At 46.5% G+C, this 240032-nt stretch overlaps 9 protein-coding genes and 3 long non-coding RNA genes across 22 annotated transcripts in view; 7 read left to right on the top strand and 5 right to left on the bottom strand.

Moving 5' to 3' along the window:
- Positions 1-22810: 22810 nt before the first annotated feature.
- PIF1 (PIF1 5'-to-3' DNA helicase) lies at positions 22811-41028 on the bottom strand. Its single transcript, XM_073544545.1, has 13 exons — positions 40872-41028; positions 39420-39990; positions 38217-38346; positions 37887-38012; positions 37006-37159; positions 36807-36921; positions 35298-35404; positions 26282-26421; positions 25848-25954; positions 25240-25327; positions 24133-24278; positions 23866-24057; positions 22811-22942 (listed from the first exon to the last, which is right to left on the bottom strand). Exons 2-13 carry the CDS (start codon positions 39984-39986, stop codon positions 22904-22906), a joined length of 1911 nt encoding a protein of 636 aa, XP_073400646.1. The 5' UTR covers positions 39987-39990; positions 40872-41028; the 3' UTR covers positions 22811-22903.
- SIRT6 (sirtuin 6) lies at positions 35580-37623 on the top strand. Its single transcript, XM_073544546.1, has one exon. It carries the CDS (start codon positions 35714-35716, stop codon positions 36791-36793), a length of 1080 nt encoding a protein of 359 aa, XP_073400647.1. The 5' UTR covers positions 35580-35713; the 3' UTR covers positions 36794-37623.
- Positions 41029-45653: 4625 nt separating the features above from the next.
- Positions 45654-54463, top strand: CFAP144 (cilia and flagella associated protein 144). Its single transcript, XM_073544544.1, has 4 exons — positions 45654-45882; positions 53522-53581; positions 53979-54082; positions 54155-54463. The coding sequence occupies exons 1-4, from the start codon at positions 45735-45737 to the stop codon at positions 54266-54268; spliced, it is 426 nt and encodes a 141-aa protein (XP_073400645.1). The 5' UTR covers positions 45654-45734; the 3' UTR covers positions 54269-54463.
- Positions 49679-50959, bottom strand: LOC141048697 (uncharacterized). Its single transcript, XR_012220114.1, has 3 exons — positions 50807-50959; positions 50501-50711; positions 49679-50306 (listed from the first exon to the last, which is right to left on the bottom strand). It is a non-coding gene; the product is annotated as an uncharacterized lncRNA (long non-coding RNA).
- Positions 54464-55153: 690 nt separating the features above from the next.
- Positions 55154-63592, bottom strand: EBNA1BP2 (EBNA1 binding protein 2). Of its 3 annotated transcripts, none has more exons than XM_073544541.1 (10): positions 63438-63592; positions 62943-63030; positions 62636-62719; positions 61721-61884; positions 60985-61108; positions 58039-58128; positions 57862-57937; positions 56803-56884; positions 55811-55982; positions 55154-55358 (listed from the first exon to the last, which is right to left on the bottom strand). In XM_073544541.1, exons 1-10 carry the CDS (start codon positions 63494-63496, stop codon positions 55308-55310), a joined length of 990 nt encoding a protein of 329 aa, XP_073400642.1. In that variant the 5' UTR covers positions 63497-63592; the 3' UTR covers positions 55154-55307. The 3 variants fall into 3 exon arrangements, with proteins under 3 accessions (XP_073400642.1, XP_073400643.1, XP_073400644.1); XM_073544542.1 differs by lacking the exon at positions 63438-63592 and adding an exon at positions 63317-63415; XM_073544543.1 differs by lacking the exon at positions 63438-63592 and adding an exon at positions 63387-63410.
- CFAP57 (cilia and flagella associated protein 57) lies at positions 63506-105248 on the top strand. Of its 2 annotated transcripts, XM_073544538.1 has the most exons (23): positions 63506-63631; positions 72886-73066; positions 74451-74767; positions 74930-75219; positions 76039-76198; positions 76314-76466; positions 78472-78611; positions 81987-82152; positions 83431-83544; positions 83628-83840; positions 84784-84957; positions 85200-85361; positions 85925-86080; positions 86160-86253; positions 86775-86965; positions 88763-88936; positions 89194-89352; positions 93469-93612; positions 94622-94738; positions 95031-95165; positions 100130-100273; positions 100514-100649; positions 105015-105248. In XM_073544538.1, the coding sequence occupies exons 2-23, from the start codon at positions 72910-72912 to the stop codon at positions 105197-105199; spliced, it is 3681 nt and encodes a 1226-aa protein (XP_073400639.1). In that variant the 5' UTR covers positions 63506-63631; positions 72886-72909; the 3' UTR covers positions 105200-105248. The 2 variants fall into 2 exon arrangements, with proteins under 2 accessions (XP_073400639.1, XP_073400640.1); XM_073544539.1 differs by lacking the exon at positions 95031-95165.
- Positions 105249-113889: 8641 nt separating this feature from the next.
- TMEM125 (transmembrane protein 125) lies at positions 113890-141211 on the top strand. Of its 3 annotated transcripts, none has more exons than XM_073544535.1 (2): positions 113890-114002; positions 135501-141211. In XM_073544535.1, exon 2 carries the CDS (start codon positions 135894-135896, stop codon positions 136548-136550), a length of 657 nt encoding a protein of 218 aa, XP_073400636.1. In that variant the 5' UTR covers positions 113890-114002; positions 135501-135893; the 3' UTR covers positions 136551-141211. The 3 variants fall into 3 exon arrangements, with proteins under 3 accessions (XP_073400636.1, XP_073400637.1, XP_073400638.1); XM_073544536.1 differs by having other exon boundaries at positions 113893-114016; XM_073544537.1 differs by lacking the exon at positions 113890-114002 and adding an exon at positions 133022-133169.
- A 4122-nt stretch (positions 141212-145333) lies between these two features.
- CUNH1orf210 (chromosome unknown C1orf210 homolog) lies at positions 145334-158218 on the bottom strand. 3 transcript variants are annotated; one of them, XM_073544532.1, is made up of 5 exons: positions 158121-158218; positions 154796-154878; positions 152975-153464; positions 147693-147839; positions 145334-146072 (listed from the first exon to the last, which is right to left on the bottom strand). In XM_073544532.1, exons 2-5 carry the CDS (start codon positions 154865-154867, stop codon positions 145750-145752), a joined length of 1032 nt encoding a protein of 343 aa, XP_073400633.1. In that variant the 5' UTR covers positions 154868-154878; positions 158121-158218; the 3' UTR covers positions 145334-145749. The 3 variants fall into 3 exon arrangements, with proteins under 3 accessions (XP_073400633.1, XP_073400635.1, XP_073400634.1); XM_073544534.1 differs by having other exon boundaries at positions 152996-153464; XM_073544533.1 differs by having other exon boundaries at positions 158107-158205.
- Positions 153080-156878, top strand: LOC141048692 (uncharacterized). The gene is made up of 2 exons (XR_012220113.1): positions 153080-153352; positions 154722-156878. It is a non-coding gene; the product is annotated as an uncharacterized lncRNA (long non-coding RNA).
- Positions 158219-180379: 22161 nt separating the features above from the next.
- On the top strand, positions 180380-212842 carry TIE1 (tyrosine kinase with immunoglobulin like and EGF like domains 1). The gene is made up of 23 exons (XM_073544530.1): positions 180380-180858; positions 185618-185917; positions 187650-187760; positions 190844-190999; positions 191093-191224; positions 191751-191891; positions 193160-193288; positions 193858-194003; positions 194084-194228; positions 194671-194829; positions 196944-197081; positions 197537-197824; positions 198429-198719; positions 200387-200580; positions 200972-201182; positions 208382-208492; positions 208601-208791; positions 209088-209201; positions 210890-210960; positions 211048-211088; positions 211781-211877; positions 211961-212060; positions 212426-212842. Exons 1-23 carry the CDS (start codon positions 180798-180800, stop codon positions 212495-212497), a joined length of 3399 nt encoding a protein of 1132 aa, XP_073400631.1. The 5' UTR covers positions 180380-180797; the 3' UTR covers positions 212498-212842.
- On the bottom strand, positions 200569-211967 carry LOC141048690 (uncharacterized). Its single transcript, XR_012220112.1, has 3 exons — positions 211370-211967; positions 210990-211117; positions 200569-200813 (listed from the first exon to the last, which is right to left on the bottom strand). It is a non-coding gene; the product is annotated as an uncharacterized lncRNA (long non-coding RNA).
- Positions 212843-229985: 17143 nt separating the features above from the next.
- The window catches only part of MPL (MPL proto-oncogene, thrombopoietin receptor), a 19760-nt gene continuing 9713 nt past the window's right edge, over positions 229986-240032 (top strand). For 3 of the 4 annotated variants that reach the window (XM_073544528.1, XM_073544526.1, XM_073544527.1), the window contains exons 1-2: positions 238117-238226; positions 238888-239262. In XM_073544528.1, the coding sequence (XP_073400629.1) occupies positions 238127-238226; positions 238888-239262 (475 nt within the window). In that variant the 5' untranslated portion in view covers positions 238117-238126. Of the gene's footprint in view, positions 230164-232009; positions 232164-233648; positions 233834-238116; positions 238227-238887; positions 239263-240032 lie in introns of those variants that run through there. The other variant, XM_073544529.1, reaches the window with a different exon arrangement.

The raw sequence follows: 240032 nt of genomic DNA, 5'->3' as shown, positions 1-240032 counted from the left end.
TGTCAGTTTTTTATATATTTAATTTTTTCAATTTTCATTATCCGTATAAAAAAAACCCCCACAAAAATACAAATGGAAAATATCAGTATTGCGAGGACAAGAAGAATAAAGATTAATTTTTACAAAGGTAATTGGCGATCTATGTGGCCAGTGGAGATTTTTGGCTTGGTGCACATTAGATACAGGGAGCCTGTCCTGGCGTATGCATTCCCATAGGAAAATGTGGACTATTGGCGTCATGCAGACCTGTGACTGCATCTCAACCAAAAAAATTGAGCCAGAGCACATGTTGTGTAAGTGCAATGCATAGGTGTGCATTCACACTTGGTCATTTAACAAGCAGAACCTAAAGCCCCCGTCACACACAGCAATCTCGCTAGCGAGATCGATGCTGAGTCACACGTTTTGTGATGCAACAGCGATCTCACCAGCGAGATCGCTGATCGCTGTTGAAATGGCTGGACATTTTTGGGGTCGCTGGTCAGCACGCATCGCTGCATGTGACAGGCGGGAGACCAGCGAGCAGGAGCTGATAACTAAGGTAAACGCAGGGTTTTTAAGCACCGTGTGGTGCTTAGAAACCCGATGTGTACCTTAGTTACCAGCTTCCTGCATCACCGCGCTGGTAACTAAGATACACTGTGGGTGACTAAGCGACGTGCGTCGCTTGTTACCCGTGTGTCGTTGGTCCTGATCGCTGGTGAAGCTGCCTGTTTGACAGCTCACCAGCGATCACATAGCGACACACCATCGATCCTGACAAGGTAATATCGTTGTCGGGATCGCTGGTGAGTCGCTATGTGTGACGGGGCCCTAATAAAAACAAAATGAGCAAATACCCTGTAATAGGTAAATAGTAAAAGTAAATCACATTGAGTACTTGGTTAACTTTTTTTTTATCTAAAAAACATAAAAGCCATCCCATCGCAACTGGGACAGTAAAAAAAAAAATAAATCTGATTGCACTCTGACAAATATTATTCAATGGTTACATCTCATCTGTGATTTTTTTTTCTTAGCTGAAATCATATTGAAAAAAAAATATGTATCACAGCATGCTGCGATTGTCCTCATATCTTGGACAAGGCTCACCAATGCAAGTCGATGGGTGCGAGCAAAAAAAAAAAAAAATTTGCATGGCATACGGACTATTCGAGTTCTGTCCAATTTTTACACACCGATGCTCTTTGAAAAGCCGGCAATTCAGCAGCCACTTACAGTAAACTCACAGCAGGACTCGACAGGATGGAATTAATGGATTGCATACAGTATAAACGCAGAATAGATATATAGATGTCAGTCACATATACAACTAGTACAGTATGTGCAGCTTACTGTACATGTATTTAATGAAAAGATTTTTCTAAAAAAAAAAAATATGGTGTGCTCTCCCATGTAATTTTCTTAACCAGCAGAGGGAAAGCCGACCCTGGGGGCAAATGTTTATAGCCTGGGAAAGGGGGTAATACCCATGGAGCTTTCCAGGCTATTAATATCAGCTCACAGCTGTATACTTTACCAGTAAAGGCTATTAAAATGGGGGACCCTCCAAAAAAAATTGTGTAGCAAAGGCTAGGCAGACCGCTGCAGGGTGATAAACCCCTTAACTCCCGGAGTATTTTTTCGTTTTTCACTCCCCTTCTTTCCAGACCCATAACTTTATTTACTCTGTCGCCTATTTGGGGGACACAGAACCTTGGGTGTTATGCTGCTGTCCACTAGGAGGCGACACTATGCATAATCTGAAAAAGATTAACTTTGGCTCCTCCTCTGCAGTATACACCCCTGGACGGCGTCGGCCTTCTCCAGTTTTTGCTTAGTGTCGCAAGGAGGCACACCTTTTTTCTTCCGTTTTTTTCACGGAAATACAGATGAAGAAAAGTGGGTCTCCAGCGAGACTCCCGGCATGGCTCCCTCCTCGGTCCCCTATTAGGGGTACCCGGTTGAGGTCGAGGTGGTTTTTCCCCATGTCGCTCCCTCCCCAGTCACTCGGGTCCTGGTTCGAGGTCGAGACCCCCCTCCTTCCCCAACCCCTTTAAGGGGTCTGGGTTGAGGCGAGGATGAAGACCCCCTGACGGTGACAGACGCACCCTCCCTAATCCCCCGCAGGGGGTATTAGGTTGAGACGCCTCAGGTAGGGTCGGAGATCAGGCAGCATTCCGCAGCTTCCAGGGACCCCAGGCCGGCTGAGGGATCCTGTGGGGGCCGGGGGAGGGTGCGGACTGGATGGCACAGCAGAGACAGGGCTTTTTCTGCGCCCCTGTCTCTGCAGCAGCAGCGGCTCCATAGCGCTTCAGGGGCCCCACATACAGAAACCGCTACCCCTGCTACCCCCACCGCTATCCAGTCGACCATTCTGGGGGGTCTGGTACAAATCCGCCCCCCCCGGACTACCGCGCCGCTCTGGAGCCCTCCTGGGCATCAGGCTTCTAATTTAGGCCGCGGCTTCGGCCTAGCTGAAGCCGCCGCCTTTTCCCCGCCCCCCGGATGACCAAAATGACACGCTGGAGTGTTATAGAAGGGGCGGATTGAGGCAGAAAGGGCGCGTTTTTACACAGCACAGCGCGCCCTTTTCAGCTCTCCGCCCCCTCCTCCCTCTCCTCAGAGCCCCGGTGGCCATTTTTTCTGGATGAGATCCAGGAGAGGAGCATCACAGCGGTCTCCGGGGGGCACAGAACTTGGATCTGTCGGCGCTGGACCTAGGGGCACACCGGTGGGGTAAGCTCACAGCTGGGTTCTCATTACTCAGCTGTGAATCTATACTTCCTATAAGGCTTTCTGTGGGTTCCCTCTGCGTAGCCACCCCTGTACGATCCCTGATAGGCAGCCTCTGTGCACTATGCCGGGCTCAAGGAAGAGAACCAGGCAGGAATGTTTCTATGCATTCTGTACAGCCTGCAAAGCCAAGCTCCCGAGTGGCAGCACGTATCCGCACTGCCGGGACTGCATCCAGAACTCTGGGTCAGAACCCCAGGGAGTCCCTACTGACGCTTCAGTGTCACAGGCCACGCCGGAATGGGCAACTCGGATGTCTCAGTCTATGTCACAGTCCATAGACAACCTAACTGCTACATTACTGCAAGCTCTGCAGAGTCGGACCCCGGCTATGGACGGTACACAGCAAACGGTCAGCTTGTCTCAGGAACATGCTGCTTCCGACTCTCACAGACGTAAGCGGACCCACAGGTCTCGATCACCTAAGTCGCACTATAGCACAAGGTCGTCCCCCTCTAGGGAGAGACAGCGTCATTCCAGGTCTCCTAGGCAGTCCCCTGCCACAGACAGTGCAATTTACCACAGGGATCCCCCACCACAGAAGACCCCCGCCCCAGGTCGCCCTCCAGGGATCACCTTAGCGAGGCACAGGATTCGGAGGGCATCTGTGACTCCGACTCAGATAATGAAACGGTCAGGTCCGTGGTACCTTCTCCCCCTAGCAATACAGCGCTAGTTGAGGACATAATTTCTGCCATTCATCGGGTGCTAAAAATTCCAGAGTCGCCCCCAGAAGTCCCAGAACATAGGATTTGCTTCGAAAGTGTTCAAAAACCACCTAAGGTCTTCCCTAATCACGATGAGTTTGAGAAAATACCAAACAGTTTGCGCAGCCTGACAAAAAATTCGCTAATCACAAATATTTGGAAGCGAAGTACCCCTTCCCACAGAAAGACACCAAACAATGGACAGATCCACCTGAAGTGGACCCTCCGGTTTCTAGGCTAGCAGCGCAGACTTTACTCTCTCTGCCGGATAGCTCAACCCTCAGGGACGCAGCAGACCGGCAAGTAGAACGCATGGCTCGTTCTATTTTCGAAGCGGCAGGCGCCTCTCTGGGCCCTGCATTTGCTTCAGTTTGGGCAGCCAAGGCCATCCTGGCTTGGGCCAAAAAACTACAGGAGGGTCTTCAGGCTTCAAATCCTGAACTCTCGGACCAAGCGGTCCAGATGGCAGTGGTAGCAGATGACATGATTCATGCAGCCCTGGATTCCGCCAGAGGTGTAGCGGGAATAGCATCTAACGCCATCACGATCCGACGCATCCTCTGGCTGCGAGAATGGAAAGCGGATGCGGCCTCAAAGAAGTCCCTCACGCGACTTCCGTATTTTACTGGAAGACTTTTCGGCGAAAAGTTGGACACCATGATAGCCAATGCCACTGGGGGTAAGAGTACCTCTCTCCCTCAACTAAAACCGAAACGCACGTTTAAAAGAAGAAACCAGACGCGATTCCGATCCTTTCGGAATTCCTCAGGCTGGTCCGTTTCGCGCCCAGTGCAAAACCGCAACCGTTCTCCACGCAGAGACAACCCACGGACGCAACAGCGACCGGACAGGGCTTGGCAGTCGAAAGCAGGCCAAGCGAAACCCAAGGGAGGTAAACCTCAGAACTTCACTTCATCATGACTCGAGACCTCCGGAAGACACCCCACCAGTAGGCGGCCGACTTTTACTCTTTCAGCAAGTCTGGCTGCCTATTACAGAAGACAGGTGGGTCAGGGAAATAGTGTCTTCCGGATACAAGATAGAGTTCACTTCCGTTCCACCGAACCGGTTCTTCCTTTCTCTTCCTCCAACACCACCAGAAAAGGCTCGTGTTTTCCACCAAGCGGTTTCCCCTCTCCTTCAATCAGGAGTTGTGGTGCCGGTTCCCGCAAACGAGAGATTCCGAGGATTCTACTCAAATTTGTTCGTAGTCCCCAAGAAAGGAGGCGGCGTCCGACCCATACTGGACCTAAAAGAGCTCAACAATTACGTACGGGTCCGTCATTTCCGCATGGAGTCCCTCCGGTCCATCATTGCATCCATGGAGCAGGGAGAATACCTCACCTCCATAGACATACAGGATGCGTATCTCCACATACCAATTGCTCCCGCCCACCAAAGGGTTCTCAGGTTCGCGGTCAACCAAAACCACTACCAGTTTGTCGCCCTTCCGTTCGGACTCGCCACGGCTCCAATAACGTTCACACCATGGACGTCCTGCACTCAAGAGGCATCCTAGTCGTCCCGTACCTGGACGACCTCCTCGTCAAGTCTCCCACTTTCAAAGACTGCGAGGTCAGTGTCTCAATCACTCTAGACACTCTGAGTCGCCTGGGATGGCTAGTCAACCTACAGAAATCGTCGACCATCCCAACTCGGACTCTAACATTCCTGGGAATGGTATTCGACACCGCCAGGGGCCTGGTGCTCCTTCCCAAGGACAAGACACTGGCCATCCGTCTGGGAGTTCGCACACTCCTTCGCAGTCCTCCTCGATCTCTCCGGTTTGCCATGAGAATCCTCGGCAGGATGGCAGCAGCAATAGAGGCAGTGCCATTTGCCCAGTTTCACCTCAGGGTCCTTCAACTAGCCATACTCAGATCTTGGGACAGGAACCCTCTCTCCCTCGACAGGGAGTTCAGGTTGACGTCATTAACCAGGAGGTCCCTGCATTGGTGGCTCAAACCAAACTCGCTTACACGAGGGAAGCCATTCCTCTCAGGACAATGGAAGATCCTGACTACCGATGCAAGCCTGACAGGCTGGGGGGCGGTACACCTACATCACAGGGCACAGGGCAAGTGGTCACCGAGGGAAGTGACATTGCCTATCAATGTTCTGGAAATCAGGGCCATTCTCTTGGCACTGAGAGCATTTCATCACTTGCTTGCAGCCTCGCACATACGGATACAGTCGGACAATGCCACGGCTGTGGCATACGTGAACCACCAAGGCGGGACCCGCAGCGCCCAGGCGATGAGAGAAGTGGCTCATATCCTCCGCTGGGCGGAAGACACAAGGTCGGTACTTTCTGCGGTACACATTCCGGGTGTAGAAAACTGGGAAGCCGACTTCCTCAGCAGGCAAGGAATGGACTCGGGGGAGTGGTCTCTCCATCCCGAGATTTTTTACCAGATCTGTCAACGCTGGGGAATCCCGGATGTGGACCTAATGGCATCCCATCTCAATACCAAGGTTCCCAATTTCATGGCCAGGACACACGACCCGCGGTCGCTCGGAGCGGATGCCCTGGTCCAGGACTGGTCCCAGTTCCGACTCCTGTACATTTTTCCACCCCTCCCCCTAATCGCCAGGGTCATGAGGAAGATCAAGCAAGAGGGAGTTCCGACCATCCTCATCGCGCCAGACTGGCCCAGACGTACTTGGTACGCCGACATCGTCCAACTTACGGCAGACGCCCCCTGGCGTCTACCCGACCATCACGACCTTCTGTCTCAAGGTCCGTTCTTCCACCAGAATTCAGGGGCTCTCAATTTGACGGCATGGCCCTTGAAACCTGGATTCTAACCCAGGCAGGTTTTTCACCGGCAGTCATTGCAACTATGATCAGGGCAAGGAAGCCTGCCTCCGTCAAGCTCTATTATCGTACCTGGAGAGCTTTCTTTTCTTGGTGCGAATCTCATGGACAAGTCCCACTCCCTTATTCCCTCCCGAAGGTACTAGGTTTTCTTCAATCGGGCCTAGATGCCAAGCTATCCTTAAGTTCGCTTAAGAGTCAGGTGTCGGCGCTTTCAGTCCTTTTTCAAAAGCGCATTGCTATTAAACCGCAAGTAAGGACTTTCATCCAGGGAGTTTCCCGATTGGTTCCTCCCTACAAACGTCCGCTGGATACGTGGGACCTCAATCTGGTCCTGACAGCATTGCAAGCTCCACCCTTCGAACCTCTTAGAGGAGTTCCACTCTCCATTCTGTCTCAGAAAGTGGTTTTTCTAGTGGCGATCGCCTCGTTACGCAGAGTGTCGGAATTGTCAGCACTTTCCTGCAGACGGCCTTTCCTAGCCTTTCACCAGGACAAGGTGGTTCTCCACACGGTACCATCCTTCCTTCCGAAGGTTGTGTCCAACTTTCACCTTAATGAAGAGATTTCACTGCCTTCCCTTTGCCCGGTTCCGGTTCATAGAGTGGAGAAGGCTCTGCATACGCTTGACCTCGTCAGAGTATTGCGGATTTACGTGTCCAGGACTGCACCTTTCCGGAAATCTGATTCCCTCTTCATTCTTCCGGAAGGTAGTCGCAAGGGGTTGCCGGCTTCCAAGGCTACCCTTGCCAGGTGGATCAGGTCCACCATACATGAGGCCTACCGACTTAACAGTTCCCCTCTTCCGGCCGGTATCACGGCACACTCTACACGGGCAGTAGGGGCCTCCTGGGCCATTCGGCATCAGGCTTCGGCACAAGTGTGCAAGGCGGCCACTTGGACTAGCCTACACACGTTTACGAAACACTACAGTGTTCATACCCAGTCCTCAGCGGATGCGAGCCTGGGTAGACTGGTTCTGCAGGCGGCAGTACCCCAAGTCTAGGGGACTGTCAGCACAATATTCGTCCACTGCTTCCCACCCAGGGACTGCTTTGGGACGTCCCAAGGTTCTGTGTCCCCCAATTAGGCGACAGAGTAAAGGAGATTTTTGTGTACTCACCGTAAAATCTCTTTCTCTTAGCCTTTAATTGGGGGACACAGCTCCCACCCTGTTGCCCTTACGGGCCGTTGTTTCCTGTTGAGTTCTCATATTGTTCTTTGAGCTCGTACATAGTAGCCTTCTTACAGGCATGGTTATGTTATTTGGTTACGTTCCTCCTTATGCTTTGGCACAAAACTGGAGAAGGCTGACGCCGTCCAGGGGTGTATACTGCAGAGGAGGAGCCAAAGTTAATCTTTTTCAGATTATGCATAGTGTCGCCTCCTAGTGGACAGCAGCATAACACCCAAGGTTCTGTGTCCCCCAATTAAAGGCTAAGAGAGATTTTACGGTGAGTACACAAAAATCTCCTTTTTCCGTCAATATGGCCACGTGAGGGCTTATTTTTTGCGGGACGAGTTGTACTTTTGAATGACACCATTGGTTTTACCATGTCGTGTACTACAAAACGGGAAAAAAATTCCAAGTGCGGTGAAATTGCAAAAAAAAAAGTGCAATCCCACACTTGTTTTTTGCTTGGCTTTTTTGCTAGGTTCACTAAATGCTAAGACCGACCTGCCTTAATGATTCACCAGGTCATTATGAGTTCATAGACACCAAACATCTCTAGGTTCTCTTATCTAAGTGGTGGAAAAAAAATTCCGCCATTTTCCGATACCTGTAGCGTCTCCATTTTTCATGATCTGGGGTTGGGTGAGAGCTTATTTTTTGCATGCCGAGCTGATGTTTTACTTTTTTGCAGATACGTTCTTTTGATCGCCCGTTATTGCATTTTAATGCAATGTTGAGGTGACCAAAGAAACGTAATTCTGGGGGTTTTATTTTTTTTTTCTCGCTACTCCATTTAGCGATCAGGTTAATCCTTTTTTTTTTTTAATTGATAGCTCGGGCGATTCTGAACGTGGCGATACCTAATATTTGTAGGTTTTATTCTTTTATTTTAATTTGGGGCGAAAGGGAGGTGATTTAAACTAAAGCATGCCATACTTGATTGGCTCTGTTACATATAGGCGATGCTCAGATTTATGAGACCTGTGGTTGTCAAGGCAACGTGTCAGTGACCCTCCCCCCCCATTTCCGGCTGGGCGCTGGAAGTACTAGTTAAATGCCCGCTGTCAGCGTTTGACAGTGGGATTTAACTAGTTAAGAGGCGCGGGCAGATCGCAATTCCACTCACGAATTGCGGGCACATGTCAGCTGTTTATAACAGCTGACAAGTCGCGGCTTTGAGGTGGGCTCACCGCCCCGTGGTTAGCAATGGAGAGGCGTTAATAAGACACCTATCCATTACTGATCCTATAGTCTTATTGTATAAAAACACACACACAGAATAAAGTCCTTTAATTGAATGACAGACTATTTTAATAGCTCTTAAGACATACTTACAGCATCGCCCATTCCAGTGAAGCCATGTCACCTGCAAGAGGATTGAAATAACAATATTCCTCAGAAAGTTCTCACGCTCACAGTGCCAGCAGGAAGGTCCTGGGAATTCAGTTCCTTCATCTAATTGACGTCAGCATGAGCGCCGTGGGAAAATTTCTAATGGCGCTGGCGTCAGTTGGTGAGTTCATTGACTGAACGCCCAGAACTTTCTCATGCTCAGTGATGTCAGACAGGTTATAGTTCACCACGAGACACTGAGCAGTAGTAGCAGACACTGCTCAGTGTCTCTGCTGGATGGCAGGCTCCTATCCATATGTAGCAGAGCTAGTCCTGTTGTGGGACAATAGCTTAGTTACTCACCGATAACGGTGTTTCTCGGAACCCTTGACAGCACCACGGAGAGAGGGGGGTCCGCTCATCGAGGACAGGAACCTACAGATAAAAAGGCGGCACCTCTCCTCCGCCCCCAGTTGGTTACAGAGCATCAGAGGGTCTCCCGGTTAGTTAACAACAAAAGTATATACATAACATAATATTGCATATTATGGAGAAGCACCGTGTCTAACAAAAACACTTTACACACATTAACTCGTGCTCACCGCATACGTGAAAGGGGGGGGGAATAAGCGGGTGCTGTCATGGGTTCCGAGAAACACCATTATCTGTGAGTAACTAAGCTATTCTCTCTCACCCATGACAGCACCACGGAGAGAATTTCAGAGATTGGTAGCTTAGGGAGGGACCACCGCCTCAAGGACCCTTCTCCCAAAGGTCAGGTCAGACGTAGAGGCTAGATCTAAACGATAGTGCCTAAAAAAGGTAGAAGGTGTTGACCAGGTGGCCGCCTTACAGATCTGCTCTATTGATACCTCTGATCTTTCTGCCCATGAGGTCGCCATTGCCCTTGTAGAGTGAGGTTTTAGATCCTCCGGGATGGTATTCCCACTGGATGAATACGCCAGGGCAATCGCATCCCTTATCCACCTTGCTAGGGTACTCTTGGATGCCTTGAGTCCCTTCCGAGGTCCCTGGAAACACACAAAGAGAGACCCTTCCTTCCTACATCCCTTGGTGGCCTCTAAGTACTGAACTAGGCACCTCTTCACATCTATGGTGTGACATTTTTCCTCTCCCCTATTCTTAGGGTATGGGCAGAAGGAAGGACTACTTCTTGTGACCTATGGAAGTGTGTTGACACCTTAGGTAGGTATGCTGGGTCAGGTTTTAATATGACTATCGTCCAAGATTTTAGTGAACAGGGGTATTGCTGACAGAGCCTGAATATCGCTCACTCTGCGAGCGGATGATAGGGCCACTAAGAGTATAGTCTTTAATGATAAGGTTTTCAGGGGTGCTGACTGGATGGGCTCGAATGGGGCCCCTGTTAGGGCAGACAACACTAGGTTTAGATCCCATGCTGGTAATTTCTGGGTGGTTATTGGTCTAGATCTGGCTGCGGCCCTCATAAACCGTGCTACCCAAGGGTTGCCCGCCACATCCTGGTTATAAAGGGCGCCTAGAGCCACTACTTGTACCTTCAATGTATTAGTCGCCAGACCCTGTTCTAACCCTTTTTGCAAGAATTCGAGAATTTTGTCGATTTGTACTCCATCCTGAACCCTTACTCCAGAGCTGGATAGAAATTTCCTCCAAGTTCTACCAAAGGCCCTGGTTGTGATCGGTTTTCTACTCTTTTGTAGCGTGGAAACCAGGTTTTCTGAGAACCCCTTCCCCCTCAGCAGTGTCCTTTCAAATTCCATGCTGTTAAATGGAAGTTCACTGCCCGAGGGTGTAACACGGGACCTTGGGACAGAAGGTCGGGGAGATCTGGTAGAACCCAGGGGTCGGTTATTGACAGTATTCTCAGCCAGGAAAACCAGGTTCTTTTTGGCCAAAACGGGGCTATCAATGTCATTCGTGCCCTGTCTTCTCTGACTTTCCTTATTACTGCTGGGATGAGAATGGGCGGTGGGAAAGCATACATTAGGCCCTGTGTCCACGGAAGCATAAACCATCCAGGGTCCGGGGATTCCCCCTGGGGTCTAGGGAACAAAATGCTTCCACTTTTTTGTTTTTGTGGTCGGCAAACAAATCTATGTCCGGGGTCCCCCACATGTTTACGATCTTCCGCAAAATGGACTGTTTTAGAACCCACTCCCCTTGATGTAGCTGGGTGCGACTTAGAAAGTCTGCTGTCTGGTTTTCTGCTCCCCGTATGTGTAGTGCAGATAGGGATAGTAGGTTTTTCTCAGCCAGCGTGAATATTTCGGAGAATGTGTTCATTAGTGTTCGGGATCTGGTTCCCCCCTGATGATTTTGTAGGCCACCGTCACCCGATTGTCCGAAAATATGCGGACAGGATGGCCCCTTAATATCGGTAGAAAGTGTGTTAGGGCGTAGCCTACTGCCAACAGTTCCTTTTGGTTCGAAGAGGCTTTTAGTTCCTGACCTCCCCATTCCCCCTGAGCCACCCTGTTGCTCATGTGTGCTCCCCATCCCTTGGGACTGGCATCCGTGGTGATTATGTGTGATATTTATCACCCAGGGAATCCCTTTGAACAGGTTGTCTCTGTTCCCCCACCAAGCTAGGGAACGAATAGTTTTGGAGTTTAGTGTGACGTGACCTTCCAAGTGACCTCCTAATACTAACTGGTTGGCTAATACATCACATTGGAGATCTCTCGTATGTAGCTGCGACCGCTGGCAGGCAGGCGGAGAGGGACCTTAATAGTGACATTGCTTTTCTTAGTGTCATGGAAGGGTTCTGTGTCGCTCTTGCTACCATCTGAGCGATCCTCTCTTTTTTGTGATCTGGTAGGTAACACTCCTGGGTGTTTGAGTCCAGAGTCAGTGAAAAATGAGGATGAATGAACTCATGGAGATCAACATCCAACACTGTGGAGACACCATCACGTTTCTCAATGCAGTGATTCTAGGGCAATGCCCCCACCCTTATGGGAAATCTTCTACTAGGCATTGCTCCTACTGGCCAGTTTCCTACTCCACACTGATTAGGGGCAATACCCCGAAACATGTTTTGGCATAGGTGGTTTCCTTCATTGGAGACTGCCCTTCCAGTGGTTGTTCCCTCCCAGGGAAAGACCTGGCTAGTCATTGCTTGCGTTGAGAAACATGTGATGGTGTCTCCGCGGCTTGTGTTTTGCATATGAGTCCAGAGTCAGGCCTAGGAATTCCTGGACTTTTCTGGGCTCCAGCCTTGATTTTTTTTCAGGTTCAGAAGCCAGCCGAGGTTTTGTAGAGTGGCCATCACTCTGTCCCTCTGTTCCCTGCATCTTTGGGCCGAGTTGCTCGCTATTAAAACGTCGTCCAGACATGGAACTATTAGAACATCTTGTTCTCTTAGGTGGGCCATCATCTCTGCCACCAATTTCGTGAAGATTCGCGGAGCTATCGAAATCCCAAATGGCAAGGCCCTGTACTGAAACTCCCTTACTTTGCCTCCTATGGAGACCGCCAGTCTGAGGTATTCTCAGGAGTCTTTGTGTATGGGGACGTGATAGTTCGCGTCGCTGAGATCTAATACTACCATGAAGCAATGTGGAAAGAGAATTTTGATGGTCGACTTGATCGACTCCATTTTGAATTTCTCGTTTTTGACAATCATTTAGCCTCTTTAGATTTATAATTGTCCGGAAGGTACCGTCCGGTTTGGTTACTAGAAAGAGAGGTGAGTAGAACCCTCTGCCTTTCTCCCGTGGGGGAACCTCCTGGAGGACCCTTTTGTTCAATAGGCTTATGACCTTTTTCGAGGGCTTCCTGTTCTGATGCTGATGATCTTAGTGGGGTCACTATATATTTTTGAGGTGGGAGAGAAAGTCTATTCTTAACCCTGATCCTATCAGATTTAGTAACCACGGGTTGTTCAATATTTTCCTCCAGGCTGGGAGAAAAAAAGCTTAGCCTCCCTCCCACCCTGGGCAAACAGTCACTTGGAGGGCTTTTTGTCTCGGGACGAGTTACCAAAGAAGAACCCCGTCTCTCCTTCTGTTGTCCCATTTCTGTTCTCTCTGGGGTCTCCTCTGAAAAAATTTTTTGTTCCGAAAGGACCTTTTAAAGCCTGTCGGGCCTAAATTTGGGAATCCCTTCTTTTTGTCCCCCGCCTTTTCGAGGATGTCATCCAAAGTCTCTCCAAAAAGGAATTTCCCTTCACAAGGGATGGCACATAGTTTCATCTTGGTTTGTAAATCCCCAGGCCAACATTTAAGCCACAGCGTTCTTCGGGCTGCGTTTGATAGAGCTGCCGTTTTGGATGACAACCTTACCGAATCAGCCGATGAGTCGGTTAAGAAGGCCGCCGCTCCCCTTATCACTGGAATGGATTCCAGGATCTTCTCCCTGGGTGTACCTTCCCTTAGCTGTTTCGGTCCACCCACACCATGAGGGCTCTGGAGGTACAAGTTGCCGCTATTGCTGGCCTAAGATTTCCTCCTGCTGATTCCCAAGTGCCCTTGAGGAAAGTATCAGATTTTTTGTCTAATGGGTCCCTTAAAGTACCCATATCCTTGAAGGGGAGTGCAAATTTTTTGGAGACTTTGGCGACAGCCACGTCTAACTTCGGGGCTCTGTCCCAAGACGTGGACGCCTCCTCATCGAATGAGTATTTTCTTTTAAGAGAGGGAACCGTGGAGTTCTTCCTATCTGGTCTCTCCCTTTTTTTATTTATCAGGCTGTACATTTTCGTTCAGCGGAAATACTCTGCGCCTCTTTTGGCCTAGTCCCCTGAACATTATGTCCAGGACTGATCTATCTGGCCGAGGGTCTGCTACCCCCATGGTAGACCTTACCGCCTTTACTAGCATGTCTACCTCGTCCAGAGGAAAGCAATGACGACCTTCTGTTTCCTCATCTGAGGATGACGCGTCTGTGCCTGAGGTATGTGATGTAACTTCCCCTGACGTCGAGGCCTCTGACTGGGAGGCTGCTACCGTGTCCCTTTATTCGGTCGTCCATGACAGCACCACCTGAGAGAGGGGATCCGCCCTTCAGGAACAGGAAACCTACAGATACAAAAGGGCAGCACCTCTCCCACGCATCAGTTGGTTTCCTGTTCCTATAGATGGTCCATCATGGAGTCGTCGAGGGATTCCCAGGCCGGCTGACCGACCCAGGTAGCGGGGGGGTCTCCTACCTCGGTCAAGCTCGGGTCCCTGGATGCGCCACGGTGGGGCCGGGTAGGTCACCACGACAGTGGTTGGAGCAGGCGGAGCAGAGGGTCCGGTGGACAGCCGTCTCCATAGGGCCGGCACAAGGTACGTATGACCCCTGGAACCCCTCCTGTTGCATCCACCCGGTCTCCGCTTGCTCCTCTCTCTCCGGGGGCTGGCGGTCGCGCCTGTGCGGCGGGCGCAGGTCGGCGCATGTGGGGCGGCAGGCATGCCGGTGGCGCCGTGCCGGCTCCTTTCCGCGCGCTCCCGCGGTCTTGATCGAGCGGCGGAAGTGACGCAGCGGAAGGGGCGGGGCCGGGAACGCCGAAACCGGAAGTCGGGTGCCGGCCGGCTTTCCGGGATGCGCCGCCGGTGCTCGGCGGTCTGGGGCGGCGCGCGGTACCCGGGGAGGGGGGGGGGGACGGAGCATGTGTGGGGGGGGGAGGATCCGGTGGGGGAGGTGCCGCGCCAGAGCCCTGCTGGCCCGGACACTGTGGGAGGCATTAAAAGACAGGAGGTGACGCTGCTGGGGTGCTTCTGAAGGCCCAGCAATGGATTCGACAGAAGCCCCCACAGAGCAGCAGGACGAGGCGCAGGAGCGCCCAGAGAAACAGGCCACTGTGAATTCACAGGCGAGTGGCCAGCAGAAGAGGAAACGGACGGGCGAACAAAGCCACAGAAGTTCCTCCAGGCTAAAGGACCCTCCTGCCTCCCTCCGTGACCCGGTACCTGCCTCATCTGCATGGGTAAGAGATCTCCGTGAATGTACCCTGATGCAGTGTTTTATTTTTGTTCTTTCGCAGGCAAGGAAAGCTACGGGGAAGCAGAAGCACAGGGAATGTGCCCTCTGTAATTGCCCTTTGCCAGACGGCCACCCTAAAAAGTTGTGTCAGCCATGCGTGCGACAAACGGTAGGGGTTGGATAGGGGTACCCTAGGGGTAGATTGACAGGCCCTTACACTCTTCCCCGTCCATACAGGTGGCGGAAGAAACACCGGACTTCACCACAAGCCTGAGGGAGATAATCAGGACAGAAATGAAGGCCCTATCTAAAAAAGACTCCTCTAAGAGAAGAGAGGTTAACCTCTCTGGTTCAGAGTCCTCGGCCGCACCTGGAATCGATATCTCCTCAGATTCCCCGGCCTCCACTTCATCATCTTCAGAGGAAGACTCGAGCCGTTTCTGCTTTCCCTTAGACCAGATGGATAAGTTAGTTAAAGCAGTAAGGTCCACTATGGGGGTAGCAGACACAAAACCGGAACTTTCGGCACAGGACGTGATGTTCGGAGGCCTAGATCCCAGAAAGCGTAGATCCTTTCCGTTGAATGATAAAGTCCAGAACCTAATAAATAGAGAATGGAAAAAGCCTGAAAAAAGAGGTTCTTTGCCACCTGCCTTCAAACAAAGGTATCCGTTTGATGACCCAGTGGTAACCAAATGGGACAAGGCCCCTAAGCTGGACGCGGCAGTGGCCAAAGCCTCCAAAAAGTCCTCCATACCTTTCGATGACATGGCCTCCTTAAAAGACCCGCTAGATAAAAAAGCGGATTCTTTTCTGAAAGGAACATGGGAGATGTCAGCGGGTGCATTGAGACCAGCGGTAGCGGCCACATGTACGGCCAGATCCTTGATGGTCTGGCTGGATCAGCTGGATTCCCAATTGAAGGATGGAACCTCGAGAGCATACATTCGAAAAGCCTTACCAGTTATCCAAAGTGCTGCTGCTTTTCTGGCTGATGCGTCAGCAGATTCTGCGAGGATGGCGGCTAGGACCGCAGGTTTATCCAACGCAGCTCGAAGGGCTCTCTGGTTAAAATGCTGGCCAGGAGACATCCAGGCCAGATCTCGACTCTGTTCCATTCCTTGTGAGGGCGAATACCTGTTTGGGCCCGTCCTGGATGAGCTTTTAGAGAAGGCCGGGGACGATAAAAAGAAGTTCCCCAGTCTGCCGAACCCCTCTTTTAGACGCCCCTTTACCAGGAAAGGATATTTCCGTTGGAGGCCGTCCAGGGATCAGGGCAGATGGGACGACAAAAGGAGAGGTACTGGATTCATGTTCGGAGGAGGGGGGTGCCAGGAAGGTCCAGCACGGGACACTAAAAAGCCGCCCCAATGACTAGTTGCTCCGGTAGGGGGGAGACTAGCTGCCTTCTACCCGGCCTGGGCATTAATCTCTAATAGCAACTGGATACTGGGGGTGGTAACTGCGGGCCTACGACTAGAATTCTCCCGGGTTCCCCAAGATCGTTTTAAGGTCACTCCTCTTAGGTCATCCTCATCAGAACAGTCTGCCCTGGAAGCTGAAGTTCGGGATCTTTGCCATAAAAAGGTCCTAACTAAAGTTCCAGAGGAAGAAAGGGGGAAAGGTTTCTACTCCCCTTTGTTCCTGGTCCGCAAGCCAGACAGTTCCTTTAGGACCATAATAAATCTTAAATCCCTCAATAAATTCCTGGTCACACGGCCATTTAAGATGGAAACAATTAATTCAACAATAAAATTACTGTTTCAAAACTGCTTCATGGTGGTGTTAGATTTGAAAGATGCCTACTACCATATACCCATTCATGCAGATCATCAGAGTTTTCTCAGAGTGGCAGTGCAGTTAGATGGGTCAGTTCAACATTTCCAGTATGCGGCCCTCCCCTTTGGGGTAGCAGTCGCTCCCCGTGTGTTTACTAAAGTAGTAGCGGAAGTTATGGCCCATCTACGTGAATCAGACATTTTAGTAGTTCCCTACTTAGATGACTTCTTGATTGTAGGGAAAACGGCTAACCATTGTTTGCAACAGCTACAAAGGGCAAGGTCTGCCCTAGAACGGTTAGGATGGCTGCTTAACATTAAAAAATCTCAGTTACAGCCGATGAGAATCCAACAATTCTTGGGCCTCATGCTAGATTCCGTAAAACAGGAATGCCGTCTGCCCCCAGAGAAGCTGGTTTGCCTACACTATCAGGTCCTGAACGCTTCCAATAACCCGACCATGTCCCTCAGGAAAGCCATGTCCCTTCTAGGTTCACTTTCCTCCTGTATCCCGGCGGTCCAGTGGGCCCAGTTTCATTCAAGAACTCTACAGGGCGAGGTCTTAAGGCATCAAAAAATGCTTGGGGGTTACTTAGAGGGCCAGCTAACCTTGTCCCGAAACACAAGGGAGTCCCTAGAATGGTGGCTAGATGAGAATAATTTATCCAGAGGGGTTCCTTGGGAATATGACATATCCCGCATAATCACCACGGATGCTAGCCCTTCCGGTTGGGGGGCTCATATGGGGGAAATTCTGGTCCAGGGCCTATGGGAGCATCATCAGATAGAGATGTCATCCAACTTGAAAGAATTGACAGCAGTAGAGCTGGCGGCTAAAGAACTGCTTGTGTATCTACAGGGCCATCATGTGCGAGTGTTCTCCGACAATCTGGTCACCGTAGCGTATATCAACCACCAAGGCGGGACCCGTTCCAAATCCCTGATGAATGTAGCAGAACGGCTGTTCCAGCTAGCAGAGCAGCATTTCCTATCATTAACAGCTCTACATATAAAGGGGAAAGAAAACACCACGGCAGATTTCCTGAGCCGCAATCTCTTAAGGCAAGGAGAATGGTCCCTAAAAAAACTCTATCTTCGACCTGATTGTACAGAAGTGGGGACTGCCAGAGATAGATCTCTTCGCCACCAAAGAAAACAGGAAAGTAAGGCAGTTTTGCTCACTAAATCCCAGAGAAGACCCCCTGGCGGTAGACTCCTTGCAGATAAAGTGGGATTTCGGGCTATCCTATGCCTTCCCTCCCCTAACGCTATTACCTCTAGTGGTGAGGAAAATCAGGAGAGACAGAGCGAAAGTTATAGTGATCGCTCCGTTTTGGCCCAGGAGGGCTTGGTTCTCATGCCTCAGGACCATGTCAGTGTCCGATCCTTGGGTCCTGCCGGAGATCCCGGATCTCCTATCCCAGGGCCCAGTCTTTCATCCTCAGGTGGCTGGCCTACATCTGACGGCGTGGAGTTTGAACGGACACTGCTGAAAGATAAAGGCTTCTCCCCAGACCTGGTTGACACTCTACTTAAAAGTAGAAAGATCACTACTACCAAGATCTATGTCAGAATTTGGAAGAGATTCCTAAAGAACTCTAGAGTAGTCGCTGGGGGTTCGGCTCCTATAAATCAAATCTTAGAATTTCTTCAGAAAGGTCTAGAAATGGGGCTCTCCACTAGTACCCTCAAAGTACAAGTTTCAGCCTTGGGGGCCCTCTTTAGCTGCAACATCGCGGGTAATTACTGGGTCAGTAGATTCATCAAGGCAGCAGGTAGATCCAGGCCAGTGGTGAAGGATAGATTCATGCCATGGGACTTGAACCTAGTCCTCACAGCCATGACAGAAGCTCCATTCGAACCCATCTCATCAGCCTCTATAAAAAACCTGTCCCTCAAGGTAGCCTTCCTGGTAGCTCTAACCTCAGCTCGTAGAGTAAGCGACATCCAGGCATTATCTAGGCGTCCTCCTTATTTACAGTTTAAGGACGATAGGGTAATACTCAGACCTGACCCGGCGTACTTACCGAAGGTAGTTTCTAGCTTTCATAGAACACAGGAAATAGTCCTTCCATCCTTCCTCCCTAATCCAGCTAATGAGAAGGAAGAGAAATTACACACCTTAGATGTTAGAGAATGCCTTAAAGAATATCTGGCGGTTACTGACCCCTGGAAAAAGGAGAATGCCCTATTTATCTCCCATCAAGGTCCCAGGAAAGGCTGTAGAGTGTCAAAAAATACACTAGCTAGGTGGATTAGAGAGGCTATTTCAATTGCATACACCTCAAAGGGCAGACCGGCACCTGCAAAAGTGAGGGCGCATTCCACCAGAGCCATGGCGTCCTCGTGGGCCGAGAGATCAGAAGTCTCCATTGACCAGATATGTAAGGCGGCTACTTGGTCCTCTCCGAGCACCTTTTATAATCATTATAGGCTAGACTTGGGTGCTTCCACAGACCTCTCTTTTGGTTTAAGGGTACTGCAGGCTGTAGTCCCTCCCTAAAATAGTTATTACTCTCTGTAAATCTCTCAGGTGGTGCTGTCATGGACGACCGAATAAAGTCTTAGTTACTCACCGGTTAACGGTATTTTTCGGAGTCCATGACAGCACCCGTATATTCCCTCCCTTTAGTTTAAAATTTGGGTGTGCACTTCTTCCTCTTGTATGTACACTGGTAAGGAAGAGTTGTGTAAAAATATGGTATATAAATTATGCTATTAACCATTGTGGTCCTCTTGTGCTCTGTAATCCAACTGATGCGTGGGAGAGGTGCCGCCCTTTTGTATCTGTAGGTTTCCTGTTCCTGAAGGGCGGATCCCCTCTCTCAGGTGGTGCTGTCATGGACTCCGAAAAATACCGTTAACCGGTGAGTAACTAAGACTTTTCCTTCCCTTTGTGTTTTAGGGATGAAAGGGCACTTTGAAACTCCGAACGGATTACCGCTCTTAGATCCGAAGCGTAATCTGGGGTTTCATCACAAAGAACTTCCTGAAAGCAGGAATCGCAGAGCTTTTTATCCCAAGCTGGTGGTAGCGGTCTGCTACAGGTGGGGCATTCCCTGTTCTTTGTTTTTTCTTTCTTCTTTCCCTAAGGGAAAGAAGTCTATTTAAAATGGGGGACATTCACGTAGATCACTTACCCCGTTGTGCGCGGATGCAGCTACCGGTTCGGGAGGTGTATTCGGATCCCTCACGGGCTGATCCACGGAAGGTGACTTGCTCCGCTGCGTGGAGTGGCTACTGGACCGGTCCTCGCCGTTCTTTTCTTTTTGCCGGCGGTGGTGGTGTTGCCTATGCTGCTGCTGCATTTGCTGCTCCTCGTGCAGGTCGCTGTCCTCCATACTTACAGGACGCTTCCAGCAAGGAGTAATTGCAGCGTTCTCTTTTTAAATTTTCCCAGCCGTGATGTCACTTCCTCTCCCAGCCTGCACCGCTCTGTGCCCCGGGGAGCGCGCAGTGCGCATGCGTCGACCGCGGGGACCAGGAAGTCGTCTCCTCCATTTCCAGGGCAGCGCCATAATGGTACACCTCTGTACCGCACGCTGCCCCGTGTGTACCGGCGCTCGGTCCTCCCCGCCCGCTCACCTTGTACAGCCCCTCGGCTACAGCGGTGGTGGCTTCAGGCACCGACCCCTGCCGCGACAGGGGCCTCCCCGCTGCCGGTGTACCGGACGAGTCGGCCCTGGACTCTTCTTCAAAGGTAAGCTGCTGCCGGTTCCACGGGTCACCTGTCAAGGACAGGAACCCAACTGGGGGCGGAGGAGCGGTGCCGCCTTTTTATCTGTAGGTTCTTGTCCTTGATGGGCGGACCCCCTCTCTCCGTGGTGCTGTCATGGGTGAGAGAGAAATGAATTATCTTGGCGGAGAGGTGAGGAAAATTGTTGTTTGTTATTTTAATCCTCTTGCAGTGACATTGGCTTCACTGAAATGGGCGATGCTGTAAGTATGGTTTAATTAAGATTTATTAAAAGGAGTCTGTCATTCTTTCAATTAATGGACTTTTTTCTGTGTGTGTGTTTTAATACAATATAACTATGGGGTTAATATTAATGCCTCCATTACTAACCTTGGGGATTGATGTCACCTGACAATACAAAGGTGACATCAACCCTCCCAACTATTACCCCACTTGCAACCGCTACTGGGCAAGTAGAAAGAGTGAGACTTAAAGGGAATCTGTCACTGGAAGTTGCAGGCCTATGTAAATGGCCTGGGTCCGGTCTGATGGGCGGGGTTTCTTTTTTCTCCACCCCATCCATGGCCCCCGTCCGCACTCTTCTCCATCCTTTGCATGCGCAAAGCAACCTTGCTTCGAGCATGCGCAGTATGCTTTGCCCAACTGCGGGCAAAGTCTAAAATCATTACTGTGCATGCGCTGGTACACGATGTCCTGGAAGTTTTTCGCTGTGTTCCGGGACATAGTGTACCGGCGCATGTGCAGTAATGATTTTCGGCTTTGCCCACTTGGGCAAAGCATACTGCACATGTGCGAAGCAAGATTGCTTTGCGCATGCACGAAGGATGGAGAAGAGCGTGGACGGGGGGGCCATGGATGGGGTGGAGAAAAAAGAAACCCCGCCCGTCGGACCGGACCCAGGGAATTTACATAGACCTGCAACTTCTGGTGGCAGATTCCCTTTAAGTGAAAGAATTGGCACATCTTATAGACGTGCCTTTTCTGGGGCGGATGAGAGCTGATGTTTTAGCCTGGGGGGAGTTAATATCAATGGCCCCTTTCTAGGCTATTAATATCCTCCCACAGTTGTCTGTCATAATGAGCCAGCAATGGTGCCAGAGAGTCCTCCTAATTTAATTTTTTTTTTTTTTGGAGGGGTCCCACCATTTTAACAGCCAGTAAAGGCTAAGTAATCAGTTGTGAGATGATATTAATAGCCTGGGAAGCTCCATGGGTATTACCCCCTTCCCAGATTAGAAACATCTGCCCAAGCTTTCTCTACGCGGGAGGCCATGCTGGGTTTTTTCAGAAAAATAATCTTAATAAATACATGTACAGTAAGCTGCACACACACTCTACTAATTGTATTTGTCACAGACTATATCTATTATATATATATAATGTATGTAATCTATTTCCTGTTGTGATTTTACTATACACGGCTGCTGAACTGCCTTTTCATCTATAGTGTTTAAGAATATTTCATTTGAAAACTGTAAATGGCAGAATTGCTCTATGTAAAAAGCTCATGTTAAAATAGCACTTCATTCAGATGCTAGGTGTTAAAAGTCAGATTGTACTCGCATGACACTAGTCCTACTTTTCTGGACTGAAAGCGGAACTTTTTTTTTTTTTTTTTACACATATGGGTATGAGCCTTTCTAGTTCACCTGTGTCAGAAGACGCAAAATAGATAATCTGAAGCCCTGCTAGGCGTAGCACAGGTGATCGGACGATCGTAACTTCAAGTCTCCTAAGGAGACTATGGAAGTCAGTAAAAACTGAAAAAAAAAAAAAATTGACAACCACAACTTAAAAATCGCCCTCCTTTTACCCTATTGAAAATAAAACAATTTAATACACATTTGGTATTGCTACGGTCAGAAATGTCTGATCAAAATATACAAACAATTCGATCACTAAACGCCAAAATCAAAGTGCCAGAATTAGCCTTTTGAACCGCCGCAGCATTGCAATAAAAGGCGATCAAAACGTCGTATCAATAAAAAACACACACAAAAAAAAAGCTCATATAGCTAGACTGACGGAAAAATAAGAAAGTAATGGCTCTTGGAAGAAGGAGGAAAAAAGGAAAAACTGCAAGGTCATGAAGGGGGTTATATTGCAATCATCATATAGCACTGTGTACTTACAATTGCTCATTTTTTGCCTTTCTACCCAGTTAATTGATCTTCTGTGAAATCTGAGGCATACGATCAGGGCGAGGAGCTTTCCTTCTGTGGGATGGTGTTCGCTACAGCAGTGGGTGCATCAGTTTTGCAGGTGCAATGCTCTGCTATCCAGCTTTGGGGACTAAGACTAACACCGCGATGTGCAGCGTAACCACCATCATGTTTGCTGCTGGGCGGCATTTTAATATCCTGTGGGCACAGGCAGACCGCAGTGATTGGTGGCTCAGTGCACATAGGCTGCCATTGCCCTTAACAGCGCAAGTCTCATTTCCATAACACAAAGCTGATTACACAGGCAGTGATGTAGGAAATCCACCCCAAAATCTGCAAGTCAAGCGTGCAAATTTTACTGCAGATTGTTTTTTTTTTTCTACATTTTTAGCTTTGTAGTGTGTACATCCAGAGGAATGCAGCCCTCTGTATATCTTCATGATGAAGCAACTCCAAATTACAAATGTATAAAAATAAGTTTTAATATAAAAAGAGTAGCAATTCCATTCTGTACACTAATATTTACAGAGAAAATGGGTGAAAAAAAAAATTAATTCTCCTTGTCCACCAGATAAGGATCCAGACACGTCTGAAAGAGCGGAAAACAAAGAATTATAATTTTTAGATTAAACACATGTATAGCTTATTAATTAGGCCATTACCAACAACTACAGTATAGTACTGCCCCCTATGTACAAGAATATAACTACTATAATACTGCCCCTATGTACAAGAATATAACTACTATAATACTGCTCCTATGCACAAGAATATAACTACTATAATACTGTCCCCTATGTACAAGAATATAACTACTATAATACTGCCCCTATGTACAAGACTATAACTACTATAATACTGCCCCTATATACAAGAATATACTACTATAATACTGCCTCTATGCCCAAGAATATAACTACTATAATACTGCCCCCTATGTACAAGAATATAACTACTATAATACTGCTCCTATGTACAAGACTATAACTATTATAATACTGCTCCTATGTACAAGACTATAACTACTATAATACTGCCTCTATGCCCAAGAATATAACTACTATAATACTGCCCCTATGTACAAGAATATAACTACTATAATACTGCCCCTATGTACAAGAATATAACTACTATAATACTGCCCCCTATGTAGAAGACTATAACTACTATAATACTGCCTCTATGCCCAAGAATATAACTACTATAATACTGCCCCTATGTACAAGAATATAACTACTATAATACTGCCCCTATGTACAAGAATATAGCTACTATAATAACGCCCCTATGTACAAGAATATAACTACTATAATACTGCTCCTATGTACAAGAATATAACTACTATAATACTCCCTCTATGTACAAGAATATAACTACTATAATAACGCCCCTATGTACAAGAATATAACTACTATAATACTGCCCCATGTACAAGAATATAACTACTATAATGCTGCTCCTATGTACAAGAATATCCCGACTGTACCCCTGCCTTATCCTGCCACCTCTCACCTGGTACAGCGCTCGCTCCTTCCTCAGTCTAGCGTAAAATTGGAGAACATAGGGATTTGCAGTTACGGCTTTGGGATCAAAATCCATGACCCGTAGCCCCTCTAAGCTGCGAGCTCTGGAGAGCGCTACATACGCCTGGCCGCTCTCAAACACACGCGACAGCGAGATCTCCACACAGTCCAGCGTCATCCCCTGCAGAAGCAACCCGAATCAGACACTGGCCACATAGCAGCGAACCGGACGTTTCTCGGGCGGAGGGCGACGTACCTGGCTCTTGTGTATGGAGATGGCCCACGCCAGCTTCAAAGGTAACTGCTGTCGGCTCAGGAGGACGCCGCCGTGAGCTTTAATAACCCAGCGCTCCGGCTTCATGACCTCCGTGACCCCACACAGGAAACGAACTTCGGGCAAAGCTGAAGAAAGGAACAAGAAGTTACAATATGAGCAAAAGATGAGAACATCAAGATCGAATACAATTGGTCAGAGGGGACCAGGGAGCCTGGGTCTAGGGGCTGCAGTGGGGTAACGGACTGTTAAGGCCTGTTTCACACATCAGTTTGTCAGCATCAGTCAAGATCCGCCGATTTGCAAAAAAAAAAAAACGGATCCGCCATTTTTCCTGGCGGATCCGTTTTTTTTCCCCCCATAGACTTGCATTATCGGTGGATCTTGACGGATGGTCATCCGCTGGATCCGATATTTTGTGGATCCGCCAAAATTTTGTCGTCCGCTGACATCACTTGACGGGCACTGCAATGTTTTTTTTTCACCGTCTGATCCGCATTTTGGCTTTTCCAGGAGATTTAACCCTAAATACCGGCAGAAGATTCTCTCTCTCCTTACCGCTCCCGCGAGTTCCACTTGCCAGCTCCCGGAGCCCGCTACATCGCCGGTATTATTTATTTTTTTTCCAGGCGCGGTTTCTTTAACATTACCATATCGGCGGATCCCAGCGCACCAACGGTCCGGTGGCTCCGTTTTCCGCCATTTTGGCGGATTTCAACTGACCTGAAAAACTGATGTGAAACAGGCCTTAGTGATGAGGCCTCCAGTATGGATAGGACGTGTTCTCCGACCAGAATAGATACATTGTATCCAGTCAGTCAAAGTTTAACTGACGCTTTAGAACTTGCAGCGGAATGTCAGTCGGCCTCTAGCTCCTCCCTCCATAGAATCCTAAAAGCACCAACTGTAATGGGAAGATCTGTCTTCACTGAACCCAGATTTTAATCAGTTTACTTTAACCCCTCACTGGACTCGGGACCCCTAGAACCTATATTTTTTACGGGGTACGGCAGTACAGCCTGAGTTTTACGACTGGGGGCAGGTGTCACTATTGTCTTGTGGATTCTCAGCAATTGTCTTATCACTTACATCTTTCTGTCCCTTCAAACCCAACGACGACTCCTCGCGCTCCGTTCACTAAACCGCGGGCGACGTCCAGATTCTTAGTCAGCATCACCTGCAATCAGAGGAGAATTAACGGAGCGAAGTCTGCAGACGACATTGATGAGGCCTTACACTCCAGTCACAACCAGATCTGCGGTCAGTTTTGCCCGTCTCCTGTCGGCCCACAGACATTAGACGTTCCACTGCCATCTCCTCTGCTGGTTCAGTATCTGCAGAGCGAGCGCTGCTGCACTGCAATGTGGGAATGTGTGGTCACAGTACGGGGGGGGGGGGGGGGTTGTGAATGCTGCTCTGGAGAAGTAGACAACATCATTACAAGAAGAATATAGCGGGAATGTGGAAATTTAAAGGGGATCTCCACCGCCGCATTCTGTCACACAGCGAGTTGTGTCAGCAGAACCCTGACGATCGTGCACATATCTGCCGTCCTCAGCGCCGCAGGAGACCCTTAAAGAAGACCCTTTAGCGTAAAGCTCGGCTCGTCCCTGCTTAGTCTGATCTCCCACAACCCGAAGAACAGAGATTTTAGCATCTCCGCACAGCACAGGTTGGGGCCCCCGTCGTCCGCTCACCTGCGCCCCTTTCTTCAGCAGGATCTGCTCCCCGACAGGACACTGCGCGTTCACAGTCTTCACCAGCATCGGGTCACTGTCCAGGGCGTCGTACTTGTGCATCTCCCCTGCAGACAGAACAGAGCACCATGTATCACTGCAATCAGCAGGAGGGATGGGAGGACGGCTCAGCATAGCCCGGTCCTTAAAGGGGATGTGGACTTTTGATTGTGCGGCCAAATTAAAAATGGCAGCAACTGTGTAGGTAACCTTGATTTAAAAAAAAAAAAAAAAAATTCTCTTTAGATCTGCAGCTCCTATTTAGAGCCATGCGTCTCCATGGTAACAGACTACTGACACTGTGTAGTCGGACTCGGCCGTCATGTGTTACTCCACTATCCAGCAGCAGCCATTATAGGGGGCCTCCATCAGCTTTATCAGGGTCCCATCCATACCAGGTAGTTGCTGCAATCTGCGTTCGTTCGTCAGGTCAACATCGTCCTTGTGGGTGCACAGCCGCGTCGCCAGGATCCCGTCCTGCTCGATGTTGTGATTCCCCGTCAGTAACAGCTGCCTCGTCACCTCTTCAGTGCATCTGATGGCAAAATATTCAGTGTCCAATGATATAAAGGGATTGTACAGAATTAGCAAAATAAGATCACTTTCTTCCAGAAACAGCGCCCCCTCCATCTACTGGTTCAGTTAGGTACTGCAGTTCAGCTCTATTGCAATATCATACACCACCTGTTGAGCGTGGCTCTGTTTTTAGAAAATTCTAAATCTTTTTCAGTCCCTATCAATATAGGCCACAATACAGACTTCGCTTCAGGCAGTTATTGGGGAAGTCAACAGAGGGAGGCAGCAAGAGGGTTTACAAACAGACCAGTAAAAACACTGCTGCCACTGACATGACGGAGCAGCCTTTGGGTGTGGAGCGCATTTGGAGGCCACTACCTGGAAACTCGTAACTAATAGGTCTGTCTGGCTCAAAGGTTCTACAGCATCACAATATTCTGCAACTACAAATCCCAGCATGCCACAAAAGAGAAAAACTGTGAGAGCAAACTGAATCTTAGCCCTGTAAAATGCACCAGCGACCCATCCACCATCACTATGCACAAATAAACAAGCCAACCCAAACAAGTCATTTGGGAATGTTTAGCTTGCAGAAGAGAAGACTGAGAGGAGACTTAATAGCTGTCTACAAATATCTAAAGGGCTGTCACATTGTAGAAGGATCATCTTAATTCTCATTTGCCCAAGGAAAGACTAGAAGCAATGGGATGAAACTGAAGGGGAGGAGACACAGATTAGATATTAGAAAAAACTTTTTGACATTGAGAGTGATCAATGAGTGGAACAGGCTGCCACGAGAAGTGGTGAGTTCTCCTCCAATGGAAGTCTTCACACAGAGGCTGGACAGACATCTGACTGGGATGATTTAGCGAATCCTGCTTTGAGCAGGGGGTTGGACCAGATAGCCCAGGAGGTCCCTTCCAACTCTACCATTCTATGATTCAATCTAACCCTCACCTGTCCCCACAATTCACATAGCAACCTGTTGGTCCTCAACTATCCCTACTTTGCGCACAGTGACCCATCCAAAGTCACTAACGACCTACTAACCGCCAAGAGCAAGCGACACTACTCTGTCCTTCTCCTGGAGCTCTCTTCTGCCTTCGACACCGTAGACCATTCCCTCCTGCTACAGACTCTCATCTCTTGGCATCACAGACCTGGCCCTATCCTGGATCTCATCATACCTAACAGACCGAACATTTAGTGTCTCCCTCTCACACACCACCTCCTCACCTCGCCCCCTGTCTGTCGGTGTTCCCCAAGGCTCTGTCCTAGGACCCCTACTCTTCTCCATCTACACCTTTGGCTTGGGACAGCTCATGGAATTCCACGGTTTGCAGTATCACCTCTATGCCGATGACACGCAGATCTACCTATCTGGACCCGTCCTCGGCTCCTTAGTGACTGAAATCCCACAATGTGTCTGCTATCTCAGCCTTCTTCTCTGCTCGCTTTCTCAAACTGAACATGGACAAAACAGAATTCATCATCTTTCCACCATCTCACTCTACCCCTCCACCAGACCTATCCATCAATGTCAACGGCTGCTTTCTTTCCCCAGTCCTGCACGCTCGGTGCCTTGGGGTGATCCTCGACTCTGCGCTCTCTTTCATACCACATATCCAAGCCCTCGCCTCCTCAAACTCAAAAATATTTCCCGGATCCACGCATTCCTCAACCATGAAACCACAAAAACACTAGTGCACGCCCTTATCATCTCCCGCCTCAACTACTGCAACCTCCTACTCTCTGGCCTCCCCTCTATCACTCTGGCTCCGCTCCAGTCCATCCTACACTCTGCTGCCCGACTAATACACGTCTCCCCGCTATTCCCCAGCCTCCCCCCTATGCCAGGCCCTTCACTGGCTTCCTATTGCCCAGAGGCTCCAATTCAAAACCCTAACCATGACATACAAAGCCATCCACAACCTGTCTCCTCCATACATCTGTGACATGGTCTCCCGGTACCTACCCGCACGCAACCTTCGATCATCTCAAGATCTCCTTCTCTACTCCCCCCTTATCTCTTCTTCCCACAACCGCATACAAGACTTCTCCCGTGCTTCCCCCATACTCTGGAACTCTCTGCCGCAACACATCAGACTCTCACCATCAACGGAAACCTTCAAGAAGAACCTGAAGACGAACCTGTTCTGACAAGCCTACAGCCTGCAATGATCCTCGGTCAAAAGAACCACCGCACGACCTGCTCTACCCCCTCCTACTGTATCCTCACCCATCCCTGTAGACTGTGAGCCCTCGCGGGCAGGGTCCCCTCTCCTTATGTACTTGTGTGTCCCTTGTCTTGCACATGTTTATTGTACTTGTCTATATTTCCCCTTTTCACATGTAAAGCGCCATGGAATAAATGGCGCTATATAAATGCATAATAATAATCCACCCTCACCTGCCCCTACAATGCGCACAGCGACCCATCCGCCCTCACCTGCCCCTACAATGCACACAGTGACCCATCCGCCCTCACCTGCCCCTACAATGCGCACAGTGACCCATCCGTCCTCACCTGCCCCTACAATGCACACAGCGACCCATCCGCCCTCACCTGCCCCTACAATGCACACAGCGACCCATCCGCCCTCACCTGCCCCTACAATGCGCACAGTGACCCATCCGCCCTCACCTGCCCCTACAATGCGCACAGCGACCCATCCGCCCTCACCTGCCCCTACAATGCGCACAGCGACCCATCCGCCCTCACCTGCCCCTACAATGCGCACAGCGACCCATCCGCCCTCACCTGCCCCTACAATGCGCAAGGTGACCCATCCGCCCTCACCTACCCCTACAATGCACACAGCGACACATCCGCCCTCACCTGACCCATCCGCCCTCACCTGCCCCTACAATGCGCACAGTGACACATCCGCCCTCACCTGCCCCTACAATGCGCACAGTGACCCATCCGCCCTCACCTGCCCCTACAATGCGCACAGCGACACATCCGCCCTCACCTGACCCATCCGCCCTCACCTGCCCCTACAATGCGCACAGTGACACATCCGCCCTCACCTACCCCTACAATGCGCACAGTGACCCATCCGCCCTCACCTGCCCCTACAATGCACACAGCGACCCATCCGCCCTCACCTGCCCCTACAATGCGAACAGCGACACATCCGCCCTCACCTGACCCATCCGCCCTCACCTGCCCCTACAATGCGCACAGTGACCCATCCGCCCTCACCTACCCCTACAATGCACACAGCGACACATCCGCCCTCACCTGACCCATCCGCCCTCACCTGCCCCTACAATGCGCACAGTGACACATCCGCCCTCACCTACCCCTACAATGCGCACAGTGACCCATCCGCCCTCACCTACCCCTACAATGCACACAGCGACCCATCCGCCCTCACCTGCCCCTACAATGCGCACAGCGACACATCCGCCCTCACCTGACCCATCCGCCCTCACCTGCCCCTACAATGCGCACAGCGACCCATCCGCCCTCACCTGCCCCTACAATGCGCACAGCTACACATCCGCCCTCACCTGACCCATCCGCCCTCACCTGCCCCTACAATGCGCACAGCGACACATCCGCCCTCACCTGCCCCTACAATGCACACAGTGACCCATCCGCCCTCACCTGCCCCTACAATGCGCACAGTGACACATCCGCCCTCACCTGACCCATCCGCCCTCACCTGCCCCTACAATGCGCACAGCGACACATCCGCCCTCACCTGACCCATCCGCCCTCACCTGCCCCTACAATGCGCACAGAGACCCATCCGCCCTCACCTGCCCCTACAATGCGCACAGCGACACATCCGCCCTCACCTGCCCCTACAATGCGCACAGCGACACATCCGCCCTCACCTGCCCCTACAATGCACACAGCGACACATCCGCCCTCACCTGCCCCTACAATGCACACAGCGACACATCCGCCCTCACCTGCCCCTACAATGCGCACAGTGACCCATCCGCCCTCACCTGCCCCTACAATGCGCACAGTGACCCATCCGCCCTCACCTGCCCCTACAATGCGCACAGTGACCCATCCGCCCTCACCTACCCCTACAATGCACACAGTGACCCATCCGCCCTCACCTGCCCCTACAATGCGCACAGCGACCCATCCGCCCTCACCTGCCCCTACAATGCACACAGCGACACATCCGCCCTCACCTGCCCCTACAATGCAAACAGTGACCCATCCGCCCTCACCTACCCCTACAATGCACACAGCGACACATCCGCCCTCACCTGCCCCTACAATGCGCACAGTGACCCATCCGCCCTCACCTGCCCCTACAATGCGCACAGTGACCCATCCGCCCTCACCTGCCCCTACAATGCGCACAGTGACCCATCCGCCCTCACCTGCCCCTACAATGCGCACAGTGACCCATCCGCCCTCACCTGACCCATCCGCCCTCACCTGCCCCTACAATGCACACAGTGACACATCCGCCCTCACCTGCCCCTACAATGCACACAGTGACACATCCGCCCTCACCTGACCCATCCGCCCTCACCTGTCCCTACAATGCACACAGTGACACATCCGCCCTCACCTGCCCCTACAATGCGCACAGTGACACATCCGCCCTCACCTGCCCCTACAATGCACACAGTGACACATCCGCCCTCACCTGCCCCTACAATGCACACAGCGACACATCCGCCCTCACCTGCCCCTACAATGCGCACAGCGACACATCCGCCCTCACCTGCCCCTACAATGCACACAGCGACACATCCGCCCTCACCTGCCCCTACAATGCGCACAGCGACACATCCGCCCTCACCTGCCCCTACAATGCACACAGCGACACATCCGCCCTCACCTACCCCTACAATGCGCACAGCGACACATCCGCCCTCACCTCCCCCTACAATGCACACAGCGACACATCCGCCCTCACCTGCCCCTACAATGCGCACAGTGACCCATCCGCCCTCACCTGCCCCTACAATGCGCACAGCGACACATCCGCCCTCACCTGCCCCTACAATGCGCACAGTGACACATCCGCCCTCACCTGACCCATCCGCCCTCACCTGCCCCTACAATGCGCACAGTGACCCATCCGCCCTCACCTGCCCCTACAATGCGCACAGCGACACATCCGCCCTCACCTGACCCATCCGCCCTCACCTGCCCCTACAATGCGCACAGTGACCCATCCGCCCTCACCTGCCCCTACAATGCGCACACCGACCCATCCGCCCTCACCTGCCCCTACAATGCGCACACCGACACATCCGCCCTCACCTGCCCCTACAATGCGCACAGCGACACATCCGCCCTCACCTGCCCCTACAATGCGCACAGCGACACATCCGCCCTCACCTGCCCCTACAATGCGCACAGCGACACATCCGCCCTCACCTACCCCTACAATGCGCACAGCGACACATCCGCCCTCACCTGCCCCTACAATGCGCACAGCAACACATCCGCCCTCACCTGCCCCTACAATGCGCACAGTGACCCATCCGCCCTCACCTGCCCCTACAATGCGCACAGCGACACATCCGCCCTCACCTGCCCCTACAATGCGCACAGCGACACATCCGCCCTCACCTGCCCCTACAATGCGCACAGTGACACATCCGCCCTCACCTGCCCCTACAATGCGCACAGTGACACATCCGCCCTCACCTGCCCCTACAATGCGCACAGTGACACATCCGCCCTCACCTGCCCCTACAATGCGCACAGCGACACATCCGCCCTCACCTGCCCCTACAATGCGCACAGCGACACATCCGCCCTCACCTGCCCCTACAATGCGCACAGCGACACATCCGCCCTCACCTGCCCCTACAATGCGCACAGCGACACATCCGCCCTCACCTGCCCCTACAATGCGCACAGTGACCCATCCGCCCTCACCTGCCCCTACAATGCGCACAGTGACACATCCGCCCTCACCTGCCCCTACAATGCGCACAGTGACCCATCCGCCCTCACCTACCCCTACAATGCACACAGTGACCCATCCGCCCTCACCTGCCCCTACAATGCGCACAGCGACCCATCCGCCCTCACCTGCCCCTACAATGCACACAGCGACACATCCGCCCTCACCTGCCCCTACAATGCAAACAGTGACCCATCCGCCCTCACCTACCCCTACAATGCACACAGCGACACATCCGCCCTCACCTACCCCTACAATGCACACAGCGACACATCCGCCCTCACCTGCCCCTACAATGCGCACAGTGACCCATCCGCCCTCACCTGCCCCTACAATGCGCACAGTGACCCATCCGCCCTCACCTGCCCCTACAATGCGCACAGTGACCCATCCGCCCTCACCTGCCCCTACAATGCGCACAGTGACCCATCCGCCCTCACCTGACCCATCCGCCCTCACCTGCCCCTACAATGCACACAGTGACACATCCGCCCTCACCTGCCCCTACAATGCACACAGTGACACATCCGCCCTCACCTGACACATCCGCCCTCACCTGCCCCTACAATGCACACAGTGACACATCCGCCCTCACCTGCCCCTACAATGCGCACAGTGACACATCCGCCCTCACCTGCCCCTACAATGCACACAGTGACACATCCGCCCTCACCTGCCCCTACAATGCACACAGCGACACATCCGCCCTCACCTGCCCCTACAATGCGCACAGCGACACATCCGCCCTCACCTGCCCCTACAATGCACACAGCGACACATCCGCCCTCACCTGCCCCTACAATGCGCACAGCGACACATCCGCCCTCACCTGCCCCTACAATGCGCACAGCGACACATCCGCCCTCACCTGCCCCTACAATGCACACAGCGACACATCCGCCCTCACCTACCCCTACAATGCGCACAGCGACACATCCGCCCTCACCTGCCCCTACAATGCACACAGCGACACATCCGCCCTCACCTGCCCCTACAATGCGCACAGCGACCCATCCGCCCTCACCTGCCCCTACAATGCGCACAGCGACACATCCGCCCTCACCTGCCCCTACAATGCGCACAGTGACACATCCGCCCTCACCTGACCCATCCGCCCTCACCTGCCCCTACAATGCGCACAGTGACCCATCCGCCCTCACCTGCCCCTACAATGCGCACAGCGACACATCCGCCCTCACCTGACCCATCCGCCCTCACCTGCCCCTACAATGCGCACAGTGACCCATCCGCCCTCACCTGCCCCTACAATGCGCACAGTGACCCATCCGCCCTCACCTGCCCCTACAATGCGCACAGTGACCCATCCGCCCTCACCTGCCCCTACAATGCGCACAGTGACCCATCCTCCCTCACCTGCCCCTACAATGCGCACAGCGACACATCCGCCCTCACCTGCCCCTACAATGCGCACAGTGACACATCCGCCCTCACCTGCCCCTACAATGCGCACAGTGACCCATCCGCCCTCACCTGCCCCTACAATGCGCACAGCGACACATCCGCCCTCACCTGACCCATCCGCCCTCACCTGCCCCTACAATGCGCACAGTGACCCATCCGCCCTCACCTGCCCCTACAATGCGCACAGTGACCCATCCGCCCTCACCTGCCCCTACAATGCGCACACCGACACATCCGCCCTCACCTGCCCCTACAATGCGCACAGCGACACATCCGCCCTCACCTGCCCCTACAATGCGCACAGCGACACATCCGCCCTCACCTACCCCTACAATGCGCACAGCGACACATCCGCCCTCACCTGCCCCTACAATGCGCACAGCGACACATCCGCCCTCACCTGCCCCTACAATGCGCACAGCGACCCATCCGCCCTCACCTGCCCCTACAATGCGCACAGCGACACATCCGCCCTCACCTGCCCCTACAATGCGCACAGTGACACATCCGCCCTCACCTGCCCCTACAATGCGCACAGTGACCCATCCGCCCTCACCTGCCCCTACAATGCGCACAGTGACCCATCCGCCCTCACCTGCCCCTACAATGCGCACAGTGACACATCCGCCCTCACCTGCCCCTACAATGCGCACAGCGACACATCCGCCCTCACCTGCCCCTACAATGCGCACAGCGACACATCCGCCCTCACCTGCCCCTACAATGCGCACAGCGACCCATCCGCCCTCACCTGCCCCTACAATGCGCACAGCGACCCATCCGCCCTCACCTGCCCCTACAATGCACACAGCGACACATCCGCCCTCACCTGCCCCTACAATGCACACAGTGACACATCCGCCCTCACCTGCCCCTACAATGCACACAGTGACACATCCGCCCTCACCTACCCCTACAATGCACACAGTGACACATCCGCCTTCACCTGCCCCTACAATGCACACAGCGACACATCCGCCCTCACCTGCCCCTACAATGCGCACAGTGACACATCCGCCCTCACCTACCCCTACAATGCACACAGTGACACATCCGCCTTCACCTGCCCCTACAATGCACACAGCGACACATCCGCCCTCACCTGCCCCTACAATGCACACAGTGACACATCCGCCCTCACCTGCCCCTACAATGCACACAGTGACACATCCGCCCTCACCTGCCCCTACAATGCACACAGTGACACATCCGCCTTCACCTGCCCCTACAATGCACACAGCGACACATCCGCCCTCACCTGCCCCTACAATGCACACAGTGACACATCCGCCCTCACCTGCCCCTACAATGCACACAGTGACCCATCCGCCCTCACCTGCCCCTACAATGCACACAGTGACACATCCGCCCTCACCTGCCCCTACAATGCACACAGTGACACATCCGCCCTCACCTGCCCCTACAATGCACACAGTGACCCATCCGCCCTCACCTGCCCCTACAATGCACACAGCGACACATCCGCCCTCACCTGCCCCTACAATGCACACAGTGACACATCCGCCTTCACCTGCCCCTACAATGCACACAGTGACCCATCCGCCCTCACCTGCCCAGACGAATGGACTGCAGCAGAGCGATGAACTTCTTGTCCGTCTGCCTCCGCACTTCCGTCAGCTCCATGGTCAGGTGGATGCATCTCTTCCAGCTTTTGGTCTGCGGAGCAGCGAGGACTCGGTTATTAGCAGAGATGTTACTTTTCAGCTTCTTCCCTTTCTATGTAAAGACCCCGGACCTCAATGAATCCCTTCAGTGGCGACATTCCGAGGTGTGACGTCACTTTGGGACCGCCCACCTGATGGTAACTAAGCTCCAAGGTTGTTGAGCGAAATTACGTCACCGGAAAGGGCGGGGCCTCCTTCAGCTCAGTGACGAACCCGATAGCAGGATGCCGCTCCGAGACCCCGCCCCTTCCGGTGACATGATTCCTTCCTCCAGCCGCTGCCGTGTGAGCCGCCGCCGGTGATGTCGGTGAACTATGCCGCCGGGTTGTCGCCCTACGCCGATAAAGGTCGCTGCGGGCTGCCGGAGATTTTTGACCCTGCAGAGGAGATGCGTAAAAAAGTGGCGGCCCTGGCGGAAATGATCCGGAAAGCGTCATACGTCGTCGTTCACACGGGAGCTGGAATCAGCACCTCCTGCGGCATCCCTGACTTCAGAGGCCCCAACGGTGTGTGGACGCTGGAGGAGAGAGGCCTGAATCCAAGATTCGACACGACGTTTGAGAGCGCGCGTCCGTCTGCGACCCACATGGCGCTGCTCCAGCTGCAGAGAGCGGGGATCCTGAAGTTCCTGATCAGCCAGAACGTGGACGGCCTGCACCTGAGATCCGGCTTCCCGAGGGAGCAGCTGGCCGAGCTCCACGGAAACATGTTTGTGGAGGAATGCACGAAGTGCGGCAAACAATACGTCCGCAACGAGGTGGTCGGAACCATGGGGCTGAAAGCCACCGGCAGACTGTGCGACGTCCCCAAAGCCCGAGGCCTGAGGGCCTGCCGGGGAAAACTGATCGACACCATCCTCGACTGGGAGGATGCGCTGCCGGAGAAGGCGCTGAACCGCGCGGACGAGGCCTGCAGGAAAGCCGACCTGGCCATCACCCTGGGAACGTCGCTGCAGATCAAACCCAGCGGGAATCTGCCTCTAGTGACCAAACGTAAAGGCGGGAAACTAGTGATCGTCAACCTGCAGCCAACCAAGCACGACCGCTATGCCGAGCTGCGGATTCACGGCTATGTGGACGAAGTGATCACTCTGTTAATGCAGAGTCTAGATCTAAAGATTCCTGCATGGACCGGCCCCCCGATAACACCAGACTCCAAGGATCACGGCCCCCCGATAACACCAGACTCCAAGGATCACGGCCCCCCGATAACACCAGACTCCAAGGATCACGGCCCCCCGATAACACTAGACCCCAAGGATCCGGTCTGTGACCTCCATATTGAGTACGGTGGAGATTCAGCCCGTACAAAAAAGGAAGAGAGGGACGCCTGTGCCGAAGAGAAGCCTCGCCTGCCAAAAAGAGCAAAAGTGGAGAAATAATGAAGGTTCCTACCTGGAAGCAGAACTTGGTCTGACTTGAGGCCCGACTCACTGGCGGAAGTTGCAGAAAATCGCCACAAACGATGAGCTGGATCCCACCGAAAGGCTCATCCCGCCCGCGGACCGCCCTGCGAGGGGGGGCAGCAATACAGATCAGTATTCAGCCTCAACACCGCCCACTCAGGCCCTGCCCACCAGAGCTGCCTCCATACCTGGCGACAGCCTCCAGTTTATCAAAGAACTCCCCTTCCACCATGGAGATCTCATCTATGATCAGCTGTCGGCAGCTTATCCAGTGCTGACGGACCCCCGGCCTCTTGGCCAAGTCTACACACTGCTCCAGTGGAGCCTTCCCAGAACCGATCCCTAAAACCCAAGATATAAAGTAAGGAAAGATCTGACCGTAGAAGACAAGGCACCATCATTCATCATTGCCAAAACAGTAATATAAAAAGTTCCACTAGGGGGAGCTAACATGAACACACTTAGATGTATGCAAAGAGCTCCCCCTAGTGGTGGCTGCAGGCAGAACCAATCTTATCGTGAGTCTCTATAGCTGATGCCGGCCATTGTAGACGCCATGAACAACTTTCATTGATGCAGCAGGATGACCTTTGGCATTTCATAATTATTTCTAGTCCAGTTGTTATTCACGACTGTATTCTTACAAGGACTCTGTCAGTTGTACATCTTATATCCAATTCCCAATATTTTTGTGGATTTGTGTAATTTTTTTTATTTTATTTTTTTACACTGCGCCATTTCCTTATTCCTTTTTTATTATTTGAGTCACTGTCATCATTTTGTAATAAAGTTAATTTTTTTTTTCATTTTGGACTCCATGTCTCTTGTAGGTTTATTGGATAGCGCCCCCCACAGGCCATCAAAGAGATATGGCTGCGTTTGTGTAATATATATATATATATATATATATATATATACACACACACACACACACACCCCCCATATACTGCTCAAAAAAATAAAGGGAACACTATAGTGTTCCCTTTATGTTTTTGAGCAGTACATTATTATTTTTAGCTTTTTTTCATCTCTATTGGATTGATGCACCATTCATTAGATTAATTCTCACCTGCAAAGGCATGTAATGTGGTGCCGCCAATATGACAGGCTGCCACCCCGGTACTTGCGGTGGCATAAGTGCTTTTAGGGGGCAGAGCCCCAATAATCCTCTTCAGCAGATAAGACTTTCCTGTGCCTGGAAATAAGGAGAAAGGTCATATATAAAGAAGGCATCAGAAGTTCACAGATTAAGATATAATTAATAAAAGCCACCATTCTTTACACTGCAGGATGTATCAAGAGAACTAGAAAAATTCTACAAAATAAAAACAATGTTTATGTTACAAAGTAATTGCTGATTGATTTAAAGAAAAATATATTAGAAGTCGTCTGCACCGACCTGCGCTTCCTGTGAAGAACACATTCTTCCCGCTGAGGACGGTGCTGAGAACCATGGACTGCTCAGTGGAGAGATGCAGCTGCCGCGGCATGGTCAGGGTCGGCTTCTTACTGGGACGGAGCTCAGAAATCTAGAAATCAAACACCTGAGGTTATGTAAAATACAATCATAGATCTACTGACAGCCATATCTGAGGTCTGATACATGAAACAGATCTAGGCGACACTGCACTGCAACTGTGGGATTCTATTCATCAGACAAAAAATACATCATTAAAATTTAGTTGTGTCACATAAAGAGTAATGTGACATCACTGATCCGGTTCTGGCCATGGAAAATATTACAATTCCCAGAATGAGTAACAAGTGAAGCCTACAAAATAATGAGCGCAGCTCTGGAGTATAATATAGGATGTAACTCAGGATCAGTAATGTATGTACACAGTGACTGCACCAGCAGAATAGTGAGTGCAGCTCTGGGGTATAATACGGGATGTAACTCAGGATCAGTAATATAATGTATGTACACAGTGACTGCACCAGCAGAATAGTAAGTGCAGATCTGGAGTATAGTACAGGATGTAACTCGGGATCAGTAATGTAATGAATGTACACAGTGACTCCACCAGCAGAATAGTGAGTGCAGCTCTGGGGTATAATACAGGATGTAACTCAGGATCAGTAATGTATGTACACAGTGACTGCTCCAGCAGAATAGTGAGTGCAGCTCTGGGGTATAATACAGGATGTAACTCAGGATTAGTAATGTATGTACACAGTGACTGCACCAGCAGCATAGCAGGTACAGCTCTGGAGTAAAGTACAGGATGTAACCCAGGATCGGTAATGTATGTACACAGTGACTGCACCAGCAGTATAATGAGTGCAGCTCTGGAGTATGATACAGGATGTAACCCAGGATAAGTAATGTATGTACACAGTGACTGCACCAGCAGAATAGTGAGTGCAGCTCTGGAGTATAATACAGGATGTAACTCAGGATCAGTAATGTATGTACACAGTGACTGCACCAGCAGAATAGCGAGTGCAGCTCTGGAGTAAAATACAGGATGTAACCCAGGATCAGTAATGTAATGTATGTACTCAGTGACTGCACCAGCAGAATAGTGAGTGCAGCTCTGGAGTATAATACAGGATGTAACTCAGGATCAGTAAAGGAATACCGCACTGTGTTGTAACCTACCAGACTGTTCTCAGATGATGCCGTCCTTGGACGTTTCTGTGGACATCGGTTTGCAGTGTTGGTTCCTCGGTTACTGAGCCCCTTCCCCTTCAAGGGGGTCTGACTGTTGAGTTTTGCTCGCATTTCATTGGCTTGCTCCAAGTCCTTTTTCTGTACAGGACTGATGGTCTCGAATACACGTGGGCGCCCTGACAGCAGACGCATGCGCTCATTCACCGGCTTCTCACTCTTCCCCGCCTCGTGCTTAATCATTAGGGTTTTCATAAAGTGCTTCAGTTTGTCGGAGGGGCAGTTGGAGATCAGCAGCTGGACATTATCCGGTTGGAGCATGATGGAGCTCTTCCCATCTTGAATGAAGCGGGTGAAGATCTGGAGCTGCTTCAGGATGAAGTTTTGGGGCAACTTCCCATCACTGACCTTCAGCACCAGCTCCCGAAATTCATTACGTCCCAGCGAGGTGAAGGCGTTACGAATGACTTTACGTTTCAGCGCCTGTCCAGACGCATTCAGATATTCAATGGCGACGCTGCTCTGGATCTCCGGGGACAGGTGGTCGGCCAGATTCATCTTCCTGAAAGAGGAGTCAAAAGTTATGTCACTCAGCAAGGAGTTTGTATGTTCTGCCTGGGTTTCCTCCTGAGTCTCCAGTTTTTCTCCCACACTCCAAAAACACACTGATAGGGAATGTAAATTGTGAGCCCCAATGGGGACAGTGATGATAATGTCTGTAAAGCGCTGCTGAATATGGTGGCGCTATAAGTGAGTAAAATGGATAAATTGTCCAGTGAGATATAGGTGGGCACCATAATCAAAAGGAGACCCCACCACCACCACCACCAGGTAATAAGGGGCAAATCCCAGAAATGCAGTTTTTTCCGCTGTCAACATCCGAATTCACATCAATCACAGAGTTCTGCTCTGAGGGCTATACAGCAGCTTCTACCAGAGATGGGAAATTAGATAATTTACCATCATTCTTTGTTTCTTTTGTAGTGGAATTTCTGTCTTATGAAAAGGTTTATTCCAATAAGAGTAAGTTGTAGTGTATTGCTGAGGGGCCCACCATTGGGCCCCCTATTTATCCTGGGATTGAGGAGACCACCGGCCATTTCCAGCCGTCCAAAAGACAATGAATGAGCGGGACAGTGGTGAACATACTCAGCCATAACTTAATTCGGGTGGGACATTAATTCAGGAACCATTGGGGTCTCAGTGGTGGGACCCTCAGAACATCTCTTACTGGAATGCCCCTTTAATAATCCAGAAATACCCCTACACATAAAGACAAAACAATCAATTACCAAGTAAATCGCTGTCAGTGCCGGATTAAAGGAATTTTACTATGAAATGTAGATGGCTCCTATCAGATCACTGACGTCACATTCCAGCAGTGACACACACATTACACCCCACCAGTCATGACGTGCACAGATCTGCTCGCAGCGGCTTTACCTTGGCTCCTGTATGTGGCAGCTCGCACAGTCTGATCAGCCCCGTCTCGCCCTGTCCCCGGTTCTGCCGCCGCCTCGTTTCCTGCTCTCCCCGGCTCTGATCACCCGGATCCTGCATCAAACATGAATCAAAGTTCAAAATCGCCGGCTCAGAAATTCAACCAATCAGAAACTAGACATTTAAATGCTCAACCAATCGCGGTCCAGTGACGTCAGAGCTATGGAACCGTTGAAGGCCTGGATGTTTTGGTCACGTGTCACCCTCCTCGGAAGTCGCGGCGTCCATCTTTGTTTTGGGAAAGACACGGCTGTGTTTAATGTGACAGCTGCTGGCAAAAGCCGATTCTGGTAGAAAGCGCTGCAGACAATCCTTTGTGTCTTTTAATATCTGTAAAATTAAAAAATGATGAATATTGAAACTTAATTAGGGCAGGCGGGTGGGGGGTCGCCCAACTCTTTCCAATGTGAGGGATCAGCCTGAAGAGAACCCCAATGGGCGCTGCTGAGTCTGATAACGGGGTGTCCGTCACACTCATGGGGCTGAGCCGTTTGTGACAGAATTATAGTGCTAAATGTTGCAACTTTTGCCAGTTTTCCACTGTCTCAACCTTATACACCGCGTGTTCGAACGGTGGTCGGGGCTCAGGCTCGTGATTCACAGCGCAGTAGTGTCGAAAATGGCTTAAAGGGGTTTTCCAGGCTGAGAAGACAAGTCTGTAGTGACTATGTGATTGTAGACAATGCCTGATGGTGCGTGACACCGGCCAATCACAAGCCTGATAAAATGGGCACAGACCGACTGACCGGACTCAAGTTAGGAAACAATATCCACTCTATGAATAATTCATCATACATGAAAATCTAATAGCTAACTAATAGCTAACTGCAGACTAACTTGAGTCCGGTCCGACTCTGTCCTCATCCTCCGACCCATCCAGGAATTCACCCGAGTCACTCCCAGGGTTGGGGGCCGTCCTCCTGCTTTTAATTGTAACTGTGTCTTTTGGGCTAGGGGTTTTTTTTTCATATTTTCCACTGGAGTATACTAAAGGGACATCATGTTGTGGGAAGGGTCATCATACTGTGTGGAGGGGAGCTGTGGGAGCAACACACTGTGTGGGTAGCAATGGGGGCATTATACTGTAGGGGGATTTGTGGGGGCCACTATATTTTGTGAGATCTGTGGGGGTCATTATACCATGTGGGGACATCTCTGGGAGCTATTATACTGTATGTGGGGGGATCTGTGGGGGCCATTTTACTGAGTGGGTGGGGGCAATAAGGGCATTATACTGTGTCAGGGACAATATACTGTGTGGGGGGCAGTGGGGACAATATACTGTGTGGGGGGCAGTGGGGACATTATACTGTGTGGGGGGCAGTGGGGGCATTATACTGTGTGGGGGGCAGTGGGGACATTATACTGTGTGGGGGGCAGTGGGGACATTATACTGTGTTTGAGGCAGTGGGGACATTATACTGTGTGGGGGGCAGTGGGGGCATTATACTGTGTGGGGGGCAGTGGGGACATTATACTGTGTGGGGGCAGTGGGGACATTATACTGTGTTTGAGGCAGTGGGGACATTATACTGTGTGGGGGGCAGTGGGGGCATTATACTGTGTGGGGGGCAGTGGGGACATTATACTGTGTGGGGGGCAGTGGGGGCATTATACTCTGGGGGTGTCCATCCCCTGTTAACCTTCAGGTTTGGAATCTGTATATACAAGTTGCTCTGCGCTCCATTACTGGCCAACAAGCATTTCACATAAGAAGCCCGGCACTCACTTGTAGGTTTGCAGAATTTGTAGAATTTATTCCATGGTCTTCAAGAGACAAACGTTCCGCGTTTCGGCCTGAGCACAAGCCTTTCTCAAACAGCGGCGTTAATGCCGACATGCAGAACGTTTGTCTTTTGAAGATCATGGAATAAATGTGAGCAGGTTGCGGGATGCAGTGATGGACAAGAGGCAGCGCAAGGGTTAACAATTCTAATTAACACGGAGATACTCCACGCAGGGAGGGTAACAGTTAAATGGGGGAAAATAAGCAGTTCAGAAGAAAAGGGTATACTGAGTGAAGGCATAACGGATAAAGGGGTAGCAGTTCTGGTGGAATCAACTTATCCTGTAGTTGGTCTTCAGGCTGTGGGGGTTACAAGGCAAGCGATGGCGCCAACAACGGCTGGCATGGGTTCGCTCCGGTGAGGTCCTGGAGGCAATGACGATCCGTCTTCTGGCGGTAGCAGTTGGTCTCCGGCACCTTCCGCTGAGCCCCTAGTCCATATGCTGATGCGGCGGAGAGAGTACAGGCCACAGCACTGTTAGAGCCTAACGTGACTCAACAAATATACACCGGGGGGTCAGGGGGCAGATGACGGTCACACACCCGGTCTCTCAGGCGACACACGCGCGGTACTCACGTGCCCGAAGCGTTTGGCTCTGTAGGGGTCAACTGGCACACAGCATGTATCTGTACACAATCTCTGCGGGAGGCAGCGGGGATGCTCGGGCGCAGCGGTGCTCGAGGTACGGAGCACTCACTTCTCCCTGCTGCGCGCTGTCTGATCCTGCCAAGTCTGACTGCTTCCGCACACGCTGTGACTTTTTTTCAGCTTAGCCACAACCCGTGCTCCTGGATGCAAGGGTTGCTCCGGTCCCCTAAGCTTTCCCCCAGACAACAGAGGAGACAGCCCTGACAGTTCCGGACCCGGCACGGAGCAGGTACCTACGGCCCGGTCCTTCTTCTCAGTGGCGTAGCGTGGGGGGGGCGGTCCGCCCCAGGCGGCACGTGTGTGGGGGCGGCGCGGCAGCAGCAGCAATTCCTCTCCTCTGTGGGAGAAGCGTGGAGGCACAGTGCAGCAGCATCGGGCCGGCCTGTGTGCGGGCACGTGAGGCTGAGCAGAGCGGCCTGTTCCGCCACCGATAGAAGGGGCGGGACGTGACGTCATTCAGCGGCGCCCCGCCCCCTCCAGCCTTTGCTCCTCGGTACTGAGGCGGCTTCGGCGCTGGGGGCTGAGGAGGAAGCGGGGACGCTGGCTGCCTTCCCGGGAGGACGGGCCGAGGCACCATTCATTGCGGAGCCGCCGTCTGACAAGGTGAGAGGTCTCCGGCAGTGTGTGAGTGCCCGACACCAGCGCCATTCCTGTGCCCAGTACAGCAGGGCAGGTGGAGGTGGGCGCACACACTGGCAGCCCGCAGTCCTCGTATGGGACCCCACAAGGGCTGCTTGGGGTCTGTACTGTCACCAGTTCTCTGCCCCTCATTACTTGTGTCCTGGGGTGTGGGGCAGGCACATTGCTGTGGGTGTGTCTGCTGGAGGTTGTAGTCCTTCACCTCCCTTCGTGTGCCCTTTGATGTGATATAAATGGGGCATTTCTCTGCGCCCCCTGATAGTGAGGCCGGTGCTGGGTGGTCTCCTCATCTCTACAGCACAGTTTAAGGGGATTTCCATCACTTATTGTTGGGTCCAAGGTGGAATAATTAAGCCGAGACCCCCAAATCCTATTCTTGACCCCTGGATCAGCGCCGCTCGTCACGCTCACAGCGGAGTCTCGGGCAATCTATGGTCATCAATGTCTAGAAGGGGTGTTGCGTGACCGCTGCAGCCAGTCCAATGCCACCAATCATCTGCAGTGTTCACGTTCTGTCCTGCGTTGTAGATGATGATGGTGGAGACCTCATCTAGCCTTCCTGTCTAATGGTCGTAGTGATGTGATGTCACACCGCCGCCATCGGTTGTCATTCTGGGGATGCTCCTTAAGTACACAGCCGTACGGTGGCCCCCAGCCGAGTGCAGGGGCCGGGGTTCGTCTCTCATCATGTATGACCGCATGCACAGGTCTGCTGGATTTCATACACATCCTATACCCGTGTATATATAGAGAACTGCAAGAAGATGAAAGTCTAGAAATGTAGAAATAATAACAGCAGAGTTAGTAGCAGACTAACAATTAGATCTTTGAGTGTAGTGTGGGCTCTTCGGATGCTTCTGGAATCCGGATTATCAATGACCAAAGGGGCGGCAAATTTTTCGACCGCCCCGGGCGCCACAAACAGTCGCTACGCCACTGCTTCTTTTTACATAAATTATACAAATTCTGCAAACTTACAAGTGAGTGCCGCGCTTCATATATTATATGCAATGTGATGCCAACCCATGGACGCAGCACCGCGGACTGAGCGCCAATGATGGGGACAGTCGCTCACACGCTGCCCCGTCCCTGTACAGCCCTCCAGACACCCTGCGATTGATGCCATCATAAATGCCCCAAGAATCTGATGAGCGAGCGCTGCACTTATCGGGGTGAGGTCGCTGCCATGACTATTGGGCTGATTACTGCGCATCAAAGTGCAGTAATGGCCCCCGGCCGCCATCTTAGTACACCCAATAGTCCCCGACAGAGGCTCATACGCTGTAATGCTGGAGGACTGCGCTATTATACCAGTGCTCAGGCTCCTGTATGTCGTGCGACTAAAAAATGGAAGAAAATGTTTAATAAATGATTCAAGCTATAAAAACAAACTCAAGTGAAAAAAAAAAGCTTTATTATATTAAATAAGAAGAAATCATCGGTGAGGAAATCTATAATGAGCAGTTATTAGGGCTCCAACAGCTCAGGGAGCCGCTCCCCGCACAACCATATATGGTCATACAGTCGCCATAGAAACCGCTCCGGAGTCTGACCCTTCTCGCCTCCCGTACCCACCAGCTCAGGCACAGCCGCGGCCAGACGGCGGGGTCCTTCGTTGCTGTGGTAACGGCACACATCCACTCAGGCGCCGCAGAGGACAGCCTGTTAGGGGTCTTAACTGTTTCCATGGAATCAGGGCGCAAAACCCAAGTAACACAAGTAACCCGGTAATATGGCGGCCGCAGCGACAGCGACGGGACAGCGTGAGAGAGCTCCGCGGGACGAGGTGTCACTGAACGCCATCCACCGGGAGACGATCCGCAAGGAGAACCGCAGCCAGAGACTGGTCACCGAGTACAGCATCAACCCGCATCATAGGAGTAATGTATCCTGCGGAGTGCGGCTCTGCCGCAGGGTCTGAACTGCTCCCAGCTCATTTGCTTGTGCACAGAAAAGTTTTCTCGTAGCGCAGAGGTGAAACCTGCGGCAACCATGGCGGCAGATTGCAGCGCCGTCCGTCCGTGCCGTCATTGCCATTTTCACACTTCTGGGTTTTTTATCTTTCTGACCTTCCAGCCGTGCGAGCGCTCGTTATCTGAGTGACTCCGTTCATTTCATCACCCGAAAAGCAGAACAAAAAAAATCCACCAAATGTTAGAAAAAAGCAAAATTCCACCATTGTTATTTTTATATGTTTATTGTCCGGTAACGACAACTCGATCCCGCGATTACCAGACTGGGATCGTTTATTACTTAGGCTACTTTCACACATCAGGTTTTCGGCGTCAGGCGCGATCCGGCGTCGTGCCGGAACGCCGGATCCGGCAAATGTTTCTGAAAACCGGATGTGACGGATCCGGTTTTCTGCCGGATCCGTCTTTTTCTGGACAGACAAACCCGGATCCGTCTCATCCGGTTCATCCGTTTTTCTATCCGTTTTTTCGACGGATTACGCCGGATCCGGTTTTTAAAATTGACCCTTGTGGCCTTCCGAACGGGATTGGCTACTGGAAAACTATATATAGCATGTTCCTACAGCCCTTCTTTGACAGGTTGTAGAGGAGAAAGTGCAGGTTGGAGAGAAGAGCAAGTTACTGGCGAAGATGGATGTTGTGATTGGAAATATTTTGAAGAATTTGGCGGATTTTATAGCGGAGGCGAATCGTTTGAGGGTGATTGTTCTGGAGAAGGAGAGAGCGAGACAGCAGCGCATCAGGCATCGTAGACGACGTTTGTGGATCCACCCCATCACAGCCAAGAGAATGACGCGTGGGGTCTATTCTACACTCTGCATGGACCTTCGACGAAACCCGGATAAATTTTTTGGATATGTTAGGATGAAAATGGAGAATTTTGATTACTTGGTGGAGCGCATTGCACACCTCATAAGAAAAGCGGACACCTATTGCCGCTTCTCTGTTTCACCTGCAGAGCGTCTGATGGTGACTTTAAGGTAAGCCACATTTATTGGATATGCCTCGCATCAGAGCACACTTTCACTGCAATCTTGTTGGTGGTAATTTGTATCTCCAAGTGTTATAGCTCAGTTTTGGTATGTAATGCTGTGATTTAAAACTAATTTGTTTTTTAATTCCCCACAGATTTCTTGCAACTGGAGAATCCCTTTCGTCACTGCATTTCCAGTACAGACTCGGGATTTCCACCATATCTGGAATTGTGAAGTACACATGCCGTGCACTGTGGGACTCCTTAGGCCTGTTTCACACTTCCGTTTTTTCAAATCCGTCAAAATCCGTTGGTTTCCGTAAAAAAACGGATCCGCCATTTTTTTTCAGGATCCGTTTTTTTTGTCCCATAGACTTACATTAGTGGTTACCGCGGATCCGTCAAAAAAACGGATCCGTTTTTTTAAAAACGGATCCGTCTGCATCAGTTTCCGTCAAAAAAACGGAAACGGATCCGTTTGGCGGACACAAAAACGGAAGTGTGAAACAGGCCTTAGCTGAAGAGTTTTTACCAGAGCCCACAACAGAGAGGTGGATTGAAATTGCTGACAAGTTTCAACAGATATGTCAGTTTCCAAACTGCTTGGGCGCTGTGGACGGGAAACATATCCGCATTGTAAAGCCAGCTGGATCGGGATCGGAATATTTCAATTACAAGAAATATTTTTCAATTGTCCTCATGGCCATCGCTGACGCGGAATACAAATTTATTGCGGTTGATATTGGGGCCTATGGCCGCTCCAATGACTCTCAAGTTTTCAAACTGTCTGCCATGGGGAGTAAACTGTATGGAAACACCTTCCAGTTCCCACCACCTAGACCGCTGCCGCAAACATCTGGTCCACCTATGCCATTTGTCTGTGTAGGGGATGAAGCCTTCCAGCTGTCAGAACACCTTTTGAAACCGTACTCTAGCAGAGGATTGACAAGACCAAAACGCATTTTTAATTACCGCCTCACAAGAGCAAGAAGAATGGTTGAATGTACCTTTGGTATTCTGACAGCCAAATGGCGGGTCCTATTGACTGCGATCAACCTCAAGACAGAAACTGTGGACGAGGTGATCAAAGCGTGCGTGGTACTCCACAATTTTGTTATCTGCAAGGAACCCATTTCCATTGAGGACACCTCTGAAGAAACCACCTTGCAAGATTACCATGACATTACCACTAGAAGTTCTGTGACGGTTTCAGTAATGAGGGACAATTTTGCACTATACTTTATGTCACCTCAAGGCAGAGTACACTGGCAGGATGACAGAGTGTGAAAGATTTGTGCCCTAACCAAACTTGTGTACCTTCTGTACCAACAGTATATACCTTTGCCAACCAAAGTTGGCTATCTTGTCATGGTCTCTATTTTTAGCTTTAGGCCACAGGTGTGTACCTGGTTGTGTTTTATGCAAAGTATTTCACCTTTTAACAAAAGTTGTGTACATTGTTAGGAAATCACCAACAATAAACACAACTTTTTAGGTGAAATACTTTGCTTCAAACACAACCAGGAACACAACTGTGGCAAAAAGCTAAAATTTACCCAGTTATATACCTAGTTTTGAATACCATTTCACCTTTTAATTACCCTGTATTTAACCTTTTTCGCCGCAGAAAGAAATGACAGACAACCAGTGTAAAATAATTTAACTTTTATTGAAAAATGTTTTTTTTAGTAAACTTTAAAATTTTAATAAACTTGTTTAATAAAACTTTGAAACTATAAAACTGAAACCATAAAACTGGTCATTTTTATTTAAATACACACATTATAATTCTGTGTAGTGTGTGGTGGAAATACTGCTGTAGGGGCTGCGGGACACTTCGACACTGGGAGTGTGGAGAGAGGACTGGGATCGTGGTGGGGAAGGAACAGTTAGAGGTGAAGGTGTGGAAAAAACTACAGAATGGGTGGACATGTGGGAAGCAGAAGAGGTGGTGGGTGGTGGAGTGGAGGGTTGGGCAGGGACTGTAGGAGCAGATGATGTTGATGGCAAGTTGTATGGGGAAGGAGTTTGGTACGGGGCAGGTTGCTGGAAGTGGGGAGATGTCTGGTACGGGGCAGGTTGCTGGAAGTGGGGAGATGTCTGGTACTGGGGAGGTTGCTGGTACTGGGGAGTTTGCAGGTACTGTGGAGGTTGCTGGTGCTGGGGAGGTTGCTGGTGCTGGGGAGGTTGCTGGGGAGGTGGATGGTGCTGGGGAGGTGGATGGTGCTGGGGAGGTGGATGGTGCTGGGGAGGTGGATGGTGGTGGGGAGGTGGATGGTGCTGGGGAGGTGGATGGTGCTGGGGAGGTGGATGGTGCTGGGGAGGTGGATGGTATGTAATAGGAGGGGGAGGATGGAAAGTGGCTGGAGGTGGATGGTATGTAATAGGAGGGGGAGGATGGAAAGTGGCTGGAGGGGGTGTAGATGTAATAGGAGGGGGAGGATGGAAAGTGGCTGGAGGGGGTGTAGATGTAATAGGAGGGGGAGGATGGAAAGTGGCTGGAGGGGGTGCAGGTGGAGGAACTACTGTGGTGGGAGGAGGAGGAGGTTGGGAGGTAACTTGCTGGAGAGCAGCGTGGCATGAATGCATTACATGCATCTGCTGGGCAGGAGAGAGCGTTTCCATGCGCTCCACAACAGACCTGAAAAAGGTGTGGTTTGGCGAAGATCTTGCTTCTGAATGCATGGTTTGCAGAAGTGTCTTCACCTCCAGAATGCTGGAGTTGATCTGCTGATAGCCTGCGGATATTTGCTCTGACAAGACTTTTAGACAGTTCTGGAAAGATGCATTCAGATGCAAGAACTCTGGCGCATAACTCTTTTCCTGACCCCTCTGCCGCTGCCGCCCAGTACCCGCAGGTGTACTAGAGGTGGCAGGGGCAGAAGGGTGGGGTAAAGGGAAAGCGATCTCCTCACCAGCAGCTTCATGTAATGTAGGCGGCCACGATGCTCCTGTGCTGGTGGATGGGACAGATGGGTCGAATGTGTGGGAAGGTGCAGATGTACCGGGGCGGTCGAAGTGTCCCTCGGTGCCGGTCTCCTCAGGGATCGCCTCAGAAGGGTCCAATCGTGCCGGCTTCCGAGTGCTGCTCACCGTGCTGTGGAATAAAGAGAAAAAAAACAATTAAAATACTGACATGGTATGGCCCTGGCTGAAAATTTTTTTTACATATAACATTTTTTTTCACATGTGGTGTGTAATATTTACCTTCTGGTGACCATTGTTTCCCGGAGGAACGACAGGGCTTCTGCGTACTTGTTCCTGCGTCCTCCAGATCCACTCGGGGCCCGCATCTCTTTATTGAACTCCTTCTTGAAACGATCCCTCACAGACCGCCACCGATTCACAATTCTGTTCCCTGAAACAAGAAAGGAGTGGTTAGTATACAACATCAGTGTTTCCCAAACTCCAGTCCTCATGGTCCCCAGGGGTCATGTTTTCATGATTTCTATAGTAAATAGAAATCCTGAACACATGATCCGTGGGGACCACGAGGACTGGAGTTCGGGAAACACTGGTTTACATCAAGCAACCGGTACTGTATATACTTACGCTCTTTAATCTGGGCCCGAACATCGAGGTCCTCCCAGCGGCCCACAAGGAGAGAACAGATTTCCTCCCAGAGTCGTCGGGTAACAATCAGGTCAGCGTGGCGGCGGTCAGCCATATTCCAGAGCGGCTGCCTTTCTCTGACGAGATCGATGAGGCGGTCCACATCAATCCCTCCATCCTCACCGTCAGAGTCGGGAGCACGCTGTGAAGGCTGTTAAAGAAAAAGACAAAAATAACATAATTAGCCTCCACAAAAGAAATGAAATAAAAAGTGCAAAAAAACAAAGCAAAAATATTTATACTTACACGCTGGTGACCGCCGCGTTGCTGTCGCCGACGACCCTGGGAGGCACTGCGAGGACCTCTTGGCCAAGCACCAGATTGGGAAGACTAGAGAAGAAAACAAAAAAAGTTATGTCTTTGGATGTAGGCATTTGTTTGCTGTGTGTGGTCTGCAGAACATTGTTTTCTATGTGTTGTGTGTAGTGTGATGTTGTGTTTCTGCGTTTGATGCAAAAAACTTACGAATTGTGAGCCCACTCCAAGTGTCTGTCCACCCCTTCCTTCTTCTTCTGGGAGCTCCTCTTCATCTTGTGATTCCTGTTTTGAAATAAAAGGCAATGAATAGACATATATTACAGAGAAGATGGATTTTGGAAATAAAAACTTACCGTCAAACGCTGACGATGCGAGGGAGGGCTCCCAGAAGATGATGTGCTGTCTTCCTGGTGGCCACACTCCATGCCTGTGGGTGGTGTTCCACCTGCTGCCATTGCTGCTGCTGCTGCATCTCTTGGGCGGCTGTTGAATAAAGAGAAACAAAGGGCCAATGAATATCTTGATATTCAATAGCCCTAGTTTGGAGGAATGGGGGATTTGATAATTACCGTCTCTCATCTGCTGCTGGCCTCCCCTCCTCAGCATGTTGCATTTGCTGCTCCATTTGGGGTGGTGGTGGTGCTGATGGTGCTGCAGTGGTCTCCTGCCTTCTCCTGCGCCTGGTTGCTGTCTTGGGTGGCATGTTGGGTGTGGCTGTGGGTCCCACTGTCTTGCTTTTATATATGTCTTGTGGGCAGAGCTACTGAGCATGCTCAGACCAAAAAACCGGATCCGGCCGACGGATCCGGCCGACGGATCCGGCGCATTGCGGCGCTCATAGGCTTTCGTTGTGTGAAAAAGCCGGACGCGCCGGATCCGGCGTGTCCGGCTTTTTCGACGGAGACAAAAAACGTTACAGTCACCGTTTTTTCCAGACGCCGGATCGCGACACATTGCCGGATCCGGCGAAAACCGGATGAAACGCATGGCCATCCGGCGCAAATGCAAGTCAATGGGGGGGAAAACGGATCCGGCATTGCATTTCGCCGGATCCGGTTTCTGTCAAAAGCGCCGGATCGCGCCTGACGGCGAAAACCTGATGTGTGAAAGAGGCCTTAGAGGCTTTAAATAAAAAAAGTTTCGCTTTTACCCCGTTTCCCGAGAACCGTAACTCTTTATTGTCCCGTTGCTGGAGTAACACGAGCGCTCGTCTGTGATCTGCCGAGCTGCTGCTTCTGTCGGTGCCACTCTCAGGCGCACACAATGTTTCCAGCACTTGTAATTTCATTTTTTGTAGGAGCAGCTGCAACACAAAACGGCATGTCTGGATGCAGCTGTGCTCAATATGCATTTTTTTTCTGTATTGGGCAAAGGGAATTAAAGAGTTTGTTTTTATTGTTTTGGATATTAAAACATTTTAATTTATCTCATTTTTTAGTCACATGGACACTTGCACCCGCCGGACTTTAGTAATGTAGTAAAAGTCACAGGTTCCTTATGAGAGCCAATGTCTCAGCCGCTATGGCAACGGATCAGCACTCCATGATCGGATTGTGCGGAGGGCGATGGATGCCATTTAAAGGGAATCTGTCACCCTTTTTCTGCACTACGGGCTGCCGCCACTGACATCAGGTGCTTAGCTACAGCATTCTGTAATGCTGTAGATAAGCCCCCAATGTAACCTGAAAGAAAAAAGAGATCATACTCACCGGGGGGGGCGGTCCGGTCTGATGGGTGTCGCAGTCCGGTCCAGCGCCTCCCATCTTCATACGATGCCGTCCTCTTCTTCCCTTCCTGTCATAGCTCCCTGTTGAGGGCAGAGCAGAGTCCTGCAGTGCGCAGGCGTCGGGAGAGGTCAGAGAGACCCAGCGCACTGCAGTATTCTGCTCTGCCCTCAACAGGGAGCCATGACAGGAAGGGAAGAAGAGGACGGCATCGTATGAAGATGGGAGGCGCTTGACCGCCCCCTCCAGTGAGTATAATCTAACATGTTTTTCTTATCTTTCAGGTTACATCGGGGGGCTTATCTACAACATTATAGAATGCATTACAGAATGCTGTAGATAAGCCCCTGATGTCAATGCCAGCAGCTCATAGGGCAAAAAAAGGGTTACAGATTCCCTTTAAATGGACTAAGGTAAGATGTACTTAAACGATTAGCCCCGCCATGATGCCTCAAGCACCAGTACCTGGTTTGAACAGTCATTCTGTGCTGACAGAGGCCCTTTAACTGGTGACACAACAAAGACCAGAGTCCAATTGCTGCTGTTAGGGGCCGGTGCTGGCTGTATAACACAGCCCACATTTGTCCTCATGCTTTCGCCATAGACACAAACCCATCATATAATAGTATGTCACATATCAGGAGTTACCGATCCATTCCACCTTGGATGTTGATGGAATGCCCAATAGACGTGGGTCTCCCTTCTGTCGCGCACATGTTGATCTGAAGCGAGGAGATCTAAGGTTGCCACGTGTACCCAGCTAGTTACATTGACCAAAAAGGAAATTACAGAAATCTGAGCAGGCGCCACCATCATGTCTTAAGAGATTTACGGCATATTCTGTGCACAGCCTCCTCTCCGGCAGAGATCTGGGCACCTCTGGTCTCATTATCAGGATGTAGACTAAAGGCGAAGCAAATGCCTATTAGAAACAACTTTTAAGCACCATTCTGACCCCACTATTTATTTTTTTTTATAGTGCATGCAGTGACAGGGAAGCCAATGGCTTGGCATGAGAACCAGAACGAGACCGCCGATGGTAAGTATTAAAAGCTGCTGGGTTCCTGGAATGCAGAAGTCACCAGTTTCTGTATAGATTTGGCTCCGTGCGGCAGCGTGAGGGATCAGGTTTGTCTCTTGTCAGAGGTCACTGACCTTGCAGTTATTAGGTACAGACCCTAGAGCACATCACATCTTCATGGTCCCAGGGACAGCAGGCTGAAGATGGACATTGCTATTGATTTTACCCTGAAAGTGAAATTTTGGGAATTGTGAGATAACGTGTAAATACACTGGTGAAATGTGACTGTACTGTAGCCATCGGTTATGGGAAGAATTATATTAGTGAATAGAAACATTGACTATCCTGACAGCCATTAGAGAATTAATATTTTTGATACATTCACTTTTTCTTTTCCCTTTTAACATATGGACAGAAAACTTCCTGAATATAATCCATCACACAGCCTTGGAACCAACCAAAAAGTATACAGAGCCACAAACCACAAGCCAAGAAATCGGCTGGATAACTCAACCTCTGGTGCGTATCAGCTCCAATACCGCCAGGAGGGAGCCCTGAGGGTCAGACGTTCACCTCTTTCTTCCCCTACAGATTGGCATTGACTGGACAGACAGGCGGCTGCATCATAATCGCCAGAAGACGGAGATCACAGCATACATGGAGACGGCGTGGAAACTTAAAGAACAGAGCATCAATCTGCAGTGATGTCGGAGAAGGTCCTGCCAGACAGCAGTGTCTGGGAATACAGCCACATTCACACTTTCATTCCAGACATTTCTCAGCAATAAGGAGCAGAATTGGATATACAAAACGTAAATACCTCTGCAGTCCATATCCTGTGTGTGAGACTTATAGATCCTCCATATGAGCACTTGCATCAGATAAAGCCATGAATAGAAATCCTCAGAGTGCTGTCTCCTCATTTTCGTGTGACATATCAGTCTATAAACTAGTAGTAAATAGGTAACAGTATGCAGAACCCAGTTCTAGGAATCACTGGTGGTCCCAGACGCCAGACACCCGTGATCAGTATAATATGCCTTATCCAATAAATAGATTAGTTTAAATCTTAAGAAAGATCATTTAAAATTAAAAAAAGAGGAATGCAGAGAGAAAACCTGGGTCAATCTGGAACGAGGGAGAACCAAACAATCTTGTATGGCTGGTTTAGGGTCTTCAGTGTCTACTCCAATCTTACATAGATTAGACTTAATGCTGAGATACATGATTACTAGCAACTACTGCAGCCTCTCTCTCCAGGCTGTCAGGCTGTGGAGGGATCTGGATCCTGTTGATTTCACTTAAAGCCCCCCCTTTCATTTTCAGGATCCTTGGAAGTCCCTAAACTGATCAGACTTCCAGCGATCCTTATCCTAACAATTCTCCACTTACTGAGAATAGGATCTCTTTAATTAAGAGAATGTGGAAAAACCTGCAATATAAAGAAGGGAGGAAGAACAGCATCATCTTAAACTTGCTCACAAAGCACTCAGCCTTGCTCACCAGTACCAGCGATACGTAGACCAGCTCCAGTGTTCGCCCTCAGTGTTCCAGCCGAATTTACAGTAAAGCAGCTCTAGATCCTACTAGTCATATTTAATAGAATCATAAAATTTAATCTATAAAAATGGCATAACAGGAGCGACCAGGCGCTGTAAACGCCGCCAAGAGAAAGTCTGAGAATATAGAGCTCCACCAAAAGGAGATCGGCAGCATGACAATGTCCTAAATCAGCACATCAGTCTCATCGTCCCTTATTCTTCATCTTCTGCCGAACCTTCTTACCCGGTCTCTTCTGCATAAAAAGACAAAATAAAAAAAATGAATAATCATGTTTATTGTAGTGAAGTTCTGCAGCATATAAAGAGTTAAACCATAGGTGACCATTATACATTATGTGGGGTAAGAAAAGCCCCGCAGCCACTCTAGAATACAATACAGGATGTAACGCCAGATCAGTACAGGATAAGTAATGTATGTACACAGTGACTGCACCAGCAGAATAGTGAGTGCAGCTCTGGGGTATAATACAGGATGTAACTCAGGATCAGTAATGTAATGTAATGTATGTACACAGTGAGTGCAGCTCTGGGGTATAATACAGGATGTAACTCAGGATCAGTAATGTAATGTATGTACACAGTGACTGTACCAGCAGAATAGTGAGTGCAGCTCTGGAGTGTAATATACTGTATGATATATCTATGGTGTCTGCTCTGTGTCTGCTCTGTAGGTTCCTTCACTTACATTTGCGTTCTTGCCTCCCTTCTTCCCGGGTCTTTTGGCGCCTCGGCCATGTGCTACTTTTGCGCGGAAACCGGAAACATCATTAACACTTTCCTTTGTGTTCATCTTTGATCCTTTTTTCCTTCCTCCAAATCCAAATTTTTGGTCTTTGTATTTTCTCTTGGCGTTCGGTCTTTGTGCAAGAGAAAACAAAGGTAATCCATTAGTTTTACACAAAGACAATGCTATGTATTATGTGAGACTACAAGTACCTAACAAGGGGCAAAATATCTAGACCAGAATCCCCATTGATCTGCCACCTGTGGCTCATTAGCCTCTGTAAAACCAGAAATGCCAGAAAATTGGAAGCTATAGTCACCCAACAGATAGAAAGCAAAAGCAATGAACGGGAATGTAGGTTGGTGTGTATGCAGCATGTAAGTGCATGTACACACTGGCTCCTAAACAGACAAAACCCAAGAGAAAAACAAAATGAGCAAATATCCCACAGTAAATAAATAGCAACAGTGCAGTAAAATAATTTAAAGGTACTTGACTAACATTTAAAAAAAAACAAAAAACGTAAAAGCCATCACACCACGTCACGGTGACCCTACTCAGGACCTTACCTCTAGTATTTAAACCATACCATGTGTCTAATGACGCATGAGTGAATAAGGGCTGAGAAGGACCGAGACCAGGACTAATAGACACCCAGCCGTGCCGAGCTTTTTAAACAATCTCCAGCTTACTGCTGGGTGTCATTTAGTCGGGGCCTCGGTCCTTCTTCACAAATGCAGCATTAGACACATGTTAGGGTTTTAATGCTAGAGGTTAGGACTGTTCCAAATGGTGTCACCATGACGTGGTGTAATGGATTTTACGTTTGCTCATTTTCTTTTTCTCGTTGGTTTAGTCAACAGATGTAGCAGCAAAGGCTGCAAATTACTGAGGCGCCACAAGTAGACTGATTACAACTTGCAGATATTTCTGTTCGGTCTAGGGACACTCACCCTTTTTTACCCTTCCGTTGTACTCCATCAGATTTCTGTTGATGCTGATCACCCTCTAGAAAATCCAGCTTATCAGAAAGACCTTGAAAATTAAATAAAATGTCAAGGATCTGCAGTAATGAAGTACACAACTTTATATTTTTTTGGACATTCTGAATACATTCATTTAAAAAAATGTTGTGCCTGCAGCCACCACTAGGGGGAGATCACTACATACAGATTTATATCGACACCACTAGCGGGAGCTCACTACATACAGATTTATACAGTCAACACTAGGGGGAGCTCACTACACACAGATTTATACAGCCAGCAATAGACTTAAGAGAGTCTACTTTTTCATTGTTGACCCATCCCTTAGGATAGGTCAATGATTAGTCAGGGTCCGACACCCAGCATCCCCGCCAATCAGCTGTCCAAAAGTCAGGAGCCGCAACTGCTCGATTGCGGAGCTGCTCAGTCTTTTGGTAATGGCCGCGGCAGGGTACTGCACATTTGCCTCATTGATTTGAATGGCAGGTGGATGTGTGGTACCCAGGCGCAGGCACTACTAGAAGAAACGAGGACAGCTGATCAGCGGAGGTGCTGGGTGTCAGACCCCGACCGATCAGACATCGATGACCTATCCTAAGGGATAGGTCAACAATGAAAAAGCAGTGCTTCCATCTCAGACATTGCTGGCATATCTACAGAGACACCCAGCCTTGCACTATTAAGAAGGAAGAGGTGGTGGTGCAAACGCGCTTTCTCCATTTACGTCAGTGGGAGATCCAAAACCAGAGCATGCTCTCCCCAATCTCATTCTATATTGCCTTTGCTCAAAAGACAGGCGTTACTTTGGAAGCTTGGGTTGTCAATGGAGCCCATAGAAGTCTATGAATGTGAGTGAGCAAAGCACAGTAATAGACCTCAGAGTAGATGAGCACTTGTGATTCCACTTCTAAAGACACAGTGGCGTGAATGCCCTGCTGTGTGACTCAGGGCCCCATTGAGGTCACACCACCGGGACCGCATCTATCAGACACTTCGTGCACATACTGTGTCCGCACTGATCTTTACCTTTCTGATACTTTTTGATCTGATGCATCATGTTGGATTTCTCCTTCTGTCTCTTTTGTAAGACTTCAACTTGCACCTACAGATGATAGCAGCAAATAAGAGTATGAGCAGCAGAATGTCAGACATGTGTGCACGGACACCAAAGCCTCAATGACAGCCAGACACCCGGGCACACACCTTCTTCCCATACTTCCGCAGAGCTCGCAGTTGTTTGGCTTTTTCAGATTTCTCCATTGAGATCTGTTTGGTTTGAAGTTTCTTCCTGACCTAGAAAACAAAGGGAAAGAGATATAAAAAAAAAAAAATCTGAAGTGGCTGATAACAGAGCAATAGAATGAATCTGTTCTGAAATCAAGTCTCTCATTTCCATAAGAAAGCATGCGATTTCTACAGGTTAAATTTTGATCTCAGCCACTACCGTTTTCCAGAATAAAAAGGGGGTGTTATGTCAAGAAGGCACAAAATCTTAAAGGGGTTGTTAAGGACCATTTTAATTTTTTATTTATTTTTTTTCTACCCGGGGTTGGCTCAGAATGGTCACCCACTTCTCCTATCTGCGATTCAGCTCCTCCACGTCAACAGAGCAGCTCTTCTTCTGGGCTGCTGTGTCCCCAGGACTTGGCTTCTGGCACCATGCTGATTGACAACCAGCATAATGCTGATTGACAGCCAGCACCCCACAGTTTGACAGCCAGCTCCCTGCTGCTTATCAGCATGACATCAGCAGTCACACAATGTCAACAGAGCAGATGAAAAGCCTCTGTCAATGTGACATTCGCTGAAGTCGCAGGCAGGCGCACTCTGACAGCTTAATAATAATAATATTTATTTTTATATAGTGCTAACATATTCCGCAGCGCTTTACAGTTTGCTCACATTATCATCACTGTCTCCAATGGGGCTCACAATCTAAATTCCCTATCAGTATGTCTTTGGAATGTGGGAGGAAACCGGAGTACCCGGAGGAAACCCACGCAAACACGGGGAGAACATAAACATAATCTTTATCAACGATTTAGATGAAGGAATTGAGGGTAAACTGATTAAATTTGCTGATGACACAAAGCTAGGAGGGATAGCTAATACTAGAGAAGAGAGAGAGAGGATTCAAAAAGATTTAAATAAACTGGAGAAGTGGGCAGCAACTAACAGAATGGTTTTTAACAGGGAGAAATGCAAAGTACTACATCTGGGCAATAAAAATGAAAAAAGCATATATAGAATGGGAGGAATAGGGCTAAGTGACAGCACATGTGAAAAAGACTTGGGTATACTAATAGATCACAGACTGAATATGAGTCAACAGTGTGATGCAGCAGCAAAAAAGGCAAATGCAATTCTAGGATGTATTAACAGAAGCATACAGTCTAGATCATGTGAAGTCATTATTTCCCTCTACTCCTCTTTGGTCAGACCTCATCTGGAATATTGTGTCCAGTTTTGGGCACCACATTTTAAAAATGACATCAACAAACTGGAGCAAGTTCAGAAAAGAGCGACCAGAATGGTGACCGGTCTGCAAACCCTGTCTTATGAGGAAAGGTTGCAGGATTTGGGAATGTTTAGTTTGCAAAAGAGAAGACTGAGAGGAGACTTAATAGCTGTCTACAAATATCTAAAGGGCTGTCACATTGTAGAAGGATCAACTTTATTCTCATTTGCACAAGGAAAGACTAGAAGCAATGGGATGAAACTGAATGGGAGGAGACACAGATTAGATATTAGAAAAAACTTTTTGACAGTTAGAGTGATCAATGAGTGGAACAGGCTGCCATGAGAAGTGGTGAGTTCTCCTTCAATGGAAGTCTTCAAACAGGCTGGACAGACATCTGACTGGGATGATTTAGCGAATCCTGCTTTGAGCAGGGGGTTGGACCAGATGGCCCAGGAGGTCCCTTCCAACTCTACGATTCCTTGCAGATGTTGTCCTTGGTGGAATTCGAACCCAGGACTCCATCGCTGCAAGGCTGCAGTGCTAACCACTGAGCCATCGTGCTGCCCTAGAAATCGGGGAAGGGCACAACAGATAGGTATGGAGTAACTAACTGCCTGTTCTTAAGGGCCTGTCATACTAAGCGATATCGCTATGTCTGATACTTATCTCCGACCGCTCCCCCGTTGGTTATCGCTGATCGCGCGAGAACATCCTGGACCGTTTCTCGTCGTCAGCTTCCTGCTGTGGAGACGAGCGACGCGTGGACGCGAGCGGGAGGACGCAGGATCGCCTCGTCTGACAGGTGAGTAGTGATCCCCGTCCCCAGCGATGTCGCTGGTGAGATCTGCCTGTGTGGCAGCTCACTAGCGACCACTTAGCGATGCACCAGCGATCCTGACCGCGTCATATCGCTGGTCGGGATCGCTGGTGCATCGCTAAGTGTGACAGTACCTTTAGACCCATAGTAAAAAAAAATTAAATAGGTCTCCTAAAAAATCAAAAATAAAATAAAAACCGGTGGGGGTCAAAAACCAAACCCAAGTGCCTCCTACAGACACTAAGCAAGAACTGGAGAAATCTCATCCAGCGAGAGGGTGTATACTGCAGGGGAGGAGTTAACTTTTTTTCTGGTTTACTTGGTGTCCTCCTAGTGGCAGGCAGCATAACACCCACGGTACCTGTGTCCCCCAATGAGGCGTAGGAGAAAATTAAATAGGTCTCCATTAAATGTAAACATCACCTATTCCTTGTCATGAACACAGGACATTACAACATCCTCACCACCACCACCACGTCATTTCTAGAGATTTTCTCTTTTGAGCAAACAAATCTCGGTAAATATAATGGTAAACCTTACGATTGTCAGTATCTCCAATTGCAGTCAGGGATTTACTTCCAAATTATTAGCCAGGTCGCAGCTTGTTATAAAGGAGAGCACCAATGCCTGGACAACAATGAGCCAAGTACCTGTGTGTCTCGTCCTCAGGATGTAAATTAATTATTTGCCATTCCCTTACAGCAAGCAGAAATATTGAAAACTATGAAGAATTGAACGCAAAGTGTAAAGGACTGTTGTGGAAGCTTCCATTATGCTCTGATTTATACACAGAAAGCAAAAGAAAAACTCTAGGAAACTTCACAAATGCAAGAGCAGAATCTGCTTACACTGTTTTAGGGAATCCACTAACCTTCTGCATGTGTTGGTCAGTTTTGGCCATCTCCGCAAAATAATCTTCAGGTCGTTTTGTAGACACTTTCAGCTGTTGAAGACGAGGCAAAGCGAAGAGAACTGCAGCCTGAGCCTGGCGGTAACTGAGGACAAAAATTATACAAAGAAATTACAACAGAAGATGCACTCACTATACTGCCGGAGCAGTCATTGTGCACATTACATTACTGATCCTGAAATACATCCTGTATTATACCCCAGAGCTGCACTCACTATTCTGCTGGTGCAGTCACTGTTTACATACATTACTGATCCTGAGTTACATCCAGTATTATACCCCAGAGCTGCACTCGCTATTCTGCTGGTGCAGTCACTGTGTACATTACATTACAGATCCTCAGTTACATCCTGTATTATACCCCAGAGCTGCACTCACTATTCTGCTTGTGCAGTCACTGTGCACATACATTACAGATCCTGAGTTACATCCTGTATTATACCCCAGAGCTGCACTTCAGCTGTAATCTCCCGATGTCCCCTACGCCATCCAGTGTCTGTCGGTTTACATTCTTTACACCACTTATCTGACAAAAATAGTCTGTCTCCTACACTGTTAGTACTCAGCTATGACGTTAGGGGTGTCTATGTAGATTGGCTTGCTGTTTCAGCTGAATTGTGAATCTCTACTCTAAAGTCCATCCGCATCCAGACACGCGACCAGTTCCCATCACTCACCACCGTCAGAGATCACTTACAAGCTCATCTCTCTTTTGAAATCATCCTCTGCGTCCAGATCAGTGTCTTGTGTCTCATCCCTCTTCTGCAGTGTCTGGTCTGGTACGGGGGCCGTAGTCACATCCAGACGCTCCACCCAGGACAGGTTTTTCTTCAGATCCTTCAGACTTTGCTTCAGGCCATTCTGAATCAAAAATAGACATTATTACACAGATGACTCCAGAATGCTAGTGCGCACCTGCTGACAAAATCACAGAAACTTGACAAAAACTAGCAGAATAGTGAGTGCAGCTCTGGAGGATAATACAGCATATAACTCAGGATCAGTAATGTATGTACAGTGACTGCACCAGCAGAATAGTGAGTGCAGCTCTGAAATATAATACAGGATGTAACTCAGGATCAGTACTGTAATGTATGTACACAGTGACTACACCAGCAGACTGGTGATTTCAGCTCTGGAGTAATATAGGATGTAATTCAGGATCAGTAATGTGATGTATGTACACAGTGACTGCACCAGCAGAATAGTGAGTGCAGCTCTGGGGTATAATACAGGATGTAACTCAGGATGAGTACAGGATCAGTAATGTAATGTATGTACACAGTGATTGCACCAGCAGAATAGTGAGTGCAGCTCTGGGGTATAATACAGGATGTAACTCAGGATCAGTAATGTAATGTATGTACACAGTGACTGCACGAGCAGAATAGTGAGTGCAGCTCTGAATTAAAATATGTGATGTAACTTAGAAACCGCATTATGTGATATGCAAAGACTTGATTTTTATTTAGCTTTGACTTTGGCTTTAAAGGAGCAGTTGTTTATTTTAGTGGAAGTAAATTACAGATACGTAAGTAAATACAGGTAATTACAGTAAATTGTCCTCAGTGCAGATGCCTCTAGCTCTGGATGGATTTGTACCTGCACTCACCACATCATTAGGCGGCTTCTTCTTTTCGTCCAGTACTATATTTAATCCAGGTTTCAGCTTCCCCTGAATGAAGGCTTCTTGCAGCTACAAGAAGAATAGAGGAAAGTGACCACATATGTAATAACACATTCGAAATTTTCTAAGATCTGGTTGATGAAGATTTTAGCATTCACAAGTTATTCCCAATATCTCATGATCACTGGGGGTCTGATCTGTCCCCCCACCCCTCTTTTTCAGTGATCCCAAGAATGAAAATAAGAGAGTAGGGAGCACGCTGTATAACCCCATCACCGTCACAGGACTGCACCTCTTTATCTGTCAGTTCCGAAGGGTCCTGGTCTGAGTCAGGATCCGAGGCGCTGTCCTCATCGTGCTCCAGCATGGCGGCTCGTCTCCTATGAACAATCACAACAGATTCGGTCAAATTGTCAGCAAAATCTACAGCGATGGAAATCTGTGATGTTACAGTGCGAAAGTAAGTGACCCCCCCCAGAGTGAAAGACAGGCCTGCTCTGCCCCCTCATCATGATGATGATCCTGGACATGTCACTAACCCCAGAAATGCTGCACCAATCACAAAATGTCAGCCCAGGAACTACAACCACCATCAGGCTACGAGACTGCGCTGATGGACACCTGCTGTAAAGCCATACTACTCACTACTGTACAACCAAGACATACGTCAGAGTGAATGACTCCCCGAAGACTCCAGTGCCTGAGCCCCCCGGACCCACCAGCACCCAAACAAAACCTCTATCTCCCCCCGTCCTCAGAAGCAGAATCCGCCGCACACTGCACCCACCGTTCACACGTGGAGACTCCCGGAAGTTTTCCCAGTCTCACATCCGCTGACGTCATCATTTCTGCGACTGGAGCTGCTGGAGACGCACAGCCGGAACTACATATCCCGTCATCCTCCGCGGCCAGCCCAGCGTTCTATGCGGCCGGAGCGTCCTGTCGCTATGGTAACTAGTGGTACACAGTGAGCGGAGCCGGGTGAGTGCAGTGCGCGGTCCTGCTGGGTTATATCTCTGTATGGAGGGAGATGAGGAGGAGATGAAGCTAAGGGGTTAAATATGTGTATCCATATATACAGGTGTGTGGAGCCTCCCGGGTGCAAAACCGCTTCAGAAAACCCTCCTTTCTGGGGGTCTATCCATTTCTGATGCAGTTTTGGAAGTTTTTTTCTTCCTAAAGTGTCTTTTTGTTGTTGTTTTTTTGCCGCTTTCTGTTTGGACGTCACTTGGTTTGGAGCGTCGTCCGTCAGAGAAGCGCCGCGCACTTTGTGTCCAAATATAAGAAACTCTTATGAACGTCAGGACGGACTGCCCACAGAACGAAGTGTTTTAAGCGGTTTCTGGAAGAGAAGATTCTCTGAAAAAAAAAACAAAGCTCGGAAAGCTCCGTGTGACCGTAGCCCGAGGTTGTGTCACCGCTGAGGTTTTTTTAGAAGCTTTTTTCAAAAAACTTAAAAATCAGTTCAGAAATGTTTGAAAAACTCTTCCTGTTCATGTCTGTGGTCAATCATCCACTTTGCTGTTCATATGAGTTTCTTTTAGTTTTTTACTTGAAGTGGTTTTGAGAAACTCCTGGTTGAAAAAGCAAGAATACATGTTACTTCTATGTAGCAGGTACTAATGGAATCTGCTCCAACCAGGCGCTGTCCAATCAGAAAACTCCTGATGGACTCTACTCCAACCAGTTGCTGTCCAATCAGAAAACTCCTGATGGACTCTACTCCAACCAGTTGCTGTGCAATCAGAAAACTCTTGATGGAATCTACTCCAACCAGGTGCTGTCCAATCAGAAAACTTGATGGAATCTCCCTCAACCAGGCACTGACCAGTCAGAAAACTCTTGATGGAATCTACTCCAACCAGGCACTGACCAGTCAGAAAACTCTTGATGCAATCTGCCTCAACCAGGCACTGTCCAGTCAGAAAACTCTTGATGCAATCTGCCTCAACCAGGCACTGTCCAGTCAGAAAACTCTTGATGCAATCTGCCTCAACCAGGCACTGTCCAGTCAGAAAACTCTTGATGCAATCTGCCTCAACCAGGCACTGTCCAGTCAGAAAACTCTTGATGGAATCTGCCTCAACCAGGCACTGACCAGTCAGAAAACTCTTGATGCAATCTGCCTCAACCAGGCACTGTCCAGTCAGAAAACTCTTGATGCAATCTGCCTCAACCAGGCACTGTCCAGTCAGAAAACTCTTGATGCAATCTGCCTCAACCAGGCACTGACCAGTCAGAAAACTCTTGATGCAATCTGCCTCAACCAGGCACTGACCAGTCAGAAAACTCTTGATGCAATCTGCCTCAACCAGGCACTGTCCAGTCAGAAAACTCTTGATGCAATCTGCCTCAACCAGGCACTGTCCAGTCAGAAAACTCTTGATGCAATCTGCCTCAACCAGGCACTGTCCAGTCAGAAAACTCTTGATGCAATCTGCCTCAACCAGGCACTGACCAGTCAGAAAACTCTTGATGCAATCTGCCTCAACCAGGCACTGTCCAGTCAGAAAACTCTTGATGCAATCTGCCTCAACCAGGCACTGTCCAGTCAGAAAACTCTTGATGGAATCTACTCCAACCAGGCACTGTCCAATCAGAAAACTCTTGATGGAATCTGCCCAAACCAGTTGCTGTCCTATCAGAAAACTCTTGATGGAATCTGCTACAACCAGGCACTGTCCAGTCAGAAAACTCTTGATGGAATCTACTCCAATCAGTTGCTTGAATGGCTTGTGAAATACATCACACAAACATACCCAAAGGGGAATGCTCAATTTTACCAGTGGAAACAATAAAAAAGGACCAATTACGGGAAAAATCACATGTCATAATATAAACCAAGGAAAAAATACACGATCAAAATCCAAGTGTAATGAAAAAAATAGAAAATGTTTATTAGGGTATACAGATATAAGGGGAAGGGGAGCTACCCAAAAGGCAAATGTTGCAAAAAGACACTCCTGGATCAATGTACACATTGATGAATATCATAGGGGATGAAGGCAATGATAAAGACATTAGTAGTCACAAATACAATGGGGTGCAAGAACATAGAATCATAGAATCGTAGAGTTGGAAGGAACCTCCTGGGCCATCTGGTCCAACCCCCTGCTCAAAGCAGGATTCGCTAAATCATCCCAGTCAGATGTCTGTCCAGCCTCTGTTTGAAGACTTCCATTGAAGGAGAACTCACCACTTCTCGTGGCAGCCTGTTCCACTCATTGATCACTCTAACTGTCAAAAAGTTTTTTCTAATATCTAATCTGTGTCTCCTCCCATTCAGTTTCATCCCATTGCTTCTAGTCTTTCCTTGTGCAAATGAGAATAAAGTTGATCCTTCTACAATGTGACAGCCCTTTAGATATTTGTAGACAGCTATTAAGTCTCCTCTCAGTCTTCTCTTTTGCAAGCTAAACATTCCCAAATCCTGCAACCTTTCCTCATAAGACAGGGTTTGCAGACCGGTCACCATTCTGGTCGCTCTTTTCTGAACTTGCTCCAGTTTGTTGATGTCTTTTTTAAAATGTGGTGCCCAAAACTGGACACAATATTCCAGATGAGGTCTGACCAAAGAGGAGTAGAGGGAAATAATGACTTCACGTGATCTAGACTGTATGCTTCTGCTAATACATCCTAGAATTGCCTTTTTTGCTGCTGCATCACACTGTTGACTCATATTCAGTCTGTGATCTATTAGTATACCCAAGTCTTTTTCACATGTGCTGTCACTTAGCCCTATTCCTCCCATTCTATATATGCTTTTTTCATTTTTATTGCCCAGATGTAGTACTTTGCATTTCTCCCTGTTAAAAACCATTCTGTTAGTTGCTGCCCTCTTCTCCAGTTTATTTAAATCTTTTTGAATCCTCTCTCTCTCTTCTCTAGTATTAGCTATCCCTCCTAGCTTTGTGTCATCAGCAAATTTAATCAGTTTACCCTCAATTCCTTCATCTAAATCGTTGATAAAGATGTTGAACAATACAGGGCCCAGGACAGAGCCCTGTGGTACCCCACTTGAGACATTCTTCCAACTGGATGTGCAGCCATTTACGACCACTCTTTGGGTCCGATCACTAAGCCAGTTATGAATCCACCTAACAGTTGCCTTGTCCATTCCATACTTAGTCATTTTTTCAATAAGGATTGTATGAGAGACTTTGTCAAATGCTTTGCTGAAGTCAAGATATACTATATCTACAGCATTTCCTTGATCCACCCAATCAGTGATTCTGTCATAGAAGGAAATTAAATTAGTCTGACATGACTTATTAGTTACAAACCCATGCTGACTCTGTTTAATCACTTCATTCTTATCCAGGTACTGACATACATGTTGTTTAATAATTTGTTCAAAGATCTTTCCTGGTATAGAAGTCAGACTCACCGGCCTATAGTTGCCTGGGTCCACCTTCTTCCCCTTTTTGAAGATAGGAACAACATTTGCTCTTCTCCAGTCTTCTGGCACTTCTCCTGTTCTCCAAGAACTTTCAAAGATTATGGAGAGGGGTTCAAAAATTTCTTCTGCTATCTCCTTCAGTACTCTGGGGTGTAATTCATCTGGACCTGGAGACTTGAATTTCGCGCGTTTCAAGGGGCGCGCCTTAAAAAAGGCTTCTAAGCCGAAACGCGCGTCGGTGACGCTGTGGGATCTGGCTCCTGCCCCCACCATTATTTTAGGTAAATCGGTACTACATTTAACCAATTAGGGAGCGGTTGCCTTCTTTTGCACATTCTATCTTTTGAGGGATGGCATGTCAATGGGGATGTTACCAACATTTTATATATAGCCCTTCATTTGGGCTTTTGGTGTTTACTTTATTATTTGCAGCATCAATTATATTATAATGATGTTCTTGCACCCCATTGTATTTGTGACTACTATTGTCGTTTTCATTGCCTTCATCCCCTATGATATTCATCAATGTGTACATTGATCCAGGAGTGTGTTTTTGCAACATTTGCCTTTTGGGTAGCTCCTCTTCCCCTTATATCTGTATACCCTAATAAACAATTTCTATTTTTTTCATTACACTTGGATTTTGGTCGTGTATTTTTTCCTTGGTTTATATCCAATCAGTTGCTGTCCAATCAGAAATCTCTTGATGCAATCTGCCTCAACCAGGCGCTGTCCAATCAGAAAACTCTTGATGGATCTGCTCCAACCAGGTGCTGTCCAATCAGAAAACTCTTGATGGAATCTGACCCAACCAGGCGCTGTCCAATCAGAAAACTCCTGATGGAATCTACCCCAATAGGCACTGTCCTTTCAAGAGGCTGCAAAAAACACTTCAGGAGTAAAATAAAAATCTTAAAAATAGCTCCAGTAAAGGAAAAACTTCAAAAACTGCAAAGACGGAACATTTGCTACAGTGGTGACAACTTGAAAAACTTGTCTATTTTAAATGTCCCAATGAAACTTTGTGTGAATGTGGCCTAAGGCGGCATCCAACAAGGGGCGGTAGGTCTCTGTTACCCCCAGGTCTCCCGGGTCTGCCATGCTGGTGCTATAATTAATTTATTATTTAATTAATTTATTAATTATTATTTATTTATTATTTAATTAATTTATTAATTTACCATTTAATGGTACAATCTCTGCTCCTGCTACTGCTACAATCCCTGTTTGCTGTCATCTAGTGCAACCTTTCATTTAATGGTATATAACAGTGCCTACTGAATGCTTGCTAAATTCATTTGTTGCATTGAACTCAATACTTACTGCTGTATAGCCCTGTTGGGGCAAGTAGAGATGTTATCAGGTGAAAGGTGTTACTAGCATATGGATGTAGCCAGGCCCTGTGCCTTTGATTGTCTAACATCCCCTGGTGTGCTAGGCAATTGGAAATTTATTCCAAATCAGTTCCCACAATCCCTCTCACCTGATCCTCTACTCAGTCCTATATATTCAGATGCCGCCTAGGGGGTTACGTGTGCGGGTCAGGCACGTGTGTCCCTGCAGCAAAAGTATCTTGAAGATGCAGTTATTACTACGGCAGTTAGTCTCGGCAGGAGTCAGGACCCCACACTATCTACCTGTCTCTTTTGGGTATGTCTGCTGAGTAAGCCCTTCTTATTACTTGGACTTAAGGGGGTTTTACAAATAGCGATATCGCTAGCAATATCGCTAAAGCATCACCGATTTGGTGACGCAGCAGCGATATCGCTAGCGATATCGCTATGTGTGATACTTACATCCGGACGGCTCCCCCGCTGTCTGTTGCTGATCGCGCGAGATCGCGCAGCTCCATTTCTCGTCGGGCGCTTCCTGCTGGGCTTCCTGCTGGCGCCGACGAGCGACGCGTGGACGCGGATGGGAGGACGTCAGGATCACTGCATGTGAAAAGTACTTAACGACCGCTGTATCGCTGCTGCATCGCTGTGAGATCTGCCAGTGTGGCAGCTCACTAGCGATCATTTAGCAATGCACCAGCGATCCTGACCGGGTTGTATCGTGGTCGGGATCGCTGATGCATCACTAAATGTAAAGGGGCCTTAACTGTCTAGAACTAAATGTAAAGGGGCCTTTAGGTTTTCTTAACCTATCTTATTTCTTCACCATGTTTACATATGCCCTCACAGTGTTTGCTCCTTTATTCCTCACTCTTCGCTATCCCCAAACTCCAGCACCCTCTAACCAAATAATCATCTCCTCTTCCCTCTTTCCTCCCCACCTGGCCTCCTCTGCTGAACTGCTCCTCAATCTCAAATCTGTCCGAATTAAACATAAAACAAGCTGCCTAATCTCCTTCTCCCATCTGCTCTCCCTTTCTCTGCTTCTCCTCACTGCTGGCGACATATCTCCCAATCCTGGACCCCCACAGCTCATACCCCCCATTACTTCCCCTTCCTACCGCTCCCTATCTAATAAGAACTACCACAATCTTTCCAACTTAAAACCTGTGCCATTGACACCCAACCCCCTGCTCCCTCTCTCGGGAGCACTTTGGAATGCCCGCTCCATCTGCAATAAGCTCCATGTGATTCATGACCTCTTTCTCTCTCACAATCTTGCGTTCCTCGGCCTCACAGAAACATGGCTGACATCCTCTGACACTGCCTCCCCTGCTGTGCTGTGTTACGGCGGCCTCCACTTCACCCACACTCCTCGTCCTGGCAACAGACACGGTGGAGGAGTGGGTCTTCTCCTTTCTTCCAACTGCACCTTCAACCCAATCCCACCTCTTCCCTCCCTAATCATCCCCTCTTTTGAAGTCCACTCTGTCCGCATCTACTCTCCCTCCAACCTCCAAGTGGCCGTCATATACTGACCTCCAGGCCCGACCACTGCCTTCATTGACCAATTCTCTACCTGGCTTCTTCATTTTCTTTCAACTGACACCCCCACTATCGTCATGGGTGACTTCAACATCCCCACTGATACCCTTCAGTCAGCAGCCTCCAAACTCCTGTCCCTTACTTCATCCTTTGGACTTACTCAGTGGTCCTCCTCAGCCACCCACACAGACAGACACACATTAGACCTGGTCTTCACCCGTCTCTGCTCTCTTTCTAACTTCACCACCTCCCCTCTCCCTCTATCTGACCACCATCTACTCACTTTCTCATCCCTGTCCTCCTCACCAGGTACCCAGGTCCAGCAACATGCGCACCCCCGCAGAAACCTTGCGCACCTAGACACCCACGCACTCTCTGACTCTATTCTACCACTGGCATCCATATCCTCACTCCATGACACAGACGGTGCCACTGCTTTCTACAATGCCACTCTCGCATCAGCTATTGACATGGTTGCCCCTCTCGTTCATGGCATAATGCGACGTATCAACAGACAACCCTGGCACAACAACACCACTAAAAAGCTCCGGCAAGTGTCCAGGATTGCAGAGCGGCGCACATTCAAACAGGCAACACTCGATTTCAAATCTGCCCTCACCTCTGCTAAACAACCCTTGTATCTTCTCTATCTTACAACCCCAAACAGTTATTCAAAACTTTTAACTCCCTCCTCCGCCCACCACTGCCTCCTCCAACCTCCCTCATCTCTGCCGAGGACTTTGCCACACACTTCAAAAACATGATTGACCAAACAAGGCAAGTCTTCATCACTCAACCAACACAACCCCTTTGCATACCAGACCAATGCCCAAACCCCATAACCTCACTCTCCAACATCACTGAAGGGGAGCTTAATCGTCTCTTCTCCAAATCGCACCTCACAACCTGTGCACTAGACCCCATCCCATCCCACCTCCTCTCCAACCTCACTACCACACTTATCCCATCCGTAACCCACCTCTTCAACCTATCACTAACGTCCGGTACCTTCCCTTCTGCTTTCAAACATGCCACAATCACGCCTATCCTTAAAAAGCCAACCCTCGACCCAACCACTGTGTCCAGCTATCGCCCAATTTCGTTGCTCCCATTCGCTTCCAAACTCCTGGAACAGCACGTCCATGCTGAACTTTCCTCCCACCTATCATCTAACTTGCTCTTTGACAATCTACAATCTGGTTTCCGCCCCCATCACTCCACTGAAACAGCCCTGACCAAAATTACTAACGACCTACTTACAGCCAAATCAAATGGACAATACTCTATACTCCTGCTTCTAGACCTGCCCTCTGCATTCGACAGAGTTGACCACTGCCTCCTACTACAGATCCTCTCCTCCTTCGGCATCAAAGGCCTTACCCTATCCTGGATCTCCTCATACCTTTCCAATCGCACATTCAGCGTCTCCCACTCCCACACCACCTCCTCATCCCATCCTCTCTCTGTTGGAGTCCCCCAAGGCTCTGTTTTAGGACCCCTACTCTTCTCAATCTATACACTTGGTCTGGGGCAACTCATAAAGTCCCACGTATTCCACTACCACCTTTATTCTGATGACACCCAGATCTACCTCTCTGGCCCAGACGTCACCTCTCTGCTGTCCAGAATCCCAGAGTGTCTATCAGCCATATCCTCCTTCTTCTCCTCTCGCTCCCTCAAGTTCAATGTGGACAAATCTGAACTCATCATCTTTCCTCCATCTCTCAGATCTTCCTTACCAGACCTAGCTATAAAAATTAATGACATCACACTTTCCCCAGTACCGGAAGTCCGCTGCCTCGGAGTAACCTTTGACTCTGCCCTGTCCTTCAAACCGCACATCCAAGCTCTTTCTACCTCCTGTCGCCTCCAGCTCAAAAATATTTCCAGAATCCGTCCTTTCCTCAACCCTCAGTCTACTAAAATGCTTGTGCATGCCCTCATCATCTCCCACCTCGACTACTGCAACATCCTTTTCTGTGGTCTCCCTGCTAACACCCTCGCGCCTCTCCAGTCCATCCTTAACTCTGTCACCCGACTAATTCATCTCTTTCCTCGCTACTCCTCCGCTTCTCCCCTCTGCAAATCTCTTCACTGGCTCCCATTCCCTCAGTGTATCCAGTTCAAATTACTAATACTGACCTACAAGGCCATCTATAACCTGTCTCCTCCATATGTCTCTGAACTAATCTCCCGATACCTTCCCTCACGTAATCTCTGGTCCTCCCAAGACCTCCTTCTCTCCTCCACACTTATTCGCTCCTCACCCAACCGCCTCCAAGACTTCTCACAAATTGCCCCTATTCTCTGGAATTCTTTGCCCCAACATGTCCGACTATAAACCACATTTGGATCCTTCAGACAGAACCTGAAAACCCACCTCTTCAAGAAAGCCTACAGCCTGCAATGACCCCGCTACCTCCTTCTCTCTCACCACTACCGGTGATATCACCTCAACCAACACCGCAACTGCTGCAACCCACCAACCTACTGTCTCCTTCCCCACCATTCTGTAGCATGTAAGCCCGAAAGGGCAGGGTCCTCTCCCCTCTGTATCAGTCTGTCATTGTTAGTTTGTTTACTGTAAGTGATATCTGTAATCTGTATGTAACCCCTTCTCATGTACAGCACCATGGAATCAATGGTGCTATATAAGTAATAATAATAATTAAGCCACAGGTTATTGATAAAAACTTAGGTGTTGTGTTGATCACAGATCCGTCCTTCCACTCGTGGGTAACGATCCAGTAAGTGCACACAGTCATTAGTATCAGCAGGACGGCTGCATCTGGTGAGTTCCGAGTTACCGATAATCAGCCGGATTCTGAATCTGCCCTATTCCTAGTCGGAGTGCCGCCATATAACACCTGACATTACACTGACCATACATAATACACGGGATTACAGGAATTCGACTATTATAATAATCATTTTCTTCCTGTTTTTTTCATCTGCAGATTCACGCTCCGCACTCCTCCAACATGTCTGTAATCGTGGCTCAGTCTCATTATATCTTTGGTCTCCGGCCAAAAGTCGCCAATAACATCTGTTACTTCGATGAACAAAACGTGATCTTCCCATCCGGAAACAACTGTATAAAGTATAACGTGGATCAGAAATGGCAGAAGTTTATTCCAGGTAGGGGCCTCTGAGGGCACAGCGTCGTCCGCGCCAGTGTCAGGCCGGGGTCGTATTCGTGCCAATGACACTCTGCTCAAACTCTGCTGCGAGCGGAAGCCGAGTGTCAGTGCTCCGGGCTCCGATCCTCTCGCACGAGAGAATCCTATCACAGAAAGTAATTTCTCCGTCTCCTCTATTGCCGGTAATCGTACTGCACTTCGATGTCCGAGGTTCCGATGTTTTGCACGCGCCCACAGACTTATATGGGTGCGGGGAGTCCGAGATCCGCTGCCAATTGCTGCGTGCTGCCAACTCAACATGACAAAATAATCTCCAGTCTTCACTGCTCCATAGTATAAGATCAGGGCGAGCGCCGTCCGAGGAAACATCACATAGCGCCAGTCCGAGCTCATAAAGGGAGACTCCACCAAGCATGAAAGGGATGCAGGATTAGGTGGACAGTCTAAGGGGAAATCCACAGGATAGTAGGAGTAACCATAACAAGTATACACAACATCTAAACTCAGGTGGCTTTTTTAATCTTTTAAAGGGGATGTCCAGTGTTTAGGTAAAGACCTTGCAAACCCATTGTTTTCTCGCAGCCCCACAATCTCCCCCATCAGAAGTACACAGCTTACAGAGCTGGAGCACCACGGTGCAGTAATTGCTCTCCAGTCATGTTGTTTAGTTTCTATTGAAGTGAATGGAGCTGAAATGCAATATCTGGGAATGGCCACTACACAGTTTATGTGGCTGTGCTGCTCCAGCTCTGTACACTGTAAACAGGTGGTCCCGGTTGTCAGACCCCTGATCCCAGGTGTCAGACCCCCACCAATCTTATATTAATAACCTAGCCTAAGAACAACCCCTTTAATCAGTCACATCAGCCTTTCCTGGGTTTTAGTCTCCATCCTGCACAGGCATCCCATGTGACCCTGCTGCAGGGGTTGTCCGTCCAATGAACCTCTCATCCCATTCATTTTACCCGTTGATCGCAGAAGTCAAGAGAGACTAAGGTGCAATTAAAGGGGACTCCCATCTTTCATCAGGTCACTGGGTCTCACAGTGTTGTCATAGAGACACGGATTATGTATTATCACATAGAAATTTACTGTTATTTCATCAGTTTGAATAACGATATTAGATATTAAGTGAAAGCTAAAAAATGTATCCACGAGGGACACGTACATTAGAAGTATCCAATACTTTGTCACCCTCCTTCCTACTGCACGGATGAGAGCAAACAACTTGACCCTGGTGCTAGTTCACCCTCACTTGGCTACTAGGGTTGGTGCCCAGCACCCATCAGAGACCCCTTCACCCTATTGTGGTTTATGGACTTACCCTTTCGTTTCTCTTGCTTAGAAGTGTATTTATGACATTCTTATCTTCTCGTCTTCAGGCTCAGAGAAAAGTCATGGTATGCAAGCGTTAGCGATCAGCCCCAATCGCCGTTACCTCGCAATGTCCGAGAAGACCCCCGACAAGGCTACCATCACCATCTATGATTTGGCGTCCATGCCATTTAAGAAGCGCAAAGTCCTAAGCGCTACAGACTTCACCGCACACGAGTTTGTCAACTTGGCATTCTCACCAGACTCCAAGTACCTGGTGGCTCTGTCGGGTTCTCCCGAGTGGCAGATCATCCTATGGATGTGGGAGAAACAAAAAGTGATGGCGACCGTGAGGGCGGACAATCAGAATAGCCCCATTTACCAGGTAAGTGTTCCAATTGTCTGATTGGCTCAGTATGTGTCCACTTCCACTGCAGCCCGACACTCCTATTCATTAGGTTCACATTGTATGAGGTCTTCCCTATATTGGATTCACGGGACCTTTAATGGAGTTGGAGAGCTGATTTTTTTTCTCTTAATACTGTAGGTGAGCTTCAACCCCCATGACAATTCCCAGATCTGCGTCACGGGACACGGGGTCTTCAAAATCTTCCGCTATGTAGATGGGAATTTGAAACAAAACTTTCAAAAAGTGGATGCTCATAACTTCCTGAGCCACGCGTGGCTGTCCGAAGACCGAGTCCTCTGTGGAACGGACACTGGTAAACTCTTTCTGTGGGAGTCTGGAGAGCTGCGCTGGGAACAGAACATTGGGGGGAGAGCCAACATACAACACCAGCATCCAGAAAAACGGCGAGCGTCTGCTGATGACGGGCGGTAAGATTAAGGAGTCCCATTATCGAGGCTTCTAACCTTTATGGGGCTTTAGAAATTAAATCCCCTGCAGGAAATGTTACGGAATAAAACACACAGAATACTCACCGGTTAAGTCCCCACCTCGGTGCCTATTATTTTGCTGCCTTTATAGCCGTGTGACCGCTGCAGCCAATCTCAAACCTAACCAAACTGAGCATTGAGGATAGTGATTGGCTGCAGTGGTCACATGAATATTCAGCAAAGAAAGTCTCAGCATGACATCTATAACATACCTTAATGGTTACAATAGTTGAGGAGCAGGACTAATTAAAGGGATACTTCATCCAAAGGCTGCCAGATATGCCATAAAGGTCTGATAAGGGGTTAGGGTTATTGAAACACCAAGCAATGATAGACAGTGCGCTGCAGTAAGGTGCCCACCTCTTAATGAAGTTGCTGCATCTTTCAGCTGCTGTGCGCCACCACGAAAATGTTCTCCAGACAATGTCTGTTGTACATTTTTATCATCATTTATGCCACTTTTGTAGCATAAGTTATAATGGGTTTGTCGGCTGCTTTGGTCTGGTCACACGACTTTGTACACTTTTCAAAAAGTTTACTGATCTGGCAGTGAGTGGAATGAGCCACATGTATGTGGCCGCTCTCCCTGGCATCTGACGGCAGCCCTTGGTGGGTATATTCTATGACATTTGGCTTCAAGCACAATAGTTTTATGTTCTTTTCTATGTTATTATATCTTATAATCTGTTTTTTATTGATGAGAGATTATGGGAATTTTCCGATAACTGATTATTGATTCGGCTTCCCGTTCTTCTGCAGCGCCCTTTCTGCGTTTGGCAGCAGCACATCATCCCCATTACACATCTATTCCATTTTGCCCTATTCTAAGGGATTCCTGTGCTCCGGCGGCCCCGGCAATGTCTGCATGTTTGAGAAAGTGGAAGATCGAGAATTTTATAAGAGAGGACGAAACATTAGGGTGAGCCTGACGTAGCTGGCACCAGTATAGGAGATGTGTGTGGTGACCAGTATGGCGGCTGGAGTGATATATATATATATTTTGTACATTTTACGATATTATCTTTCTCCGGCAGATCCCGCAGGATAAGAATAACAATGATCCGGGTCTTTCTGAGCAGCAAGAGATTCTGTGCATGTGTCTGAGCCCGTCCGAGGAGACGGTTATCGTCAGCACTGATAGGAGCCAGCTCTGCAGCATCGCACTATCCTCAGCGGACATCACTAAGGTAAGGCGGGGCTGTGTGGCCTCATTACTCTGCAGTTTATATAAGTCCCCATAGTGGTCCTCTTCTGTAAGGATGAAGATTGGTGCTGACTTTGAAGGTGCTTCGGGCCTATTTGCATAAAATGAATCCGGTCAGGAAGAATTCCTGACATTTTGCAATGTTGTGATGGGAAACAGTCAGATTCTAAATCAGCATCTACATCAATATCTAATCCAAGCTACCAGCAATCGAGTCAAGAAGGATGAAGATATTGATGGATATATCTAATATATAAAGCTGAATGTGTGTGTGTATGTATGTATGTATGTCCGGGATTGGCATCGGCACCGTTGCAGCTACAGCCACAAAATTTGGCACAGTCACACGTCTGGACCCCAAGAGCATCATAGGGTATATTGTGAGGCGAAATTTTAACCCCGCGCGTTCCAATTCACCAAACAATTTTGCCTATTATTCTTATCATTTCTATAGTATGGTGTTATCGTCCTTCTGTAAAGCTGGAAATAACACAATTTATTACCGTGCCAACACAGACAACCCTCTGACACAGACTGCAAGGGGAGCTCAGTATCACACAGGATAGGATTAGATACACGGCTCAGCAGTCAGTATCACACAGAATAGGATTAGATAGACGGCTCAGCAGTCAGTATCACACAGAATAGGATTAGATACACAGCTCAGCAGTCAGTATCACACAGAATAGGATTAGATGCACAGCTCAGCAGTCAGTATCTCACAGAATAGGATTAGATACACGGCTCAGCAGTCAGTATCACACAGAATAGGATTAGATACACGGCTCAGCAGTCAGTATCACACAGAATAGGATTAGACACATGGCTCAGCAGTCAGTATCACGAAGGAGAGAATTAGATACACGGCTCAGCAGACAGTATCACACAGGATAGGATTAGATACACAGCTCAGCAGTCAGTATCACACAGGATAGGATTAGATACACGGCTCAGCAGTCAGTATCATACAGGATAGGATTAGATACACGGCTCAGCAGTCAGTATCACACATGATAGGATTAGATACACAGCTCAGCAGTCAGTATCACACAGAATAGGATTAGATACACGGCTCAGCAGTCAGTATCACAAAGGAGAGGATTAGATACACGGCTCAGCAGTCAGTATCACACAGAATAGGATTAGATACACGGCTCAGCAGTCAGTATCACACAGGATAGGATTAGATACACGGCTCAGTAGTCAGTATCACAAAGGAGAGGATTAAATACACGGCTCAGCAGTCAGTATCACACAGGATAGGATTAGATACACAGCTCAGCAGTCAGTATCACACAGGATAGGATTAGATACACTGCTCAGCAGTCAGTATCACACAGGATAGGGTTAGATACACAGCTCAGCAGTCAGTATCACACAGGATAGGGTTAGATACACAGCTCAGAAACAAGATGTGCCAAAGGAGAGGACATTTTCATTCCATGAATTCCACTCATTCCGTCTGATTTGTTTTTTGATTTTAAACGCCTCCAGTTTTCAGTTCAACTGCTATTTGCAATATCCATTTAACAAGGCTCATGGACAGTCCTTGAAAGTAGTAGGGATGGATTTGCAATCTCCATTCTGGTCAACTTTACGTGATCTGTTCAAGAGTTGGAACTGCCAAAAATCTGTTCATCTTTGCACCGAAAGGAAAAACCAAATATGTTGTTTATCAAAAGGCTCTTGAATGAGTTGAAAATAAAATACTATTAATACTTGGGTAATTGTTTAGTTAATTTGTGTTGCAAATCTGTAGTGTTGAATATATGATGTGAAATGTTTTTATGTGCAATATAATCATTATAATTTGCTATAACTAACCGCAGTTGGTTACTATGCCCGGGCAACGCCGGGCTCTTCAGCTACTATTATATCATATTCATCAGACAACAGTCCGTTAATGTGCAGATCTTATCCTCAGTGATTCTTTTCTGTTCATTTTCCCGCTCTATGAATCACCCTCTTGATATTCACTTTTCTTGCAGGGTGACGACGTTCACTTTGAATACCTGACTGAGCCGTGGCATTCCGCCGCCATCACAGGCCTGAGTGTTTGTATCCGCAAACCTCTGATCGCCACCTGCTCATTGGACCACTCTGTTCGCATCTGGAACTACGAGAGCAAGTACTGTCACTCTATCTGCCCCCCTCCATGGATTCTGTGTACCCTCCTTTTATATAGTTATTTGTGTTGTATTGTGGTTGGGTTACAGCCTTTGTTTTTTTTTCAGAGGTGTATTCACAGTGACTGTACCAGCAGAATAGTGAGTGCAGCTCTGGAGTATAATACAGGATGTAACTCAGAATCAATACAGGATCAATAATGTAATGTATGTACACAGTGACTGCATCAGCAGAATAGTGAGTGCAGCTCTGGAGTATAATACAGGATGGAACTCAGGATCAGTAATGTAATGTATGTACACAGTGACTGCACCAGCAGAATAGTGAGTGCAGCTCTGGAGTATAATACAGGATGTAACTCAGGATCAGTAATGTAATGTATGGATACAGTGACTGCACCAGCAGAATAGTGAGTGCAGCTCTGAAGTATAATACAGGATGTACAGTTGTGGCCAAAAGTATTGACACCCCTGCAATTCTGTCAGATAACACTCAGTTTCTTTCTGAAAATGTTTGCAAACACAAATTCTTTGGTATTATTATCTTCATTTAATTTGTCTTAAATGAAAAAACACAAAAAGAATTGTCCTAAAGCCAAATTGAATATAATTCCACACCAAACATAAAAAAGAGGGTGGACAAAAGTATTGGCACTGTTCGAAAAATCATGTGATGCTTCTGTAATTTGTGTAATTAACAGCACCTGTAACTTACCTGTGGCACCTAACAGGTGTTGGCAATAACTAAATCACACTTGCAGCCAGTTGACATGGATTAAAGTTGACTCAACCTCTGTCCTGTGTCCTTGTGTGTACCACATTGAGCATGGAGAAAAGAAAGAAGACCAAAGAACTGTCTGAGGACTTGAGAAACCAAATTGTGAGGAAGCATGAGCAATCTCAAGGCTACAAGTCCATCTCCAAAGACCTGAATGTTCCTGTGTCTACCGTGCGCAGTGTCATCAAGAAGTTTAAAGCCCATGGCACTGTGGCTAACCTCCCTAGATGTGGACGGAAAAGAAAAATTGACAAGAGATTTCAATGCAAGATTGTGCGGATGTTGGATAAAGAACCTCGACTAACATCCAAACAAGTTCAAGCTGCCCTGCAGTCCGAGGGTACAACAGTGTCAACCCGTACTATCCGTCGGCATCTGAATGAAAAGGGACTGTATGGTAGGAGACCCAGGAAGACCCCACTTCTTACCCCGAGACATAAAAAAGCCAGGCTGGAGTTTGACAAAACTTACCTGAAAAAGCCTAAAGTGTTTTGGAAGAATGTTCTCTGGTCAGACGAGACAAAAGTAGAGCTTTTTGGGCAAAGGCATCAACATAGAGTTTACAGGAGAAAAAAAGAGGCATTCAAAGAAAAGAACACGGTCCCTACAGTCAAACATGGCAGAGGCTCCCTGATGTTTTGGGGTTGGTTTGCTGCCTCTGGCACTGGACTGCTTGACCGTGTGCATGGCATATGAAGTCAGAAGACTACCAACAAATTTTGCAGCATAATGTAGGGCCCAGTGTGAGAAAGCTGGGTCTCCCTCAGAGGTCATGGGTCTTCCAGCAGGACAATGACCCAAAACACACTTCAAAAAGCACTAGAAAATGGTTTGAGAGAAAGCACTGGAGACTTCTAAGGTGGCCAGCAATGAGTCCAGACCTGAATCCCATAGAACACCTGTGGAGAGATCTAAAAATGGCAGTTTGGAGAAGGCACCCTTCAAATATCAGGGACCTGGAGCAGTTTGCCAAAGAAGAATGGTTTAAAATTCCAGCAGAGCATTGTAAGAAACTCATTGATGGTTACCGGAAGCGGTTGGTCGCAGTTATTTTGGCTAAAGGTTGTGCAACCAAGTATTAGGCTGAGGGTGCCAATACTTTTGTCTGGCCCATTTTTGGAGTTTTGTGTGAAATGATCAATGTTTTGCTTTTTGCTTCATTCTCTTTTGTGTTTTTTCATTTAAGACAAATTAAATGAAGATAATAATACCAAAGAATTTGTGTTTGCAATCATTTTCAGGAAGAAACTGAGTATTATCTGACAGAATTGCAGGGGTGTCAATACTTTTGGCCACAACTGTAACTCAGGATCAATATAGGATCAGTAATGTAATGTATGTACACAGTGACTGCACCAGCAGAATAGTGAGTGCAGCTCTGGAGTATAATACAGGATGTAACTCAGGATCAGTAATGTAATGTATGTACACAGTGATTGCACCAGCAGAATAGTGAGTGCAGCTCTGGAGTATAATAAAGGATGTAACTCAGAATCAATGCAGGATCAGTAATGTAATGTATGTACACAGTGACTGCACCAGCAGAATAGTGAGTGCAGCTCTGGGGTATAATACAGGATGTAACTCAGGATCAGTAAAATAATGTATGTACACAGTGACTGCACCAGCAGAATAGTGAGTGCAGCTCTGGGGTATAATACAGGATGTAACTCAGGATCAGTAATGTAATGTATGTACACAGTGACTGCACCAGCAGAATAGTGAGTGCAGCTCTGGAGTATAATACAGAATGTAACTCAGAATCAATGCAGGATCAGTAATGTATGTACACAGTGACTGCACCAGCAGAATAGTGAGTGCAGCTCTGGGGTATAATACAGGATGTAACTCAGGATCAGTAAAATAATGTATGTACACAGTGACTGCACCAGCAGAATAGTGAGTGCAGCTCTGGAGTATAATACAGGATGTAACTCAGGATCAGTAATGTAATGTATGTATACAGTGACTGCACCAGCAGAATAGTGAGTGCAGCTCTGGAGTATAATACAGGATGTAACTCAGAATCAATGCAGGATCAGTAATGTAATGTATGTACACAGTGACTGCACCAGCAGAATAGTGAGTGCAGCTCTGGGGTATAATACAGGATGTAACTCAGAATCAGTAAAATAATGTATGTACACAGTGACTGCACCAGCAGAATAGTGAGTGCAGCTCTGGAGTATAATACAGGATGTAACTCAGGATCAGTAATGTAATGTGTGTACACAGTGACTGCACCAGCAGAATAGTGAGCGCAGCTCTGGAGTATAATACAAGATGTAACTCAGGATCAGTATTGTAATGTATGTACACAGTGACTGCACCAGCAGAATAGTGAGTGCAGCTCTGGAGTATAATACAGGATGTAACACGGCATCTGTGCATGTTCAGATATTTTTTTATGTAGAATTATTCCAAGATATAAAATGTATAAGGGTGGAGATAGGTTTGGAGAATGGAGTACAATTACTGGGCTCAGTTGCGTGTATCATCGCTCGGTGCCCACATGACATGGCCACTGGTTGAGGTTGATATGTTATAGAGGTTTTAGGTGAATTTCATCCTGCAATGATTCTGTCCGGTTGATTTTCAGCTCTCTGGATCTGTACAAGGAGTTCCAGGAGGAGGCGTACAGTATCTCGCTGCACCCGTCTGGATTGTATGTGCTGGTGGGATTTTCTGATAAGTTACGTCTAATGAATTTGCTGATTGACGACATCCGGATGTTCAAAGAATTCACAGTGCGCGGATGTAAAGAGGTGAAGCATATTCTGCAGATGGTGCTGCATACTTCGGCTTTAGCTATTATGTTTCTTTTCTTACAGAGATATTTGTATTATATTTCAGCAATCATTTTTGCAAAAGTGACAAATACGTCACCACCGTATTATTTTTAACGGTTACAGATACGTTTCCATACGTATGAATGCACTTGTTTGTGAATCGTTAGCATTTTTGTAGACCTTATTCAGATGCATGCGGCATCTGATCGTTCACTTAAAGGGGTTATCCACATCTAAAAGAAAACCTAAGAACAAATTGACCAACAACGCTTCAATATCATTAGAACCACAAAGACAAATAGACCTCGAAAAAATAAGTTTTGTTATATAATTAAACTTGTACTACTCAAAGCGATCGTCCAAAAATACAATTCAAGAAGGTGGAACCAATCGGGGCAAGTCAGGGCATAGTCACAAATGATCCAAGGTCCATATAAATGACTAATTACAAGGGATCACCCTACCTGATAGCCGAGGTTGACACCCTAATGTTGGTGATGTGGCGCCCCCACGTCTGTAGCCTGGAAAGCCCTTTTAGAGAGGTATTCACACAGTGTAGGTCCCCATCAGATTTGAGGCCGCCTTGACGTTGGCTGGTGGGCAGATAATATTTGGCCAAATTTTATGTCTCTGGAAAGCCCTATTAGACCCCTATAATGGCTGTGACGGATCCATATATGTGCCCTAGATTATAGGACACTAACAGATTGTATAGAGCTGCATGCCTATTTTGCTGAACAGGTTGAATATCAGGTGTGATATGAGGATCATATATTTGCGACCCACGTTTGATTAGGGTGTACTGATTCACACTGACCCATGTTTAGGCTCTGAAGGAGTAACTAATCTGGGCTATGCCCCAGCATCTATTTTCTTGCATGTTTCCTTGGTTCTCAGCGTTACGTGAGAATTGATGCCTTACTCAACATGTATGACTTTATTTACCAAAAATTGAGGCTGTTTTGAAGACTCCGTATCCAGAGCTTTTCATCTAAATTGATTGCTATTAATTATTTATACGGACCTTGAATCATTTGCCCAGATTGGTTACACCTTCTTGAATACTATTTTTTTCATTTAGAAAATAAATTCAGAAGCAAAATCTGCTCGCAGCGCATGCGCATGGTGATGCAGAAACGCAGCTTTGTGCCAGCGCTCATGTAAAGAGTTATGACAGTAAATTGCATTCTAGTCTGTCCCATCCACATTCTCCATTCACGGGCCTCTGTGTCTCACCTTACCCTCTCATTACAGTGCGTCTTTAGTCATGGAGGACACCTCTTTGCTGCTGTGAATGGCAACGTCATCCATATTTACTCCACAACAACCTTTGAGAATGTAATCAACCTGAAAGGCCACAATGGAAAGGTACGTCTGATCCTGATGTTGCCCTTCTCCGTCACCGTAACCAGCGCCGATAACTCCACTGAATGCTGCCATTAACGTGTCAGGTGCGCTCAGTGGTCTGGAGTGCCGATGACAGTAAGTTGGTATCCTGCGGCCTGGATGGAGCTGTTTATGAGTGGAACTCGCTGACCGGAAAGAGGGAGTCCGAGTGTGTACTGAAGTCCTGCAATTACAGCTGCGTGGCCCTGTCCCCTGACTCCAAAATCATCTTCGCTGTTGGATCTGACCAGACGCTGAAGGAGATTAGCGACTCTCAGGTGATGACGCAGTAGACATAGGCACAGAAAACTAATACTCGCGAGTAGAGTTGAGGAAAATGATTCACGCTGCCCTGATCCAACGTCCGGTCCACTGGGGCCGTCTGACCAGGGCTATATTCTCTTCTCCAGCTGGTATTTTTGGCCTGGCATCATGGGAGCCTGTGGAATTTAGTAGGCCTTTTGACGTCATGACATTGCCTTGTGACGTACTTCATGATTTTCAATGAGGCCTATCGACGAGTCTTCACTCAATGTCATGATGTCAGAGACACCCAACCTGCTGGAACCGAAGTGAAGGCTACCCTGGTCTGGCTGGCACAGAGCTCAGACGGGATGCTGGAACAAAGCAGTGCAAATCTTTAGGATCAGCTCTATTAGTGAGGCAGGAAGCTTTAGGCTGTGTGCCCACGTTGCGTTTTTTTAAGCGTTTCCGCAGCGTTTGAGCCGGCTCAGACGCTGCAGAAACGCTTAAAAGAATCTTCACATTAAATTGCTTGCGTTTTTGGCTTTTTGTGCCAAAGCATGCGTTTTTAACCGCTCAGGAATCGCTTAGCGGCTAAAAACGCAGCATGCTTTTTAATTTCCGCATTGCTGGGCGTTTTTAGCCTTTTACAATGTTCCAAGAAAACGTGCGGAAAAGAACACGTCAAAAACGCACGTCTTTTGTGCAAAAAACCCGCAAGAAACACGCGGAAATAAAACGCGCGTTTTCTGGGAAGGGGATCAGTTTCCTGAGCGTTTAAAAACGCTAACGTGGGCACATAGCCTTAGCGTCTCAGTGCCATCATCAGGGACACAGGTCCTGGTGTAGAGAGTGATGGTGATCATGGCCCTGACATCCTGGGCACTAGGAAACGTGCCCCCTGGGTGACCTGATGTAAAGGAATTAATATGTATAGAGGTATAGACATCATCTTGTTCTGGTCTCCGTCCATCTCAGGTATCACGGGAAGCCTCCTCCTTCGATGTGACCTATACCGCGGTGGCCATCTCTCATTCTGGACGCATGGTTTTCACTGGCACATCCACTGGGACAGTGCGCTCCATGAAATATCCACTACCCCTTCATAGAGAATACAACGAGTACCAGGCACACGCCGGTCCAGTCACCAGGGTAAGAGGTCAACTTCTGTCCATTGTACATCGTGTAGGTCAAAATGTTGCAAACATTCTAGCTTAAGGGATATGTAGGGAGGACTTCCTGACAGATACCTCCACTCTCTAGGCACATAGCATCATCTTTTGGCTTTCCTTGCATGAAAGGGATGTAAGGTTTTGTTTGTGGATTTCACCCCTATAGTCTGCATTGTTGAAAGCTGGCACCTTTACAACATAATGGTCTTGTTTGACTTCCAGCTGATGGTGACATATGATGACCAGAACCTCCTGTCCATATCTGAAGATGGGAGTCTCATGGTGTGGAAAATATCTGACAAAGAAAGCCGAGGCCTGAAGCGGGATAAAGATTTGATATATGCAGAGGAAGTCCTGATTACCAAGTCAGACCTGGAGGAGAAGGTGAGGGTCACGTCACCACCACATAATCTGCTAAGGAGTGTCATTATATCTATTTGTACACCTATGTGAATGAAAGGAGTTAGACTTGAATTGATGTGGGCACCAGAGACTGTTTAAGACCACGTTCACACGTTCAGTATTCGGTCAGTATCTTACATCAGTATTTGTAAGCCAAAACCAGGAGTGGGTGATAAATCCAGAAGTGGTGACGGGTTTCTATTATACTTTTCCTCTGATTGTTGCTCTCTGGATTTTGTCTTATAAATACTGATGTAAATTACTGACCAAACACTGAAGATGGCCTATTGCTGAATTTCTCCTGTGGTGGGCCTGCAGGAAAAAATGAATTTGTACTGTCAGGTTCCCGTCAGACTATAGCTGGTCTCTGGGGGTCTAGGAAGCGAGGCACGTTGTGATCTGGAGATTGTTCTGGGATTGTCCATGGTGGAGTATATGTCCTTACTTTTACTATATGTCTTTTATGATTACTATACCGTTCTTGCCCTATTGCACGTGGAGCCGTATCTCCAAGTAATATGCTGTATTTGCATCACTGGATTTAGAACCAGGTAATGCTGGAGCTGAAGACACGAGTGGAGGAGCTGAAGATGGAGAGCGAGTATCAGCTCCGACTGAAAGACATGAACTACAACGAGAAATTAAAGGAACTAACGGAGAAGTTCATCCAGGAAATGGAGGTTCTGAAAACAACAAACCAGGTGTGAAAATTGTGACCCGCACCCAATAATTCTCATCATCTGATGGAAGCTCAATATCACCATCCCTCTCATTATTCAGGTACTGAAAGCTGAAGCCGAAAAACAAGACCTGAAACATCAGGAAGATTTAGCCGATGTCATAGAAAGACATTCCCAAGAGCTGCAGGATCTAGGTACAGGATGGTGTATGTACATCACATGTCTGAGGACTAAAACATAGTCACACAGATGTGTATTGTTGGTCTTTTACATAGATAGAATATTTATTTGTTCTCTCATATCTTTTTGTAATTTTTGTGAATCCCCTCTAAAAGTAAAAGGTCATCTGTAACCATACATTTGTAAGTGTTTTCTCTCTTTTTTATTTATTCTCTTACTTATATCTTAGCTTAGTGACTACCAATATGGCTGCCAGTGTAGCCTGGCATCATAAATACTGGGGTCCAGGCTATAGCTCACAGAGAATGATCTAGACTGGATGGGATTGTAGTAAAGCCTCCGATGGAAGAAGTAATACATCTGTAAAGGTTGGATGGAAACAACAGTATTCCCTTCAACTGTTTTTTTTGCGTATGAGAGAAATCATTGACTTCTGAATGAGCCTTCAGCGTAGATGATCATCTGAGGTTGGAGGTGATAGTCGTCAATCATTTGTTATCTGACGTTGGGGAGTCCTCACTTTTTTTTTTTTTAGAGGCAGCAAATAACCAGAAGTTGCTGCTGGAGTATGAAAAGTATCAGGAGTTACAGGTAAAATCTCAGCGGATGCAGGAGGATGATGAGCGGCAGCTGCATGAACTGGAGGAGAGTAAGACCCAGGCCTTGGAGGAACTGACCGAACACTACGAGGCTAAACTCCACGAGAAGACGTCTCAGCTTCAGCAGGTGAGGACCCTTTACTCTCCTACATACATTGTTATTATTGTTATTATTTATTATTATAGTGCCATTTATTCCATAGCGCTTTACATGTGAGGAGGGGTGTACATACTAAAAATAATACAAGTCACGACTGGTACAGGAGGAGAGAGGACCCTGCCCGCGAAGGCTCACAATCTAGAGATGGGTGGGGATACAGTAGGCGAGGGTAGAGCTAGTCGTGCAGCGGCTTGGTCAATTGTTGGATACTGCAGGTTACAGGCTTGTCGGAAGAGGTAGGTCTTCAAGTTCTTTTTGAAGGTTTCCATGGTAGGCGAGAGTCTGCAATGTTGGGGTAGAGAGTTCCAGAGTAAGGGGGATACGCGGGAGAAATCTTTTATGTGAATGTGGGAAGATGAGATAAGAGGGGAGTACAGAAGGAGATCTTGTGAGGATCGGAGGTTTCGTGTAGGTAAGTACCGGGAGACCATGTCACAGATGTATGGAGGAGACAGGTTGTGGATGGCTTTGTATGTCATGGTTAGGGTTTTGAACTGGAGTCTTTGGGTAATTGGGAGCCAGTGCAGGGATTAACAGAGGGGAGAGGCCGAGGAATACACGTCTGTTTACAGCCTAAAGGAACCCATACACAATAGACTTATGTCCGATGGACCTGTTGACACCAGTGGGTTCGGCCGACAGTCTAATGTGTGTGGAGGATGAGGATTTCAGACTGACCATGTTTTTGCTCTATGGGGATAAGCTTCCTTCCTTCAGAGATGTCCAGCAGCAGCTCTCTCATAGAGAACACAGGAGCGTTCAGCAGAGCAAGTGGTGCTCCGGTGTATGGGAGAGTCGGGCGAGATAGCGACCGACAGTTATCTAAAGTGTATGGGGGCTTAAGGGTTTTCTTATGATAACTATATGTCTAATCTGGGAACATCTCCAGTATCTAAAATATAGGGACCTACAGCACATCTTGCGGCACTCATTGTCAGGCACTGTGTTTGGATTTGCACCAAATTTAAAGGGGTTTTATCATAAATTCAAGATACCATGTGAATAAAGCAATGCTCCCATCCACACTCCACCACTCCATTCATTGTCTGTGGGACTGACAGCCATTGTGCTCAGCTATGGCTATCTCAGGAAATGAATGGAGCGCTGGTGTGTGTACAGACTATTGGCCCATTAAAATGGAGGACTCCAGAGTTTTGTTTTCAGGATCGCTGGGGTCTTAGTAGCAAAAATCAAGTTATCACCAAAGAGTTAGGTTGCATGAAAATGCCAGGTAGATGGCAGCTGTCATTTTGGAGATGAATGCAATAACACAAGACAATTCATCAATGACAGCAAACAGAAATGTTTTAAATATTAAGAAATTGTAGCCCCAAGCTTTCTGGAAAGTTGTTGAACTTTTTTTTATTACTTTCGCACATAAAGCAGAAGTTGCTTTGGATAACCAGAGATCAGGGAGTATGTGATGGGACTGGACGGATCTTATAAGTCAGGTCACCATTGTGCATCGACATTTGCAGACAGGGTTGGTGAGAATGCCATCCATTAGAGTTGACAGATGACATTCATCCGCTCAATGCCGACTTTTATTCCCCATTGACTTGCATTGGGGTCGGGTTTCGGACGAAATTCCGACTTTTTTTGCCCTAGTCGGACCAGTTTCATCTGAAACAAATTTTGTTTCATGAAATCCGACCAAAGTCGCTCAACTCTACCATCCATGTCTGGTGCAGGGGACAACGACGGGGAACGTCTCTCAGTGGTCACCGGGCCGGATAATTACAAAACATTTCCCACTTTTCTCAGGCTCAGGATGAAGCTCGTCAGCAGCTGAGAGAATATGAAGAAACAAAGAAGCAGATAGAAGAGGATGGAGACCGAGAGATCCAGGACATCAAGATAAAATATGAGCGGCGACTGCGGGAGGAGAGGGAAAACTCCCTGCGGCTAAAGGGGGAGAGTGGAATTATGAGAAAAAAGGTGAAACATTCATATATTATGCAGAAATGCCAAGTCCGGAACCAGCAGAGCAGCCAGTCTGTTAGTTTGTGTGGATTCAATGCAGAGAGTGAAATCTGCAGAATTTCCGCAGCGAAATTCACAGCAAGAAGTGCACAGTTTTGTGCATATTTTTCCTCTGCAGATTTGCATTTTGTCAAAATATCTGTGCGGATGCAACCTAAATATAAAATATAACCGTGCAAGGAAATAATCGTCTTCCATGTCTCCCGCTGTAGTTCAGCAGTCTACAGAAAGACATTGAAGAGCGGGCGGCAGACATTGAGAGACTGAAGACGGAGGAGCAGAAGCTGCAGGGTGTCATCAAGTCTCTGGATAAGGACATTCAGGGGCTGAAGAGAGAGATTCAGGAGAGGGATGAGACCATTCAGGACAAGGTGAGGCCTGGACATTGGATCATGAGCAGATTTCCCACCGCAGGACAGGTACTCTGCGTACCGGGAGTGAATGGACATTGCTCACACAGGGTGTAGGCTTGTTACAATGAGTCGCCGTTGTATAGAGGTCGTTTAAGGCTACTTTCACACATCAGGTTTTCGGCGTCAGGCGCGATCCGGCGTCGTGCCGGAATGCCGGATCCGGCAAATGTTTTGTAAAACCTGATGTGCCGGATCCGGTTTTCTGCTGGATCCGTCTTGTTCTTGACAGACAAAACCGGATCCGTCTCATCCGGTTCATCCGTTTTTCTCTCCGTTTTTCGACGGATTACGCCGGATCCGGTTTTTAAAATTGACCCTCAAGGCAGAGTACACTGGGAGGATGACAGAGTGTGAAAGATTTGTGCCCTAACCAAACTTGTGTACCTTCTGGACCAACAGTATATACCTTTGCCAACCAAAGTTGGCTATCTTGTCATGGTCTTACTATTTTTAGCTTTAGGCCACAGGTGTGTACCTGGTTGTGTTTTATGCAAAGTATTTCACCTTTTAACAAAAGTTGTGTACATTGGTAGGAAATCACCAACAATAAACACAACTTTTTAGGTGAAATACTTTGCTTCAAACACAACCAGGAACACAACTGTGGCAAAAAGCTAAAATTTACCCACAGTTATACCTGGTTTTGAATACCTTTTTACCTTTGAAATACCCTGTATTTAACCTTTTTTTTTAAACATAGTTCGCCGCAGAAAGAAATGACAGACAACCATTGTGAAACGATAATTTAACTTTTATTTAAAATTTTTTTTTTTTTGTAAAATGTTTTTAAAGTGCAAAAAACTTTTTTAATAAAGGTTTTAAACCCAATGGGCATTTTTATTACAAAACACACATTACAAATCTGTGTATTGTGGGGTGGAAATACTGCTGGAGGGGCTGCGGGACACTTCGACACTGGGTGTGTGGAGAGAGGACTGGGATCGTGGTGGGGAAGGAACAGTTAGAGGTGAAGGTGTGGAAAAAGCTACAGAATGGGTGGACATGTGGGAGGCAGAAGAGGTGGTGGGCGGTGGAGTGGAGGGTTGGGCAGGGACTGTAGGAGCAGATGATGTTGATGGAAAGTTGTATGGGGAAGGAGTTTGGTACGGGGAAGGAGTTTGGTACGGGGAAGGAGTTTGGTACGGGGCAGGTTGCTGGAAGTGGGGAGATGTCTGGTACTGGGGAGGTTGCTGGTACTGGGGAGGTTGCTGGTACTGGTGAGGTTGCTGGTATGTAATAGGAGGGGGAGGATGGAAAGTGGCTGGAGGGGGTGCAGATATAATAGGAGGGGGAGGATGGCAAGTGGCTGGAGGGGGTGCAGATGTAATAGGAGGGGGAGGATGGAAAGTGGCTGGAGGGGGTGCAGGTGGAGGAACTACAGTGGTGGGAGGTGGAGGTTGGGATGTAACCTGCTGTAGAGCACCGTGGCACAAATGCATTACATGCATCTGCTGGGTAGGAGATAGTGTTGCCATGCGCTCCACAACAGACCTGAAAAAGGTGTGGTTTGGCGAAGATCTTGCTTCTGAATGCATGGTTTGCAGAAGTGTCTTCACCTCCAGAATGCTGGAGTTGATCTGCTGAAAGCCTGCGGAGATTTGCTCTGACAAGACTTTTAGACAGTTCTGGAAAGATGCATTCAGATGCAAGAACTCTGGCGCATAACTCTTTTCCTGACCCCTCTGCCGCTGCCGCCCAGTACCCGCAGGTGTACTAGAGGTGGCAGGGGCAGAAGGGTGGGGTAAAGGGAAAGCGATCTCCTCACCAGCAGCTTCATGTAATGTAGGCGGCCACGATGCTCCTGTGCTGGTGGATGGGACAGATGGGTCGAATGTGTGGGAAGGCTGGGAAGGTGCAGATGTACCGGGGCGGTCGAAGTGTCCCTCGGTGCCGGTCTCCTCAGAGATCGCCTCAGAAGGGTCCAATCGTGCAGGCTCCCGAGTGCTGCTCACCGTGCTGTGGAATAAAGAGAAAAAAAAACAATTAAAATACTGACATGGTATGGCCCTGGCTGAAAAAAAAAAGTTACATCTAACATTTTTTTTCACATATGGTGTGTAATATTTACCTTCTGGTGAGCATTGTCTCCCGGAGGAACGACAGGGCTCGTGCCTACTTGTACTTGCTCCTGCGTCCTCCAGATCCACTCGGGGCCCGCATCTCTTTATTGAACTCCTTCTTGAAACGATCCCTCACAGACCGCCACCGATTCACAATTCTGTTCCCTGAAACGAGAAAGGAGTGGTTAGTATACAACATCAGTGTTTCCCAAACTCCAGTCCTCATGGTCCCCAGGGGTCATGTTTTCAGGATTTCCATAGTAAATAGAAATCCTGAACACATGATCCGTGGGGACCACGAGGACTGGAGTTCGGGAAACACTGGTTTACATCAAGCAACCGGTACTGTATATACTTACGCTCTTTAATCTGGGCCCGAACATCGAGGTCCTCCCAGCGGCCCACAAGGAGCGAACAGATTTCCTCCCAGAGTCGTCGGGTAACGATCAGGTCAGCGTGGCGGCGGTCAGCCATATTCCAGAGCGGCTCCCTTTCTCTGACGAGATCGATGAGGCGGTCCACATCGATTCCTCCATCCTCACCGTCAGAGTCGGGAGCACGCTGTGAAGGCTGTTAAAGAAAAAGACAAAAATAACATAATTAGCCTCCACAAAAGAAATGAAATAAAAAGTGCAAAAAAACAAAGCAAAAATATTTATACTTACACGCTGGTGACCGCCGCGTTGCTGTCGCCGACGACCCTGGGAGGCACTGCGAGGACCTCTTGGCCGAGCACCAGATTGGGAAGACTAGAGAAAAAAACAAAAAATGTTATGTCTTTGGATGTAGGCATTTGTTTGCTGTGTGTGGTCTGCAGAACATTGTTTTCTATGTGTTGTGTGTAGTGTGATGTTGTGTTTCTGCGTTTGATGCAAAAAACTTACCAATTGTGAGCCCACTCCAGGTGTCTGTCCACCCCTTCCTTCTTCTTCTGGGAGCTCCTCTTCATCTTGTGATTCCTGTTTTGAAATAAAAGGCAATGAATAGACATATATTACAGAGATGATGGATTTTGGAAATAAAAACTTACCGTCAAACGCTGACGATGCGAGGGAGGGCTCCCAGAAGAAGATGTGCTGTCCTGTTGATGGCCAGACTCCATGGCTGTGGGTATTGCTGCTGCTGTTGCTGCTGCCAGTGATGCCATTTCTGCTGCTGCTGCTGCATCTCTTTGGCGGCTGTTGAATAAAGAGAAACAAAGGGCCAATGAATATCTTGATATTCCATGGCCTTAGTTTGGAGGAATGGGGGATTTGATAATTACCGTCTCTCATCTGCTGCTGGACTCCCCTCCTCAGCATGTTCCATTTGCTGCTCCATTTGGGGTGGTGCTGATGGTGCTGCTGCTGCAGATGTCTGCTGCCTTCTCCTGCTCCTGGTTCTTGGCTTGGGTGGCATGTTGGGTGTGGCTGAGGGTCCCATTGTCTTGCTTTTATATATCTCCTGTGGGCAGAGCTACTGAGCATGCTCAGACCAAAAAACCGGATCCGGCGCATTGCGGCGCTCATAGGCTTTCATTGTGTGAAAAAGCCGGACGCGCCGGATCCGGCGTGTCCGGCTTTTACGCCGGAGACAAAAAACGTTACAGTAGCCGTTTTTTCCAGACGCCGGATCGCGACACATTGCCGGATCCGGCGAAAACCGGATGAAACGCATGGCCATCCGGCGAGATCCGGCGCAAATGCAAGTCAATGGGGGGGAAACCGGATCCGGCATTGCATTTCGCCGGATCCGGTTTCTGTCAAAAGCGCCGGATCGCGCCTGACGGCGAAAACCTGATGTGTGAAAGAGGCCTTAGGGTTCATACTCACATGCGAGAAACTCGGAGGAGTCTCGAACGTCAATCACCGGCACTCGGATCGGAGCTTTCAGCTACATAGAAATACATGCAGCCGCATGCTCCGCTCCGAGTGCCGGTGATTGACGTACGAGACTCCTCCGAGTTTCTCGCATGTGAGTGTGAGCCCTTAGGAAGATTTTGTAGCTCACATCTCGATGTCTCTGGTCTTTCCAGGAGAAGAGAATCTACGATCTGAAGAAGAAGAATCAGGAGCTGGAGAAATTCAAGTTCGTTCTGGATTATAAAATCAAGGAACTGAAGAAGCAGATCGAGCCGCGAGAAAACGACATCAAGGAGATGAAGGAGCAGATCCAGGAGGTGACGGGTCACCCGACTTTCTTCCTTCGGCTGATCAGTTTTATGTTCCTAAGCTGGATTCACACCTGCAGCTTTTTTGGGACTGGACAGGAACAAGTATAGGAAGGATTCAGCTCTGTTATTTCAACTCCTCTGTTTGGCTAAAACCAGCCTTTTTTTTTAAATACATGTATTTTGGGGTAAAACACATTTTTTGCAGTTCATTTTTATTAAAAAATATTGCACCTTTTGGCTTTTACAGTCTCCTTGTTTCTCTGCACATTGCGGGCTGCAGAATGAGTTAACTGAAAATCCATCAGTGAGCTCGTTCTGACAGGTAGTTTCTATCTCTTTTATCTTTTTTTTCCAAGCTCCTCTCAGCTTTATAGATAAGCTCAATTGCCATGTAATCATGAATCGGCACAGAGTTAATAAAAAGATCGAAGAGTTCCAGAGTCCCCATTAGAATGAGCTCACTGATGGATTCTTAGTTAGCTCATTTTGCAGCCAGAAATGTGCAGGGATACAAAAAATCATGTAAAACCTAAACTGTGCTAAATTTTTGCATGAAACCTAATTGCCCAAATTACTTTTTGCCAAAAATTAATTCATTTAAGTACAATATAAAAATGTTCCCGAAGGTGTCCATGTCCCTTAAAGGGGTCCCCACTTTTTATACAATTTTGTTTCGTTAGAAAGGTCCCTTAAAGATAAGCTGATCAAACTTCTGATACCCCATCGGGATTATCTATGATTTTTGGGGAAACATGGCAGCAAGTGTTTACATTCTTGTAGCGCCTCTACTGGGGAAATGGAGCATTACATTCCCAATCCTGCCATACACATTTCATCCATTCAGTTTAACCCTGTAGATACCATGGTCTATATTGAAATCTAAGCATATAAGGGGCTGCTTCTGCCACCCCCATCAGTTAGGGGATGACAGGGAGATGTGGTGGGGTTTCTTTATTCCACCACATAGTATCTGAATATCAGAATAATCGTCTGTTTCTGATGTTCTCTGTATCAGATGGAGGCAGAACTGGAGCGTTTCCATAAGCAGAACACACAGCTGGATCTGAACATCACAGAACTGAAGCAGAAGCTGAAAGCCACCGAGCGGGAGATGCAGAAGGAAAGGCAGAAGGTGAGGATGAGCCCGGGGTGGAGGCATCGAAAGTGACGCGCCTCTCCTCAACCTCATCTTACAGCTTACATTTACACCCCGTACTCGCATCATGTGCTCTACTCCATTCACATCCAAAGCTGCGTACACAATTACAGTTTCTGCTAACTCTCAGGCTCCAGATTGTCACATTGCAGCTCTAGCAATAACCAGTGATGTAGGTAATGATGGCAGGTTTCCTTCTCTAAAGATGTAGATATAAGATCTCCTGACCTCTCATTATCATGTGCCGTGGATTCTGCCCTGTCCGCAGGTTCGTGACGTGGAAGCCTTGGTTAAACGCTTTAAGACCGATCTGCACAATTGTGTCGGATTCATCCAGGAGCCTAAAAAGCTGAAGGACAACATCCGGGAGCTGTATGCAAAATACGTGCAAGAGAGTGACGCAGTGAGTCCACATAGATATATCTCCTACATAGGGGTCTGTATACTGTATATATCCCCTGTACAGGGGTCTGTATACTGTATATATCTCCTGTACTGGGGTCTGTATACTGTATATATCTCCTGTACTGGGGTCTGTATACTGTATATATCTCCTCTACTGGGGTCTGTATACTGTATATATCTCCTGTACAGGGGTCTGTATACTGTATATATCTCCTGTACTGGGGTCTGTATACTGTATATATCTCCTGTACTGGGGTCTGTATACTGTATATATCTCCTGTACTGGGGTCTGTATACTGTATATATCTCCTGTACTGGGGTCTGTATACTGTATATATCTCCTGTACAGGGGTCTGTATACTGTATATATCTCCTGTACTGGGGTCTGTATACTGTATATATCCCCTGTACTGGGGTCTGTATACTGTATATATCTCCTGTACTGGGGTCTGTATACTGTATATATCTCCTGTACTGGGGTCTGTATACTGTATATATCTCCTGTACAGGGGTCTGTATACTGTATATATCTCCTGTACTGGGGTCTGTATACTGTATATATCTCCTTTACTGGGGTCTGTATACTGTATATATCTCCTGTACAGGGGTCTGTATACTGTATATATCTCCTGTACTGGGGTCTGTATACTGTATATATCTCCTGTACTGGGGTCTGTATACTGTATATATCTCCTGTACAGGGGTCTGTATACTGTATATATCTCCTACATAGGGGTCTGTATACTGTATATATCTCCTCTACTGGGGTCTGTATACTGTATATATACCCTTTACTGGGGTCTGTATACTGTATATATCTCCTGTACAGGGGTCTGTATACTGTATATATCTCCTGTACAGGGGTCTGTATACTGTATATATCTCCTGTACTGGGGTCTGTATACTGTATATATCTCCTGTACTGCGGTCTGTATACTGTATATATCTCCTACATAGGGGTCTGTATACTGTATATATCTCCTCTACTGGGGTCTGTATACTGTATATACACTCACTGGCCACTTTATTAGGTACACCATGCTAGTAACGGGTTGGACCCCCTTTTGCCTTCAGAACTGCCTCAATTCTTCGTGGCAGAGATTCAACAAGGTGCTGGAAGCATTCCTCAGAGATTTTGGACCATATTGACATGATGGCATCACACAGTTGGCGCAGATTTGTCGGCTGCACATCCCTGATGCGAATCTCCCGTTCCACCACATCCCAAAGATGCTCTATTGGATTGAGATCTGGTGACTGAGGAGGCCATTTGAGTACAGTGAACTCATTGTCATGTTCAAGAAACCAATCTGAGATGATTCGAGCTTTATGACATGGCGCATTATCCTGCTGAAAGTAGCCATCAGATGCCTGTTCTTAGCTGAGAGGAGTGGTACCCAGTGTGGTCTTCTGCTGCTGTAGCCCATCTGCCTCAAAGTTCGACGCACTGTGCGTTCAGAGATGCTCTTCTGCCTACCTTGGTTGTAACGGGTGGCAATTTGAGTCACTGTTGCCTTTCTATCAGCTCGAACCAGTCTGCCCATTCTCCTCTGACCTCTGGCATCAACATGGCATTTCCGGCCACAGAACTGCCGCTCACTGGATTTTTTTTCTTTTTCGGACCATTCTCTGTAAACCCTAGAGATGGTTGTGCGTGAAAATCCCAGTAGATCAGCAGTTTCTGAAATACTCAGACCAGCCCTTCTGGCACCAACAATCATGCCACGTTCAAAGGCACTCAAATCACCTTTCTTCCCCATACTGATGCTCGGTTTGAACTGCAGGAGATTGTCTTGACCATGTCTACATGCCTAAATGCACTGAGTTGCCGCCATGTGATTGGCTGATTAGAAATTAAGTCTTAACACACAGTTGGACAGGTGTACCTAATAAAGTGGCCAGTGAGTGTATACCCTTTACTGGGGTCTGTATACTGTATATATCTCCTGTACAGGGGTCTGTATACTGTATATATCTCCTGTACTGGGGTCTGTATACTGTATATATCTCCTCTACAGGGGTCTGTATACTGTATATATCTCCTGTACAGGGGTCTGTATACTGTATATATCTCCTACATAGGGGTCTGTATACTGTATATATCTCCTCTACTGGGGTCTGTATACTGTATATATACCCTTTACTGGGGTCTGTATACTGTATATATCCCCTGTACAGGGGTCTGTATACTGTATATATCTCCTCTACTGGGGTCTGTATACTGTATATATCTCCTGTACAGGGGTCTGTATACTGTATATATCTCCTACATAGGGGTCTGTATACTGTATATATCTCCTCTACTGGGGTCTGTATACTGTATATATACCCTTTACTGGGGTCTGTATACTGTATATATCCCCTGTACAGGGGTCTGTATACTGTATATATCTCCTCTACTGGGGTCTGTATACTGTATATATCCCTTGTACAGGGGTCTGTATACTGTATATATCTCCTGTACTGGGGTCTGTATACTGTATATATCTCCTGTACTGGGGTCTGTATACTGTATATATCTCCTGTACAGGGGTCTGTATACTGTATATATCTCATACAGGGGTCTGTATACTGTATATATCTCCTGTACTGGGGTCTGTATACTGTATATATCTCCTGTACTGGGGTCTGTATACTGTATATATCTCCTGTACAGGGGTCTGTATACTGTATATATCCCCTGTACAGGGGTCTGTATACTGTATATATCTCCTGTACTGGGGTCTGTGTACTGCATATATCTCCTGTACTGGGGTCTGTATACTGTATATATCTCCTGTACTGGGGTCTGTGTACTGTACAGTATATATCTCCTGCACAGGGGTCTGTATACTGTATATATCCCCTGTACTGGGGTCTGTATACTGTATATATCCCCTGTACAGGGGTCTGTATACTGTATATATCCCCTGTACTGGGGTCTGTATACTGTATATATCCCCTGTACAGTGGTCTGTATACTGTATATATTTCCTGTACAGGGGCCTGTATACTGTATATCTTTCCTGTACTGGGGTCTGTGTACTGTATATATCTCCTCTACTGGGGTCTGTGTACTGTACAGTATATATCTCCTGCACAGGGGTCTGTATACTGTATATATCCCCTGTACTGGGGTCTGTATACTGTATATATCCCCTGTACAGTGGTCTGTATACTGTATATATTTCCTGTACAGGGGCCTGTATACTGTATATCTTTCCTGTACTGGGGTCTGTGTACTGTATATATCTCCTGTACTGGGGTCTGTGTACTGTACAGTATATATCTCCTGCACAGGGGTCTGTATACTGTATATATCCCCTGTACTGGGGTCTGTATACTGTATATATCCCCTGTACAGTATATATCTCCTGCACAGGGGTCTGTATACTGTATATATCCCCTGTACTGGGGTCTGTATACTGTATATATCCCCTGTACAGTGGTCTGTATACTGTATATATTTCCTGTACAGGGGCCTGTATACTGTATATCTTTCCTGTACTGGGGTCTGTGTACTGCATATATCTCCTGTACTGGGGTCTGTATACTGTATATATCTCCTGTACTGGGGTCTGTGTACTGTACAGTATATATCTCCTGTGCAGGGGTCTGTATACTGTACAGTATATATCTCCTCTACTGGGGTCTGTATACTGTATATATTTCCTGTACTGGGGTCTGTATACCGTATATATTTCCTGTACAGGAGGTCTGTATACTGTATATACCAGCTATACGAGATTCTGTATACTGTATATATCGCCTGTACAGGCGTCTGTATTTATTGCCTACATAGGTCTTTATATTTCTGCTTTTTAGGGGTCTGTATTAATCTGTATTGTAGCATTGATCCACTCCCGCCTGGATTACTGCAACGCTCTATTAATTGGCCTCCCCGTCACTCGACTATCCCCTCTCCAGTCCATACTTAATGCAGCAGCCAGGGTTGTCCATCTCTCTAATCGGTACTCGGACGTGTCCGCTCTTCGTCAGTCATTACACTGGCTGCCCATTCATTATAGGATCCAATTCAAAGTACTTGTTCTCACCCACAAAGCTCTCCACAGTGCGGCACCCCCCTACATCTCCTCCCTCATTTCTGTTTATCGGCCTAGCCGATCGCTGCGCTCTGCAAACGACTTTCGACTAACCTCTGCACTAATCCGTACCTCCCACTCCCGACTCCAAGACTTCTCCCGTGCTGCTCCTATCCTCTGGAATGCTCTACCCCAAGAAATTAAGACTAACCACAATTTGCATAGTTTTAGGCGCTCCCTGAAAACACATTTGTTCAGAGCGGCCTATCACGTTCACTAATCAAAGTCATTCTATGTGTAAGTGTGCGTGTGTAGCCCATTCACTATCTCCATCCATCCTTCACTCCCTCAAGATGACTGGACCTTCATTGTAAATACACCATTGTATATACACCCCTGTACTCTGTATCTCCCTCACCTCATTGTAGATTGTAAGCTCTCACGAGCAGGGTCGTCTTATTTCATCTTATTTTGCTTTAATTATTGTATTGTTAACGATGTTACTTATGACTTGTGTTTTGAAACTGTTAAACAGTAAAGCGCTGCGGAATATGTTGGCGCTATATAAATAAAGATTATTATTATTATTATTATTAATCTCCTGTATAAAGGCCTGTATACTGTATATATCTCTGTATATATAGGGGTCTGTATATATCTCCTGTATAAAGGCCTGTATACTGTATATTCTGCATGGTGCCCAGTATCACATCCATTCCATAAGTAGCTGTTCACACCAGTTAATCATTACATTATACACAAGACTCTGCATTGATCCCGGCAGCGGCTGTAGCTGAGAAAGTGATTTTCATACTTTTTCCTCATTATCTTATCTTGCCCATCAGACGTCACAGTCCACAGTGGATCTATAGAGCGGGGCATCTACGGACGCTGTAACCATTGAACTTCTTGTAACGTCCTTACTTATCCTTCCTTCCAGGCAGAGATTGTGGGCATAGATGCGGACATCCAGCGGGAATTTGCCCGGCAGCGGGAGCACTTGGAGCGCAGCCTTAGCACCTTACAGAAGAAGCTGGCGAAAGATACAGAGATCCATCGTGCTGATAACGTCCGGGTGATGCAGGTAGATCTTTGCAGCACGTGCATGCTTTTCTCTAGCTCACCTTGTCCCTGAGGCTGTGATGACATGACACATTGCTGTGGCCTCAGGGACTTGGGATTTTCTGCAGCATTTTATGATCGCTCTTTTTCTCCAATCCCATCAACTACAATGTGACATCTGGCTGCTGGGGTGAAATATTATAACTGTCCAGGAGACCGCAGCGCGCGGGTGACTCCACCGTCTGTGCTTTGTGTTGTGCAGGAAAATGTAACGCTGATTAAGGAAATTAATGAGTTACGTCGAGAGCTGAAGATCAGTCGTACAAAGGTCCATGACCTGGAGGTGGCGCTTGGGGTAGAAAGGAAGAACCGCAGAAGCAGCCTGGCAGACTCCAAAGGTGATCATTCTAATGTAATACTGCACCGGTGTGCACGCTGCTCCATCATCACCCTCCACAGCCTCCACTTATAGGACGTGAAATCATGGCTGGAGGCTCAATGGACGGGCATAGATTAAGGCACCGAAAATGTGATCACACCCCTGAGCCGATCTGTGCGCCTCACCCCATACTCTTCTGTAAAGGTTCAAAGTGCAAAACTCCACACGTTCCTGCCATCTCCTCAGTACCTCACAGAATGGTCACCGATTGTGATGCATTGTGGGAAATGTAAGACTTTAGGGAAAACATACAACCATGTAGTGTGGAAAAGTGCAGCATAGTACGGCAGAGTCCGGTATAATACAGCAGAGTCCGGTATAATACGGCAGAGTCCGGTATAATACGGCAGAGTGCGGTATAGTACGGCAGAGTGCGGTATAGTACGGCAGTGTAGTATAATATGGCAGAGTCCGGTATAATACGGCAGAGTCCGGTATAGTATGGCAGAGTGCAGTATAGTACGGCAGAGTTCAGTATAGTACGGCAGAGTGCAGTATAGTACGGCAGAGTGAGGTATAGTACGGCAGAGTGCAGTATAGTACGGCAGAGTGAGGTATAGTACGGCAGAGTGCAGTATAGTACAGCAGAGTCCAGTATAGTACGGCAGAGTTCAGTATAGTACGGCAGAGTGCAGTATAGTACAGCAGAGTGCAGTATAGTACGGCAGAGTTCAGTATAGTACGGCAGAGTGCAGTATAGTACGGCAGAGTGAGGTATAGTACGGCAGAGTGCAGTATAGTACGGCAGAGTGAGGTATAGTACGGCAGAGTGCAGTATAGTACAGCAGAGTCCAGTATAGTACGGCAGAGTGCGGTATAGTACGGCAGAGTGCAGTATAGTACAGCAGAGTCCAATATAGTACGGCAGAGTGCGGTATAGTACGGCAGAGTGCAGTATAGTACAGCAGAGTCCAGTATAGTACGGCAGAGTGCGGTATAGTACGGCAGAGTGCAGTATAGTACAGCAGAGTCCAATATAGTACGGCAGAGTGCGGTATAGTACGGCAGAGTGCGGTATAGTACAGCAGAGTGCGGTATAGTACAGCAGAGTCCAATATAGTACGGCAGAGTGCGGTATAGTACGGCAGAATGCGGTATAGTACAGCAGAGTGCGGTATAGTACAGCAGAGTCCAATATAGTACGGCAGAGTGCGGTATAGTACGGCAGAGTGCAGTATAGTACAGCAGAGTCCAACATAGTACGGCAGAGTGCGGTATAGTACGGCAGAGTGCGGTATAGTACGGCAGAGTGCAGTATAGTACGGCAGAGTGAGGTATAGTACGGCAGAGTGCAGTATAGTACAGCAGAGTCCAGTATAGTACGGCAGAGTGCGGTATAGTACGGCAGAGTGCAGTATAGTACGGCAGAGTGAGGTATAGTACGGCAGAGTGCAGTATAGTACAGCAGAGTCCAGTATAGTACGGCAGAGTGCGGTATAGTACGGCAGAGTGCAGTATAGTACAGCAGAGTCCAATATAGTACGGCAGAGTGCGGTATAGTACGGCAGAGTGCAGTATAGTACAGCAGAGTCCAGTATAGTACGGCAGAGTGCGGTATAGTACGGCAGAGTGCAGTATAGTACAGCAGAGTCCAATATAGTACGGCAGAGTGCGGTATAGTACGGCAGAGTGCGGTATAGTACAGCAGAGTGCGGTATAGTACAGCAGAGTCCAATATAGTACGGCAGAGTGCGGTATAGTACGGCAGAATGCGGTATAGTACAGCAGAGTGCGGTATAGTACAGCAGAGTCCAATATAGTACGGCAGAGTGCGGTATAGTACGGCAGAGTGCAGTATAGTACAGCAGAGTCCAACATAGTACGGCAGAGTGCGGTATAGTACGGCAGAGTGCGGTATAGTACAGCAGAGTGCGGTATAGTACGGCAGAGTGAGGTATAGTACGGCAGAGTGCAGTATAGTACAGCAGAGTCCAATATAGTACAGCAGAGTCCGGTATAGTACGGCAGAGTGCGGTATAGTACGGCAGAGTGCAGTATAGTATGGCAGAGTCCAGTATAGTACGGCAGAGTGCGGTATAGTACGGCAGAGTGCAGTATAGTATGGCAGAGTCCAGTATAGTACGGCAGAGTGCGGTATAGTACGGCAGAGTGCAGTATAGTACGGCAGTGTAGTATAATATGGCAGAGTCCGGTATAATACGGCAGAGTCCGGTATAGTATGGCAGAGTGCAGTATAGTACGGCAGAGTTCAGTATAGTACGGCAGAGTGAGGTATAGTACGGCAGAGTGCAGTATAGTACAGCAGAGTCCAGTATAGTACGGCAGAGTGCGGTATAGTACGGCAGAGTGCAGTATAGTACAGCAGAGTCCAATATAGTACGGCAGAGTGCGGTATAGTACGGCAGAGTGCAGTATAGTACAGCAGAGTCCAGTATAGTACGGCAGAGTGCGGTATAGTACGGCAGAGTGCAGTATAGTACAGCAGAGTCCAATATAGTACGGCAGAGTGCGGTATAGTACGGCAGAGTGCGGTATAGTACAGCAGAGTCCGGTATAGTACGGCAGAGTGCGGTATAGTACGGCAGAGTGCAGTATAGTATGGCAGAGTCCAGTATAGTACGGCAGAGTGCAGTATAGTATGGCAGAGTGAGGTATAGTACGGCAGAGTGCAGTATAGTACAGCAGAGTCCAGTATAGTACGGCAGAGTGCGGTATAGTACGGCAGAGTGCAGTATAGTACAGCAGAGTCCAATATAGTACGGCAGAGTGCGGTATAGTACGGCAGAGTGCGGTATAGTACGGCAGAGTGCAGTATAGTACGGCAGAGTCCAGTATAGTACGGCAGAGTGCAGTATAGTACGGCAGAGTGAGGTATAGTACGGCAGAGTGCAGTATAGTACAGCAGAGTCCAGTATAGTACGGCAGAGTGCGGTATAGTACGGCAGAGTGCAGTATAGTACAGCAGAGTCCAATATAGTACGGCAGAGTGCAGTATAGTACGGCAGAGTGCGGTATAGTACAGCAGAGTGCGGTATAGTACGGCAGAGTGAGGTATAGTACGGCAGAGTGCAGTATAGTACAGCAGAGTCCAATATAGTACAGCAGAGTCCAATATAGTGCGGTATAGTACGGCAGAGTGCGGTATAGTACGGCAGAGTGCAGTATAGTACGGCAGAGTCCAGTATAGTACGGCAGAGTGCAGTATAGTACGGCAGAGTGAGGTATAGTACGGCAGAGTGCAGTATAGTACAGCAGAGTCCAGTATAGTGCGGTATAGTACGGCAGAGTGCAGTATAGTACAGCAGAGTCCAATATAGTACGGCAGAGTGCGGTATAGTACGGCAGAGTGCGGTATAGTACGGCAGAGTCCAATATAGTACGGCAGACTGCGGTATAGTACGGCAGAGTGCGGTATAGTACAGCAGAGTGCGGTATAGTACGGCAGAGTGAGGTATAGTACGGCAGAGTGAGGTATAGTACGGCAGAGTGAGGTATAGTACGGCAGAGTGCAGTATAGTACAGCAGAGTCCAATATAGTACGGCAGCGTGCGGTATAGTACGGCAGCGTGCGGTATAGTATGGCAGAGTGCGGTATAGTACGGCAGAGTGCAGAATAGTACGGCAGAGTGAGGTATAGTACGGCAGAGTGCAGAATAGTACAGCAGAGTGCAATATAGTACGGCAGAGTGCGGTATAGTACGGCAGAGTGTGGTATAGTATGGCAGAGTGCGGTATAGTACAGCAGAGTGCAGAATAGTACGGCAGAGTGAAGTATAGTACGGCAGAGTGCGGTATAGTACGGCAGCGTGCGGTATAGTATGGCAGAGTGCGGTATAGTACGGCAGAGTGCAGAATAGTACGGCAGAGTGCAGAATAGTACGGCAGAGTGCGGTATAGTACGGCAGAGTGCGATAGAGTGCGGTTGAGTGCAGTGTGTTGGGGCAGAGTGCAGTGTGTTGGGGCAGAGTGTTGTGGCAGAGTGCAGTGTACTTTGGCAGAGTGCAGTGTACTTTGGCAGAGTGCAGTGTACTTTGGCAGAGTACATTGTGTGTTGTGGCAGAGTGCAGTGTTTTGTGGCAGAGTGCAGTGTGTTGTCGCAGAGTGCAGTGCAGTGTAGAGTGTTTTATGGTCACATCCCCAATTGCTGTAACAATGTAGCAGCAGAACTGTGAATGCAGCTCTGAATGGGATGGCAGTGTTAGTCTTCAGTATGTGAATACAGTGCAGGACATACTGTAGTAACAGAACTGTGACTGCAGCTCTGAATGTGACTGCAGTGCGATATAATAAAGTAAAGCAAGCTATGTTCTGTGTTGTCTGATATGATATGTGGACATTAGATTCGCTGTGTTCTCTATAACAGGGTCTTCTCTCAGCGATCCGCATGCCTCAGGGGTGCTGCGGCTAAATATCGAGGAGGAAACAGCAAGGATCATTGAACTTCAGAAACTGGAGATCAAACGCTTACATGACGTGCTTCAATCCCATGATGTGACGGCGGGGATCAGACCGCCCTCGGTGGGGAGGTTACCGTCACTCACCACCTGATCGCATGGCATGTGTTATTATAACCCAATAAACAGTCATCCTCCCATCATTCATGGGTCTGATACCATCTTTCTTTCTCCACATGACAGATATGGAATTGGATTACTCAGAGAGGTGTAGCTGGACATCCTAGATCCCTCCATCTTCATAACCGTCCACATAAAGACATTACACAGAGCTGATATACATCATACGATATGTCTAATATATAAAGCTCAATGTGTGTGTGTATGTATGTATGTATGTACGTACGCGTATGTATGTATGTGTGTGTGTGTGTGTATGTCCGGGATTGGCATCTGCACCGTCGCAGCTACAGCCACAAAATTTTGCACTGTCACACGTCTGGACCCCGAGAGCGTCATAGGCTATGATGTGAGGTGAAATTTTAACCCCGCGCGTTCCAATTCACCAAACAATTTTGCCCCCTAGGTACATAATGGGGAAAAAGTGTATGTATGTGTGTTTGTCCGGGATTGGCATCTGCACCGTCGCAGCTTCAGCCACAAAATTTTGCACAGTCACACGTCTGGATCCCAAGAGCGTCATAGGCTATGTTGTGAGGCGAAATTTTAACCCTGCGCGTTCCAGTTCACCAAACAATTTGGCCTATTTTATCAATTCTATGGTGCTATCGTTCTTCTGTAAAGCTGGAAATAACACAATTTATTACTGTGCCAACACAGACCACCCTCTGACACAGACTGCAGGGGGAGCCCAGTATCACACAGGATAGGATTAGATACACAGCTCAGTAGTCAGTATCACACAGGAGAGGATAAAGGCCCATTTACATTTAGCGATGCACCAGCAATCCGACCAGCGATCGGACCCGGTCAGGATCGCTGGTGCATCGCTAAATGATCGCTAGTGAGCTTTCATACAGAAAGACATCACAGCGATTCAGCAGCGACGCAGCGCACGATACTTACCATTCACACACAGCGATCGTGACGTCCTCCCGCCCGCCTCCACGCGTCGCTCGTCGTCACAGCAGGAAGTCTCAGCAGGAAGCCCCCGACGAGAAATGGAGCCGGACATTCTCGCGCGATCAGCGATGGACAGCGGGGGAGCCGGTCGCTGGTAAGTATCACACATAGCGATATCGCTAGCAATATCGCTATAACGTCACAAAACCAGTGACGTTTTAGCGATATTGCTAGCGATATCGCTTAGTGTAAAACCCCCTTTAGACACATGGCTCAGCAGTCAGTAGCACATAGGATAGATAAGATAAGATAATCCTTTAATCGTCCCACCATGGGGAAATTCAGAGAATTACAGCAGCAGGGCAGGAACAAGTACAGATACAGATGCATAAAGGCAATACATTGACAGTAGGTAGGTACATATACGAAAAAAAAAAAAATAGGTTTAGATACACGGCTCAGCAGACAGTATCACACAAGATAGGATTAGATACACAGCTCAGCACACAGTATCACACAGAATAGTATTAGATACACGGCTCAGCAGACGGCATCACACAGAATAAGATTAGATACACGGCTCAGCAGTATCACACAGGATAGGATTAGATACACGGCTCAGCAGACAGTATCACACAAGATAGGATTAGATACACAGCTCAGCACACAGTATCACACAGAATAGTATTAGATACACGGCTCAGCAGACGGCATCACACAGAATAAGATTAGATACACGGCTCAGCAGTATCACACAGGATAGGATTAGATACACGGCTCAGCAGTCAGTATCACACAGGATAGGATTAGATATACGGCTGAGCAGTCAGTAACACACATGATAGGATTAGGTACATGGCTCAGCAGTCAGTATCACACAGGATAGGGTTAGATACACGGCTCAGCAGACGGTATCACACAGGATAGGATTAGATACACTGCTCAGCAGTCAGTATCACACAGGATAGGATTAGATACACGGCTGAGCAGTCAGTATCACACAGGATAGGATTAGATACACGGCTGAGCAGTCAGTATCACACAGGATAGGGTTAGCTACACGGCTGAGCAGTCAGTAACACACAGATAGGGTTAGATACACAGCTCAGAAACAGGATATGCCAAAGGAGAGGACATTTTCATTCCAAGAATTCCACTCATTCCATCTGATTTGTTTTTTGATTTTAAACGCCTCCAGTTTTCAGTTCAACTTCTATTTGCAATGTCCATTAACAAGGCTCAGGGACAGTCCTTGAAAGTAGTAGGGATCGATTTGCAATCTCCATGCTTTTCTCATGGTCAACTTTACGTGGTCTGTTTAAGAGTTGGAACTGCCAAAAATCTTCATCTTTGCACCGAAAGGAAAAAACAAAAATCTTGAATGAGTTGAAAATAAAATACTATCAATACTTGGGTAATCATTTAGTTAATTTTGTTGCAAATCTGTAGTGTTGAATTTATGATGTGAAATGTTTTTATGTGCAATATAATCATTATAATTTGCTATAACTAACCACAGTTGGTTACTATGCCCAGGCAACGCCGGGCTCTTCAGCTAGTTTATTTATATATTGAGATGGCGCCATTTACATCAATCAGGATCACATGATTAATAAAGCTCACACGCTGTTACAACGTCTTATGCCACCGCTTTCTTACCTTCACTGTTACTTCTATGGCTATCATATTGTTTCCCATCATGTGACTCTCCAGCTATTGTAAAACTACAATTCCCATCATGCCCTGAGTGCCAAAGATGATCAGTGCTGAAGCTTTTCTTTACGAGCGATATAATTATAAAGTGACGAATGGCGGCGTTGTTTTAGCGCAGGGATTTTCCTGGACAATGCTCTTTTAAGTGCTCTGATCACATCAGCCTCATCTATCATTTAGAGGAAATGTTGCACTGGGTGTTACTTTGTTGCTGTGAGATTTCTTTCCTGAGTGTACGATTCTCTCAGCCCCTCACCCAAAGACCGGGTGGGATGTAAGTTTTTACCTTTCATTAATCATGAGAAGGAGCCTCTGGAGTTGTTTTCACGCTAGAATCACACAGACAATTTTTGGTGCAGTTTTTTAAAGCCAAAGCTAGAAGTGGATCCAGCAGGAAGAAGTATCAATCAGTCCATTATACAGTATTTCCTATTGCTCTTAAATCCATTTCTGGTTCAAAAAAACTGCAAAAAAACTGTATGTATGATATAGAAACAGAATTGTGAATGCAACTCTAGGATATGATATAAAAGAGCAGAACTGTGAATGCAGCTCTAGGGTATGATATAAAAGAGCAGAACTGTGAATGCAGCTCTAGGATATGATATAAAAGAACATAACTGTGAATGCAGCTCTAGGAATAGATATAAAAGAGCAGAACTGTGAATGCAGCTCTAGGATAAGATATAAAAGAGCAGAACTGTGAATGCAGCTCTAGGATAAGATATAAAAGAGCAGAACTGTGAATGCAGCTCTAGGATAAGATATAAAAGAGCAGAACTGTGAATGCAGCTCTAGGATAAGATATATAAGAGCAGAACTGTGAATGCCGCTCTAGGATAAGATATAAAAGAGCAGAACTGTGAATGCCGCTCTAGGAATAGATATAAAAGAGCAGAACTGTGAATGCAGCTCTAGGATATCATATAAAAGAGCAGAACTGTGAATGCAGATCTAGGATAAGATATAAAAGAGCAGAACTGTGAATGCCGCTCTAGGATATGATATAAAAGAGCAGAACTGTGAATGCAGCTCTAGGATATGATATAAAAGAGCAGAACTGTGAATGCAGCTCTAAGATAAGATATAATAGAGCAGAACTGTGAATGCCGCTCTAGGATATGATATAAAAGAGCAGAACTGTGAATGCAGCTCTAGGATAAGATATAAAAGAGCAGAACTGTGAATGCAGCTCTAGGAATAGATATAAAAGAGCAGAACTGTGAATGCAGCTCTAGGATATCATATAAAAGAGCAGAACTGTGAATGCAGATGTAGGATAAGATATAAAAGAGCAGAACTGTGAATGCCGCTCTAGGAATAGATATAAAAGAGCAGAACTGTGAATGCAGCTCTAGGATATCATATAAAAGAGCAGAACTGTGAATGCAGATGTAGGATAAGATATAAAAGAGCAGAACTGTGAATGCCGCTCTAGGAATAGATATAAAAGAGCAGAACTGTGAATGCAGCTCTAGGATAAGATAAAAGAGCAGAACTCTGAATGCAGCTCTAGATCGGAGATAAGATAATGTAAAAACAAAACAAAAAACTAATTACGGTACACAAAAAACTGCAGCAAAAGCTGCATGCATCATTACAGCTCAAGGCTTCCTTTGCAATATGTTTTTATGGTGTTTGCATTAAAAAATCCAGCGTATTTTAAATGCAATGTGAATTTTTTATGTCATTTGTATTTCTGTTTTCGGTATTTTATTTATTTAGTGTCACTATGAGAATAAGGACATGAGAATAACTAAAAAAAAAAAGCATGCTGCATTAAACCAAAACAAGAGTCATTTTCAGTTTCATTATACATCTGGCATAAAAAAACGCTATTAATAACAACAATGAAAAATGCCACAAAAGAAATTAAAAAAAAATCTATAGTTTCCCTAATACCATTCATGTCAGCTTTGTTCTCGCCCTGGGGTCGGGCTCTCCTGTACCTGACATGTAGGGGCAGGAGCAGACATAGGACAGTGTCTGGGCCCTTTGCAGTCTAATAGCTCATGATAATGCACAATTCCACCTCATCAGTCATATGAGGCAGATTGTGAGAATAATGGATCCGTCAACAGCAGCGTGTTACTTGTCTCTAGAGCAAACAAATTGTTTTAACTAAAATCTGAGCCAAAACTGTAAAATACGTAATAGAGAGACATTCAGTGACAGTAAAGCCAATGTCTCTTGGATGTTCACAGGTCGCAGAGGCGGCTCGTGATGATTTCATTGTTCCCTGTTATTTAGGCAAATGTGAGACTGTAATAGACAATGCACTGTATGTGTACAGCGATGCCGGCGGACAATGTGATATTGTGTCACCACCGGCACCATGAACAATGCCCGGTTTGTAGATCAGGTGCCAGGAGTCCCCGATAGAGAAAACGTCACTTAAGGATTATCAGCCCCTTGTGCTTTATCCTGAGATGGGGCCTATTATATGGTGCACCAATGTGCCATACATAGTGCCAATCCTAGTGTACCCCCACAAAGTGCCACTTAGAATGTGACCCCCATACAGTGATGGACTTTAGGCCTCTTTCACACTTCCGTTTTTGACAATCAGTCAAGATCCACCAATTTTGGAAAAAAAACGGATCCACCATTTTTCTTTGCGGATCCGTTTTTTCCCCATTGACTTTCATTATTGGCGGATCCTGACTGATTGCCGTCCGTTGCATCCGTTTTTCTGAGGATCCGCCGCAATGTTAGTGTCCGTCAACATCCTCAAAGATTTGCAAACGGAGCTTGCAACGTTTTTTTGGCCAGCGGATCCTCCAGACACTGAATTAACCCCAAAATCTGTCTGGGTGCCGGACAAAAAAAATTCTCTCTCTCTCTCTCTCCCCCCATACAGTGCCTGTCACAGTGTGCCACCATACAGTGCCTGTCACAGTGTGCCACCATACAGTGCCTATCATAGTGTGCCCCATACAGTGCCTATCATAGTGTGCCCCATACAGTGCCAGTCATAGTGTGCCACCATACAGTGCCTGTCATAGTGTGCCACCATATAGTGCCAGTCATAGTGTGCCACCATACAGTGCCAGTCACAGTGTGCCCCCATTCAGTGCCTGTCACAGTGTGCCACCATACAGTGCCTGTCACAGTGTGCCACCATACAGTGCCTGTCACAGTGTGCCACCATACAGTGCCTATCATAGTGTGCCCCATACAGTGCCTATCATAGTGTGCCCCATACAGTGCCAGTCATAGTGTGCCACCATACAGTGCCTGTCATAGTGTGCCACCATATAGTGCCAGTCATAGTGTGCCACCATACAGTGCCAGTCACAGTGTGCCCCCATTCAGTGCCTGTCATAGTGTGCCACCATACAGTGCCTGTCACAGTGTGCCACCATACAGTGCCTGTCATAGTGTGCCACCATACAGTGCCTGTCACAGTGTGCCCCCATACAGTGCCTGTCATAGTGTGCCACCATACAGTGCCTGTCACAGTGTGCCCCCATACAGTGCCTGTCATAGTGTGCCACCATACAGTGCCTGTCACAGTGTGCCACCATTCAGTGCCTGTCATAGTGTGCCCCCATACAGTGCCTGTCATAGTGTGCCACCATACAGTGCCTGTCATAGTGTGACACCATACAGTGCCTGTCACAGTGTGCCCCCATACAGTGCCAGTCATAGTGTGCCCCCATACAGTAACAGTCATAGTGTGCCCCCATACAGTGCCAGTCACAGTGTGCCCCCATTCAGTGCCTGTCATAGTGTGCCACCATACAGTGCCTGTCACAGTGTGCCACCATTCAGTGCCTGTCATAGTGTGCCACCATACAGTGCCTGTCACAGTGTGCCCCCATACAGTGCCTGTCATAGTGTGCCACCATACAGTGCCTGTCATAGTGTGACACCATACAGTGCCTGTCACAGTGTGCCCCCATACAGTGCCAGTCATAGTGTGCCCCCATACAGTAACAGTCATAGTGTGCCACCATACAGTGCCTGTCATAGTGTGCCACCATATAGTGCCAGTCATAGTGTGCCACCATACAGTACCTGTCACAGTGTGCCACCATACAGTGCCTGTCACAGTGTGCCCCCATTCAGTGCCTGTCATAGTGTGCCCCCATACAGTGCCTGTCATAGTCTTCACCCATACAGTGCCTATCATAGTGTGCCCCCATACAGTGCCAGTCATAGTGTGCCACCATACAGTGCCTGTCATAGTGTGCCACCATATAGTGCCAGCTATAGTGTGCCACCATACAGTGCCTGTCACAGTGTGCCCCCATTCAGTGCCTGTCATAGTGTGCCCCCATACAGTGCCTGTCATAGTCTTCACCCATACAGTGCCTATCATAGTGTGCCCCCATACAGTGCCTGTCATAGTGTGTCATAGTGTGCCCCCATACAGTGCCTGTCACAGTGTGCCCCCATACAGTGTCTGTCACAGTGTGCCCCCATACAGTGCCAGTCATAGAGTGCCCCCATACAGTGCCTGTCATAGTGTGCCCCCATACAGTGCCTGTCACAGTGTGCCCCCATAGAGTGCCTGTCACAGTGTGCCCCCATGCAATGCCTGTCACAGTGTGCCACCATACAGTGCCTATCATAGTGTGCCCCCATACAGTGCCAGTCAGAGTGCCCCCATACAGAGCCAGACATAGTGTGCCACCATACAGTGCCTGTCTCAGTGTGCCCCCATACAGTGCCTGTCACAGTGTGCCACCATACAGTGCCAGTCACAGTGTGCCACCATACAGTGCAAGTCACAGTGTGCCACCATACAGTGCTAGTCACACTGTGCCACCATACAGTGCCTATCATAGTGTGCCCCATACAGTGCCTGTCATAGTGTGCCCCCATACAGTGCCCATCATAGTGTGCCCCCATACAGTGCCCATCATAGTGTGCCACCATACAGTTTGAGCCGAGTATCATTTACATAATGATAGACTCGCCAGCCGTGTGACACCGGCTTTACCTCATTATCCAGGAGCTGCTTTATCTATCAGGTCTGCTCTTTACATTCCGTAATGATTCATCACCTTGATGGTGCTGTGTAATTACCCCCTGTATATTGTAATACTATTTCAGTTCTCCCTTCTGTCCTTGTGTGCCATAGCAGAGGTCAACAACCACTACAACTTCCAGCATGCCCAGACCATAGAATGAGCCCTGTAACTGAATCCTAACGTATCCTGGCTGCACCGTGCTATCCTTGCCATTACGCTGCATGTTTTTTTTCTGAAGACTTTCCGGATTCATGTAAATAAGATTCAGCTTTCCCATAAAGTTCCACCACTTTTCTATATTCTTTGTGCTGCAGATCCTCACTCTTTGTTAAGATTTTGCTTTCTGTCGGTGATAGAAACATTCTTGTTTACATCCACAGACAAAAAACCTGCCCATAACTAGAGCGCTAAGAGTAATTGTTAGGCCGGCGTCACACTGCAGTATAAAACGGCCGAGTGCTATGCGATAAAACAGTGTGCTGCACTCGGGTGACATCCGAGTGCAGCAGTGCTATGTTTCACACACATCCATAGCCTTGTATGGGTGCGTGCCATCTGAATTTTGCATGCAATTGCAGCACGCGGTGGATTTTTTTTTCAGTCTGATCTCGATAGGATTGGAACTGAAAAAAAAAAAGGCAGATGAGCACACAATCATAGAATAACCTTGGTCCGAATGCAATCTGATTTTTTTTTTATTCGTGCTATTTATTCACAAGTGTGAACGAGCCCTTAATAATTGCTTATGTTTCAGTTCTGGGAATGTTTTCTGCCTGTAGATGTAAACGATAATGTTCCTGGATTGCAACCAGAGATCCTGACAATGGGGAAGAATTACAACACAAAGTATATTAGACGGAGCGAGGCGATTTCCATCCAGGATGTTTAGAAGGAGTAAAAACAAGTCCAAGTGAAAGAAGAGTAAAAAATCTATAATGTATAAAGGCCTTGGCCGGGGCCCAGAGCAGCAGGTGGAGCAGACGGTTCACCTGGAATGTTCCTGCCCTTCCGTCACCGCAGCCGCAGCCAATCCCCGTCCAGGACTCTGCCGAGGAGGAAGAGATAGAATTTCCACCTGTGAATAATAAACAAAAGCTGAGAATCCTGAAAGACGGGGACAAGATCAAGACGGGGAGAAGAAATGGGCTTATTGTCCCCCACCCCGCACGTGACCCAGGAAAGGTGAGGATGGTGAGGTGGGTATGAAGTTCTGCGCTGTACATGTTAGCAGAGGGTTAACCCATGTAGGACCCTTCCTGAGGCAGGCAGTGGGTTATAACATATGGGCCCCCACAGACGTAGGGCATGTGGGCGCAAACCTGTAATATAAGGGAAAGGTCTGCAAGGAGAGCAGCTAGAGGGGGTGCAGTTACACCTGGGGTCCAAAAGGCCATAAGGGAAGACGGCCATGCCACAAATTCTACATATTTTACCTGTTTCTGAGACAACTTGTTGAAAATCAATGGAGGAAATAAGAAAATCTAGCTGAATATTCATATTAATTCCTGCCAATCAGGAAAGTGGAAAATGTAATGGTTTACGCCATTCTTCTAGTATCGGTATTATAATTGCGCAGGTAAAGCTGTAAATCCCGGAGAAAATGCGTCACTGGATCCTCCTTACAGTCCTTCCAGGGAGCAGTCCTTAGTCCTGATCAGGGCCGCTCGCTGCTCACCTCTGTTTATCACCGAGTCCATTGTACCTGGGGACTAAGGTTCTGATCTTATCTGCAAACCAAACCCGATCCACGCCACAGCGAGCTGCGCCCTGAGCGAGGAATGCAGGACGTTCAACATTCACTACATGTAGACTGAGGCTAGAAACTGTAATTTTGGCTGATGGCGATGATGGGGTTTTCCCCCCGCAGTACACACACCACTGGGCAAATGCAATAACTGAAGCTCCCGGGTCCAATGCAAAATAGCGAACAGCCCCCCACTACGTGCCATTTACAATACCAGTGTTTCCTCATGTGCTAGTTGGGCCATTACATCCTCTCAGGTAAGGAGCTAAGTGCAACTATCACCTCTGCACCCTGGCAGAATATAGGTATCAGGGCCGCCATCAGGGCATTACTGCTCTGACTGACGTATGGGGCCCAGTGAGCAGAGGGGGCCCGGAACAGGCCCCATCTCTTCCGCTTACGGGCCTCAGCAGCAGGATTATGCCGGTGCCAGGGACCGACATACCCGCCAGTGCAACTGCATCGGGGCCCAAGGCGGAGGGGGGCCCCTGCTGGCAGGGGCGTACTGCCCATAGCAGCAGAGTATGCAGCCGCTATGGGGCCACTCAGTCAAGAGTACGGGCAGGAGTGAGAGGGGCCCGGTCAGTGTCTGCCCCTGGCCGGTGCAGTAACTATACCTGCGTTTGAGGCAAGATGAAGACAGATGGGGCAGGATGGAGACAGATGGGGCAGAATGAACACAGATGGGGCATTATCATGGGGCAGGATGGAGACACATGAGGCAATATGGAGACAGATGGGACAAGATGAACACACATGGTGCAGGATGTAGAGAGGTGGGGTAGGATGAAGACACATGGTGCAGGATCTTGGGGCAGGATGGAGACACATGGGCAGTATGGAGACAGATGGGGCAGGATGGAGCCACAGAGTGCAGGATCATGGGGCAGGATGTAGACAGATGGGGCAGGAGGGAGACACATGGTGTAGGACCATGAGGCAGGATGGAGACAGATGGGGAGATATGGCGACAAATGTGGCAGGATCATGGGGCAGGATGAAGACAGATGGGGCAGGATGGAGCCACAGAGTGCAGGATCATGGGGCAGGATGTAGAAAGATGGGGCAGGAGGGAGAAACATGGTATAGGTTCATGGGACAGGATGGAGACAGATGGGGTAGGATGTAGACAAATGGGGCAGGATCATTAGGCAGGATGGAGATAGATGGGGCAGGATGGAGACAGAAGGGGCAGGATGGAGACTGATGGGCAGGACCATGGGGCAGGATGGAGACAGATGAGCAGGAACATGAGGCAGGATGGAGACAGATGCGGCAGGATGGAGACAGATGGGGCAGGATCATGGGGCAGGATGGAGACACATGGTGCAGGTTCATGGGGCAGGATGGAGACACATGGTGCATGACCATGAGGCAGGATGGATATGATGGAGACATGGTGCAGGATCATGGGCCGGAATCATGGGACAGATGGGGAAGGATCATGAGACAGATGGGGCAGGTTCTCCTGTGCGTAACGGCACTTATGGTGATATTAGTATTATGTTTTTTTTTTTATTAATGATCAGTGTTGTAGTATTCGGTCACTATGTGGTGGTAATAGGTGGGCTGGTCATGGTGTGGTGGTATTTGTTGCTTGTATGTGCTATTATTTGATCACTGTATGGTGGTAATATGTGGTTTGGCCATGGTGCAGTGGTATTTGTCCATTGTAAGTGATATTATTAGTCATGTTAAAAATTGAAAAATAAATAAAAATATACCTAAATTGTATTGGATATTTTAACAAATGTTTAATAAGTTACAGTAGAGTAGGGCTTGGCCAAAAGAGTCTACCTTGTCGTGGTGGACAAAAATGTGATATGGTGATGGGAACTGTTAATGTGTGATTAGTGAGGATGTGGTGTAGAAGTGGGGTTTTTCCAAGAGAGGGAGGTGGGACTGTGGAAGGTTCGAGGGTTGAAGCCTGGGCGGAGTTGCAAGGGGGCCCCCAAAAATGTGCCAGTATTAATCAACAATAACGTAACACATCCATCGTAACAAAAACTCTATTCCCTATTCATGCGAATGTATGCAGATGCCTGCGCATGTTTCATTTGACACAGAGTCAAAACGACACATGCCGACGTAGGCGGAGCGGAATGGAAGAGATGCGGCAGTGGGCGGGGCTTAACTGAGGAAGAAAGGAGGAAGTACGCAGCCCTCCGCAGCCCTGCCGAACGCTAGTGTGAAACCAACCTTACACTGATCTCACTTGATACTTCTTTTCTGTTCTGATACAGCCTAATATATCCTGAATTTGGTTAGTTCCCTTTTCTAGGTACTCTTTTTTTCCTCTCGTTTAGTAGTCATGGTTGTCTGTTTTCCAATTTTGTCTGTACCCTTGTCTCAAAATGTTTTAAGCACCTTAGGGTGCCTCTTGTCACATCACATTCCATTGCATCTCATGACTTGTCACAGTTGTGTTATTTTGTTTACTAAAATGTTTAAATAAAGAATTATTAAAAAATTCTTGTATATAGGAGCAGTATTATAGTAGTTATATTCTTGTACATAGGGGCAGTATTATAGTAGTTATATTCTTGTACATAGGGGCAGTATTATAGTAGTTATATTCTTGTACATACTGTAGGGGACAGAATTATAGTAGTTATATTCTTGTACATAGGAGCAGTATTATAGTAGTTATATTCTTGTACATAGGGGCAGTATTATAGTAGTTATATTCTTGTACATAGGAGCAGTATTATAGTAATTATATTCTTGTACATAGGGGCAGTATTATAGTAGCTATATTCTTGTACATAGGAGCAGTATTATAGTAATTATATTCTTGTACATATGGGGGCAGTATTATAGTAGTTATATTCCTGTACATAGGGGCAGTATTATAGTAGTTATATTCTTGTACATAGGGGCAGTATTATATTAGTTATATTCTTGTATATAGGGGGAGTATTATAGTAGCTATATTCTTGTACATAGGAGCAGTATTATAGTAGTTATATTCTTGTACATATGGGGGCAGTATTATAGTAGTTATATTCCTGTACATAGGGGCAGTATTATATTAGTTATATTCTTGTACATAGGGGCAGTATTATAGTAGTTATATTCTTGTACATGGGGGCAGTATTATAGTAGTTATATTCTTGTACATAGGGGCAGTATTATATTAGTTATATTCTTGTATATAGGGGCAGTATTATAGTAGTTATATTCTTGTACATAAAGTAGGGGCAGTATTATAGTAGTTATATTCTTGTACATAGGGGCAGTATTATAGTAGTTATATTCTTGTACATAGGAGCAGTATTATAGTAGTTATATTCTTGTACATAGCAGCAGTATTATAGTAGTTATATTCTTGTACATAGGAGCAGTATTATAGTAGTTATATTCTTGTACATAGGAGCAGTATTATAGTAGTTATATTCTTGTACATAGGAGCAGTATTATAGTAGTTATATTCTTGTACATAGGAGCAGTATTATAGTAGTTATATTATTGTACATAGGGGCAGTATTATAGTAGTTATATTCTTGTACATAGGAGCAGTATTATAGTAGTTATATTCTTGTACATAGGGGGCAGTATTATAGTAGTTATATTCTTGTACATAGGAGCAGTATTATAGTAGTTATATTCTTGTATGTAGTGGCAGTATTATAGTAGTTATATTCTTGTACATAGGAACAGTATTATAGTAGTTATATTCTTGTACATAGGGGCAGTATCATAGTAGTTATATTCTTGTACATAGGGGCAGTATTATATTAGCCATATTCTTGTATACAGGGGCAGTATTATAGTAGTTATATTCTTGTACATATGGGGGCAGTATTATAGTAGCTATATTCTTGTACCTAGGGGCAGTATTATAGTAGTTATATTCTTGTACCTAGGGGCAGTATTATAGTAGTTAAATTCTTGTACATAGGAGCAGTATTATAGTAGTTAGATTCTTGTACATGGGAACAGTATTATAGTAATTATATTCTTGTACATAGGAGCAGTTTTATAGTAGTTATATTCTTGTACATAGGGGCAGTATTATATTAGTTATATTCTTGTATATAGGGGCAGTATTATAGTAGTTATATTCTTGTACATAGGAGCAGTATTATAGTAGTTATATTCTTGTACATAGGGGCAGTATTATAGTAGTTATATTGTTGTACATATGGGTGCAGTATTATAGTAGTTATATTGTTGTACATAGGGGCAGTATTATAGTAGTTATATTCTTGTTCATAGGGGCAGTATTATATTAGTTATATTCTTGTATATAGGGGCAGTATTATAGTAGTTATATTCTTGTACATAGCAGCAGTATAATAGTAGTTATATTTTTCTACATAGGAGCAGTATTATAGTAGTTATATTCTTGTATCTAGGGGCAGTATTATAGTAGTTATATTCTTGTACAGTTGTGGCCAAAAGTATTGACACCCCTGCAATTTTGTCAGATAATACTCAGTTTCTTCCTGAAAATGATTGAAAACACAAATTTTTTGTTATTATTATCTTCATTTAATTTGTCTTAAATGAAAAAACACAAAAAGAATTGTCCTAAAGCCAAATTGGATATAATTCCACACCAAACATAAAAAAGAGGGTGGACAAAAGTATTGGCACTGTTCGAAAAATCATGTGATGCTTCTCTAATTTGTGTAATTAACAGCACCTGTAACTTACCCGTGGCACCTAACAGGTGTTGGCAATAACTAAATCACACTTGCAGCCAGCTGACATGGATTAAAGTTGACTCAACCTCTATCCTGTGTCCTTGTGTGTACCATATTGAGCATGGAGAAAAGAAAGAAGACCAAAACACTGTCTGAGGACTTGAGAAACCAAATTGTGAGGAAGCATGAGCAATCTCAAGACTACAAGTCCATCTCCAAAGACCTGAATGTTCCTGTGTCTACCGTGTGCAGTGTCATCAAGAAGTTTAAAGCCCATGGCACTGTGGCTAACCTCCCTAGATGTGGACGGAAAAGAAAAATTGACAAGAGATTTCAACGCAAGATTGTGCGGATGTTGGATAAAGAACCTCGACTAACACCCAAACAAGTTCAAGCTGCCCTGCAGTCCGAGGGTACAACAGTGTCAACCCGTACTATCCGTCAGCGTCTGAATGAAAAGGGACTGTATGGTAGGAGACCCAGGAAGACCCCACTTCTTACCCCGAGACATAAAAAAGCCAGGCTGGAGTTTGCCAAAACTTACCTGAAAAAGCCTAAAACGTTTTGGAAGAATGTTCTCTGGTCAGATGAGACAAAAGTAGAGCTTTTTGGGCAAAGGCATCAACATAGAGTTTACAGGAGAAAAAAAGAGGCATTCAAAGAAAAAAACACGGTCCCTACAGTCAAACATGGCGGAGGTTCCCTGATGTTTTGGGGTTGCTTTGCTGCCTCTGGCACTGGACTGCTTGACCGTGTGCATGGCATTATGAAGTCTGAAGACTACCAACAAATTTTGCAGCATAATGTAGGGCCCAGTGTGAGAAAGCTGGGTCTCTCTCAGAGGTCATGGGTCTTCCAGCAGGACAATGACCCAAAACACACTTCAAAAAGCACTAGAAAACGGTTTGAGAGAAAGCACTGGAGACTTCTAAGGTGGCCAGCAATGAGTCCAGACCAGAATCCCATAGAACACCTGTGGAGAGATCTAAAAATGGCAGTTTGGAGAAGGCAACCTTCTAATATCAGGGACCTGGAGCAGTTTGCCAAAGAAGAATGGTCTAAAGTTCCAGCAGAGCATTGTAAGAAACTCATTGATGGTTACCGGAAGCGGTTGGTCGCAGTTATTTTGGCTAAAGGTTGTGCAGCCAAGTATTAGGCTAAGGGTGCCAATACTTTTGTCTGACCCATTTTTGGAGTTTTGTGTGAAATGATCAATGTTTTGCTTTTTGCTTCATTCTCTTTTGTGTTTTTTCATTTACGACAAATTAAATGAAGATAATAATACCAAATAATTTGTGTTTGCAATCATTTTCAGGAAGAAACTGAGTATTATCTGACAAAATTGCAGGGGTGTCAATACTTTTGGCCACAACTGTACATAGCAGCAGTATTATAGTAGTTATATTCATGTACATAGGAGCAGTATTATAGTAGTTATATTCTTGTACATAGGCGCAGTATTATAGTAGTTATATTCTTGTACATAGGGCAGTATTATAGTAGTTATATTCTTGTACATAGGAGCAGTATTATAGTAGTTATATTCTTATACATATTGGCAGTATTATAGTAGTTATATTCTTGTACATAGGGGCAGTATTATATTAGTTATATTCTTGTACATAGGAGCAGTATTATAGTAGTTATATTCTTGTACATAGGGACAGTATTATAGTAGTTATATTCTTGTACATAGGAGCAGTATTATAGTAGTTATATTCTTGTACATAGGGGGCAGTATTATAGTAGTTATATTCTTGTATATAGGAGCAGTATTATAGTAGTTATATTCTTGTACATAGGGGCAGTAGTATAGTAGTTATATTCTTGTATATAGGAGCAGTATTATAGTAGTTATATTCTTATACATATTGGCAGTATTATAGTAGTTATATTCTTGTACATAGGGGCAGTATTATAGTAGTTATATTCTTGTATATAGGAGCAGTATTATAGTAGTTATATTCTTATACATATTGGCAGTATTATAGTAGTTATATTCTTGTACATAGGGGCAGTATTATATTAGTTATATTCTTGTACATAGGGACAGTATTATAGTAGTTATATTCTTGTACATAGGAGCAGTATTATAGTAGTTATATTCTTATACATATTGGCAGTATTATAGTAGTTATATTCTTGTACATAGGAGGCAGTATTATTGTAGTTATATTCTTGTACATATTGGCAGTATTATAGTAGTTATATTCTTGTACATAGGCGCAGTATTATAGTAGTTATATTCTTGTACATAGGGGCAGTATTATAGTAGTTATATTCTTGTACATAGGAGCAGTATTATAGTAGTTATATTCTTGTACATAGGAGCAGTATTATAGTAGTTATATTCTTGTACATAGGAGCAGTATTATAGTAGTTATATTCTTGTACATAGGAGCAGTATTATAGTAGTTATATTCTTATACATAGGAGCAGTATTATAGTAGTTATATTCTTGTACATAGGAGGCAGTATTATATTAGTTATATTCATGTACATAGGAGGCAGTATTATAGTAGTTATATTCTTCTACATAGGAGCAGTATTATAGTAGTTATATTCTTGTACATAGGAGCAGTATTAGAGTAGTTATATTCTTGTACATAGGAGCAGTATTATAGTAGTTATATTCTTGTACATAGGAGGCAGTATTATAGTAGTTATATTCTTGTACATAGGAGCAGTATTATAGTAGTTATATTCTTATACATATTGGCAGTATTATAGTAGTTATATTCTTGTACATAGGAGGCAGTATTATAGTAGTTATATTCTTGTACATAGGCGCAGTATTATAGTAGTTATATTCTTGTACATAGGGGCAGTATTATAGTAGTTATATTCTTGTACATAGGGGGCAGTATTATAGTACTTATATTCTTGTACATAGGAGCAGTATTATAGTAGTTATATTCTTGTACATAGGAGCAGTATTATAGTAGTTATATTCTTGTACTAATATTCTTGTACATAGGAGCAGTATTATAGTAGCTATATTTTTGTACATAGGGGCAGTATTATAGTAGTTATATTCTTGTACATAGGAGCCGTATTATAGTAGTTATATTCTTGTACATAGGGGCAGTATTATAGTAGTTATATTCTTGTACATAGGAGCCGTATTATAGTAGTTATATTCTTGTACATGGGGCAGTATTATAGTAGTTATATTCTTGTACATAGTAGCAGTATTATAGTAGTTATATTCTTGTACATAGGGGCAGTATTATAGTAGTTATATTCTTGTACATAGGGGCAGTATTATAGTAGTTATATTCTTGTACATAGGGGCAGTATTATAGTAGTTATATTCTTGTACATAGGGTCAGTATTATAGTAGTTATATTCTTGTACATAGGAGCACTATTATAGTAGTTATATTCTTGTACATAGGAGCAGTATTATAGTAGTTATATTCTTGTACATAGGGGCAGTATTATAGTAGTTATATTCTTGTACATAGGGGCAGTATTATAGTAGTTATATTCTTGTACATAGGAGCACTATTATAGTAGTTATATTCTTGTACATAGGAGCACTATTATAGTAGTTATATTCTTGTACATAGGTGCAGTACTATAATAAATACCGTATATTCTTGTATGTAGGGGGCAGTATTGCAGTAGATCACTGATGTCCAGCACTACAGTTACTGTATACTATGAATGATGTGTGCTGACCAAGTTCCATTATAATTATAATTATTAGCGTTATTAATTACAGTTAATAGTTAATAGTTAACAGTTAATAGTCAGGGCAGCACGGTGGCTCAGTGGTTAGCGCTGCAGCCTTGCAGCGCTGGGGTCCTGGGTTCGAATCCCACCAAGGACAACATCTGCAAGGAGTTTGTATGTTCTCCCTGTGTTTGCGTGGGTTTCCTCCGGGCACTCCGGTTTCCTCCCACACTCCAAAGACATACTGATAGGGAATTCAGATTGTGAGCCCCATCGGGGACAGTGATGAAATGTGTGCAAACTGTAAAGCGCTGCGGAATATGTTAGCGCTATATAAAAATAAAGATTATTATTATTAATAGTTTCTTCAATTTCTGTACTGTTATCAGCCATGATTGTCTCTGGTGATAGGTGTTTAGTATAGCATATATTATGTGTCACACCTGAGGTCACCGCTGTGTAGCTGTTGTACAATCATATATTAAATATCCTAGTTGCGACCTATATATGACTTTTCTAGGACACCCGGTGGCTCTTTTGGATCTTTGCAGGGCAAGATTTGTATACATAGAAATAGTTCTTGGATGACGGATGCCAACATAGGAACCTATTATCTGTGGTCATGAGTCATTACAGTCTTGTGTACAATGGTTTAGTTGTTGGTGCAGGGCTACTGAGAATGGCTAGACCAAAAACGAGCTGCGCTCTGCAATTAGTTTGGCTCCTAAGGCCTGGATCACACTTCCGTTTTTGAAAATCCGTCCAAATCCGTCGTTTTCCGTTAAAAACGGATCCGCCATTTTTTTGGCGGATCCGTTTTTATGTCCCATAGACTTCCATTAGCGGCTACCGCGGATCCGTAAAAAAAACGGATCCGTTTGCGGCAAAACGGATCCATTTTTTCACACTTTGGCGGATCCAAGCGGATGCCAAAAAACGGATGTGTGAAACAGGCCTAAGATGTAGTAAGAAAGTCTGGCGATCAGTGGGGCATTACACTGTTTGTAAAGTCTACGAAGGTGCAGAGGTGGTGGTGGGACCAGACCCAGTACCGTAGACCTCCCATCATATGTGCACTCAGCCGCCATCATTACTGCTTGTGTATAAAGCAGGAGCAGCCTCTAAAACCAGAACCATTTCTGATCTGGTACAGGAGATATGTGATTGTCCATTGTGTCCAGTCTGTTTGCTTCTCTTTACCCCACCGCCATTAACCCTTCTATTGCTGAGACTGGGCGGCCCCAGGTGATGTGACTTCAGTAGATGGCGCCATGTTGTTCTGCTGATGAGCGCCCCCTGGGGTGATTCCTCCGTCTCCTCTGACTTCTCCTAATCGTCTCCTAGATGGCCACCATAACAATTCTTGCCGGATTCATTTTTGCAGTTGCACCATTTTTTTGTCAATTTTGTGGTGTTTTTCACCTATTTTTCAATTGCACTTTATCTTTCTTTTAATTTTCGCTTTTTTTATTTCTATTCTGTGTATTTTTTGCCATTTTTTTTTTCTTTTAGTCATCGTGGGCAGCAGTTTGGGGTTTCCAGATTTTTTTTTCCCCAGCTGATTAATAATTTTTTTTAAAAAGTCGTAAAATAGAACTTGATGCAAAAACGACAAATTTTACAAGACAGAAAAAATATAGAAAAGTGACTTTAAAAACTACACAAATTACTGGTATTTGGGCCTCAGGAGTCTTATTTTTTTGTATCAGCCATTTCTATGCCATACTGCTCCTGCTCGACTGGAAGGTTCAGAAATGAATTACCCAGCAGAACAGTCACATGTTCTGGCGAATAATCCTGCATCTACATTGCCTTCCACTATCACCATGCACCATGTTGTGCTTACACAGGACTCTCCCGCCCTCCACAGAGAAACGCCCGTCTGACAGCAAACTAGCAAAGAGACGACGGCCTCAGTCATTTCTTACACCGCTGAGGTAAAACGAAAGCTGAGCTGTGATTGGTTGCTTTGGTCAAATGAAAAATGAGCTCTAATAAGGTAAAACAAAAGTTGAGCTGCAATTGGTTGCTTTGGTCAAATGAAAGCTGAGCTCTGCTTGGTTGCTTCGGTAAAATGAAAGCTGAACTCTGGTTGGTTGCTTCGGTAAAATGAAAGCTGAACTCTGGTTGCTATGGGCAACTCATACACTTTTACTGTAGAATAGCTCTGATGAATGAGGCCTGATAATCCTCATCATGCACAACTGCACGAGGGTCTCAGGGGCCGAATTCTGTGGCCCACCCTGAATATTAAGCATGTACAACCTATGGGGAGTTCTTTGAAAGAAAGGTGTACTAGTATTAAAATTAAGGAAGTGAACCCCAGCCCCACCCACCTAAACACCCATAACACAGTTTTTTTTTACTTTTTAATTTACAGGGAAACATTTTTTTTTAAAAATCGCAGCTAAAATATCAACATGACCTTGGCGGTATATAGCGGTATTATGCAGAGATTACTTTATGGCACCGTGATGACAGTGTTACGGCAGTCCTATGTGTGCGGGTCATTATAGACGGTATTATGTAGGCAGTGGACACTGTGTGATGTTGTTATAGAAGGGTAGTTGTCGGTTTTATGTGAATACTGTATCGCGCTGGTATATGGCCACTACCTGGTAGCGTTATGTGGGCAGTATATGGGAATATTTATACAGAAGGCATAGTAGTGCTGTATTATTTAGGCATTGTATGGTACTTTTATGCGTTCACTGTATAGAAGTGACGGTTATGTAGACACTGTATGGCAGAACAAATTTAGGCAGTTAGATGGACAGTATTATGGCGGAAGGGGAATGGTATACGGACCATGAGATTGCACTCAGTACTGTAGTAGTGATCATGGTGATCAAGGAGGGATATATCCTCCATATCATTTAGTCCCCTTTAATACTTATTTTTCCCTGTATTTTCATACTGGACACATAGTATGAAGGGACAAGCTTCGTTGACAGGGGTAATGATGAATTCCCAGGAGGAATAACAGAGTAACAGCATAACACAGGTTCATAAGGAAAGATGCGTCAGGATTGGTATTTCAAGAGTATTAGAAGTATTTACTAAAACAGACTTTTCAGCAGAGCTGAAAAGCCGCCTTTTGCATAGCCTGAAATGTCTGTTATCAGGGAGTAATAGAATGTTGCTCAGTATTCAGTTACTTACCTCTGGCTTAAAACGTCAGATAACAGGAAACTAAATCTGTCTGATCATTTCCTGATTCACACATTTGCGTCATAAATGTTTGTAATATTATTATATGGCTTCACTAAGATACCAGGAGATCCTGCAAAAAGGTGGACGTTATCTTGTTCTTATGTTCTAGTAGGGTATGTAGACAACATGGTGTGGAGATTCAGACCGCCCAGTGTTATTTTGTTGTGATCCAGCTCAAAAGTGCAGAGGTCCTGTCTGAGAGTGTGGAGGTCCCGCCCAAGAGTGTGGAGGTCCCGCCCAAGAGGATGGAGATCTCGCCCAAAAGTGTGGAGGTCAGGCCGGAGAGTGTAGAGGCTCAGCCCAAGAGTGTGGAGATCCAGCCCAAGAGTCTGGAAATCTGAGCCAAGAAGGTGAAGGTCCAGCCACAGAGGGAAAGGATCCAGTGCAGGAGTGTAGAAATCCATTGCAACAGTGTAGAAATACAGCACAGGAGTGTGAAGGTCTGACCCAAGAGTGTGGAGGTCCAGTCCAAGAGGATGGAGATCTGTCCCAAAAATGTGGAGGCCCAGCCTAAGAGTGTGGAGATTTGGCCCAAGAAGGTGAAGGTCAAGCCACAGAGGGAAAGGATCCAGTGCAGGAGTGCAGAAATCCAGTGCACAATGTAGAAATACAGCTCAGGAGTGTGAAGGTCTGACCCAAGAGTGTGGAGGTCCAGTCCAAGAGGATGGAGATCTGTCACAAAAGTGTCGAGGCCCAGCCTAAGAATGTGGAGATTTGGCCCAAGAAGGTGAAGGTCCAGCTACAGAGGGAAAGGATCCAGTGCAGTAGTGTAGAAATACAGTGCAACAGTGTAGAAATACAGCACAGGAGTGTGAAGGTCTGACCCAAGAGTGTGGAGGTCCAGTCCAAGAGGATGGAGATCTGTCCCAAAAGTGTGGAGGCCCAGCCTAAGAGTGTGGAGATTTGGCCGAAGAAGGTGAAGGTCCAGCCACAGAGGGAAAGGATCCAGTGCAGGAGTGCAGAAATCCAGTGCACAATGTAGAAATACAGCTCAGGAGTGTGGAGATCCAGCTCAAGAGTATAGGAGTCCAGTGCAGGATTCTGGAGATCTAACGCAGGATTGTGGCAATCAATCCCAGAAGAGCAGAGATCCAGCACAGATGTGTGGAGATTGAGCCAAGTAGTGTTGAGATCAGTGTACATGAGCCTAGGAGTCTAGAGATCCAATCCAAGAGTACAGAAATCCAATACAAGAGTGTGTAGAGAATCCAACCCAAGAGGGCAGGGATCCAGAGCAAAGATTAAATACAAAAGTATGTGGAATGGAGCTCTACTGTTGTGTTACTAAGCGGAGGTAGGACACAGCTCAGGGCTTGGATTAACTGAAATTTTTGATTAATCACATTGATATTACAAATGGTAAAATTGGTCTTAGTCCAGTTTCACATGATCATGAAACGTGGACCATGCTCCCTTCACAATTTCAGGCCAGATCTCCTGACCTGATATAATTGCCTCATATATACAGTATGAGGCTTAGGCCGTGTTCACATGAGCTTATTTTATGGTCCGTATACAACCTGAAACACTCAGTCTGGCCACGGGCTTTTGAACCCAAACTCCCTGTCTGGTGGTCCGCGGTCACTCTGGGCATTATAGTCTATATATGGACCATGAAATACTCTCGTATGAACCCGGCTTTACACACTCAGACATATTATTGGTTCAAAACAATTTTCATCTTTCAAATTTCTTTCAGAGGCTGTTCACACTCTACAACCTTGTGATAGACACTAGACAGATTTTTATGCACGTCTGATTAGTTTTGACAGGTGAGATTTCAATCAAATTGCCCTTTATACACCAGTTTGGACTGATACAGCAACCTAAATTGATTATCTGAATGTATAAAAGTTATATTCTTAGAACAGATCATAAATGATCACATTGAGATCGTCAGTGGGTCCTTCTGCAGTTCTTTAATGATTGACGAGGAGACAATATTTCATGGCCGCTTGTAACAATACAAAACCAGTTCTTCAACTCTCTGTTTACAGCAGTGGATGATTCTCTGCGGCTCCAAATTAATTCTGCAGCATTTCCTTGTTCCACTGACGACACAACAGGAAAGTTCTTATCTGATGTATTTTACAAACCAATTATTCAGAAGACAGGCTGACAATTAGAGCTGATGCTGTGATAATTACCCCTCCCCCACTACAATTAATCAGTCCTGTACATGTATTTATGAAGCTAAATAAGGAGACAATTCTGGCATAAATTGTACACAAAAAAACTGCATTTCATGTCTCGTGCCATACCTATGATGTGTATTCTAAACTTTTTAAGACTTGTTCAACTCGGATGTGTAACCTAAAGGGGAGTTTATCAGGAAAAAGGGCATGACTTAAAGGTGTTCTCCAAGAATGTGACAAAATGTCCCCCGTCATGTGATACAAATGTCTGCCCATCCTAGTCAAGTGTCAAGACGGGTTCCTGTCCGAAAAAGAAACACAGATTCCTAGAAAGAAAAACAGATTCCATTTCCACTAACAGAAGAGCTGCATTAAAAGCACTAATACTGGTGAGCTGCCCCAGTACCATGACAGGAGAAGAAATAAATCTTCTCTTCTGCTCGTTGGCTGACTGTGCACAGAGGACTAAGACTGGAGAAAACAATTCTTTGTCCTCAGTAAGCCAGCTAGAAGATTTATTTCTTTTCCCATCACAGTCCTTCTCCGAGAGCTCCTCTGTCAGTTGAGACACAAGTCTCAGGAGCTGTGTTTCTTCAGACTGACACATGTCTGGAACGGGCTGATGTTTGAATTACAAATCAGGGGCCATTTTATTACAGTATAGGAGGACCCCTTTAATGTGTGATACAATGTGTCAAAATTGTGGATCATTTTACTGACACAAAGTAAACCAACTACTACAGAGGGGAAAATAAGTATTTGATACACTGCTGATTTTGCAAGTTTTCCCACCTACAAATAATGGAGAGGTCTGCAATTTTTGTAGTAGGTACACTGAAACTGTGAGATACAGAATCTTAAAAGAAATCCAGAAAATCACATTGTATGATTTTTACATAATTAAATTGCATTTTATTGCATGAAATAAGTATTTGATCACCGACCAACCAGCAAGAATTTTGTTTCTCACAGACCTGTTAGTTTTTCTATAAGAAGCCTCCTACTCTGCACTCATTACCTGTATTAATTGCATCTGTTTGAACGTGTTACCTGTATAACAGACACTTGTGCACACACTCAGTCACATTCCAACCTCTCCACCATGGCCAAGACCAAAGAGATGTCTAAAGACACCAGGGACAAAATTGTAGACCCGCACAAGGCTGGGATGTTCTATTGGCAAGCAACTTAGTGAGAAGGTAACAACTGTTGGCACAATTATTAGAAAATGGAAGAAACAAAAGATGACTGTCAATCTTCTTTTGTCTGGAACTCCATGCAAGATCTTGCTTCCTGTTGTAAGGATGATGATGATGAGAAAGATCAGGAATCTGCCCATAACTACACAGGAGGACTTGGTCAATGATCTGAAAAGAGCTGGGACAACAGTCTCAAACATTACCATTAGTAACACACTATGTCGCCATGGATTAAAATCCTGCAGGGCACCCAAGGTCCTCCTGCTCCCACCAGAACATGTCCAGGCCTGTTTGACGTTCGCCAATGATCATCTGGATGATCCAGAGGAGGCATGGGAGAAAGTAATGTGATCAGATGAGACCAAAATAGAACTTTTTGGTATCAGCTCCACTCACGGTGTTTGGAGGAAGAAGAAGGATGAGTACAAACCCAAGAACACCATCCCAACTGTGAAGCATAGTGGGGGAAACATCATACTTTCGTGGTGCTTTTCTGGAAAGGGGACAGGATGACTTCCTCGTATTGAAGGGAGGATGGATGGGGTCATGTATTGCAAGATTTTGACCAACAACTTCCTTCCCTCAGTAACAGCATTGAAGATGAGTCATGGCTGGGTCTTCCAGCATGACAATGACCCGAAACATACAGCCAGGGCAACTAAGGAGTGGCTCTGTAAGAAATATTTAAATGTCCTGGAGTGGTTTAGCCAGTCTCTAGACCTGAGCCCAATAGAAAATCTTTGGAGGGAGCGGAAATAAATTGTTGCCCAGTGTCAGCTCCAAAACCTGAAAGCTCTTGAGAAGATCTATATGGAGGACGGGGCCAAAATCCCTGCTGCAGTGTGTGCGAACATGGTCAAGAACTACAGGAAATATCTGACGTCTGGAATTGCAACCAAAGGTTTCTGTACCAAATATTAAATTCTGTTTTTCTATTGTCTCAAATCTTAATCTTAAAAATAGATTTAAATTTGATGCTTTTTAAGGCTGGTTTCACATTTGCGTTTTTTAGCTCTGGAAAAAAACGCATATGTGCGCATGCGTTTTTTCCCCTATATTTAACATGGGTGCGCATACCTGCGCGCTTGTAAGCGCATGTATGCGATTTTCATGCGCTGCGTTTTTTTGGGGTGTGCGTTTGTATTTTCCAGACGCAGCATGTTGCATTTTTTGGCCCTGCAAAAAAGCGCATGCGCACATATGCGCACGTTTTGCGCTAAAAATGGCCATTATAGCCTATGGATGCACATATGTGCGCACTGGCATGCTCATGTATGCGTTTTTTTGCATATGCGTTTTTTTTTTTAACCATGGAATTTAGGGGTTTGGGTTAGAGTTAGGGTTAGTTAAGGGGTTTAGGGTTAGGGTTAGGGTCAGGGTCAGGGTTAGGGTTGGGGTTTGGGTCAGGGTTAGGGTTAAGTATGGTTTTGTTAAGGGTTAGGGTCAGGGTTAGGGTCAGGATTAGGGTTAAGTATGGTTTGGTTAAGGGTTAGGGTCAGGGTTAGGGTTAGGGTTAGGGTTAGGGTCAGGGTTAGGGTTAGGGTTAGGGTTAGGGTCAGGGTTAGGGTTAAGTATGGTTTTGTTAAGGGTTAGGGTCAGGTTTAGGGTCAGGATTAGGGTTAAGTATGGTTTGGTTAAGGGTTAGGGTCAGGGTTAGGGTTAGGGTTAGGGTCAGGGTTAGGGTTAGGGATGGTTTTGTTAAGGGTTAGGGTCAGGGTTAGGGTCAGGATTAGGGTTAAGTATGGTTTGGTTAAGGGTTAGGGTCAGGGTTAGGGTTAGGGTTAGGGTTAGGGTCAGGGTTAGGGTTAGGGTCAGGGTTAGGGTTAAGTATGGTTTTGTTAAGGGTTAGGGTCAGGGTTAGGGTTAGGGTTAGGGTCAGGGTTAGGGTTAGGGTTAGGGTTAGGGTCAGGGTCAGGGTTAGGGTTAGGGTCAGGGTCAGGGTTAGGGTTAGGGTTAGTTAGGGTTTAGGGTTTGGGTTAGGGTGAAGTATGATTTGGTTAAGGGTTAGGGTCAGGGTTAGGGTTAGGGTTAGGGTCAGGGTTAGGGTTAGGGTTAGGGTCAGGGTTAGGGTTAGTAAAGTCATGGTTTGGGTTAGTGTGAGGGGCCACCTAATGTTGGAAAAAAACGCAAACGCGGTAAAAACGCACTAAAAACGCATACAAACGCATAAAAACGCTGCGTTTTTTTCATGCATGCTCATAAAAATGCTTGAAAAAAACGCAGCAGTTGTATGCTTTTGTATGCGTTTTTTCAATGCGTTTTTTTGCGGGAAAAACGCGCTGCAAAAAAAAGCAAGTGTGAAACTAGCCTAAGCTCTGTCTAGTCTAAGATTGTACAGATTGACAATTACATTTGAAAATCTGCTCCAATTTGTTAAAGAAGTTCTCCTCCTCCATTATCCTCCTCCTCACATCAACATTTTCATCCTATTAATATATTGCATTCATCATATTATATAGCACTGTATACTTACAGTTGCTCATTTTGCCCATCTACCTTATCTCGCTTTTCCATTAGGTCTTTGACATCATGTGATTAAAAACTGACTAGCTGAATCCTTCTAAGCTCTATGTAGAAACAGGAGGTCAATTTTCCCTGTATGAGTCATAAGTCACTGCAGGAGGAGGAGCCACAGAGGAGCTGTGTCAGGAGTTGAGGAGAGGGATGATAAATGTCAGGACAAGACATCCTGTTTCCATATAGAGCAGAGAAAAGAGAATTAACTGGGTAGAAAGGCGAAATGAGCAATTGTAAGTACTTAGTGCTGTATAATATGATGTCTGCAATATATTACGAGGAAATAAACTTTGATGGGAGGAGAAGGAGGAGTACTTCTTTAACTGTGAATGACAAAGTTATACAGAACCGAACACTTTTCACAGCTGAGGGTTTGTTACAATTGTATGCAGTATACACAATCGTCTGTGAGTTAGTCACCCCAGCAGCACACATCTCTCTCTTTTCTGCGGTGATACATTGAATCAGTCTGGTATCTAAACTGTTTAGGTGGAAAACATTGAAGCAAACTCTCAGCTGTGAGAAGAAATAGGTCTATACGGGTTTTCAGTCTCTGAATATAAAGAACATTTTAAGCAAAGATCGTAGATATGGCGAAAGATTGATACTAAGTAAAAAGTTCCGGAAGTTTTAGTTGTTTAAGTATATTTGCATGAAACCAGCAAACTTATTTAAAGGGACAGTAGCCCTGCCGGCCATCATTACTGCATGTGCTGTGGAGTTACTGTAAATGTGAGCTATTGCTCACTGTGATCAGCCACTTCAGACTAGCATGGACGAGAGGCTAGAAATCATCCCACAAAGGTGTAACCTTATCTAGACACCTGGCTATCACCCAGCATTATAAGAAACATCGATCTGAGGAATGGAAGAAAAGACCTTTTTTATTTTTGGTGTGAAGTGTTTCTGAAGATGGGGGACTTATTGGGAAGTCAGTGACTTCCTATAGAGGAGACGATGCTCCTGGGATAAAAGAAATTTCCTGACAGCTGCCTTTCATCTGTAGGGAGCGGGGTTTAAAGGGTTACAGGCGACTCCTCCTCTGTCAGAGGAACTTGGTGACAGGGAGTGCAGTTAGTGCCAAGAGTCACAATGAGAGGGGACATCATGCCAGTGCCGCAGCGCACAGCCTGGACCCCATGCGCCACCCAACCCCACTATGCACTGAGCCACCCGGTGCCTCATGCCCCTAAAGGAAGCTTCCACCGGAGGAAGGTGAGTACAGGGGGACCCCAGAGTCAGGGGTGGGAGCACTGGGGTCACAAGGGTGTATATGTATATAATACAGGATGTGGTCACGTCTGTGTCCGTGGATCTCCCTATATTAGACAGGATGGGCTTCTATTGCACTGCGTGTAATGTCCTATTCATAAGTGCATAAAACCGGACAGCCATGAGGAACCCAAATCGCAGGTGTGAACAGAGCCATGATCTTTCTCACTGCTTGTGACTATTCTTCAGATGTTGTATTAGTCTAGCCTGATGAAGAGACCTGAGTAGTCTCGAAAGCTTGCAATGTGTTACCATCTTTTCAGTTAGCCATTAAAAGGTATCAACCACTGAGGACTCTCAATTCTGAATATTCTTCTATATGTATACACTGTATGTGTATTCTGGTGCACCCGTACGATGGACAGACACATAGATAGAAAGATTGATAGATAAAATAGATAATAATATGGAAAGACAGTCAGATAGGGAATCTACATTGTGAGCCCCGATGGGGACAGTGATGATAATGTCTGTAAAGTGCTGTGGAATTAATGGCGCTATAGAAGTAATTACAAGAAATAAATATAGATATGTCTGTGCCCCTCACTAAATGCAGTCTGTATATGTCTGTGGAAGATGCAGATATGTTCTTGATGTTCCTGTGTTTATATGTCACATACAGTATTTTCCTCGGGGTATGTACATCAGTGCGCTCTGCTCTTGTGCCTCTTTGGATGATGTTGCAGGTTTTGTTCGTTAGTTATTACATAATTTGTGTATTACAAGGAGGACACATTCAGTAATATTAGAATGACTCCTCTGATAGTGGCTGATGCTCCTCTACAGCAGTAGTTTTGTAGTTTTGTTCCTCTTCTGATGTCGATCTCCTGATTTTCACATTAAAATCTTTACAAGGTAAATGGCTCCAAGGAAAATCCCCCGGGCCGACGTCCGTAAACAGTGAAGGTCTCACGGGAGGAGCACAGACGACCACCTGTATACTGTATATATGAGACAGTGGAATCTAGCCAATATTTGCTATGGCCGACCCTTGCCTTAATTCTTTTGCAAATCCTTCTGTTTCTTCATGATCCCAGACAGACGGGATGATGTGAGATCCGGGCTCTGTGGGGCCGTATGATCACCTTCAGGACTCCATATCCTTCTTTACTCAGAAAATAGCTCTTAATGGCATTGGCTGGATGTTGGGGGTTGTTTTCCTGCTGTAGAATAAATTTGGAGCCGATCAGACGTTTCCCTGATGGTATTACATGTTGGATAAGTATCTGCCTGCGTTTCTCAGTATCGAGGACACCAATAGTGCTGACCAAATCCCCAGTTGTATTTGCTGAAATGCAAACTTGTCAGACCCTCCACCATGCTTCACTGCTGCCTGGAGATTCCCATTATTGTAGTTTTGTTACAGTTAAATATGTCACATTTTGATACCTTGTGTCTTGTTACTGTGCTCAGTCTTGCCTGTACCTGTGACATGAAACCGTCTTTCAGAACCTCCCCTTTGTAGCAGATTTTAACTGTTCCTCAACCAGTTTAAAGCCTCGAACACAGCTGTTTCACTTGCTGTTAAAGGGAACCTGTCAGCTGGCTTTAGACCCTAAACAAACATCATCAGTGTAATGCATCTGTAATGTCATTTATACCTTTGTATTATAAGTTTGCTTCTCAGTTTTCTAGAGATCCATCACCAAGTGTTTTTGCAAATGAGCTCTCAAGTGCAGAGAGGGCTTGACCTGCAATTACCGCTATCCGGCCTCTATCCCTCAGAGAAATGATAGAAAGAAATGGCGTCATCAATGTTTATAGCATTGAAGTTGCTTTAGGCGTCTAAACACCTGCTGACGGGTTACCTGTAATGACAGTATATCTGCCTGCATGTGAGAGCGGTGATTATCATCACCTGTTAGGTATAATTAGATGCTCTAACATTGGACTCTAATTCTACATTCCCTGACTTTATGTAAGTGGAACCAAAATAACTGGTGAAGGCGACAGGCGCCCATCGAATATTGAAGGAATTTAGATTTCTATTTTGTTCATTCATTTTGCATTTTATTAATCGATAAAAAATAAGCTATTAAAGGGGTTGTCCGGTCAAAACCGATACGTCTGCAGTCACTCGACCAGTAATGTCCAGCTAGAGGGCGCAGTCTCGCTCCTTACAAGTGTATGGACAGTGAGGCATGTGAAAGCACCCATAGCCATATCTGCCCAGTATAGTCCTTGCACTTCTTGACCCCTCGGTTTTCTGTTCTTACAGAATGTTTAATCATTAATCATCTTCCTCGTTCAATACTAATTTATTAATCTTTGTAGATTTTAGGTGAAGAGTCCCTTTGAAGACTAAAGAACACCCCACTTATGGTCATCAAAGTAGAAGAAACTCTTCCTATAATCAACGGGAAAGAACTTGAAGGAACTTTGATGTTGATTACCAGATGTCCATTAGCCAGACGTCTTGCTGTTCTTTGTCTTCCTGTGATTGTGCCCCTCAGCCGAGTCTTTATTATCACCTCTGGCCTCCAGTGAGTCTATTGGAGTCCTGGTCATGAAGAGTCCTGCTGGTCTATTGTCTGTGAACTCTACTCCATAATCTCACAAATGTCCACTTCTCCATCATTGCTGGAAACCTGGAGAACAATCCTTGAGATTCTGCTCGTACTATAAGAATTTTCCAAGTTTTCCTCGTTTGGTCCTTCTGCTGTAACCATGTCTTCCATCGACGCGTTGCCTCCACCGAGGGCCTCACCTAACCAAGAACAGATCCAGAGCGACGCTCTAGAGGAGCACACAGATTTGTGGTGGTCTAGGGAGCCCGTCAAGTCCATTGTTTGCTACTGTTTCTCTGTTCTCCTTATCTTGGCCTGTGGCATTGGTGGGATTGTACTCCTTTCCACAACCACTAGTCGATCTGGTGAATGGAGATTGGCTGTTGGGGCCACCCTTTGTATACTTGCCCTGCTGATTTTACTGAAACAACTTCTGAGCTCAGCTATCCAGGACATGCAATGTTTGACCAGACGTGACCACATCAATATGCTGAAGAGCGGAGGGTTATCAGATGTGGTGGTTTTCCTCGTAAGCTCCATAATTATCCTAATTTGTGGGGTTTGCCTTCTTGTACTTTCGGTTACTGGAGAAACTCCAGGCTTTCCTCCCATTCTGGTCACCATGCACAGTGTGGGGGTGACACTGATCATTGTTGGATCAATTATCCTCGTTGGTGTCATTATATTCAGTCTAGTGGTGTTTTGCAGATCTTGTGTTTCTGGTCGATTTCATTCCCGTATTACTGATGTTTTCTCCATCTCTGGGCAACTACATCAACGGCAAAACACCACCTCAAGTTTGGCCAACCTCATATGAGCTTTACCAAAGTAACCAAATGGCATTGAGCTCTTCTGAATTATACCCAAATCTTTGAATCTGAGCCAAAATTGTCATGGTTAGGGTGTTATGATGCCATTATGAGGACCACAATGTGGATAAGATCATGTTATGCTGAAATCATGATGAGAACATGATGATGTCATGCTTAATTTATGGTGAGTTCATGATGAGGTCACAATAATGTCATATTGAGGTCATTGGTGAGATCATAAAAGGGTCATGATCATGTCATGGCAAAGTCAAGGGGAAATCATGAAGAGGACATGATGGGGTCATAATGATGTCATGTTGAGCTAATATTAGGATCATGAGAGGGTCATGTTATGGGCATGGAAGGGTCATGATGATGTCATGTTGAGATCATGATAAGAATACAATAGTATGATTATGATGTTATTTTGAAGTCATGATGAGGACAGTAGCTGAGTAGAGGGAAATAATTTCCAATGGCCAGTCATTTGATTGATTACTTGGAACATTCTTAATCTTCAACTTAAAGGAGTGTTCGCAAGTTTAAAAGCTATCCTGTATCTATTGAATAGGGGATAACTTTTTGATTGCCAGGAGTCCAACCGCCCTGGCCCCGACTGATCCTGAGAACCTGTGCTCTGAACAGCCCTGGCTCAATGGAGCGGTGGTTGATCACATGCACGATTGCTCCATTTATTCTTAATGGGAGTGCTGGAGATTGCCGAGCACTGCGCTCAGCTGATCTCGGGATCGGTGGAGGTCACGGTGGTTGGACCCTCATCGATTGGATCCTTTGGATAGCAGATAACGTTCAAACTTGAGACAACTTCTTTCATATTAATAATAAGAAAAGTAAGGATGTTCCTTTGACTCATATAAAAAATCTGATATTCCCTCTAGAAATGTACTGCAAACTTTCATGGGAGTCATCATGGGTAATGGCAGAAAAAAAAAATCCATCAAATCCTTGAGTCACTTTCTGAATACTTATCTTGAGTGCCATCGAGTCTTGTACTCCAGTCACATCCAAAGTGAAATCAAACTTTAATATGGTTTCTACTTCAAATTTATGACCTAATAGATGAGCTCTAAAGTGGCTTTAGTTACAAGTGTCCTTGTCATGTCCGAGTGTCCTCTGACGTCCTCGCTGCAATTTGTGGAGTCCTTGACCCGTCTTCTCCGCTGCATCATTCACATGAAGTCACAATGGAGTCAAACACTAGGAGCAAAGAAAGAGAATGGTGCTCACAAGACAAGCTGAGAAACGAGTGATCAGCAGGCAGAGGAACCATCCATGCAATACGACAGCGATTTATCTGACCATCAAACAGTTTTCCTTTTGCAGAAGTTACGCCTATGATAAGGGTATATAGAGGCAAAGCTGATGATCCAGAATCTAGAGTAAAGTTTACATTGACATGTCAATCATTACATTCCGTACATTCATTCTAATGGCAGATAATAATGCACGTGATGCATTGGCAGAGAGAATGGTGCAATGCTGCGACTGCAGGCATAGCCGTATCAAAACAGTTTGTACTAGAAAACCGGCATCAAACAGCTTTCTTTTTCTATACCAGTTTTGTCAACTTTTTCAAAAGTGAGTAGAGCTTAATATCAGGGGTCTAAGGCCTCTTTCACACATCAGTTTTTTGCCTTCAGGCGCGATCCGGCTTTTTTTTGTAAAACCGGATCCGGCAAAATGCAATGCCGGATCCAGTTTTTCCCCATTGACTTGCATTAGCGCCGGATCGTGCCGGATGGCATTGCGTTTCATCCGTTTTTTGACGGATCCGGCAACTTGTCTCATTCCGGCGTCTGGAAAAAACGGCTACTGTAACGTTTTTTGTCTCCGGCGAAAAAGCCAGAAGCGCCGGATCCGGCGCTTCCAGCTTTTTGCTACAATGAAAGTCTATGGGTGCCGGAATGTGCCGGATCCAGAAAAAGACGGATCCAGCCACCGGATCCGGTTTTTTTAAGTCTGCGCATGCTCAGATCCAATTGGCCAGCCCCCAGGAACAGATATAACCTGCTAGACGGATCCAGCAAAAAAACGGATCCGTTTCTACAGTTCTCCAAAATTTATGCCGGATCCGTTTTTTCTAAAAATAGCCGGATCCTGCCTGACGGCAAAAAACTGATGTGTGAAAGTAGCCTAACACAGTCCAAATATTCATTATAATTTATGCCACAAAAGTGGCGAACGTTATAGCACAAACTGGGTAGATTTCTGTCTCTGATGCACGGCGGCTGAAAGAGGCGCCAAATTCATGAAGATGCTTCTGCCGCTTAGTAAAATAGGAACATCTTATTGCATTATATTTTGGAATAAACGTCCCACCTAGCGTTAAAATTACACATTTATTTTAATTAATTATAGTCATCCCCAAATAGGAAATAACACTCGTATAAAGAACCATAGAAAATGAGCTCGGATCAGAACCCAAATACTGAAATCGGAAAAAGCACGAACATAAACATAATGTGAGACTCCGGGAGTAGGGGGGACGGCGGTCTACAGAGATAAGTTCTTTATTCCTTTGTATATTTGGTTGGTAGGGCTGCCATAGGGATAACTTCAGGGAGGGACAGCCTTCTCCAAGTGGGGACCCCTTATCGCTACCTATTAGTGTGCCAACATCCACCATCAGGTAGGGGTCAGATGGTTTTATTAGGGTCTTTTATTAGACTAACGACCTGCACTTATTTTTGCTTAAACTGCTTTTATTTTATTTTGTTCCTTCATCTAAGCCCATTTTCTATGGTTATTCAAATGAGTGTTATTTCTTATTTGGGTATGATTTTAATTAATTAAAATGAATATGTAATTTTAATGCTAAGTGGGCCTCTGATTCTATAATATAATAATATACATATTTGCATCAAGATTAATATCCAAATCTCAGGTCTTGTATATCCATGCTTTGATGGGTATGTGTATACACCCACTCAGCAAATGCAGGCCGGCAATTGGTGATAAATATAATGTATTAATGAAGTGGATGCTGAGTAACAGTCTTCCAAAAGCTTTCATAAAGTGCCCAAAATAATGACACCTCATTTCCTAAGTATCAGCTAAAAATGTGTTAATAGGTAACAGTTACCTAATCATAGATGTGTAGCCCTCTCTAAGCTGGGAAGCAAATGGTTCTGCAGCACCCCCACTGGAGAAATAAGGCATTACAAATGAGTGGTTTGTCTGTGCATTACATGGATGTGCTGGGTCTCCAAAGAGGAAGATGGTTTACATAGCTGGTCCCCCAAGCTAGGAGGGTTTTCTGAACCCAGACAACACCCTCTTTAAAAAGAAGTGTGGTAAGCTGGATCATTTTACCCCATTAGGAAAGGTCTTTGCCTGTTATTTGCTGTGGCACCATAAGGGTGTGTGCACACGTTGCGGATTTCCTATGGAAAACAAATGCTGATGTGCAGATGCTGCGGAAAAATCAGCGCGGAAACGCAGCGGTTTATTTTCCACAGCATGTCTAGGAATCGGCAGGTGTAAAAACACAGGCGAAATCCGCACTAAATCCGTTAGAAATCCACAGGATATCCGCATGTAAATCGCAGGCATTTTTACCTGTGGATTCTGCAGATTCTGCACGGAAAAATCCGCAGACGAATCCGCAATGTGTGCACATACCCTAAGAGGACAGTCGTACTATAAGTAGTAGGTGATGGTTGGTGGTGGGTGGGCCCAGGATGTGTATGATACCTTAGTATATAGGGGACCGCACAGCATCGGGGCAGCGCTCCTTCCCCCACATCGATGACATTGCTTGTTTGTTGACTCCTTTGGTCACATAACAGCTGATCATGATGTATATTCTAGTAAAAACAACCCTCCTTCAAAACTGGGTCTCGCACATGTGCAGCTTGTCATGGACTTGTCAGAAACCGCAATAAGAATGCTCTGGTTTGCAAAATTCCAGTTCCATCAAATGCGGGACTCCTTCCAATCAGTCCCAGAAATGTGATCCATCTCTATGCACTGTATCCAGTTTTACACAGTGAGAACCTACATCGAACACTTTGACATCTCGTTCGGACCTTAGATTGCATTTTATAATAACAAGAGCTGCATTCAGAATTCTGCTGCCAGCTCCTGTCATATCCCTCCCCTGCCCCCCGTGGTGTGTTGTGGGTTTATTACATACAGAATCGGCTGCATTGTAGGATCTCAGCTAATGTCTATAGAGCAGGGAGGGATAAATATCTGCCAAACACCTGAGATTCTGCTCATCTACAGGGGATCCAAAACGTTTTGTAACATCACAAAGTATTTAAAACATTGTATCTAGATTTACAGGTAGTAGAATCTTGGCTGGAGCCTACATCTATTCACCTCTGTTCACACAGGTACCGTATACAATGATCTCATATGACTCCCATTGCTGCAGAGGCCCCAGGTCCTTTATAGGGGCCCCTGCACTGAGGCCTTAATTTACGCTCATCCTCCAGCAGGTGCTGGGCAGGAGTCGTCCCTCCAGATATAGGATCTGTCCAGAGCAGGATATATAGGAGGTTTCTATCCTGATGCATCTGAGATGCTGATATATGAAGACGTGGTACAAAAATAATATATTTTTACAGTACAAATAAATGAAGATTATTTAATGAGATGCTAATATATATGACACGATAATAAAGACATTATGATTCAATAATTCTTTGAGTTTCTCTGCTATTTATCGTAATTCTATAAAATATCTTAATAGGGGCTCAGAGCTCCATTGGTCTGATAAAAAAGAACCAAATCTCCTGCAAAGATGTATAATATAATGTTCACCTTCTGGCTGCTTGCGACCACCACTAGGGGGAGCTCTGTGCAGACAGCACCATAAGGAGCATTGAAGCTTATTCACATGTTAGTATTTGGTCAGTATCTTGCAAGCCAAAATCAGGAGTGGAACTGACAGAGAAAAACTAGAATTAAAAGATTGACACCTATTCTGCGTTTTGGAGACACTCCTGGTTTTGGCATAGAAATACTGATGAAATACAGATCAAAAATGCTGATGTGTGAATAAAGCCTGTGTTCACATAGCATTTTCTCCTATGGACAGTGGGTCTGTGGCGCCCCCGAGGATTCAGTTGCCACAGAGGTACTGCACCTCCTCCTGAGGTGTGGTACCCCACCATCCAGGTAGGTTGGAGGCTCCTGACCACGCTCCAACACTTGCATCCCACACAACACAGTAGTTCAGCAAAGCCATATTGCGGCTCCCTGCTTGGAGTGTAGCAGAGCACCTTTGGTGGCTCCCTGCTTGGAACACGAAACGTGCTGGGAGGCGGGTGGAGATAGAATACATAAAAGAGTGGGAAGGTTTAGGAGAGTTCAGTTGAGTTCAGTTCAGAGTCGGAGGAGAGAAGATCCCTGGGAGAGGGATGGAGGAAGGAGGTGCTGCAGCAGATCTCAGGGACCTGGGTCTGCTGGCACGGGAAAGGAAAGAAGGAGAAAGACATTGAACAGAAACCTGATCTTCCATAAGAAGGAAAGACTAGTACGGAACGTAGGAGTAAAAGGGAACAGAGGACGTGGGTTAGGAGAGAACCCTGCCTAGAGGTTCTAAGCGCAAGGCCGGGGCCCGGTCCCCGAGGTTGTATGAACACTAATGGTCCTACAGCAGACACCGGTGGAGTAGTGGGCTGTAAATGCACTACTCCCATCTAAGACTTGGGGGCACAACAGCAACTTGGATAGTGAGCCGGGACTCAGGAGTAAGGAGTCCCCGAAGCAGGCTACAGCTGTCTGCCGTACAAGTATTGTTCTTGGGAACATCTGTCAGGAGGAACTCCAGTGTAACTCAGTACTAGGAGTACTTCACACCAAAGGCGCTATAAGAGGAGACGTTCAGAAAGGCATATGTTGGCGGAGTGTTGGAAGGGAGCATTCCATCTGACCTGGAGGTTGACTGAGTCCCTGACCTGGAGGACACAGCACGGAGGCAGGCACCTGTGTGTACTACAGACTGTGAGTAAAGCTTTGGAACTACAAGCCCTGGTGTCCTCCAATTATTCCTGCGCTAACATACCCTGCACCACCACATCGGGGTACCAGCTTCTACACCGCCTGTGCCTCTCCTCTACCCCCTACATCTACACTGCCCTGGCACTACAGCTCCACCTGTGGGGAGCTTCACCATCTTGGCTGCAACCCACCACCAGCCCCAGCGGATCTGCATGCAGCGTCGGCTTAACATCTCACTTGCCGAACACCACAGGTGGCGTCACAAACTATTCATTTAATCAACTACAATTCCCCCATTACTTGGGCGCCCAGGGCCACGGACCGGGTCACTGCTGCTGTGACACATCCCGCTGACACCGGCCCGGTACCGAGTACCCCACAGCCCTGGGAGGGCAACCCAGGTCAGTCAGGGCTTTTGTCTCACCCTCCACAAAACAGGATTCTGGTATATGCACCAACGGAACCAATTAATATAAGGAGTCAGAGTGTGCTCTGTCGTGCATCATTTTCAGCCATATACACCTATTAAAGGCAGGCAACAAGACTCCGGTTTTGCAGGGGTGCAGACATAAGCACTGGCAAAGCCACTGACCACAGAGAAAGCACTATGTGAACCCAGTACTAGCTGTGTAAATCTGTATGCAGTTAGTTCCCTCTAGTGGTAGTTGTATAAATCTGCATGTAATGGACTTACCCTTATGGTGGTGGTGTAAGTCTGTATATAGTGAGCTTATCCCAAAAAAATCATTGCATAAATCTGTATCTCATGAGATCCCTTTAGTGGTGGCTGTATAAATCTGTATATAGCGAGCTCTCTTTAATGGTTGCTGTGTAAATCTGTATGTAGTGAGCTCCCCCTAGTGGTGACTGTTTAAATCTGTATGTAGTGAGCTCCCTCTAGTGGTGACTGACTAAATCTGAATGTAGTGAGCTCCCTCTAGTGGTGTCTGTGTAAATCAGTATGTAGTGAGCTCCCTCCAGTGGTGCCTGTATAAATTTGTATGTAGTGAGCTCCCTCCAGTGGTGCCTGTATAAACCTGTATGCAGTGAGCTTCCTCTAGTGGTGCCTGTATAAATCTGTATGCAGTGAGCTCCCCCTAGTGGTGGCTGTATAAATCTGTATGTAGTGAGCTCCCCCTAGTGGTAACTGACTAAATCAGTATGTAGTGAGATCCCCCTTGTGGTAGCTGTATAAATCTGTATCCAGTGAGCTCCCCCTAGTGGTGGCTGTATAAATCTGTATGCAGTTAGCTCCCCCTAGTGGTGACTGTATAAATCTGTATGTAGTGAGCTCCCTCTAGTGGTGACTGACTAAATCTGTGTAGTGAGCTCCCTCTAGTGATGACGGACTAAATCATAGAATCATAGAATCATAGAATCATAGAATCGTAGAGTTGGAAGGGACCTCCTGGGCCATCTGGTCCAACCCCCTGCTCAAAGCAGGATTCGCTAAATCATCCCAGTTAGATGTCTGTCCAGCCTCTGTTTGAAGACTTCCATTGAAGGAGAACTCACCACTTCTCGTGGCAGCCTGTTCCACTCATTGATCACTCTAACTGTCAAAAAGTTTTTTCTAATATCTAATCTGTGTCTCCTCCCAATCTGTATGTAGTGAGCTCCCCCTAGTGGTAACTGACTAAATCTGTATGTAGTGAGCTCCCTCTAGTAGTGCCTGCATACATCTGTATGCAGTGAGCTCCCCCTAGTGGTGGCTGTATAAATCTGTATGTAGTGAGCTCCCTCTAGTGGTGACTGACTAAATCTGTGTGTAGTGAGCTCCCTCTAGTGGTGACTGACTAAATCTGTGTGTAGTGAGCTCCCCCTAGTGGTAACTGACTAAATCTGTATGTAGTGAGCTCCCTCTAGTAGTGTCTGTATAAATCTGTATGCAGTGAGCTTCCTCTAGTGGTGCCTGTATAAATCTGTATGTAGTGAGCTCCCTCTAGTGGTGTCTGTGTTATCTGTGTAAATCAGTATGTAGTGAGCTCCCCCTTATGATGCCTGTATAAATCTGCATGTAATGAACTTACCCTTATGGTAGTGGTATAAGTCTGTATATAGTGAGCTTATGCCAAAAAATCATTGTATAAATCTGTATATCATGAGATCCCTTTAGTGGTGGCTGTATAAATCTGTATATAGTGAGCTCTCTTTAATGGTTGCTGTGTAAATCTGTATGTAGTGAGCTCTCTCTAGTGGTGACTGTATAAATCTGCATGCAGTGAGCCCCCCCTAGTGGTGGCTGTATAAATCTGTATGTAGTGAGCTCCCCCTAGTGGTGACTGACTAAATCTGTATGTAGTAAGCTCACTCTAGTGGTGGCTGTATAAATCTGCATGTAGTGAGCTCCCTCTAGTGGTGGCTGTTTAAATCTGTATGTAGTGAGCTCCCTCTAGTGGTGGCTGTATAAATCTGTATGTAGTGAGCTCCCTCTAGTGGTAGCTGTATAAATCTGTATGTGTTGAGCTCCACCTAGTGGTGACTGTATAAATCTGTATGTAGTGAGCTCCCTCTAGTAGTAGTGGTATAAATCTGAATCTAGTGACCTCCCCCTAGTGGTGGCTGTTATGATCAGCCCAACTTCTTTATCTCTGTTTTGCTCTAAGGTTGTCATCTTCATGGCCAGAAATCAATGATGATCAGTGATTCTAGCATTATCAATGGCAGTGTAAGTTTAATGATGATCATGCTGCTACTTTGTCCTCACTTCTTTACACTACAGCTCTGCTTACTCAAATAGGCTTCAGCACATAAACTCAGCAACAAGTCAGATCACAAATAATTTCCATTACAGCAATGATTATAAGCCACAAGTAACTAAAAGACAAAATCAGTTTTTTTTTTTATTAATACATAAGTTGAAATGACCCTAAGGAATACCAAGGGACTTGGAGTTGGAGATTTGGTTGTGAATGGAGTGTGGCTGTGATTGGAGTATTTAGAGTGTTGACCATTTATGATAAGAAGCCAAGTAATCATTCTTATGGTCTTCATGGGTGACATGATTTTCAGATGCACCATCTATATCCGGTCTATACATCCACAGAGGGTGGATACATCGGGATACTGTAGCAGCCACCATGAGCCCAGTCTATGCCCTATGGCACTTTCTCTTCATGGGTCTCACCAGGACCTCCAGAAGATGTTCCTTGTAGACTATGGTCTCCTGCAAAGTCGTCTACAGAAACCAGATTAGAAGGTGCAGGAACTTGAGGCTCCTTGTCTACTCAAGTTCTACAGTTGTTCATGTGGTTCTTGCAAATCATCCTCATCCAACTCTTCTCGATGGTCCTCAGGTTGGATGTAATTGTCCTCTATAAACCCATCCTCATCATCTTGTGGTGGAAGGGGCACCCCTGGCAGCTCATTCTGAGACTCCGTAATCCATTCGTTCTCAGGCAAAGGGCGATGCCGATAACTGCGGAAATACCGGTGGAAGAGGTTGCATTTGGCAGCAGCGGCGATGAGAAGGGACACGGTGCCTGCGATCAGCACGAATCCCACCAGGTACGGCCAACTTCTACCCTGAGAAACATTGGAGGCCGGTGAGGGAGTAGCTGTGGAGCAAAAATAAAATAAAAATCAAAGTTGAAATCCAAACCCTGACAACTGATAAAAACAACATTGTAACTCTGAGGTTGTCATCCAACTTTCCTGGGCTCCAAAATTGTAACCCCTCCAGGTAATGTTCTAAGTTACTACTACCCTGCCTGGATAATGTGAGCTTGTGTTATATAAATTGTGTTTCTAGCCTCCAACTTATGCAGGGGTGTAAATAAAGCGAAAGAACAGAATGAAAAAAATAGGACAGAAGTTGTCCTACCCAGACAGCCACCATTTGCAACAACTTTTTCCTATGGAGGTGAAAAGATGATTAGAGGGAGCCATGCATCAGTTCCCCTTGTTTGCCCATGTAGATGGGTGGAGCTTTGTCTGACTTTGGCGCCGCCCATGAGGAAGGAGACTCAGACCAACCTATGCGGAACACCCCATTTTTTTTTATTGGCTAGCTGACACTTTAGCATCTGGTCATTTTTAATCTTGGCTACAGGAGACTCTTACAGCATAAACTTCATGGTATGCTGAGACTTGTAGTTCCACAAAAGCTCCTGACATTCTGGTTATTTGTGTACAGAGACACAGAAGACGATAAGTACGCAGTGAAATATGAGCAGACGGAAGGTGTGCACATAATTATTATTAACGACCTTGTACAAACAAGGAAACTGGAAGGAGCCGAGGATTTAGCTGTGACAACAGTGTAAACACAAAGCCGCAGTCACATATTAAATGACCGCTGCCAAAATACTGCGCTCCCCTATCACACCCAATAGCTCCAGCGTTGGTGCTCAGCACCAGCTGCACCCGCAGAGCAGGAAACCTTCACTTCCTTCTCCCTGTGACGATGCTGGAAGTGAATTGAGCGGCAAAGAATCCTCTAAATGATGTAAAAACACATAAAAAGTGAAGAACTGGCCCCCAAAATGAAATATCCCCCCCCCCCTAAAAATTAGGCAATAAAAACCCTTTCTATTGAAGCTGGGAGACCACCAATAAGACCACCATTGCGGCTCACTTAGCATTCCCTCCTATTAATGTTCTCATTATAAACCTGCAGCTGACCATTTGATGGGTCAAAAATTCTGTACATTGTCCCCCATGCTTTACACTGCAGCATGCTTTAACAGTTAATGGAGAAATTATTTTCATAACAGTAAGGACAGAATGGTTATAGCTAAAAGTAAGTAACTAAATCACAGAAAGAAAAAGATTATTGAATAACTGCTGCAAACAGTCAAAGGGGAGGAGCCTCGGTGTAGGGGAGGAGCCTGGATACAGAATTTCTGTACAATGCAACTGTCATTACTTTAGAAGTGTGATGCTGCCCCCTGCTGCCAGGCACAGGACACTGCTGCCGTAAAAGTGGAGAACAATGGGGCAATGTCTACACGAAACATCCTGGCCGTATGTTCCCATTCTGTGACAGCAAGCAGAGATTGTAAAAACAGAGTCTATCTTAAGTAAAAAAACTTTTCATTAAATAAAAATTAATAATCAATAAATGAAAAAATAAATGTTAGTTCCCCTCTTGCTTTAGCGACGGCGCAGTAAATCTTATATACGAGGCAATGAAGGTCAGTACTGAGGCCGCGTGTCCACGTCAGGGCACAACTTACTGCTGTTGGAGGACAAGCTGCCATTGGAGATTTCGCTGACGTCACGGATGTAGCGTTGGATGACCTCGATGGCGACATCGCCCGCAGCCTGAACTTCAAGTTCCCCCTTTTCAATCAGCGTCGGACAGGAGCAGAAGTCACCAGAAACTGGAAGGAGACAAACGTCAAGTGGGTTCAAGATTTCAGCTATTTCCTTTTAATTTTGTAGAAAATAAGTAAAATGTCATTAAAAGTGGACATAAAGGGGGAACCCTGACCACGGGGCCCCTCTTATGTGTCTGATGGGAGGGGGCGACGCGCTCATTTTCTCACTACTCTTTACCTGATAGAATAGGAGTTAGGGGAAAGCCATTCTCCCGGTAAATGACATCCAACCTATAAATTATTTCTAAGGTGGCCTATAGGTAAAGGAGGACTCCATCCTCATTACTAAGTTTGGAGCGAGGACATAGCAATGGAGAACGAAGCCGTACCCTCGCTCTGTCGCACGATGGCTCCATAAGCCCCTTTGCCGAGTAGACACCGGTATTGTTAATGGGATATAGTAGGTGGGTGCTCTAGAACAGATCTGGCGTTAGGGTCCGAGATCTTTACAGGGGTTGTCCGACGGTAAAATAATTTATTTTTAGGCATGGATTGTTTGAAAATAATAAATGGAGGCATATTCACATTCCAGGGTCCCCATGGATCCAGCACAGACCGCCATGGAGGATTACACCGGCTCCAGAACTGCTGGATATCACTGACTATAAGGCCGGGGTCACACTAACCGACGCAAAATACGGTCAGTATTTTACATGCGTAATACGGATGAATGGCCCCTAAACAGTGCTCCGTATGTCATCCGTAATCAAGGTGTGGTCGCGTATTTTGCGCATGTAAGCATCCGTATGTAATCCGTATGGCGAGATTTTCTCTCCGCCTTGCAAAATGGACAAATAATGGAGCCCTATGACAGGGTTTATAACACAAACCAAAGAATAGATATAGACACATAGAATGTATATCTATATATATGTATTCTATGTGTCTATATCTATTCTTTCTTTCTTTATTAAACCTGTCAGTGTGAGTTTACTGTATAGCGCACTGAATTGCCGGCTTTTCTAAAAGACACCGGGTGCGTATTTCTCGCAAGTCACACGTGTGGTCCGTGTGTAATCCGTATTTTTTGCGCACCCATAGACTTGCATTGGCGTATTACGGCCGTAGTACGCTGACAATCGCAGCATGCTGTGATTGCCATGGAGCGTAGAATACGGATGAGAAATGCGAGGGACCCCATAGAGAATCATTGGTCCGTGTCTAGTGCGTGCTTTTAGCGCCTCTCACTCGGCCGTATTCCTCGCGAGTGTGACCCCAGCCGAACAGGCTGGTTCTGCGACTTCTGAAAAGAGCATACATCACTTCCGGAGGCGATGCAGGCCTCCATGGCAGCCTGCGTCGGATCTGTGGGGTCTCCTCGATGGTTAGCATGCCTCCATTTGTTATTTTTAGAGTTGAGCGAAACAGGTCGGCCAGATTCATAAGTCACCGACTTATGGCAAAGTCGGGTTTCAGCGACTGAAACCCGACCACAGTGTGAGGTCGGCCATGCCATCGGCAAAACGAGCGCCAAAGTCGGATTTCCCAGAATGCTTGCATGTGACTTTTCTCAGCCACTAAGCAAGGACGTACACTGTGGGCAACAAGATGACATGTGCAGCAGAGAGAGAGTTTTCGCGCACTTTTAAAAAGCGGTCCGGCATGTAGGTGTGTTTACTGTCCTCCACTCCCTGCTGACTTTGCTTCCCCATTGACTTGCATTGGGTTTCGTGTTTCAGTCGGACCTCCGACTTTTCCCGATAGTCGGCCGATTTCGTTCGACTTGACTTTTGAGAAAGTTGGGTTTCATGAAACCCGACTCAACCCTAAAAAAGCCAAAATCGCTCATCTCCAGTTATTTTCATACAATCCATGCCTAAGAAAAAAAAATTCTTCCTGTCAGACAACCCCTTTAAATTAATCCTGAGTTGAGGATATGATTTGAAGGCCTTTTTGACATTTATGGGGTTAATTCCTTTTTGCTCACGAGGTCCCCCAATCATCAGCAGATCACAGTGTCCTGGTGCTGAGACCTCCAGCAATCATCTGCAATCTATGGAGGAACCTGGAAGCAAACGTGTGAGCCCTCGCGGGAAGGGTCCTCTCTCCTCCTGGACCTGTTGTGACTTGTATTGTATAAGATTACTGTACTTGTATGTATTATGTATACCCCTCCTCACATGTAAAGCGCCATGGAATAAATGGCGCTATAATAATAAATTATTATTTCCCTGCAGCACCCCCACAGGATAAATGAAGCATTACATCATGCCTACCTAGTTTTATGATTACTTCCGTGTGTTTTATAGCAACATTTTCACGGTTTACAATGTTTTTTTTGAGACTTGCAGCTTCTTTATAGAGCACTGAAAACATGGTGACGAGTAATAAAATTAAAAGAGAATCTCTTACATCAGGGCAATGTTTCCTGATCTGCAGCTCTCCAGGTTAAAAAACTACAACTCCCATTAGGCAGGCTCACAGGACATGATGTGAGTTGCAGGTTTGTAGACCTCCAAACAGAGGAACCTAATGAGCTAAATTGTACCATGAAATCCCCCCCACCCCCATGGTGCAAAACTGCAGAAATGTGGCTCCGGTGACTGCGCAGACAGGACTCACAGACGGCATCTGATGATCCTTAGTGCCGTAGTCTGGATTGGCCTCACTAACCTTTGCGGCTCCTGGGTGGATTCTTTGGTGCCTGATGATATAACACCATTAAAATATAATACTGGTGTGAAACCGATTCTCTTTACGAGGCAGAATATGTCGTTGTTGCATCAATGAGACAGATGCAATATTTCCTATTCTTAACAGCGGCAATGCTGGGCTCTTCCAAAACCCACAAAGATTTCAAGAAGGAGGCCGCACATGGGAGACCGGAGGGGAAGGAGGCCGCACGTGGGACCCCTGAGGGGAAGAGGGCCACACATGGGACCCCTGAGGGGAAGGGGACCACACATGGGACCCCTGAGGGGAAGGGGACCACACATGGGACACCTGAGGGGAAGGGGACCACACATGGGACACCTGAGGGGAAGGGGGCTGCACATGAGACACCTGAGGGGAAGGGGACCACACATGGGACACCTGAGGGGAAGAGGGCCACACATGGGAGACCAGAGGGGAAGGAGGCCGCACGTGGGACCCCTGAGGGGAAGAGGGCCACACATGGGACCCCTGAGGGGAAGGGGACCACACATGGGACCCCTGAGGGGAAGGGGACCACACATGGGACCCCTGAGGGGAAGGGGACCACACATGGGACACCTGAGGGGAAGGGGGCTGCACATGAGACACCTGAGGGGAAGGGGACCACACATGGGACACCTGAGGGGAAGAGGGCCACACATGGGAGACCAGAGGGGAAGGAGGCCGCACGTGGGACCCCTGAGGAGAAGAGGGCCGCATGTGGGACCCCTGAGGGGAAGAGTGCCGCACATGGGAGACCAGAGGGGAAGGAGGCCGCATGTGGGACCCCTGAGGGGAAGAGTGCCGCACATGGGAGACCAGAGGGGAAGGAGGCCGCACGTGGGACCCCTGAGGAGAAGGAGGCCGCACGTGGGACCCCTGAGGGGAAGGGGGCTGCACATGAGACACCTGAGGGGAAGGGGGCCTCACATGGGACACCTGAGGGGAAGGGGGCCTCACATGGGACACCTGAGGGGAAGGGGGCCTCACATGGGACACCTGAGGGGAAGGGGGTCTCACATGGGACACCTGAGGGGAAGGGGGCCTCACATGGGACACCTGAGGGGAAGGGGGCCTCACATGGGACACCTGAGGGGAAGAGGACCACACATGGAACACCTGAGGGGAAGGGGACCACACATGGAACACCTGAGGGGAAGGGGACCACACATGGAACACCTGAGGGGAAGGGGACCACACATGGGACACCTGACGGGAAGGGGGCCACGCATGGGACACCTGAGGGGAAGGGGCCACACATGGAACACCTGAGGGGAAGGGGGCCACACATGGAACACCTGAGGGGAAGGGGGCCACACATGGAACACCTGAGGGGAAGGGGGCCACACATGGAACACCTGAGGGGAAGGGGGCCACACATAGAACACCTGAGGGGAAGGGGGCCACACATGGGACACCTGAGGGGAAGGGGGCCACACATGGGACACCTGAGGGGAAGGGGGCCACACATGGGACACCTGAGGGGAAGGGGGCTACACATGGGACACCTGAGGGGAAGGGGACTGCATATGGGACACCTGAGGGGAAGGGGACTGCATATGGGACACCTGAGGGGAAGGGGACTGCATATGGGACACCTGAGGGGAAGGGGACTGCATATGGGACACCTGAGGGGAAGGGGACCACACATGGTATACCTGAGGGGAAGGGGGCCCGCCGATGGCCAGTGCTATTCTCAACTGCATATGTGTTGTCAGGATGCAGATTCAGTTGAAAAGCATGGTGGAGTGGAAAGCCATTGGCTTCATGAACCACCACTCACTATTAACAAAGACAGTTTGGGGGGCTACTACTGTATGGGCGCACAATAAAGGAAGGCTAGTACTATTGTATGAGGGCACAAAAAAGTCACTACTACAATATAGGGGCACATAAGGGGAACACTACAATTACTATATAACTGTATAGGGGTACAAAAGGGGAACGCTATTACTACTGTATAGGGCACAAAAGGGGGACACTACTACTGTATGAGGGCACAAAAGGGGGACACTACTACTGTATGGGGGCACAAAAGGGGAACGCTACTACTGTATAGGGGGACAAAAGGGATTCATTTCCATTGTATGGTGGCAAGTGAGTGGTCTTCTAAAAAAAATGTCTTACTGTATGATGGAACTGATAAGAATTAGCTACACATTCATAGGAGTCCTCAGTTTCTCCCTCCTGCAGCTGTGGCACTGGGACAGACACCTATTCTCCTTATATTGTGTCTAATCAGATACTAAACGCCACAACTGGGCAGCCTATTTGCATAGTTGGAAACATTAATTTCCATAAGGACTGATTGCTGTACATGAACTATCGACTCTTCCAACATGTTTCGCATGTTTCGCACTCCGCTATCATGGTGGATTGGGCAGATCGAACTCTTCATTAAATATAAATGAGCAAAATAAATAAAAATAAATAAATTGCTATATCAAAACACAACACCTCCACCGTGAACCTTCTTCCAAAACCAACCAACAGTGACCACCTACCCATAACCGCCTTCCCAATACCTCGATCTCGGGATTGATGAAGTTTTCTCCTGGAGGAGCAGTCGCAGAATCTTTGCCTGGCTAACTGGTCCACCAAGACCCCCATCCTGGGCGATGACAACAGGGTGGTGCCCCTCACATCCAGCCTGGTCAATGCCCTAAGATTCCATAGATCAATGTCTTGAAAAGTGTTATTTCTTAATATCAGAGTCTGAAGACGGAGCAGTCCTTTAAAAGCATCGGAGTGTAGTCTGGAGATCTCACAGCTGCTCAAATCCAAGACTCGGAGATGGGGCAACGTCTTGAAAGTTCCCGCTGGGATGAGGTGTAAGGAGTTCCTGGACAAGTTGAGAAAAAGAAGTTCTGAAAACTTTAGAGGTAAAAGTTGCAAGTGATGGATGGAGTTGGAGGATAGATTCAGGTAGTGGAGATGATGGGGGAGGTTGTTGGGAACATTAGTGAGTCCTTGGTGGCTGCAGTCTGCACGGCCCTATAGAAAGTCCACACACAATAGATTAGTTTGTTTTTTCACTACTCCACCCATCATCACAATGACCCATCATTTTGGTTTTGTGCATATTCTCTCAGTCTTAAGCCCCCGTTACACACTGCGATATCGCTAGCAATATCGCTGTAAAGTCACCGATTTTGTGACGTTACAGCGATATTGCTAGCGATATCGCTGCATGTGATACTTAACTCCGACCGGCTCCCCCGCTGGTTATCGCTGATCGCGCGAGAAGCTGCTGGACCATTCCTTGTCGGTCACTTCCTGCTGTGACGATGAGCGACGCGTGGAGCCGGGCGGGAGGACGCAGGATCGCCGCGTCTGACAGGTAAGTAGCGATCCCCGTCCCCAGCGATGTCGCTGGTGAGATCTGCCTGTGTGGCAGCTCACTAGCGACCACCTAGCGATGCACCAGCGATTCTGACCGCGTCATATCGCTAGTCGGGATCGCTGGTGCATCGCTAGGTGTAACGGTACCCTTAGGCCGGGGTCACACCTGCGAGTGCAATCGGGACCAGAGTGTGCGGCTGCATGTCTTTCTATGCAGCTGAACGCTCTGGTCCGAACCACCGGCGGCAGTTCCGGGTATTGAGGTGAGAGACTCTCGTGAGTTTCTCGCATTGCACTCGCAAGTGTGACTCCGGCCTTACAATATGGCTTCAACATTGTACGGCTATGTGCACACGCTGCGGATTCTGCTGCATTTCCGCAGAGTTTTTGGCCCTGTGGAAACGCAGCAGTTCCGCAGACATGGTACAGTACCATGTTAGCCTATGGCATTACAAATCCGCTGTGCTCACGCTGCGGTTTTTTCCATGCGGTTTTGCTGCGGTTTACAAACCGCAGCATGTCAATTCTTTGGGCGGATTCCGCAGAGGTTTTACACCTTTAACATAGTAGAGGTGTGAAACCGCAGGGCAAAACCGCAGGAAAACCACAGGTCACTTTACCTGCGGTTTTACCTGCGGATCCGCGCGGAAAAACCCGCAGGTGAATCTGCAGCGTGTGCACATAGCCTAACAGTTTGAGACTTTTATCGACATCACACATATTTCTCCACATCAACAAGCCTGTGTCTGACTCCACCCGGTAGGGTAGATCTAATTTTCTTGCAAAGTAGTCCGTTGTCAGATGTGCATAGTCATGTGACTATAAATCATAACCCAGAGCATGAGATAAAAATACTAAACTATGGCTTAAAAATCTGATACTTATACATCTCCATTCTCCTATTTTCAGGACTGGCTTCTTTGGGGACATCATCATTTTTGGGGTCTTTAATCCCCTTCCTCTCATTATGTGTGGTGCTTTACCTGAGCGGTCAGTGTACAGGGGTGCGCGGATGCTGCCAGGAGCAGCGAGGAGAGGTACAGGACGAGCCTCATGCTGATACAATCTGTCAATGAGAAGACAATACAAAGGAAATATATTTATTTTTTGGGACTTGTTCACATGCAGCATTTTACAGTTCCAGCAAAGTGAATGAGGTATCTGAAAACTCCAGGCACTACTTTTTTTTTCCCTTTAAATCAAAGCGTTTTTTTATTATTATTTTTTTTTTTTAAATCTGCAGAATGTTTTGCATTTTCCACCCATTCAAATGTATGGGAAAAATAACGCAAGCACAAACTGTGCTCAAATATGCGCATATTTTACTCAGCAATTTTTCTGCTAACACTCTCTCTGGATTCTGCTGCAGAAAAATCTCCTGCAAATACTTAACATGTGCACATACCCTTAGATGGAATGGACAATTAGTAAGAAAATGACTTCACTTTACATGTAAATGAGGAATATCACCGTTATTGGCAATTTTCTGACTTGTATCTTGCATTTATCATCACTTTCTGTGCTAATGGCTCCATGCAGGCTATGTAGAAGCAGCTTCAGCATGACGGACATTATACAGCAGTATCATGCAGCATAGCTGTGAATTCGGCACTGGGTGAGATAAAACACTTACTAGAAAACTGCAGTTGTATGGAGGATATTATATAGCAGTAGAGCTGTTAATCCAGGACTGAGGTGACAAAAAAATACTTGTCAAAAAGCAGCACAATCAGTCTGTGCCTTTCTTACTCTGTTCCCCTTCTCTCCATAGACTTCAACATGCAGCTATAATCTGATCCCTCAGTGCGCTCGATAATCCATCTTTTCACAATGATGGATCGGAGTCATTTTTTTCAGAGTGGATGGTGAGTTTAGAAGACAAGAAAGAGGAGAAGAGGTGGCTCATAAGTGGGGAACTATTACAAACTCATATTCACATGTACTATTGAAAATAAAGTGACCATGTGATCCCTGTATAACTGACACATTCTAATATACTTTGTGTTTTAATTTCACTCTATATTCTAGATCTCTGCTTGCTGTCAGCTAAGCACCTTGGCAGCACAAATCTCTATCTTGCATTGATAGTTTATTACAATGCATCAGTGCAGGTAGCAAATATCAACCTGGATTACACACTGTTTATCTTACAGGGAATTATCAAGAACAAATACAACTGAAACAAACCCTCAGCTGTGGAGACGGAATAATTGTGCTCAGATCATCAATCTCTCAGTGGAAACAGCAATGTTCCCATTCACTTACAGCAGGAAGAGGTCTTGATAATGGCAAGAAATTAAAATGGAAATTGCTTTAGAAAGTCCAGGTTTATTAGTAGCAATTTGACAATCAGATTTCCAAACAGATACAGTTTGTGCATCCGTTTTCCTGTCTGTGATCATCTGCCCCTTGGGGGCGGGGGTAATATTCACTATGGCCAGTATGGCTCCTCTATTGCATCCACAGAAGGCAGAGATGATGCCGATATGGGATATTATATTCTTGGACTATCTATATATTATTTTCCCTTGGATCTATAACATTATCATACAAATATCTTGCAATGATGGACCAATCGTAATAATTATACCCCGTGACAATTGTGCAAGAGCATCTTTTAACCTGAAGGGCAGTTAAATTAACTCCTTCTTTGCTCGGAGCAGGGCTGGATCCTCACCCTGGCACATGAGGACAAAGGTTCAAGACTGAATGTGATTATTTTATATCGAGTAAATTAACCACTTTAGACCACACAGGAACTTTTAGAGGTAAATCCCTCCAAAAATTCCTATCACCCCCCAAACCTTGATCGTGTTAATGTCCAACTTGCAACTCTTTTGCTTTGTGTTCGGCAGCAGCGAGACCCACAAACCCCCCATCACAGATCACTGAGCAGTAATAGGGGCTTCTGTACCGTCCTGGTCTGTAATGATGGAGGTGGAAGTAAAGGGGTCGGTGGTCTCCGGTTCTGCCGTCAGGATTTCCAATAGACAATAAATTGGTCAGTAAAACGATCCAGTGTCCATAAAAAGTGGATGACGCGGGAGAATCTTGCACAAATTATTGTGATTCTAATTCTCATCATTGTACAAGGTTCTTATCAGCATCTGACCCGTCGACGGACACTGAGCGCTTGGGGCCCCTGATCTGACCCGGGGATGGACACTGAGCGCTTGGGGCCCCTGATCTGACCCGGGGATGGACACTGAGCGCTTGGGGCCCCTGATCTGACCCGGGGATGGACACTGAGCGCTTGGGGCCCCTGATCTGACCCGGGGATGGACACTGAGCGCTTGGGGCCCCTGATCTGACCCAGGGGTGGAGACTGAGTGCTTGGGACCCCTGATCTGACCCAGGGGTGGACACTGAGCGCTTGGGACCCCTGATCTGACCCGGGGACAGACACTGAGCGCTTGGGACCCCTGATCTGACCCGGGGACAGACACTGAGTGCTTAGGGCCCCTGATCTGACCCAGGGATGGACATTGAGCTCTTGGGGCCCCTGATCTGACCCGGGGATGGACACTGAGCGCTTGGGGCCCCTGATCTGACCCAGGGACGGACACTGAGCGCTTGGAGCCCCTTTTCTGACCCAGGGACGGACACTGAGCGCTTGGAGCCCCTTTTCTGACCCAGGGGCGGACACTGAGCGCTTGGGACCCCTAATCTGACCCGGGGACGGACACTGAGAGCTTGGAGCCCCTTTTTTGACCCGGGGACGGACACTAAGTGCTTGGGGCCCCTGATGTGACCCGGGGACGGACACTGAGCGCTTGGGGCCCCTGATCTGACCCGGGGACGGACACTGAGCTCCTGGGGCCCCTGATCTGACCTACACACAGATGGCCCTTAGAATCTGTATCATACATTTCATTTTTTTAATTCTTTTTTTGTCTGTTTGCAACTCTTGGCTAAGTTGTCCGGAAAAAATAAGTAAAAACCCATGTTGTTGGTTTGTATATATTAGATGAATGTTAGCTGAAGCCGCCATTGTCTTTGGGACCATCCAACTGTCTGAGGTGCCTGGGGCCTCCTGACTCTCCCTCCATAGTTGGAATTACAATGGCTGATCCTTTTGTTTTCAGGGGAGAAAAGCTCACGCATGGGGAATCGCTGACTGCCGGCAAACTTGTATGGCTATAGGGATACAACTGTCAGTAATGGCAGATACATGACATATACAGATTCCCGGGGGCCCAGCTGCTCTTGTCACATTCCCAGAGCAGCTGTGGAGAGGTCACCTGTGCCGGCCCCCCTCACCTGTGCCGGCCCCTCACCTGTGCCGGCCTCTCACCTGTGTCCCCTCACCTCTATGTACGTCTCTCAGGTCTGCACCATGTCCCTACGCCACCTTCCATTCACATTCCTCTTCCTGAAGGTGAGGGGTGGGGACTGGCAGCAGGGAGAGGTCCAAAGGTGGCAAAGCTGGTTAAAGAATAACCTCCCCTGTGTATGAAGAAAGACAACAGATGAGGGTTATGTCAAACCGTCAGATCCACAGGAGCCTCCTACCACCCTACATCAGTCCATGGATGGCACAAGACACGTAACATTGGCGCTACACGAATGCCATGCCCAGGGCACAAACACCAGATAAGGTGACGGGGTAGAGTCAGGCGGCTGCAGTAAAGCTGGCGATAAAGGAGTCGTCTCATGTCAGTAAAGATGAAGGATTATATGGACATAAATTCCTTTTTCCACCACTTACACTGTTTGCTGTCAGTGAATGAGAACATTGCTCTTCACAATCAAAGTTAATATACTGTTCACAGCTGCTTATTTGTTACTATTGTATCCACTGTATGAAGCAATGCATAATAAATATATCCCAGACCATTGTATGTAATTGTTACAGTGTATCAGGGCAGGTACAATGTCTCAGTGTGGAGCAGAATTCAGTACATCAGACTGGATACAATTGTAACGAATCTCAGCTGTGAGAAGCATTAGGTCTGGTGTAGTCATGAGACTGTTCGACCATTGTTGTAGTGTTCACCCCTGGAAGATTCTCCATCCTGGACCCTAATAATGAGTCATATAATGTCCCGCAGACCCTCCCCTGGCGCTTTCCTCCCTTTCATGTTCTGTCCCAGGCTCACGCATTTCATGTACTCATCTCCGTACCCGAGCCGCGAAACCTCCATCCCTGAACTTAATAATGTTTCCTGTTTTTGGAAGTTTGCAGTTTCCTCTGAAAGCCTATAAAAAGAAATCCTGAGACGTTGGGTAATATTGTGGAGGGGATTGTGGGCAGCCACAGAAATGGTTAATAATTGTGAGGAAGACGACGGGGTGGTTGTATGCGAAGGCCAAGCAACCACAGGATCCATCCACTGGAGGACACAGACAGGCAAGGGGAAGAGCAATACAGTGGCTTGTGAAAATATTCAACGCCTTGGCATTTTTCATGTTTTGCAACCTGGAATTTCACTGTTTTTTAAGAGTTTGCATCAGTTCATGTAAAGAACATGCTTACAACTGTGAATAATTGGTTTTATTGTGAAGTAAACAACAAATAGGACAAAATAACTGAAAACTTCAGTGTGCATAACTATTCACCACCTCTCCTAAAGTCAGTACTTTGTAGAGCCTCCTATTACCAATTAGAACTGTAAGTGGCTTTGGATAAGTCTCTATGAGCTTTCCACATCTGCTACTGGGATTTTTGCCCATTCCTCAAGGCAAAACAGTTCCTTCTAGTTAGATGGTTTCCTCTGGTGAACAACAATCTTCAAGTCTGACCACAGATTCTCACTTGGATTAATGTCTGGGGTAATGACTAGGCCACTCCAAAACATTTTCACGTTTCCCCATAAACCACTTGAGTATTGCTTTAGCAGTATGCTTTGGGTCATTGTCTTGTTGAAAGGTGAATGTCTGTCCCAGTCTTAAATCACTGACAGACAGAGACAGGCTTTTCTCAAGAATATGTCTGTATTTGTGCAAAATATCCCCTCAACTTGGACTATTTTCCCTGTCCCTGCTGCAGAAAAACATCCCCACAGCATGATCCTGCCACCATCATGTTTCACTGTGGGGATGGTGTTCTTGGCTTGATGAGCTGTATTAGTTTGGCACCAGACATAGCATTTACCTTGATAGGCAAAAAGATCAATTTTAGACTCATCTGACCAAATTGCCAAAAGACGTGGGAGACTCCCCTAACAGGTGAAGGAAGGTAAACTCAAAATGTGTCTTACAATTTTTGTGTGTAAGTAAAGGATTTTTTCTGCCCACTCTTCCATAAAGGCCACCTCTGTGGAGTGTACGACTTATTGTGGTCATATGGACAGATACTCCAGTCTCTGCTTGGGAACTCTGCAGCTCCTTCAGGGTTACCTTTGGCCTCTGTGCTGCCTCTCTGATTAACCCCTTCCTGACATCCGACGTACTATCCCGTCCACGGTACCCGGGCCCGTATGACCGTGGACGGGATAGTACGTCTACCGCGATCAGCGGCGCCCACGTGGTGAGCGCCGCTGATCGCGGCCGGGTGTCAGCTGATTATCACAGCTGACACCCGACACATTAACCCCTTGCACACCGCGATCAAACATGATCGCGGTGTACCGGGAGTTAAAGGGAAGCATCGGCAGGGAGGGGGCTCCCTCCGTGCTTCCCTGAGCCCCCCACAGCAGCGCAATGTGCAGCGCTGCTGCGGGGGGCTCCTATCCTCCAGGCCCCCGAATCCAAGATGGCGACGGGGGCCTTCGGGGACCTGAGCAAAGCGCAGGCAAGAGGAAGTCTGCTTCAATGCCTGTGACAGATTGCTGATCTGTCACAGTGATCTGTGATATGACAGATCAGCGATCTGTCACAGGACAGTGATGTCCCACCTGGGACTATGTAATAAAGTAAAAAAAAAATTAAAAAAAGTAAAAATAAATAAAAAAAAATCGCCAAATAAATTAGTAAAAAAAAAAAAAAAATATTCCCCAATAAATTCATTTTTTGAGAATAATAAAAAAAAAAAACAATAAAAGTACACATATTAGGTATCGCCGCGTCCGTAATGACCCGCCCTATAAAACTGTCCCATTAGTTAACCCTTTTAGCGAACCCCTTAAAAAATAAAAATAAAAAACGAAGCAAAAAATAATGATTTATTATCATACCGCCAAACAAAAAGTGTAATAACGCGCGATCAAAAAGACGCATATAAATATCCATGGTACCGCTGAAAACGTCATCTTGTCCCGCAAAAAACGAGCCGCCACACAGCATCATCAGTGAAAAAATAAAAAAGTTATAGCTCACAGAATAAAGCGATGCAAAAATAATTATTTTTTATATAAAATAGTTTTCATTGCATAAAACCGACAAAAACATAAAAAAACGACCTAAATGAGGTATCACTGTAACCGTACTGACCCGAAGAATAAAACCGCTTTATCAATTTTACCGCACGCGGAACGGTGTAAACGCCCCCCCCAAAAGAAATTCATGAAACGCTGGTTTTTGTTCATTCTGCGTCCCAAAAATAGGAATAAAAAGCGATCAAAAAATGTCACATGCCCGAAAATGGTACCAATAAAAACGTCAACTTGTCCCGCAAAAAATAAGACCTCACGTGACTCAGTGGGTCAAAATACGGAAAAATTATAGCTCTCAAAATGTGGTGATGCAAAAACTATTTTTACAATAAAAAGCGTCTTTTAGCGTGTGACAGCCGCCAAAAATAAAAACCGCCATAAATAGTAAATCAAACCCCCCGTTATCACCCCCTTAGTTAGGGAAAAATAATAAAACTAAAAAAAGTATTTATCTCCATTTTCCCGTTAGGGTAAGGCTGTGTGCACACGCTGCGGATTAGGTGCGGATTCATCCGCGCGGATTTTGTAAAATCCGCAGGTGAAACCGCAGGTCAAAAGACCTGCGGTTTTACCTGCAGATTGCTCTGCGGTTTTGTCCTGCGGTTTTTCATCTCCTCAATAGAGGAGATGGCAAACCGCAGGAGAATCCGCAGAAAGAATTGACATGTCAATTCTTTCTGCGGATTGAAAACCGCAGATAATCCGCGCGGAAAATTCCGCACCGTCTGCACTGCGGTTTTTGATTCCCATAGGGAATCATGGTACTGGGGTCCGCAGCAGCCAAAACCGCTGCGGAACCGCAGCAAAATCCGCAGCGTGTGCACACAGCCTTAGGGTTAGGGCTAGGGTTAGGGCTAGGGTTAGGGCTAGGGCTAGGGCTAGGGTTAGGGTTAGGGTTAGGGCTAGGGTTAGGGCTAGGGTTAGGGCTAGGGCTCAGATTAGGGTTAGGGGTGTGTTGGGGTTAGGGTTGGAGTTATAATTGGGGGTTTCCACTGTTTGGGCACATCAGGGGCTCTCCAAATGCAACATGGCGTCTGATCTCAATTCCAGCCAATTCTGAGTTGAAAAAGTCAAATGGTGCTCCTTCCCTTCCAAGCTCTGCCATGCGCCCAAACAGTGTTTTACCCCCACATGTAGGGTATCAGCCTACTCAGGACAAATTGCAAAACAATTTTTGGGGTCCAATTTCTCCTGTTACCCTTAGGAAAATAAAAAATTGGGGGCAAAAATATCATTTTTGTGGAAAAAAATGATTTTTTTATTTTCACGTCCGAGTGTTATAAACTTCTGTGAAGCACTTGGGGGTTCAAAGTGCTCACCACACATCTAGATAAGTTCCGTGGGGGGTCTAGTGTCCAAAATGGGGTCACTTGTGGGGAGTTTCAATAGTTTAGGTACATCAGGGGCTCTCCAAACGCACATGACACCCGCAGACCATTCCATCAAAGTCTGCATTCCAAAACGTCACTGCTTCCCTTCCGATCCCCGACGTGTGTCCATACAGTAGTTTTCTCCCACATATGGGGCGTCAGCGTACTCAGGCCAAATTGGACAACAACTTTTGGGGTCCAATTTCTCCTGTTACCCTTGGGAAAATGAAAAAATTGCGGACTAATTGATCATGTTTCTGGAAAAAATACGATTTTTTTATTTTCATGCCCTGGCATTATAAACTTCTGTGAAGCCCTTGGGGGTTCAAAGTGCTCACCTCACATCTAGATAAGTTCCTTAGTGGGTCTAGTTTTCAAAATGGGGTCATTTGTGGGGGGTTTCCACTGTTTAGGTACATTAGGGGCTCTCCAAAGGCAACATGACACCTGCAGACCATTCCATCAAAGTCTGCATACCAAAACGTCACTACTTCCCTTCCGAGCCCCGACGTGTGCCCATACAGTAGTTTTCACCCACATATGGGATATCAGCATACTCAGGACAAATTGGACAACAACTTTTGGGGTCCAATTTCTCCTGGTACCCTTGGGAAAATAACAAAATGGTGACTAAAAGATCATGTTTGTGGAAAAAATACGAATTTTTTATTTTCACGCCCGAGCGTTATAAACATCTGTGAAGCACTGGGGGGGTCAAAGTGCTCACCACACATCTAGATAAGTTCCTTGGGGGGTCTAGTTTACAAAATGGTGTCATTTGTGGGGGTTTTCCACTGTTTAGGTATATTAGGGGCTCTCCAAAGGCAACATGACACCCGCAGACCATTCCATCAAAGTCTGCATTCCAAAACGTCACTACTTCCCTTCCGAGCCCCGACGTGTGCCCATACAGTAGTTTTCACCCACATATGGGGTATCAGCATACTCAGGACAAATTGGACAACAACTTTTGGGGTCCAATTTCTCCTGGTACCCTTGGGAAAATAAAAAAATGGTGACTAAAAGATCATGTTTGTGGAAAAAATACGAATTATTTATTTTCACGCCCGGGCATTATAAACTTCTGTGAAGCACTGGGGGGGTCAAAGTGCTCACCACACATCTAGATAAGTTCCTTAGGGGGTCTAGTTTCCAAAATGGTGTCATTTGTGGGGGGTTTCCACTGTTTTGGTACATCAGGAGTTTTCCAAACGCGACATGGTGTCCGATCTCAATTCCAGCCAAAAACGTCAAATGGCGCTGCTTCCCTTCCGAGCTCTGCCATGCGCCCAAATAGTGGTTTACCCCCACATGTGAGGTATCAGCGTACTCAGAACAAATTGCACAATAACTTTTACGGTCCTGTTACCCTTGGAAAAATAAGAATTGAGGGTGAAAAGATCATTTTTGTGGAAAAAATATGATTTTTTAATTGTATGTCTTTATGTTATAAACTTCTGTGAAGCCCATGGGGGTTCAAAGTTCTCACCACACATCTAGATAAGTTCCTTAGGGGGTCTAGTTTCCAAAATGGTGTCATTTGTGGGGGATTTCCACTGTTTTGGTACATCAGGGGTTTTCCAAATGCGACATGGTGTCCGATCTCAATTCCAGCCAAAAACGTCAAATGGCGCTGCTTCCCTTCCGAGCTCTGCCATGCGCCCAAATAGTGGTTTACCCCTACATGTGGGGTATCAGCGTACTCAGGACAAATTGCACAATAACTTTTAGGGTCCTGTTACCCTTGGAAAAATAAGAATTGAGGGTGAAAAGATCATTTTTGTGGAAAAAATATGATTTTTTAATTGTATGGCTGTATGTTATAAACTTCTGTGAAGCCCATGGGGGTTCAAAGTTCTCACCACACATCTAGATAAGTTCCTTAGGGGGTCTAGTTTCCAAAATGGTGTCATTTGTGGGGGGTTTCCACTGTTTTGGTACATCAGGGGTTTTCCAAACGCGACATGGTGTCCGATCTCAATTCCAGCCAAAAACGTCAAATGGCATTGCTTCCCTTCCGAGCTCTGCCATGCGCCCAAATAGTGGTTTACCCCCACATGTGGGGTATCAGCGTACTCAGGACAAATTGCACAATAACTTTTAGGGTCCTGTTACCCTTGGGAAAATAAAAATTGGGGTGAAAAGATCATTTTTGTGGAAAAAATATGATTTTTTAATTGTACCGCTGTACGTTATAAACTTCTGTAAAGCCCTTGTGGGTTCAAAGTTCTCACCACATATCTAGATAAGTTCCTTGGGGGGTCTAGTTTCCAAAATGGGGTCACTTGTAGGGGGTTTCCACTGTTTAGGTACATCAGGGACTCTCCAAACGTGACATGGCGTCCGATCTGAATTCCAGCCAATTTTGCATTGAAAAAGTCAAACGGCGCTCCTTCCATTCTGAGCTCTGCCATGCGCCGAAACAGTCGTTCCCCCCCACAAATCAGGTATCTGCGTACTCAGGACAAATTGCACAATAACTTTTGCAGTCTAATTTCTCCTGTTACCCTGGGTAAAATAAAAAAAATTGAACCTGAAGTATTTTTTTTGTGAAAAAAAGTTAGATGTTCATTTCTTTTTAAATATTCAAAAAAATTCCTGTGACGCACCTAATGGGTTAATAAACTTCTTGAATGTGGTTTTGAGCACCTTAAGGGGTTCAGTTTTTAGAATGGTGTCACTTTTGGGTATTTTCTATCATATAGACCCCTCAAAGTGGCTTCAAATGTGATGTGGTCCTAAAAATAAAATGGTGTTGTAAAAATGAGAAATCGCTGGTCAACTTTTAACCCTTATAGCTTCCTAACAAAAAAAAATTTTGGTTCCAAAATTGTGCTGATGTAAAGTAAACATGTGGGAAATGTTACTTATCAAGTTTTTTGTGTGCCGTATCTCTGTGATTTAAGGGCATAAAAATTCAAAGTTGGAAAATTGCGAAATTTTCAAAATTTTTGCCAAATTTCCATTTTTTTCACAAATAAACGCAAGTTATTTGAATGAAATTTTACCACTAACATGAAGTACAATATGTCACGAGAAAACAATGTCAGAATCACTGGGATCAATGGAAGCGTTCCAGAGTTATGACCTCATAAAGGTACAGTGGTCAGAATTGTAAAAATTGGCCCGGTCATGAACGTGCAAACCACCCTTGGGGGTGAAGGGGTTAATGCCCTCCTTGCTCGGGCTGAGAGTTTTGGTGGGCGCCCTCTCTTGGCAGGTTTGTTGTTGTACCATGTTCTTTCGATTTGATGATAATGGATTTGGTGGTGCTCCGGGGAATCATCAGAGATTGGGATATTTTTTTTTCGAACCCAACCCTGACTTGTTCTTGTCAACAACTTTGTCCCTGACTTGTTTGGAGATCTCCTTGGTGTTCATGGTGTTGTTTGGAGATCTCCTTGGTCTTCATAGTGTTGTTTGGAGATCTCCTTGGTCTTCATCGTGATGTTTGGAGATCTCCTTGGACTTCATGGTGATGTTTGGAGATCTCCTTGGACTTCATGGTGATGTTTGGAGATCTCCTTGGTCTTCATGGCGTTTGGTTGGTAGAGCCTCTTGTTAATGGTGTTGCAGCCTCTGTGGCTTTACAGAAAAGGTAAAGTGTTTATACTGACAGACATGTGACACTTAGTTTGCACACAGGTGGACATTTTGTCACTAAGCATGTGACTTATGAAGGGAATTTCTTGCACTAGAAAAGTTTAGGGGCTTCACAGCAAAAAGGCTGAATACATATGCACATGCCAATTTTTAGTTATTTGCACCAATGATATGTCCACCCTTGATCAGGACTATCCAAGGCCCTGGGGCAACAGAATCATGCTGAGCTTCTCTTTGCTTTCAGTTTTTCCTCCTCACCTTACAGGAGTTCAGCCAGCATCATTGTGCCAATCACTATTCACCATAAATACCAGCCATAGATGCCAACCATTGACCTAAAAGATGTAAGTGCCGGGGTCACTGGCTATACACGAGGCGTCACTGAAGTATCTTAGCTCCCCCCCAAAAAAAATCTGTAACAGGGCTCCATTCATGTGCCTATTATAATACTGGGGTCTTCTTATGGCTTAAGGGTCCTATATACGTTAGAACCTGTCAATGTCGTATTGGCCAACCATCCAACGTATGTGATATTAGGGAAGAGAAGGATCAGGCGGTTGGAATTTCAACATATGATCCTTTTGTTCTCTATGAGATAAGATGCTGATAGATAATTCTGCATCTCTAGACCAATTCTGGAGAGAATCGGTGTTGGACAAATGTTCATTGGACAGACGACCAGCTAATGTGCATGGCCGGCCGACACTACTGGTCCTATCAGCCAGTGACTCCTATGCAGAGGATTTGACAGACCACTAGGGGGCACTGGTGTAACTGTTACTATCTGGTTCACTTGTATCACTCCTCTCACCCATAATGTAAATATTGTTACCTGCACAACAGAGGTGACATGACAATAGGCGGCCGCTCTCTCCATGTATCTTCATATACAATCACACGGTGAGGGTGACACTGTTCATGAAGAATATAAAATGGTGACACAAAATCTCAGCTGCGATCATAGTGCTTTATGTTTCATTTTGTCCCCATTTCCACATTTCTGCTTGCGGTCAGTGAATGGAAACATTCACTGTTTCCATTTAGGGAAGAAAGCCTTTGTTTCACATGCCTGTAACACTGTAACAAGCCCATCCGCTGGGACAGCAGGACAGTGATCTAGGATGTGACTTATTGGGGACAGGCTGAGAAATGACCCCTGGGAAGGTCACTAGGGACCCTGGACGCCCCCCAGCCTGACAGAACAGGAGAGGTGCGATGCTCCCTCATCTTCTCCGGTGCCAGCTTCTCTCTCATGTATACCAGTTTATGCCCATGGATGAAGAATCCCTAGAAATAATCTCCTGCAGATGGCAAGAATGTAACTTGTTTATCCTTTTCTCCATGGATTTGCTATTTTGAGCGCTTCCCCCATAGGTGGGGTCTATTATCTTCTGCTATCTGACTACTTCACCTCCTATTTCCTTTAGTTTTATCTCCACTTCTGCAGCCTGGAGACCTCTCTGCCGCCCCTGACCCCTACAGCAGCCACGCTAAAGTGGGAAACAGTGATATATCGCATAGTCATAAAGACTAAAGGTGCATTCACACTGGTCGATCTCAGCCCATTGATGAGCACAGGTCGAGCACATAACCAGTCGATCAGCGTTCGTCTACTGACCTGTGTACCTGGGCGGAGGAGTACTGATGGGAAGAGAATATTCTCCAATATGATTGTTCTATCCCCTACAGCATCATGATATACAGTTAGGTCCATATATATTTGGACAGAGACAAAATTTTTCTAATTTTGGTTCTAGACATTACCACATTGAATTTTAAAACAATTCAGATGCAGTTGAAGTTCAGACTTTCAGCTTTCATTTGAGGGTATCCACTGGGCGTTGTTCCAAAAAAAGACCCGGGATCGTTTCGCCTGATCCATCACTTGTCACATCCAAAGGGGTTTTCTTTCAATGACGGGATTTCAGCTGAGGATGCGTTGGTGTCTTATGCATCGTTCGATAGGGCGGTTGCATTGGTCAGAAAGGCGGGTGAAGGGGCCTGGTTGGTTAAGTCTGACATTGATTCGGCATTCCGCTTGTTACCAGTGCATCCCGATTGCTTTCATCTTTTGGGTTGTCAAGTGGAGGGAGAGTTCTACTATGATATGTGTCTTCCTATGGGGTGTTCCATCTCCTGTTACTACTTTGAACTTTTTAGTTCATTTTTGGAGTGGGTGGTGAGATATGAATCTGGAAGCATGTTTATTACTCACTACCTGGATGACTTTCTTTTTGTGGGACCTAATGGCTCGGACTTATGTTTCAGATTGCTTGAAACATTTAAGTCAGTTGCGCAGAAATTTGGAGTGCCTCTGTCAGCTGAGAAGACCATCGGTCCGGTTCAGATTTTGTCATTTCTGGGTATCGAGATTGATACGTTGTCAATGGTCTATTGCTTGCCTAGTGAGAAGATACAAAAAATGATTTCGTTGATTGAGGGTTTCATGGCGGTCCGTAAGGTTACGCTAGCACAGATGCAATCCTTTCTGGGATTGTTGGTTTTTGCTAATAGAGTCATGCCTGTTGGTAGGGTTTTTTCGCAGCGCCTGTCATTGGCGACTAAGGGCATGTCTAGCCCAAACCATAGGCTTCGGATTACGAGGGTCATGAAGTCAGATTTGGAGGTATGATTGTCCTTTTTGCAATCATTTAACGGTCATACCTGTTTCATGTTACCACATCGGTCGTCACAGGATTTGAAGTGGTTCACGGCTGGGGACCCGGCCGCTGGTTTTGTTGCAGTTTTCGGGAACAGCTGGTGCCGGGACTCTTGGCCAGAGTCGTGGCGTGGATTGGGTTGGTGTCAGGATGGAATTTTGTGCGAAATTTTCCCTATCGTTGTTTCGCTTGAATTATGGGGTGAATTTTTGTGCAACCAAGAGATTCACTTACAAACGACCAGTTTCGGTGTGTCTCAGTGCATCAACCACATGTCGTCCAAGTCGCTGGTGGTGTTGAGCCTGTTGCGGAGATTAACATTGTTATGTTTGAAGTTCAATATTTGGATTCGTGCTACATTAGTCCAGGAGATTGACAATGCTATGTCTAATTTGTTAACTCGTTTTGATTGGCAGGTTTTCCCAGCGGGTTGCCTCTGCCCTCCGTTTCTGTGGGACTTGGTCGCGAGCAGCTGATGCCTCTTGTCCATTCGTCAGTCTCTTCCTCAACTGGGCAAGCATACGGTAAGGCTTGGGAAGAATGGTGTCTTTTGGTCGGTAACAGGCCGGTTCAGCTATGTGATGATTCAAGATTGCAATTCACGATGGATTATTTAGGTCAGCTTCATACCAAGGGTTTGTCAGGCACATCGGTTCAGCAGCGATTGTCGGGTCTGGCTTTTCATTTTCAGTTATTGGGTTTGGGGGACGTGACTAAGGCCTTTATTATTAGGCAGGCTATGAAAGGTTGGAGGAGGATTCAACCTAGCGGTGAATGCAGGCGTCCCATTTCACTAGTTTTACTCGGGAACATCATAGCCATTACTAAAACCGTTTGCAGTTCCTTTTTTGAATCGGCCCTAATATCTGCAGCTTTTGGTTTGGCATTTTTCGGGGCTTTACGGATAAGTGAATTAGTTCAGTGTTCGAAGTTTAGTGATGGGGGTGGTTTATTATTTGGGGATGTGGTATTTTTGGAAGCGGCGGTTCGTGTTCGGATACGAAAGTCGAAAACAGATCCATTGGGGAGGGGTACTTGGGTTTTGCTGCGCGCTTCAAATTCTCCGTCGTGTCCGGTTGCTTTACTTACAGCATATTCGGCTATTAGACAGAGGGGCAGTTTTTTCTTGACACATGCAGACGGTTCACCATTAACTAGGTTTCAGTTTCAGGCTGTGTTTACTAAATGTTTAACAGAAGTGGGAGTTTCAGCTGGTGATTATGGTACTCATTCTTTCCGCATTGGGGCTGCCACTGAGGCTGCCATGGCAGGTTTGCCTGATGTCGAAGTGCAGAGGATTGGGAGATGGTGTTCAGCCTGTTTTGCTCGTTACATCCGGCCAGATTTGTTATACTAACATTTTTCTACCCACAGATGTCGTTAAACCAACGGTCTGGTTACTTGGACACTCGTATATGTTTTGGGCAGCACAACGGGCCGAATGCCGCCCAGGTGGAAAGCTCTTGGGGTTTCACAATGTGAATGTGATGTGGCGGGGCATCAGGGGATTACAATGGCCACAAGTCCTGCAAGAAGTGGTGCACATCGCAAGTGGAATTAATGGTCCCGTAATACTGGTCCTTCATGCGGGAGGAAATGACCTGTGTTCATACAAGGTGGCGGAGCTCCTAACTATGATGCGGGCTGATATCGAACATTTTCACAGCTTCTTTTCGGAACTGGTGTTAGTATGGTCCGAAATTGTTCCGAGGGCAGTGTGGCAGGGAGCCAGAGATGGTATGGCTGTCGAACGTAGCAGGAGGACGGTTAACACCCGCATTTCTAAGTTTGTGCGCGAGAAGTTTGGGGTGGTTATCAGACACAGACAATTGGAGGGTGACAACAAGGCTCTGTTAAGGCCAGACGGGGTCCATTTGAATGACATCGGTTTGGATATTTTTTTATCTGGCCTCCAAGATGGGGTGGAGCAAGCTTTGTTACTGATGGGTGGGGGTCGGAGTCCTGTTTGAGAACAGGATCCTCCGTGGCGGTGAAAGGAGGAAAGGCACAAGATTACGGCTCGTTGGCTGACTTGCCTGTGAATAGGTAGCAGGGCATTAGGCGGCGAGCGCGTTTTAGTAAAGTTATGTGCCATTTAAATGTATGTTCAAAATAAACCTAATAAAGCTGTGACCGACCTTCACCCATCAGTTTTGGTTTCGAGTTTCGTTTTTGTTATCATGGGATGGGGTGAGGGAAGTGCGTCTGGGGTTTTTTGCTATTAGTCACTGCAGCACATGTCCTATGTACACCGGGCGATGCATCATGTTATCGGCAGCACATGTCCTGGGTACACCGGGCGATGCATCATGTTATCGGCAGCACATGTTCTGGGTACACCGGGCGATGCATCATGTTATCGGCAGCACATGTCCTGGGTACACCGGGCGATGAATCATGTTATCGGCAGCACATGTCCTGGGTACACCGGGCGATGAATCATGTTATCGGCAGGCAGCACATGTCCTGGGTACACCGGGCGATGAATCATGTTATCGGCAGGCAGCACATGTCCTGGGTGCACTGGACGATGCATCATGTTATGGGCAGCACATGTCCTGGGTACACTGGGCGAGGCATCATGTTATCGGCAGGCAGCACATGTCCTGGGTACACTGGGCGAGGCATCATGTTATCGTCAGGCAGCACATGTCCTGGGTACACTGGACGATGCATCATGTTATGGGCAGCACATGTGTAATGTACAATGGTTGACGTACCATGTTATCGGCAGCACATGTCCTATGAACACTGGACGATGCATCATGTTATCGGCAGCACATATCCTGGGTACACCGGGCGATGCATCATGTTATCGGCAGCACATGTCCTGGGTACACCGGGCGATGCATCATGTTATCGGCAGCACATGTCCTGGGTACACTGGGCGATGCATCATGTTATCGGCAGGCAGCCCTTGTCCTGGGTACACCGGGCGATGCATCATGTTATCGGCAGGCAGCCCTTGTCCTGGGTACACCGGGCGATGCATCATGTTATGGGCAGCACATGTGTAATGTACAATGGTTGACGTACCATGTTATCGGCAGCACATGTCCTATGTACACCGGACGATGCATCATGTTATCGGCAGCACATCTTCCATGTACAATGGTTGACGTATCAGGTTATCGTCAGCACATTCCTGCATACACTGAGCAATGCATCATGTTAACGGCAGCACGTCCTGTGTACTGTTATCGGCAGCACATATCCTGTGTACACTGAGCGATGCATCATTTTATTGGCAGCACATGTCCTGTGTACACTGAGCGATGCATCATGTTATCGGCAGCACATATCCTGTGTACACGGGTTGACACATCATGTTATTGACAGCACACCCTGTCCGGACCATATACACAACTCACACCAGTCTTCTGAAGACTGCAGTGCGCCTCTATGGTCACAGCAGGGTGACTGTAACATTAGCGAAAATTATTTGGGACACAGAACACAGCGCAATACGCAAACCTTCAATTTTTTCAGTAGTAGGAGGGAGGATTTACTGAAACTTGGACTTGAATTTACTCCAGGCATTTCATATAATCCAAGCAGTGAGGGCTGCCGGCTACTTTCCCAGCACTGATACATTATAGCAAGTGATCAGAAAAGGTGAGAAACTATTTAGGATTAGCAGTTGAGTAGAACTAATCCAAAGTGAACCCATAGATGTGTTCTTTTGACCATTCCTGACCCTCACCCTCATCGTCTCCTCTGTATTACCACTCTGTAACATGGCGCAGGAAGCAGAGGACGCGCCAATTACCGTGCAAGGGACCTGAACACAAAGTGGTGACATCCTCAATCACACCAGGTCCGCGTAGCCTGAGAATCCACAGCTGCTCTCGGCTCACAGAGTCTCAGGATGTGGAGACAAACTTCATTGCTGTCCTCATACAATAACAGGAAAACATCTCGAGACAAAGGCAATGGTGGAAGGAGACGCCAAGAACTTAACCCCCAAGGTGCAGGGCCAGGAATAAACCTCCCCCATGTTACCAGGACATTTCCATCAGAACCAAAACTTTAGTCCTCAAGAGTAGCCATCATCTCAGGTGACTCTTCATCATTAGCTGCCTTGTGTGTCCATGAAGAATAACACTGCTTCTGACCATTATAGGACTTTTATCCTACACTTTTCACCTCTTTAGGCTTGAGCTCTGGTTGTCTCTGGGTGCTATGAAGTGTCTTACACACAAACAGGGCTGCCACTAGGAATTTCGGGACCCCATACTGGCCTGCACGTCAATAGAGTTGAACTTCCGCTAGGGCCCGGTTTAGCCTGCCGGTAGGACCTGGTGAGGAGATGCTGGCCCCCTTTGCCCACCGGGCCCCATACGCCAGTCAGGGCAGTAATGCCCTGATGTCGGCCCTGCACACAAACATGAGGGATTCCTGCTCTCTTGTCTCTATAGCACAAAATCAGAGAGAACATTAAACAGTTGTGGCAATAATTTTCACACCAATCTTGGTTTTCACATTTTGCTGCTTCAGGGTTTTTTGATCTTTTAGATAATTTTCTCTACAGGTATTTAAGCAGAATTATAAACATTTCATAAGTTTTTACACTTTTATTGACAAATTCATCAAGTTTATACGAATAATCAATATTTACAATGCTAAAACTTCATTTTTCAAGATTTGTGCCCTTCACCCTGGCATCTAGATATCGGCTTCTGGGCCAAATCCTGACCGAGGACAAAACGTTCTTGTCTAATCAGTGCTTGGAGTTTATCACAAGTTTTATGTTTGGAGCTTTTGGAGGATTAACTACCTGTGTTCAGTGGGATTGAGATCTGGGCAATGTCCTGGCCATATTTTCAAAATTGGTAGTTTTTTGTTCACCAAGCCTCTTAGCTATCACTTTAGTCCTGTGACATGGTCTCCATCATGCTGGAAAAAGCATTGCTCATCACCAAATTTCTCCTGGATCATTGGGAAAAGTTGCACTTGGAGGAGCTCTAGATCCCATTCTTTATTCATGGCAGTGTTCTTAGGGAAAATTGTGAGTGCGCCCCCTCCATGGATGAGAAGCCCCCGCATGGTCTCAGGATGCCTTACTTTTGAATGACATAACACTCATGGTAGCGCTCACCTTTTCTTCCCTGGGCAATGATGAGTTCTGGAGGCAGGGTGACGAGAGGAAGCGGCTCATAAGTGGATAAAAGGGATGATTTCTCCAATATTACGTATTACAAAAGATCTTATATTCGCTCACATTATACACTTACACAAAGCTGATTGAAATAATAATGATCATAAAAAGTCCAATATCATCCATGAACTTTATAGTTAGTCCATCCTCACGAGACAAGGTTACACATAGGCGTGCACCACCCACCAATGACGAATGCAATATAGAGAAAGAGAAGATAATGTGTAACTAAAGTGTAACTTTTTTTCCAATGACTAAAAATTATAATATCTAAAATTAATATCCAAATAACAGAAAAACTGACGGCACATCAAGTACTAGTCTGAACAGGTGCATGCCAAAAAACAGCTTCCGTATCAAAATGAGAAAAATGGTTGCACTTAATTGCATTAAGACATGTCAATATGAAATCTATGAAGTGTGAATAGCATAATGGCTTTTGAAATGTAGAAAAGACACATGAGATGCTTAGCACAAAATTTGGCCAAAAATTGGGTCACAGGTGATTAATGAGGTGACCCACTGATTCCAATAGGTGAATCTATGGGGGAGATGTATAGTTAATCAGGAGGGATTTTTGACCGTTGTCCCCATGAGATTAATAGTCAAATATATCTCCTATAATTTAGTCAGGATAATGGAGGCAGAAAGAGCCTATAAGGTGCCAGTAAATGTGAATACTCGCATTGAATGGCTCCTGTCTTATGATTTGCAGACATACGAACATATAGGATTAAGAGCGGTATTATAGAATAAAAACTTGCACCAGAGCCATAAAAAACAAGATTCACCTATTGGAATCAGTGGGTCACCTCATTAATCACCTGTGACCCAATATACATCCACACTGGATGTATGGATTTTAATTTTAGATATTATAATTTTTAGTCATTGGAATGAAAGTTACATTTTAGTTTCACATTCTCTTCTTTTTCTCCACGGTAGATCAAGGCTAAGTCTGTGATAGGCTTGGTCGTACAATTGTAGAGGGGTAATTTTGGTGGGAAAAACAAGATTTTGGATTGGTGGATGGTGTGAGGTTTATTTTATGGCTTTTAGATAAAGGACTTTGCACAGAAAAATAGTTATGGGGGTGCACAAGTTCCTAGTGGGGCCCCCCCTTTATGCCGTAGAGACTAGCGATGCGAGAAGTTACACATCACGGAACTTGTGACCTTGGTGCAGATTTTGGGGCTCAGATTATTTACACTTGTGGACGATCAATCAGTCACATTCATATTTTCCGTTCCCTTCCCAGGACAATTATATTTAGCAAATCACATTAGAATGCAAATGTATCTTCCCTTTTTTTTTTTTTAGCTATTTACTTAATTTCCTATCTCTGACTTTCGGACATCTTCAAGCATGAACTGCAGAGCGGCAGAAGATGTGTCCTGGGCAGAGAGGACTTGGTTCTGCGCCAGCTGCTTATGAATTGCAGGAAAGAAAACAACTTCTAAGACAAGAGACTTCACCGAGTCCAGAGACCACAAATCCCCCCCCCAGTCTTATAGCGCACCCCCGGACTTAAGACAACCATGGCCGGGAGACATTACCCAGACTTCCTCCCTATTGTTCTAGTATCTGGGCTCTGGAGCTTGAAGTGACCCATGTGAGCTCCCGAAAAATCCCAAAGGTTCAAGTAAGAAAACAAAACTGAAATATTAAAGTAAAAATAGAATCACAACATTGCAATGTTACATTCTAGAATATGGGAGGTAATGGAGGCCATGTGAGTCGCCAAAGTTTTTACCTAAACCATCACAACTAAAAAAAAAAATGGTTGAAAAGAAGTTTTAGAAATCTTGACACAAGAGAACGAATCAACGACCTCTAGTCAGTAGGGTCTGCTTTTCCTTCCAGAAGCAGCGCCACCCTTCTCCATGAGCCATATTGGATACTGCAGCTCATTCCCAAACTACTAAATAAACCTCGTACAAACTAATTGCAGATACTTTTTATATTTGGTGTAAGATACTTTTTACATTTTCATGAGAATTGCTGACACTGTAGTCACTTATGGTCTGAGACCTTGAGGTATGCGTAGAGTTGGAATGGTTAAGGTGGTCAAGAACAAAACTAAAGAAAGAATATAAGGACAAAAAAAGTAAAAAAAGCCCTTAAAAAAAAACAAAGTTGACCCCATGATCTTCTGCCTTAGCAGCAGCTGCCTGACACTGGTAGCTCCAGCTGGCTACTATCGGCCAGAATCTTCTGTATCTGATTTCTATGGGTGCATAATATTCCTCGTCCACGTGCATGACCCTATATTCACCTCATCTACCACATTTCTGTCTCCAAGTCTTGAACTTTATCCTCTTTTACATCAGTTACTTTACAGTTATGTGCGATCACTGACGATGTATCTGTGACTCTGCGTTCTCTCTAAGGCTAGTTTCACATTAGCGTTTACGGCCGCAGCGTCGGGCTGCGCACTGCCGCTAAGCCCCGCCCCTGCCACGCCTCCTCCAGTAGCTCCGCCTCTGGGCGCATGACGCTGCATGCGTCATGCGTCCCCTATCTTTATCACTGAGGACGCAGGCCGTGCGCATTATGCATTTGGCGGCGCCTGCGTCCTTTTGACGGTGCGCCGAGCGCAACCAAATTGCAACAGGTTGCGTTTGGCGCTGGTCGGCGCAGCGTCAAAAGGATGCATGCGCCGCCAAACGCATACTGCGCATGGCCTACGTCCTCAGTGATAAAGATAGGTGGAGCTACCGGAAGAGGCGCGGCAGGGGGCGGGGCTTAGCGGTGGCCATGCGCAGCCCGATGCTGTGGCCGTAAACGCTAGTGTGAAACTAGCCTTAGGTCACGGTCAATATGTAGTCAGTATTTCCCATCAGTATTTGTAGCCAAAACCAGGAGAGGAACAATCAGAGGAAAAGTCTAATAGAAACACATCACCACTTCTGGATTCATCACCCACTCCTGGTTTTGCCTTACAAATACTGAGCTAAAATACTGAACGTGGCTTAAATGTAAAGGAATGAATGAGCCATGGTATTTTCCAATAAGGACCCCTGTGGACCCCATGAGTAGAGATCTAGGACCAGAAACCATTTGGGTTTTTGGCTCATTATATCTTGGGAAATCCAGAATACGCAGAGTCAAGAAAGAAACAAACCCCACTGTATAGAGAGCAGTCCATTGTGTCCACTAGTGATTTATATGAGAGTGGAGAGAACAATCTCCTCCACGATCTCTGTGCTCAGACCTCGCTCCATTGTTCTCCATTTCCCTGACACATTTTCCGCTCCTTCTAGGAGACAAGAACCATCAAAAAAAAAAGAAATGGAATCCCAGAATCAAAAGTTCTCCTGCATGAGAGGTTCGCCGTGACGTGGCAGTGGGCTTCATCCAGTCGGATCAGAATGGTAAACGAAGAACCTAATGTTCAGTCATATGTATTTTTGCCTAGCGTCATTTGATCAATGTATGATTTTTGGAGGTGCGGGCCAGGCTCCTGTTTCCGCGTACTGTATATAGCATTGCCACCTGGCTGGTGAATCACTGGCACGGCCGGCATTTACACTCTGTGGCAGAAAAAGAAAAATATTATTGCAAGAAATAACAAGTGCATAATAAAATATCACTGAGGAGTCGGGTTACTTCCTACTTCAATTCTCTGCCAGGTCATCCAGCCATATGAATGTCCGCAGTGTCAGGACCAGGTCAAGTGATTGGCACCAGCAGCAGTGCGCCGAAGACATCAGACTATCTGCCAGCCCTGAGACCAGACAGCAGAGGACGGAGTGTTGTCACTTACACGGCTCCATGCTGCGCTTCAGCGTCTGCTTGGCTTATTATTTTTAATGGGAGACGATCATCACTGCTGTGAGTGGCCATTATCACACAATGTACAGAGCTGCAGTGTCTCCATACAACGCTCACATCCCACCACTACTAGAGGCGATAACAGCTGATCAGTGGGAGAGAGATGAGAGAGATGTACACAGTGACTGCACCAGCAGAATAGTGAGTGCAGCTCTGGGGTATAATACAGGATGTAACTCAGGATCAGTAATGTAATGTATGTACACAGTGACTGTACCAGCAGAATAGTGAGTGCAGCTCTGGAGTATAATACAGGGTGTAACTCAGGATCAGTAATGTAATGTATGTACACAGTGACTGCACCAGCAGAATAGTGAGTGCAGCTCTGGGGTATAATACAGGAGGTAACTCAGGATCAGTAATGTAATGTATGTACACAGTGACTGCACCAGCAGAATAGTGAGTGCAGCTCTGGGGTATAATACAGGAGGTAACTCAGGATCAGTAATGTAATGTATGTACACAGTGACTCCACCAGCAGAATAGTGAGCGCAGCTCTGGGGTATAATACAGGAGGTAACTCAGGATCAGTAATGTAATGTATGTACACAGTGACTGCACCAGCAGAATAGTGAGTGCAGCTCTGGAGTATAATGCAGGATGTAACTCAGGATCAGTAATGTATGTACAGAATTTCTTCATTTAACAAGGATTTATATAAATAATTATATGACTTGGCACCTGTTTATATAATGTCGGGTATCTTCGCTCCAGTGATCATAAGACTTTAGATTCAACACAAGTTGATTTTCTGGCTGTGTGATAGTAGAAGAGCACAATGATCTGCACCAGTTATTGTCATTTATACATATAGTACAGACCAAAAGTTTGGACACACCTTCTCATTCAAAGAGTTTTCTTTATTTTCATGACTATGAAAATTGTAGATTCACTCTGAAGGCATCAAAACTATGAAGTAACACATGTGGAATTATATAATTAACAAAAAAGTGTGAAACAACTGAAAATATGTCTTATATTCTAGGTTCTTCAAAGTAGCCACCTTTTGCTTTGATTACTGCTTTGCACACTCTTGGCATTCTCTTGATGAGCTTCAAGAGGTAGTCACCAGAAATGGTCTTCCAACAGTCTTGAAGGAGTTCCCAGAGATGCTTAGCACTTGTTGGCCCTTTTGCCTTCACTCTGCGGTCCAGCTCACCCCAAACCATCTCGATTGGGTTCAGGTCTGGTGTCTGTGGAGACCAGGTCATCTGGCGTAGCACCCCATCACTCTCCTTCTTGCTGAAATAGCCCTTACACAGCCTGGAGGTGTGTTTGGGGTCATTGTCCTGTTGAAAAATAAATGATGGTCCAACTAAACGCAAACCGGATGGAATAGCATGCCGCTGCAAGATGCTGTGGTAGCCATGCTGGTTCAGTATGCTTTCAATTTTGAATAAATCCCCAACAGTGTCACCAGCAAAGCACCCCCACACCATCTCACCTCCTCCTCCTCCATGCTTCACAGTGGGAACCAGGCATGTAGAGTCCATCCGTTCACCTTTTCTGCATCGCACGAAGACAAGGTGGTTGGAACCAAAGATCTCAAATTTGGACTCATCAGACCAAAGCACAGATTTCCACTGGTCTAATGTCCATTCCTTGTGTTCTTTAGCCCAAACAAGTCTCTTCTGCTTGTTGCCTGTCCTTAGCAGTGGTTTCCTAGCAGCTATTTTACCATTCTCCTCTTAACAGTTGTAGAGATGTGTCTGCTGCTAGAACTCTGTGTGGCATTGACCTGGTCTCTAATCTGAGCTGCTGTTAACCTGTGATTTCTGAGGCTGGTGACTCGGATGAACTTATCCTCCGCAGCAGAGGTGACTCTTGGTCTTCCTTTCCTGGGGCGGTCCTCATGTGAGCCAGTTTCTTTGTAGCGCTTGATGGTTTTTGCCACTGCACTTGGGGACACTTTCAAAGTTTTTCCAATTTTTCAGACTGACTAACCTTCATTTCTTAAAGTAATGATGGCCACTCGTTTTTCTTTACTCAGCTGCTTTTTTCTTGCCATAATACAAATTCTAACAGTATATTCAGTAGGACTATCAGCTGTGTATCCCCCAGACTTCTGCACAACACAACTGATGGTCCCAACCTCATTTATACGTCAAGAAATCCCTCTTATTAAACCTGACAGGGCACACCTGTGAAGTGAAAACCATTTCCGGTGACTACCTCTTGAAGCTCATCAAGAGAATGCCAAGAGTGTGCAACACAGTAATCAAAGCCTAAGGTGGCTACTTTGAAGAACCTAGACTATAAGACATATTTTCAGTTGTTTCACACTTTTTTGTTAATTATATAATTCCACTTGTGTTAATTCATAGTTTTGATGCCTTCAGAGTGAATCTACAATTTTCATAGTCATGAAAATAAAGAAAACTCTTTGAATGACAAGGTGTGTCCAAACTTTTGGTCTGTACTGTATGTTTCATTAATATCTGATGAGCTGTCACTCTGGTGTGGGGATGGGGGGGTTCTGACAATATGGTATTCTCTGTTGTTGTTGTGGTGGTGTGTGGGGGCTGCAGCCTTTGTCATCTTCCCTTCCCAGACTCACTACATTGTGATTTCCTACACTCCGAGGCCTTCGCTGAGTGTTGAGCGCCAGCGTTTCCTGTGCCTCGCTCCTCTGTTACGCCTTTTCCTCTTTCCACGTCCAAATCCCAGAAATTTGTGGAAGTCAGAGGTGAGCGAACGTGAGAAAGTCACAGGGAGTAAAGCAGAGGGCTCAGCTGGCGACCACGGCTTCTTTGAAATTTTTGGGATTGGTGCTAAGAGCTGACCATCTATGATGGCGGGGGCAATCATGTGAGAAGGGTGACCCCAGGCTGGATACATTGTAACGAGCGATTGATTATTGATGTCGTCCCTCCGGGATCTGATCGTTACTGTTTTTTTAGTTTGGATGGAATTTCTGGGTTGATATTTTTGGAATATTTTTTTGTGGATCTATTTTCGGGTTTTCTGATACGATGTGGATGTGGCAGTGATTTCTGGACACGTGGACGGCACCGGGACATTCTCACCTCTGGATCGGATTTAGGACAATGCTGAGGCTGCTCCATTCCCTCATTCTTGTGGTCGTATCTTTACTTTCCAAGGAAACAGGTAACTTTAAAGAGTTAATCATGTGCAGAATAATTGGGGGACACGGATTAATCGCTGACCTCATCGGCAAAAGGACAATGTTGAGAACTATATTCCAATTTCTCAGGAAATTCACGACCCCTGTTTGCTGCCAGGGAATCTCAACAGACCCTAGTTTAGTCCTGCTCTCACTGCTGACTGTTTGTTACAATGTATAAATCTAGATAAACACCTCAATTCCATCTGTCTCCCGAACTCAAGCTCCGACCTCAACTTATACATTGTTACAATCGATGAAATCAGAAATGATCTCCAGCCTTTATATATTCTCTATATACAAGTCCATGGAAATTAAACTTTCCACTCACTGGCGACAAGCAGAGATCTTGCAATGGATGATAGCGAATAAATAAAGAGAGCAAATTTCTAATAAACTTTACGACATCTCGGCTCGCTTTCAGTGAATATAACTATTAATTATTTTCAAAGGACTGGTTCACACGTAGCAGAAAAACAAAGCGCTGTACAGCAGCCGCAAAGTGAACGAGAATTCTAAAATCTCATTCACATGGTGCAGTTATTTCCCTGAGTTGTTTTTTTTAACCTGGGGTAAGTTGTAACTATTTTGTTTTTGTTTTTTTATAAACTGCAAGCAGGTAAAGCCCTTCAGCGTTTTTGCTACTTTTTTTTTTACACAACGTGTTAAAAAAACCCCTGAAAAACGAACCAAAAATTCATTAAAAAAAAAAAAAAAAAATCACACTGACTGTGTTCTGCGTTTTTCAGGCAGAAAAAAATACATAAAAAAACTTACCTGTGAACAACAACATGTAATCTGCTTGTAATGAGTGAACAGAAAAGTGAGGTTTAATAGGTGTTATGACCTCTCTTAGTCTGCTCAGACAGCTGAAGACTTGTTACAATGTATCAGTGTAGAAAATCCTTAGTGAGCTAAATAGGAGCATAATCTATCTCCTGTCTTGAATTCCAGACTACACCGATACATTGATACTACCAAAGCTGTCAGAACAGGATAGGACGTTTTCATCATCCAGATCGGATTCGGACAATTTCTAGCACTAATTGCAAGCAGAAATCTTGAAAATGGAGGGATTGGACACAGAAAGAACAGAAAGTGGCAGAACCTTTTACAATATGTTGATTGCTCTTTATTTACACATGCAGAATAGTGAGTGCAGCTCTGGAGTATAATTCAGGATGTAACTCAGGACCAGTAATGTAATGTACGTACACAGTGACTGCACCAGCAGAATAGTGAGTGCAGCTCAGGAGTATAATTCAGGATGTAACTCAGGACCAGTAATGTAATGTACGTACACAGTGACTGCACCAGCAGAATAGTGAGTGCAGCTCTGGAGTACAATACAGGATGTAACTCAGGATCAGTAATGTAATGTATGTACACAGTGACTGTACCAGCAGAATAGTGAGTGCAGCTCAGGAGTATAATGCAGGATGTAACTCAGGATCAGTAATGTAATGTATGTACACAGTGACTGCACCAGCAGAATAGTGAGTGCAGCTCTGGAGCATAACACAGGATGTAACTCAGGATCAGTAATGTAATGTATGTACACAGTGACTGTACCAGCAGAATAGTGAGTGCAGCTCTGGAGTATAATACAGGATGTAACTCAGGATCAGTAATGCAATGTATGTACACAGTGACTGCACCAGCAGAATAGTGAGTGCAGCTCTGGAGTATAATACAGGATGTAACTTAGGATCAGTACAGGATCAGTAATGTAATGTATGTACACAGTGACTGCACCAGCAGAATAGTGAGTGCAGCTCTGGAGTATAATGCAGGATGTAACTCAGGATCAGTAATGTAATGTATGTACACAGTGACTGCACCAGCAGAATAGTGAGTGCAGCTCTGGAGTATAACACAGGATGTAACTCAGGATCAGTAATGTATGTACACAGTGACTGTACCAGCAGAATAGTGAGTGCAGCTCTGGAGTATAATACAGGATGTAACTCAGGATCAGTAATGCAATGTATGTACACATTGACTGCACTAGCAGAATAGTGAGTGCAGCTCTGGAGTATAATACAGGATGTAACTTAGGATCAGTACAGGATGAGTAATGTAATGTATGTACACAGTGACTGCACCAGCAGAATAGTGAGTGCAGCTCTGGAGTATAATACAGGATGTAACTTAGGATCAGTACAGGATGAGTAATGTAATGTATGTACACAGTGACTGTACCAGCAGAATAGTGAGTGCAGCTCTGGAGTATAATACAGGATGTAACTCAGGATCAGTAATGTAATGTATGTACACAGTGACTGCACCAGCAGAATAGTGAGTGCAGCTCTGGAGTATAATACAGGATGTAACTTAGGATCAGTACAGGATGAGTAATGTAATGTATGGACACAGTGACTGCACCAGCAGAATAGTGAGTGCAGCTCTGGAGTATAATACAGGATGTAACTCAGGATCAGTAATGCAATGTGTGTACACAGTGAGTGCACCAGCAGAATAGTGAGTGCAGCTCTGGAGTATAATACAGAATGTAACTTAGGATCAGTACAGGATCAGTAATGTAATGTATGTACACAGTGACTGTACCAGCAGAATAGTGAGTGCAGCTCTGGAGTATAATACAGGATGTAACTCAGGATCAGTAATGTAATGTATGTACACAGTGACTGCAACAGCAGAATAGTGAGTGCAGCTCTGGAGTATAATACAGGATGTAACTCAGGATCAGTAATCTAATGTATGTACACAGTGACTGCACCAGCAGTATAGTGAGTGCAGCTCTGGAGTATAATACAGGATGTAACTCAGGATCAGTAATGTAATGTATGTACACAGTGACTGTACCAGCAGAATAGTGAGTGCAGCTCTGGAGTATAATACAGGATGTAACTCAGGATCAGTAATGTATGTACACAGTGACTGTACCAGCAGAATAGTGAGTGCAGCTCTGGAATATAATACAGGATGTAACTCAGGATCAGTAATGCAATGTATGTACACATTGACTGCACTAGCAGAATAGTGAGTGCAGCTCTGGAGTATAATACAGGATGTAACTTAGGATCAGTACAGGATGAGTAATGTAATGTATGTACACAGTGACTGCACCAGCAGAATAGTGAGTGCAGCTCTGGAGTATAATACAGGATGTAACAGGATCAGTACAGGATGAGTAATGTAATGTATGTACACAGCGACTGCACCAGCAGAATAGTGAGTGCAGCTCTGGAGTATAATACAGGATGTAACTCAGGATCAGTAATGTAATGTATGTACACAGGATGTATAATACAGGATGTAACTCAGAATCAGTAATGTAATGTATGTACACAGTGACTGCACCAGCAGAATAGTGAGCGCAGCTCTGGAGTATAACACAGGATGTAACTCAGGATCAGTAATGTATGTACACAGTGACTGCACCATCAGAATAGTGAGTGCAGCTCTGGAGTATAATACAGGATGTAACTCAGGATCAGTAATGTAACGTATGTACACAGTGACTGCACCATCAGAATAGTGAGTGCAGCTCTGGAGTATAATACAGGATGTAACTTGGGTCAGTAATGCAATGTGTGTACACAGTGAGTGCACCAGCAGAATAGTGAGTGCAGCTCTGGAGTATAATACAGAATGTAACTTAGGATCAGTACAGGATCAGTAATGTAATGTATGTACACAGTGACTGTACCAGCAGAATAGTGAGTGCAGCTCTGGAGTATAATACAGGATGTAACTCAGGATCAGTAATGTAATGTATGTACACAGTGACTGCAACAGCAGAATAGTGAGTGCAGCTCTGGAGTATAATACAGGATGTAACTCAGGATCAGTAATCTAATGTATGTACACAGTGACTGCACCAGCAGAATAGTGAGTGCAGCTCTGGAGTATAATACAGGATGTAACTCAGGATCAGTAATGTAATGTATGTACACAGTGACTGTACCAGCAGAATAGTGAGTGCAGCTCTGGAGTATAATACAGGATGTAACTCAGGATCAGTAATGTATGTACACAGTGACTGTACCAGCAGAATAGTGAGTGCAGCTCTGGAATATAATACAGGATGTAACTCAGGATCGGTAATGCAATGTATGTACACATTGACTGCACTAGCAGAATAGTGAGTGCAGCTCTGGAGTATAATACAGGATGTAACTTAGGATCAGTACAGGATGAGTAATGTAAAGTATGTACACAGTGACTGCACCAGCAGAATAGTGAGTGCAGCTCTGGAGTATAATACAGGATGTAACTTAGGATCAGTACAGGATGAGTAATGTAATGTATGTACACAGCGACTGCACCAGCAGAATAGTGAGTGCAGCTCTGGAGTATAATACAGGATGTAACTCAGGATCAGTAATGTAATGTATGTACACAGGATGTATAATACAGGATGTAACTCAGAATCAGTAATGTAATGTATGTACACAGTGACTGCACCAGCAGAATAGTGAGCGCAGCTCTGGAGTATAATACAGGATGTAACTCAGGATCAGTAATGTATGTACACAGTGACTGCACCATCAGAATAGTGAGTGCAGCTCTGGAGTATAATACAGGATGTAACTCAGGATCAGTAATGTAATGTATGTACACAGTGACTGCACCATCAGAATAGTTAGTGCAGCTCTGGAGTATAATACAGGATGTAACTTGGGTCAGTAAAGGATCAGTAATGTAATGACAGCTTTTTTATATTTGGATTCAGAGCTGACGTCGGCTTTGTGTAACTTTGTGCCTTGGACATTGCAGGTGCTGTATTAGATGTCACATTGGTGTCATTTACGTCATTTACCTCTGAGCACCGAAAAGGGGATTTCTCGTTGTCATGTGTCACTGGGGAGCGAGATATGAAGAGCTCGGATCTGCGCATTGAACGAGATAACAAGATTGTGCTCATTCCTGCTGGGGAACCATTCAAGATTAAATCACTGGACAAGGGGCTGCAAGCCAGCGGATTCTCTAGGAATGCACTAGTGGGCGTCTTCTACTGCACTGCTCGGGGGCCGTCTGAGCAGACCAAAATACTGTACCCGTATAACAGTCCATACGGTAAGTGCAGGAACGGCAAAGAAAGTAACTAAAGGGCATCTCCAGTCATGAGTGATGAATAGCCATGGCGGGAATAGTGCCGGAGTCATTTCTTGGACGCACGTATTCATGCTCATTTTATTTATGTGGACTATCACTCTCATCATGCCTTAGGATAGAGCACAGCTTTCATGTTCACTTTATTATAGGAGCAACTTGCTTGTGCTCATTGGCGCCCCCTGTGGAGTAATATAATGAGCATGAGTGGGGGAAGGGCGTTGGCAACCACCATCAGTATATTCAAATACGTTATGTTTTTTTATGTCCTTTTACAGATGAAGTTTATTTATGCAGTCTGTGAAACGTTTCTGCCTGTTAAAGGCCTTCATCAGTCCGACTGCTAAAGATATGGTGGAAGGGTAGAGAGGAAAACGTTGTGTAGTTTCCTAGGAGTGTAGTATAGAAGTTATGCTGTCCATCTCCCTGTAGTGGTAACACTGTTAATCTTGGTCTGTATGCCTGAGTGATGAGCCCATGTCAGGCATTGGTGATCAGGGGTTATATACGTCTGGCTAGACGCGGTGTCCACCGCTTGTCACGTCGTAGTTCTAGCCTCTGGGCAGTGGTTGTTGTCTCTAAGTTTAAGACAAATTGTAGAAATCAGAAAATGGCTCAATTTTTGGTGCAAATGGCTCAATTTACCGTTTGGCAGTTGCGGATTTTGTTTTCTGACCCTAGGACAATAAAATGTGTCAAAATTATTAAAGCGCGCCAACTTTCTTTTATCTTATACTAGAGTAAGCAGAAGCGCAGTGTCTTGTTATGTCTCGCGCTGTATTTTGTTATTACTTCTTTCGTGAAGAAGGGTAATCATGCTGCTTCTATTCCTCCGGAGCTGGAATCCTTCTGTCACTGATTGTGTTTCCTTCCTTCTGTTCTGTACAGCGGCGATCTTATCGCTTCTCTGATAAGTGTGGTACATAACTAAACTCCTGGGTTCCCAGGAAGAAAAAAAAAATAAATGAAACGTTTAATTGATGGCGATTAATTTGCAAGGAAGCAACTTTTGCTTTACGGGAGAAATTCTCCGATAATTTTTAAGAGCAGGAAGCAAAAAGAACGTGAGATAAGAACCCTGAGACTAAAAAGAGAAAACAAGGAAGTGCCCGGAGAATGAGACGTCTGGAGCTTTTAGATTATTTGGCTTTAAAAATAAAAAAAGTGTTTAAAGGGAATCTCCACCTTTTATCATGTTGTTTTGTTAGTTACCAGCATTCTGTGCGGATTCTTTGCTTAATAAAATTTTAATTTGGTCGGAATCCTAATTTTTTTTTTAACAGAAATCTAAATCCCCTGTATATACATAGAGAGCAATGGTAAAAAAAAGATTTCTCCCTGCAGTCACCTCTAGGTGGAGCCTCTCAGTGTGCGCCATAATAGTGAGTTAATTGGAAATGTTGTATGCAGTGAGCTCCCTCTAGTGGCGACTACAGGTAGGCAAAATTGTATTATTTAAATTCAGAAACAAGCCTTCCTGTCTAACAGGGTCCTTACTGTCTTGACAAGCATGTCTCCTAAACAAGAGATAAGCGGTGGTCGGATGTTTATGTCGCAGGTTATCTCCAGGGCTACAAAGTATCTTGCGTGATCTTTGTGCCCCCCCCGGTTGATGCCGAGCACTGATTATTCTTGTAGCCTCGCTTCTTGACTCCTAGTCAGCAGTCCCAAGTAATAACTTCTGTTTTCTCTTCAGCCGATCTGATTCCAGTTAAAGTGACTGTGACCGTCAGCCTAAACCAAGATGCACAACTACAAGCCAAAGTCGTGAAGCCATGGCACCCAGACATCTTGTGGAAGTACAATGGTAGTGGCATCTGCTGTGTTATATCTAAGGGGCAAAACCTGAGAATTATCTGCCTTAGGGTTAACATGTCCTAGAACCAAGAGATGCTAAAGAGGTGCAGAAGCAGCAGAGGTTCATAGGTCCTACTGCTATAGGGGTTGTCTCCCCCATAAGTCTCTAATAATATGAATGGTGAGGAGTAGACATCATACAGATGTAACAGTGGATCCCAGGAGCTTCACAAAACTTCTCTGGATTCATTGTATCCATTGTATGCGAGTATATACCTGTATCTACTGTATATATACCATCATTGTAACCAGTGTGCATGAGTATACAGTATATCTGTATCCAGTGTGTAGGAGTATACAGTGGTGTGAAAAGTGTTTGCCCCCTTCCTGAATTCCTATTCTTTTGCATGTTTGTTACACTTAAATGTTACAGATCACCAAACAAATGTAAATATTAGACAAAGATAACACAAGTATTCACGAAATGCAGTTTTTAAATAAATGTGTTTATTATTAAGGGGAAAAGAAATACAAACCTACAGGGCCCTGTGTAAAAAAGTGATTGCTCCCTAACCATAGTAATTGGTTGGGCCGCCCTTAGCAACAACTGCAATCAAGCATTTGTGATAACTGGCAATGAGTCTTTCACAATGCTCTGGGGAATTTTGGCCACTCATCTTTGCAGAATTGCTGTAATGCAGACACTTTGGAGGGTTTCCGAGCGTGAACTGCCTTTTTAAGGTCATGTCACAGCATCTCACTTGGATTAAGGTCAGGACTTTGACTAGGCCACTCCAAAGTCTTAATTTTGTTTTTCGTAGGCCATTCAGAGGTGGACTTGTTGGTGTGTTTTGGATCATTGTCCTGCTGCATAACCCAAGTGCGCTTCAGCTTGATGTCATGAACAGATGCCGGACATTCTCCTTCAGGATTTTTTGGTAGACAGCAGAATTCATGTTTCCATTTACCACAGCAAGTCTTCCAGGTCCTGAAGTAGAACAACAGCCCTAGATCATCACCACTGTATTTTACTGTTGGTATGATGTTCCTTTTCTGAAATGCTGTGTTACTTCTACTCCAGATGTAATGGGACAAACACCTTCCAAAAAGTTCAACTTTTGTCTCGTCAGTTCACAGAGTATTCTCCCGAACATATTATGGATCATCAAGATGTTTTCTGGCAAAACTGAGATGAGCCTTTATGTTCTTATTGCTCAGCAGTGGTTTTGGTCTTGGAGCTCTGCCATGCAGGCCATTTTGGCCCAGTCTCTTTCTTATGGTAAAATCATGAACACTGACCTTAACTGAGGCAAGTGAGACATGCAGTTCTTTGGATGTTGTTGTAGGGTCTTTTGTGACCTCTTGTATGAGTCGTTGCTATGCTCTTGGGGTAATTTTAGATGGCTGACCACTCCTGGGAAGGTTGGCTCTCTCCATGGTTCTTCACTGGAGTCCCAATGGCTTTAAAACCTTTTCCAGATCAATAGATGTCAATTACTTTGTTTCTAATTTGTTCCAGAAATTTTTTGGATCACAGCAGGATAACTAGCTTTTCAGGATATTTTGGTCTACTTCACTTTGTCAGGAAGGTCCTATTTAAGTGATTTCTTGATTGAGAACAGGTTTGGCAGTAATCAGGCCTTGGTGTGGCTAGGGAATTTGAACTCATCTTCTCAAAGATGTGATGAACCACAGTTATTTTATGTTTGTGGGGAGTGGTAACACTCTTTCACACAGAAACCCTGTAGGTTTGGATTTCTTTTTCCTTTAATAATAAAGACCTTCCTTTAAAAACTGCATTTTGTGGTTAGTTGTGTTATCTTTGTCTATTATTTACATTTGTTTGGAGATCTGAAAGATTTAAGTGTGACAAACATGCAATAGAATAGGAAATCAGGAAGGGGGCAAATTTTTTTTCCCAACACTTGTACATCTGTTTCCAGTGTGTACGAGTATATTTTTGCATCCAGTGTGTACAAGTGTATATCTCTACCTAGTGTACTTCTGGTTCTGTTGTATCAGAGGAAAGTCAAGCCACCCATCAATGACGGCTCACTGTTCAATTAGCCATCAACCAAGAGAACATAACAGCTAGTTCTGTACATCAGTTCGGACCACAAGAACAACGATTGACCTGAAAACTTCCCTTGAGTCCATGCTGGTCATTAATCTCTTACAATCACATCCAAATGTTCATCAGCTGAACCCTTCACATTCATAGAGCGCAGACCTCCCTGCAGAAGACCTCCATCCTCTATCTGTAAGCAGTAGATGACAATGGTGGTGATGGGTAAACATGAGTAACCCAGACCACCAGTGATATTAGCTTTATCCACATCAACATTGCAAGCTGCAATAGCTATTATCATTAACACTTTCACTACACTACCCCATCAGGGAGATATCCATTAACCTCTTCACTACCCTAGCCCACCGAGGATGTTATAATTAACACCTTCATTACCATAGCTCACCAAGGATGACATAATTAATATATTCCCTGCCATAGCCCATAAGGGATGCTATTATCAACCTCTTTACTGCTAGATCACCAGGGAGCTTATAATTCACATTTTCAGCTAACCCTAGCCCACCAGGGATGTTATTAACACCCTGCTCTATGAGATTCAATCAGGGTCATTATCATGAACCCTCTGCACCCTCAAACCCACCAGGGGCATTAAAATGAATGTCTTCCAGGCCCCAGACTACCAGGTCTGTTATCTACAGGGGAGATTCTGAATATATAGCCTTTTTCCAGAGATATTCCAGCAAAGCATATGTGTTTGAGTCAGTATCTAATTATTTCGGAAGGGGGCAGACATGTTCTATGTACGTAGAAGCACTCAGTTGTTTCTGCCCAATCCTGTGTCAAAGGTATCATCACCCATGTCACTGAGAAGCCGGGGTAGACCAGAGGAGGGAATGGGACATTCTGAAGAGATCTGATTGGTCAGCATCAAGCTCAATCTGAGGAATCCATACTCGATGTTCCACTTGTTGACTTGAGTTACTTATGGGGATTTTGGGACATTTTGGGAGTTATTGTTCCCATGCCTATTTATGTCTCACACATTAAGTCTTACATTCCAGGCACCTTCTTGAAGACAACATACAAGAACGATGTAAGTAGTGGGATAGTCCAGCTCAACTTCCATGCGGTGCAGCACAGTCAAGCTGGAGTTTACAGTGCCGGCTTCATGGGGGCCACCCCCCTAGTCAATGCCTTCTTCAGACTCATTGTAAGAGGTCAGATGTGATCTAAGCTTATATATACATCATAAGTCCCAGAATTCTGGGGTGGATTTCCCCTGTAATTGCCCCCTGGGTTGTCTACTGCAGGGTGTCCGGCAGATAAGTGGGGTCCATCATGTCAGAAGGATTGCCTGGACTGCCTGAATGGTGGAGTGTGCCATGATAGCAGTGGAGAATGCATATGCGCCCCGGGGTTCATGGGAACGCTCTGTGAAAAGGGTAAGACAACACTTTTTGGGAATCTATAGGGGTTGAGTTAAAAAATAAATCATATCGGACTCTATTCTTGCTCAATTTTTCTGCCTCATGACCATTTATTGAATGTTCCTCTGTAACGTCTCGTCTTATGATTGGGTCTTGAGGTTTCTCTGTGGCTCTGGGTACTTTTCTCCATGACTGTCGCCATCCATATTGCTTCTGCTGGACTTTTCCAATGGCACCAAGGAACAAAAGTATTGGGAATGTTGAAATTTAACAAGTCTCTCCTGGTTTTCCCAGCGTAGACCTTAGTGGCCAATACCACCAACGTAGATGTGATGTGGCCAATGCTGGTGGGATTCATTGGGAGTTGTGATGGAGCAATGTGGCTGCCATAAACGATTATTGTGTAGAGCAATAACTCCTAGATGCTTTATCTTGGGAGACTCTTATGTAATGTGTATGTGTGACTGTAGTCTGCTCACGTCAGGTCCATGGTTGGACATGTCATGTAATCATTCCACCATTATTCTCTTGTGTTCTGCAGCTTGCAGAGAAGGAAACTATGGCAGAAACTGTCAGGAGATGTGTAAGAGAGAAAACGGCTGTAAGGGTCTCACCTTCTGTCTTCCCGACCCCTATGGATGTTCCTGTGGAAGTGGCTGGACCGGGACACATTGCCAAACAGGTACTGGCTCATGAGAACAAGCACATTGTAGCCTGCAGGCTTCACGTCACACTTGCTCACTGGAGGATCCTCTAGGTATGTGGCTTCCATGATGGCAATGGAGGCACAGCGATGGGCAATTGTTATGAATGGGTCACCGAGGAGGAACAACAAAAAGCTAAGTCCCAGAAAACCAGAGAGGTTGGTCACTATGCAGATTGCAGATCCCTGATCTTAACCACACAACTAACAGTAGCAGTGGAGCGTTCCTACGTTGTTCCTAGACGCCTCGTCACCGCCGGAGGACTACATAAACCTAAAGCAAGAAAAGGGAAAACTAACTGCCCAAGAGCAGACCCCAAAGGAAAAGACAGCCCCCACACATGTATTGACGGTGAAGCAAGATGAAAACACATACACAGGCAGGAAAATAGGCTGAGCAAACGATGGGGCCCGACTAACTAGAAAGGACAGGAATGGAAAGCCACTGTCTGCAATCTGCCAAAAAACCCTACCAAAAATAATGTCCAACACGTCTGATAGTAAAATTAACCCTGAAGTCACCAGACTTCTCCCACTATATCAGCACTCTGAAATATTCTGAGACAGAGCAAAAAGAGGCCAATCTAATAAGGGACAAAAAGGCAAATTGGCAAATACAGATAAGTAGGAGTGGAAGTTCAGCATAGCCCCAGCAGGGGCAAGCTGACCACACAAGAAACTGAATTGACCAACAAGCGCAAGTGTGAACATTAGCAAAAAAACAAACTTAACTTAAGAAGACTGGAAGAGAGCTGAAGTCCAAGACCTGAGAAGCAGACTGAATCACCAGCAGCAGGATAGGGCGTCGGCTGTCTTATATCCAGTCTGATACTCCAGAGATACAATCGTTATCCTTCTCATCAGGTGGCAGATCACTACCACTTAAACCAACCTCACTACCTCCTGTCATCACCAGAGGGAGAACGTAAGGAGAACTCTCAACTGGAGGAGCAGAAAATGAGCTCATAACAGGCAATCCTCTGACAACCCACCTAGGCCATAAGCAAAATGGAAGGTGGTCACAGTCCCACGTACTTTTTGCTTTTCCCATGGCAAAAGCAAATATTCCAGGGAGAAAGCTAATAAAGGCGTCCTCCATATCAGCCATTACCAGCCCAGGCGATTCTGTGGATGCTGGTTTGCTGTATTCCAGTGACTGGTTAGCGGGTTTTGAGTTTATGAGGATGTGTTGGCATCGCCCTGGCATCTCACACTTGTTTCCTGTACTGTGTTTCTGCATTTTATAGAGTGTCCTCCAGGAATGTACGGAGCAAACTGCGCCCTGAAGTGCGAGTGCCAGAACGGGGGGTCCTGTAACCGGTTCAGTGGCTGCGTGTGCCCCAATGGCTGGCATGGGCAGCACTGCGAGAAGTCAGGTAAGATCGCTCGATATAACAGCCTCCAGAAGAATGATGGCCATGGCCGAAGCAGCAGGGCCCCCAGCAGCACAAAGTATTTCAGGAGAGAACCCTAAGCGTGTGTTCCAAGGGGGGGTACAAACGGAGTGTTAAATAGTGAAAGGAGTACCCCAGCTATAAAGTGGATAGCGCAAGGCCCCAGCAGCACAAAGTATTTCAGGAGTCACTCAGAGGTGCATTGCGAAGCTTGGAGACCTTGCTCCGTCCACTGAATATTTTCGGAGAGATCTTGTTGAGGTTGCAAACAGAGAGCTACATAGTGGAGACAGCAGGGTCCCTTCAGCACAGAGTATTTCAGGAGTAGGCGCGATCCTGTGGGAGACTACAATATGGTCAAAGGAACAGGATAAGCAAAGACTATTTAAGAATAGAGATCGTGTCAGTGGTTATATATTGAGAATTATAGAATGGAAAGGAGTCCTAGCAGCACAGAGTGTTTCAGGCAGGACAGTGAACGTTCGGAGAATGACATCATCGGAGGAGCGGTAAGAATCACTGTATCTGACCGCTGTCCTTCCTCCTCGCAGATCACCTTCCGCAGATCATTGATCTTCCAATCCAGGTTGAGTTCAATCTGAATTCCCCAGCGATCCTGAGCTGTGCCGCCTCTGGGAAGCCTCAGCCGGTGCGGGAGAGTATAGTGCTGCGCCGCCCGGACGGGTCTGTCCTCAGCGTAAGTCCTGGGACTTGTAGTCCCACAGTTATCACAGGATTTATCTGGTGATGACCTTTCTCCTGTCTTCTCCCCGTCAGGCCAGTCAGGCTGTGCTGGACTCGGAGCGCAGCACGTGTAAGTTCAATGTACCTGCCCTGACACTGTCCGACCACGGGTTCTGGGAATGTCGTGTCTCCACCAGCGGGGGGCAGGACAGCCGCAAATTCCAAGTTGTTGTCAGAGGTAATGATCTTGAATACAACTTGTAAAAATACTTCTTATCTGATACAATTCCTACTTTGTGTTAACTATTTTTGTCTTCAATATTTTCAAGATCTCTGCTTGCTGTCAGGGAATAAGAACACACAATCCGTGTACTCAGGTTGTTACAATGTGACAGCAAGCGGAGCAATCGAAGATACAAAGTAGAATAGACTTGATAGTTACTTTCTGCAATTACATAGAGATAAAGGGTCCAGTGATTGGACAGTATAATCTGCTAATTGCAACATGTCATAAAACGCAACAGCTTGTCTCACTGGACACCCAGTGGCCATAGCTGGTATTGCATGTCTTACAGCTGGATAATATTCCACATTGTGCTTAGGGGAAATTTTCAGACCTCATTTTAGGACTTTGCCTCCCGCACTGATGCTGTAATTGTCATTACGTTCTCTCTCTGCAGTTCCTCCAACACCTCTGGAGCCTCCACGTTTGCTCGATCGGGGGAGCAGACATCTGATCCTCGCTCCACTTCATAATTTCACTGGAGATGGGCCAATTTCATCTATTAAGTTGCTGTATCGACCCAAGAAAAGTACAAACTACTGGTCCAACATTGTAGGTAGGAAACCCTTACTGTAACCTAAAGTCATAGGTCAAGTATTGAGTATGGCAGAAAAAAATACTCAAAGGAAAAAAGGTACAAAAACTTAATTTAATACCCGTCACTTTTACTTCCATTTTTTTCTTCATAAATCAGTAATACACATGAAAATAAGAAATGTTTGTCATAAATCTGATCAGAGAAATCCATTACTTTCTCCTCCTGGACTGATCATTCCGTCTCAAAATTCTGAATTCACGCATATAATCTTCAGTGATTACAGTATTTCCGGTTACTGAGATACATGATGACAGTTGGTGCTCATAAAGTTCTATGGAACCAGCAGCAAAATGTCTGTGTCGGCCTCTAGCGCCTCACACTTCATAGAAGGTTAAGAGCACCAACTGTCATCTCCTATCTCAGTACTGGGGTCATTTCTTTTCTCTTCAATGAATACAAATCTAACCGATGAACTGAAAGTGACAGATTAGTCCTGGCGGAGAAAGAAGTGAATTTCTCTGCGTAGATAAATTGCAAAGTTGCTTATGTTCATATGCATTATTGAGTTAGGAAAAATAAAAACTGTAAACGACGGTTACACTTGAAAGGGGTCTCGCACCATTACTGGTATCACATAGGAACAGATTTTACCATTATGTGTTTTTTTTGTAATTTTCAAAACTGACAAAAATGTACAATAAGTATTAATCTGATAGACATGGATTATTCTGAGGTTTTATTTGTTTCTCACTCAGCCAGTCTGCATTATACTCCAGAGCCGCTCTCACAACTCTACAGGTTCTAGTGATCTGTACAAGAGACTCAGACTACGTCCCTGGATTTTAGGAGTTTATTTTTGTCCACAAGCTTGGTGACTGTTTCCAATAATAACCAGTAGAACAGTGAGTGCAGCTCTGGAGTATAATACAGGATGTGACTCAGGATCAGTAATGTAATGTATGTACACAGTGACTGCACCAGCAGAATAGTGAGTGCAGCTCTGGAGTATGATACAGGATGTAACTCAGGATCAGTAATGTAATGTATGTACACAGTGACTGCACCAGCAGAATAGTGAGTGCAGCTCTGGAGTATTATACAGGATGTAACTCAGGATCAGTAATGTAATGTATGTACACAGTGACTACACCAGCAGAATAGTGAGTGCAGCTCTGCGGTATAATACAGGATGTAACTCAGGATCAGTAATGTATGTACACAGTGACTGCACCAGCAGAATAGTGAGTGCAGCTCTGGAGTATGATACAGGATGTAACTCAGGATCAGTAATGTAATGTATGTACACAGTAACTGCACCAGCAGAATAGTGAGTGCAGCTCTGGAGTATAATACAGGATGTAACTCAGGATCAGTAATGTAATGTATGTACACAGTGACTGCACCAGCAGAATAGTGAGTGCAGCTCTGCGGTATAATACAGGATGTAACTCAGGATCAGTAATGTAATGTATGCACACAGTGACTGCACCAGCAGAATAGTGAGTGCAGCTCAGGAGTATAATACAGGATGTAACTCAGGATCAGTAATGTAATGTATGTACGCAGTGACTGCACCAGCAGAATAGTGAGTGCAGCTCTGGGGTATAATACAGGATGTAACTCAGGATCAGTAATGTAATGTATGTACGCAGTGACTGCACCAGCAGAATAGTGAGTGCAGCTCTGCGGTATAATACAGGATATAACTCAGGATCAGTAATGTATGTACACAGTGACTGCACCAGCAGAATAGTGAGTGCAGCTCTGGAGTATAATACAGGATGTAACTCAGGATCAGTAATGTAATGTATGTACGCAGTGACCGCACCAGCAGAATAGTGAGTGCAGCTCTGCGGTATAATACAGGATGTAACTCAGGATCAGTAATGTAATGTATGTACACAGTGACTGCTCCAGCAGAATAGTGAGTGCAGCTCTGCGGTATAATACAGGATATAACTCAGGATCAGTAATGTAGTGTATGTACACAGTGACTAAGCTTCTTATGTACGGTAGGTCATACATATAGAAAACTGCTGGAATCTGCCTGCTTGGAGCACGTATCTAAGTACAATCAGCAGAGACTTATTTGTAAATTGCATCAATCACAGATTAATCTTCTGCATTTCTAGTGGATCCAAAAGACAACATAACACTTCCCAACCTGAAGCCGGTCACTGCTTACCTGGTGCAGTTTCAGTTGAGCCGACCCGGAGCTGGAGGGGAAGGGCCCCTGGGACCAGTGGCCGTGCTACATACAGACTGTATAGGTAAATATGCAAGTGTATTGCTTGTCTATATTTCATATTGAACCATTGAAGAATTTTGTTTCTTTGTATTAGTACTAGATTTCTGGCATTTACATGTCAGGGAAATATAAACGTCCACAGTAATTTCTCGCAGATGCAGAACATTGTCCCAGTTAGGCAGGTAACACATGCAGTACCAGCTATGACCACCAGGCGGATTGATGGAGATACAGACCCATGGCGCAGTCCTATCCTGCAGTCGTGCTATTCGCCGCCTTCTGCCTCCTCTTCTTCTTTCCTATAGAGAACTGAAGAAGTGACCCCAAGAGTATCAGTCTACACTGGGTTTGCCTGCAGTCTGTAACCATGTCAATATATAGAATTGCATTAGAGCTGTATACACAAAACGGTAACAAGTTTTTCAGTGGGAATATTTGCCAGGTTGGTTCATTTTTGTTGTTGTTTCTTTTCTACAGAACCCGCAGTGAAGCCAGAAATTAAGGGCTACTCCATAGAAGATAACACGTTATACATAAACTGGCAGCTCCCCTCTTATAGCACTGTGGGGAGCGGTTACCTGCTTAGGATCTATCATCCCGCCAACCATCTTTTCCGCCAGGAGAACATAACCTCCATAGACGTCCTATCTGCTCAGATTTATGGCCTCAGCTCCAAGACAGAGTTCACCTTCAGAGTCCTCATATATCACTGCACCAGCCTGGGGCCCCCATCCGACCCCTACATTATCATACTGAACAGCAAAGGTGAGAGCGGCCCCCTCCTCTAAGTGACAAGTGACTAAGTACAAATCCTCTCACAGGAATAATATATATATATATATATATATATATATATATATATACAGTATATATATATATATATATACTGTATATATATTACAGTGGGGAAAATAAGTATTTGACACACTGTGTGCAATCATACAGTGTGATATTCTGGATTTTATTGTTAGATTCTGTCTCTCACAGTTGAAGTGTATCTACAATAAAAATTACAGACCTCTCCATTCTTTGTAGGTGGGAAAACTTGCAAAATCGTCAGTGAATCAAATACATATTTTCCCCACTGCATATATATATTTAGTGAAAAGATCTGCAACTCTGTAATCTCCTTTCATAGAAGAGTTTCTGTGACATTGTATCATTCTAGACAGTCTTCTCTGAGCTGAGCACAAATCCCCAGACATCCAGGTCTTGCACAAGGTGCTGGCTCTTGCCTTCATTGAGACACTGTAACAAACTCTCAGCTGTGAGTGATAAGTGACTTAGACCATGGAGTCTTCATCCTCAGCTTTTCCTGTAGGTTCTTTGCTTTCTTTCCGTTTATCTACTACATCTATTGTGTCCACAGGTCCGTCACCCCCCAAGGATGTCCACGCCGACCCGCTGTCCAGGGATAGCATGAAGCTGATCTGGTCCCCCCCCGATGATCCTAATGGAGGGATCATTAAATATACGGTGGAGAGCCGGAGGCTGGGGGCTCCCGGGGGACAGCAGTGGGCAGACACAGAGGGCCACAACCAGACCTGGCACATCATCAGCGGCCTGAACACCAGCACCCTGTACCAGTTCAGAGTCCGAGCGAACTCTAGAGTCCCCGGAGAATGGAGCCACATTGTGACGGCAGCCACATACAGCGATGGTAATTGTGCTGTCTGGTTTGTATTACTAATGGATGTATTAATACTTCTGTTACTAACACAAGTATTACTGCCATTAATACAACTAACACCAATGCTACTGCTGCAAAAGCAGGTGCAGACGGTCGCATATTCTTTCATTTGAGAGTATCAGGCAGATTATGCAAGTCATACTCTGATCAGGGGTGTGATCGGGGGGTGATCAAGGGTATGTTCAGGATTGTGATCATGGGTGTGATCAGGAGTGTAATCAGGGATGTAATCAGGGATGTGATCAGGATTGTAAATCAGGAGTGTGATCATGGGTGTGATCAGGAGTGTAATCAGGGATGTAATCAGGGATGTGATCAGGAGTGTAAATCATGGGTGTGATCATGGGTGTGATCATGGGTGTGATCAGGAGTGTGATCAGGAGTGTGATCAGGACTGTAATCAAGGGTGTGATCAGTAGTGTAAATCAGGAGTGTGATCATGGGTGTGATCAGGAGTGTAATCAGGGATTTGATCAGGAGTGTGATCAGGAGTGTAAATCAGGAGTGTGATCATGGGTGTGATCAGGAGTGTAATCAGGAGTGTAATCAGGAGTGTAATCAGGAGTGTGATCATGGGTGTGATCAGGAGTGTAATCAGGAGTGTAATCAGGGATGTAATCAGGGGTGTGATCAGGAGTGTAATCAGGGGTGTGATCAGGGGTGTGATCAGGGGTGTGATCAGGGGTGTGATCAGGAGTGTAATCAGGAGTGTAATCAGGGATGTAATCAGGGATAGGATCAGGAGTGTGATCAGGAGTGTAAATCAGGAGTGTGATCAGTGGTGGAAATCAGAAGTGTGGTCAGGGGTGTGATCAGGGGGTGTGATCAGGGGTGTAATCAGTGGTGTAATCAGGGGGTGTGATCAGAGTCTTGGATGAGGAGAAGATGGAAAAAAACAATTTCTCCATCTCCTCCATTCTGTCTGTGGAAATCAGACTGAACTCAGAAGTCATCCAAGTGCAGTCTGATGGTTTCCATGAACTCATTCACTTGTATGGCTGAGTGTGATCCAAATACCGGATGCAAATCATGCATGTTGTGATTTTTTTTTCCCCACACACCGAACCGATCATCAGACATGTTCACGGCCCCATAGAATAACATTGGTCCGAGTGCAATCCAATTTTTTGTGCGATCGCATTTGGACCGAAAATATGGTGAAGTGCATACTGATACTACTATTACTGATATGAATGCTGATACTTATATTGATACTACCACCACTAATATTAAAGCTACTATTAGTGCTAATAACAATAAAGGGTTTGTCTCATCTTATTTAATGTAAACAATTGACAAGCAACTTTGCAATTTACTTACTATTAAAAATCCTCTTCTCTTTTCTTAAGAACAGAAGGACTTTTAATTACTATTACTGATTCTTGTGTCGTTATTAATATTCATAAATGAAAGATAATCGTATCAGGGACAAACACAACATTACTGCTTCTAGTTATCATCATAGTCTGATACATAATAATATCATCTAACAATGTACGTAAGACACCTGTTATTTATTAAACATTACTATTAAAATAAATAATCTACCAGTAGTCTTTTCATCTCCTTTCCTCAGTCTGTGTTTGTAATTCCTTTTGTTTAGTAATTTTGCAGTAAACGCCCCTTTATCTCCGCAGAGCCCCCCGTCATGGCCACCAGTGAGGAGGTCCGGAGTTTCAAAGCCTCCAATTCTGGGCAGCAGCTCATCCTGGCGATCATCGGCTCTGTGTCCGTCACGTGTTTCACCATTATCGTCGCGCTTCTCGCTCTTTTCTGCATCAAAAAGAATTTTTTCCATCGCAGGAGAATGTTCACGTATAATTCCGGATCTGTAAGTGACCCCTCCGATGTCAGATTTACTGGGTCGTTACGGACAGCTGCCTAAGAGAGGGCACGGCCATAGTCAGGCCAAATGTCCCATACGAAACCGGTATTATGAATAGTAACTGATTTCGTGTTGGTAGACTAGGAAATTTAGGCTAAAGGATAAAATACATTTCCACGTTGGAGATGTTTTCTGAATGACAGACTTTAGGGTTGTTTTCCATTTAAGATTTGACGAATCTGTAACAATAGGAAAAATATCAAACAAGTTTGTATCTCACAACATGGGAACGTGATTAACATAACTGGCTGATAACAGAGGGCAATAGCTTTACTGACCTCATATTCAGACATATTGCAGTGCTGATAATGATACTTGTGAATCACTCACTTCTAAGGGAGAAGAAACCATCCTGCAGTTCAGTTCGGGGACGCTGACCCTCACCCGGCGGCCGAGACCCCAGACCGAGCCCTTCTCATACCCCATCCTGGACTGGGCCGACATCAAGTTTGAAGATGTGATAGGAGAAGGGAACTTTGGTCAAGTTATTAAGGCCATGATTAAAAAAGATGGCGTACGGATGAACGCTGCCATCAAGATGCTCAAAGGTAAGGAAGTGATTACCAGAAATACCGGACTGTAGGTCTGCAGTGTGTCCGCGAGAAGACGGGATTGTTACATCCACATGATGAGGATCAGGGGAGTTTACATGCACTGATACCCATGGAGCCACAATGTACATTCCCCTTTAAAAACAATTTTATAATATACACTTATAATTATCCTCTATTGAGCGAGAATTACATTAGCTATTATGCTCCAGAGCTGAACTCCGTATTCTGCTGTTACATCATATCTAATGCATTAGTCACATCCAGAGCTGAATCCAGTATTCTGCTGTTACATCATGTCCTATGTATTAATTACCTTCAGAGATTAACTCAGTAATCTGTTATAGCATGCATTACTCACATCCAGAGCTGAACTCAGAATTCTGCTGTTTCTTATCTAATGCATTAGTCACATTCAGGGCTGAATCTGGAATTCTGCATTTATATCATATCTAATGCATTAGTTGCATCTAGAGCTGTACTCAGTATTCTGCTGTTGCATCATGTTATATGCATTAGTTACACTGAGCGCTGCACTCAGTATTCTGCTATAGTATGTCTTATGCATTAGTCACATCCGGAGCTGCATTCAACATTCTGCGCTTTCCTCATATCTAATGCATTAGTAACATCTGGAGATGAATCCAGTATTCTGCTATTGCATCATGTCTTATGTATTAATTACATTTTGAGCTGCACTCAGTAGCCTGTTATAGTATACACTAGTCACATCCAGAGCTAAACTCAGAATTCTACAGTGATAAAATATCTAATGCATTAGTCACATCTGGAGTTGAATCCGGTATTCTGCAGTTACATTACGTCTGAAGCATACTTCATATCAACAACTACATACAGTATTCTGCTGTTATGCATTAGTCACATCCAGAGCTGCACTCAGAATTCGGCAGTTACATCATGTCTAGTGCATTGTGCGCAGGACTGGGCTGAATGTGAATAAAATGCTTTCTTTCATTGACAGTCAGCAGAGATCTGTAAAATCTGGACTGTTGTGACTCAGGGCTAAAAACCCCATAGCATTTCCTCTACCCCACTTAACCATTAATAAATCAAACTCGGAAAACAAATGATGGGTGAAGGTCGGTCACAGCTTTATTGAATGTATTTCAAACAACCAATTTAGAGGCACTTAGCTTCTCTTAAACCGCGCTCGCCGCAAATGCCCTGCTCTGTATTCGCAGGCAAGTCAGCCAGCGAGCCGTAGCTTTGTGCCATTCCTTCTTACACCGCTGTGACTTGAAACTACAAAAACAAAACAGAATGAACATTATTAAACAATCAAAACAAAAGGGAGGGAGGGTGGGACAAGCACTTCCAGGATCAGCTGCCATGAGAAAGAGGGAGGGCGGCCTGGTGACTGGTGCTATATAACTACAGGAAGGGGCTGCACTAACCCCTTCCTGATCCCATTGGCCCTACAACACTAAACCTGCCCCAAAACAACGTGGGTGGGCCAGCTCAATTAACCCTAAGAGGAGGGGAGGAAAGGCACCCCAGTCAGGGGCACTTTCCTTAAGCAGTACAGTGCCCTCCAGACTGTTGTGACTCAGGGCTAAAAACCCCACAGCATTTCCTCTACCCCACTTAACCATTAATAAATCAAACTCGGAAAACAAATGATGGGTGAAGGTCGGTCACAGCTTTATTGAATGTATTTCAAACAATCAATTTAGAGGCACTTAGCTTCTCTTAAACCGCGCTCGCCGCAAATGCCCTGCTCTGTATTCGCAGGCAAGTCAGCCAGCGAGCCGTAGCTTTGTGCCATTCCTTCTTACACCGCCACGGAGGATCCTGTTTTCTAAACAGGACTCCGACTCCCACCCATCAATAGCAAAGCTTGCTCTACCCCATCCTGCAAACCGGATAAAAAAATATCGAGCCCGATGTCGTTCAAATGCACCCCGTCAGGCCTTAGCAGAGCACTGTTATTTCCTTCCAGTTGTCTATGACGAACAACCACACCGAACTTCTCACCCACGAACTTAGAGATACGGGCATTGATTGACCTCCTTGAGCGTTCAACTGCCATACCATCTCGGGCCCCTTGCCACACCGCCCTCGGGACAGTCTCTGACCAAACTAGCACCAGTTCCTGGAAAAAACTATGAAAACGTTCCATATCAGCCCGCATCATAGTCAGGAGCTCCGCCACCTTGTACGAGCAAAGATCGTTGCCCCCCGCATGTAGCACCAGGATGCTCGGCCCCCGAGCTCCCCTTGCAATTGAGACCACCTCCGGTAAAACTTGCGGCCACTGCAGGCCCCTAATGCCTTTCCACATGAACGCTACGTCCCGAAATCCAAGGTGCCGTCCACCCGGGCGACACTCGGCTCGTTGCGCCGCCCAGAAGATGTAGGAATGTCCCAGCAACCATACAGTCGGTCTGACGGAATCTGCGGGAAAAGAAATTGTTAATATAACAAATCCGGACGAATATAACGAGCAAAGCATGCTGACTTCCACCTCCCAATCCTTTGAACTTCGACATCAGGAAGACCCTCCTTTGCCGCTTCCGTAGCCGCCCCAATGCGAAAAGAATGAGTGCCATACTCACCAGCTGGAACTCCTAACCTCTTCAAGCATCTATTAAATACGGCCTGAAATTGATACCTCGTTAAAGGCACACCATCTGCATGCGCAAAGAAAAATTTACCTCCGGCCCTAACAGCTACATACGACCGAAGCAAAGCAACCGGGCATAACGAGAATCTGGAAGCACGCAGCAAAACCCAGGAACCCCTACCCAAAGGATCAGTCTTCGACTTACATATTCTCACTCGCACGGACTCTTCCAAGAAAACCAAATCCTCAAACCGCAACCCACACCCCGAATCAAACTTTGAACGTGGAACCAACTCCCCTATCCTTAAGGCCCCAAAAAATGCCAATCCAAAAGCGGCGGACAGAAGGGCCGCCTCGAACGCCGAACTGCACACGTCACCTGCAATACCTATGAGTTGACCAAGGAGGGCAAGGGACACCGGGCGCCTACACTCGTTGCTAGGCTGAACCCTCCTCCAACCCTTCATAGCCTGCCGGACTATGAAACATTTCGTAACATCAGACCAACCCAATAACTGAAAATGAAAAGCAATGCCGGACAAGCGTTGCTGTGCCGACGTGCCTGATAAACCTTTACTATGTAACTGACACAAGTACTCAACCGTGACTTGCAATCTCAAAGCCTCACTTGACTGAACAAGTCTGCAACCAGCCAACTGACACCATTCCGTCCACGCCTTACCATATGCTCTCCACGTCGACTGGGACACAGAGGAACGGACGAGGGACATCAACTGTTCCCGACCGCATCCCACAGAATCCGCGGGCAGCTGAAAACTTCCGGAAGGGCATTGAGACCAGGGACCGTGGAAACCTGCAAATCAGAGGAATCGGAAAAGTTAAGCAACAAAACATCGGGGCCTTGTACCAATTGAGCCCGAAGCCAAATATTGAATTTCAAACAGAGCAAAGCCAACCGACGAAGAAGGCCCAAGACCGGAGGAGACCTAGACGACATATGATTGAGACAGCGAGACACCCCTGGATTAATTGTCTTCCATTGAATCTCCTGATTGCACAGCAAATAGCCCCACAACTCAATCAATACGACAATTGAAAAAATCTCGCACAGTGTCCTGTCATGACCAAAACCCGACCTGATCCAAAAATCCGGCCAAGACTCACGACACCGACGGTTCCCAAAGCCTGACGTGAAACCAGCGACTCCATCCACTGACGTAAACAAGGACAAATCCTGTGCCGTCCGGCACGGTAACATAAAGCAAGTATGCCCATTGAAGGTTTGCAAAAAGGAGAGCCATACCTCCAAATCCGCCTTCATGGCCCTCGTCACCCGCACCCTGTGGTGCGGGCTAGAGGCCCCTTTCGTAGCCAACGACAACCGACGTGAAAATGCCCTACCTACCGGCATGACTCTGCTCGCAAAGACCAACAACCCCAACAGTGATTGCATCTGCAACAGTGTAACCTTCCGAACAGACATGAAGCCCTCAATCAACGAGACCAACTTCTGAATCTTGTCGCCTGGCAATTGATACACCATTGCCACTGTATCAATTTCAATGCCTAAAAACGACAAGGTTTGAACCGGACCGATGGTCTTTTCTGGTGACAAAGGTACACCAAACGTCCGCACAATAGACGTGAAAGTCGCAAGCAAAGTGCCGCACACCTCCGAGTCCTCGGGGCCGACAAAAAGGAAATCATCCAAGTAATGAGTGACAGACCTCATTCCAGACTCCCACCTCACTACCCACTCCAAAAATGAACTAAAAAGTTCAAAATAATAGCATGAAATAGAACATCCCATGGGAAGACACATATCAAAATAGAACTCACCTTCTACCTGACAACCTAACAAATGAAAGCAGTCCGGGTGCACCGGCAGCAAACGAAACGCCGAATCAATATCAGACTTCGCCAACCATGCTCCTTTACCCGCGTCCCTGACCAAAGCCACAGCCCTGTCAAAAGATGCATACGAGACTGATGCATCCTCAGGGGAAATACCATCATTCACCGAAGACCCCTTCGGGTGAGACAAGTGGTGAATCAAACGAAAGGAACCTGGGTCTTTCTTTGGCACCACTCCCAAAGGTGATACTCTAAAATCCTGAAAAGGCAGGGAAACAAATGGACCAGCCATTCTACCCAACGCTACCTCCTTCTGCACTTTCGCCACCAGGACCTCTGGGTGTTCCCGAGCAGACTTCAAGTTTGACGCAAAACCGGGGGACCTATGCAATTTAAAAGGGATGAAAAACCTTCTGAAAAACCAAAACGCAGCATACCCGCAGCCTCCTTATTATGATAACGGTCTAACCAAGGCTCCATTGTGACCACGTTCACCGGCGTCTTTCCTTTCAGTTTGCTGCGGCTTGACTGGCAGCTTTCCCGCAGGGCGGGAACACCTGGACGCCGGATGGGATCCTCCACAAGCCGAACATTCATGTCGGAATTTGCAGAGGCCGTAAAACCGACAATGTCCCTCATTGAACAACCAACAGGTACCCGGTCTCCGCACGACCACTGAACCGGAACCTGTTGATCCTTGTCCAGCAGCCGCTGACGGTAAGGGATACTGCTTCTGCGTCATCATAAGGCGCAGCCACACCTCAGTCGCCTTCACCCCCCAGCCAATCTCCGGGTGAAGGGCTAACCGCCTCCTGAATTCCTCATCGTACCTCCACCAAGCTGAACCACCATGAGCCTTATATGAATTGTAAATCATATCCTGATAAATAAACAGCTCGGAGCAGCGGCTCGGGTGCTTCAGCCCCATAATGCAACCCAGTACGGCGAAAGCTTGCAACCAATTATTCATTGTCTTAGCCACTTTGGGACGCACTCTCTCTGAAAACCTCTCACCCGGCCTTCTTTCTTTATCCACGGTGTGCTGATCCACCGAGACCAGCGACCAAATATCAATATAGTCATTACTCCAAATCTTCTTTTTGGTATCATCATCAATGTGCGACCCTAGCGCACTAACCCCACAAAACATGGTATCCTTGTACACCCCCGCTAACGGGGAATCCACCTTTTGACACTCCGCTGCTGAACCAGCCGTAGGGGGCAATTGCCCTAACAACGTCCGCAAGACAGATATCATAGCTGCATTATCCACACTTGAAGATCCCGACAGGGAAAACTCACCCGGATGCACCGTTGGAGGAGGGACTCCCATAGATGGAGGAACTCCGGCTCCCGGACGACCCGCCAGAACGTTGATGCCGTGACTCGTAGCCTCGGGAGTCGCGCCCGTCTCGACCAGGCTGAGAGCCCTTGATCGAGCCCTCGACTCCCGACGCTCGGGAGGAGGGCCACGGATCCGCTCGGGACTCACAGACGCGCTGGACACCTCTGACAATGAAGATGGAGAGCCACGTCTCGAGGACCGGGGGCGATGACGACCGCAAGAGGACGCTCTGCGGCCAGAGTGCCTAGGTTTCTTATGGCGACGCTGCGATGCGTGGTGCCCATGCCGACGCGGCTGCGGGGATGATGAGTAAGTGGAAGAGGAGGAGGAGGATCCCCGGCGTCTACGCCTGCCTCTCCTCCCTTTCGGGGAGTAGTCAGCCCTTGAAGCAGCCACGGAAGTCTCCCTGCCCTCACCAGCTACGGCAGTAGCCGAAGCCTGGCCCAGACCAGCATCCCCCGGAACACCACCTCCCTGCGGCGCAGGAGCAAGCACTGTAGTGCTCGGCACACACAAACCAACGAGCGGCGAGGACGCCTGAACGCCCGCCACAGCAATCTGGGAAACGCTGCCCCTCCTCCGTTCCTCCACCCTGGGCGCAATGGGCTGCTCAATAACCTGGTCCTCAGGTGACCCAGAGGAGGACGCACTTTGCCTCCCTCCCATTATTGATCCCACGTCTCCCACTAAATTACTCCCCCGTGACGACTGGCCCTGATCCCTCACAATCACCGCCGCTATGCTGCTCACGTGCCTGGGACCCTCAGCCTCCCTAACCCTGGACCCGCGCCTCTGTGCCCCACGTGCAGGCGCCACTGCACGATCTGTGTCCCGGGACCGGAAGTCCGGGGGCGGCGACTTCCGCCTAGCCGCGCGCCGCCGGGAAACCCCAGCTAGCGGCGGCGAGGCGTCTCGCAATCTTAATGGAGGGCGGGATCGACGCCCGGACCGTCTGCCTCCACTCACCCCCACCACCGCCGTCTGATCCTCCTGTATCACCGCGGCGGCAGTGGGACCCGACCGCGGTGAAGCCCCACCAAGACCAGGTGCCCCCAGAGAAGCCGCAGCCCGTGGGGATCCCAGGTGAGTGTCAATCCCCGCCAGGAAACTCTGCAGCCAGGACTCTCCCTCTTGCAGCACACGCAATCGCAGGGCCTCCAAAAGAGGGTCTGCCATAATACCGCCAGACAGTGCTCGACAAGCACTTCCAGGATCAGCTGCCATGAGAAAGAGGGAGGGCGGCCTGGTGACTGGTGCTATATAACTACAGGAAGGGGCTGCACAAACCCCTTCCTGATCCCATTGGCCCTACAACATAAACCTGCCCCAAAACAACGTGGGTGGGCCAGCTCAATCAACCCTAAGGGGAGGGGAGGAAAGGCACCCCAGTCAGGGGCACTTTCCTTAAGCAGTACAGTGCCCTCCATTATTGCTGTCCCTTTTTTTTTTAAGAATTTGCATCGGAGAACGACCACAGAGACTTTGCTGGAGAGCTGGAAGTCCTATGTAAGCTGGGGCATCACCCAAATATCATCAATCTGTTGGGAGCTTGTGAGAACAGAGGTAACGCACGCTGTAGAGCCAGCCGCCATCTCGCCTTCTGTGCCATATTTACGGTGTAGAGCATCCATTCATTCTTCTCTCCTGATGCTTTGCTCCCCTGTCTTGTAGGATACCTCTATATCGCCACTGAATTTGCCCCGTTTGGGAATCTGCTGGATTACTTACGAAAAAGCCGAGTCCTGGAGACGGATCCTGCCTTCGCCAAGGAGCACGGGACGGCGTCCACCTTGACCTCCCAGCAGCTCCTGCAGTTCGCCTCAGATGTAGCAAAAGGCATGCAGTACCTGAGCGAGAAGCAGGTGAGAGACGATGATGGTGGTTGTCCTTCTCAGCAGCAATAGCTACATATACTGGGCGACCACCGCTAATGGGAGATCATTGGACATATCACCCAGCTTTCCACAGACCCAGCACGACACTGAACCTGCTGTATAATGCAGCTACATTCCTCCCTGCCCCTTTCCTTATGTCAGCTGCTTGTATGAATGTCACTATCCTGTTGGTCTGGAATGATGTTCATGTAGAAGGCAGATCAGGATGAACAGTGCTATAGAGAGGTGATTATGTCTGTACTTTATCTTTGTTGTTTTCTTAGTTTATTCATAGGGATCTAGCGGCCAGAAACATTCTTGTTGGGGAAAATATGGCTGCTAAGATTGCAGATTTTGGGCTTTCAAGAGGAGAAGAGGTTTATGTGAAGAAGACGATGGTAAGTGATGTAAACGACGGGACTGATGTAAGGAAACCTATAAACTAATGCAACTGCAGGTTATGCCAGTAATACAGTAATAATTACATTACTGATCCTGAGTTACATCCTGTATTATACTCCAGAGCTGCACTCACTATTCTGCTTTTGCAGTCACTGTGTACATACATTACATTACTCATCCTGAGTTACATCCTGTATTATACCCCAGAGCTGCACTCACTATTCTGCTGGTGCAGTCACTGTGTACATACATTACATTACTGACCCTGAGTTACATCCTGTATAATACCCCAGAGCTGCACTCACTATTCTGCTGGTGCAGTCACTGTGTACATACATTACATTACTCATCCTGAGTTACATCCTGTATTATACCCCAGAGCTGCACTCACTATTCTGCTGGTGCCGTCACTGTGAACATACATTACATTACTCATCCTGAGTTACATCCTGTATTATACCCCAGAGCTGCACTCACTATTCTGCTGGTGCAGTCACTGTGTACACACATTACATTACTGATCCCGAGTTCCATCCTGTATTATAGTCCAGAGCTGCTGCACTCACTATTCTGCTGGTGCAGTCAATGTGTACATACATTACATTAATGATCCTGTACTGATCCTGAGTTACATCTTGTATTATACTCCAGAGCTGCACTCACTATTCTGCTGATACAGTCACTGTGTACATACATTACATTACTGATCCCGAGTTCCATCTTGTATTATACTCCAGAGCTGCACTCACTATTCTGCTGATACAGTCACTGTGTACATACATTACATTACTGATCCTGAGTTACATTCTGATTATACTCCAGAGCTGCAATCACTATTCTGCTGGTGCAGTCACTGTGTACATACATTACATTACTGATCCTGAGTTCCATCTTGTATTATACTCCAGAGCTGCACTCACTATTCTGCTGATACAGTCACTGTGTACATACATTACATTACTGATTCTGAGTTACATTCTGATTATACTCCAGAGCTGCAATCACTATTCTGCTGGTGCATTTACTGTGTGCATACATTACAATACTGATCCTGAGTTACATCCTGTATTATACTCCAGAGCTGCACTCACTATTCTGCTGGTGCAGTCACTGTGTACATATATTACATTACTGATCCTGAGTTACATCCTGTATTATACTCCAGAGCTGCACTCACTATTCTGCTGGTGCAGTCACTGTGTACATACATTACATTACTGATCCTGAGTTACATCCTGTATTATACCCCAGAGCTGCACTCACTATTCTGCTGGTGCAGTCACTGTGTACACACATTACATTACTGATCCTGAGTTACATCCTGTATTATACCCCAGAGCTGCACTCACTATTCTGCTGGTGCAGTCACTGTGTACATACATTACATTACTGATCCTGAGTTACATCCTGTATTATACTCCAGAGCTGCACTCACTATTCTGCTGGTTGCACAGACATCCCCTAACAGTTTAGCTATTCCATACTCCAGGGAAGATGTTACTTTTCTTACACTAGGTGACCGGACAGTATCAGGTGTAAAGGGTAATGGGAGTTTTTCCATTGGCAGCTGCACACAGTGATGCGATAACTAAATGCCACCGGAACGGAAAAAAATAGAAAAGTGGAGGAATTATTTTGTCTGTGTAGTTTGTTTGTTCTACTATTGATGGTTTCCATTCCTCAGGGTCGTCTCCCGGTGCGATGGATGGCCATCGAGTCCCTCAATTACAGTGTGTATACTACAAAGAGTGACGTGTAAGTGCCAGCTATAGAAGTGTTCATACCGCGGCCGGAGCTCTTTCAGCAGGTCGGTAACATGTGTTTCTCGCTTTACCGTCACAGCTGGTCCTTTGGGGTCCTCCTCTGGGAGATTGTCAGTTTAGGTAAGTGAAGAATCTTTTCTTTGTTTCATCTACAGGGAAATAGAATATTGAAAGCAGTTTGTTTGTTTTATAAACAGAAGATTATTGTACAAATTTTGATATAATATATATATAAAAAAGTTGAAATAGTTTTCACACTGATAAATATGGAGACAGTTCCTCCTGTTTTGTGCAGATTGCACGTCAGCTAAGCTTTATAGACTGGGAGAGAAGACGCAGAGTTATTTCATTATCAGAAGAGGTTGGGGAAGTTTGAGGCAGGAAAGTATCACTCTACCCACAGATAAGATCCTGTCTGCAGATCCCCTGCCGCTCTCGATTCTCTTCACTTTCTGGACACCATATTAATCTATGTCTTCTGCACTCTCGATACAGGAAGGATGTGGGGGTCTCCAATATCGCCGCCTACGGAGATGGGTTAAAAAATTACAAGTTTTTAAAAACTTATTTCTTTTCTACTAAAGGAAATCTAATAAATGCAGCGAAATCATATCCATGAGACATTTCCTTTAAAAGTGTACCTATGATTATAAAGTCCAGAGAATTAAAGGGGATGTGCAATTTTGAAAACCTCATATCAGAATGGAAGTATTTCTACTTATTGGGGGTCCTAGCTTCGATGTTGGACGCTCCGCTGCTCCAATGCTATAAGAACCAGCACATTTCTAACCTTCGGTCATATATGTTTCCAGGTGGGACGCCATACTGTGGAATGACCTGTGCGGAGCTCTATGAAAAATTACCGCAGGGCTACAGGATGGAAAAACCCCGGAACTGCGACGACGAAGTGTAAGTGAAGACACGGCGCCACTCGTCTTCCGATGTGCTGCTCTGGGTGCGGGGTCTTATCTGATGAAGTGGGTTTGTTTCAGGTATGAGCTGATGCGTCAGTGCTGGAGGGATCGTCCCTATGAGCGGCCGCCTTTTACCCAGATATCATTGCAGCTCATCCGCATGTTGGAGGCGAGGAAGGTAAGACTGGGACCGGCGCTCCCCATAATGAGAAGGATGGAGTGGGTAAATGAAAAGAATCAGGGGCAGCATTACAGCCCCCCCAAATGTTGGACCTGGGAAATGCAGACTGAATATTCGGCGACCCTACCTCTGCGCAGTGCAGTCGTTCATTACCAGATATTTAGCCGATTGCACCTACATTTCTGTTCAGGTATAATTATTTCTAGCAAAGAAAGAAATAAGGGTGCAAGGAATTTTGCCAGAAGGTGTGATTAATGGAGAGCTGTTTTGGGGGGTCTGTCATAGCCTGTGTAGACGCCCAGTGCCCGCTGTGATAGGAGGAGCGCGGTGACCCCATCGCATCTCATATTCGTCTCTTTCAGGCCTATGTGAACATGGCTTTATTTGAGAATTTCACATATGCTGGAATCGATGCGACGGCTGAAGAGGCGTAAGAGAAAGAAGACTGAGGATGTTATGGACTCTGCACACTTGGAGAAAAGGACTCTGTATATAAAGACTAATGTTCTCGCTGTCCCCCCCGCCCCGGAGAGGTGGACTGCGGAGAGCAGCGGAGCCCATGGCCGGATCTCGGGCTTCTGTACTGTCACTCATCTCTGGCTCCATCCACAAACCACAGGAGTGGGTAAGATGGAGATGTCAATGAGCGCAGCTGGAGGAGAATGATAAGAGCGTCTCCTCGCCACTACAGCTCCACACTGCCATATGTAAAGCCCCCCTCTGCCCCTGTACAGCCGTCCCCACCTATACCGCCACAATAAACCTCATTACTGTTTGTAGCTTGTCTTACTTTTCCTTCATTGTATCTCATCATCTTACTACAGATACAAAAGTATCAACTACAGGTTATCCGAAGGTCTGCACCCTGCGGAGAGATTTACTGGGGTCTCCTAGTGCTGGTGGTGTAAGGGTCTGTGCACACAGAGGTTTTTGGAGGGAGGTTCGCAACAAAGAACGCCTGAAATATCGCACCAGAGATACTGGAAAGACTTTTCTTATTCATTTCTATCATAAGACTCCTTTGGTAGTCGTATGTTGGGTGTTTGTTTTGCGTCTTCAGGTGGTGAAAAATGTCTGGTGGGAGAAAACAAAGTGCACGCCACTTTCGTGATGCAACTATTGATGGAGAATTCTCCAAAAAAGGCACCGTCCAATCAAAACGCCGCAAAGAAAAGAAACACTTCAGGAAAAAAACTCTCCAAAACTCTTTAAAACCAATTCATGAAATGGAAAAACTTCTTTGAAAACTCCACAAAGAAGGAGCATTTCCTTAAGCGGTTTCCACTAGAAAACCCATTTTTGTCCGCCTTAGAAAACTCTGTGTGCACAGGGTCCGAGTGTGACGGATGGAGCTGGGATCAAACTACAGAGATGTCTGCTCCAAACACGAATAATCTCAGCTGTTACTTTGTCTCCCATTGACTGAGGAAGAGTCCAGTCTCCTGACTGCAGAAAGCACTTAACTCATCATAATATCAGAACTTGGAAATATCTTTTTTTTTTAATCTCCATGCTGCTGTTCTTCTGTTATTGATATTAATAAGCCGGGCATTATTATTCCTTTGTGAATAGTGTGTATCTATATAGTCTGACACAGCACTGCTTGGACGGCGTCGCTGTGCAGGGAAACGCTCCCTAAGCAGGAATAGTAACAATTTACTGTTATACATTTTCAAGAGGAATAACAGAGGAACGTCATAATGCAGTCATAGAAGAGATGCTCCAGAATTGCAAGTAATCACACAGACATGTCAGGAGAGCCAACAGGTCCTGTTAATGGAGAATGAATACTGACAGGAAGCTGGCACTGGACCCCCACATACTGTACGTAGGTCAGCGGGGGGATGTTTGGTACAAGGAGGGATGTTTGGAACACGGGGGGATGTTTGGTACAAGGAGGGATGTTTGGTACAAGGAGGGATGTTTGGAACACGGGGGGATGTTTGGTACATAGGGGGATGTTTGGTACATGGGGGGGATGTTTGGTACACGGGGGGATGTTTGGAACAAGGAGGGATGTTTGGAACACGGGGGGATGTTTGGTACATAGGGGGATGTTTGGTACATGGGGGGATGTTTGATACAAGGAGGGATGTTTGGTACAAGGATGGGTGTTTGGTACAAGGAGGGATGTTTGGTACACGGGGGATGTTTGGTACATAGGGGGATGTTTGGTACATAGGGGGATGTTTGGTACACGGAGGGATGTTTGGTACACGGGGGGATGTTTGGTACACGGGGGGATGTTTGATACAAGGAGGGATGTTTGGTACAAGGATGGGTGTTTGGTACAAGGAGGGATGTTTGGTACACGGGGGCTGTTTGGTACATAGGGGGATGTTTGGTACATAGGGGGATGTTTGGTACACGGAGGGATGTTTGGTACACGGGGGATGTTTGGTACACGGGGGGATGTTTGGTACACGGGGGGATGTTTGGTACACAGGGGGATGTTTGGTACAAGGATGGGTGTTTGGTACACGGGGGGATGTTTGGTACACGGAGTGATGTTTGGTACAGGGGGGGATGTTTGGTACAGGGGGGATGTTTGGTACACGGAGGGATGTTTGGTACACGGAGGGATGTTTGGTACACGGAGGGATGTTTGGTACAAGGAGGGATGTTTGGTATAAGGAGGGATATTTGGTATATGGGGGTGATGTTTGGTACAAGGAGGGATGTTTGGTACACGGGGGGATGTTTGGTACAAGGAGGGATGTTTGGTACAAGGAGGGATGTTTGGTACAAGGATGGGTGTTTGGTACATGGAGGGATGTTTGGTACATGGAGGGATGTTTGGTACATGGAGGGATGTTTGGTAAACGGAGGGATGTTTGGTACAAGGAAGGATGTTTGGTACAAGGAGGGATGTTTGGTAAACGGGGGGATATTTGGTACACGGGGGGATGTTTGGTACACGGGGGGATGTTTGGTACACGGAGGGATGTTTGGTACAAGGATGGGTGTTTGGTACACGGGGGGATGTTTGGTACACGGAGTGATGTTTGGTACACGGAGTGATGTTTGGTACAGGGGGGATGTTTGGTACACGGAGGGATGTTTGGTACACGGGGGGATGTTTGGTACACGGGGGGATGTTTGGTACACAGGGGGATGTTTGGTACAAGGATGGGTGTTTGGTACACGGGGGGATGTTTGGTACACGGAGTGATGTTTGGTACAGGGGGGGATGTTTGGTACAGGGGGGATGTTTGGTACACGGAGGGATGTTTGGTACACGGAGGGATGTTTGGTACACGGAGGGATGTTTGGTACAAGGAGGGATGTTTGGTATAAGGAGGGATATTTGGTATACGGGGGTGATGTTTGGTACAAGGAGGGATGTTTGGTACACGGGGGGATGTTTGGTACAAGGAGGGATGTTTGGTACAAGGAGGGATGTTTGGTACAAGGATGGGTGTTTGGTACATGGAGGGATGTTTGGTACATGGAGGGATGTTTGGTACATGGAGGGATGTTTGGTAAACGGAGGGATGTTTGGTACAAGGAAGGATGTTTGGTACAAGGAGGGATGTTTGGTAAACGGGGGGATATTTGGTACACGGGGGGATGTTTGGTACACGGGGGGATGTTTGGTACACGGAGGGATGTTTGGTACAAGGATGGGTGTTTGGTACACGGGGGGATGTTTGGTACACGGAGTGATGTTTGGTACACGGAGTGATGTTTGGTACAGGGGGGATGTTTGGTACACGGAGGGATGTTTGGTACATGGAGGGATGTTTGGTACAAGGAGGAATGTTTGGTACACGGAGGGATGTTTGGTACACGGAGGGATGTTTGGTACAAAGAGGGATGTTTGGTAAACGGGGGGATGTTTGGTACACGGAGGGATGTTTGGTAAACGGGGGGATGTTTGGTACACGGGGGGATGTTTGGTACACGGGGGGATGTTTGGTACACGGAGGGATGTTTGGTACACGGAGGGATGTTTGGTACAAGGAGGGATGTTTGGTACACGGGAGGATGTTTGGTACAAGGAGGGATGTTTGGTACAAGGAGGGATGTTTGGTACAAGGAGGGATGTTTGGTACACGGGAGGATGTTTGGTACACGGGGGGATGTTTGGTACACGGGGGGATGTTTGTTACACGGAGGGATGTTTGGTACACGGGGGGATGTTTGTTACATGGATGGATGTTTGGTACACGGAGGGATGTTTGGTACACGGGGGGATGTTTGGTACACGGAGGGATGTTTGGTACAAGGGGGGATGTTTGGTACACGGGGGGATGTTGGTACACGGGGGGATGTTTGGTCCACGGAGGGATGTTTGGTACAGAAGGGATGTTTGGTACACGGGGGGATGTTTGGTACACGGGGGATGTTTGGTACAAGGAGGGATGTTTGATACACGGATGGATGTTTGGTACACGGGGGATGTTTGGTACAAGGAGGGATATTTGGTACACGGAGGGATGTTTGGTACACGGGGGGATGTTTGGTACACGGAGGGATGTTTGGTACAAGGAGGGATGTTTGGTACAAGGAGGGCTGTTTGGTACACGGGGGGATGTTTGGTACACGGGGGGATGTTGGGTACACAGAGGGATGTTTGGTGCAAGGAGGGATGTTTGGTACAAGGAGGGATGTTTGGTTCGTGGGGGGATGTTTGGTACACGGGGGGATGTTTGGTACACGGAGGGATGTTTGGTACACGGGGGGATGTTTGGTACATGGGGATGTTTGGTACACAGGGATGTTTGGTACAAGGATGGGTGTTTGGTACACGGGGGGATGTTTGTTACACGGATGGATGTTTGGTACACGGAGGGATGTTTGGTACACGGGGGGATGTTTGTTACACGGATGGATGTTTGGTACACGGAGGGATGTTTGGTACACGGAAGGATGTTTGGTACAAGGAGGGATGTTTGGTACACGGGGGATGTTTGGTACACGGGGGGATGTTTGGTACAAGGAGGGATGTTTGGTACAAGGATGGGTGTTTGGTACACGTGGAGATGTTTGTTACACGGATGGATGTTTGGAACACAGAGGGATGTTTGGTACAAGGAAGGATGTTTGGTACAAGGAGGGATGTTTGGTACACGGGGGAATATTTGGTACACGGGGGGATGTTGGGTACATGGGGGGAAGTTTGGTACAAGGAGGGATGATTGGTACAAGGAGGCATGTTTGGTACAAGGATGGGTGTTTGGTACACGGGGGGATGTTTGGTACACGGAGTGATGTTTGGTACACGGAGTGATGTTTGGTACAGGTGGGGATGTTTGGTACACGGAGGGATGTTTGGTACACGGAGGGATGTTTGGTACAAGGAGGAATGTTTGGTACACGGGGGGATGTTTGGTACAAGGAGGGATGTTTGGTACAAGGAGGGATGTTTGGTACAAGGATGGGTGTTTGGTACATGGGGGGATGTTTGGTACATGGAGGGATGTTTGGTACACGGAGGGATGTTTGGTACACGGAGGGATGTTTGGTACAAGGAAGGATGTTTGGTACAAGGAGGGATGTTTGGTACACGGGGGGATGTTTGGTACACGGGGGGATGTTTGGTACACGGGGGGAAGTTTGGTACAAGGAGGGATGTTTGGTACAAGGAGGGATGTTTGGTACAAGGATGGGTGTTTGGTACACGGGGGGATGTTTGGTACACGGAGTGATGTTTGGTACACGGAGTGATGTTTGGTACAGGGGGGGATGTTTGGTACACGGAGGGATGTTTGGTACACGGAGGGATGTTTGGTACACGGAGGGATGTTTGGTACAAGGAGGGATGTTTGGTACACGGAGGGATGTTTAGTACAAGGAGGGATGTTTGGTAAACGGGGGGATGTTTGGTACACGGGGGGATGTTTGGTACACGGAGGGATGTTTGGTACATGGAGGGATGTTTGGTACAAGGAGGGATGTTTGGTACACGGGAGGATGTTTGGTACAAGGAGGGATGTTTGGTACAAGGAGGGATGTTTGGTACATGGGGGATGTTTGGTACACGGAGGGATGTTTGGTACACGGAGGGATGTTTGGTACAAGGAGGGATGTTTGGTACAAGGAGGGATGTTTGGTACACGGGGGGATGTTTGGTACACGGGGGGCTGTTTGGTACAAGGAGGGATGTTTGGTACAAGGATGGGTGTTTGGTACACGGGGGGATGTTTGTTACACGGATGGATGTTTGGTACACGGAGGGATGTTTGGTACACGGGGGGATGTTTGGTACACGGGGGGATGTTTGGTACACGGAGGGATGTTTGGTACACGGGGGGATGTTTGTTACATGGATGGATGTTTGGTACACGGAGGGATGTTTGGTACATGGGGGGATGTTTGGTACACGGAGGGATGTTTGGTACAAGGGGGGATGTTTGGTACACGGAGGGATGTTTAGTTCGCGGGGGGATGTTTGGTACACGGGGGGATGTTTGGTACACGGGGGGATGTTTGGTACACGGAGGGATGTTTGGTACACGGGGGGATGTTTGGTACACGGGGGGATGTTTGGTACACGGGGGGATGTTTGGTCCACGGAGGGATGTTTGGTACAGAAGGGATGTTTGGTACACGGGGGGATGTTTCGTACACGGAGGGATGTTTAGTTCGCGGGGGGATGTTTGGTACACGGGGGGATGTTTGGTACACGGACGGATGTTTGGTACACGGGGGGATGTTTGGTACACGGGGGATGTTTGGTACATGGGGATGTTTGGTACACAGGGATGTTTGGTACAAGGATGGGTGTTTGGTACACGGGGGGATGTATGTTACACGGATGGATGTTTGGTACACGGAGGGATGTTTGGTACACGGGGGATGTTTGTTACACGGATGGATGTTTGGTACAGGGAGGGATGTTTGGTACACGGAGGGATGTTTGGTACAAGGAGGGATGTTTGGTACACGGGGGATGTTTGGTACAAGGAGGGATGTTTGGTACAAGGATGGGTGTTTGGTACACGTGGAGATGTTTGTTACACGGATGGATGTTTGGTACACAGAGGGATGTTTGGTACAAGGAAGGATATTTGGTACAAGGAGGGATGTTTGGTACACGGGGGGATATTTGGTACACGGGGGGAAGTTTGGTACAAGGAGGGATGTTTGGTACAAGGAGGGATGTTTGGTACAAGGATGTGTGTTTGGTACATGGGGGGATGTTTGGTACACGGAGTGATGTTTGGTACACGGAGTGATGTTTGGTACAGGGGGGGATGTTTGGTACACGGAGGGATGTTTGGTACACGGAGGGATGTTTGGTACAAGGAGGAATGTTTGGTACACGGAGGGATGTTTGGTACACGGAGGGATGTTTGGTACAAGGAGGGATGTTTGGTACAAGGAGGGATGTTTGGTAAACCGGGGGATGTTTGGTACACGGGGGGATGTTTGGTACATGGGGGGATGTTTGGTACACTGAGGGATGTTTGGTACACTGAGGGATGTTTGGTACACTGAGGGATGTTTGGTACAAGGAGGGATGTTTGGTACAAGGAGGGATGTTTGGTACACGGGGGATGTTTGGTACACGGGGGGATGTTTGGTACAAGGAGGGATGTTTGGTACAAGGATGGGTGTTTGGTACACGAGGGGATGTTTGTTACACGGATGGATGTTTGGTACACGGAGGGATGTTTGGTACACGGGGGGATGTTTGTTACATGGATGGATGTTTGGTACACGGAGGGATGTTTGGTACACGGGGGGATGTTTGGTACACGGAGGGATGTTTGGTACAAGGGGGATGTTTGGTACACGGGGGGATGTTTGGTACACGGGGGGATGTTTGGTCCACGGAGGGATGTTTGGTACAGAAGGGATGTTTGGTACACGGGGGGATGTTTGGTACACAGGGGATGTTTGGTACACAGGGGATGTTTGGTACAAGGAGGGATGTTTGATACACGGATGGATGTTTGGTACACGGGGGATGTTTGGTACAAGGAGGGATGTTTGGTACACGGATGGTTGTTTGGTACACGGGGGGATGGTTGGTACACGGGGGGATGTTTGGTACACGGAGGGATGTTTGGTACAAGGAGGGCTGTTTGGTACATGGGGGGATGTTTGGTACACGGGGGGATGTTTGGTACACGGAGGGATGTTTGGTACACGGAGGGATGTTTGGTACAAGGAGGGATGTTTGGTTCGCGGGGGGATGTTTGGTACACGGGGGGATGTTTGTTACACGGAGGGATGTTTTGTACACGGGGGGATGTTTGGTACATGGGGATGTTTGGTACACAGGGATGTTTGGTACAAGGATGGGTGTTTGGTACACGGGGGGATGTTTGTTACACGGATGGATGTTTGGTACACGGGGGGATGTTTGTTACACGGATGGATGTTTGGTACACGGAGGGATGTTTGGTACACGGAGGGATGTTTGGTACAAGGAGGGATGTTTGGTACACGGGGGATGTTTGGTACACGGGGGGATGTTTGGTACGAGGAGTGATGTTTGGTACAAGGATGGGTGTTTGGTACACAGATGGATGTTTGGTACACAGAGGGATGTTTGGTACACGGGGGGATGTTTGTTACACGGATGGATGTTTGGTACATGGAGGGATGTTTGGTACACGAAGGGATGTTTGGTACAAGGAGGGATGTTTGGTACACGGGGGGATGTTTGGTACACGGAGGGATGTTTGGTACACGGGGGGATGTTTGGTACACGGGGGATGTTTGGTACAAGGAGGGATGTTTGGTACACGGATGGATGTTTGGTACACGGAGGGATGTTTGGTACAAGGATGGGTGTTTAGTACACGGGGGGATGTTTGGTACACGGGGGGATGTTTGGTACACGGGGGGGATGTTTGGTACATGGGGGGATGTTTGGTACACGGGGGGATGTTTGGTACACGGGGGATGTTTGGTACACGGAGGGGTGTTTGGTACAAGGAGGGGTGTTTGGTACACGGGGGGATGTTTGGTACACGGGGGGATGTTTGGTACACGGGGGGATGTTTGGTACAAGGAGGGATGTTTGGTACAAGGAGGGATGTTTGGTACACGTGGGGATGTTTGGTACACGTGGGGATGTTTGGTACACGGGGGGATGTTTGGTACACGGGGGGATGTTTGGTACAAGGAGGGATGTTTGGTACACGGGGGGATGTTTGGTACACGGGGGGATGTTTGGTACACGGAGGGATGTTTAGTTCGCGGGGGGATGTTTGGTACACGGGGGGATGTTTGGTACACGGAGGGATGTTTTGTACACGGGGGGATGTTTGGTACACGGGGGGATGTTTGGTACATGGGGATGTTTGGTACACAGGGATGTTTGGTACAAGGATGGGTGTTTGGTACACGGGGGGATGTATGTTACACGGATGGATGTTTGGTACACGGAGGGATGTTTGGTACACGGGGGATGTTTGTTACACGGATGGATGTTTGGTACAGGGAGGGATGTTTGGTACACGGAGGGATGTTTGGTACAAGGAGGGATGTTTGGTACACGGGGGATGTTTGGTACACAGGGGGATGTTTGGTACAAGGAGGGATGTTTGGTACAAGGATGGGTGTTTGGTACACGTGGAGATGTTTGTTACACGGATGGATGTTTGGTACACAGAGGGATGTTTGGTACAAGGAAGGATGTTTGGTACAAGGAGGGATGTTTGGTACACGGGGGGATATTTGGTACACGGGGGGATATTTGGTACATGGGGGGAAGTTTGGTACAAGGAGGGATGTTTGGTACAAGGAGGGATGTTTGGTACAAGGATGTGTGTTTGGTACATGGGGGGATGTTTGGTACACGGAGTGATGTTTGGTACACGGAGTGATGTTTGGTACAAGGAGGAATGTTTGGTACACGGAGGGATGTTTGGTACACGGAGGGATGTTTGGTACAAGGAGGGATGTTTGGTACAAGGAGGGATGTTTGGTAAACGGGGGGATGTTTGGTACACGGGGGGATGTTTGGTACATGGGGGGATGTTTGGTACACTGAGGGATGTTTGGTACACTGAGGGATGTTTGGTACAAGGAGGGATGTTTGGTACAAGGAGGGATGTTTGGTACACGGGGGATGTTTGGTACACGGGGGGATGTTTGGTACAAGGAGGGATGTTTGGTACAAGGATGGGTGTTTGGTACACGAGGGGATGTTTGTTACACGGATGGATGTTTGGTACACGGAGGGATGTTTGGTACACGGGGGGATGTTTGTTACATGGATGGATGTTTGGTACACGGAGGGATGTTTGGTACACGGGGGGATGTTTGGTACACGGAGGGATGTTTGGTACAAGGGGGATGTTTGGTACACGGGGGGATGTTTGGTACACGGGGGGATGTTTGGTCCACGGAGGGATGTTTGGTACAGAAGGGATGTTTGGTACACGGGGGGATGTTTGGTACACAGGGGATGTTTGGTACACAGGGGATGTTTGGTACAAGGAGGGATGTATGATACACGGATGGATGTTTGGTACACGGGGGATGTTTGGTACAAGGAGGGATGTTTGGTACACGGATGGTTGTTTGGTACACGGGGGGATGTTTGGTACACGGGGGGATGTTTGGTACACGGAGGGATGTTTGGTACAAGGAGGGCTGTTTGGTACATGGGGGGATGTTTGGTACACGGGGGGATGTTTGGTACACGGAGGGATGTTTGGTACACGGAGGGATGTTTGGTACAAGGAGGGATGTTTGGTACAAGGAGGGATGTTTGGTTCGCGGGGGGATGTTTGGTACACGGGGGGATGTTTGTTACACGGAGGGATGTTTGGTACACGGGGGGATGTTTGGTACATGGGGATGTTTGGTACACAGGGATGTTTGGTACAAGGATGGGTGTTTGGTACACGGGGGGATGTTTGTTACACGGATGGATGTTTGGTACACGGGGGGATTTTTGTTACACGGATGGATGTTTGGTACACGGAGGGATGTTTGGTACATGGAGGGATGTTTGGTACAAGGAGGGATGTTTGGTACACGGGGGATGTTTGGTACATGGGGGGATGTTTGGTACAAGGAGTGATGTTTGGTACAAGGATGGGTGTTTGGTACACGGATGGATGTTTGGTACACAGAGGGATGTTTGGTACACGGGGGGATGTTTGTTACACGGATGGATGTTTGGTACATGGAGGGATGTTTGGTACACGAAGGGATGTTTGGTACAAGGAGGGATGTTTGGTACACGGGGGGATGTTTGGTACACGGAGGGATGTTTGGTACACTGGGGGATGTTTGGTACACGGGGGATGTTTGGTACAAGGAGGGATGTTTGGTACACGGATGGATGTTTGGTACATGGAGGGATGTTTGGTACAAGGATGGGTGTTTAGTACACGGGGGGATGTTTGGTACACGGGGGGATGTTTGGTACACGGGGGGGATGTTTGGTACACGGGGGGATGTTTGGTACACGGGGGGATGTTTGGTACACGGGGGATGTTTGGTACACGGAGGGATGTTTGGTAGGAGGGGTGTTTGGTACACGGGGGGATGTTTGGTACACGGGGGGATGTTTGGTACAAGGAGGGATGTTTGGTACAAGGAGGGATGTTTGGTACACGTGGGGATGTTTGGTACACGTGGGGATGTTTGGTACACGGGGGGATGTTTGGTACACGGGGGGATGTTTGGTACAAGGAGGGATGTTTGGTACAAGGAGGGATGTTTGGTACAAGGATGGGTGTTTGGTACACGGGGGGATGTTTGGTACACGGGGGGATGTTTGGTACACGGGGGATGTTTGTTACACGGGGGGATGTTTGGTACACGGAGGGATGTTTGGTACACGGGGGGATGTTTGGTACACGGGGGATGTTTGGTACACGGAGGGATGTTTGGTACAAGGAGGGGTGTTTGGTACAAGGAGGGATGTTTGGTACACGGGGGGATGTTTGGTACACGGGGGAATGTTTGGTACAAGGAGGGATGTTTGGTACAAGGATGGGTGTTTGGTACATGGGGGGATGTTTGGTACACGGAGGGATGTTTGGTACACGGGGGGATGTTTGTTACACGAATGGATGTTTGGTACATGGGGGATGTTTGGTACATGGAGGGATGTTTGGTACAAGGAGGGATGTTTGGTACAAGGAGGGATGTTTGGTACAAGGAGGGATGTTTTGTACACGGGGGGATGTTTGGTACACGGAGGGATGTTTGGTACAAGGAGGGATGTTTGGTACAAGGAGGGATGTTTGGTACACGGGGGATGTTTTGTACATGGGGGGATGTTTGGTACACGGGGGAATGTTTGGTACAAGGAGGGATGTTTGGTACAAGGATGGGTGTTTGGTACATGGGGGGATGTTTGGTACACGGAGGGATGTTTGGTACACGGGGGGATGTTTGTTACACGAATGGATGTTTGGTACATGGGGGATGTTTGGTACATGGAGGGATGTTTGGTACAAGGAGGGATGTTTGGTACAAGGAGGGATGTTTGGTACAAGGAGGGATGTTTTGTACACGGGGGGATGTTTGGTACACGGAGGGATGTTTGGTACAAGGAGGGATGTTTGGTACAAGGAGGGATGTTTGGTACACGGGGGATGTTTTGTACATGGGGGGATGTTTGGTACAAGGAGGGATGTTTTGTACACTGAGGGATGTTTGGTACACGGAGGGATGTTTGGTACAAGGAGGGATGTTTGGTATACGGGGGATGTTTTGTACACGGGGGGATGTTTGGTACAAGGAGGGATGTTTGGTACAAAGATGGGTGTTTGGTACACGGGGGATGTTTGGTACATGGAGGGATGTTTGTTACACGGGGGGATGTTTGTTACACGGAGGGATGTTTGGTACAAGGAGGGATGTTTGGTACACGGGGGGATGTTTGATACAAGGATGGGTGTTTGGTACACGAGGGGATGTTTGGTACAAGGAAGAATGTTTGGTACATGGGGGGATGTTTGGTTTACGCTTATTTTGCCTGCATTGACATTGAACTCTATGATTCGCTCATGTAATGCACAGATGCCTGTGATCATAAGGAATGTGATTGTCTTGATGAAGCAGCCAACTGTGGTACTGTCACTATTACTTCCCTGTACACTTTTAGGTCATTTTTAAATGTCTGGTCAAAGTGGGCAACCTCATTAAGGTTAATGGGGATTTTGCATCCTAAACCCACTCGTTCGGGTACACTGCTGCTTGTAGGAACATTTGCATAGAACTCTATAGATTCAGTATGTAAACTCTATGGACATGTATAAATGCAGATTCATGAACATGGCTGTAGCCTTTAGATAACTATGATAAAATACACATTATGTGCTACCCTCAGAGACCCCCTTTAGAATTTCTATGCCTGTAAATATAGGCCCCGTTATAACTGCAAAAAGAAGGGGATCTCACTGTGTAACTGGGGTTACTGGCTGTTTAATATTCCCATGGGGGACCTGCAATGAATCATAGAATCGCAGAGTTGGAAGGGACCTCCTGGGCCATCTGGTCCAACCCCCTGCTCAATGCAGGATTCGCTAAATCATCCCAGTCAGATGTCTGTCCAGCCTCTGTTTGAAGACATCCATTGAAGGAGGACTCACCACTTCTCGTGGCAGCCTGTTCCACTCATTGATCACCCTCACTGTCAAAAAGTTTTTTCTAATATCTAATCTGTGTCTCCTCCCATTCAGTTTCATCCCATTGCTTCTAGTCTTTCCTTGTGCAAATGAGAATAAAGTTGATCCTTCTACAATGTGACAGCCCTTTAGATATTTGTAGACAGCTATTAAGTCTCCTCTCAGTCTTCTCTTTTGCAAACTAAATATTCCCAAATCCTGCAACCTTTCCTCATAAGACAGGGTTTGCAGACCGGTCACCATTCTGGTCGCTCTTTTCTGAACTTGCTCCAGTTTGTTGATGTCTTTTTTAAAATGTGGTGCCCAAAACTGGACACAATATTCCAGATGAGGTCTGACCAAAGAGGAGTAGAGGGAAATAATGACTTCACGTGATCTAGACTGTATGCTTCTGTTAATACATCCTAGAATTGCATTTGCCTTTTTTGCTGCTGAATCACACTGTTGACTCATATTCAGTCTGTGATCTATTAGTATACCCAAGTCTTTTTCACATGTGCTGTTGCTTAGCCCTATTCCTCCCATTCTGTATATGCTTTTTTCATTTTTATTGCCCAGATGTAGTACTTTGCATTTTTCCCTGTTAAAAACCATTCTGTTAGTTGCTGCCCACTTCTCCAGTTTATTTATATCTTTTTGAATCCTCTCTCTCTTCTCTAGTATTAGCTATCCCTCCTAGCTTTGTGTCATCAGCAAATTTAATCAGTTTACTCTCAATTCCTTCATCTAAATCGTTGATAAAGATGTTGAACAATACAGGGCCCAGGACAGAGCCCTGTGGTACCCCACTTGAGACATTCTTCCAGCTGGATGTGCAGCCATTTACGACCACTCTTTGGGTCCGATCACTAAGCCAGTTATGAATCCACCTAACAGTTGCCTTGTCCATTCCATACTTAGTCATTTTTTCAATAAGGATTGTATGAGATACTTTGTCAAATGCTTTTCTGAAGTCAAGATATACTATATCTACAGCATTTCCTTGATCCACCCAATCAGTGATTCCGTCATAGAAGGAAATTAAGTTAGTCTGACATGACTTATTAGTTACAAACCCATGCTGACTCTGTTTAATCACTTCATTCTTATCCAGCTACTGACATACATGTTGTTTAATAATTTGCTCAAAGATCTTTCCTGGTATAGAAGTCAGACTCACCGGCCTATAGTTGCCTGGGTCCACCTTCTTCCCCTTTTTGAAGATAGGAACAACATTTGCTCTTCTCCAGTCTTCTGGGACTTCTCCTGTTCTCCAAGAATTTTCAAAGATTATGGAGAGGGGTTCAAAAATTTCTTCTGCTATCTCCTTCAGTACTCTGGGGTGTAATTCATCTGGACCTGGAGACTTGAATTCATTTATGTTAGCTAAGTGTTTCCTCACTATATTTCTGTTTATAGATATCCTGGATTCTTCTATTCCCTTAATAGGACAGTGAAGAACAGTTGATGTCACATTTCCTTTCTGAGAGAAAACAGATGCAAAATAGGAATTTAAAAGTTCGGCCTTCTCAACATCCTGTCTTACCATTTCATCATTTTCATCCTGTAAAAATCCTATAGCATCTTTGACTTTTCTTTTACTTTTGACATATCCCCAAAATCCTTTATTATTGCTTTTAACATCTCTTGCAAACCTCAATTCATTGTCAGCTTTAGTAATCTGATTTGTGCCCTGCAGGTTCTGCAGACAGCATTATATTCTTCTTTAGATATGCCTCCCTCTTTCCATTTTATAAACATTTTTTTCTTCCTTTTTGGTATGTGCTTAAGTTCTGTGTTCATCCATCCTGGCTTCCTTAAATGCTTCCTATTCTTCCCTCTTTTCGGAATTGTTAACAATTGTGCGTTGAGAATTTCATTTTTCAAAATTTCCCATCCTTCCTGGACATTTTTGTCTTTAAGGATATCCAGCCATTGGATCCCTCCAATTCTCTTTCTGAATCCCTTAAAATATGCCTTTCTGAAATCTAACCTTGACGTCTGAGTCTTCACAGGTCTTCCTCCTCTAGTTATCCAAAATTCTAAAATAGCATGGTCGCTACCTCCTAGGGTCCCAGCCACTTTTACCTCCTCAACCATTTCCTCCCTGTTTATAAGGATTAGATCCAAGGTAGCAGTTCCCCTTGTTTTCTCCCCTACCTTTTGGAAGATAAAGTTGTCAGCAAGAGAGGATAAGAATTTCCTTGACCTGTTAGTTTTGCCTGAGAGAGATTCCCAACAAATGTCTGGATAGTTGAAATCTCCCATGACAACTATGTCATATTTTTTGGACAACTTGGCCAATTGATGCATAAAGAGTTCATCTATATCTTCGGCTTGCACAGGTGGCCTGTAGTAAATGCCTACAATGGTGTCCTTTCCATTGTTCTGTCCTTGTATTCTTACCCAAACAGTTTCCACAGAACTCCTAGTCTCTGAAGCTTCAATCTCTGTGCAGATATACGCGTTTCTAACATACAATGCGACACCCCCTCCTCGTTTATCAAGTCTGTTTCTTGCAAATAAGTTGCATCCTTCTAGTCTTGTATTCCAATCATGTGTATCATCCCACCAAGTTTCAGTGATTCCAATGACATCATATTTCTTTTCCTGTGTTAGTAGTTCCAATTCTCCTTGTTTGTTGCCCATGCTTTGTGCATTAGTATAGAAACATTTTAGTTTGTGATTGGTTTCTCTTTCTCCAATATTTTTATTAATTAGATTCTTTCGTCTTTGTTCTTCCTTTCCACTTCTAATAGCAGAGTTCTCAATAGCATTTGTCAGGTGTATGGCTTTTTCTGGTCTTTTGCTTCCCTTCCCATGTTGTTCTAGTTTAAAGCTCTCCTTACAAGTGTAGCAAGGCGACTTCCAAATACATGTTTTTCAGTCTTTGTAAGGTGCACCCCATCTCTAGCAAGTAGTCCATCGTAAAGGTAATTCAATCCGTGATCCATAAATCCAAATCGTTGCTGACGGCACCATCGACGTAGCCAGTTGTTCACCTGCAGAATCTTATTCCACCTCCTTGTTCCATGGCCATCCACTGGGAGGATGGAAGAGAAGACCACCTGCGCTCCCAGTTCTTTCACTTTATTGCCTAAGTCTTCAAAGTCTCTGCAGATGGTTTCCAGGTCGTTTCTTGCGGTGTCATTTGTCCCCACATGTAGTAGCAGGAATGGGTAGTCATCTGTAGGTCTGGAGTCCTGATATCCTGTCAGACACATCTTTAATTTTTGCACCTGGAAGACAGCACATTTCTCTTGAAGTTATATCCGGTCTGCAGATAGCGGCCTCTGTTCCTCTCAACAGGGAATCCCCCATGACCACCACTCTCCGTTTCTTCTTCACAACGTTTTTCTTTCTCCATCCAGGAGGACTCTGAAGGCGTACAAGGTTGCTGTTTGTGGGCAAAGTCTTATCCTGATGTATTTCTTCATCGTTTTCCTGCGTGAGAGCCTGGTACTGGTTCCTGAGCAGTATGGGTGCTGACTGCCTCCCGATCCTCCTGCTTCTCTGGGTCACATGTCTCCATTCCTCTGTTTCTTCAGGTGCACTTCGAATTTCTTCTCTTTCTGTAACATGAAGAGATAATTCTGCTCTAAGAACTCTTCACCTTCCTTAATGATCTGATGAGCAACTGCAACCAATGGGAGATGGTGTTTTTGCTTCTCTTAGGTTCGGTGGCAAAAAATTGGTGACAAATTCCCTTTAATGATCGAATAATGGCACAACCAAATACTGTGATCTGCACCTGGCAGTTTTCAAGAAGGTTTGGAACTATAACTCCCAGCATTCACTGCCAATTATTCATTGATTTCACACCATTTCCAAACAGCGTTTCTCTAACTGTTGCAGAACTACTACTTCCCTCATTCCCCAATAGCTGACATGCTGGGAGCTGTAGTTCCACACCAGTGGGTCATTAGGGCAGGTGTAGACGGTTGTAGATTCTCTCATCTGAGGTTATCGGGTTGATTATGCAAACGACACTCTGATCATAGTTAAATTCGATTCTCTCAGATGAGGAGAAGATGGAGAAAAAAAAAGTCTCCATCTTCTCCATTGTGTCAGTGCGTGGAAATTGAATTTTTTTCCTTGGATAGTCTCTGTCCAAGGAAAAAAATTGGACATTTGCGCAGCACCATAGAATACCATTGGTAAGAGTACGAGCCAATGTTAGGGTCGTGTCCACCTAGCCTCACAGTCATAAAACGTGTGCCGTTCTTGTAGTCTCTTATCTTCTCTCCTATTTCCTTCTCTGGTTCCTGCTGCTCGGGCTTTACCCTCCTGCACCAGCCACCAACAGGATGCACCGACGGCCGCCACCATGTCACTGTCACAGGGTTTACCACACACTGATGGCTCATGGGGCACCCTGCAAGGGGCTTCCGTAAGCTAGAAGCTATCACATTGGGTAAGACAGCACTTATACCACCATCACATTATTCTAAGTGTCAGCTTCTGGGACCAGTACACATCTAAAGACATGAGAAGACGTCTATCCGTCACCTTGAGCACTTTGCTCACTCTGCTCTGCTCTGTCGTGAAATCCAAAGTTACAGAAGAAGGTAAGTTTTCGAGCTCAGCTTGTTCTGGTTCTCATACTATTTAGAATTCCTGCTTGCTATCAGTGAACTGAAACATTTACATTCGAGTGGCGAACACTAGTCATCAGCCGAAATCTGTCACAGCAGATGGGCTTGTGACAATGTACCAGGCTGTGAGCAGCACACAGCTGAAGCACAAAGCTCTCCACCTCTTGTCTCCATGCTGATGATTCTGAACTGATACATGTACCGGTGTGAAATAAGGTTCAGTTATCATTAAAATGCACTCACTATTCTGCTGGTGCAGTCACTGTGTACATAAATTACATTACTGATCCTGAGTTACATCCTGTATTATACCCCAGAGCTGCACTCACTATTCTGCTGGTGCAGTCACTGTGTACATACATTACATTACTAATCCTGTACTGATCCTGAGTTACATCCTGTATTATACTCCAGAGCTGCACTCACTATTCTGCTGGTGCAGTCACTGTGTACATACATTACATTACTGATCCTGAGTTACATACTGCATTATACTCCAGAGCTGCACTCACTATTCTGCTGGTGCAGTCACTGTGTACATACATTACATTACTGATCCTGAGTTACATCCTGTATTATACTCCAGAGCTGCACTCACTATTCTGCTGGTGCAGTCACTGTGTATATACATTACATTACTGATCCTGAGTTACATCCTGTATTATACTCCAGAGCTGCACTCACTATTCTGCTGGTGCAGTCACTGTGTATATACATTACATTACTGATCCTGAGTTACATCCTGTATTATACTCCAGAGCTGCACTCACTATTCTGCTGGTGCAGTCACTGTGTACATACATTACATTACTGATCCTGAGTTACATCCTGTATTATACACCAGAGCTGCACTCACTATTCTGCTGGTGCAGTCACTGTACATACATTACATTACTGATCCTGAGTTACATCCTGTATTATACTACAGAGATGCACTCACTATTCTGCTAGTGCAGTCACTGTGTACATACATTACTGATCCTGAGTTACATCCTGTATTATACCCCAGAGCTGCACTCACTATTCTGCTGGTGCAGTCACTGTGTACATACATTAATGATCCTGAGTTACATCCTGTATTATACTCCAGAGCTGCACTCACTATTCTGCTGGTGCAGTCACTGTGTACATACATTACATTACTGATCCTGAGTTACATCCTGTATTATACCCCAGAGCTGCACTCACTATTCTGCTGGTGCAGTCACTGTGTACATACATTACATTACTGATCCTGAGTTACATCCTGTATTATACTCCAGAGCTGCACTCACTATTCTGCTAGTGCAGTCACTGTGTACATACATTACTGATCCTGAGTTTCATCCTGTATTATACTCCAGAGCTGCACTCACTATTCTGCTAGTGCAGTCACTGTGTACATACGTTACTGATCCTGAGTTTCATCCTGTATTACATTACATATATACCAGGAAGTTGCCCAGGATTGGGAGAAAGGAAAAAAGTACATTTTCTCCCAGGAGCGGCTAGCTTGCAATCATGCCCTGAGCAATTATCTCCCGGTTGCCGCACTTTCATATCTGCAGATTAATAGCATTATCGGGCATGGCAGGTTCACATTAAGTCAAGGGCATAATTAACAGGTCAGTATTAGGACCCTATAATGCTGATAGTAAACTGAACTGTAGTAACAGAATTAGGACCAGAACCTAAAGATGAACAATGCAATGCAGTAAATCGAAAGAATTGTGAACACACTGTCCCCTATTGAACAAGGGATCACATACTTTTCTTGCACAGAGGCCCCTGCCGTCCGTCCTATCACTGTACATATGAATGTATATGACATGTTTTCCAGACCTCCTCCTCTTATCCGGAGACCACGATGTCCCTCATTGCTTCTCTAGAAACTTGGAGACAGTTATCTGTTACTGGGAAGCTGAGGAGGTGCGGACCAAGGAATGGGCAGGAAGGGAGGACATCTCTTATGGCTTCTATTACGCCTACGGCAAGTACGTGCCCGGGAATGGTAATTCAGGTGGAGTCTTTTAACATGGAAAATGCCTCTTCGGAGAGGAAGAGGACTTGAATTCTAATGCCACCTATTGGAAGTAAATCAACATTGACTTTTAGGATTGCTACTCCCAATAGGTGGCACTAGAGTTCAAGTCCTCTTCCTCTTTTCAAAAGCAATTTGCATATTTAATTTCCCAGAAGAGCACCGCATGGCTTATAAGCCTCCTCATGTCGGCATGCTAGGCCAGTTATGTTGCTCTCCACAAGGAGACATGTTACCCCTTAGAGTCTTTCATCCACCCAGTCACTAATTTGTGCACATCCTCTCCTCTGCTGCCCATTCCCATGTCCTCCTGCACCCTCTTGTTGCCTTTAGTCATATTTCTATGCCTTGCTAATATATATTTTATGTCAATTCTTCTCATTTTCAAGATCGCTGCTGCCTGTAAATCACCAGAAAGCTTCTCCTTTGCACTCAAAGTCTGAAAAACTCCTGCTGGCAATTTCCCCCCCAGTTTGTGGTTTGTTACAATTGTATCCAGCCTAGACAATCCTCTATGAGCTGAAGAGACTGGAATTCAGGCCGATCCATGTTAGGCCTGTTTCACACATCCGTTTGTCACCATCCGTCAAGATCCCCCGATTTGCAAAAAAAACGGATCCGCCATTTTTCTTGGCGGATCCGTTTTTTTCCCCATTGACTTGCATTATCGGCGGATCTTGACTGATGGTCTTCCGTTGTATCAGTTTTTTTGCGGATCCGCCAAAATTTTGGCGTCCGCTCACAAGCCTGGACGGACAATGCAACATTTTTTCCCTGGCCGGATCCGCATTCTTGACATTTGATGGTGATTTAACCCTAAATTCATGTCTCTCTCTCCGCGTCCTCTACCCGTATCAGCCGATCTCCTCCATCGCGCGTGATCTCCTCCATCCTGCACGCCTTCCTCGCGCGATTTCTTCCATCGCGCGCCCACGATCTCCTCCATCGTGCGCGCATTCCTCACGCAATCTCATCCATCCCGCGCCAACGATCTCCTCCATCACGCGCGCCTTTCTCGCACGATCTCATCCATCGTGCAAGCTCATCCATCCCGCGTGCCTTCGACCGCTCCATCCCATCTCGTACTTTACAGAGGCCGCTGTCACTTTAATTAAAGCCGCTTTCCTTATTCCACGGATCCGTAGTCCGCGGTCATCCGTACTTCGCTAAACGGGGACGGATCAGTTTTTTCCCCCCCTTTGGCAGATTTCAGCTGACCGCCGACTACGGATGTGTGAAACAGGCCTTACCTGCAGTCATACATTGTAACCAACTTTTAGGACAGGAGAGATGAGAGCTCTGATTCTCTAGACTCGATGCTACTGTAACAAACCATGTGCTGTGGGAAGAATTAGGTCTGTGCAGGTCTTCTGTATGTGAGCAGCAACCAAATAAATATCAGAGGCAAGAACCATTGGACCGTTCTCTGATGGATCAGACTTGATTTCCTTCCTCTCAGGGAATCGGAGGTGGAATGTGACATCTGGGTGCAGACCGGCAGCCGCACGCTCTACGTCTGCCAACACGATGAAGTTATCCTGTTCAATTACCTTCATGTGAGTGTGAGAGACAAAATGACGAACCGGACGCTGCGCAGCCGCAAACTAGAACTGGAGCCTTATGGTGAGAACGAAGGACTTTTCCTGGAGATACTTTGGCACGATATCTTATTACAGCAGTCTGTACTCTGCCAAAGGGTGCAGGGTGCAGACTGCCATAAAAGGGAGTATTGGAGAATCACACAAAACCTCATGTAAGAGTAGCTCAGGGCTGGATGCCAAGGGTTATTCCCAACATGAAAACGTATCACCTATTCCTTGGATAAGTGATCACTTGCAGACGGTGGGGGGTCCGACAGCTGGAATCCACACAGCTCTGAATTGCACTGTTGGAGCAACGGCCGTGGATGAGGACTTTCCATTTATTCACTTTCGGACTGCTAGAGAGATCCATGTACAGAGCTTGTTGTTACTGACATCCCATGAAGACTGGATGAAGTGTGAGGCAGTGTTCTCTCCCAATGGGACACATTAGAGACCCTACTGGGGGTCAGCAGGTGGACCCCCCAGAGCCAGAGATCACCTCTCATTTGAATAGGTGAAGATTACTTTTAATTGGAAATTAAATATTTACAGGGGTTGTCTCAGCGCCTTTTCTTCTGTAGTGCACCGCTCGTGACATCATGGTTGCTGGTGGCACTGCAGTCTTAAATATTGACATTATAAACCTACAAAGATGGAAGCTGAAGCCACTGCGAGCCAAACACATCTTTATTGGAAGATTTTCCATTTGTACAATTGATATTCCCATAGTTTGTTTAGGATTACTTGGATTTGTACTGGTCTTGGATATACATTAATGGTTAGCCTCTATATCTTGTGTACTGGCTCAGTCTCTCCCTTGGGTAAGGTTGTGTAGCGCCCCTAGGGCCGTGGGATAATCGGTACCTAGTCAGTACTTAAAGGGGAAGTGTCACAGTAGCGGGGACCCGGTACGTGGCCCTAGTGTCCAGTGAAATAAGATTTTAGGAGGAATAAAGTTTATGTGGGGATATGCTCGTGACGCCACTTGTGGTGTTTGGAAAAATAGGTGTAGGCCGACGCTGCCGTTCAGACCGCTGGGGATGATGGCGATGCAGCAGAGTTGGTTCAGCCCCCCCACAGGTGGAGCTAGTCCCCAGGGCAGTTGTTAGATGAAGGATGGGGATAATGGAGGTGCAGGACTGTGTATACGGTCATTAACTGCAGACACACGGATTGCTGTTTCCTTTACTGAAGGCTTGTGGTGCAGACCGGAGCACTGGTACAGATGGAATTGGAGTTCTGGCAGCCTGAAAGCAGATCAGAGTCCCGTGAGCCAAGTGGTGTTGGAGGCCTCCTTCCTGCGCTAGTTTCTGAGGTTTCTGCAGCTCGAGGCTATGCTCAGTCCTCTACGGTATGGCAGGCAGCTTGAGCCTTTTACAGGTGTCACTTCTCTGCGGTGGCTCCAGGCTCTCGTATGCTACTGTGCCTTCGGGGTTTTAGTGGGACCAGGAGACCTGCAGTCTCCTGCCCTCCAGATTCGGCTACTGGGCCTGTCGTTCCCAGACAGCCACGGACTCCGGTATCCAGTAGCAAGTGCTCAGACCTGGGGTGAGCTTCCTTACAGCTCCACTGCCCAGGCTTCCTTCACTTCTTTTCCTCTGTCTTGTTCTCTGCCCTGGTCTGGGGAGCAGCTACTCCTGCTTCTCTCACTCCCAGACGCAGACTCCCTAACCCCTCCTGCAGAGTCCAGCCCAGAACCTTCTGGGAAGCTCCCCCAAAACAGGGTTTAGAGCTCCCCCTTCTGGTCTGGAGTAGGAAAAGTGTTGTGTGTTTTAGTTACATGACCAGGGAACTCCTCTTTGCTTCCAGGCATGTCATCACCCCATGGGAGGTAGGCAATGTCACTGTGGCAACCGGACTCCTGGGGTGCCACAGTTGCGGTATTACCAGTGAGTGTAGTTTTCTCTGCATTTATTTCCTATTTGTCTTTTAATAGACAAATGATTGTCTTTGTATACCAATAAAGATGTGTTTGATTTGAAGTGGCTTCAGCTTCCCTATCTTTGTAAATTTATTAGAAATTTTGGAAGTGCCAATATTAATTGGGCCAGGAATGGGTGTACTTGAATACTGATAGTTAGTTCGGACCATGCTGTTAGCAAAGGTGTCTGTCTCTGTAGTATGGATGAAGCACAAGGGGCAGAAGCTGGTCAGAGCCAGTGATCCAGCCACCGTCAGAGCGAGATGAGCAAGCGCCTTACCTAGGTAACTGGCCACTGCAGGGTGGCGGGTAATCTTTTCAACGTGCTGCACACTAAGGCTACGTTCCCACAATGATTTTTTTTTTTTAAATGCAAGTAACCTACCTTACTTAATATAATATAATCTGCAACATCACAAACTCTCCAAAAAGCTCATTGTGGGAATAAAGCTTACAATTAAAAATCCATCTTCTCTTCTATACATAAAACCAGTCACTATAAGGCTGTGTGCACACGCTGCAGTTTTTGCTGCGGTGTACAGTACCATGATTCCCTATGGGAATCAAAAACCGCAGTGCAGACGGTGCGGAATTTTCCGCGCGGATTATCTGCGGTTTTCAATCCGCAGAAAGAATTGACATGTCAATTCTTTCTGCGGATTCTCCTGCGGTTTGCCATCTCCTCCATTGAGGAGATGAAAAACCGCAGGGCAAAACCGCAGAGCAATCCGCAGGTCTTTTGACCTGCGGTTTCACCTGCGGATTTTACAAAATCCGTGCGGATGAATCCGCACCTAATCCGCAGCGTGTGCACACAGCCTAAGCAGTCTCTCCCGCTGTACAGTCTCTTCCTCAAATGCAGTTGTTGTGTGCAGTCTCCTCCTCCTGTACAGTCGCTGTGTGCAGTCTCTTCCTCCTGTGCAGTCGGTGTGTGCAGTCTCTTCCTCCTGTGCAGTCGGTGTGTGGAGTCTCTTCCTCCTGTGCAGTCGCTGTGTGGAGTCTCTTCCTCCGGTGCAGTCACTGTGTGCAGTCTCTTCCTCCTGTGCAGTCACTGTGTGCAGTCTCTTCCTCCTGTGCAGTCACTGTGTGCAGTCTCTTCCTCCTGTGCAGTCACTGTGTGCAGTCTCTTCCTCCTGTGCAGTCACTGTGTGCAGTCTCTTCCTCCTGTGCAGTCACTGTGTGCAGTCTCTTCCTCCTATGCAGTCGGTGTGTGTAGTCTCCTCCTCCTGTGCAGTCGCTGTGTGCAGTCTCTTCCTCCTGTGCAGTTAGTGTGCAGTCTCTTCCTCCTATGCAGTTAGTGTGCAGTCTCCTCCTCCTGTGCAGTTGCTGTGTGCAGTCTCTTCCTCCTGTGCAGTCTCTTCCTCCTGTGCAGTTGGTGTGTGCAGTCTCTTCCTCCTGTGCAGTCACTGTATGCAGTCTCTTCCTCCTGTGCAATTGCTGTGTGCAGTCTCTTCCTCCTGTGCAGTTAGTGTGCAGTCTCTTCCTCCTATGCAGTTAGTGTGCAGTCTCTTCCTCCTGTGCAGTCGCTGTGTGCAGTCTCTTCCTCCTGTGCAGTTAGTGTGCAGTCTCTTCCTCCTGTGCAGTTGGTGTGTGCAGTCTCTTCCTCCTGTGCAATTGCTGTGTGCAGTCTCTTCCTCCTGTGCAATTGCTGTGTGCAGTCTCTTCCTCCTGTGCAATTGCTGTGTGCAGTCTCTTCCTCCTGTGCAGTCGCTGTGTGCAGTCTCTTCCTCCTGTGCAGTCACTGTGTGCAGTCTCTTCCTCCTGTGCAGTCACTGTGTGCAGTCTCTTCCTCCTATGCAGATGGTGTGTGCAGTCTCTTCCTCCTGTGCAGTTGCTGTGTGTAGTCTCTTCCTCCTATGCAGATGGTGTGTGCAGTCTCTTCCTCCTGTGCAGTTGCTGTGTGCAGTCTCTTCCTCCTGTGCAATTGCTGTGTGCAGTCTCTTCCTCCTGTGCAGTCGCTGTGTGCAGTCTCTTCCTCCTGTGCAGTCACTGTGTGCAGTCTCTTCCTCCTGTGCAGTCACTGTGTGCAGTCTCTTCCTCCTATGCAGATGGTGTGTGCAGTCTCTTCCTCCTGTGCAGTCACTGTGTGCAGTCTCTTCCTCCTATGCAGATGGTGTGTGCAGTCTCTTCCTCCTATGCAGTTAGTGTGCAGTCTCTTCCTCCTGTGCAGTCGCTGTGTGCAGTCTCTTCCTCCTGTGCAATTGCTGTGTGCAGTCTCTTCCTCCTGTGCAGTCGCTGTGTGCAGTCTCTTCCTCCTGTGCAGTCACTGTGTGCAGTCTCTTCCTCCTGTGCAGTCACTGTGTGCAGTCTCTTCCTCCTATGCAGATGGTGTGTGCAGTCTCTTCCTCCTGTGCAGTCACTGTGTGCAGTCTCTTCCTCCTATGCAGATGGTGTGTGCAGTCTCTTCCTCCTATGCAGTTAGTGTGCAGTCTCTTCCTCCTGTGCAGTCGCTGTGTGGAGTCTCTTCCTCCTGTGCAGTCGCTGTGTGGAGTCTCTTCCTCCTATGCAGATGGTGTGTGTAGTCTCTTCCTCCTGTGCAGTCGCTGTGTGCAGTCTCTTCCTCCTGTGCAGTCGCTGTGTGCAGTCTCTTCCTCCTGTGCAGTCACTGTGTGCAGTCTCTTCCTCCTGTGCAGTCACTGTGTGCAGTCTCTTCCTCCTGTGCAGATGGTGTGTGCAGTCTCTTCCTCCTGTGCAGTCACTGTGTGGAGTCTCTTCCTCCTGTGCAGTCGCTGTGTGCAGTCTCTTCCTCCTGTGCAGTCGCTGTGTGGAGTCTCTTCCTCCTGTGCAGTCGCTGTGTGCAGTCTCTTCCTCCTGTGCAGTCGCTGTGTGCAGTCTCTTCCTCCTGTGCAGTCGCTGTGCGCAGTCTCTTCCTCCTGTGCAGTCGCTGTGTGCAGTCTCTTCCTCCTGTGCAGTCGGTGTGTGTAGTCTCTTCAACCTAAGCAGTCACTAAGTGCCATTTGTATCCTTTGCAGTCTCTGGAGTCTCTTGCTTCCTCTTCCTAATTTCCTGTCTTCAGGTTCAGGGACAAGCAGCAGCTGATTTCTTAGTTTGCCATGTTAGCTCTCATGTGGCTTCTTTCTTTCCTTATCCATCGCTCTGCTCTCCTGACAGCCGGGGTGAAGCGGGGAGACCAGTTGTTCTTCTCCATCATTTCCCTGGGTTTTCTCTTTCAGTTATGTTACCGCCTCCCCATGACATAAAGGTAGTGTGGGAACAAGGTCCTGAACGATTCCGGGTCTCGTGGAAACCTCCGGAACTGGATATGAGTTTCAATTTCAAATATGAGGTCCAGTTTATGTCTACTGAGGACCGTCACCAGATGGGTGACCCTACTCCTACACCTGCAGAGACCCCTCTCGCCAGATTGCTGAACTCAACGACTTCTAAACATCCGACGATAATTATAGAGGTGAAAGAAGTTCTGCTCCCTCCACTGAAGCCCGGTCTTCTGTACCAAGTCCGAGTCCGCACATCATTGAAATGGGAGAAGCCAACCATATGGGGTCCATGGTCAGAGGCTGTCACATTCACCAGTCTGAGGTCTGCAGGTAGATGGATACAAGATGTGTTTGTCATTCTTCACAATAACAGAGGTCAAGAAGGCTGAGATATCTGATGCGGTTTGATGGGATCCCCACACTGTAGAGCTGCTGCTGATGGTCCCTAACTAACAAAATGGCAAGTTTACAGAGTCAGGAAGCCAAAATCCCATTTTTTTTAAAAAGGAATCTGAGAGCAGCATGATGTAGTGACAGAGAACCTGATTCCAGTGATGTCACTCAGTTTACTGGGTGCAGCAGTTGTGTCAGAATCACAGTTTTCTCTGCTGCACATCTACCAGTTCTCTGAATTCCGAGCTGTGTATAACCCTGCCAAAACCACTGATTGACAACATTCTGTGAACACTGTATATTTAGAGATTGCATGCCAATGGCGGATCTTAATAGGGGCGGATGGGGCGGTCGCCCCGGGCCCAAGGTTTTTTGGGGGCCCAGGGCACTGGCGTAGCGTGGTGGGGGGGGCGGTCCGCCCCAGGCGGCATGTGTGTGGGGGCGGCGCGGCAGCAGCAATTCCACCCTGCAGTGCAGTGCAGCGGCGGGCAGGGAGCGATGCGATCACGGCAGCTCCGCTGCCTGCAAGAGTGAATAGCAGGAGCGGAGCGGCAAGGGTCCGTCCTGCTTCCTGCCCGGAGGCCGCGCTTCCTGTTTCAGCGCCGCTGAATGACGTCATCATTCAGCGGCCGCTGCTGTGTGAGGGAGGAAGCTCGGGTGATGCTGCGGACAGGTGAGAGGAGAGAGGTGGTGTCTTGTGTGTATGT

Source organism: Dendrobates tinctorius, unplaced genomic scaffold (genome assembly GCF_039654945.1).
Source record: "Dendrobates tinctorius isolate UK_male_01 unplaced genomic scaffold, ASM3965494v1 ptg000138l, whole genome shotgun sequence".
Lineage (NCBI taxonomy): Eukaryota > Metazoa > Chordata > Amphibia > Anura > Dendrobatidae > Dendrobates > Dendrobates tinctorius.
The sequence above is the reverse complement of the archived record's forward strand: the minus strand, read 5'-3'. Positions and strand labels throughout refer to the sequence as shown.

Excerpts from the sequence above, each read along its gene's own strand:
- SIRT6 (XM_073544546.1), top strand. The coding sequence starts at position 35,714 with ATGTCGGTGAACTATGCCGCCGGGTTGTCGCCCTACGCCGATAAAGGT.
- PIF1 (XM_073544545.1), bottom strand. The coding sequence starts at position 39,986 with ATGAATCTGGCCGACCACCTGTCCCCGGAGATCCAGAGCAGCGTCGCC. Across the intron at positions 36,922-37,005 it reads AAACTGGAGGCTGTCGCCAG|GGCGGTCCGCGGGCGGGATG; the intron begins GTATGGAGGCAG and ends CCCCCCTCGCAG. Across the intron at positions 24,279-25,239 it reads GTTTGAAGGGACAGAAAGAT|CTTTGCCCGAAGTTCGTTTC; the intron begins GTAAGTGATAAG and ends TCCTTTCTTCAG.
- CFAP144 (XM_073544544.1), top strand. The coding sequence starts at position 45,735 with ATGGCGGCCGCAGCGACAGCGACGGGACAGCGTGAGAGAGCTCCGCGG. Across the intron at positions 45,883-53,521 it reads CATCAACCCGCATCATAGGA|TGCATGCAGTGACAGGGAAG; the intron begins GTAATGTATCCT and ends TTTTTTTTATAG. Across the intron at positions 53,582-53,978 it reads CCAGAACGAGACCGCCGATG|AAAACTTCCTGAATATAATC; the intron begins GTAAGTATTAAA and ends ACATATGGACAG.
- EBNA1BP2 (XM_073544541.1), bottom strand. The coding sequence starts at position 63,496 with ATGATGACGTCAGCGGATGTGAGACTGGGAAAACTTCCGGGAGTCTCC. Across the intron at positions 62,720-62,942 it reads CGGAACTGACAGATAAAGAG|CTGCAAGAAGCCTTCATTCA; the intron begins GTGCAGTCCTGT and ends TTCTTCTTGTAG. Across the intron at positions 57,938-58,038 it reads TGCGGAAGTATGGGAAGAAG|GTGCAAGTTGAAGTCTTACA; the intron begins GTGTGTGCCCGG and ends TATCATCTGTAG.
- CFAP57 (XM_073544538.1), top strand. The coding sequence starts at position 72,910 with ATGTCTGTAATCGTGGCTCAGTCTCATTATATCTTTGGTCTCCGGCCA. Across the intron at positions 86,081-86,159 it reads TTCTGAAAACAACAAACCAG|GTACTGAAAGCTGAAGCCGA; the intron begins GTGTGAAAATTG and ends CTCATTATTCAG. Across the intron at positions 100,274-100,513 it reads ATAACGTCCGGGTGATGCAG|GAAAATGTAACGCTGATTAA; the intron begins GTAGATCTTTGC and ends TGTGTTGTGCAG.
- TMEM125 (XM_073544535.1), top strand. The coding sequence starts at position 135,894 with ATGTCTTCCATCGACGCGTTGCCTCCACCGAGGGCCTCACCTAACCAA.
- CUNH1orf210 (XM_073544532.1), bottom strand. The coding sequence starts at position 154,867 with ATGAGGCTCGTCCTGTACCTCTCCTCGCTGCTCCTGGCAGCATCCGCG. Across the intron at positions 153,465-154,795 it reads CCTGTACACTGACCGCTCAG|GGCCGTGCAGACTGCAGCCA; the intron begins GTAAAGCACCAC and ends GACTTTCTATAG. Across the intron at positions 146,073-147,692 it reads CAGCTTGTCCTCCAACAGCA|CTACTCCCTCACCGGCCTCC; the intron begins GTAAGTTGTGCC and ends TTTGCTCCACAG.
- TIE1 (XM_073544530.1), top strand. The coding sequence starts at position 180,798 with ATGCTGAGGCTGCTCCATTCCCTCATTCTTGTGGTCGTATCTTTACTT. Across the intron at positions 193,289-193,857 it reads GCAGCACTGCGAGAAGTCAG|ATCACCTTCCGCAGATCATT; the intron begins GTAAGATCGCTC and ends TCCTCCTCGCAG. Across the intron at positions 194,229-194,670 it reads ATTCCAAGTTGTTGTCAGAG|TTCCTCCAACACCTCTGGAG; the intron begins GTAATGATCTTG and ends CTCTCTCTGCAG.